At 44.8% G+C, this 235,000-nt stretch overlaps 3 protein-coding genes and 2 long non-coding RNA genes across 5 annotated transcripts; all 5 read right to left on the bottom strand.

Annotated features, from left to right (window-relative positions):
* Positions 1-45,383: 45,383 nt before the first annotated feature.
* Positions 45,384-146,539, bottom strand: LOC311116407 (2-hydroxyacyl-CoA lyase 1-like; the record flags this gene model as incomplete). The annotated part of the gene is made up of 10 exons (XM_084191500.1): positions 45,384-45,509; positions 136,415-136,520; positions 136,868-137,003; positions 137,804-137,916; positions 138,216-138,310; positions 138,487-138,564; positions 138,753-138,825; positions 138,984-139,059; positions 145,531-145,618; positions 146,525-146,539. 10 exons carry the CDS (start codon positions 146,537-146,539, stop codon positions 45,384-45,386), a joined length of 906 nt encoding a protein of 301 aa, XP_084047626.1.
* On the bottom strand, positions 64,401-71,415 carry LOC311116409. The gene is made up of 3 exons (XR_014611409.1): positions 71,334-71,415; positions 66,753-66,835; positions 64,401-64,433 (listed from the first exon to the last, which is right to left on the bottom strand). It is a non-coding gene; the product is annotated as an uncharacterized lncRNA (long non-coding RNA).
* On the bottom strand, positions 73,274-96,106 carry LOC311116405 (serine/threonine-protein phosphatase 6 regulatory ankyrin repeat subunit A-like; the record flags this gene model as incomplete). The annotated part of the gene is made up of 24 exons (XM_084191498.1): positions 73,274-73,696; positions 73,902-73,993; positions 74,122-74,204; positions 74,299-74,381; positions 74,508-74,653; positions 74,867-75,032; positions 75,888-76,107; positions 76,331-76,448; positions 76,671-76,758; positions 77,241-77,442; positions 78,218-78,292; positions 78,469-78,495; positions 78,712-78,823; positions 79,520-79,660; positions 80,007-80,075; positions 80,884-81,030; positions 81,305-81,419; positions 81,679-81,757; positions 82,145-82,357; positions 84,550-84,692; positions 84,956-85,043; positions 88,789-88,989; positions 89,117-89,187; positions 96,064-96,106. 24 exons carry the CDS (start codon positions 96,104-96,106, stop codon positions 73,404-73,406), a joined length of 3,015 nt encoding a protein of 1,004 aa, XP_084047624.1. The 3' UTR covers positions 73,274-73,403.
* A 6,354-nt stretch (positions 146,540-152,893) lies between the features above and the next one.
* Positions 152,894-159,909, bottom strand: LOC311116408. The gene is made up of 3 exons (XR_014611408.1): positions 159,828-159,909; positions 155,246-155,328; positions 152,894-152,926 (listed from the first exon to the last, which is right to left on the bottom strand). It is a non-coding gene; the product is annotated as an uncharacterized lncRNA (long non-coding RNA).
* A 1,858-nt stretch (positions 159,910-161,767) lies between these two features.
* On the bottom strand, positions 161,768-203,266 carry LOC311116406 (serine/threonine-protein phosphatase 6 regulatory ankyrin repeat subunit A-like; the record flags this gene model as incomplete). Its single annotated transcript, XM_084191499.1, has 21 exons — positions 161,768-162,190; positions 162,396-162,487; positions 162,616-162,698; positions 162,793-162,875; positions 163,002-163,147; positions 163,361-163,526; positions 164,382-164,601; positions 164,825-164,942; positions 165,165-165,252; positions 165,735-165,936; positions 166,826-166,900; positions 167,077-167,103; positions 167,320-167,431; positions 198,989-199,129; positions 199,463-199,531; positions 200,965-201,111; positions 201,380-201,494; positions 201,686-201,764; positions 202,152-202,364; positions 202,600-202,742; positions 203,179-203,266. 21 exons carry the CDS (start codon positions 203,264-203,266, stop codon positions 161,898-161,900), a joined length of 2,700 nt encoding a protein of 899 aa, XP_084047625.1. The 3' UTR covers positions 161,768-161,897.
* Between the last annotated feature and the right edge of the window lie 31,734 nt (positions 203,267-235,000).

Below are 235,000 nucleotides of genomic sequence, written 5' to 3'. Positions count from 1 at the left end.
GCAAGTAAATGTTAACTACAAAGTAGCCTATGCCTGCCTGGCAGAATTATACCGTGATCATTTGCATCACTCCAGTGGCCATTTGTCCTACAGCAACACCGCTTAACCAAACAAAGGTCTCTTCCTGGTGCACGCTTGCATTTAAGGGTAACTACACCCCAAAATCTAAATGTCTTCCATTTTTCCCAGACCTCAAAAATGGTCACCTGATAGGGTTTAAACATTGTTGTGGACATAGAACATCCAATTGTGCTGTTTTGCTATTAAAAAGGTGTACTTTTGAGAGCGAAAAACCTGCCAAAACAGGGACAAACGGTCAACGGGGAAATCTAAACGGAGAAAAGGGAACTTGGGAATTAACGGAATCAGGCAAAACATTGAAGGGATTTTATAGTGCCCTAATGGACTACAGACATTGACAGTCTCCTAGACTAAAAACAAAGGCTGTATGTACTGCCTACATTTTGAGGGAAACGCAATGTCCATTATTTGATTTGATCAGGGCAGGGCAGGGCAGGGCAGCACACACAAACTGCATTTAGTCCAATAACAATCCATGATATTATTAGGGTGATAAATAAAAGGCAATTGCTCCATGACACAAGAGCACGCTCTACTGGGACAAAAAGCTTACAGCACCTGGTATTCCCAGGCGGTCTCCCATCCAAGTACTAACCAGGCCCGACCCTGCTTAGCTTCCGAGATCGGACGAGATCGGGCGTATTCAGGCTGGTATGGCCGTAAGCGAGGGAACAACTCTTGGTACACTATATAAAGTCAATGTGTCACTCACTCTGAACGAGACACAGAAAAGTATCCACTTTATGACACAGACTGAAGAAGCTCAAACCTTGCTTACATTTCCAAGATATATATATCATTCAGGTGACCATTTTTGAGGTCTGGGAAAAATGGAAGACATTTAGATTTTGGGGTGTAGTTACCCTTAAATGCAAGCGTGCACCAGGAAGAGACCTTTGTTTGGTTAAGCGGTGTTGCTGTAGGACAAATGGCCACTGGAGTGATGCAAATGATCACGGTATAATTCTGCCAGGCAGGCATAGGCTACTTTGTAGTTAACATTTACTTGCGAAGGTTTTGGGGGAAAGCCATTCCTTCCCTACCAGAAGAAGGTTATCATTAGCATCATCGCTAACGGCTACACAAAGTGTAGACATACGCGCGCACCGCACACATGCACACAGACAGGGGCTTTCCTGTGCCGTTTCAGAAAGTTCATGGAAATACGAATCACTGATGCATTTTGTTCATGTCTTATGATTGACTTGGGCAAATGAATGCGTTTTCTAACAAGTTGAATAGATTTAGTTGATTTCTTACTAAGTTCAATAAATGTTTGAATATTGTTGAATTTAGGTTTAATGTCTGGATTCCGTGATTCGGTCCGCAACGCCTATTTTATAGGGCCCTAGTCAATGAACTTGTCATAAATCAACATAGGATATGCCCTCTCTCCCCCCCCCAACAAGACTCAAATATATATATATATATTGGAAATGTAAGCAAGGGTTGAGCTTCTTAAGTTTGTGTCACAAAGTGGATACGTTTATGTGTCACTTTCAGAGTGAGTGACACATTGACTTTATATAGTGTACCAAGAGTTGTTCCCTCGCTTACGGCCATACCAGCCTGAATACGCCCATCCTGATTGGAGAAGTGACGACAGGTGCGAGTTTTGAGCTGTGAGTGAGGGTTTGCTGAAGAGTGTTTGCGCGAGAGCTATTTTTGTTAATTATTTGGATTTCGAAATATATTTTTTTTTTGTTCTTGCAGTTGAATAGTTTTAAGTTTGGTTAGTCTTCCCCCCTTGCAGTTTTGCTGCTTGGGGGAGAGTTTTTCTTTTCGGGTTTTTTTTGAAGCACTATGACGGACAACATGGAAATGACAAACGGAATGGACAAAGACAACGAAAGGGCGCAACGGAAGAAAAATGAAGATAAAGAAGGAATGAAATATGGCAAAGAATACACGGATGCCGAATGAAAGGAGAAAAGAAGTATGAAGTTACGATGAGAATCGGAAAAGGAAAAGAACGTTTAATGGATGGAATACGGATAAAGGACACCAGGATTTTGGCGAGAGATGTTAATGTGAAGGAATTGGTGGTGTCTTTTATGAATCTCCCAGTATATGTAGAAGATGGTGTGATACTGGGCAAGCTGAGTAGATGGGGAGTGGCAGCCGTATCGGAGATAAGGAGGAGAGTTTGGCCAGGAACGGAGGTGGTTGATGGGACACGTTTTTGCAAAGTCAAGTTCACAGAAAAAGTGACATCATTGCCTTACTCTACAAGAATTGAGACGATGGAGGGAGCAGAATATTTTAGGGTCCTTCATGACAAACAGGTCAGAGTGTGTCGTTTGTGTATTCAACCCGGGCACATAGTTAAAGACTGCCCTGAATTTAAGTGTTTCAAATGCGGCAAGCAAGGACACTATGTGAGAGAATGTGTCGGAGAGAAGGAAAGGAATTTCTGTGGTGGATGCAGAAAGAGATTGGCGGAGTGCAACTGTGGAGAGGTTATGGCTGAAGAGGGGAGTCAAGCACTATTCGAGGAAGCAGTTGTATTGTCGCAAGAAGGAGAAGAAGATGGAGGAGAGGACGTGGTGGAGAGTGGAGAGACGGAGGAAGGAAGAAGGGAGAAGGACCAGAAGATGAATGAAATTGGGAGTAGTATGGACTCAGAAATAAGAAGAGGGAGTTTTCAGGAGGAGGGGGGGGGTGGACTGGGGGGAAGCATGGGGGACTCACAGGTTTTGGGGGATAGCACAGTACTAACAAGTACCTCGGGGGGTGAAGAAATGGAGAGGGGTTCGAGTTTGAGAACAATAACAGAAACGACAACGACGGCTATACATGAGACGGAGATGAACACGGGGAGCACAACGATGACAATACCAGAGACGGAGATGAACATGGGGAGCACAACGGATGAGGGTGACAAGAAGTTGAGTTGGCTGGATAACATGGACTTGGAGGAGATATCGGACACGGATGATGGAGAAAAGAGTGAAAGAACGAGGGAAGGATACAGGAAGAGGAAAGCGGGGGGAAGAGGGAGAGAGAAAGGGTGGAAGAGGAAAGAAACTGGATAACAGGTAGAGGATAATGAAATTATATTTTATTATTTTATTATTTATTAGAATGGTAAATATAATGTCAATAAATGCAAATGGTTTGAGAACAATGGGAAAATTTAATAGAATAGTACAAATGAAGAATTCAGATATTTTATGTATTCAAGAGACGCACTGGGATAATGCATGTGTTTTAGAAGTAAAAAAAATATGGAGGGATTTTATTTATGTTAACAATGGCAGGGGAAATTCAAGTGGGGTTGCAATTTTATTAAGGAAGGATGTAGTAGAAAATGTGAAGAAGATATATAATGATAATAATGGGAGGATTTTAATTTTGGATTTTGAATATATGAATAGGGTTTTTAGGATTATAAATATTTATGCGCCGAATAATGAGATAGAGCGAAATAATTTATTTTTAGAATTAGGGAAATGGTGCAAGGGTAACTGTATTTTAGTAGGGGATTTTAATGTTAAAATGAATAGATTAGATATGAAAAGGGGAGCTATTTTTAGAAATGACGTATCTAGGGGGGTCTTAAGGAAGATTATGTTTGAAAACAGTTTGATTGATATATGGAGGGATGAGAATCCGAACAAGAGAGGAATTTCTAGAAGGCAGGTGGTTTTAGGGGAGTTGAAACAGACGCGAATAGATCTGGTTTTAGTAAATGAGGGTTTAAGGAATTTTATGAAAGAAATTAAGTATGTTTTTACAGCTTTTAGTGATCATGCGGCGATGGTATTTTCTTGTGGAGTAAGGACACATACTAAATCTGGTGGGCTGTGGTGTTTAAATAATAGCTTGCTAGAGGAGGAAAATTATATTGAGATGATATCAGAATGTATTGGGAAGGCCAAAAGACAACAGTTAATGGAGGTGAATATGGGGTTGTGGTGGGAGGAGCTGAAAACCAAATGTAAGGAATTGACTATAAAATATGCTGTTAAGAGGAATTATTTTTTGAAAAAGAAGGAGAGGGAACTACGTAAGAAGGTTAAACATGAACTTGAGTGTATAGAAAAGGATGAAGGTCATGGGGTGGAGGATTATTTACTGGCTAAGGATGCACTTGATGAATATGAGAAGAAGAAATGTAATGCGGCGATTGTAAGGAGTAGAGTGCAATATGCGATAGAGGGGGAAAGGTGTACTTCATTTTTCTTGAATTTAGAAAAAAGAAGACAAGAGAAGATTTATATTACGGAGTTAATTAATGATAAAGGGGAAAAGGTTAATGATTTGGTGGGGATTCTGGATACGGTCGAGAGATATTATGAATGTTTATTTAAAAAAGAAGAGGTTAATGATTCCTGTATGGATAAGGTGCTTGAACACGTGGATACTAAGTTAACAGAAGGGGAAAAAAACATGTGTGATGAAGATATGAGTCTAACTGACATTAAGGAGGCCATATTAGATGCTAATTGCAATAGGAGTCCGGGGTCTGATGGCCTAACTGCGGAATTTTATAAATCTTTTGCAGATTTGTTGGCTCCAATTTTAAGAAAACTGTATGAATATATTGAAAAGACTCAAGTGGTGCCAGATTCGCTGGCCACAGGAGTTTTAACCATACTGTATAAAAATAAAGGGAGTCGTGTAAATTTGGATAATTATCGACCGTTGACACTTTTAAATTGTGATTATAAGATCTTAGCCAAGGTCTTAGCTAATAGAGTTAAAAAAGTTATGGGAGGAGTAATAGCAGAGACACAAGGATATAGTGTACCAGGGAGGGATATTTCTGACACAGTGGGAACAATAAGGGATGTGATAAAGCATATGGGGGAGGAAGGGGGGTTTGTGATGAGTTTGGATCTAAATAAGGCTTTTGATAGAGTTGATCATTCCTTTTTACTACGTACACTTGGGAAATTTGGGTTTGGTGAAAGAATGATAGGTTGGATTAGATTACTGAATGGATATGCAAGGAGCAGAGTAAAATGTAATGGGATTTTAACAGATTCTTTTCCTCTGGAGAGATCTGTTAGGCAGGGATGTCCGTTATCAGCTGCTCTTTATAGTTTATCGGTGGAGCCGCTTGCAGCAATGATTAAAGCAAACAAATTAATTCGAGGTATACGGATACCGGATGGGGGGGAGAGTGTTATACAGCAATATGCGGATGATACTACATGTACTGTGATAGATGTTGAAAGTGTGAAGAATGTAATGGAGTGTTTTGAGGTATATGGCAAGGCATCAGGGGCAAAACTTAATGTTGAAAAATCTGAAATAATGTATGTGGGGATAGATGAAAAAGTGGACTGTGGATTCCCTTTCAAAAAGGCTGAAGGTTATATAAAGACTTTAGGGGTGGTTTTGGGGGTGGATAAAGAAGGGACGAGAGATGAGACATGGACTGGGGTTTTGAATAAAATAAAACATACTCTATCCTATTGGAAGGCAAGAAAACTGTTCTTGAGGGGGAAGGTGGTGGTGATTAATTCTTTGGTGGCATCCAAATGTATCTATGTTCTAGGTTCGTTGGATATGCCACAATGGGTGTTAAAAGAATTCAATGGTTTGGTTACAGATTTCCTATGGGAGGGGAAGGGGACTAGGATTGCAAGGGCAACTCTTATCTCGGATTTAAAGGATGGGGGGTTGAAATTGGTGGATTTGGATGTGAAGAGAAAAGCAATGAGAATAAAAACTGTGCAAAAATACTTATATGGGGAGGTAGATTATGGATGGAAAAGGTTTTTTAAACATTTTTTGTACAGAAGTGGTGGTTGTGAAGAAAGTGGATTATTGATGTCATGGAAGAAGGATATGTTGGAGGGTTTGCCTGAGTTCTATAAAGAGGTGTTCTTGGCATGGGGGGAATTTCTTCCTAAGATTGAGTACACATGTACAAATAAGGACAACATATTTAATCAGCCTGTGTTTTTGAATCCGAAAATAGAGAGTGGTGGGAAGGTGCTGTACAACAAAATGTTCATGAAGGCTGGGTTAATATTGGTAAAAGATTTTCTTTACGAGGTTATACCGGGGTTTTTAAGGGGGCAGGCAATTCTGGATACTGTGTGGGAGTTTGATGATACAGTGGAGAGAAAATTAGTATTACAGATATACGAAAGAATTAAATTATGCATTCCGGGTGAGTGGATAAAAGTGATAAATGGGGAGGGGGAATATGAGGACTTGTATGTGCTGCCAAGTCTCTATGTGGGTAAAGGATCGGGGAAACAAGTATTATCAAAAGTAACACAGAAAAGATTGTACAAGTGTATGTTGAAGTCTGTGTGTGTGAGGCCTGCGGCTGAGAGGATGTGGAGAAAAATGTTTATTGATTTGGATGTTTCTTTGATGTGGGAGAATTTGGTTTTGTTTGGGAATAAACGAAATTGTGAGAACATGGATTTTATGGTACGGCATAATCGTATATACACAAATATTATTTTACATCAGATAAACCGCGATGTACAGCGGGAATGTGATGTGTGTATGATGAAGCCAGAGTCTTTGTTGCATTTATTTGTTGAATGTCCAAGTCTGACAGGTTTTTTCAAGGAAGTAAAACTTTTGTTGTGGAGGCACTGGAGAAAATAGTTTTTAGAAAGTTTTGCATGGGATAGGTTAATATTATTTGGAGTAATGGGGAAATGTTTGGGTGTGAATGTGTACCTGTTGAATATTGTTTTGAGTTTTGTGAGGTATGCAATTTACTGTAGAAGGAATATGAAACATTTTGAAGGGAAAAAGGTGAATATCTGGGTAATCTTTAAAGCAGGTTTAAGAAAGCAGGTGGAATTAATGTATAATGCAAAACTAGAGAAATTTGAAAGTATGTTTATAAAGGGGAGTACTTTAGTGTCTATGGAGGAGGGAGGATCGGGCGTATTCAGGCTGGTATGGCCGTAAGCGAGGGAATAACTCTTGGTACACTATATAAAGTCAATGTGTCACTCACTCTGAAAGGCACACAGAAACATATCCACTTTGTGACACAAACTGAAGAAGCTCAACCCTTGCTTACATTTCCAATATATATATATATATATATATATATATATATATATATATATATATATATATATATATATATATATATATATATATTTGAGTCTTGTTGGGGGGGGGGGGGGAAGAGGGCATATCCTATGTTGATTTATGACAAGTTCATTGACTAGGGCCCTATAAAATAGGCGTTGCGGACCGAATCACGGAATCCAGACATTAAACCGAAATTCAACAATATTCAAACATTTATTGAACTTAGTAAGAAATCAACTAAATCTATTCAACTTGTTAGAAAACGCATTCATTTGCCCAAGTCAATCATAAGACATGAACAAAATGCATCAGTGATTCGTTTTTTCCATGAACTTTCTGAAACGGCACAGGAATGCCCCTGTCTGAAGAAGCTCAACCCTTGCTTACATTTCCATTATATATATATATTTGAGTCTTGTGGGGGGGGGGCATATCCTATGTTGATTTATGACAAGTTCATTGACTAGGAATCCTCATCTCATTCCCAGACCCAGTGTAACCCCTCTTCTCTAGGTAGACTTCCATTAACTCCTCCCACTCCAGGACAGAGTACTTATCTGAGCCATCACCCCTAAAAAGAGGTGGAGCACTAACATCTGACTTCACAACCAGATTCAGCTTGGACGCATCAATAAAGGTTTACCCACACTGCTCAGGCAGGGGAAACTGCTGGGGTTGGTGAGGGGGACGGGCAGGAGAAAGACTTGAAACCCCAGGCTGCAGTAAACTCGCTCTGATAGATTCTCCTATCTCTGAACCAATCTGCTTAATAAGGTCACTAAGCTGACTCGGAGGCATCCCATTATCACTGAGTACTGTGGATGATGGTACATCAAAAGACAGAGGTGGGATACCCTGGTCAGGTGGAACAAACAGCCTACCCCTCCCAGTGCTTGCAAACTCAGGACTAGCAAACGCTCTACTCCCAGAAGCTGACTGTACAATTGGTGTAAATGGAAGGACACCCCTCCCTCTACCCACACTAAAATCCCCAGCATAACACGTCTTATGGATTTGAGAATCTTCCATGGCTCAACAGAGCACTAAAATACAATGTAATTTAGTGCATTCAAATACCAAAAAAAATAAATGCAATAAACAAATTCATCCAAAACATACAAATAAGCACGAATACCTGTATCTAATGAATATGCTACATTCACTTTCACTGTTTACAGTATATATTCACTTACAGTAAGCCATCAACAAATTCACATGCGCAGGTCGTGCACCTCATCCACATGCACAGCTCCGGCGGTCGGCTTGAGCTGACCAGTCAGCAGGTCACGTAATTAGGACACTGCTACAACTGGAATTCTGATGGTTGGATAATTTTTATTCGACCTGCACACGAAGAGACAACACACAATATGTTAGCTCTTGGTGCAGCCACAGCTCTCGGGCACCTTGCTAGTTGAAGGTCAGGCAAAAGAGAACAGGTGCTGCATGCACACATTCAGTGCCTAACAACACACTATACAATACAAGTAAAATGATATACAACATAATTCTGACAAAATAAATGACATACCTGTACACGAAGAGACAACACACAATAGCTTAGCCCTTGGTGCAGCCACAGCTCTCGGGCACCTGCGTGAGCACATAGAAACTCACTGTCTAATCAGAGACTTCAACACATTAGTTCCCACAATGAGTTCATCAACCTGCCCATCAACAATAAGCACTGGGACTACATAACAGAAGCCATAAAGTTGCATTTTTAAGTCACACATGCCCACTGGGCTAGTTTGTTCCCACCACAACCCACCAGGATGATGTCTGAAGGAGCTAGAAAGTTCCCCTCTACCACTCCTGCCTCCCTCAACCGAGGTACAATATCTGCGCGCAGAGTAGTAGCCATGGACCCACTATCTAACATCCCCTTCAGCTCAACTTTATCCTGTACTAGCACAGTGGTGTAAAACAAACTGTCATTCTGAGTAATTCTCATTGTGTTCTGAAAAATGACTGTGTTGTTCTTGGGTACTGACTCACAAAAGTAAGAATAAACAGATTGGATATCATCATCAGTGGAGGAAAAATAAGAATGCCCCACATTGCCCTCCTCAGAACGGAGGCTTTCTAGTTTTCCTGAGACCTGCCAGTCTGTCCACATCCAGGGTTCTGTCGCTGCCCAGCCTCACTACAGTCAAAGCTCATGTGGCCCGGAGAAAAGCACTTGACGCACAGCTGGTGCATCTGACAGTGAGCTTTGGTCCAGTGATTAGTGCTTCCACAGTCAGAGCACTCATGCTGACGTTTGTGGAACTGTTTACGGGGCCCTCTACATTTAACATGTTTAAGTCATTTAGCAGACGCTCTTATCCAGAGCGACTTACAGTTAGTGCATACGTAACTTTTTTTTTTTCATACCCCCCGTGGGAATCGAACCCACAACCCTGGCGTTGCAAACACCATGCTCTACGAACTGAGCCGGCCATTCCCTCCACTACCCTAGGCGACGCTGGTCCAATTGTGCGCCGCCCCATGGGTCTCCCGGTCGCGGCCGGCTACGACAGAGCCTGGATTCAAACCAGGATCTCCAGTCCCCCAGGACTGTGTTGTGTTACCTGCTTGACAATAGTATTGATGTCCCCCAGGAGAGCAGCAGCAGGTTGCACGTTGTTCCCCATCTCCTCAGCACACAGATCAACCTTGACATTGACCTTGACATAAATAACGTATGTGGAACGTTACTACAACATACCAGCAACGACACGACAGGAAGAGCGCCGTGCGTGACACATGTAACAGCAGCTGGAGGAGTGGCCAAACCTCAAGCTAAACACAACAGAAATAACCAGGCAGCACCACATAATGCTAAGGCTGACACACACACGTTCCCTTTTATAAACCGGGTGACTCGAGCCCTGAATGCTGATTGGCTGAAAGCTGTGGTATATCTGACCGTATAACATGGGTCACGTTGAGGGAGGAGGTCAGAGACCTGGCCGTGTGGTGCCAGGATAACAACCTCTCCCTCAACGTGACCAAGACAAAGGAGATGATTGTGGACTACAGGGAAAAAAAAGAGGACTGAGCACGCCCCCATTCTCATCGACGGGGCTGTAGTGGAACAGGTTGAGAGCTTCAAGTTCCTTGGTGTCCACATCACCAACGAACTATCATGGTCCAAACACACCAAGACAGTCGTGAAGAGGGCACGACAAAGCCTATTCCCCCTCAGGAGATTGAAAAGATTTGGCATGGGTCCTCAGATCCTCAAAAAATTATACAGCTGCACCATCGAGAGCATCCTGACTGGTTGCATCACCGCCTGGTATGGCAACTGCTTGGCCTCCGACCGCAAGGCACTACAGAGGGTAGTGCGTACGGCCCAGTACATCACTGGGGCCAAGTTTCCTGCCATCCAGGACCTCTATACCAGGCGGTGTCAGAGGAAGGCCCTCAAAATTGTCAAAGACTCCAGCCACCCTAGTCATAGACTGTTCTCTCTGCTACCGCACGGCAAGCGGTACCGGAGTGCCAAGTCTAGGTCCAAAAGACTTCTCAACAGCTTCTACCCCCAAGCCTTAAGACTCCTGAACAGCTAATCATGGCTACCCGGACTATTTGCACTGCCCCCCCACCCCATCCTTTTACGCTGCTGCTACTCTGTTAATTATTTATGCATAGTCACTTTAACTCTACCCACATGTACATATTACTTCAACTACCTCAACTAGCCGGTGCCCCCGCACATTGACTCTGCACCGGTACCCCCCTGTATATATAGCCTCCCTACTCTTCTTTTATTTTACTTCTGCTCTTTTTTCTCAACACTTTTTTTGTTGTTGTTTTATTTTTACTTTTTTGTTAAAAATAAATGCACTGTTGGTTAAGGGCTGTAAGTAAGCATTTCACTGTAATGTCTGCACCTGTTGTATTTCGGCGCATGTGGCCAATAAAATTTGATTTGATTTGATTTGAAATGTATTTTGACTGTTCGAATTACGTTGGTAACCAGTTTATAATAGCAATAAGGCACCTCTGGGGTTTGTGGTATAGGGCCAATATACCACGGCTAAGGGCTGTATCGAGGCACTCCGCGTTGCATCGTGCTTAAGAACAGCCCCTAGACGTGGTATATTGGCCATATACCACACCCCCTCGGGCCTTATTGCTTAAATATAGATGTACTGTACAGCACTAAGACAGCCATGACATTATTTGGAGAGACCACAAAGACTTATAGAGAAGCTATATAATTGATAGACTAAATCCAATAGACTGAGTCAAATACCTTTATACCTGGTTACAATGAAATGTAGTTCACTATGAAATGACCTGTGACTAGGGTTGCAAAATTACAGTTACTTTCCCAAAATTCCCAGAAATCCCTGTTGGAAGATTCCAGAAATCAGAACGGAATAAGCAGAAAATCTGGAATCCGAAAAAAAGAAGGAAAAAAAAGAAACCCTACTGGTGACCTTTGACCTAGCTGGATGACCTTTACTTGGGTGTCAAACCTGGGGGGAAGGCCAAAGTGCAGGATCCAGTTGAGTCTGGCACCAAGTAGGACCACAACATCAGACTGGAGCAGAGCTCTGCAGTCCCCACCAAGACCATAGAACCAGGAGGATAGGAAGAGGAGGAGGAGGAGGAAGAGAGGAGGAGGAGGATAGGAAGAGAGGAGGAGGAGGATAGGAAGAGAGGAGGAGGAGAGCAGGGACAAAACAAAATGTAATGAAAAGAGGCTAGTTATAGGAGTAGTGTAGTTGTTTGATTGACACCAGTTTACATTGACATGACCTGGCCAGGAGAGACTAGTTATAGATAGGGATTTCAGGAGTTTCGTGGTCCGTTCAAATGGTCAGGGAAATTATTGGTCCTACTTATACAGTCAATGGTCTGTACATGAATATGATGCCAGCTGAGAGAAGGAGAGGCTGACCTGGAGCGGGCAGCAGCAACACAGTTGGGGTGATCGTCAGGCAGCACCCCTTTACCCATGGGGGTGGGCAGGAAGGGCAGGTCACACCCCTCCACCAGCTCCTTCAGAGCCCCCTCTGCTCTTCCATGGGCTGCACCTGCAGAGGGACACAGACAGAGGGCACTGCCACACGGATTTCAACAGACTGGCCTTCACAACTGGGATGCATTCAGCTGAGCAAAACGTTGTGCAACGTTCAGATAGAAATATAGCATGTAGAACGAACGTGCCTCTCGGACAGGTAGAATGAGAAATCATGTCAACAACATTTGTCTACTGAACGTGGCCCTATTTTCGACTGAACCGTGGTACATTTACATTTTAGTCATTTAGCTGACGCTCTTATCCAGAGCGACTTACATGAGCAATTAGGGTTAAGTGCCTTACTCAAGGGCACATCAACAGATTTTTCACCTAGTCGGCTCGGGGATTAGAACCAACGACCTTTCGGTTACTGGCACAACGCTCTTAACCACTAAGCTACTTGCCGCCCCGGCTGTGGTACAGTGCTATATGTGTTACAGTGCGTCTCACCTGGCTATTGATCTCTCCTGGACAGACGCACGTAACATAACTGGAAGTAGCGTCTGTCAACAGACTGGGATGTGACAAATTTGTTCCGGTACGCTGATTTTTCACCACTAATCATTTGGACAAATCACGATTTCGCAGGTACTCGCATCTTTTCAATTTCAGAAGGGGAGGGGACATTTGGCCCATAAACTTGCCTGAAACTTGCAGAGAGTTTCCGTTTAGGGGGGTGGAAACTTCGCAAGGGGTCGTTAGTATCTTTCTCTTAACATCTCCCCAGACCTTAACCAAGTATCTGACGCAATTATGCAACATTTTAGTTCTGTTTCCCCCAGATGATCTGGCTATTAAAAAAGCAATGCCTAACTTTGCCAATGATGAGTAAAGTCCGTTTGGCTCCTTTCAGGACCGCCAGTGCTTCTGTGATCGCCATATGGTCAGCCATACTCACAGGAGGAGGTGGACTACAGGGCACCTCTCTGACAAAGGAAATAATAAATAATAGGTCAAACATTAAACATGTTACCTAGCAACTTTATTGCATATGTAAATACATCATGAAGGTCTATCGAGGCTTATTGCTATTCTCTGATGAGAATATTTTGATATAGTGCTATATTTTCTAAGTAATTTAATTTCTGGTTCACTTCAGACGTTAAAAGGTATAACAAGATAAAATAAAAATGACTACGGTGATGTGAATTCAGAGGTATACATATTCAACAGTAACACATTAGTATACATTTTAAATGGATGAAAGACAGTGATGGCCACTAACCTGGCTCTGCTCCTGTCCAATTTAGCATTGACCATGTCCCCAGATATGTCTACGTATACAGCACCTGGACGTCCATACATGCTAGTGCGTGCTGCCTTAGACATACCAAACACCCTTCCATTCAGATCAATTAAGGCTGTGCTGTGCTCTTATGAAGCAGTTAAGGTACCTTGCTAAGCTGGAAAATTAGAGGTCAGAAAACAGACAATTGCAGGGAATAGGGTGCCATTTGGGACATAGCCATTGACTCTCTCCCATGTGTATTAGGATTGCATTACAGCGTCCTCACTCAACCTCCTAAAGACAATGACAACAGTATTGTTCTAATGCTGAGAGACAATAGGGGTGTAGTGAATCTGTAGGGTAAATTTCAGCCCTGCCTTACAGAGGTAATCTCAAAACACAGAGCACCCTACCTTAATCATGATCTTTGGAAACTTATGCATTTTCGGTAGGAAACGCCACTTCCTGTTCTTCTTAGTCTCTTCCCCTCTGGCAGAGGGAAGGCGGGCCATGCCGTCAGCCTTTACATCAGCCGGGCTAAGGCTCCTGGCAGGGAATTCCTCAGTAGCATTAAGGTCAGCTACAACACCATGAGTGATGTCACTTGTGGCATTGCTGGTGTCTGAGTGAGAAGAGCACGCTAGTGTGACCGACCTGTGTACAATAACTGGGAGAAGAGGACGCAGCCATTGAAGTCAGTCACTGCATCCCAAATGGCATTCTCTTCACTTTATAGTGCACTACTTTTGACCAGGGCCCATAGGGTCTGGTCAAAAGTAGTGCACTAAATATGGAAGAAGGTGCCATTTTGGACACAACCAGTGAATTTCACATCATAAAACGCAATGTATTGAGCATCATGTTACAATTAAGTCCTATGCAGATGAAAATAGGTACTTTCACTTACCATCCTCCATTGTAGACTTGGACACATAAGTCAGGCTGTCCATCACCACGTCTGTCATCAACTTGATGAGCTGATCCAAAACCATTTCAGCCGATGGTGGCATAGGCCTTCCCATACACTGCCCCAGGAGTCTCCTAACAGAAGTCTGGGCAAAGTTGTGAATGAGCTCTGAGGCATCGTCCTTTGACAGCTTCCTCAGGGCTGGTTTAGGCAGCGCTGGTTGAGAGAGGCTTCTGTGGCCAACCATGGATTGAAGCTGGCGGTTTATGGTTATCTCCTGAATGAGACCATGGACCTTTGCGATCAGGTTGCCAGATGCACCTTGAAGGGCTTCAACTGACAGGAGCCTATCCAGATGTTCTTCTGCTGAAGTCATCTCTGGGTCGTCCGTCTTCAATGTGTCCATTATAGTTTTCACTATGATATTGGTGTCAGATATGTTTATTTCTTGTTGGCTCACAAGCGTTGACCGTGAACCTGTCTCGTCCATTGCGATAGAGGTATGGGATTCTGTCCTTGTGATTTCATCGGCAGCGCTCATGTCAGGCAACTGGTCAAGGCTCTCAAGTACAGAGTCTAAGATGTTAGTGGCTATCAGACACTCCTCACTTGCAATCTGCCCAACAGATGAACTCTCAGAGTTGGCCACAAGAGATTTGCAACTTTCACTCAATCCACTGCCGTGGAGAGGAGAGGCTCTCTTCAAACTGTTGTTGCTCACAACTGACATACTCCTGGTGGGCAGAGTGACATCCTCACTGCATGTGTCAATTATATGGTGGTCTGTTGAAGAGCCACTCGAAGACACAAGGGCTTTAGACCTTTTAGCCAAACAGACTTTTGACAAAGGCTTCTCACTTCTCACAGACGGAGGGCGGCTCCTGTCCTCAACAAGAGCAGTGTCAGCGGACTTAGAACGTCTGAGTGTCTCCACAGGGGTAGAGTCCAGCACATATTTGGCTGTGGTGACTGACACTGGTGGAAAAGAGAAAAAGATGTTCAGTCTATCCTTTACTCTGTGGTACATGGTTTGAGCAGCATCCAATAAGTTGTCAAAGACAACTCTGGGTTTGAGCTGGAACTCCAGCTTTTTCTCTCCTAGTGGGAAGGAGTCTGCGTCGTCCACAGTGTACTGGGATACACTTTCAAGGTCTTGCATGATAATATTTACTATATCTTCGGCTGTAGAAACCGCATGGTGTGAGAAGGTGGTGCTAGGCATGCTCTGTAGCAAAGAATGGCTGGCTTTGCTAGCAGCTCTGAGAATGGTCTCACTCACAATGTGTTTGGCCTTAGCTCGGAACTCAGCACTGTGAAAGCTCTGGATGGAAATGTTAGAGGTTCTGCTGGCTGCACTAAGAGATCGCGTGAGTGTGGCAATCTCGGCTGACGTCACATCACTCGAAATGGTGAGGTCCTCCAATTTCGAAATTATCGAGTCCAACTTCTGGTTGAAGTCGAAGGATGAATTTGACGTGCTCTCCCCAACGGAAGCGGAGCAGTCTTCCTTTGAAGTGTCCACCCTCAGCACCGAGATCACCTGTTTGATTACCCCTTTAGTGCAGGTGTCGAGGGTGAGCTGGTAGGCTGAGGCCTTAGAAGGGGTCTTACTGTCTGTCTTCTGTACAGGAGACACTGCCAAAGTGGCCTCAGTTACAGGAGATTCCTCCACAGTGGCCTCAGTTACAAGTAGTCCAGTTGCAGAAAGCTCGATTTGCACAGGAGTATTTTTTCCCTCAGTGAGATGGTGGGAGGTGAACAGCTTCCTTAGTTTGTCCAGGGTTTTGGTATAAATCTTCTGGGAACCTGAACTCACTTCCACCCAGAACATTTTGCGACCTGATTTCGTACGCAAGGAGGCCTTATTGACCTCAGATACCTCATGCAGGTCGGAAATAATTCCACCAAAGAGATCAGAGGATGCCTCCTCAATATTCTCTGAGGAAACATGGACAGATAGGATTTCCGACAGTTTCCCACAAGTGTCGGTTTTATCCAGCGCAGCAGTATATGTCACAGCTGCATCCTGAATGACCTGAGTGATGCATTGCTCAGCTTTGACAATATACTCCTCCACTGGTTGACCATGGAGGATGTCAACTTTATCAGCAGGGAGCTCCTTCTGAATACTCACACTCTCCTCTGATGGACATGGGTTGTTGAAGATAATGCTCTCAGTGACCATCTTAGAGGAGGCGAGAGATGATTCGAGAAGCAGAGATCTGTATATTGTCGAGGTGGACATCTCTGGGTGCTTTATCACAGCAGCCTCCTCCAAAATGGCCGACGGGCCCTGGAGGATGTCAGAGATATCCATGTCCTCAATGGTCTCTACCAGAGACGATAGTAGGTCTCTGGCTGCCAGGTTGGTAGGTCTCTGGTTCTCGAGCTCCGTTTTGATTGCTTGACAGGCAGTTACCAGAGCAACAACAGAGCGAGAACACAACTGCTTCAAGGTGGAGTCAGAAAAAGATGATGACAGATCTGTCATGGACATGGTGGAGAGTTGACTCTCAGAAACAAATGGGATGAGTTTGACAGACACCTGTCTGACCAAGTCCCCAGCAAAAGCTCTCATATCTATTGCTACACTAGCTGAGTTGTGGGAGCAGGCACTCTGTGGCCTTGACGGGTTCCTGTTATCCAAAAATCCTGTTATCCAAAAAACCTCAAGTACAAGATCCACAACATCGGATGACACTTCTGTCACTCTGTTGTCGGACAGAAATGTACTTGGATGAATGGTGCCTGCATTCACAGTCCAGTCGCAAATGGAGTTGTTGGACTGACTCTGGACTAGTGGAACTAGACAGGTTTCACTTGGACCTTGGCCAAAGAGCTCTGCCATTTTGAGCAGAACTGATCTTAAGACCTTTGACTTGGAAATGTTCAGCAGTGGTTGTTGTTGGACAGTCTGGTGGATGGTCTGCTAGCCGATCTGTGAACCACTAGGCTTTGTATTTCTGCCGAAATGGCAGTTAGAAAATAGGTCAAGGGGCTGGTCGCTCTCCCCTCATTTCCTCCGTTGGCTTTAGCCTTGATGATGCTATCTATGATGATGACTATGACCTGTCCAGCCAGAGGACCCAAGATGGCCTCAAGCTCCGTCTCTATCTCAAGGGGAGACTTGTGGCCGAGCGCAATATGCTCTATGGCATGGGAATACATCTTAGAAGTCGCCATGCTTAGCATCTCTTGGGCAAACTGTTGACTTGCTGAGATACTTCCAGTCAGCAGAACTAGAGTTCCCTGACTGACACTTCGCATTAGCTCAGCCAATCTGGAGTTGAGAAGGTTTATAACCAACTCGACAATACCCATCATAAACTTGCCGTCCGTTGACATTTTGCTAGGTCTGTATTTCTCCTGTCTACTCCGTTTGGGCGGCGGTACGATGTCACCCTGCGACTGGCCGCTCTGGACCATGTCGAAGACAGAGTCCTCAGAGATGCCAAACACAGATCTCAGTGGTGCTGAGTGTGGTCTGTGTCTCATCTCTCTATCGCCACCCTCAGGTGAGGAGACATATCGCTCTTCGTTCTCACTCAGCAAAGAGGTCATGGACCTGCAGAATGCACAACAGAAATGAATAGTATAATGTAACAAAATAAAAAATATGATCCAAGAATTTGGGACACAAACTCAACCTTGTTATTGTTATTCAAAGGAAGCATTGTGAACTCTCAAACCACACTCAGACCAAACACAGTAAACGTTTTAGAGTGGTTGTGTAGTATCTAAGTAGTATTTCTCACTAAGTGGATCTGGAATGGATATTTGTACCTATAACAGGAAATACTGCAAAAAGAGCAGGGGATATAGCTAGGTATCTGTGAGAGGAGGGGATAGGGCTAGATACCTGTGAGAGGAGGGGATAGGGCTAGGTATCTGTGAGAGGAGGGGATAGGGCTAGGTACCTGTGAGAGGAGGGGATAGGGCTAGGTACCTGTGAGAGGAGGGGATAGGGCTAGGTACCTGTGAGAGGAGGGGATAGGGCTAGGTACCTGTGAGAGGAGGGGATAGGGCTAGGTACCTGTGAGAGGAGGTGATAGGGCTAGGTACCTGTTAGAGGCATGGATAGGGCTAGGTACCTGTGAGAGGAGAGGATAGGGCTAGGTACCTGTGAGAGGCGTGGATAGAGCTAGGTACCTGTGAGAGGAGGTGATAGGGCTAGGTACCTGTGAGAGGCGGGGATAGGGCTAGGTACCTGTGAGAGGCATGGATAGGGTTAGGTACCTGTGAGAGGAGGGGATAGGGCTAGGTACCTGTGAGAGGAGAGGATAGGGCTAGGTACCTGTGAGAGGAGGGGATAGGGCTAGGTACCTGTGAGAGGAGGGGATAGGGCTAGGTACCTGTGAGAGGAGGGGATAGGGCTAGGTACCTGTGAGAGGCGTGGATAGAGCTAGGTACCTGTGAGAGGAGGGGATAGGGCTAGGTACCTGTGAGAGGAGGGGATAGGGCTAGGTACCTGTGAGAGGCGTGGATAGGGCTAGGTACCTGTGAGAGGAGGGGATAGGGCTAGGTACCTGTGAGAGGAGGGGATAGGGCTAGGTACCTGTGAGAGGAGGGGATAGGGGTAGGTACCTGTGAGAGGCATGGATAGGGCTAGGTACCTGTGAGAGGAGGGGATAGGGGTAGGTACCTGTGAGAGGCATGGATAGGGCTAGGTACCTGTGAGAGGAGGGGATAGGGCTAGGTACCTGTGAGAGGAGGGGAAAGGCGTGGGAGTGCGTGTGCTGTAGGCGGTTCTGGCGCTGGTGCACCTGCTGGGTCCTCCACTACAGCTGAATCTGACGCTGCGGCCAAGAGAGGTCACCTCTCCTGCCTCATTACTTCCTGATCCAGAAGAGCTTGGCGAATCAGAGAGCTCTATCTGCATGGTGAGGTCAAGGGCGGGAACAACCACAGTGGATGTAGACTCCATCACCCATGCTACAATATCCATGCACTTGGCACTAAACTCATGTCTGCTCATCTGCAATGTTAAAAGACCATACAGAGTTAGTTTGTTAAAGGGGCTGCACTGATATAAAACGTAGAACCATTTACTCAAGCTAGTCAATTAAAGCAGTGGTTCAGGATTAAAGGTCCTGCAGGATTTCCACAAATGAATGTTTGGTCCATTTTACCAACATTAACTACTTTAGAGGTGACTATAACTCACCCCGGCACGCATATTCTCACTCAGCAGATTCCAAAGGCTGAAAAGTAAATAAATGCAAGTACACAATGAACTACATGACATTACCTCTATTATCTTAGACTACGTTATGGATGGACATTACCTCTATTATTTTAGATTATGTTATGGATGGACATTACCTCTATTATTTTAGATTACGTTATGGATGGACTTTACCTCTATTATCTTAGATTACGTTATGGATTGACATTACCTCTATTATCTTAGACTACGTTATGGATGGACCTCTATGGAACTAGGCCACACCCAGACATCCCTGATTGGTTATTTGGTCCGTTGAGTCCTTTGTATTGGCCCGAGACTATGGGAGACTCTCAATCTCCTCGCCTCCTTCTCAAAACCCATTGGATGAGAAGTTCAGAAGGGCGGGACCTCTGGCTTTCTCATCCAATGGGTTTTGAGAAGAGAGGACACGAGGAGTATGCAATTGAGATAGGGATCATATCTAGGGGATACATGGGGAAGCCAAAGAGCAACTTACTCGTCCTGCATGTCCTGCACAAAGGTGTGTAGGTCTGGGTAGCTTCTCTTTCCCCTGCTGAGGGTGAAGCTGGTCTGGGAAGTTTCATCCTTGTGGGTCACGGTAGTGAATGTCAACACTGCATCCTGATGGCGACAACAGAAAGCAGTGTTAGGCTGGAATTCAATTTTGCGTCATTAAAACACAAAATATCTCAATGAAATGTCATACATGTAATAGAAAAATACATCATACCTCCTGTGACTGAGATGGGATGGCAACAGCCTCGTCCAACTCACTCTCTCCTTCAACCTCCTGTGACTGAGATGAGATGGCAACAGCCTCGTCCAACTCACTCTCTCCTTCAACCTCCTGTGACTGAGATGGGATGGCAACAGCCTCGTCCAAATCCCTCTCTCCTTCAACCTCCTGCGACTGAGATGGGATGGCAACAGCCTCGTCCAACTCACTCCTACCTTCAACCTCCTGCGACTGAGATGGGATGGCAACAGCCTCGTCCAACTCACTCCTACCTTCAACCTCCTACCACTGAGATGGGATGGCAACAGCCTTGTCCAACTTACTCTCTCCTTCAACCTCCTGTGACTGAGATGGGATGGCAACAGCTTCGTCCAACTCACTCTCTCCTTCAACCTCCTGTGACTGAGTTGGGGTATCTGTCTCTAGAACAGCCTCGTCCAACTTGGTTAGTCTCTCAGCCTCTCTGTGATCTTTATGGGATCTAGATAGAGAAAAGGGAATCTCTCTTAGGTCACTGCTATAATGTGAGTGTGAGGATGTGTTCCAATTATAGAATTAGTATCATAGAATTAGAATGAATCATTCTAGAATTAGAATAGAATCACTCAAATTCTATGGCTCCAATACTCTTGAGATGACTCGGCCTATCCAGAGCCAAATATTTAGAGAATTCTGCCAACTTTTAAAATGACTCCATGTTAGCGCCTTGGAGCCTTTCATTTATCCTTTCATTATAAGTAAATTCTAATTATAGATGTTCAGTTACATAGCATTGTTTAAAAATGTCAACATTGCCCATGGGGAGCCAGCTGTCATATGGATATCTACTGTGTCATGTAATGTATACATAAACTCAGCAAAAAAAGAAAACGTCCCTTTTTCAGGATCTTTCAAAGATAATTCGTAAAAATTCAAATATCTTCACAGATCTTCATTGTAAAGGGTTTAAACACTGTTTCCCATGCTAGTCCCCTGTAGCTCAGTTGGTAGAGCATGGCGCTTGCAACGCCAGGGTTGTGGGTTTGTTTCCCACGGGGGGCCAGTATGAAAATGTATGCACTCACTAACTGTAAGTCGCTCTGGATAAGAGTGTCTGCTAAATGACTAAAATGTAAAATGTTGTTCAATGCATTGAACCATAAACAATTAATGAACATGCACCTGTGGAACGGTCATTAAGACACTAACAGCTTACAGACGGTAGTTATGAAAACGTAGGACCCTAAAGAGGCCTTTCTACTGACTCTGAAAAACACCAAAAGAAAAATGCCCAGGGTCCCTGCTCATCTGCGTGAACGTGCCTTAGGCATGCTGCAAGGAGGCATGAGGACTGCAGATGTGGCCAGGGCAATAAATTGCAATATCCGTACTGTGAGACGCCTAAGACAGAGCTACAGGGAGACAGGACGGACAGCTGATCGTCCTCGCAGTGGCAGACCACATGTAACAACACCTGCACAGGATCGGAACATCCGAACATCACACCTGCGGGACAGGTACAGGATGGAAACAACAACTGCCCGAGTTACACCAGGAACGCACAATCCCTCCATCAGTGCTCAGACTGTCCGTAATAGGCTGAGAGAGGCTGGACTGAGGGCTTGTAGGCCTGTTGTAAGGCAAGTCCTCACCAGACATCACCGGCAACAACGTCGCCTATGGGCACAAACACACCGTCGCTGGACCAGACAGGACTGGCTAAAAAAGTGCTCTTCACTGACGAGTCGCGGTTTTGTCTCACCAGGGGTGATGGTCGGATTCGTGTTTATCGTCGAAGGAATGAGCGATACACCGAGGCCTGTACTCTGGAGCGGGATCGATTTGGAGGTGGATGGTCCGTCATGGTCTTGGGCGGTGTGTCACAGCATCATCGGACTGAGCTTGTTGTCATTGCAGGAAATCTCAACGCTGTGCGTTACAGGGAAGACATCCTCCTCCCTCATGTGGTACCCTTCCTGCAGGCTCATCCTGACATGACCCTCCAGCATGACAATGCCACCAGCCATACTGCTCGTTCTGTGCGTGATTTCCTGCAAGACAGGAATGTCAGTGTTCTGCCATGAAGAGCCTGGATCTGTTGGATCGGAGGGTGAGGGCTAGGATTTAGCCATTCCCCCCAGAAATGTCTGGGAACTTGCAGGTGCCTTGGTGGAAGAGTGGGGTAACATCTCACAGCAAGAACTGGCAAATCTGGTGCAGTCCATGAGGAGGAGATGCACTGCAGTACTTAATGCAGCTGGTGGCCACACCAGATACTGTTACTTTAGATTTTGACCCCCCCCTTTGTTCTGTTGGTCACACGTCTGTGGAACTTGTTCAGTTTATGTCTCAGTTGTTGAATATTGTTATGTTCATACAAATATTTACACGTTAAGTTTGCTGAAAATAAACGCAGTTGACAGTGAGAGGACGTTTCTTTTTTTGCTGAGTTTATATCTCAATGTCCCAACTCTCTAAATACATGGCTCTGGGCCTACCTCTCCATAGGCGGTGACCTTTGACCTACTACTGAATCTGTATCTGTAGGCCTATGTGATCCTGTAACCAGTCACAAATGTGTCATTAGTGTAAATCACTTACCTGACTTCCTTCATAACATCAGCTTCATTGATGGGGTCATCCAGGTCTATGAGGGTGAGGTCATTCCCACTGACCTCTGACCTCTGAAAGACAGCACAAAGTCATGTTTAGATGTCACCTACTGTGTCGCCTTTTGCCGTGTTCAAAACAACTGGGAAATCTCTGACTTCCGACTTCAGTGCGTTCAAGACAACTGGGAAATAGGAGAAAAAAAACAAGCTCCGACTGGGAAAAATCGTTTTGAACAGTCATCCAACTCGGAATTCCAAGTCGGAAGCAGCGCGGCTTGGCGGGTCATGTTTTGGAGGACGCCTGACTCGACCTTCACCTCTCCCGAGCCTGCTGGGGAGTTGCAGCGATGAGACAATATTGTAACAAGATCGTAACTACCAATTGGATATCACGAAAAATTGGGGAGAAAAAGGGGGTAAAATTACCACCACAAAATGTAAAAAGGAATTCCAAGTCGGAAACTCTGGCATCTTTCTAGAGCTCCGACTTTCCGACCTGAAGATCACAGACATGATTTGACCTAGTTATTTTTTTCGAGTTCCCAGTTGCCTTGAGAGCACCATTAACCCAACTCTCATTGTCACATCATAATGCATCATATTCAGAGAAATAGAATCACCAGAACATCATATCAGGTATTTAGTTCAGTTTACCAGTCAAATTGCCAAGGTCAGAGGCTCTATCCTTTCTAGTGATTCTATTTCTATGGTCACATAATAATGCATCATATCTATGCTTGTGTCCGAAATAGCACCTTAGTTCCAATATAGTGCACTTCTTTTGGCTGGAGCCCTATAGAGTCCCACAGTATGAGTCATAATACCCATAAAACCTAGTGGTCAAACAGGGAAATGGTTCCAATCGTTTTTCCACCATTCATTTTTCCCATTGGGGATTTTAGAAACACTTAAAATAAGGGCTGGCGTGACGTTTTTGTAACCATGTAAATCTCTCTCGGACAAGTTGACTTTTATCAGTATATTTGGCTCTATTTACTCTCAGATTCGAAAATGCTAATTAGCATCAAAGTAGACATCATGCAAAACTACAAATCCCTGCAAGCTCCTGCATGTCATCTCTAGCAAAATTCGCTTTAGGAGAAGGGGAAGGATGGCAGTGCATATTGGAAGAGTTCTAACATTCACTGCCAAACACCACCCTGTGCAAAGCCCTAAGTTTGATTTTCCCTGAGGTTCCCCAACAAAAGGCACCTGAAGGAGTTCAGGCTTGGAGGTATGGAGGTAATTACAGTTGCATTACTGGAACAGGTAAGGGTGTTAACTATGGTAGGCTACCACCAGGGGACTGTGCTGTGAATGTAACTATGAACAGCACTTGGCCAGTAGAGGGTAAAACCCAGACAAAAGGGGTGGCTGATGTGTGGTGGATCTGTGGACCAAATAGAAAACTAACCCCGATTCTAAAGGGGGACTGGCAGGGCACGTGTGCATTAGCCAGTTTGATTATACCTCTGACCATTATTCATGTTTCCTCAGACCAACTTTTGGGCATCGCCCAGCTAGCCCCAGACAGAGAGAGAATGAGGCGGGGGAAACGTAGTGCCCCATGGTCAGCAGGAGAGGAGATCCACTCTAACCTGTTGGGGGTGCCTGTGGGAGTACCATTACAGTTCCAGGCACTCAACAGGAATGATGGGTTGTGGCATTTGTTGCCAATCATAGGACCTGCCATAGATGCTGCTAAACAGCGATCTTGGATAAATTACATCTATTATAACCAACAGCGATTTGTTAACTATACACGCACTGCCCTGACTGGAATGTCGGAACAACTAGAGGCCACCTCTAGGGTGGCTAGGCAAAATAGACTAGCACTTGACATGTTGCTTGCTAACCAAGGGGGTGTGTGTAAGATGTTTGGGGAACAATGCTGTACGTTTATTCCTAACAATACTAGCCCGGACGGGAGCATCACAAAGGCCCTAGTTGGCCTGGAAGGTTGTCAGCAGAAATGAAGAGCATGGCTGGAGTGGGGAGTGGTGGGCTGTTCTCCTGGTTAAGTGACTGGTTCGGTAAGTATTCTTCTATGGTGGTTACTGGGTTTCTGACCCTAGTAATTGTGTTTTTATTGTTGATGTGTTGTGCTGCTTGTATCATTCCCTGTCTCAGGAAGTCAGTGGTAGGAGTGGTGCGGGTGTCAGGAGTGATGCCGTTGTTGCCAGCCCAGGAAGTTGCGGGTGACTCTGCCACTGACTCTGAGACCAAGTTGGATGATCCATGGTTTGCCTAGTAAAATATATACACGCATTTAATTTCAGTTTTTGCTCATTTATTACCTTGTGTTTTTACTAACCACTGTGATTGTTTATTCCTCCTGAGGTGAAGGTAAAGGATTCCTGGGTGGCTGGTAGCCAACTCAGTACATGTTAGGTGTAGGGGAGAAATAGAGGGTTAGAATTATTATTTTTTGTTTATTAATTTTTTGATGTGATTTAATTTCCATATCCTGTTATACTCAGGGTTGTTTATATTCTGTTCAAACTGTTATTTGGAGTGACACCATAAATGGTGTCAACAGAGGGAATCTTACATTTTCCCTTTCACATTTTTGGAATCACACCCTAGAGGGTGTCAAAAGGGAGTCAAAATGTCCTTCTTTGTTTGTGTTTTATGTGTTAATAGTTTTATGTTTTGTGTTCTATTAATCCTGTGTTATATGGTTTGAAGTTCTTTGATGACTGGTAACAATTTGCAAGTTGGGTGTAGATGAACTGAGGGTTTACATTTTTTAGTATCATTATGGCCTATTAATAAAAGTGTGATTTTTTGTTTGTATTGTATTATAATGAATGACAATCTGTGTTTTCTTATTTTTTGAATCACACCTTATTAGGTGTGAAAAGGGGGATTATTGGGGATTTATTATTCTCCTAAATTGATGGGATGACTAACTTAGAAAGAATGCATTCTTGACTGGGCTAATGTAGGTTGTGACACCTGGCAGGCTGTGATTGATGTGAAGAGCTGTTTTAGGGGGTAAAATGAGATAAGGATTGTGTCTCCAAATGCTAGACTATACTGGTTCTTTGTGATCTGTGAACCTTCCTTGGACGTAGGAATGATGTCTAAGGGAGCTGGCTCTTCTCACTATGACAGGTTGTTATGATAAACTTATGCCTGGCTGAAGTGTGCAACAAATGGCGCCGAGGAGATGGGACCAACACCTGAACCAACGGATTGGCTGAGTAAAGTTTAAACCACACTCAGTCCTTTACTCTAATTGGCCAGCAGAGAAGTGGGAAACTTTCTCTGTCAGAGTATTTGAGTATTGGATCTGAAACAATGTTTTAGATCTCTTAAGTGCCCTGCGAGGTATTTCAAAGAGCCCGTATATACGAAACATCATATTTACCATTGAAGGTTTTTGCATTAATTAAAATAACTAGTATATCTTAGAAGTCGTGTTGACCTCTTTTATTCCTAATACCAGATTTGAATTGACGTGACTTTGACACGTTGCAAACACCATGCTCTACGAACTGAGCCGGCCATTCCCTCCACTACCCTAGGCGACGCTGGTCCAATTGTGCGCCGCCCCATGGGTCTCCCGGTCGCGGCCGGCTACGACAGAGCCTGGATTCAAACCAGGATCTCTAGTGGCACAGCTAGCACTGCGATGCAGTGCCTTAGACCACTGCGCCACTCACAGACTGAGTATTGCTGAGTATTGCTGACCAGAGCCTTCTCTAACAAAGTCAAAACTTTATTTAATGTCCCACCCTCAGATACAGATGGTGCCTGGTCTGGTTCACGGCCACATTGAGAAAAAGATGACACATTAGGTCTTTTCACAGGACCCACTCCCTCCTGAGGGCAGTCAAAAACAGCAGCAACCTGCTGTGAAAGCTGTGTTCTACATGCTTTATGTTCCCTTAACAGTTCATCCAACCGATCCTGTACCTCACTGGCTGTCCAGTCACGAATGGGTTTGCTCTTGAACACTTGGGCCAACTCTTTATCAGGACAGTTGCGTACAAACATGACTGCCAACTCTGAGCACTGATTGGGTAAGGTCCTGCTCTCACTCACAAGGTACTGTTCGGCTGCCTCTGCAGCTTTGTTAAGCCTAATCCAGAAATCTATTGGACCCTCATTAGCATATGGTTTGATTGAATAGAAATCAGCTAATGGCATACCTGAGCAGACAGTATCCCCAAAGTGTTGCTTGAAAACACTGAACACCGCCTTAACATCTGTGACAACAAGGTTGTTACGCTTCCAGACTTTGGTCACATCCCGTGCCCTCCCCATGAGCCTAGACATCACCTCCCCAACATTCCCAGACCCAGTGTAACCCCTCTTCTCTAGGTAGACTTCCATTAACTCCTCCCACTCCAGGACAGAGTACTTATCTGAGCCATCACCCCTAAAAAGAGGTGGAGCACTAACATCTGACTTCACAACCAGATTCAGCTTGGACGCATCAATAAAGGTTGACCCACACTGCTCAGGCAGGGGAAACTGCTGGGGTTGGTGAGGGGGACGGGCAGGAGAAAGACTTGAAACCCCAGGCTGCAGTAAACTCGCTCTGATAGATTCTCCTATCTCTGAACCAATCTGCTTAATAAGGTCACTAAGCTGACTCGGAGGCGTCCCATTATCACCGAGTACTGTGGATGATGGTACATCAAAAGACAGAGGTGGGATACCCTGGTCAGGTGGAACAAACAGCCTACCCCTCCCAGTGCTTGCAAACTCAGGACTAGCAAACGCTCTACTCCCAGGAGCTGACTGTACAATTGGTGTAAATGGAAGGACACCCCTCCCTCTACCCACACTAAAATCCACAGCATAACACGTCTTATGGATTTGAGAATCTTCCATGGATCAACAGAGCACTAAAATACAATGTAATTTAGTGCATTCAAATACCCAAAACAATTAATGCAATAAACAAATTCATCCAAAACATACAAATAAGCACGAATACCTGTATCTAATGAATATGCTACATTCACTTTCACTGTTTACAGTATATATTCACTTACAGTAAGCCATCAACAAATTCACATGCGCAGGTCGTGCACCTCATCCACATGCACAGCTCCGGCGGTCGGCTTGAGCTGACCAGTCGGCAGGTCACGTAATTAGGACACTGCCACAACTGGAATTCTGATGGTTGGATCATTTTTATTCGACCTGCACACGAAGAGACAACACACAATATGTTAGCTCTTGGTGCAGCCACAGCTCTCGGGCACCTTGCTAGTTGAAGGTCAGGCAAAAGAGAACAGGTGCTGCATGCACACATTCAGTGCCTAACAACACACTATACAATACAAGTAAAATGATATACAACATAATTCTGACAAAATAAATGACATACCTGTACACGAAGAGACAACACACAATAGTTTAGCCCTTGGTGCAGCCACAGCTCTCGGGCACCTGCGTGAGCACATAGAAACTCACTCAAACACTGCCCCAAATACTCCCGAGTTACAATAGGTACCCTAATTAGCGAGCTCGGTGAAAGTTGTTAACATACATCTTTATATTGTCCACATTGTAACAAAACCTGTAGTTGCGTAACAGCACTTTGTGTAACTTTACCACAGTTTTATATCGACAAATTACGGCGCCAAGGACAACATACCTTGCTAGTTGAAGGTCAGGCAAAAGAGAACAATAAGAGGGTACATAAATACAGATAACCCGCGATGGACCAAACCAAAATATACACAACTTTTACAATTAGGTGTATTTGCAATATAGATACATAAAAATGTTTATACACCAAAAAATAACATTAGCTATGCAGCTGTAATTAAATAAAGAAACCACATTGAATTATTATTATTATTAATTTATTAACATCCCCTCTTGACCTGGCCTACTTGAACTGTCCTTGTGTGCAATTTGGTGCATAATCTAGGGGAAACATCACACTACTACACATATAATTCAAGTCATACCTTTATTGTCATTCATGCTCTTATTTTTAACCTAGTAGTTTTGCAAAAGTGTAACCTGCGTCAATTCTAGGAAATATTGGAATAACGTGCTTAAGAGGAGCCCTGACACGCACAACAGGATAACACAACTACCACATTTTCAATTGACAATCATTGATTTAAATGGATGTGGTCAATAGATTTGTATAGGCATATATACTAATTTAATTTAACTTGTAAGCCAAGGTTGGATTAGTAGGTCTATGCAACATGCACCTGGATAACCGCGTCATGAATCGGAACGGGCTCCAACGTCCTCATATACACATTATGACAAAATAAAGATCTTAATATTTCACGAAATAAAGACATAGAAGAAAACACGTTCTAGAAACTCAATTTCTCCATGGCAATAGAATGTAAACATGTAAATTGCGCCAAACATATCCAAATATCGCCTACAACTCAATTCTCAGCGCAGCATATTGGACGACTCCACAGGCATTGATCATTCGCGACTTTAAGTCATTCCTGTTATCTCTAGAGCATCCCGTATATTTATAGCGCTGCATTTCGTCCCCCTCTGACCATGGATAGGGTTGGGAGCATTCCTGAGTTCACTTATGGTCCCACTAAGGTAATCTTAGGAGATATTCCTTTTGGCATACTGTAAATGCCTGTGCATAATGTACCCAATAAAGCATAATTGTTTTAATTATCTTCAAAGGAATTCTGTAGAAGCAGCCTTTATTTTCAGACTCTGCAGGCCTGCTGGGAGGAAGCATATTACAATAAACAGGTAAGATTCATCCCACAAAAAAAGTAACCACAGAAAAAAATAGATAGATTTAATCCCAAAACAAGAGTTTTATTTCAAGACAGTTTAGAGAAGATGGTCATAAGAGTTTTTAATATCACTTGCAAATTGTGAGACATGAGCAGTTGTGAAATGTTGCGAGAGGCCCTTCTGAAAGCACATTATATGGTCTTTAGTGGCACGGTCTCACACCTTACCTCATCTTGCAGAAGAAGTTCATGGTCCACTATCTGCTGCTCCAGAGTCGAGGCCAGGTCTCGCCCCATGTCACCATGGAGCACATGAGCGACTGGCTGGTGTCTCAGGGCAAAAAATCCCTTAGGGAGAGGTGAGTACCACGTCAGCTCTCACCTTCACTGCCATTCTCTGTCACCAGCAGCACTCCAGGAGGTGTGGGTAAAATAAACAACAGATAAATAGGAAGCCAGGAAAGTTGAAATGCTTTGTGTTTTATTTGAAGGGTGTGGAAGGAAACCCTGGAGGAGGGGAACGAACTCGCTCGGCTGGTAAGAGAATGAGAGTTAGAGACTTAGACTATCAGTCAGTGAGCTCCTTTCTAGCCTTTCAACAACTAGTCAGTACAGCAGAATATATCTGTTGTGAAATTACACTAATGGGACTTCCTGTTTCCTACGGCAGACCTGGGAAGTAAACACCTGCCTAAAAATGATTGACATGGAGCACAAGGCTGTCTGCAAGCTCCGCCGCTCTATGCACACCACCTCTCCAGCTGGTGCTGACATGTGAGTTCCATGTACTGCCCTGCATACAGCTTGCTCCATTCATCTACACATCTGGAGCTATGCAGAAAATAACTAGGGCAGTGTTCTCTGTGTGAACATTGCACATCGTTTAGCTTTCTCTGCTGCTTTTTGTTGATTTCAGCGACCCCAAGGTCCACATCATCGTGGAGAGAGCTGTGAGGAGCATTCTGGACAAGCTGTCCAATAAGCCCTGTAGCAACCTGCTCAGCCCATCCCAGGTGGTGGTGGAGCTGGTGCCCAGGATCCTCCTGGCCCTGTGGCTTCAGCCAGAGGAAGGCCATTCAGATCACCCCATCCTCCTAAGTGGGATGGCTGTGAGTATGGTGGTGGCCGTAGGGGAGAAGCTCTCCAACACGTTGAAGGCCTCTTCTCCTCACACCCCTTTCTCCCGGGCTGCTGCTTTTGACTCTGTGAGGTCGATCCTCGGGAGAATCAGCCAGTCCTTCTCCCTGGATGACCTCAAGACCCCTTTTTTTATGAGCTCTGTCTGTGCCTTTGTGGCGGACGAGGTGAAAAGCTACTTCCAGCCTACTGCAGACACCCTGCGAGTTCCCCCTGTCCTAGTGGTGGCCTTCTCCGCCACACTACCAGCTGATATCCAAGCAGGTGAGTAGCACTCATAGAAAGCACTCTGACAGATGCCTTTTGTCATGACATCCTGGTGCCTTGTAGTAGTAGAGCCAATCAGGATTTTAATTGTCACCCCTAACACAGATGCAGACCAGGCTTCTTCCCATCTGGAGGTTGTGGAAATCCCCCATAACAGAGAGGCAGACCCAGCTTCTTCCCACCCGGAGGTTGTGGACATCACCCCTAACACAGAGAAAGACCCGGCTTCTGCCCACCTGGAGGTTGAGGGATTCACACCTAACACAGAGTTTGACCCAGCTTCTCCCCACCTAGATGTTGTTGACATCACCTGTAGCAGAGAGGAAGACCCGGCTTCTTCCCACATAGTGGTTTTGGACATCACCCCTAACACAGAGGCACACCTGGCTTCTTCCCACCTGGAGGCTGCTGACAAAACCCGTAGCACAGAGGCAGACCCGGTATCTTACCACCTGGAAGTTGAGGACATCACCCCTAACACAGAGGCACACCTGGCTTCTTCCCATCAGGAGCTTGTGGACATCACCCCAAACACAGAGGCAGACCCGGGTTCTTCCCACCTAGAGATTGCGGTCATCAACCCTAACAAAGAGGCACACCTGGCTTCTTCCCACCTGGAGGTTGTGAACGTCACCCCTAACACAGAGGCTGAGACGGTTTCTACCCACCTGAAGTTTGTGGACATCACCCCTAACACAGAGTCAGACCCTGCTTCTTCCCACCGTATGGTTGTTGACATCACCCATAACTCAAAGGCAGACCCAGCATCTTCCCACCTGGAGGTTGTGGACATCACCCCTAACACAGAGGCAGACCCGGCTTCTTCTCACCTGGAGGTTGTGGACATCACCCCTAACAAAGAGGCACACCTTGCTTCTTCCCACCTGGAGGTTGTGGACATCACCCCTAACAAAGAGGCACACCTGGCTTCTTCCCACAAGGAGCTTGTGGACATCACCCCTAACACAGAGGCTGAGACGGCTTCTACCCACCTGAAGTTTGTGGTCATCACCCCTAACACAGAGTTAGACCCGGCTTCTTCCTATCAGGAGGTTGTGGAAACCACCCCTAACACAGAGGCAGACCCGGCTTCTTCCCACCTGGAGCTTATGGACATCACCCCAAACACAGAGGCAGACCCGGCTTCTTCCCACCTGAAGGTTGTGGACATCAACCCTAACACAGAGGCAGATCCTGCTTCTTCCCACCTGGAGTTTGTGGACATCACCCCTAACACAGATGCAGACCCGGCTTCTTCCCACCTAGAGGTTGTGGACATCACCCCAAACACAGAGGCAGATCCTGCTTCTTCCCACCTGGAGCTTGTGGACCTCACCCCTAACACAGATGCATACCCTGCTTCTTCACTCTTGGAGGTTGTGGACGTCACACCTGAAGAAAAGCCTCTCATGGTGGCCGTCTACGCCACTCTGCCATCTGACATCCAAGCAGGTGAGTAAGACTTATAGAAAGCACTCTGACAGGTCCCGTTCATCATGATAACATGTAAAGTGTTGGTCCCATGTTTCATGAGCTGAAATAAAAGATCCCATTCAACTGGCCAGTGTTTAGAACCTACGGTTTGCATTTATTTACATTCTGTCCCGCTTTTGTCCCTTTCCAGAGGATGTTGCTGTGGTCACCCTGGACGTCACCCCACACGTCACCAAGGACGTGACCCTGGATGTTCCATCCAGGGCGAGGAAAGGGGCAGTCCAGCGTTTTTTTTGCAGGCTTTGGAGGGCAGTGTGCTGCTGCGCTTGCCACAAGGAAGAGGAGGAACAATATTAACTATTCATTAGACCAGAAACAGGATTGAACCATATACCATTAAATTCTTTGCATTATAGTTGCCTTCAATTCTGATTTTCTTCTGTTTAATTCTTAATTAATTTCAGAACATTTCTCTAAACTTTGTGGAGTAGGTTGTATAAATAGGTGGGAAACATCCCAATCCCAATTTTAATGCTTTTAATAATTAACTTATTACATTTTTTTTAGATGTATTATTTGACAAAAAAGTGGAGGGCGCGACAAAAAAACTTTAATCATCATAGAAAACTCTTGCTCACTATTAAAAATGCATTGTTTTATTTAAGCAAGGTTAAAAGATTAACGTTTCGGCCTAGTCTATGACAATATGCAAGTTGTGTTTGCCCAGTTAAAGGGGGACCCAGACTCACCCTGGTTCTTGAGGGTTGCAGACACTGAATAATTATCATTTGAAATAAATGGCACTTTTCAAGTCTTGACTAAAAATCTTTAATGAATATGAATTTAAATACAATTGACTTGAGGATCAGAGCAGGCAGGCTGACTGGCTTGCCCTGAAGGCCCTCTGCCTCTACCTCTGTGTGGTTAATCTCAGCCAAGAGGTTGTATGGGTTGTCTGTCTCTCTCTGGGTGTGAATCACTATCACTATGACCTCTCGCTCCGCCTGCCCGTTGGCCTGATTAGAAGGCTTCCCCTCTCATTCCTTGTTCACAGGAGCAGGGGTGATGGCATCCGGGGTAACCTCCTCCTCTCCTGTATCTAACCCATCTTTCTGGCTGTGAGTTCGACTGAGGTCACTCGTTCTCTCTCCCAGGGTGTTGGATAGTTTCTCCTCCTCTGTGTCTTGTGTATTTTCTACATTGTAGAATAATAGTGAAGACATCAAAACTATTAAATAACACATATGGCATCATGTAGTAACCCAAAACGTGTTACACATATCAAAATATATTTCCGATTTGAGATTCTTCAAAGTAGCCACCCTTTGCCTTGATCACAGCTTTGTACATACAGAATAATACGAAATGTTCTGAGACCAGGTTGCGCTTTCACCTCCCCCGGTAAGAGGGGAATAAGGCAACCTCAGAGTTACATTCAAGGATACTTTATTGACACACACGGATGAAATGGACATCGAAAGGTAGTGGAATGATAGTGGTCCTGTAATGGACAGATAACAGGGGTAATGAATATGCACAATAACTGAGAGCACAAGTAGAGCAACAACGCTATTAACAAAGGAAGGGCTGTATTAATGGCATAATGCTACCTGCGGAGTATTACACAACACAGTAAAACACAGAGAGGCAACTTACAATAGGCAATGGTAGTAAATATAAAGAACAACAAGTAAGAATGATATACATGTTACAAACTCACTTTGTGCACGTACACTATCCCACGGTATATCTGTGCATTCAAATTGTCATCGATAAATGCAATTGTGTTCATTGTCTGTAGCTTATGCCTGCCAATACCATAACCCCACTGCCACCATGGAGCATTCACAACGTTGACATCAGCCAACAGCTCGCCCATACGCTGCTTTACAAGTGGTCTGAAGTCGTGAGGCCAGTTAGAAGTACTGCCAAATTCTCTAAAGCCGCCTTGGCTTATGGTTGAGAAATTAACATAAACGTATCTGTTAACAGCTCTGGTGGATATTCCTGCAGTCCGTAAGCCAATTGCACGCTGCCTCAAAACTTGAAACATCTGTGCATTGTGTTGTGTGACAAAACTGCACATTTTAGAGTGGCATTTTATTATCCTCAGCACAAGGTGCACCTGTGTAATTATCATGCTGTTTAATCAGCTTCTTGATATGCCATATTTGTCAGGTGGATGGATTATCTTGGCAAAGGAGAAATGCTCGCTTACAGGGATGTAAACAAATTTGTGCACACAATTTGAGAAAAATAAGCTTTTTGTGCGAACAAAATATTTCACGCTTTTATTTCAGCTCATGAAACATGGGACCAACACTTTACATATTGCGTTAATATTTTTGTTCAGTGTAGTTATTAGGTTGGGAGAATGGGATCCTATCTGGGCTAGCTAAAGCCAACTTCATGGTTAGTAGTATGACAGAGAAAAAATAACAAGACAAATTTAAACATCACAAATCTGAGGGGGTAGGTGACCCTGTGCCCCCTTTGGGCATGACGTCTCTGCTATCAACCACATCATTCTGTCTCCGTGAATATTCAAAACAGACACATTCATTCAGGTCTGGTACAGTTCCTACCATATAGATCAGGGATGGACAATTCCTGTCCTTGGGGGCCGGAGTGGTGTCACACTTTTTCCGCACACTCTAGGAGCTCAGATGCAATAATTTAATAACCTAATAACCAAAGTTTCGACAGACAAGCTGTCTTCATCAGGGTATCCTGACGTTGGTTATTAAGTTATTAAATTATTGCATCTGAGCTCCTAGAGTGTGCGGCTCTCCTTTTTTTTTTCAAGTGTTCTACTCCGATAGCCAGCACCTCGCCTAAATAGGTGTGCGTTTCTTTCGCCTCCATATTAATCTGGTACTGGTCCTACCATATAGATCAGGCATGGACAATTCCAGTCCTTGGGGGTCGGAGTGGTGTCACACTTTTTCCCCATCCCCAGCAAACACAGCTGATTAAACTTATTGCATTCTAAACTGAAGCCCATGAGTACTTGATTATTAGAGTCAAATGTGTTAGCTGGGGCTGGGGAACAAGTGTAACACCAATCAGGTCCCGAGGACTGGAGTTGCCCATCCCTGATATAGATGCTCTGTTTGCACACATCGAGGGATGTGGTGACAGTGGAGACAAGGGAACACACATAAACAGCTTTGTCCTTTTAGAAGGTCGTCATAATCCTTACATAAATATGATGTGTATGCAAGAAATGCAGAGCCACTTCCAAAAACATATTGACAGAGTCTAGTATCTAGTAATCTAATCAATTAGTTTTCAACCCCTTTGTTATGGCAAGCCTAAATAATCTCAGGAGTAAAAATGTGCTTAACAAGTCACATAATCAGTTAGATGGACTCACTATGTGTGCAATAATAGTGATTTTCAAACGACTACATAATCTCTGTACCCCACACATACAATTATCTATAAGGTCCCTCAGTCCAGCAGTGAATTTGAAACATAGATTCAACCACAAAGACCAGGGAGGTTTTCCAATGCCTCGCAAAGTAGGGCACCTTTTGGTAGATGGGTACAATTAAAGCAGACATTGAATATTCCTTTGAGCATGGTGAAGGTATTAATTACGCTTTGGATGGTGTATTAATACACCCAGTCACTACAAAAATACAGGCGTCCTTCCTAACTCAGCTGCCGGAGAGGAAGGAAAACTATCAGGGATTTCACCATGAGGCCAATGGTGGCTTTAAAACAGTTAGAAAGTTTAATGGCTTTGATAGGAGAAAACTGAGGATGAATCATCAACATTGTAGTTACTCCACAATACTAACCTAATTGACAGAGTATGCACTCACTAACTGTAAGTCGCTCTGGATAAGAGCGTCTGCTAAATGACTAAAATGTAAATGTAAAAGAAGGAAACCTTACATGCATTGTGTTTGCAATAAGGCACTAAAGTAAAACTGCAAATAATGTCGCAAAGAAATTAACTTTATGTCCTGAATACAAAGTGTAATGTTTGGGGCAAATCCAACACAACACATCACTGAGTACCACTCTTCATATTTCCAAGCATGGTGGTGGCTGCATCATGTTATGGGTATGCATGTCATTGGCAAGGACTAGAGACTTTTTTAGGATAAAAAGAAACAGAATAGAGCTAAGTACAGTCAGAATCCTAGAGGAAAACCTGGTTCAGTCTGCTTTCCAACAGACACTGGGAGACAAATTCCCTCTTCAGCAGGACAATAACCTAAAACACAAGGCCAAATATTCACTGGAGTTGCTTACCAAGATGACATTGAATGTTCCTGAGTGGCTTAGTTACAGTTTTGACTTAATTCGGCTTGAAAACTTATGGCAAAAAAAAAAAATGGCTGTCTATATAATGTATATTGCATATATTTTACAATCCAGTTGTGCAAAGCTCTTGGAGACTTACCCAGAAAGACACAGCTTTAATCGACTCAGGGGTGTGAATACTTATATAAATGAGATATTTCTGTATTTCATTTCCAATACATTTGCAAAAATTTCAAAAACGTGTTTTCACTTTGTCATTATGGGGTATTGTATGTAGCTGCGTGAGAGAAAATATTATAATTGAATCCATTTTGAATTCAGGCTGTAAGAAAACAACATGTGGAATAAGTTAAGGGGTATGAATACTTTCTGAATGTACTGTATATCTGCAAGAAAATGATAAATATGTGAATGTTTGAAAGGGGGTCATATAAACATTGCCTTATTTATATTTTTACAGACAATATTAAGTGAATTCTGTCTGAAATAGTCATGCTATAATGGGCATAGTTTCTCAGACCAAATTTCCATTCTGGCTGAAACAAAGCAATCTGATCATGCTCCAGTCAAATACAGCTATAGGGAATGCCTATACATTGTCCAATCTCCTTCCACACATTGATTTCATTCTTCGCATCTTTATTCAGAAACAAACAAACTTGAAATTAAGTGCTGTTTCAGTGTCTTGTTGCAGGTTGTGCAATGTTCAAAAGTGTGTGTGATATTAGCATTAACTTGTGTGTGTGGTGTCAAGTGTGGTTGGTCCTATGTATGCAAATAGCCGAGATTGGATATTTCAGCACCATGGACAGCAGCGACATTGGGATAGCGAGATCTGTAATTCAGCAACACATGACACTGGATAGCGGCTGTCTCAGGTGAACTTGGCATTGGGAAAATCCCATCTAATGGGAAACGAGGCATAGGAGGCAAAAAGACTGAAGGAGAAGACTCCCACAGGAACTCTATGCTTAACTGTTCTGCCACATTCATTTCAAATGTTACATTTTTCGATTTGTAAATAAAAGGGAACACATCTGCAAATAATGTAAATTGACTTTTCTAACTACACTTTACAGCTTTAGTGTGTCTGTGCGTCATAGGTACAACTGCAAGCAATTCGCTTCTCAAATCCTTCTCAAATGTCTGTTTAATGTGAGAAACTAAATTAAAAACAACCGTTAGACTAATACAATGCGTACTGTCACAAATTATTACTATTCCCAACAAGACAACGAAGTGATGGTCTTTACCCACCATGGAGACTTATAAAGGCTACTTCCCCCCCACCAAAAGTTCCCACGCAGAGCGATGTTGTTTACTACATCATTATGCATATGTAGCGTGGTTCGTTCTGCGTTGTGTACTTTTAATTAGGACACTGCCACAACTGGAATTCTGATGGTTGGATAATTTTTATTCGACCTGCACACGAAGAGACAAAAAAATGATGTTAGCCCTTGGTGCAGCCACAGCTCTCGGGCACCTTGCTAGTTGAAGGTCAGGCAAAAGAGAACAGGTGCTGCATGCACACATTCAGTGCCTAACAACACACTATACAATACAAGTAAAATGATATTCAACATAATTCTGACAAAATAAATGACATACCTGTACACGAAGAGACAACACACAATAGGTTAGCCCTTGGTGCAGCCACAGCTCTCGGGCACCTGCGTGAGCACATAGAAACTCACTCAAACACTGACCCAAATACTCCCGAGTTACAATAGGTACCCAAATTAGCGAGCTTGGTGAAAGTTGTTAACATAAATCTTTATATTGTCTTTTACAATTAGGTGTATTTACAATATAGATATATAAAAATGTTTGTACACCAAAAAATTACATTAGCTATGCAGCTGTAATTAAATAAAAACCACATTGAATTAATATTATTATTATTATTATTATTAACTTATTAACATCCCCTCTTGACCTGGCCTAGTTGAACTGTCCTTGTGTGCAACTTGGTGCATAATCTAGGGGAACAACATCACACTACTACATTCACCCCTACTGTTTTACACTATATTATAAACACAAAACAAAACACATTACCTCGAAGGTAACAAAGCAAAGAAAGAAAAAAAACATTCCACACCCACAGGGCGACAGAGTAACCCAGTGTAGTCCCTTAATTCTAGACCCACAAATGGTCGATCAGCTGGAAAGCTATCCCGTGAAGGATTAGGAAAAATAAGAGGTAGCTAATCCCTTATTCAACCCTATACAAAAAATGCCAAATACATTTTATGCTGATGAACTACACACAAAGTTACATGAATTGTCAAAAATATTAGACAAACCCACAAATCACTCTAAGACCCACTTAGATTACCACATACACACAACAAAGAAAAGGTAGGCAATATCCTACCGTCACTGAGAAACCAAGAATTGTTTCATTTCCTGTGTAGACATAGTTTGGATTAGCCTATTCACTCGATTAATAAATCTACCTAGTCTAGTCCGAACACCCTCACCCAAAAACCTAGCAGGAATGTCACGGACAGCACCAACCGTGCTCAAAGGTCTAACCTCAGGTTGGGGAGTACTACAGATCAGCATATCCGGAGCCAGCACACTTTCAATTTCCGACTCAACACTAGTAGTGTCAGACGACTGATCAGAATCCTGGTAGATTGTCACAGATCAGACTGACAAAGCATCTTCAACCAAGTTAACAACATCAGGCACAGCACCATCCCAGCTGAGTGGAGTTTCACTATCAGAATTCTTGTAGGCTTTGGGGATCTCAGCCCCGAAACCTGAAGGATCTGGAGAAGGTCTGTATGGAGGAGCGGGCCAAAATCCCTGCTGCAGTGTGTGCAAACCTGGTCAAGACCTACAGGAAACGTATGATCTCTGTAATTGCAAACAAAGGTTTCTGTACCAAATAATAAGTTCTGCTTTTCTGATGTATCAAATACTTATGTCATGCAATAAAATGCAAATTAATTACTTAAAAATCATACAATGTGATTTTCTGGATTTTTGTTTTACATTTCGTCTCTCACAGTTGAAGTGTATGTATGATAAAAATTACAGACCTCTACATGCTTTGTAAGTAGGAAAACCTGCAAAATCGGCAGTGTATCAAATACTTGTTCTCCCCACTGTATGTACTGGATATCATTTTTATTTTACATTTTTAGTCATTTAGCAGACACTCTTATCCAGAGCGACTTACAGTTAGTGAGTGCATACATCATTTGTATTTTTCATACTGGCCCCCCGTGGGAATCGAACCCACAACCCTGGCGTTGCAAACGCCATGCTCTACCAACTGAGCAACATCCCTGCCGGCCATTCCCTCCCCTACCCTGGACAACGCTGGGCCAATTGTGCGGCGCCCCATGGGTCTCCCGGTCGCGGCCGGCTACGACAGAGCCTGGATTCGAACCAGAATCTCTAGTGGCACAGCTAGCACTGCGATGCAGTGCCTTAGACCACTGCGCCACTCAAAGGGTGCCAGCTTTGCAACCCATCTCTGCTCGCATGCATCGTCTCGGCTTTGTAAGAATATATTTGAGTGGATTGTTGTCGGTCCACACAGTAAACTTATGCCCTCGCAGCCAATGGCTGAATTTATCATGAATGGCCCATTTCATGGCTAGAAATTCCAGCCGGTGAGCAGGATACTTGGATTGTGCATGATTAAGAGATTTAATAGCAAAAGCTATCGGCCTGGCTATGTCCTTCCCATCTTGCACTTGTGATAGTACAGCTCCCAAACCACTAGTAGATGCATCCACGGAAAGTAGAAATGGCTGAGAAAAATCTGGATGAACCAGCAGTGCCTGGTCAACTAGTGCTGATTTCAAAGCTTCAAAAGCGAGTCGACATTCGGCAGTCCAGTCTGCAGCAGTGAGCCTGCGAGGGGGACCAGGCCTCTTAATAATTAATAATAATTGGTCAATTAGCAGACGCTCTTATCCAGAGCGCCTTACAGGAGCAATTAGGGTTAAGTGCCTTGCTCAAGGGCACATCGACAGATTTTTCACCTAGTCGGCTCGGGGATTAGAACCAGCGACCTTTCGGTTACTGGCACAATGCTCTTAACCACTAAGCTACCTGCCGCCCTGTATGTATGAACTTCCTACCCTTGCCTCTCCTAGGCTTCTTCTGACCTGTAGTTAGCTGAAACAATGGCCTAGCAACCATGGAACAATTCTCAATGTAGTGCTAATAGTATACTACCATACCAAGGAAAGAACCTATTTTGATAGGAGACGGTGTGACACCATCAGCTTCACTCTCAGCTTCACTCTCAGTCACATTCAAAATGGTTTGAACTTTAGCAGGGTCAGTGGCTACACCCTCCTGAGAAATGATGTGGCCCAAAAACTTTACAGACCTCCTCAGAAACTTGCACTTAGACGGAGACAGTTTAAGGTTGTGCTCCTGCAACCGCTGAAAAACCATCTCAAGTCTCTGCAGACTCTCTTCCTCCGTCTTAGCAAAAACCATCAGATCATCCAAGTAACAAAGGAGACTTAGAACGTTTTGGTCACCAAAGATGGTCAGCATCATTCTCATAAAAGTAGCCGGGCTGTTGCAGAGGCCCTGAGGTAACCGATTGTACTCGTGCAGACCTAAAGGGGAGGAAAAGGCAGTGTATGTCTTGTCCTCTTCATGCAGTGGCACGTTGTAATACCCTGACGTCAAATCCATTGTGCTGAAGAAGGCATTACCTCCCAGCGCGGCCAGTACATCAGCCTGATGAGGCAGGGGATGAGCATCCTTTACTGTGCGGGCATTTAATCACCTGAAGTCAGTACATAGGCGCAAGTCCCCATTCTTTTTCCATACCAGCACCAATGGTGAGGCATACTCGCTGCTGGATTTTCTGACGATTTCCTTTTCCTCCATATCATCCAGTGTTTCCCTGAGTTTTTGGTAATGAGCTGGAGACAGCCTACGATAAGGTCATCGAAATGGGCGGTCATCAGTCAGCCGTATGCGAAGGCAGAACTCCTTTGCCTCGCCACAATCTAGGCTATGTCTAGAGAACACTGTGTCATACTTCCCAATTAAGTTGACAAGTTTATCTTTCCAGAACTGTGAAACTGGACACTCCTCAACAGACAGGCCTTGAAGTCCAAGATTCCTCAGTGTACTGTTGCCATTATCTACACTGCCACCAACTGAACTCTTAGCTGTCAGACTGCCATGTGATCTGTCACATTGAGCCTTTGCCACATTCTGATGAGCTGCTTGCTGCTTGACATCATTAAAATACTCCAATGCAATGCAAGGGTACACATCCGCCACTTTAGCATTTCGTCTCAGGGTAATTGGCGATGTTGTTGGATTCACAATCTTCACAGGGAGCCATCCATCCCCCCACAGAGGCGTAACTACTCTCCCCACTAGTATGTGTCGATTCACACAACGAGACGTGCTGGGCTCGACAACAACAGTACTGCCCACAGAGAGTTTTGTCTTTGGCGGTAGGCGGCCCCACACCAGATGCTCACTCATGGGTTGGAGCGTTACTGCTCTCTTCAACTTAATGGTGCCCACTTTATCTGGGATGGAGTCTCCTCTCCATCTCTCCAGATTTGACATCACACTGGCTAGAGGAACCTGGTGTACCCGCCACCCGCCAGTAGCTGTCATTTGATTTGAACTGTCTAATCAGAGACTTCAACACATTAGTTCCCACAATGAGTTCATCAACCTGCCCATCAACAATAAGCACTGGGACTACATAACAGAAGCCATAAAGTTGAATTTTTAAGTCACACATGCCCACTGGGCTAGTTTGTTCCACCACAACCCACCAGGATGATGTCTGAAGGAGCTAGAAAGTTCCCCTCTACCACTCCTGCCTCCCTCAACCGAGGTACAATATCTGCGCGCAGAGTAGTAGCCATGGACTCACTATCTAACATCCCCTTCAGCTCAACTTTATCCTGTACTAGCACAGTGGTGTAAAACAAACTGTCATTCTGATTGTGTTCTGAAAAATGACTGTGTTGTTCTTGGGTACTGACTCGCAAAAGTAAGAATAAACAGATTGGATATCATCATCAGTGGAGGAAAAATAAGAATGCCCCACATTGCCCTCATTTAGCAGACACTCTTATCCAGAGCGACTTACAGTTAGTGCATACGTTATTAATTTTTTTCATACCCCCAGTGGGAATCGAACCCACAACCCTGGCGTTGCAAACACCATGCTCTACGAACTGAGCCTGCCATTCCCTCCACTACCCTAGGCGACGCTGGTCCAATTGTGCGCCGCCCCATGGGTCTCCCGGTCGCGGCCGGCTACGACAGAGCCTGGATTCGAACCAGGATCTCTAGTGGCACAGCTAGCACTGCGATGTAGTGCCTTAGACCACTGCGCCACTCACAGACTGAGTATTGCTGACCAGAGCCTTCTCTAACAAAGTCAAAACTTTCTTTAATGTCCCACCCTCAGATACAGATGGTGCCTGGTCTGGTTCACGGCCACATTGAGAAAAAGATGACACATTAGGTCTTTTCACAGGACCCACTCCCTCCTGAGGGCAGTCAAAAACAGCAGCAACCTGCTGTGAAAGTTGTGTTCTACATGCTTTACGTTCCCTTAACAGTTCATCCAACCAATCCTGTACCTCACTGGCTGTCCAGTCACGAATGGGTTTGCTCTTGAACACTTGGGCCAACTCTTTATCAGGACAGTTGCGTACAAACATGACTGCCAACTCTGAGCACTGATTGGGTAAGGTCCTGCCCTCACTCACAAGGTACTGGTCGGCTGCCTCTGCAGCTTTGTTAAGCCTAATCCAGAAATCTATTGGACCCTCATTAGCATATGGTTTGATTGAATAGAAATCAGCTAATGGCATACCTGAGCAGACAGTATCCCCAAAGTGTTGCTTGAAAACACTGAACACCGCCTTAACATCTGTGACAACAAGGTTGTTACGCTTCCAGACTTTGGTCACATCCCGTGCCCTCCCCATGAGCCTAGACATCACCTCCCCAACATTCCCAGACCCAGTGTAACCCCTCTTCTCTAGGTAGACTTCCATTAACTCCTCCCACTCCAGGACAGAGTACTTATCTGAGCCATCACCCCTAAAAAGAGGTGGAGCACTAACATCTGACTTCACAACCAGATTCAGCTTGGACGCATCAATAAAGGTTGACCCACACTGCTCAGGCAGGGGAAACTGCTGGGGTTGGTGAGGGGGACGGGCAGGAGAAAGACTTGAAACCCCAGGCTGCAGTAAACTCGCTCTGATAGATTCTCCTATCTCTGAACCAATCTGCTTAATAAGGTCACTAAGCTGACTCGGAGGCATCCCATTATCACCGAGTACTGTGGATGATGGTACATCAAAAGACAGAGGTGGGATACCCTGGTCAGGTGGAACAAACAGCCTACCCCTCCCAGTGCTTGCAAACTCAGGACTAGCAAACGCTCTACTCCCAGGAGCTGACTGTACAATTGGTGTAAATGGAAGGACACCCCTCCCTCTACCCACACTAAAATCCCCAGCATAACACGTCTTATGGATTTGAGAATCTTCCATGGCTCAACAGAGCACTAAAATACAATGTAATTTAGTGCATTCAAATACCAAAAAAAATAAATGCAATAAACAAATTCATCCAAAACATACAAATAAGCACGAATACCTGTATCTAATGAATATGCTACATTCACTTTCACTGTTTACAGTATATATTCACTTACAGTAAGCCATCAACAAATTCACATACGCAGGTCGTGCACCTCATCCACATGCACAGCTCCGGCGGTCGGCTTGAGCTGACCAGTCGGCAGGTCACGTAATTAGGACACTGCCACAACTGGAATTCTGATGGTTGGATAATTTTTATTCGACCTGCACACGAAGAGACAACACACAATATGTTAGCTCTTGGTGCAGCCACAGCTCTCGGGCACCTTGCTAGTTGAAGGTCAGGCAAAAGAGAACAGGTGCTGCATGCACACATTCAGTGCCTAACAACACACTATACAATACAAGTAAAATGATATACAACATAATTCTGACAAAATAAATGACATACCTGTACACGAAGAGACAACACACAATAGCTTAGCCCTTGGTGCAGCCACAGCTCTCGGGCACCTGCGTGAGCACATAGAAACTCACTGTCTAATCAGAGACTTCAACACATTAGTTCCCACAATGAGTTCATCAACCTGCCCATCAACAATAAGCACTGGGACTACATAACAGAAGCCATAAAGTTGCATTTTTAAGTCACACATGCCCACTGGGCTAGTTTGTTCCCACCACAACCCACCAGGATGATGTCTGAAGGAGCTAGAAAGTTCCCCTCTACCACTCCTGCCTCCCTCAACCGAGGTACAATATCTGCGCGCAGAGTAGTAGCCATGGACCCACTATCTAACATCCCCTTCAGCTCAACTTTATCCTGTACTAGCACAGTGGTGTAAAACAAACTGTCATTCTGAGTAATTCTCATTGTGTTCTGAAAAATGACTGTGTTGTTCTTGGGTACTGACTCACAAAAGTAAGAATAAACAGATTGGATATCATCATCAGTGGAGGAAAAATAAGAATGCCCCACATTGCCCTCATTTAGCAGACGCTCTTATCCAGAGCGACTTACAGTTAGTGCATACGTTATAAAAAAATGTCATACCCCCCGTGGGAATCGAACCCACAACCCTGGCGTTGCAAACACCATGCTCTACGAACTGAGCCGGCCATTCCCTCCACTACCCTAGGCGACGCTGGTCCAATTGTGCGCCGCCCCATGGGTCTCCCGGTCGCGGCCGGCTACGACAGAGCCTGGATTCAAACCAGGATCTCCAGTCCCCCAGGACTGTGTTGTGTTACCTGCTTGACAATAGTATTGATGTCCCCCAGGAGAGCAGCAGCAGGTTGCACGTTGTTCCCCATCTCCTCAGCACACAGATCAACCTTGACATTGACCTTGACATAAATAACGTATGTGGAACGTTACTACAACATACCAGCAACGACACGACAGGAAGAGCGCCGTGCGTGACACATGTAACAGCAGCTGGAGGAGTGGCCAAACCTCAAGCTAAACACAACAGAAATAACCAGGCACCACCACATAATGCTAAGGCTGACACACACACGTTCCCTTTTATAAACCGGGTGACTCGAGCCCTGAATGCTGATTGGCTGAAAGCTGTGGTATATCTGACCGTATAACATGGGTCACGTTGAGGGAGGAGGTCAGAGACCTGGCCGTGTGGTGCCAGGATAACAACCTCTCCCTCAACGTGACCAAGACAAAGGAGATGATTGTGGACTACAGGAAAAAAAAGAGGACTGAGCACGCCCCCATTCTCATCGACGGGGCTGTAGTGGAACAGGTTGAGAGCTTCAAGTTCCTTGGTGTCCACATCACCAACGAACTATCATGGTCCAAACACACCAAGACAGTCGTGAAGAGGGCACGACAAAGCCTATTCCCCCTCAGGAGATTGAAAAGATTTGGCATGGGTCCTCAGATCCTCAAAAAATTATACAGCTGCACCATCGAGAGCATCCTGACTGGTTGCATCACCGCCTGGTATGGCAACTGCTTGGCCTCCGACCGCAAGGCACTACAGAGGGTAGTGCGTACGGCCCAGTACATCACTGGGGCCAAGTTTCCTGCCATCCAGGACCTCTATACCAGGCGGTGTCAGAGGAAGGCCCTCAAAATTGTCAAAGACTCCAGCCACCCTAGTCATAGACTGTTCTCTCTGCTACCGCACGGCAAGCGGTACCGGAGTGCCAAGTCTAGGTCCAAAAGACTTCTCAACAGCTTCTACCCCCAAGCCTTAAGACTCCTGAACAGCTAATCATGGCTACCCGGACTATTTGCACTGCCCCCCCACCCCATCCTTTTACGCTGCTGCTACTCTGTTAATTATTTATGCATAGTCACTTTAACTCTACCCACATGTACATATTACTTCAACTACCTCAACTAGCCGGTGCCCCCGCACATTGACTCTGCACCGGTACCCCCCTGTATATATAGCCTCCCTACTGTTATTTTATTTTACTTCTGCTCTTTTTTTCTCAACACTTTTTGTTGTTGTTGTTTTATTTTTACTTTTTTGTTAAAAATAAATGCACTGTAAGTAAGCATTTCACTGTAATGTCCGCACCTGTTGTATTTCCGCGCATGTGGCCAATAAAATTTGATTTGATTTGATTTGAAATGTATTTTGACTGTTCGAATTACGTTGGTAACCAGTTTATAATAGCAATAAGGCACCTCTGGGGTTTGTGGTATAGGGCCAATATACCACGGCTAAGGGCTGTATCGAGGCACTCCGCGTTGCATCGTGCTTAAGAACAGCCCCTAGACGTGGTATATTGGCCATATACCACACCCCCTCGGGCCTTATTGCTTAAATATAGATGTACTGTACAGCACTAAGACAGCCATGACATTATTTGGAGAGACCACAAAGACTTATAGAGAAGCTATATAATTGATAGACTAAATCCAATAGACTGAGTCAAATACCTTTATACCTGGTTACAATGAAATGTAGTTCACTATGAAATGACCTGTGACTAGGGTTGCAAAATTACAGTTACTTTCCCAAAATTCCCAGAAATCCCTGTTGGAAGATTCCAGAAATCAGAACGGAATAAGAAGAAAATCTGAAAAAAAGAAGGAAAAAAAAGAAACCCTACTGGTGACCTTTGACCTAGCTGGATGACCTTTACTGGGGGGAAGGCCAAAGTGCAGGATCCAGTTGAGTCTGGCACCAAGTAGGACCACAACATCAGACTGGAGCAGAGCTCTGCAGTCCCCACCAAGACCATAGAACCAGGAGGATAGGAAGAGGAGGAGGAGGAGGAAGAGAGGAGGAGGAGGATAGGAAGAGAGGAGGAGGAGGATAGGAAGAGAGGAGGAGGAGAGCAGGGACAAAACAAAATGTAATGAAAAGAGGCTAGTTATAGGAGTAGTGTAGTTGTTTGATTGACACCAGTTTACATTGACATGACCTGGCCAGGAGAGACTAGTTATAGATAGGGATTTCAGGAGTTTCGTGGTCCGTTCAAATGGTCAGGGAAATTCTTGGTCCTACTTATACAGTCAATGGTCTGTACATGAATATGATGCCAGCTGAGAGAAGGAGAGGCTGACCTGGAGCGGGCAGCAGCAACACAGTTGGGGTGATCGTCAGGCAGCACCCCTTTACCCATGGGGGTGGGCAGGAAGGGCAGGTCACACCCCTCCACCAGCTCCTTCAGAGCCCCCTCTGCTCTTCCATGGGCTGCACCTGCAGAGGGACACAGACAGAGGGCACTGCCACACGGATTTCAACAGACTGGCCTTCACAACTGGGATGCATTCAGCTGAGCAAAACGTTGTGCAACGTTCAGATAGAAATATAGCATGTAGAACGAACGTGCCTCTCGGACAGGTAGAATGAGAAATCATGTCAACAACATTTGTCGACTGAACGTGGCCCTATTTTCGACTGAACCGTGGTACATTTACATTTTAGTCATTTAGCTGACGCTCTTATCCAGAGCGACTTACATGAGCAATTAGGGTTAAGTGCCTTACTCAAGGGCACATCAACAGATTTTTCACCTTGTCGGCTCAGGGATTAGAACCAGCGACCTTTCGGTTACTGGCACAACGCTCTTAACCACTAAGCTACTTGCCGCCCCGGCTGTGGTACAGTGCTATATGTGTTACAGTGCGTCTCACCTGGCTATTGATCTCTCCTGGACAGACGCACGTAACATAACTGGAAGTAGCGTCTGTCAACAGACTGGGATGTGACAACTTTGTTCCGGTACGCTGATTTTTCACCACTAATCATTTGGACAAATCCCGATTTCGCAGGTACTCGCATCTTTTCAATTTCAGAAGGGGAGGGGACATTTGGCCCATAAACTTGCCTGAAACTTGCAGAGAGTTTCCGTTTAGGGGGGTGGAAACTTTGCAAGTGGCATTAGTATCTTTCTCTTAACATCTCCCCAGACCTTATCCAAGTATCTGACGCAATTATGCAACATTTTAGTTCTGTTTCCCCCAGATTATCTGGCTATTAAAAAAGCAATGCCTACATTTGCCAATGATGAGTAAAGGCCGTTTGGCTCCTTTCAGGACCGCCAGTGCTTCTGTGATCGCCATATGGTCAGCCATACTCACAGGAGGAGGTGGACTACAGGGCACCTCTCTGACAAAGGAAATAATAAATAATAGGTCAAACATTAAACATGTTACCTAGCAACTGTATTGCATATGTAAATACATCATGAAGGTCTATCGAGGCTTATTGCTATTCTCTGATGAGAATATTTTGATATAGTGCTATATTTTCTAAGTAATTTAATTTCTGGTTCACTTCAGACGTTAAAAGGTATAACAAAATAAAATAAAAATGACTACGGTGATGTGAATTCAGAGGTATACATATTCAACAGTAATGCATTAGTATACATTTTAAATGGATGAAAGACAGTGATGGCCACTAACCTGGCTCTGCACCTGTCCAATTTAGCATTGACCATGTCCCCAGATATGTCTACGTATACAGCACCTGGACGTCCATACATGCTAGTGCGTGCTGCCTTAGACAGACCAAACACCCTTCCATTCAGATCAATTAAGGCTGTGCTGTGCTCTTATGAAGCAGTTAAGGTACCTTGCTAAGCTGGAAAATTAGAGGTCAGAAAACAGACAATTGCAGGTGATACCAAATGATATGAAGAGGACTACACAGAGGGAGTCAGAGTAGACTGTATACCTTCTCTACCACTGAGGAGATCATATCCAGACTGCTAGACCTAGCAGAGAACTTACTGTACAATCTGCATGCCTCCACCTGACAGAGAAAGAGGACCACAAATAACAAATGATTTCCTCTTTCAGCAATTAAACTGCTAGGGCCAGTTTCCCAGACAGAGATTCTCTATTGAGTTTGCTTTTTAGGTCATGACTAGGCTTAATCTGTGTCCCGGGATACCATCCCCTAATGTTCAATAGTCATAAATGTCATGGTTGAATCGGTACCTGTGGAAACTCTTGAAACGCCCCAGTGGTCTCTTGGTTTTTATCAGAGGAGCCTCCAATAACAATCACAGGCCTACAGAGAGAGAGGTATCACACAATGACATCAACTGACAAGCTGAGATAGTTTGGAGTCCTCAGATCATTTTTTGCAGTGTGCGGATAGCATCCCTTCTTTTGAAAGGCCACTGAACATGAGTAGTAGGGTCTTCTGTTTGTGGAGTTCTAGCATACCAGCAGTTCATGTTAGCATTGGCCATTGCACCAAGTGAATGGATGAGTCCCGGTCCAGACACAACCAGACATGCACCTGGACTGGAGAGGAACAGACAGACAGAGGGAAAGACAGGAAGACAGGCAGACAGACACACAAAGGGTCAGACAGACAGGCAGACATAATTAGCAATGCAAAAAAGCTATGAAACTGACCCTCACACACTACACGCTCCTGTAGTCTATGTAAGGGTAGTTAATATCACATGATTTGGGGAGAGCTGGTTTAGTAATAAAAAGGTGGCTTAGGGCTTGTTCATTGCGCATTCCCACATACTTGATTCCTGAGGCTTGAGCTGCCATAGCTACTTCAATGACTGGAACACCAACTATTCCAAACATATATTCTACATTCTGTAGAGAGATACATGTAGATACAGTATATTTACATTTTTTAAAACATTTTTAGTCATTTAGCAGACGCTCTTATCCAGAGCGACTTACAGTTAGTGAGTGCATACATTTTCATTCTGAATTGTATATGAATTGTTACAATGTAGTTTAGATTTTCTTTGCATTGACACACACATTGGCATGCATCAACAAGGGTGTTAACACAGAGCTGCCAACTCTCACGCTTTCGCCGTGTGACACACGTTTTTGCCTGTTTTCACACGCACTCACGCCACACATCCAATTTCTCAAGCAAAAAAAATCGGCAGACTCGTTCGTTCCTTTTTTCAAACTCCCCGACGGTAGATGGCGCTGATGAGCGCCAATGAACCATATGTGCTGCACCCCGAAGTTAGCGACAGAAGAAGAGATACCATTGCCGTGAAAGTCAACATAAGATGAGCAGGTCACTACCTTTTTTTTTTTTTTGTCATTTAGCAGACGCTCTTATCCAGAGCGACTTACAGGAGCAATTAGGGTTAAGTGCCTTGCTCAAGGGCACATCAACAGATTTTTCACCTAGTCGGCTCGGGGATTAGAACCAGCAACCTTTCGGTTACTGGCACAACGCTCTTACCCACTAAGCTACCTGCCGCCCTGAAGAAGTCTGATAAGAAGCTGAGCTGAGACTAGGTATGTAACAATGAAATGTCGTCCAATTGAATACTCACTCTCTTAAACTTTAAATCTTGAAATAAATTATTTGTTTGTGCGTGTGAACATGATTTAGTGTGGTGAATGTAAACTCAGCTGATTTCGAACAGGTAAGATGTATTCCAAAGAATTTAACATAAATACAGGAAATGTGTGCAATAGAAGTAGGTATGTTTTTGTAACTGAGAGTAGAGTTATTAAACCAACATGACCATTTTAATTGTTTAAGGTTTCAAAGATGTCCCGTAAGAGACCTTTGCCAGGACAAAAGCGAAACCTTTTATTTTATTTAAAGAACCAGCCAAGTGAGAAAAGACAGACAAACACACTGACAGAACAGCCAGAACGATTGATAGAAACGACAGGACAACAGACAGAGGAGCAACACAAAGGACAGAGAGAGCAGGAGACAGGACAGACTGACAAACAAGCAGAGGAGCAACAGACAGGACAGATTGACGCACATGCAGAGGAGCAACAGACAGGACAAATAGAACAACCAACAGGGCAGATGGAAGAAGACACAGAGGGACAGAAAGAAGAGACCCCCCCAATCCAACAGCAGGGCCAGAAGAGTCGTGCTCTGGCTGGAGCAGCAACATATAGATCCATTTTCAAAAATGAGTGGACCTCTTCATGGCCATTTATTACCAGAGGGAGCCTCAACACGCACTACTGGTGTGCAGTCTGCCGTATTGAAAACTCATGTTGCCACCAGGGTGTGACAGATGTAGTGCGCCATATAAAAAGCAAAAGGCCACCAAGATAAGCAACGAGCTCTCCTGTCCACAGCCACAATATCCCAATATGCAATGGCCGTTCCATCTGTTGGGGGTATGTCTGCACAAGAGGTTAAGGTATGATATGTGTAATGATTCTGTCAAGGTTCAATCAAGAGTTTTGTGTTCTAGTTGATCACGGTAAAGTCATGGTTGATAGTTTTGACTAATTTGTGGTTTGTATTTCAGTGTAGTACAGTCCAGTTTTCTTAATTTGAGATCTTAGTTGCTGAATGTGTTTTTTACCTGTGCCCTATTATCGCAGGCGTCTATTTTAAATAAACTATGGTCTTTTGGGAGGATTAATAATTTTTAATTTCTTACAGACAAGAAGGGCTGAGGTCAAAATGACAGCTGGGTTGGTAGTTCACAACGTCCCCCTAGCCTTTGCGGACCACCTGGGGCCTCTCCTAAAATAATGTTTCGGAGATTCGAAGACAGCGCAGGAGTACAGGTGTGCCAGGACTAAGTCATCCTGCATTACCAATGAAGCACTCGCACCATATTTCACACAGGAGCTTGTGAAGGAGATGAAAAAAGCCCCGTATACCCTTGTTACGGATGGGTCGAATGACACTGGTATTTCACAAACTATTTGAGATTTTTCTCATCTGCAAAACATGTGCTTTGTGTATTTTTAAACATCTAATAACATGAACATCTGTATGATTCTAACTTGTCATTATAGGAGTGGAAAAGATGAACCCGCTTACTGTCCGGGTCTTCATGGGCAGCAAAGTTGTCCACCAGTTCTTAAATATGTGCACAACAAGTGGGAGGAGATGTGGGCCAGCAAGTGAGATCTTCACCAAAATTAACTCCACCATAGAGGAGCATGGCATCCCTTGGGAGAACTGTTTTGGTCTCTCAGTTTACAATGCAGCTGTGAACATTGGACCACATAATCCCATTGCCTCTAGGGTGCTCCAGAAGCATCCCAACACCTATATTCATGGTTATCCTTGTCATGTGGCACATAACACTGCCAAAGCTGCAGGAGTGGGATTTTTTAAAGATGTTTTAAAGTGAGTTAAGGCCTGATTTATCTTTACTTGTAACTTTTTATTTGTATCCTAATTACGTGCATTGACTGAATGCGTTACGATTGATTTATGCATTGCAGGTGTCCGGTTTTGATTTTGAGGATATGGTAGTGGACATCGGTTACTGGTTAAAATCGGAAAGGATACCTGTCAGGTATGCATGTTTGATACTATTAAGTGTAATACTGAAATGCTGAGCTGTAGAAAATATATGATATGGATTTAATGTCTAAAACAGAGTTTTGTGAGCTCCATGAAGCGGAGTACATGGAGGTCCTCCTGCATATCTCGGTCCGTTGGCTAAGCCTTGAACGTTGTGTGACCAGGATCCTGAGGCTGTATGAACCTCTGGCCAGCTACTACAAATCTGCTAGTATGGTCATCAATTTTCAATTTCATTATGCAGCAACTACATGGATTGTTAGTCACATACTTGTATTAATGACAACCTCTTGTTTTGTGTTATTTATTGATTGATTCAAGATGAAAATCAGGCCAGGTTCAAGAGACTTGTGCAGACATTCACTGTCCCCATGACAGAAGTGTACCTGCTGGGATTGGATTTTGCAGTTTTTTTCCATTCTGTGTTTCTTGCTGATATCTGCAGGGGTCCTCTAAAACAGGTTTCACCTACTATTTTTGTAAATAAATAATAATAATAATAATATGCCATTTAGCAGACGCTTTTATCCAAAGCGACTTACAGTCATGCGTGCATACATTTTTTAATTTTTGTGTATGGGTGGTCCCGGGGCTCGAACCCACTACCTTGGCGTTACAAGCGCCGTGCTCTACCAACTGAGCTACAGAGGTCTGTTATAGATGGTGAAATTCGTACGCAAGCTATGTTCCAAGTTTATGGTTCCAGCAGCTCTGCAGTGCCATGAGGAGCCTTGTGAAATTGCCTTTGAAGAAAAGGCAAACCATTTACCAGGTTAGTATTTGACTATTATTATGATCAAACACTGTGATATGTGATATTTAGCCTTGTACATTATACCGATATGCTGTATTGGGTTCACAACCAGGGCTAAAATTAACAGATTACTCGACGAGGGTGACATCACACCACAGCAGGTGGATTCATTCCATGAAGCTGTGTTGTGTTTCCTGACAAGTGCTGTGGACTATGCACTTAAGAAGCTGCCACTGGAAGAGCCACTGATCAAGCACGCACAATTTGTAGATGTACGGCAGAGGGCTGAAAGTGACATCGAAGATGTCCTGTACTTTGTTGAAAGGTTCGTTTTTTTTCTCTAATTATTGTCTTTCATCTTAGCTAAAATACCCTGTGTTTTATGATGAGGTGTGTTCACTCCTAAACTGCACATGAGATATTCTTATGTGGCTTCTCCTCAAAGATGTGTATGAACTGCTGCTGGTTGATGACTATATACCTAAAACGTAACAACTTGTAACTCTACTTTCATAAATAGGTTTCCCCATCTCCTCCCATACCATTGGCCAGAGGAGCATGACCTTCTGGGTGAGGAGTTTCTAAATTATCAGACCATGCCAATGATATCCCTGCAGGACTAAACTGAAATGGAAAGCTTCTGGGCTGAAATGGCAACCCGGAAGCATAATGTAATTTTTTTTTCCTTTTTTGTCTTTTCTTTTGGCAGGTGTGGCTTGGCTACATCTGTTGCTTAAAATTGTTGCATGCATATATGTGTCATGCATGTTTCAAATTATGCATGTTTTTATCTGAACTTTGTTAATGGATCAACCTACAGTATATTCACAGTATTAATCAATAAAAAATCAAGGTATGTTTTTCCATTGTGTTTTGGTGCATTTTCCATAGGTGACAGGAGCCAAAGAATTCGAGAGGCTTGCTGCCGTCGCCAAGCTTGTCCTGGTGTTGCCCCATGCAAACGCAGATGCTGAGAGGGTGTTTTCAGTTGTGGGACTGAACAAAACCAAGAGAAGAAACAGCCTAGCATTGGATGGCACCCTGTCCTCAATAATGACCATAAAGATGGCCAATCTGGAGCCCTGCTTCAAATGGGAGCCCCCCTCCGATATCATCAAGGCCTCCAAGAAGGCCACAGGCCAGTATAACCATGCCGACAGATCATAGACAAGAGGCCCATTTGAGATGAGCCAGGTCTGCGCAGAATCGATTACCAGCGATCACCGCCCAATGCATGCTGGTTAGATTTGTGTCCGACTTGATCCCGACTTTCTCTGACGTCATGCACACGCGGGCAACGATAACCTCATGAGATCAAGGCAGCCGCAGTTCTGAGATGCAGGCAGTGCAATTGCTTTTCACCGACTGCAGGACCCAGGCGGACCCAGGACAAAAACTCACTATGTTAACATATGCTATTCCACATAAACATCTAAATGTTTTTCTACAACAATATTAATAGTTAGCTATACCAGTGCAATGACCTATGGCACACTTTCACAACTCGTAGTGCTACATTCTCACTGCCAAGGACATGATCAGCGACTAATATATTCTTAGCAACACGGTTACACAGTATAACACTGTTTTATATAAATTGCACACACTTCACCTGAGCTTTTAGTGCCTCTGCAATGAGCTGAGCCCCAGTCACATCTTCCATTATTATTGTCGAGAAATCTGTTCAAAGTGCAAACGCGGTTAGCAATGCTTTCTTGGACTTGTTGTTCAGTAGCTTATAAATCGTGTTTAGATCTCTTGCAAATCATTAGTTTTTGTCTGCTTTCCAGCATGCATTACATGAGTAGCTTTTTCTTCTTCAGTGGGGTTTATAGACAGTTGGCATCCAACGTTATGGTGCATTACTGCCCCCTATTGTACAGAAGTGTGGACATGAGCCGTGCAATAGCAGTCATGAATATTTAATAAACTAGTAGCATTTTTCTTTTTTTATTGCAAGAAATACATAATAAGCCCTCATTATGTGTTTATAACTGCACTTAACTTAACACTTAACTCAATTAAGTCATTATGAGTGTATGACAGTATGAAAAAAAAAAAAAATTATGCACTCACTAACTGTAAGTCGCTCTGGATAAGAGCTTCTGCTAAATGACTAAAATGTAAAATGTAAATGACTTGAGTGTATGCATTATAGATATAGGCTTTTTTTTTTTTTTTTTTTTTTTTTTGTCATTTAGCAGACGCTCTTATCCAGAGCGACTTACAGTTAGTGAATAAATATATATATGTATATATTTTTTTTTACTGGCCCCCCGTGGGAAACGAACCCACTCCCCTGGCGTTGCAAACGCCATGCTCTATCAACTGAGCTACATCCCTGCCGGCCATTCCCTCCCCTACCCTGGACGATGCTGGGCCAATTGTGCGCCGCCCATGAGTCTCCCGGTCGCGGCCGGCTGCGACAGAGCCTGGATTCATAGAAAGTGTTACAAATGTTCTCCTGTCATCTTATAGGAGATCCATTCATGGATTTAGTTATGGCTTGAGAATGTGACTGGTCTACGGAGTTCTCCTTTATGTCTGTCTTTGTATGTGACAACAACTTTTCTGTATTATGTGTATTTCCACAATCAATAATCATAAACGGTACTTCACTATGAATACTTTTGACTATGTGATTTGAAGTACTTTACCGTTATCTTGCACATACATGAAGACTACTATAGACAGAAATCAATGCAGTAATGTTTTATTAAATAAAGGTTCTGATTAAAATATATTATTAATAAAATCAGGCATTTGGCTAATTCTTCTTCCCAGAAGCTCCTCTGAATGGTTTGGAGATGGCTCTGGAGAGAGCGTGTAACACCCTGACTATGAGTGGGCGTTTACGGGACTGGGACTCCTGGGGAGCAGGGGCCGGTGTGGTTGTCAGGTCCTCCTTGGGAGGGGAAGTGGATGGAACCTCTGGAACCTCACACTCAGCATCTGTCATAAGAACATTTCATAATCAGAAAATGAATGTGTGTGTTTGTGTCTGTCCGTCTGCCTGACTGTCCGTCTGCCTGCCTGTCCGTCTGCCTGCCTGCCTGTCTGTCTGTCTGCCTGCCCGTCCGTCTGCCTGTCCGTCTGTCTGCCTGTCTGTCTGTCTGCCTGCCTGTCCGTCTGCCTGCCTGTCCGTCTGCCTGTCTGTCTGTCTGTCTGTCATCTGTCTGTCTGTCTGTCTGTCTGTCTGTCTGTCTGTCTGTCTGTCTGTCTGTCTGTCTGCCTGTCCGTCTGCCTGCCTGCCTGTCTGTCTGTCTGTCTGTCTGCCTGCCTGTCCGTCTGCCTGTCTGTCCATCGGTCTGCCTGTATCTGTTGTCACTGTTTTAACAAGCTTGTCATAGGGTGATACATCAATATGACATTATCGATGCTTATCACTTACCCTGTGAAATATGAGTCTCTCTGAGACGTTTGGTAGGCAGTGCATCCTGTTTAGGGTGGCTCTTCGGTTCCCCTTTTGTCTTGAACAGCTGTTGACAAAACACATCAGGACAACTGAGCCTGTGTAAAATACAGAGTGTGCATCCCAAAATGCACCCTATTCGCTACGCAAGGCACTACTTTTGAAAAGGGCCCATAGAGCGCTGGTAAAAAGTAGTGCACTATATAGGGAATAGGGTGCCATTCGGGACATAGCCATTGACTCTCTCCCATGTGTATTAGGATTGCATTACAGCGTCCTCACTCAACCTCCTAAAGACAATGACAACAGTTTTGTTCTAATGCTGAGAGACAATAGGGGTGTAGTGAATCTGTAGGGTAAAATTCAGCCCCGCCTTACAGATGTAATCTCAAAACACAGAGCACCCTACCTTAATCATGATCTTTGGAAACTTATGCATTTTCGGTAGGAAACGCCACTTCCTGTTCTTCTTAGTCTCTTCCCCTCTGGCAGAGGGAAGGCGGGCCATGCCGTCAGCCTTTACATCAGCCGGGCTAAGGCTCCTGGCAGGGAATTCCTCAGTAGCATTAAGGTCAGCTACAACACCATGAGTGATGTCACTTGTGGCATTGCTGGTGTCTGAGTGAGAAGAGCACGCTAGTGTGACCGACCTGTGTACAATAACTGGGAGAAGAGGACGCAGCCATTGAAGTCAGTCACTGCATCCCAAATGGCATTCTCTTCACTTTATAGTGCACTACTTTTGACCAGGACCCATAGGGTCTGGTCAAAAGTAGTGCACTAAATATGGAAGAAGAGGCCATTTTGGACACAAACAGTGAATTTTACATCATAAAACGCAATGTATTGAGCATCATGTTACAATTAAGTCCTATGCAGATGAAAAGAGGTACTTTCACTTACCATCCTCCATTGTAGACTTGGACACATAAGTCAGGCTGTCCATCACCACGTCTGTCATCAACTTGATGACCTGATCCAAAACCATTTCAGCTGATGGTGGCAAAGGCCTTCCCATACACTGCCCCAGGAGTCTCCTAACAGAAGTCTGGGCAAAGTTGTAAATGAGCTCTGAGGCATCGTCCTTTGACAGCTTCCTCAGGGCTGGTTTAGGCAGCGCTGGTTGAGAGAGGCTTCTGTGGCCAACCATGGATTGAAGCTGACGGTTTATGGTTATCTCCTGAATGAGACCATGGACCTTTGCGATCAGGTTGCCAGATGCACCTTGAAGGGCTTCAACTGACAGGAGCCTATCCAGATGTTCTTCTGCTGAAGTCATCTCTGGGTCGTCCGTCTTCAATGTGTCCATTATAGTTTTCACTATGATATTGGTGTCAGATATGTTTATTTCTTGTTGGCTCACAAGCATTGACCGTGAACCTGTCTCGTCCATTGCGATTGAGGTATGGGATTCTGTCCTTGTGATCTCATCGGCAGCGCTCATGTCAGGCAACTGGTCAAGGCTCTCCAGTACAGAGTCTAACATGTTAGTGGCTATCAGACACTCCTCACTTGCAATCTGCCCAACAGATGAACTCTCAGAGTTGGCCAATCTACACTTGATCACATTTAGGATCAAGCTGAGCGTCTTCTTTGCAGTTTTGCTAAAGCCTTCTTGGCTGACTGCCACTGTTACGTCTTTTAGAGCCACAAGAGGTTTGCAACTTTCACTCAATCCACTGCCGTGGAGAGGAGAGGCTCTCTTCAAACTGTTGTTGCTCACAACTGACATACTCCTGGTGGGCAGAGTGACATCCTCACTGCATGTGTCAATTACATGGTGGTCTGTTGAAGAGCCACTCGAAGACAGAAGGGTTTTAGACCTTTTAGCCAAACAGACTTTTGACAAAGGCTTCTCACTTCTCACAGACGGAGGGCGGCTCCTGTCCTCAACAAGAGCAGTGTCAGCGAACTTAGAACGTCTGAGTGTCTCCACAGGGGTGGAGTCCAGCACATATTTGGCTGTGGTGACTGACACTGGTGGAAAAGAGAAAAAGATGTTCAGTCTATCCTTTACTCTGTGGTACATGGTTTGAGCAGCATCCAATAAGTTGTCAAAGACAACTCTGGGTTTGAGCTGGAACTCCAGCTTTTTCTCTCCTAGTGGGAAGGAGTCTGCGTCGTCCACAGTGTACTGGGATACACTTTCAAGGTCTTGCATGATAATATTTACTATATCTTCGGCTGTAGAAACCGCATGGTGTGAGAAGGTGGTGCTAGGCATGCTCTGTAGCAAAGAATGGCTGGCTTTGCTAGCAGCTCTGAGAATGGTCTCATTCACAATGTGTTTGGCCTTAGCTCGGAACTCAGCACTGTGAAAGCTCTGGATAGAAATGTTAGAGGTTCTGCTGGCTGCACTAAGAGATCGCGTGAGTGTGGCAATCTCGGCTGACGTCACATCACTCGAAATGGTGAGGTCCTCCAATTTCGAAATTATCGAGTCCAACTTCTGGTTGAAGTCGAAGGATGAATTTGACGTGCTCTCCCCAACGGAAGCGGAGCAGTTTTCCTTTGAAGTGTCCACCCTCAGCACCGAGATCACCTGTTTGATTACCCCTTTAGTGCAGGTGTCGAGGGTGAGCTGGTAGGCTGAGGCTGAGGACTTAGAAGGGGTCTTACTGTCTGTCTTCTGTACAGGAGACACTGCCAAAGTGGCCTCAGTTACAGGAGATTCCTGCACAGTGGCCTCAGTTACAAGTAGTCCAGTTGCAGAAAGCTCGATTTGCACAGGAGTATTTTTTCCCTCAGTGAGATGGTGGGAGGTGAACAGCTTCCTTAGTTTGTCCAGGGTTTTGGTATAAATCTTCTGGGAACCTGAACTCACTTCCACCCAGAACATTTTGCGACCTGATTTCGTACGCTTGGAGGCCTTATTGACCTCATATACCTCAAGCAGGTCGGAAATAATTCCACCAAAGAGATCAGAGGATGCCTCCTCAATATTCTCTGAGGAAACATGGACAGATAGGATTTCCGACAGTTTCCCACAAGTGTCGGTTTTATCCAGCGCAGCAGTATATGTCACAGCTGCATCCTGAATGACCTGAGTGATGCATTGCTCAGCTTTGACAATATACTCCTCCACTGGTTGACCATGGAGGATGTCAACTTTATCAGCAGGGAGCTCCTTCTGAATACTCACATTCTCCTCTGATGGGCATGGGTTGTTGAAGATAATGCTCTCAGTGACCATCTTAGAGGAGGCGAGAGATGAGTCGAGAAGCAGAGATCTGTATATTGTCGAGGTGGACATCTCTGGGTGCTTTATCACAGCAGCCACCTCCAAAATGGCCGACGGGCCCCGGAGGATGTCAGAGATATCCATGTCCTCAATGGTCTCTACCAGAGACGATAGTAGGTCTCTGGCTGCCAGGTTGGTAGGTCTCTGGTTCTCGAGCTCTGTTTTGATTGCTTGACAGGCAGTTACCAGAGCAACAACAGAGCGAGAACACAACTGCTTCAAGGTGGAGTCAGAAAAAGATGATGACAGATCTGTCATGGACATGGTGGAGAGTTGACTCTCAGAGACAAACGGGCTGAGTTTGACAGACACCTGTCTGACCAAGTCCCCAGCAAGAGCTCTCATATCTATTGCTCCACTAGCTGAGTTGTGGGAGCAGGCACTCTGTGGCCTTGACGGGTTCCTGTTATCCAAAAATCCTGTTATCCAAAAAACCTCAAGTACAAGATCCACAACATCGGATGACACTTCTATCATTCTGTTGTCGGACAGAAATGTACTTGGATGAATGGTGCCTGCATTCACAGTCCAGTCGCAAATGGAGTTGTTGGACTGACTCTGGACTAGTGGAACTAGACAGGTTTCACTTGGACCTTGGCCAAAGAGCTCTGCCATTTTGAGCAGAACTGATCTTAAGACCTTCGACTTGGAAATGTTCAGCAGTGGGTCGTTGTTGGACAGTCTGGTGGATGGTCTGCTAGCCGATCTGTGAACCACTAGGCTTTGTATTTCTGCCGAAATGGCAGTTAGAAAATAGGTCAAGGGGCTGGTCGCTCTCCCCTCATTTCCTCCGTTGGTTTTAGCCTTGATGATGCTATCTATGATGATGACTATGACCTGTCCAGCCAGAGGACCCAAGATGGCCTCAAGCTCCCTCTCTAACTCAAGGGGAGACTTGTGGCCGAGCGCAATATGCTCTATGGCATGGGAATACATCTTAGAAGTCGCCATGCTTAGCATCTCTTGGGCAAACTGTTGACTTGCTGAGATACTTCCAGTCAGCAGAACTAGAGTTCCCTGACTGACACTTCGCATTAGCTCAGCCCATCTGGAGTTGAGAAGGTTTATAACCAACTCGACAATACCCATCATAAACTTGCCGTCCGTTGACATTTTGCTAGGTCTGTATTTCTCCTGTCTACTCCGTTTGGGCGGCGGTACGATGTCGCCCTGCGACTGGCCGCTCTGGACCATGTCGAAGACAGAGTCCTCAGAGATGCCAAACACAGATCTCAGTGGTGCTGAGTGTGGTCTGTGTCTCATCTCTCTATCGCCACCCTCAGGTGAGGAGACATATCGCTCATTGTCCTCACTCAGCAAAGAGGTCAAACACCTGCAGAATGCACAATAGAAATTAATAATACATGGTAACAAAATAAAAAAATATGATCCACGAATTTGGGACACAAACTCAACCTTGTTATTGTTATTCAAAGGAAGCATTGTGAACCATCTCAAACCACACTCAGTCCAAACATTAACATTTAGAGTAAACTTTTTAGAGTGGTTGTGTAGTATCTAAGTAGTATTTCTCACTAAGTGGATCTGGAATGGATATTTGTACCTATAACAGGAAAGACCTGCAAAAAGAGGAGGGGATAGAGCTAGGTATCTGTGAGAGGAGGGGATAGGGCTAGGTACCTGTGAGAGGAGAGGATAGGGCTAGGTACCTGTGAGAGGAGGGGATAGGGCTAGGTACCTGTGAGAGGCATGGATAGGGCTAGGTACCTGTGAGAGGAGGGGATAGGGGTAGGTACCTGTGAGAGGCATGGATAGGGCTAGGTACCTGTGAGAGGAGGGGAGAGGGGTAGGTACCTGTGAGAGGCATGGATAGGGCTAGGTACCTGTGAGAGGAGGGGATAGGGCTAGGTACCTGTGAGAGGAGGGGAGAGGGGTAGGTACCTGTGAGAGGAGGGGATAGGGCTAGGTACCTGTGAGAGGAGGGGAAAGGCGTGGGAGTGCGTGTGCTGCAGGCGGTTCTGGCGCTGGTGCACCTGCTGGGTCCTCCACTACAGCTGAATCTGACGCTGCGGCCAAGAGAGGTCACCTCTCCTGCCTCATTACTTCCTGATCCAGAAGAGCTTGGCGAATCAGAGAGCTCTATCTGCATGGTGAGGTCAAGGGCGGGAACAACCACAGTGGATGTAGACTCCATCACCCATGCTACAATATCCATACACTTGGCACTAAACTCATGTCTGCTCATCTGCAATGTTAAAAGACCATCCAGAGTTAGTTTGTTAAAGGGGCTGCACTGATATAAAACGTAGAACCATTTACTCAAGCTAGTCAATTAAAGCAGTGGTTCAGGATTAAAGGTCCTGCAGGATTTCCACAAATGAATGTTTGGTCCATTTTACCAACATTAACTACTTTAGAGGTGACTATAACTCACCCCGGCACGCATATTCTCACTCAGCAGATTCCAATGGCTGAAAAGTAAATAAATGCAAGTACACAATGAACTACATGACATTACCTCTATTATCTTAGACTACGTTATGGATGGACATGACCTCTATTATTTTAGATTACGTTATGGATGGACATTACCTCTATTATTTTAGATTACGTTATGGATGGACATTACCTCTATTATTTTAGATTACGTTATGGATGGACATTACCTCTATTATCTTAGATTACGTTATGGATGGACATTACCTCTATTATCTTAGATTACGTTATGGATGGACATTACCTCTATTATTTTAGATTACGTTATGGATGGACATTACCTCTATTATCTTTGATTACGTTATGGATGGACATTACCTCTATTATCTTAGACTACGTTAAGGATGGACCTCTATGGAACTAGGCCACACCCAGACATCCCTGATTGGTTATTTGGTCCGTTGAGTCCTTTGTATTGGCCCGAGACTATGGGAGACTCTCAATCTCCTCACCTCCTTCTCAAAACCCATTGGATGAGAAGGTCAGAAGGGCGGGACCTCTGGCTTTCTCATCCAATGGGTTTTGAGAAGAGAGGACACGAGGAGTATGCAATTGAGATAGGGAACATATCTAGGGGATGCATGGGGAAGCCAAAGAGCAACTTACTCGTCCTTCATGTCCTGCACAAAGGTGTGTAGGTCTGGGTAGCTTCTCTTTCCCCTGCTGAGGGTGAGACTGGTCTGGGAAGTTTCATCCTTGTGGGTCACGGTAGTGAAGGTCACCACTGCAGCCTGATGGCGACAACAGAAAGCAGAGTTAGGCTGGAATTCAATTTTGCGTCATTAAAACACAAAATATCTCAATGAAATGTCATCCATGTAATAGAAAAATACATCATACCTCCTGTGACTGAGATGGGATGGCAACAGCCTCGTCCAACTCACTCTCTCCTTCAACCTCCTGTGACTGAGATGGGATGGCAACAGCCTCGTCCAAATCACTCTCTCCTTCAACCTCCTGCGACTGAGATGGGATGGCAACAGCCTCGTCCAACTCACTCTCTCCTTCAACCTCCTGCGACTGAGATGGGATGGCAACAGCCTCGTCCAACTCACTCTCTCCTTCAACCTCCTGCGACTGAGATGGGATGGCAACAGCCTCGTCCAACTCACTCTCTCCTTCAACCTCCTGCGACTGAGATGGGATGGCAACAGCCTCGTCCAAATCACTCTCTCCTTCAACCTCCTGCGACCGAGATGGGATGGCAACAGCCTCGTCCAACTCACTCTCTCCTTCAACCTCCTGCGACCGAGATGGGATGGCAACAGCCTCGTCCAACTCACTCTCTCCCTCAACCTCCTGCGACTGAGATGGGATTGCAACAGCCTCGTCCAACTCACTCTCTCCTTCAACCTCCTGCGACTGAGATGGGATGGCAACAGCCTCGTCCAACTCACTCTCTCCTTCAACCTCCTGCGACTGAGATGGGATGGCAACAGCCTCGTCCATCTCACTCTCTCCTTCAACCTCCTGCGACTCAGATGGGATGGCAACAGCCTCGTCCAACTCACTCTCTCCTTCAACCTCCTGCGACTGAGATGGGATGGCAACAGCCTCGTCCAACTCACTCTCTTCTTCAACCTCCTGTGACTGAGTTGGGGTATCTGTGTCTAGAACAGCCTCGTCCAACTTGGTCAGTCTCTCAGCCTCTCTGTGATCTTTATGGGATCTAGATAGAGAAAAGGAATATCTCTTAGGTCACTGCTATAATGTGAGTGTGAGGATGTGTAATTATAGAATTAGAATCACAGAATTAGAATGAATCATTCTAGAATTAGAATAGAATCACTCAAATTCTATGGCTCCAATACTCTTGAGATGACTCGGCCTATCCAGAGCCAAATATTTAGAGAATTCTGCCAACTTTTAAAAGGACTCCATGTTAGCGCCTTGGAGCCTTTCATTTATCCTTTCATTATAAGTACATTCTAATTATAGATGTTCAGTTACATAGCATTGTTTAAAATGTCAACATTGCCCATGGGGAGCCAGCTGTCATATGGATATCTACCGTGTCATGTAATGTATACATAAACTCAGCAAAAAAAGAAAACGTCCCTTTTTCAGGATCTTTCAAAGATAATTCGTAAAAATCCAAATATCTTCACAGATCTTCATTGTAAAGGGTTTAAACACTGTTTCCCATGCTAGTCCCCTGTAGCTCAGTTGGTAGAGCATGGCGCTTGCAACGCCAGGGTTGTGGGTTTGTTTCCCACGGGGGGCCAGTATGAAAATGTATGCACTCACTAACTGTAAGTCGCTCTGGATAAGAGTGTCTGCTAAATGACTAAAATTTAAAATGTTGTTCAATGAACCATAAACACTTAATGAACATGCACCTGTGCAACGGTCATTAAGACACTAACAGCTTACAGACGGTAGTTATGAAAACTTAGGACCCTAAAGAGGCCTTTCTACTGACTCTGAAAAACACCAAAAGAAAAATGCCCAGGGTCCCTGCTCATCTGCGTGAACGTGCCTTAGGCATGCTGCAAGGAGGCATGAGGACTGCAGATGTGGCCAGGGCAATAAATTGCAATGTCCGTACTGTGAGACGCCTAAGACAGAGCTACAGGGAGACAGGACGGACAGCTGATCATCCTCGCAGTGGCAGACCACGTGCAACAACATCGGCACAGGATCGGAACATCCTGCGGGACAGGTACAGGATGGAAACAACAACTGCCCGAGTTACACCAGGAACGCACAATCCCTCCATCAGTGCTCAGACTGTCCGTAATAGGCTGAGAGAGGCTGGACTGAGGGCTTGTAGGCCTGTTGTAAGGCAAGTCCTCACCAGACATCACCGGCAACACCGTCGCCTATGGGCACAAACACACCGTCGCTGGACCAGACAGGACTGGCAAAAAAGTGCTCTTCACTGACGAGTCGCGGTTTTGTCTCACCAGGGGTGATGGTCGGATTCGTGTTTATCGTCGAAGGAATGAGCGATACACCAAGGCCTGTACTCTGGAGCGGGATCGATTTGGAGGTGGATGGTCCGTCATGGTCTTGGGCGGTGTGTCACAGCATCATCGGACTACGCTTGTTGTCATTGCAGGAAATTTCAACGCTGTGCGTTACAGGGAAGACATCCTCCTCCCTCATGTGGTACCCTTCCTGCAGGCTCATCCTGACATGACCCTCCAGCATGACAATGCCACCAGCCATACTGCTCGTTCTGTGCGTGATTTCCTGCAAGACAGGAATGTCAGTGTTCTGCCATGAAGAGCCTGGATCTGTTGGATCGGAGGGTGAGGGCTAGGATTTAGCCATTCCCCCCAGAAATGTCTGGGAACTTGCAGGTGCCTTGGTGGACGAGGGGGTAACATCTCAGTTTATGTCTCAGTTGTTGAATCTTGTTATGTTCATACAAATATTTACATTACATTTTTACATTTTAGTCATTTAGCAGACGCTCTTATCCAGAGCGACTTACAGTTAGTGAGTGCATACATTCTTTTATTTGTTTATTTTATTTTTATTCTTTTTTTATATATATATATATATTTTTTTCATACTGCCCCCCCGTGGGTATCGAACCCACAACCCTGGCGTTGCAAACGCCATGCTCTACCAACTGAGCTACATCCCTGCCGGCCATTCCCTCCCCTACCCTGGACGACGCTGTGCCAATTGTGCGCCGCCCCATGGGTCTCCCGGTCGCGGCCGGCTACGACAGAGCCTGGATTCGAACCAGGATCTCTAGTGGCACAGCTAGCACTGCGATGCAGTGCCTTAGAACACTGCGCCACTCGGGAGATGCGTTATTTACACGTTAAGTTTGCTGAAAATAAACGCAGTTGACAGTGAGAGGACGTTTCTTTTTTTGCTGAGTTTATATCTCAATGTCCCAACTCTCTAAATACATGGCTCTGGGCCTACCTCTCCATAGGCGGTGACCTTTGACCTACTACTGAATCTGTATCTGTAGGCCTATGTGATCCTGTAACCAGTCACAAATGTGTCATTAGTGTAAATCACTTACCTGACTTCCTTCATAACATCAGCTTCATTGATGGGGTCATCCAGGTCTATGAGGGTGAGGTCATTTCCATTGACCTCTGACCTCTGAAAGACAGCACAAAGTCATGTTTAGATGTCACCTACTGTGTCGCCTTTTGCCGTGTTCAAAACAACTGGGAAATCTCTGACTTCCGACTTCAGTGCGTTCAAGACAACTGGGAAATAGGAAAAAAAAACAAGCTCCGACTGGGAAAAATCGTTTTGAACAGTCATCCAACTCGGAATTCCAAGTCGGAAGCAGCGCGGCTTGGCGGGTCATGTTTTGGAGGACGCCTGACTCAACCTTCACCTCTCCCGAGCCCGCTGGGGAGTTGCAGCGATGAGACAAGATCGTAACAAGATCGTAACTACCAATTGGATATCACGAAAAATTGGGGAGAAAAAGGGGATAAAATTACCACCACAAAATGTAAAAAGGAATTCCAAGTCGGAAACTCTGGCATCTTTCTAGAGCTCCGACTTTCCGACCTGAAGATCACGGACGTCATGATTTGACCTAGTTATTTTTTTCGAGGTCCCAGTTGCCTTGAGAGCACCATTAACCCAACTCTCATTGTCACATCATAATGCATCATATTCAGAGAAATAGAATCACCAGAACATCATATCAGGTGTGCAGTTCAGTTTACCAGTCAAATTGCCAAGGTCAGAGGCTCTATCCTTTCTAGTGATTCTATTTCTATGGTCACATAATAATGCATCATATCTATGCTTGTGTCCGAAATAGCACCCTAGTTCCAATATAGTGCACTTCTTTTGGCTGGAGCCCTATAGAGTCCCACAGTATGAGTCATAATACCCATAAAACCTAGTGGTCTGGCAGCCTCTGGAACTGCCGTTCTGCAGCCAACAAGGCAGAGTTAATCTCAGCCTATGCTACCCTCCAGTCCCTCGACTTCTTGGCGCTGACGGAAACATGGATTACCACAGAAAACACTGCTACTCCTACTGCTCTTTCCTCGTCTAACCATGTGTTCTCGCATACCCCGAGAGCATCTGGTCGGCGCGGCGGTGGCACAGGAATCCTCATCTCTCCAAAGTGGACATTCTCTCTTTTTCCCCTGACCCATCTGTCTATCTCCTCATTTGAATTCCATGCTGTCACATCACTAGCCCATTCAAGCTTAACATCCTTGTCATTTATCGCCCTCCAGGTTCCCTTGGAGAGTTCATCAATGAGCTTGACGCCTTGATAAGTTCCTTTCCTGAGGATGGCTCACCCCTCACAGTTCTGGGTGACTTTAACCTCCCTACGTCTCTGCCTTTGACTCATTTCTCTCTGCCTCCTTCTTTCCACTCCTTTCCTCTTTTGACCTCACCCTCTCACCGTCCCCCCCTACTCACAAGGCAGGCAATACGCTTGACCTCATCTTTACTAGATGCTGTTCTTCTACTAATCTCACTGCAACTCCCCTCCAAGTCTCCGACCACTACTTTGTATCCTTTTCTCTCTCGCTCTCCTCCAACACTACTCACTCTGCCCCTACTCAGATGGTAATGTGCCATCACAACCTTCGCTCTCTCTCTCCCGCTACTCTCTCCTCTTCCATCCTATCATCTCTTCCCTCTGCTAAATCATTCTCCCTCCGATCTCCTGATTCTGCCTCCTCAACCCTCCTCTCCTCCCTTTCTGCATCTTTTGACTCTCTATGTCCCCTATCCTCCCGGCCGGCTCGGTCCTCCCCTCCTGCTCCGTGGCTTGACGACTCATTGCGAGCTCACAGAAGAGGGCTCCGGGCAGCCGAGCGGAAATGGAGGAAAACTAGACTCCCTGCGGACCTGTCATCTTTTCACTCCCTCCTCTCTACATTCTCTTCCTCTGTTTCCGCTGCTAAAGCCACTTTCTACCACTCTAAATTTCAAGCCTATGCCTCTAACCCTAGGAAGCTCTTTGCCACCTTCTCCTCCCTGCTGAATCCTCCTCCCCCACCCTCCTCCCTCTCTGTGGATGACTTCGTCAACCATTTTGAAAAGAAGGTTGACGACATCCGATCCTCATTTATTAAGTGAAATGACACCGCTGGTCCTGCTCACACTGCCCTACCCTATGCTTTGACTTTTTTCTCCCCTCTCTCTCCAGATGAAATCTTGCGACTTGTGACGGCCGGCCGCCCAACAACCTGCCTGCTTGACCCTATCCCGTCCTCTCTTCTCCAGACCATTTCCGGAGACCTTCTCCCTTACCTCACCTCACCTCACCTCCCACATCAACTCATCCTTGACCGCTGGCCATGTCCCTTCCGTCTTCAAGAGAGCGAGAGTTGCACCCCTCCTCAAAAAACCTACACTCGATCCCTCCGATGTCAACAACTACAGACAAGTAAGTATCCCTTCTTTCTTTTCTCTCCAAATCTCTTGAGCGTGCCGTCTCTAGCCAACTCTCCTGCTATCACTCTCAGAATGACCTTCTTGATCCAAACCAGTCAGGTTTCAAGACTGGTCATTCAACTGAGACTGCTCTTCTCTGTGTCATGGAGGCTCTCCGCACTGCTAAAGCTAACTCTCTCTCCTCTGCTCTTATCCTTCTAGACCTATCCGCTGCCTTTGATATTGTGAACCATCAGATCCTCCTCTCCACCCTCTCCGAGTTGGGCATCTCCGGCGCTGCTCACTCTTGGATTGCGTCCTACCTGACAGGTCGCTCCTACCAGGTAGCGTGGCGAGAATCTGTCTCCGCACCATGTGCTCTCACCACTGGTGTCCCCCAGGGCTCAGTTCTAGGCCCTCTCCTATTCTCTCTATACACCAAGTCACTTGGCTCTGTCATATCCTCACATGGTCTCTCCTATCATTGCTACGCAGACGACACACAATTAATTTTCTCCTTTCCCCCTTCTGATAACCAGGTGGCGAATCGCATCTCTGCATGTCTGGCAGACATATCAGTGTGGATGTCGGATCACCACCTCAAGCTGAACCTCTGCAAGACGGAGCTGCTCTTCATCCCTGGGAAGGACTGCCCGTTCCATGATCTCGCCATCACGGTTGACAACTCCATTGTGTCCTCCTCCCAGAGTGCAAAGAGCCTTGGCGTGACCCTGGACAACACCCTGTCATTCTCTGCTAACATCAAAACGGTGACCCGATCCTGCAGGTTCATGCTCTACAACATTTGCAGAGTACGACTCTACCTTACACAGAAAGCGGCACAGTTCCTAATCCAGGCACATGTCATCTCCCGTCTGGATTACTGCAACTCGCTGTTGGCTGGGCTCCCTGCCTGTGCCATTAAACCCCTACAACTTATCCAGAACGCCGCAGCCCGTCTGGTGTTCGACCTTCCCAAGTTCTCTCATGTCACCCCGCTCAGTTGAGGCTCGCATCTACTACAAGACCATGGTGCTTGCCTATGGAGCTGTGAGAGGAACGGCACCTCCTTACCTTCAGGCTCTGGCACCCCAATGGTGGAACAAGCTCCCCCACGACGCCAGGACAGCGGAGTCACTGACCACCTTCCGGAGACACTTGAAACCCTACCTCTTTAAGGAATACCTGGAATAGTATGAAGTAATCCTTCTACCCCCCCCCTCCCCCCCCATAAAAAAAAGAAGAAAAATAAGTGGTTGTCCCACTGGCTATCATAAGTTGAATACACCAATTGTTGAATGCACCATTGTAAGTCGCTCTGGATAAGAGCGTCTGCTAAATGATATAAATGTAAAATGTAAATATACTGATAAAAGTCAACTTGTCCGAGAGAGATTTACATGGTTACAAAAACGTCACGCCAGGGTAAGCCTACACGAAATACAGCCCTTATTTTATGTGTTTCTAAAATCGGCTATGGGAAAAATGAATGGTGGAAAAACGATTGGAACCATGTCCCTGTTTGACCGCTAGGTTTTTTGGGTATTATCACACCTCCACTGTGGGACTCTATAGAGGGGTTGGTTGTTAAGCAACAAAACTGGCATGCAACTATGGGGCAAAATAGACAGGGTTTGACTTAGACTGTTGACAACATGTAAACTATATTTAGTCTCTAAATGTTTAATGCAAACATAAATACATTTGAACAATGAACTCGTCTCAAATACATTGTTACAGTTGTTGTTGGTTAGCTAGGTAGCGAATTTGAGTCATTGCATAGACATGATATCAGTCAAAACACCTCAAAACAAGACATGGTATCAATAACACCATACAACAAGCTGAAACATGCCACAGAGCTACGATTCCCCACATGGCAGCTTGTTGTTAGCTGAGGTTCAGAATCATAACAAGATACACGACTTCGGGCCATCGATGCGCGGGCATCGTTTTCGTGACGTCAGCCAACCCTTCTATGGCTCCTGGTCAAAAGTAGTACACTAGCCTACATAGGGAATAGGGTGCCATTTTGGACGAAATTATGAAGGTGCTGTCATAACCTTTGACCCCCATTTGACCCTACTGTACCTTTAGCCAACTCTCATGACTCCCCGGCCATAGACTTTCTAGTTTGATATTACAGCATGAATAGCACATTATTTCATTTGTTAAACAATATTTAATCCACAGTAATTAATATAATTGAAGATTTAAAAATAAATAACATGCCTACCTTGAACTCTTTATTCTCCATCTCCTTGCAAAATCAGCACATTTCCTTGCCAAAATGAACGCGCATCCAGAGCGAAAACAAACGCAATCCTCCAGCACTAGGGAGGTTTAGACTGAACTGCTCCAGCGGTTTTTCATCAGTTTCAACGTTTATCAGTGATGACGTAACAATGACCTGTACAGATTTGACGCACTTTCGATCTCGTGCTGATGCAACACTCTGTGTTGTTGAAAGCTCATGTATGGAAATCCTGCGAGTTGTAAACAAATTTAGGCTATTGTTGCCCTTAAAACTGTAATGTTGAGGACGCCATGAAAAATAAAATACATAACCCACACCGTTAGGCCAAGGTACATGCAATATTCATCACTTTGCCAATAGACTTCTTGTTCCTTGTTGTATGTAGCCTTTCTTTTGGGATTAGCACCACTGTCACCTAGAAATTGATACTGCGGTTGTCACATAAAACAGATAACCCATAGTTCATTATTAAATAACATAACTCATTTCTTTATTTTATTACTCATAAAATATACAGCAATCTTCAGATACTGAAAGAATTCATGGGAGTTTCGATTCAGTCACTATTTCATATGTACATGCTAGTTTCATCCTTTTAAAGAAAAAAAGGACACGAAAAAACCTGTGAACCTCCTGATCCTGATTTGACGAACATAGCATATGTATTGTACATATTTCCAGTTAAAATTATTTTAAAAAAGAGACAAAAACGGGGGTTTGAACAAGCAATCACATAAAAGGTTTGAGTGGTTTCATTTTTTTGAAGAAGTTAAGCAAGCAAAACCTGTCAAAATACATTGATTATAAGACCAAGACAAATAATATATATATTTTTTTTTCAACAGAAGAAAATCTAAATGCTGCTGTCCTACCATTGGTTTACAGTGTTTCTCCTCTCCAAGGGAGGCATGTTTTCCCCCTCGTATGCCTCGGAATAGTATCAGTGCTTTTCACAAACGTTGTATTACTTAGTGTGCATCATTGTTTTCGCTCATACAGCTGCCCCTACTCTCCTAACCTCCCCTCAGTAACTAAAGAAGGCACAAAATGATGACATAAATATCACAAGAAAGAATACATGAATTAATAATTTACTTTCTAAAATATTTTCTAGAGGGCAAAGGACAGGTAGGTTTAATAACGCAAATGTAAAAAGTCCTGTCGCTCACATACAAATGCAAAATCTAAATGGCACCCTATTCTTTATAGAGTACACTACTTTTGACCAGAACCCTATGGCCCTGGTCAAAAGTAGTGTACTATAAAGGGAATAGGGTGCCATTGGGGATGGAAATTCTTTGAAATTACTCATGAGAGCAAATACTACGATTCTTTGGTTCCCACAGAGGGTCAGGAGCTTAAGACATGAATGATATTATTAAAATGTTTGTTCATAAAAAATAAATGATTTCCCCTCCTCCCACATGGATTACAGACAAGAGGCTAGGTGCGTTCTGACTGTCTTAGTGTGCGGATAAACATGACCATCACTCTCATAAAACTTAAATGAAACATCACTCCTTATGTTTTTTCTCAGGCCAAAACGCTCAATCCCATTTCTACTGTCAAAACAGGTTTTGAAAAGGCTTCTTCCGCATCTTTTGGTCCATGTCTGTTTTTCACTCAGTGAAGTGCTACTATCCCCTTGGACTACAGGTTATTGCCGTCATAAGGTGTCCGTCTGTCTGTTGGCTGGACAGTTTCTACCGTTTAGGACCTTTGTGGGTAAAGGTAAAGGTGGGGTATAGCAGCAGCAGTTCCTCTGAAGTCCAGTATCTGCTGGAAGGACACCTGGTGGTACGAGAGGATGAGTGTGGCCAGCCAGCCTGTTGTGCCTCCCCCTCTCCCTCCCTCCCTCCATTTCTCTCTCTCCATCTGCAGGACTCTTAAGGCTCCTGTGCGGACTGTCTCGGCTCGTGCCCTCCCAAAGCTGGCTGTGGTGATTTAAGACACGGTGTGTATGTGTGGATTTGTTTGTGGCCTCTGCCCCACTTCACTGTCCATCCGCCTACCCTTGGCTCCCCTCCTGGGCAGCGACCACCACCCCCCTCAGTATGTCTCTGAGTCTGAGTCGTTGAGTTCCTCATCCTTGTAGAAGCCTCCATCGTGGTCGCGGTGGCCGATGTTGTTGAAGCTGCAGTAGGAGCTGTGCTCGCTGCGCAGCACGGGCAGGCTGTCGAAGGTCACACTCTTGGAGGGGCTGGTGGTGTAGTGGTTAATGGCACTGAAGGACAGGCTGGGCGCCGGGTTGCAGGGGGACACGGGCATCATGGTGGCCAGGATCAGCGCCAGGCAGTCCGCCACGTCTTTGTTGGGGGCGCAGGCCAAGGCAGGCGTGTAACCTGAGGGGTTCAAACAGAACAGCAGAGGGTCACTTCAGGAGCATCACCGTTTACTATAACACTTTTGGTGAAAAACATGAAATAACAGCAGGCTAGGAGATACAAAGTTAAGACAATAACCAAGCAGTGGACTAGAGAGAAACATTTGTGGACACATTGAGAAGAGAAGTACAGAAGAAAACGGTGTTAGCGTTATGGATCTTACCATTGTCATCGACTGCTAGCACGCTAGCACCCTTCACTAGTAGCTCCTGAACCACCACCGTCAGACCATTTCTGGCTGCAACGTGTAACGGCCTGAGGAGAAAGTACCGTCAGATTAGCCAGCAGCAAATGAGGATACCTCCCAAATGCCAGACTATTCCCTATATAGTGCACTTCTTCTAATTCTTCTGGCCCAATTAATACAGCTGAACCATACGTACGTCTGTAAGGCTGCGTTAGTCGAGTTGATGAGGTTCCTGTCTGTAATCTTCTCCAATATCAACAAAGCACTGGTTTCATGCCCCTTTAAAAACCAGAGTCAAACATGTCAGACCAAAATGTCAACCAGAGAGAGCCAACTGTTCAGATGAACGTCATCTTCATGTGGGGATGCTCACCTTACTGCAGGCCAGATGAAGAGCAGTGTTCTTGACTGCATCCTGCAGGGTGAGCTCTGCTTTGGCACTGCTCACCAACAGCTCTGACACAGACAGAGAAACATAAAGAAACTCAATTAGGAAATGAAGCGACTTATTAAAATGTAAAACAGACATGTTGAACTTAAGCCGGCTGGGCGAGGCAAAGCGGAGGAGAGGGGGCTGCGTACCGACAGCGTTGGTTTGTCCGTTCTCAGCAGCCATCATGAGGGAGGTCTTCCCGGAGGCATCGGGGGAGTTGACCTGGGCGTTGTGGCCTAGCAGCAGCTGAAGACACTCCACGTGGTCCGTGAAAGCCGCCGCATGCAGGGGGGTCCTGGAGAGAGAGGAAACTTATTTCACCGATATCATGTAGGACTGTTATAAACAAGTTTGTTCAATTAACCCTGTTTATACCATAGAAATATAAAATCACTAATAGATGTATTAAAAGTAATCTACAATCCCTCATCCAACCCCAGAGGTCATTTTATTCCCAAGACAACATTATTCTCCAGAAGAAAAGGACTTTGTCATGTGCTGTAGTTACCGGTTCTTGGTGTCAGTGGCGTTGACAATGGCCGGCCCCAGAGTGTCAATCAGCATCTCTGCAGCCCCCTCGTTGTCATTGATCACAGCACAGTGGAGGGGGCTGAACGAGTTGCCCTCGGTGACATATGCTATGACAAAGTCCTGTTTCAGTGTAAGGTCCTCCACTGAGAGTCATAACCCCTAATTCTGTTGTAGTCTTGTTCATTCCCCCACATGGCTCCGTCCACACCAATCGAATGCTTTTCAAGCCACAAGAGGGAGTGAATGAGTGTACACTTCATGGAGGAGAGAACAGAGCTACAGTCCAGTTAGTCAGTACGTACCGTTGTATGTAGGGGTGTAACGATCCATCTACTACATCGATGTATCGATTTATATTCCTATGATCCAACTACATCGATCTGTGCTCGGTGAGTTGGCCTTTTGGACAACATATATCACTCTAACATCGTTTTAAAATGTAATAAATCGATTGTATCGATACTAGGAAATAACCCATTGGATTTAAGCACGTCAGACTTTATATGGATGTTTTTTCTTAGCACTTTTAATGATAAAGGCTTTAAACATTACTCGATTCAGTCTGCCTATCTGTGACGTCATCGCCCCACGCCAGCAGCAGCGCAAAGGCGCAAAGACAACAAAACATAGCATGGCGGACGACAGAGGAGAAGCCGACGAGCGAGAAATTATCAAGCCACCATTGCGGTCCTTACAAGAAACAGGAATCTAGGAAACTTCACCTGCACTGTCCAGTATCCAGGTATTTATTTCAGTCACACTGGTTGAATTTTTGGCTAAAAGGTTACTGAATCGATTTCAAGTCACTGAATCGTTTCGGATCGTATCGTTCTAAATGAACCAATATCGTCCTTGAATCGTATCGACAACCACGAATCGTGATACAAATCGAATCGTTACACCCCTAGTTGTATGGCCTGCCTAATTCAGGGACATGTTTACGGTGCTGAAGAGAGAAAATCAGAAAATATCTAGTGTTCCGTTAGTCCAGTACGTACCGTTGTAGCAGGCCCAGTGTAGTGGCGTGTAGCCCTGGTTGTCTGTGATGACGGGGAGGGTCTCCACTGACTGGGCGGCGTGTAGGAGCCCCCCCAGCACCCCGATGTGTCCGGATTCCGCCGCCAGGTGGACAGGGGTCCGCCCCTTACAGTCCCGAACCAGGAAGCTGGCGCTGTGCTGCAGCAGGGCCTCCACACACTCCTCATGACCCGTCAACGCCTGGGAGGAAGGGCAGGGAGACAAGAATGGATTTGAATAACTAATAATCAATGATATAATAATGAATCATCAATTATTACAAATGATGTCTGGAGGCAGGTCCCCCTACAGGGATGAATACACCACTACCCATGGACAACTACTTTTCTGAAGATAATATGTATATTTGAGCCTCCCCGTCTCTTTCTGTGTGTGAGCGTATACAGCCAGCTCTCCTCCTCACCCCTCTGTGTAGCGCTGTTCTGCCCCACTTGTCTTTGGCTTCTACGCTGGCTCCCTTGTTGAGCAGTGAGTACACACAGTCTGTGTGTCCGCTCAGCACTGACAGCATCAGAGGGGTTCTGATACACAAGACAACAAGGTCATATTACAAACTGGTAATAACCAGGCTGAGTCCCAAATGGCAACCTATTCCCTATATGGTACACTACTTTTGACCCGAGCCCATAGGGTTCTGGTTTAAAGTAGTGCACCAAGTAGGGCATAGGGTGCCATTTGGGACGTAGAACTAGTGTCAAAATCTCTTTATTTCAGGAATTGTATCCAAAACCCAATTGACTTACTGTCCATTCCCGTCTTGAACGTCCACTGGACTCTGGAGGTCAGCATTTCCAATCAGCAAACGCAAACACTCCGAATGACCGTTGGTAGCTAGAGGAGGATAAACAGAGAGGATATAAGAATGTGAGATGATTGACCGTTGGTAGCTAGAGGAGGCTAAACAGAGAGGATATGAGCTGATTGCTGGACGACTATTACCTTCACATGAACAGACAGATTTCTAGAACAGTGGTATTGGTAGATGACATCCTCATGATGTTAACACAGCAGATAATAAAACATTTTGGGGCTGAGGCCCTCGAAGCCTGTCACCTGCTAGCTGTGTACCTGGCTCTGGATAGAAGTCCCCCTGTGCACTGATCTAGGATCAGCTTACCCTCCCCAGATCCTCAGCAATAATGACAAAAAATGACCTTAGATCAGTGTGTAGTGGGCATTTTCACACTATGCTATATAATATCCCTAGAGTGGACATTGGCGTCCTAGCAACATGACCAAACAAATGTCCATCTTGGTAAGGAAAACTTTTGAATTACAGAATCTCTAGGTCTTACGTGATATCCTATGCGTACCTGCAGCGTGGATGGGGGTCCTCTTCAGGGTGAAGTCTTTAACCAGGATGGAGGCTCCCTGGTTGATGAGGACGTGAACACACTCCACATGGCCTTTAAAGGCAGCCAGGTCCAGAGGGGTGCGCCACTGGCTGTTCCTCACGTCTAGATCCAGCAGAGACTGAACCAGGACCTCCATAGCATGGTGGTGGCCGTGGTACGCCTGAATGGAAACAAACACACAGTCTGAAGCAAAGTCCAGTGGTATGCCTGAACAGATATACACTCCTAATATAATCAATGTCCTATAGTAGACCAGTGGTATGCCTGAACAGATATACACTCCTAATATAATCAATGTCCTATAGTAGACCAGTGGTATGCCAGAACAGATATACACTCCTAATATAATCAATGTCCTATTGTAGACCAGTGGTACGCCTGAACAGAAATACACTCCTAATATAATCAATGTCCTATAGTAGACCAGTGGTGCGCCTGAACAGATATACACTCTTAATATAATCAATGTCCTATAGTAGACCAGTGGTATGCCTGAACAGAAACAGTCCTAGACCCCTAAAGTAGACCAGTGTCTCTCAAATCGGGTGCCCATTTTTTCTCCCGCCCAGCATCAACATCGAAGGTCCCTGCCAAGCGTGAGATTTAGAAACACTCTACTTCTCCTCTGTTGGAGGTTGATTAACTCAAATGGCAAAATAAGGAAATCATCCTCATCATCACCGTGTCAAAATATGCATGTATTTTACACTAATCAGGAACAGATAGGAACATGGTGTGTGAGTGTCTGGACAATCAACTTTTCGTGGAAAAACAACACCATGCCTGCATCCCAGATAGCACCCTATTTCCCATGTAGTGCAGTACTTTTGATCTGGGCCCATAAGGCTCTGGTCAAAAGTAGTGCACTAAATAGGGAATAGGGTGCCATTTGTCATGTGGCGAGACCCCTACAGGAGCAGGTAGGCTTTACTCACAGCTAAGTGTAGGGGGCTGATGGGAGCTCTGACATCAGAGTCGTTCAGGATGTCTGTCCCTGAGGTTTCCATTAGCTGGGGAAAGACAAGGACGGGCCAGTTTAGACTTGTAACATATTTACTTTGAAGGTTAGTCTAGTAGCATGTTTCATGTTGTAAATCTCAGTGACCAGCCCCTGCAGACATACTGGGGTGTTGCATTCGTATCTTAAACAAGCTAGTGTGAGGAAAAGTAACCAACTGGTACTTACCACATCTAAAGGTGTTTCACTTGCAATCTGGAAAAAGAACATCAAGAGTGACGATGCGGCCACGACAAACATGCAACCACACCTTAAAACCTACTGAATATCAACGTCTGTCCCAAATGGCACCCTATTCCCTATATAGTGCATTACTTTTGACCAGAGCCCTATGGGCCCTACATTCATTTGGGACGCAGACAAAATGGTCTGTGAATGCAGGGCGTCTAGTCCCCTGTGGTTCTGACTCACCAGCTCCAGACAGAGGCGGTGTCCGTACGCAGACGCGTAATGGACTGCGTTGTAGCCCTGATTGTCCCTGATCCCTGGGTTAGCGTCGTTTCGCAGCAAATATTCCAGACACCTAGAGGTCAGAGGTCAAGAGTTCACTAATCATTATACCAACATCAAGACAGACAGATAAGCAAGCAGAGACACTTTCCCAAAGGAGACGTGGCCAAGCTTTCACACTGCAGATTTAACACTAGTATGTATTCAAACACGACCAACAACATACTCTAGACTACAGTGAAATGTGAAAGGTCATGGCACCACAACATACTCTCCAGACTACAGTGAAATGTGAAAGGTCATGGCACCACAACATACTCTCCAGACTACAGTGAAATGTGAAAGGTCATGGCACCACAACATACTCTCCAGACTACAGTGAAATGTGAAAGGTCATGGCACCACAACATACTCTCCAGACTACAGTGAAATGTGAAAGGTCATGGCACCACAACATACTCTCCAGACTACAATGAAATGTGAAAGGTCATGGCACCACAACATACTCTCCAGACTACAGTGAAATGTGAAAGGTCATGGCACCACAACATACTCTCCAGACTACAATGAAATGTGAAAGGTCATGGCACCACAACATACTCTCCAGACTACAATGAAATGTGAAAGGTCATGGCACCACAACATACTCTCCAGACTACAGTGAAATGTGAAAGGTCATGGCACCACAACATACTCTCCAGACTACAGTGAAATGTGAAAGGTCATGGCACCACAACACACACAACAGTAAGAGAGGTGTGAGACGTACTTTCCGTCTGTGTCGGAGGCAGCAGCGTAGTGGAGCGGGGTGCAACCCCTTTTATCCAGATCGTTCACACTGGCCCCAGACCCCACCAAGGCAAACAGACACTGGTAGTTACAATTGGCTGCCGCATAATGCAGAGGACTCCTAGAAGAACGCACAGAAACCATTCAACATCAACAACAGAAACAGCTTATTGGAGCTGTATAACATTTACATTCTACATTTACGTCATTTAGCAGACACTCTTATCCAGTGCGACTTACAGGAGCAATTAGGGTTAAGTGCCTTGCTGCAGTGCACATAGACACATTTTTCACCTAGTCAGCTAGGGGATTTGAACCAGCAACCTTTCGGTTACTGACCCAACGCTCTTAACCGCTAGGCTACCTGCCGCCCAATATTTCCCATAATAATTCCTATATGCCCCTATACTATATTCCCCATTATCATAAAGATCACATATGAAAGTTATTTGATGCCACAGACAGACCTTCCGAAGCTGTCCTTTCTGTTGAAGTCTGCCCCTGTGTTGAGCAGCAGATTCAGACAGTCCAGGTTCCTGGTAACAAGATATCAAGTTCAGAAAGGCTCTCGTACATCTGAGCTATCAGGTGGATGGTAACAAGATATCAAGTTCAGAAAGGCTCTCGTACATCTGAGCTATCAGGTGGATGGTAACAAGATATCAAGTTCAGAAAGGCTCTCGTACATCTGAGCTATCAGGTGGATGGTAACAAGATATCAAGTTCAGAAAGGCTCTCGTACATCTGAGCTATCAGGTGGATGGTAACAAGATATCAAGTTCAGAAAGGCTCTCGTACATCTGAGCTATCAGGTGGATGGTAACAAGATATCAAGTTCAGAAAGGCTCTCGTTCATCTGAGCTATCAGGTGGATGGTAACAAGATATCAAGTTCAGAAAGGCCCTTTCACATCTGAGCTATCAGGTGGATGGTAACAAGATATCAAGTTCAGAAAGGCCCTTTCACATCTGAGCTATCAGGTGGATGGTAACAATGAGAACCTTAAAGAAAAGAGAAACCCGTACACTGCTCTTGCTAGTATCACTGTTTTTATAATGCTAATAAAAGCTATAATAAAAAGTGATACTAGCAAGAGCAGTTTGCAGGTTTCTCTTCTCTTTCAAGAAGATATAAAGACAATTTAGACCAGAGCGCAAGTCAATACCACCATGGCATGGAACCACATTATACAGAAATGATACCGCACTAATGATCTAAACGATTTTTTTATACTGCTAAACAATGTGAAATGTAAGAGTGTGAATATGTGTTTGTTCTTTCTGGTGGCTTTCCAGTTCATGAACTAAATATTCCTTGGTGTAAAGCCTGGACCAGTCCACTCACCCAACAGCTGCTGCAGCATGTAAACAGGTCCTTCCAAAGTCGTCAGGGGTGTCTATATCAAAGCCTGATGAGAGGAGCTTCCGACAGCAGTCAGAGAACCCACTGAGAGCAGCCAGGTGGAGGCGGAACATCCCATGGACGCCTCGCCTGCAACACATTTTTACATTTTAGACTTTAAGCAGACACTCTTATCCAGAGTGACTTACAGTTGATTCAGCTAAGATTGGAAACAGCACCACATCACAGTCCTCATTAAACCCCACAGCAGATCAACACATCAGCATGCTGCAATGCCCTGTCTATCAACCCCCCACACACCACAATGTGTTGAGCATAGTCTCCAAGCGGCAATTCGGTCAATGACAGAATTGCAGATGCATGTTGCATTATTGCTGGAAACTGTGTGTGTGTGTGTTCTCACTTGGCTGTGTCAGCTCCGTTCGTGATGAGTGTATTGATGAGTAACTCGTGGCCGTAGCGAGCAGAGATGTGCAGGGGTGTGTTTCCATTCTTTTCTTCACAGTCGATCTCAGCACCTACAGAACACACACACACACAGACACACACACACAGACACACACACACAGACACACACACACACACACACACATACACACACACAGACACACACACACGTCAACCACTTGACCCTAGAGGCCTCATGAAGCTTCATGTTCAACCACATTGCAAGTAACATTGCTCTGTGCCAGTGAATCATGGTTTGAAGACTAAAGACAATGCTGAAGAGCCTACTGGTTCATATATATTCAGTTGAGAGCATTCACAGCGACTCACCATTCTGGATGATGGCTTGAGATCTGGAGAAGCGTCCGTGGATGGCCGTCATGTGGAGGGGGGTCTTTCCATCTTTACTCTGCAGATAGAAAGACAAAGATGGTTCACACGGCAGTCTGTGCTGCTGACCACAGGCAAAATCAAACACGTATTGGAGGAGCGCTTGATTGCATTTAGTTTGCATTGTTAGGCCTATTCCATTGGTATTTGAATGTAGACCAGGGCCAAATACTAAGCCATGTGCTGCGTCAGTGTGTGCGTCGCAAATGGCACCCTATTCTCTTCATAGTGAACTACTTTTTGCACCAAAGTAGTGTACTTATAAAGGGAACAGGGTGCCATTTGGGACACAGCCAGTGTCACCACGGCTCCTTGCTCTATGGGCCCCTGGTCAAAAGTAGTGCACTACATAGGGAATAGGGTGTTATTTAGTTCAGACACAGTGTTGGTCATCCGGTCTCCTCACCTTGATGTTGACGAGGGCCCCGTTGCCCACCAGCAGCTCCAGGCAGAGCGCCCCATGGCACGAGGCGGCCGTGAAGTGGAGTGGGGCGAAACCCTTCTCGTTCACCTGGTTCACGTTGGCGCCACACTCGATCAGCTCATTCACCACCACGTCCTGCCCGTTGTAGCATGCCACGTGGAGGGGGGTGTTACCGTACCCATTGGGCTCATTTATCTGGAGGGAGCAAGGGAGGGAAAAGAGTGGAGAGAGAGAGGGGGGGGGGGGGGGGGGGGAACAAAACAATACATTCCTGATCAGGTCACTTGGTTCTGAAAACCCCCTGGCCCAAAACACTGGCTCCAACCTCCATCTCTTCATTACTTGGTTCTGAAAACCCCCTGGTCCAACCTCTCTCTCTTCATTACTTGGTTATGAAAACCCCCTGGTCCAACCTCTCTCTCTTCATTACTTGGTTATGAAAACCCCCTGGTCCAACCTCTCTCTCTTCATTACTTGGTTCTGAAAACCCCCTGGTCCAACCTCTCTCTCTTCATTACTTGGTTATGAAAACCCCCTGGTCCAACCTCTCTCTCTTCATTACTTGGTTCTGAAAACCCCCTGGTCCAACCTCTCTCTCTTCATTACTTGGTTATGAAAACCCCCTGGTCCAACCTCTCTCTCTTCATTACTTGGTTATGAAAACCCCCTGGTCCAACCTCTCTCTCTTCATTACTTGGTTCTGAAAACCCCCTGGTCCAACCTCTCTCTCTTCATTACTTGGTTATGAAAACCCCCTGGTCCAACCTCTCTCTCTTCATTACTTGGTTATGAAAACCCCCTGGTCCAACCTCTCTCTCTTCATTACTTGGTTCTGAAAACCCCCTGGTCCAACCTCTCTCTCTTCATTACTTGGTTATGAAAACCCCCTGGTCCAACCTCTCTCTCTTCATTACTTGGTTATGAAAACCCCCTGGTCCAACCTCTCTCTCTTCATTACCTGGTTATGAAAACCCCCTGGTCCAACCTCTCTCTCTTCATTACTTGGTTCTGAAAACCCCCTGGTCCAACCTCTCTCTCTTCATTACTTGGTTATGAAAACCCCCTGGTCCAACCTCTCTCTCTTCATTACTTGGTTATGAAAACCCCCTGGTCCAACCTCTCTCTCTTCATTACTTGGTTATGAAAACCCCCTGGTCCAACCTCTCTCTCTTCATTACTTGGTTCTGAAAACCCCCTGGTCCAACCTCTCTCTCTTCATTACTTGGTTCTGAAAACCCCCTGGTCCAACCTCTCTCTCTTCATTACCTGGTTATGAAAACCCCCTGGTCCAACCTCTCTCTCTTCATTACTTGGTTCTGAAAACCCCCTGGTCCAACCTCTCTCTCTTCATTACCTGGTTATGAAAACCCCCTGGTCCAACCTCTCTCTCTTCATTACCTGGTTATGAAAACCCCCTGGTCCAACCTCTCTCTCTTCATTACTTGGTTCTGAAAAACCCCTGGTCCAACCTCTCTCTCTTCATTACCTGGTTATGAAAACCCCCTGGTCCAACCTCTCTCTCTTCATTACTTGGTTATGAAAACCCCCTGGTCCAACCTCTCTCTCTTCATTACTTGGTTCTGAAAACCCCCTGGTCCAACCTCTCTCTCTTCATTACTTGGTTCTGAAAACCCCCTGGTCCAACCTCTCTCTCTTCATTACTTGGTTATGAAAACCCCCTGGTCCAACCTCTCTCTCTTCATTACTTGGTTATGAAAACCCCCTGGTCCAACCTCTCTCTCTTCATTACTTGGTTCTGAAAACCCCCTGGTCCAACCTCTCTCTCTTCATTACCTGGTTATGAAAACCCCCTGGTCCAACCTCTCTCTCTTCATTACTTGGTTCTGAAAACCCCCTGGTCCAACCTCTCTCTCTTCATTACTTGGTTCTGAAAACCCCCTGGTCCAACCTCTCTCTCTTCATTACTTGGTTCTGAAAACCCCCTGGTCCAACCTCTCTCTCTTCATTACCTGGTTATGAAAACCCCCTGGTCCAACCTCTCTCTCTTCATTACTTGGTTCTGAAAACCCCCTGGTCCAACCTCTCTCTCTTCATTACCTGGTTATGAAAACCCCCTGGTCCAACCTCTCTCTCTTCATTACCTGGTTATGAAAACCCCCTGGTCCAACCTCTCTCTCTTCATTACTTGGTTCTGAAAACCCCCTGGTCCAACCTCTCTCTCTTCATTACCTGGTTATGAAAACCCCCTGGTCCAACCTCTCTCTCTTCATTACTTGGTTCTGAAAACCCCCTGGTCCAAAACACTGGCTCCAACCTCCATCTCTTCATTACTTGAAAGGAAATCATTCGCCAACCCAGTAGAGCTCTGTATTTTCATTGAGTTGTAATTGAACAGTGACTACACATTTGAATGCGTGTTGACTCACATCCACTCCAAGGTCCAGGAGGTACTTGACCACACTGATCATTCCACTGGAGGCTGCAGAGTGGAGAGGGGTGTAGGCCTTCTTGTCTTTACAGGACACCTCTGATCCATGAGAGGCCAGCAGTTTCACCACCTCAATGTGCCCTATGGTAGGTAGAGAGAACGAGAGCGAGAGAGAGAGAGAGATTAGTTTACAGTGGTACACAGCACCATAAGCAACACCTACATCATGTTAGTACAACTGAAAACATCTAATCAACCTACTTAGTACATGATTCTGACATAATAACACACTAGACGTGGCTCATACAGCTGAGCTGTGAGACTAACACACAGTCCATTCATTCATTCATTCATTGGTATAAAGGACATTAGTCAGAATGTAAATGATGTGGTAAACTCATCACCCATGTAAGCAGCCCAGTGGATTGCTCGGCGATCCTTCTTGTCAAAGGCATTAATGTTGGCTCCTCTGGAGAGAAGCAGCCTCACCATCTAACAGGGAGAGGAGAGAGAAACAAAACACAGGTTGAGGAAAACTAAACAGCAAAATCCGCTAAATCTGGCTTCAAAGCCTTCCCTTTAAAATTATATATTTTGTATTCACAATGAATGAAAGATAACATGTAAAGACATGGTACATTTCTCCCCTTTTAGTCCCCCTTTGACCTCCCCCTCCCCCCAGAATGCCTCCAAACACATTTAAAAAGAAAGGGAAAGTAATTGACTTACATGTCAGAAAACAAAACAAAAGTATACAACAACGTTACTTCAAGCAAAAATGTAATAGCCTAACAATTTCAGGTGATTAAGTGATTTTATAGGCCTATATAGCAGTAATCTCAAGGTGGGGCCAAGAGTACTAATCTGGAGGAAGTGTTTGGAGCTGTTCAAAATAGGATATCATCGGGTCCCAGGAGGAATAAAATGAGTTGGTTGACCCTCGAATGGTAACTTCATTTTTTCTCATTTTAGGAACAGCTTCAGATCTTCGAGCCAAAGAGAGGCTAAGGGAGGATTGATAGATTTCCAATCCAATAAAATCCTTCTGCGGGCTAACAGGGAGGCAAAGGCAATGGCATCTAGCTGTCTATTGGTCAGAGAAGGATTGTTGTTTGGTACTCCAAAAATAGCAATTTCTGCACTAGGCTGCAACTTTATATCAAATGCTTCAGAAAGGGTTTTAAATAGTGGACAAATAATCTGCCAGACGGGGACAGGACCAGAACATGTGGGTCAAGTCCACCAAGGAGCTTTTACACCTGTCACATGTACCATCAATATTTGGGTAGAATTTGGACAATCTGGCCTTACTGAAATGGATACGGTAAAGTACCTTAAACTGTATAAGGCTGAGCCGGGCACAAGAGGAGCTTCCATTTACCCTCAGTAAGGCATTTCACACTCAGATCGGATTTTATTCAAAGCCTCCTCTGAACAAACTCAAGCATACAACTAGGGCTGTGATGGTCATGGAACTTCAGGTGTCGGTGATTGGCGTGTCTTATGTACGTGGTCATCGACAAAACTGACAGCTGACAGGGGGGCGGGACGGACATTAGCAAAGGAAAACATTAGCGCGTTTAGGCCAGTCTTTCTCTCAAGTTTGGGGAAGCTAATTTTCTCCATGAAAAATATCAAGCATTCCATGCATCATCACATTTGCAAACTTATTTAAAAAAAAAAAATGTTCACCTTTATTTAACCAGGTAAGCCAGTTGAGAACAAGTTCTCATTTACAACTGCGACCTGGCCAAGATAAAGCAAAGCAGTGCGATAAAAACAACACAGAGTTACATTTGGGGTAAAAAAACATAAAGTCAAAAATACAACAGAAAATATATATACAGTGTGTGCAAATGTAGCAAGTTATGGAGGTAAGGCAATAAATAGGCTATAGTGCAAAATAATTACAATAGTATTAACACTGGAATGCTAGATGTGCAAGAGATTATGTGCAAATAGAGATACCGGGGTGCAAAAGAGCAAAATAAATAACAATATAGGGATGAGGTAGTTGGGTGGCCTAATTTCAGATGGGCTGTGTACAGGTGCAGTGATCGGTAAGGTGCTCTGACAACTGATGCTTAAAGTTAGTGAGGGAGATAAGAGTCTCCAGCTTCAGAGATTTTTGCAATTCATTCCAGTCATTGGCAGCAGAGAACTGGAAGGAATGGCGGCCAAAGGAGGTGTTGGCTTTGGGAATGAGATATACCTGCTGGAGCGCAGACTACGGGTGGGTGCTGCTATGGTGACCAATGAGCTAAGATAAGGCGGGGATTTGCATAGCAGTGATTTATAGATGGCCTGGAGCCAGTGGGTTTGACGACGAACATGTAGTGAGGACCAGCCAACAAGAGCGTACAGGTCACAGTGGTGGGTAGTGTATGGGGCTTTGGAGACAAAACGGATGGCACTGTGATAGACTACATCCAGTTTGCTGAGTAGAGTGTTGGAGGCTATTTTGTAAATGACATCGCCGAAGTCAAGGATCGGTAGGATATTCAGTTTTACGAGGGCATGTTTGGCAGCATGAGTGAAGGAGGCTTTGTTTGCGAAATAGGAAGCCGATTCTAGATTTAACTTTGGATTGGAGATTCTTTATGTGAGTCTGGAAGGAGAGTTTACAGTCTAACCAGACACCTAGGTATTTGTAGTTGTCCACATACTCTAGGTCAGACCCGTCGAGAGTGGTGATTCTAGTCGGGTGGGCGGGTGCCAGCAGCGTTCGATTGAAAAGCATACATTTAGTTTTACTAGTGTTTAAGAGCAGTTGGAGGCTACTGAAGGAGTGTTGTATGGCATTGAAGCTCGTTTGGAGGTTTGTTAACACAGTGTCCAATGAAGGGCCAGATGTATACAAAATGGTGTCGTCTGCGTAGAGGTGGATCTGAGAGTCACCAGCAGCAAGAGCGACATCATTGATATACACGGAGAAAAGTGTCGGCCCAAGAATTGAACCCTGTGGCACCCCCATAGAGACTGCCATAGGTCCAGACAACAGGCCCTCCGATTTGACACACTGAACTCTATCTGAGAAGTAGTTGGTGAACCAGGCGAGGCAGTCATTTGAGAAACCAAGGCTATTTAGTCTGCCAATAAGAATGCGGTGGTTGACAGAGTCGAAAGCCTTGGCCAGGTCGATGAAGACGGCTGCACAGTACTGTCTATTATCAATCGCGGTTATAATATCGTTTAGGACCTTGAGCGTGGCTGGTTCATGTAAGGAGTCATATTTACACTTGACCACATGTCCGTATTCAGTGCAAAAATTAACAAATCTACGTCCTTTAGCTCTGTCTGAACCTCCCCCTTCACCTTGTTGAACAAGGTAGGGACCGCTGTTTGAGACAAATACTTTCTCCCCGGTAACTCGTATAGTCTGTCAAATTTCCAGAGCATTTATTTGAAGGCGGGTTTCTCCACCGTTCGTAAAGGCACCATTCCTATGACTAAATAACGAGTTCCAGTGTCTGGCAGTGCTCGCCACTTATCGGTGTCCCGTTTGTGGTGCTGGAATTCTTAGTAGGTAGCCTATGGGTTTTGCGCATATTCTGCAAACAGGCTGGTCCAAGTCATCTGGTTCTCCATCGTCGTTAGGTGTGAAACTGAAATGTGCCCAAACAGGTTGTTATGGGGTTTTTTTTGCAATGAGAGCCATCTTTTTCACCTCACTCCTCTGATCTACTGTAACAATGAAAAAGGTCAGAGGTGAAGGTCAGAGGTCAGAGGCTACCCACCCACCCCCAGCCTGTAGGCTATAGATCTAGAGGTACTATAGTTACCCCCGGTCCCCACTTTTCACCTCACCCCCCTCTTCAATTAACCTGAATTGACCTTCAAAGATTCTCTCCTATTCGCGCATAGAGCAGATTTGGTGATTGCGGTGCATCAAAAGATAGTCCATCTATTAAACTGTCTATATCTCCTCCAACTAAGTCAGCAAAACAATACCATATAATCAATAGTTAACACTCACGCTATGGATAAAGTATATCTACATTAAAATAAAAGGTGATAAAACATTTTATGGAGAGAAAATCATACTTGGTTTTGACGGTTATTTTATTTTCATGGCGTTCTTCATCCAAAACCGTCAATGTCACGGTTATCCAATTACCGTCACAGCCCTACATTCAACCATTGTAAGTAATCGGATGCACAGTAAGCTCAACGTGGGGATAGGACAGGTATAAAGTGTAGACTACAGTGTGTAATCATGTCCATGCTAATTGCTAACCTCCTGGTGTCCACTGAAGGCTGCATGGTGCAGCGCCGTGCGCCCGGCCCGGTCTGACACGTTCACGTTGCTGAGGAGAGGGACCAGGGCCTCGGCACAGCGGACTGCCTTATTGGCCGCAGCGATGTGGAGCGGCGTTTGCCAGTTCTTGTCCCTGGCGTTCACGTCAGTAGAGTGTTTCAATAACACCTGGACAGCCTCCTACAGGAACACAGTTCAAATCATGTTCAACTTTGTTTAAAGTGCATTTAAAAATCACAACACACTTAACAGTCAAACACATATGCACAGGAGTGTGTGTGAGGGCTGACAGTATCAGTACACGTACATCACTGCAGGAAGCCAAGGCCCGGTGCAGAGGAGTGAGCCACTTGTTGTCTTTGGCATTTACTCTGGCTCCTGGGACACAGACAGAAAAACAGGTGACAGACCGACAGGGGGACAGACCGACAGGGGACACATTCAGTGCCTAACAACACACTATACAATACAAGTAAAATGATATACAACATAATTCTGACAAAATAAATGACATACCTGTACACGAAGAGACAACACACAATAGCTTAGCCCTTGGTGCAGCCACAGCTCTCGGGCACCTGCGTGAGCACATAGAAACTCACTGTCTAATCAGAGACTTCAACACATTAGTTCCCACAATGAGTTCATCAACCTGCCCATCAACAATAAGCACTGGGACTACATAACAGAAGCCATAAAGTTGAATTTTTAAGTCACACATGCCCACTGGGCTAGTTTGTTCCCACCACAACCCACCAGGATGATGTCTGAAGGAGCTAGAAAGTTCCCCTCTACCACTCCTGCCTCCCTCAACCGAGGTACAATATCTGCGCGCAGAGTAGTAGCCATGGACCCACTATCTAACATCCCCTTCAGCTCAACTTTATCCTGTACTAGCACAGTGGTGTAAAACAAACTGTCATTCTGAGTACTTCTCATTGTGTTCTGAAAAATGACTGTTGTTCTTGGGTACTGACTCACAAAAGTAAGAATAAACAGATTGGATATCATCATCAGTGGAGGAAAAATAAGAATGCCCCACATTGCCCTCCTCAGAACGGAGGCTTTCTAGTTTTCCTGAGACCTGCCAGTCTGTCCACATCCAGGGTTCTGTCGCTGCCCAGCCTCACTACAGTCAAAGCTCATGTGGCCCGGAGAAAAGCACTTGACGCACAGCTGGTGCATCTGACAGTGAGCTTTGGTCCAGTGATTAGTGCTTCCACAGTCAGAGCACTCATGCTGACGTTTGTGGAACTGTTTACGGGGCCCTCTACATTTAACATGTTTAAGTCATTTAGCAGACGCTCTTATCCAGAGCGACTTACAGTTAGTGCATACGTTACTTTTTTTTTTTTCATACCCCCCGTGGGAATCGAACCTACAACCCTGGCGTTTATTGGGGATTTATTATTCTCCTAAATTGATGGGATGACTAACTTAGAAAGAATGCATTCTTGACTGGGCTAATGTAGGTTGTGACACCTGGCAGGCTGTGATTGATGTGAAGAGCTGTTTTAGGGGGTAAAATGAGATAAGGATTGTTTCTCCAAATGCTAGACTATGCTGGTTCTTTGTGATCTGTGAACCTTCCTTGGACGTAGGAATGAGGTCTAAGGGAGCTGGCTCTTCTCACTATGACAGGTTGTTATGATAAACTTGTGCCTGGCTGAAGTGTGCAACAAATGGCGCCGAGGAGATGGGACCAACACCTGAACCAACGGATTGGCTGAGTAAAGTTAAAACCACACTCATTCCTTTACTCTAATTGGCCAGCAGAGAAGTGGGAAACTTTCTCTGTCAGAGTATTTGAGTATTGGATCTGAAACAATGTTTTAGTTCTCTGAAGTGCCCTGCGAGGTATTTCAAAGAGCCCGTATATACGAAACATCATATTTACCATTGAAGTTTTTTGCATTAATTAAAATAACTAGTATATCTTAGAAGTCGTGTTGACCTCTTTTGTTCCTAATACCAGATTTGAATTGACGCGACTTTGACAATTGGTGACCCCGACGTGATCTGGTAGAAGGGACTTCGCTGGATACTGTCCGGCCCATTTGGTCACCTCTTTCATCGAACCGTGTGTTTCACAAACTGCCCGGGCTTCTAAAAAGGTAAGCAGATACCTATTGTTAAATAACTAAAGATCTGCACATTGGCTTTATCCAAATTAATTTTGTGAAACACCTGTCTGATGTAAGTGAACTCAATTATGAAACTATTATGAGTAGATAAGCCTTTAGTAAATGTGATGTTTAAACCATGGTACCAGAGAGTATTGGTTCTACCGGCAAGGTCCATGAGATACGGCTAGGTTCAGGAGACAATACTGACATCTACCGGCAAGGTCCGTAATTGCGACAATACGGCTAAGGTTCGGAAGATATAGGGAATAATTGGTTTAAATAATTGCTATCGGCAAGGTTCGTAACTACGACAGTACGACTAAGGTTCGAAGAATTATACCGGCAAGGTCCGTAACTGAGATACGGCTAGGTTCGGGAAATTTTAGATAATACTGGTGACTGGCAAGGTCCGTAACTAAGGGTTGCGGCTAGGTTCAGCACAGTGTTTTGAATAAAATAGACGCGGCTGTGTGCCCAAATAGATTGTGTGTGGAATATAAGTGTGTCATTTATGACTGTGTGACATATTTGACTGTATGATAGGATTATGACTGTGTATTGTGAGTGAGTGCGATAACTGTGTACTATTTTTGCTGTGTGATAACTGTATACTACGTTTAACTGTGTACCATTTTTGACTGTGAATACAAATAATATTTTAAAACAGTAAATGATGAGAATTACAATTAGGAAATAAAGTTTAAAGTGTGCAAACGTTAACAAAAGACACCCATAGGAGGTACTATAAAAGTTAGACAGTGCGAGTGTTGTCGTATGCATGAAAGTGTGAATGATAAACCTGTATACCTTGATAGAAAACAAATTGGGAATCAAAAGACGTTTGTGGCTGTCCAAACGGTATAATTTGGGAATAAATGTTGGATTTGTGTTTACTCAAACCATATAACCCGTCAGTAACAATCGAAAACATGAAATGAAAAGTGATGAATGAGTGTGACTGAACTAAAACGTTTGAACTGATATATTTGAAATATAACATTTGATGTTTGACATAGCGTAATACTGCTTTTAAATAAGTAAATTGAAGTGATATGGTGTGGCGTTTAATTTGATGTATCAACCATTGGTTAAATAATTGAAAAACTTGGGTTTATTCGTTCAATTTACCAATTGATGTGTGGCGTTTAATTTGATGTATCACCACATTGGTTAAATAATTGAAACAATTGGGTTTATTCCTTCAATTTACCATTTGATGTGTGGCACTGTAAGAATACTGCTTTCAAACAATTAAGGTTGAAATAACCTGGCGCCGAGTTTAACTAATTAGGTGGGAATAATAGATAGATGTACTTTAAATAACTAAATAGCGGACGAATATTACAAATTAAAACGAAAAAAACATGACTACCAGCGGAGAAGCGGAAAGAATATTGAAGGCTCTAAAATCCACACTTGAAACAAACGGAGGAAAAGATGGAAAAGAATGGAGCAGGCGAGGAGAAAAACTTTATAGAGAATGGATAGACGATGGTGTCACACCCTGGTGCTGGGACTCATTATTGTTTATCCAGGGTGTGTGCAGTCTATGTGTTTATGTTCTATGTTGGGTGTCTAGGTTGTTGTTTTCTAGGTTTGTTCAATGACTCCCAATCGGAGGTAACGAGTGTCAGCTGTTCGGCTCGTTATCTCTGATTGGGAGCCATATTTATTTCTGTATGTTTTCCTGTGTGTTTGTGGGTTTTTGTTTCCTGGTTACATGTTCCGTATGTCAGTGATTTGTAACTTGAGAACTTCACGTATCGTCTTTTGTTTTGTTTTCGTGAGTACGTTTATTAATAAATCATGTTCACTCGCAACGCTGCGCTTTGGTCCGCTTCTTCATATGTAGACGATCGTGACAGAAAAACCCACCAGAATAGGACCAAGCAGCGCGTCCAGGAGCAAAGGGTCTGGACATGGAAGGAACTGTTGGAAGGTAAAGGGTCATGGACTTGGGAGGAGATCCTGGAGGGTATGGATCGCCGTCCATGGAGCGAGACGGTGGAGAGGCGACGGCGAGAGGAGCAACGGCGTCGGCAGAGCCAACGTCGTAAGGACGAGAGGCAACCCCAAGAAATTTTTTGGGGGGGGCACATGGCTTGGGCGACGGAGCAGCAGGAGGCCGCCACCAGGCAGAGTCAGAGGGCTGCCAGGTTAAGGGGGCTGACGGAGGCAGAGAAGGGAAGGATTCAGTGGGCTACCAGGTCAAGGGGGCTACTGGGTAAAGCAGAGAGGGAAGGTGTTGAGGCACGGCGTGAGGTACTGGGGTGTGTAACCAGTTCGGTCCGGCCCGTTCCTAGTCCCAAGGTGCAGCCAGTAGTGTGTGTTCCCCGTACGGTACAGCCTGTTCCGGTCCCTCGCACTAAGTGTAAGGTGCGCGTCGCCAGCCCGGTTCGGCCTGTTCCTGCCATACGCACCAAGTATGCGGTGCGCGTCGCCAGCTCAGCCCGGCCTGTTCCTACTCCACGCACCAGGGATACGGTGCGCTTCGCCAGCCCAGCCCGGCCTGTTCCTACTCCACGCACCAGGGATACGGTGCGCTTCGCCAGCCCAGCCCGGCCTGTTCCTACTCCACGCACCAGGGATACGGTGCGCTTCACCAGCCCGGCCCGGCCTGTTCCGGCCACTCGCACCAGGGATACGGTGCGCGTCGCCAGCCCCGCCCGGCCTGTTCCTGCTCTCCGCACTAGGCGTGAGGTGAGTCCCCAGGGTCCAGCATGCCCTGTTCCGGCTCCCCGCACTAGGCGTTATGGGAGTCCCCAGGGTCCAGTATGCCCTGTTCCGACTCCCCGCACTAGCCCTGAGATGCGTGTCCTCAGCCCGGTACCTCCAATTCCGGCACCACGCATCAGGCCTACGGTGCGTCCCCAGGGCCAAGCATGCCCTGTTGCTTCTCCCCGCACTAGCCCTGAGATGCGTATCCTCAGCCCGGTACCTCCTGTTCCGGCACCACGCACCAGGCCTACGATGCGCCTCAGACGGCCAGAGTCTGCCGTCTGCCCAACGGGGCCTGAACTGTCCGTCTGCCCAACGCCGTCTGAACTGCCCGTCTGCCCAACGGCGCCTGAACTGCCCGTCTGCCCAACGCCGTCTGAACTGTCCGTCTGCCAAGCGCCGCAGGAGCTGCCCGTCTGCCATGAGCCTGCAAAGCCGCCCGTCTGCCATGAGCCTACAGAGCCGTCCGCCAGACCGGAGCCGCTAGAGCTCTCCGCCAGACAGGAGCAGCCAGAGCCTTCCGCCAGACAGGATCAGCCAGAGCCTTCCGCCAGACAGGATCAGCCAGAGCCTTCCGCCAGACAGGATCAGCCAGAGCCTTCCGCCAGACAGGATCAGCCAGAGCCTTCCGCCAGACAGGATCAGCCAGAGCCTTCCGCCAGACAGGATCAGCCAGATCCTTCTGCCAGACAGGATCCGCCAGAGCCAGCCAGCCAGGATCCGCCATTTAGCCCGGTGCTGCCCCTTAGCCCGGTGCTGCCCCTTAGTCCGGTGCTGCCCCTTAGTCCGGTACTGTCCCTTAGCCCGGTGCTGCCCCTTAGTCCGGTGCTGCCTCTTAGTCCGGTACTGCCCCTTAGTCCGGTGCTGCCCCTTAGTCCGGTGCTGCCTCTTAGTCAGGTGCTGCCCCTTAAACCGGTGGGGGTCATTTGGAGGAGGCTACATAAGCGGGAAGTGACTATGGTGGGGTGGTGGTCTAGGCCGGAGCCAGAACCGCCACCGAGGAGGTATGCCCGCCCAGCCCTCCCCTGTTTGGGGGTTTTGAGGCGCGGTCGCAGTCCGCGCCTTTAGGGGGGGGTACTGTCACACCCTGGTGCTGGGACTCATTATTGTTTATCCAGGGTGTGTGCAGTCTATGTGTTTATGTTCTATGTTGGGTGTCTAGGTTGTTGTTTTCTAGGTTTGTTCAATGACTCCCAATCGGAGGTAACGAGTGTCAGCTGTTCGGCTCGTTATCTCTGATTGGGAGCCATATTTATTTCTGTATGTTTTCCTGTGTGTTTGTGGGTTTTTGTTTCCTGGTTACATGTTCCGTATGTCAGTGATTTGTAACTTGAGAACTTCACGTATCGTCTTTTGTTTTGTTTTCGTGAGTACGTTTATTAATAAATCATGTTCACTCGCAACGCTGCGCTTTGGTCCGCTTCTTCATATGTAGACGATCGTGACAGATGGTTGTATACTGTCCCCCGATGGAGTGCCTGTAGAAGGCGAACCAGGGAGAATACTGGAGACGTTGAAACGGAAAACCCAGAAAGCAGAAGGCGAATGGAAAAGTGAAGGAGAGCCCCGCAGTGGCAAAATTAAAGACGCAATGGAGAAAGCAAAGCTAAAGGAGAGGATTGGCCTAGCAATGCTTGGAAAATTGAAGAAACTGTGTGCAGAGAAAACAGGACAAAAGGAAAGGACCCGTTTATACCCACCCTTACCAACAGCGCCACCACCATATGAAGACCACCCAAAAACAATGGCTCCGGTTCTGGATATAGCGGGAAAAGTCCACTATCAACAAAGGACAGATGAGGGGGAAGAAGGAGTGTGGGTCAGAAAGAGCGATATGACTGACAGAAGGGGAGAAGTGGATGTACTTCTAAAAGCTGCAAGAGCGCTAGAAAAAGGAGTGTTTGAACTGAGTAGAATTGAGGGAGAGACGGGGAACAGATGCGGAACAGAAGGAGGAGGGAGTATTTACGGTGACGGTGAGAGTGAGAAGGAAGAGAGAATGAGCCTAACTGGAGGAAACGTAAGAGGTGGTCTAGCCCAGGGGGAGTGGCAACGAAACAAGGATGCTGAAGAAGGGGAAAGGAGGGAGAGACTTGAGAGACAGAGAGATGAAGAACGACTGGAAGAGTTGAAGATGATAAAAGAGGAAGTACGACACCAGGAAGCACAATTGCAAAAGTTAAAAATGGAGCTCAAAGCGAACAAGAACGGAAGTGAAAGTGAACGCTCACCAGTAAGGGGACACTGTATTGACCTCAGAGATGGGGAAGAGAGTGAGGAGGAAAGAGGGAAACAACAAAAACTAATATGTGGAGCTTTTGATGGAGACATATGGGACAACAATGATGGACCTGCATACCATACCCGAGCCAGGGCCCAGTCCAGAGAAGGACACAAAGGGGGGCAGTACCCGTTGAGGGAGACCCCAGGGGGGGTCTCAGTTTACAAGCCATGGTCTCAGAGACATACAGACACTGGTGGACAGTCTCCCCCAACCTGATGAATCTGGACACAGATGGGTGAAGTCTTTTGAGAGTCTCACAGCAGCGGATGAACTCACCATAGGTGATATGGTTACTGTAATGAACAGGTGTATGGGAGACCAGGAATGCAGAGAGATAATGACCTCTGGGGGACTGAGAGGGCAAGTGTGGTCGGCTACAAGATTTGACCCCCACCGCAGTGACGTATGGAATGTCATAAGGAGGAAGTATCCTTCCCAGGCCAGACCCGAACTGATGAGAACTCTGATATTGAATGACGATGAAACCATACCAGCATACATGAAGAGGGCTAAGTGCCTCTGGAGGCAAGCATGGAATGAAGAACCAGGAAAAGACACCATGAAGCACCTCTTCCTGACAAACTGCTTGGGGGGACTCCCGGATCAGGCTCGAGCTGAATGTGAAAAAGTTGTGGCAATCACCGCAAAATCAATTCCGGAATTTACCGAGATAGCACAACACCATGTGGAACGATGGAGAGAGGGTAAGCGAAAGGAAGAGGATGAACTCAAACAACTTCAGAAAAAGGTTCTGAAGAAGCAACTGACAGAGGACAAGCCGGGAAAACAAATGGTGGTAACCAGTACCCCAACATCTAATCCTACCACTCCTGCACCCGGAAATGATACTACTGCTGCAGTTACTGCTGTAATACAGGCAATGACGGAAATGATGGCACCTTCTGGTCCTCCTGGATATGGTGCACCCGCATACCAGCAATCCTATATACCACCACGACAACAGGGATACACCCCTAGATACGCTGACCAAGGGTGTTTTAACTGTGGGATGCATGGCCACCTGGCAAGACACTGTTATCTCCCAAGACAGGGACAACAAAGAGGGAGGGGTTACATGGGACAGTCCAGAAGACAAGCACCGAGATACCAACAAGGATGGGGAAACTGGCAAGGAGGAGGAATGCCAGTCCAGCAGCACCAACCACCACAACAGCAGAACCGAAAACAAGACCCAGCAGTGCCTAACGCTGCCTTCCTGCCCAGCATGTCATGGCTGGGTGATGAACACAATTACCAATGAAGCTGCCCAGAAACCCATAAGGATCCCACCACCAACATTTACACTTTCCCACCAGGTTCAGAGCCGATAGTGACATGTTCGATTGGAGGAAGACAACATAATATGCTGATTGATACAGGATGTACATGGTCTTCTGTACAAGCAACATATCAACTCACTACCAAAACACAAGCTTTCTCTGGGGTTTCTGGGGCTATAATGAGAAAGCCATACACAGTTCCATTGGAGGTTGTATGGGATGACCAACAGGTTACCCATCAGTTTCTATACAACCCGGAATGCTCAATGGGGCTCATGGGGAGGGACCAGCTTTCCAAACTGGGATGTAGTATCTATTGTAACCAGGAGGGTTTACATGCATCCATCACGCCCATAGATGATCTCATGCCAGTAATCATGAAAAAACTCTCCGACCCCCCTCACATGCTATATGTGGGAACACACCTAAACGAGGAAGATGAGGAGGAAGCATATGTTTACTGGCTGAAGCTCATGGATACTGACCCTGATGCTCCCCGAGTATGCAGAGAGTTCCAACTATGGAAGGCCTGGATACAGACCTTAAATGCATACTATCCACCTGAGGACCCTCCGCACATGACAATGAACTATACCAGGGACTTGGATGAAGCCTGGGAGGAGGAAATGGACGATAGGCGCCCGATTGTGACCAGCAATTATATGTACATACTCAAAGAAGGAGTGGCTACCAGCTGCATGGTCATGGATGGAGACGTGGTACTCACAGACAAATGGTTTGCTCTTCCTAATGATTCTATGCCGCATGTTACCCTTCTCGTGGGATTTGGATATGAGGCAAGATCTCTGGGACCATCGGTAAAGGCAGCAAGTTGCCTACGGTGGAACAAAACCTCTTGTTACAAAGTGGAAAGCGCATTCCTTGAGGGAAATCAAGTATGGAGAATTAAACTCAATGTGGATGATGTGTCAAAACCAGAGGTTGTGAGGAGATCACGTTACCATGGCAGGGAGATGACTGATCATCCGGATACTCCTAACATTTTCAATCAACTACCAGAGGAACTGTGGACAACAAGTGCTGAAGATGTGGGGCTGGTTGATGTAGAACCAGTGGTTGTCTCCATTCGAGAAGGAAGTGAACTCACTATCCCAGTTCACAAATCTCAATACCCTCTCAGTGAAGAGAAGACGAGGGGTATTGAGCCTACGATATCAGGACTCCAAAAAGGACAGGTTATATATCCAACCTGTTCTGTGTGGAATACACCCATCCTTCCAGTAAAGAAAGGTGACACTGGGAAATGGAGGATGGTGCAGGACTTCAGACCAATCAACGAAGTAACTGTACCAGATGTTCGACCTGTACCAGACCCATATCTGGCCTTACAGAACATTTCACCCACCCAAGATTGGTTTACAGTAGTGGATCTCGCCAATGCATTTTTCTGCATCCCATTACATCCAGAGTCCCAACCACTTTTTGCATTTACCTATAGAGGGCAGCAATTTACGTATTCCCGACTTCCACAAGGCTACCGTGATTCCCTGGGAATCTTCAACGCTATCCTGAAGAGCCACTTGGAAGAACTAACATTACCTGAGGGGGTGACACTACTCCAATACGTTGATGATCTTCTGTTGGCAGCACCCACTGCTGAGTCTTGTTTGCAGGCCACCAAGTCCCTTCTCCTGTTGGTGGCCAAAAAGGGATACAAGGTAAAGAAAGAGAAAGTGCAGTGCTGTCGGAGAAGTGTCCAGTTCCTGGGAAGAGTGCTGTCAGGGAAGGGACAAGCTGTGTCTGTGGCTCAGAGGACCTCCATCTTGGAACATCCCAAACCTACTACTGTACAACACCTTTTGTCATTTCTTGGCCTTACTGGATATAGCAGAACGCATGTGCCAGAATACTGTCTTAAAGTGGAACCACTGCGGGCAATCTTGAGAGAAGCAGGAAACAGAAACCTCACAGCAGTCCTTAAGTGGACTCCGGAAGCAGAGGCAGCTTTAATCCAACTCAAACAGATGCTGGCACAGGCTGAAGCACTGTCCTTACCCGATTACACCACGCCATTCTGTTTGGATGTTTCTGAGCAGGATGGTTATGTACATTCCATCCTGTATCAGAAACAAAAGGGGGAAAGAAGAGTGTTACACTACTATAGCGCGAAACTGGACAACATTGAAACAGGACAGACTGACTGTGCCAGACACATGGCTGCCATTGCAAAAGCTATAGGTAAAACAGCCCACATTGTGATGAGACATCCACTTGAAATCAATACAGATCATGGGGTGACCGCTTTTATAGGCTCCAAACTTTTCACAATGTCCAGTAAAAGAAAATCCAGCATAACAAAGGCCATCACTGCAAAGCACATTACATATGTGACAACAGCAACCAATATGACCGATGGTATGGGTTTTGGAGAACCACATGTCTGTGAGGATAGAGCAGCCAAACAGATTAAAGTCCGAATGGACCTGCAAAACTCACCCTTGGAGGGGAACAAAATCACCCTGTTCACTGATGGATGCTGCTACAGGTCAAAGGACCCAAAGGAAGGAAACACTGCTGCCTATGCAGTGGTGAAACAAGACACAGAAGGAGGACATGAAGTAATGGAAGCAGAGAAACTTGGTCCCAATGAAGCTTCAGCACAGTTAGCTGAACTTAGGCCGTTGAGGAGAGCTCTACAACTAAGTGAAGGAAAGAATGTGGACATCTACACAGACTCTGCCCATGCACATGGGATTGCACACATTGATGGACCACAATGGATGAGAAGAGGCTAGGCTAGATATTGCAAAAATCAGATATACAGACTACATGCAGGCACTAATTTCTCTTGTTGAAAGATTGTCTAAACAGGTGGTGGAAGTGCGCACTCCTGCTGTTGAAACCACGGACGAGAACAGAGACATCCTGGTGGGAGATTGGGTGAGAGTGAAGGTGCATTCCAGGAAGTTGACGGAGCCAAGGTGGGAAGGGCCTTTTCAGGTGAAAGAGGTATCAAGTCACTCACTGAGGGTAAACACGAGTAAGAAGGACGTGTGGTACCACAGAACACATTGTGCCAAAGATATAGTTCCAGGAAGAACTCTAGATCAAGTACAACAGGACTTGGCTGCAGACGGGGAGGATGGTATGGTTACTAGCGGGGCTGGCCCTATGGGGAACAGTGACATCCAGTCAGTATCATAATATAGTCATTACCTTACAGGAAGGGGAATCTCAAGTGATGTCCCTAGAACCATGTAAGATCTGGTCATGGAGGAATAGGGCTAGTGGAATTGGGGACACTGGTTGCAATTGGAACCAGAAGGAAAACTGTAACAAAATGTATCCCCATGTGTTAAAGAGAAGTACTTATCTGTGTGGGGGAAAGTGGTGTCCATATTGGGATTTTATGATTACAAATGTTGGCACCTTCTGGGAATGGCGTAGAGGCTATCCATATGTAATAGGAGATGCTTCTAAAGCAGCTAGGTTTTCAATGATAAGGGGTGTGCAGGGGTCAAAAGGGGGTGCATGTAAAGGTGATGAAATCCTACTAACCATCCAAGACATTAAACTTACAGACGCAGGTGTGTACACCTTAGCAGCAGTACGATCCGGACCAGACACCATGGGTGTGTTCACCATCGTGGTCACACCCAAACCTGCAGCTGGGGAGAGACAGACCCAGTTGAACCACATCACCACTCCAGGACCAGCTCAGCTTCAATCCACTAAGGTCCACTGGAGAGTTCATCAATGAGCTTGACGCCTTGATAAGTTCCTTTCCTGAGGATGGCTCACCCCTCACAGTTTTGGGGGATTTCAACCTCCCTATGTCCACATTTGACTCATTTCTCTCTGCCTCCTTCTTTCCACTTCTCTCCTCTTTTGACCTCACCCTCTCACCGTCCCCCCCTACTCACAAGGCAGGCAATACGCTTGACCTCATCTTTACTAGATGCTGCTCTTCTACTAATCTCACTGCAACTCCCCTCCATGTCTCCGACCACTACTTTGTTTCCTTTTCTCTCTCGCTCTCCTCCCACACTACTCACTCTGCCCCTACACAGATGGTAATGCGCCGCCGCAACCTTCGCTCTCTCTCTCCCACTACTCTCTCCTCTTCCATCCTATCATCTCTTCCCTCTGCTCAATCCTTCTCCCTCCAATCTCCTGATTCTGCCTCCTCAACCCTCCTCTCCTCCCTTTCTGCATCCTTTGACTCTCTGTGTCCCCTATCCTCCCGGCCGGCTCGGTCCTCCCCTCCAGCTCCGTGGCTTGATGACTCATTGCGAGCTCACAGAACAGAGCTCCGGGCAGCGGAGCGGAAATGGAAGAAAACTAAACTCCCTGCCGACCTGGCATCTTTTCACTCCCTCCTCTCTACATTTTCTTCATCTGTTTCTGCTGCTAAGGCCACTTTCTACCACTCTAAATTCCAAGCATCTGCCTCTAACCCTAGGAAGCTCTTTGCCACATTTTCCTCCCTCCTGAATCCTCCCCCCCCGCCCCCCCCCTCCTCTCTCTCTGTGGATGACTTCGTCAACCACTTTGAAAAGAAGGTTGACGACATTCGATCCTCGTTTGTTAAGTCTAATGACACTGCTGGTCCTACTCACACTGCCCTACCCTATGCTTTGACTTCTTTCTCCCCTCTCTCTCCAGATAAAATCCTGCGACTTGTGACTGCAGGCCGCCCAACAACCTGCCCGCTTGACCCCATCCCCTCCTCTCTTCTCCAGACCATCTCCGGTGACCTTCTCCCTTACCTCACCTCGCTGATCAACTCATCCTTGACCGCTGGCCATGTCCCTTCCGTCTTCAAGAGAGCGAGAGTTGCTCCCCTTCTCAAGAAACCAACACTCGATCCCACTGATGTCAACAACTACAGACCAGTATCCCTTCTTTCTTTTCTTTCCAAAACTATTGAGCGTGCCGTCTTTAGCCAACTCTCTTGCTATCTCTCTCAGAATGACCTTCTTGATCCAAACCAGTCAAGTTTCAGGACTGGTCATTCAACTGAGACTGCTCTTCTCTGTATCACGGAGGCTCTCCGCACTGCTAAAGCTAACTCTCTCTCCTCTGCTCTTGTCCTTCTAGACCTGTCTGCTGCCTTTGATACTGTGAACCATCAGATCCTCCTCTCCACCCTCTCCGAGCTGGGCATCTCCGGCGCGGCTCACTCCTGGATTGCGTCCTACCTGACCGGTCGCTCCTACCAAGTGGCGTGGCGAGAAGCTGTCTCCGCACCACGTGCTCTCACCACTGGTGTCCCCCAGGGCTCAGTTCTAGGCCCTCTCCTTTTCTCCCTATACACCAAGTCACTTGGCTCTGTCATATCCTCACATGGCCTCTCCTATCATTGCTACGCTGACGATACACAACTAATCTTCTCCTTTCCCCCTTCTGATAACCAGGTGGCGAATCGCATCTCTGCATGTCTGGCAGACATATCAGTATGGATGACGGATCACCACCTCAAGCTGAACCCTGGCAAGACGGAGCTGCTCTTCCTCCCGGGGAAAGACTGCCCGTTCCATGATCTCGCCATCACGGTTGACAACTCCGCTGTGTCCTCCTCCCAGAGTGCGAAGAGCCTAGGCGTGACCCTGGACAACACCCTGTCGTTCTCCGCCAACATCAAGGCGGTGACCCGCTCCTGCAGGTTCATGCTCTACAACATTCGGAGAGTACGACCCTGCCTTACACAGGAAGCGGCACAGGTCCTAATCCAGGCACTTGTCATCTCCCGTCTGGACTACTGCAACTCGCTGTTGGCTGGCCTCCCTGCCTGTGCCATTAAACCCCTACAACTCATCCAGAATGCCGCAGCCCGTCTGGTGTTCAACCTTCCCAAGTTCTCTCACGTCACCCCCCTCCTCCGCACACTCCACTGGCTTCCAGTTGAAGCTCGCATCCGCTACAAGACCATGGTGCTTGCCTATGGAGCAGTGAGGGGAACGGCACCTCTGTACCTTCGGGCTCTGATCAGTCCCTACACCCAAACGAGGGCATTGCGTTCATCCACCTCTGGCCTGCTGGCTCCCCTTCCTCTGCGGAAGCATAGTTCCCGCTCAGCCCAGTCAAAACTGTTCGCTGCTCTGGCACCCCAATGGTGGAGCAAGCTCCCTCACGACGCCAGGACAGCGGAGTCACTCACCACCTTCCGGAGGCATTTGAAACCCCACCTCTTTAAGGAATACCTGGGATAGGATAAAGTAATCCTTCTACCCCCCCCCCCCCCCCAAATTGTAAAGTGGTTATCCCACTGGCTATAGGGTGAACGCACCAATTGGTGCGTCGCTCTGGATAAGAGCGTCTGCTAAATGACGTAAATGTGCCCTTGAGCAAGGCACCTAACCCTAATTGCTCCTGTAAGTCGCTCTGGATAAGAGCGTCTGCTAAATGACTAAAATGTAAAATGTAAAATGGGGGGAAGAGGGCATATCCTATGTTGACTTATGACAAGTTCATGGACTAGGGCCCTATAAAATAGGCGTTGCGGACCGAATCACGGAATCCAGACATTAAACCCAAATTCAACAATATTCAAACATTTATTGAACTTAGTAGGAAATCAACTAAATCTATTCAACTTGTTAGAAAACGCATTAATTTGCCCAAGCCAATCATAAGACATGAACAAAATGCATCAGTGATTGGTATTTCCATGAACTTTCTGAAAGGGCACAGGAATGCCCCTGTCCGTGTGCATGTGTGCGGTGCGCGCGTATGTCTACACTTTGTGTAGCCGTTAGCGATGATGCTAATGATAACCTTCTTCTGGTAGGGAAGGAATGGCTTTCCCCCAAAACCTTCGCAAGTAAATGTTAACTACAAAGTAGCCTATGCCTGCCTGGCAGAATTATACCGTGATCATTTGCATCACTCCAGTGGCCATTTGTCCTACAGCAACACCGCTTAACCAAACAAAGGTCTCTTCCTGGTGCACGCTTGCATTTAAGGGTAACTACACCCCAAAATCTAAATGTCTTCCATTTTTCCCAGACCTCAAAAATGGTCACTTGATAGGGTTTAAACATTGTTGTGGACATAGAACATCCAATTGTGCTGTTTTGCTATTAAAAAGGTGTACTTTTGAGAGCGAAAACCTGCCAAAACAGGGACAAACGGTCAACGGGGAAATCTAAACGGAGAAAAGGGAACTTGGGAATTAACGGAATCAGGCAAAACATTGAAGGGATTGTATAGTGCCCTAATAGACTACAGACATTGACAGTCTCCTAGACTAAAAACAAAGGCTGTATGTACTGCCTACATTTTGAGGGAAACGCAATGTTCATTATTTGATTTGATCAGGGCAGGGCAGGGCAGGGCAGCACACACAAACTGCATTTAGTCCAATAACAATCCATGATATTATTAGGGTGATAAATAAAAGGCAATTGCTCCATGACACAAGAGCACGCTCTACTGGGACAAAAAGCTTACAGCACCTGGTATTCCCAGGCGGTCTCCCATCCAAGTACTAACCAGGCCCGACCCTGCTTAGCTTCCGAGATCGGACAAATCGGGCGTATTCAGGCTGGTATGGCCGTAAGCGAGGGAACAACTCTTGGTACACTATATAAAGTCAATGTGTCACTCACTCTGAACGAGACACAGAAAAGTATCCACTTTATGACACAGACTGAAGAAGCTAAAACCTAGCTTACATTTCCAAGATATATATATATATATATATATATATATATATATATATATATATATTTGAGTCTTGTGGGGGGGGTGGGGGGGTGGGGGGAAGAGGGCATATCCTATGTTGACTTATGACAAGTTCATGGACTAGGGCCCTATAAAATAGGCGTTGCGGACCGAATCACGGAATCCAGACATTAAACCCAAATTCAACAATATTCAAACATTTATTGAACTTAGTAGGAAATCAACTAAATCTATTCAACTTGTTAGAAAACGCATTCATTTGCCCAAGCCAATCATAAGACATGAACAAAATGCATCAGTGATTGGTATTTCCATGAACTTTCTGAAAGGGCACAGGAATGCCCCTGTCTGTGTGCATGTGTGCGGTGCGCGCGTATGTCTACACTTTGTGTAGCCGTTAGCGATGATGCTAATGATAACCTTCTTCTGGTAGGGAAGGAATGGCTTTCCCCCAAAACCTTCGCAAGTAAATGTTAACTACAAAGTAGCCTATGCCTGCCTGGCAGAATTATACCGTGATCATTTGCATCACTCCAGTGGCCATTTGTCCTACAGCAACACCGCTTAACCAAACAAAGGTCTCTTCCTGGTGCACGCTTGCATTTAAGGGTAACTACACCCCAAAATCTAAATGTCTTCCATTTTTCCCAGACCTCAAAAATGGTCACCTGATAGGGTTTAAACATTGTTGTGGACATAGAACATCCAATTGTGCTGTTTTGCTATTAAAAAGGTGTACTTTTGAGAGCGAAAACCTGCCAAAACAGGGACAAACGGTCAACGGGGAAATCTAAACGGAGAAAAGGGAACTTGGGAATTAACGGAATCAGGCAAAACATTGAAGGGATTTTATAGTGCCCTAATGGACTACAGACATTGACAGTCTCCTAGACTAAAAACAAAGGCTGTATGTACTGCCTACATTTTGAGGGAAACGCAATGTCCATTATTTGATTTGATCAGGGCAGGGCAGGGCAGGGCAGGGCAGGGCAGGGCAGGGCAGCACACACAAACTGCATTTAGTCCACTAACAATCCATGATATTATTAGGGCGATAAATAAAAGGCAATTGCTCCATGACACAAGAGCACGCTCTACTGGGACAAAAAGCTTACAGCACCTGGTATTCCCAGGCGGTCTCCCATCCAAATACTAACCAGGCCCGATCCTGCTTAGCTTCCGAGATCGGGCGTATTTTTTTTTTTTTTATTATCAAAAAATTCAATTTTTTACAATATTTACAGTACAATATTACAAAGAACAATACAGAAGACACTAGCCTAACATAGGGGGTGAATTGTTCACCTGCCTATCAAATCAAAGAACCCAAAGAAATAAAAATACAAAAAAAACTAGTATACAAAAAAACCCAGACATGACTAAGACATAACAAATTCCACCCACAAAATAGGCAGATTAATAGCAACCCCCTATCAAATAAAAATAAACAAAGAAAATATTCAAAATAATTATTTCAAAAATTATAAGTGATTCCTCCACCATCCACCTTTGCAATCAACCCACACCCCTCAACAAAATGTTTATCAAAATCTTCCATCCCATAATTAAACAACATATCCATGTGTTTACTAAACAGTGATATAAAAATACCCCACACCTTCACCCTCTTCCTGTCAAAAAAACCATAATTCCTCCTACAAAAAATAGCATACCTCACAAAACTCAAAACAATATTCAACAAGCACACATTAACACCATCACATTTACCAGACACTCCAAATAACACAAGTTCCTCCCACACATACTTTTTCAAGAAATCACCCCCCCAGTTTTTACTTAACATTTCCTTAACTTTACAAAAAATATATTTTAATTCCTCACATTCTATAAACAAATGCATAAGCGTTTCTGGGAAACATCCACATATATCGCATTCCCTTTTTACTTCATAATTAATTTGATGTAACACCACCTTTGTAAATATTCTATTGTGTCTTAACTTAAAATCATTATTTTCACACTCCTTACTATTATATTTTACATTTAAATTTTCCCATATCTTTTTTTCATCCAATTCTGGAAAAACTGTTTTCCAAAATGTTTCAGCAGCCGGCCTTCTATAACATTTTCCTACCATTATTCTATACAATATTTTCACTGGTATAGTAGATAAATGTACTTTCTTCTTACTGCTACCAATGAACAAATTAGGAAATACAAACAGATTTTCTCTTTCAACCTCACTATTTATTAAATCCACCCATGCGCTTGGTATGCTATTCTTTATCTTGTCATACATATTATTCACTGTTCCCCTTCCCACCTCTTCATCCCATTCCTTGATAATATCAAAAATAGCTTCTTCAGGTAAAAACCCTGGAATTACCTCATATGTATAATCTTTTATTTGTCGTAGACCTGCACTCCTAAATACTTTATTATACAAAACTTGTTCTTTGTTCTTGATTTTCTCATTCAGAAATATAGGTTGATTCATAATCAGGTCAATATGACCACATTCATAATATACATTAGGCAACAACTCTGCCCATGCATTTAGCACCTCTTTATAAAAATCTGGTACCTTTTCAAACATTTTCCTTTTAAGCCCCATCAATAAACCATTATCTCCACATCCACCACTCTCCTCTAAGTAGACCTTAAAGAAGTGTTTCCAGCCATAATCTTCACTGTCATACAAATATTTCTTTACTGTTTTTATCCTAATAGCTTTTCTTTTGACATCTAAATCTACAAGTTTTAAACCTCCATCCACATAGTCAGCTATCAATGTTTTCTGAGATATTCTAACACCTTTACCATCCCATATAAAATTAGACACCACCTTATTTAATTCATTTAGCACCCACTCAGGCATGTCCAGGACTCCCAAAACATACACAAATTTAGATAATACCAAAGCATTTGCAACCATTACTTTACCTTTTAACTTTAATTTTCTATTTTTCCAGAAATTCAACGTTAGCTTGACTTTATTAAGGATCCCAGTCCAAGTTATATATTTTGCCTCTTTCTCCTTTACACCAATGTTTACTCCCAGCACTTTAATAAAATCCCTTGCTATCTTGAATGGAATCTCACACTTATTTGCATCGATATCCCCAACAAACATTATTTCAGTCTTCTCTATATTAACTTTGGCGCCCGATGCCTTACCATATATATCTATGATTCTCATAATGCTTCCAATGCTTCCTATATCTTTCACAGTGCAAGTAGTGTCATCAGCGTACTGATGTACAACACTGATACCACCACCTGGGATTCCGACACCCCTTACCTCTTTATTACTATTTATTAAAGTAGCTAACGGTTCTGTAGAAATACTGTACAACAGAGCTGACAAAGGACAGCCCTGCCTTACTGACCTCTCTACAGGAAAAGTATCTGTTAACACTCCGTTACATTTGACACAACTTTTAGCCCCGCTGTACAACAGGTTGATCCAAGATACAAACTTTGGCCCAAAACCAAACCTCTCCATAGTCTGTAATAGGAAGCTATGCTCCACTCTATCAAAAGCTTTGTTAAAATCCAAACTTAATACTATACCGCCTTCATTTTTCATTTGATTAACAACATCTCTAATTGTACAAATTACATCTGCAACATCTCTTCCAGGTATACCGTAGGCTTGTGTTGATGCAATAATACTCCCAATCACCTTTTTCATCCTATTTGCTAACACTTTAGTCAATATCTTATAATCCGAATTTAGAAGACTAATAGGCCTATAATTTTCTAACTTTAATCTACTGCCCCTATTCTTGAATAAGATCGTTAACATACCAGTTGACATAGACTCAGGGATTTCCTTATTCTCTTCCATATAATGAAACACCTTCCCTAAAATGGGTGCCAAAATATCTACAAAGACTTTATAGAACTCATTTGTTAAACCATCCAAACCCGGACTTTTATTGCCTTGAGTGTTAACAATTGCTTCCTTGATTTCCATAATCGAAATCTCTTCATCACACATCATTCTATCTACCTGAGATACTTTGGCACTAATTGTATCCAACACTTTTTCAACACACACTTTATCTACATCATTCTTTTTGTAAAGATTTCTGTAAAAGGATTCAACTGTATCTAAGATCTCAACAAAATCGTTTACCTTTACACCTTTTTCATCTTCCAACTCTACAATGTAACTCTTAGTTTTGTTTTGTTTTTTCAAGCCCCAAAAAAAAGGATGTACATTTCTCTCCCTCCAAAGCGTACTGTGCCCTACTCCTAACAATAGCACCCAAACATTTCTTTTTTTCATAACGACCCAGCTCTGCATGGATTTTCAAATAGTTCACAACATCATAGTCTGGATCAGTATCAGCCTTTTCAAGTTCATGCAACATCCTATTTCTAAGCATTGTTTCTTTCTGCTTATCTAACCGGTTGTGATTTCTAGCATACCTAATACTCCTGTTTTTTACTTTTCCTTTCACTTCCTCCCACCATAAACACACATTCTCTTTTAACAGTACATTAGACATTTCATCATTAATACATTCAACAATTTCATTTCTATATCCTTCCTCCTTTAACAGACTGGCATTTAAACACCAGACACCTCCCCCTCTCCTCTCCACACCAAAACCCATTTGAAATGACATTACTGCGTGATCACTATATGCTGTAAAGTTATATGACATCTTCTTAACATGCTGCACCAATTCTTGTTTTGCTAGACATAAATCAATTATGCTTTGTTTTAATTCCTTTAGCACCACCTGCCTTCTAGAAAACACTCTTCTGTTTGGATTTTCAGCCCTCCATATATCTACTAGATTCTCCTCATTCATAAGTTTCCATAATGCATTTCTAGAAGAGTCATATCTGAATCTAGCACAACTAGAGGCATCCATTCTACTACACCTCACATTAAAGTCTCCTATCAATATACAGTTTTCTGAGCACAGTGTTTTTAAGTTGTGAAACATTTCTCTCCTTTCAGATTCAATGTTTGAAGCATAAACATTGATTAAACGAAAAACTACATTTTGCACTTCAAATTCAATTGCAATAAGTCTGCCATCATTGTCAGCATATATTTGTTTTACATTTTGAACCACATCGTTTTTTATCAAAATAGCCACACCACATGTTTTATCACTTCCATGACTACAAAAAATTAAATCAGACCATTTACTCTTAATCTCCTGTATTTTGGAATCTGTCCAATTGGTCTCTTGAAAACACAACATGTCTGCCTTAACAGACACTAAAACCTGCTCAAATTTGCTCATGTTTCTCAAACTGTTACCATTTAGGGATGCGACTGTAATCATTATTAATGTGTGCAGAGGTATAATCAGAGCAAAACAAGTCCTTTCAAAACCTACTTTTTCTTTTTTCCAAATCCTATCATCTCCCTAGTTTTCGACAATGACCTCTTATTTTTTGCAAACAACTGATGATCCTCACTATCTATTTCATCCTCCGTCTCCTGATTTGGAGCGGCAGGGAAGCCTTTTGAAAAGTGCGCTTTAACAGTGCCAGTGACTTCAGTGGACCCAGCTCGCTCTTTGGTGTCATTTTTACACACGCTTGAAAATGGCTCAGGCACCTGAGAAGCACCTTGCACCATCTCTACCTGTGTATGTATTTCACCCATCATGTGCTGCTGTTCCACCTTGTCAGCAGCAGAGACCAAAACTGCGTCTCGTGTTTTGCCAGAAGACATTAGTCTCCTGAGTGGCGCAGTGGTCTAAGGCACTGCATCGCAGTGCTAACTGTGCCACTAGAGATCCTGGTTCGAATCCAGGCTCTGTCGCAGCCGGCCGCGACCGGGAGACTCATGGGCGGCGCACAATTCGTCCAGGGTAGGGGAGGGAATGGCCGGCAGGGATGTAGCTCAGTTGATAGAGCATGGCGTTTGCACCGCCAGGGTTGTGGGTTCGTTTCCCACGGGGGGCCAGTATAAAATATATATGTATTCACTAACTGTAAGTCGCTCTGGATAAGAGCGTCTGCTAAATGACGTAAATGTAAATTACAGGCTCTTCAGGCATATCTGCCACTGTCTCTGAAGTCACACTCCCCATGTCACTCTCTTTTTCTCCCTCCATAAACACACTCCCCTCCTCTTCCTCAGAAGTGAGGTCCATTGTTTGCAAAAGTAAGTGATCTTTTCCCTTCTTACAGCTACATCTAACTTTCGGTCTGTCACACATTTCACACACATTACCTATGTTCAAACATTCTCTGGCATAATGCCCTTGTTCACTACATTTATGGCAAGTGAATTCTGGACATTCCTTAAGTATGTGCCCCGGCTGAATACATAGTCTACATACCTTCACTTGATTGTCATGGATTACACGAAAATATTCAAATCCCTCGACAGTGTTAAATTTGGTAGAATATGGCAAGGATTGCACATTGTCTGTGAACTTCACCTTGCAAAATCTCGTCCCGTCTACAATGTCTGTTCCTGGCCACATCCTCCTCTTGATTGGCGTGGTCGCCTTCACTTTCCAGCCTCTTAGTTTCTCATATATCTCTCCATCTGTAATGTATGCAGGCAAGTTCAAAAAGGACACCACAAGCTCATCGTTCCCAAGCTCTTTAGCCATGATTTGACAGTTCTTTATCTTTAGCCCGTCCATTAGTCTTTCTTTTCCCTTTACATGAGACATTGTTATTTCATACTTATTTCCGTCTCTCATTCTACATCCAAGTATTGTTCCACAAACTTCCCTTATTCCTCTCAGCAATTCCATCGTTGTTATTTTCCCTTCTCCAATTATTTCCACGTTCACCGTCAGTTCCTTCTCATACTTTCTTTTCTTCAGTTCTTCATTTGAAATTCTGATTTCACTGTTTTCCTTTCTCGTCGTCGTTTGTATTCTTGATGTTGACGCCATGTTGTCCATCCGGTTATTTTAATCACTATCCCCTAAACAGCTCACGCCGATGGGGGATAATAACAAAAAAGTTTCAAAGAAAATCAACTACAATCACACACAAACTTTCAAACTTATAAATCAAATAAACCTCCAAAAAACGATATCCTCTCTCAAGCACTCAGACACCTGCCGCTCATCCACTTCCTGAAATTCCAAAAAGGGGCGTATTCAGGCTGGTATGGCCGTAAGCGAAGGAACAACTCTTGGTACACTATATAAAGTCAATGTGTCACCCACTCTGAAAGGGACACAGTAACGTATCCACTTTGTGACACAAACTGAAGAAGCTCAACCCTTGCTTACATTTCCAATATATATATATATATTTGAGTCTTGTGTGGGGGGGGGGGGGGGAGAGGGCATATCCTATGTTGATTTATGACAAGTTCATTGACTAGGGCCCTATAAAATAGGCGTTGTGGACCGAATCACGGAATCCAGACATTAAACCGAAATTCAACAAATATTCAAACATTTATTGAACTTAGTAAGAAATCAACTAAATCTATTCAACTTGTTAGAAAACGCATTAATTTGCCCAAGTCAATCATAAGACATGAACAAAATGCATCAGTGATTCGTATTTCCATGAACTTTCTGAAACGGCACAGGAATGCCCCTGTCTGTGTGCATGTGTGCGGTGCGCGCGTATGTCTACACTTTGTGTAGCCGTTAGCGATGATGCTAATGATAACCTTCTTCTGGTAGGGAAGGAATGGCTTTCCCCAAAACCTTCGCAAGTAAATGTTAACTACAAAGTAGCCTATGCCTGCCTGGCAGAATTATACCGTGATAATTTGCATCACTCCAGTGGCCATTTGTTCTACAGCAACACCGCTTAACCAAACAAAGGTCTCTTCCTGGTGCACACTTGCATTTAAGGGTAACTACACCCCAAAATCTAAATGTCTTACATTTTTCCGAGACCTCACAAATGGTCACCTGATAGGGTTTAAACATTGTTGTGGACATAGAACATCCAATTGTGCTGTTTTGCTATTAAAAAGGTGTACTTTTGAGAGCGAAAACCTGCCAAAACAGGGACAAACGGTCAACGGGGAAATCTAAACGGAGAAAAGGGAACTTGGGAATTAACGGAATCAGGCAAAACATTGAAGGGATTTTATAGTGCCCTAATGGACTACAGACATTGACTGTCTCCTAGACTAAAAACAAAGGCTGCATGTACTGCCTATATTTTGAGGGAAACGCACTGTCCATTATTTGATTTGATCAGGGCATGGCAGGGCAGCACACAAACTGCATTTAGTCCAATAACAATCCATGATATTATTAGGGTGATAAATAAAAGGCAGTTGCTCCATGACACAAGAGCACGCTCTACTGGGACAAAAAGCTTACAGCACCTGGTATTTCCAGGCGGTCTCCCATCCAAGTACTAACCAGGCCCGACCCTGCTTAGCTTCCGAGATCGGACGTATTTATTTTTTTTTTTTTTTTTTTTTTAAATAATCCATCATAGCTTTACAGCTTATTTTTTTACATATCATAGCTTCATATTTCACATCACATCTTCACAGCTTATTTTTTTTTTTTTTTTTTTTTTTTTTTTTACATATCATAGCTTCATATTTCACATCACCACATCTCATAGCTTCACAGCTTATTTTTACATATCATAGCTTCATATTTCACATCAAATCTTCACATCTCATAACTTCACAGCTTATTTTTACATATCATAGCTTCATATTTCACATCACATCTTCACAGCTTATTTTTACATATCAAAGCTTCATATTTCACATCACATCTTCACATCTCAGCATATAACACAGATTATCAGTCCACGTCATAGCTTCTTACATGCTTTTACAGCAACTGGTATTCCAAGGTGGTCCCCCATCCAAGTACTAACCAGCCCTAAACCTGCTTAGCTTCCGAGATCTGACGAGATCGGGCGTATTCAGGATGGTATGGCCGTAAGCGAGGGAACAACTCTTGGTACACTATATAAAGTCAATGTGTCACTCACTCTGAAAGGGACACAGAAACGTATCCACTTTGTGACACAAACTGAAGAAGCTCAACCCTTGCTTACATTTCCAATATATATATATATTTGAGTCTTGTTGGGGGGGGGGAGGGGAGAGGGCATATCCTATGTTGATTTATGACAAGTTCATTGACTAGGGCCCTATAAAATAGGCGTTGTGGACCGAATCACGGAATCCAGACATTAAACCGAAATTCAACAATATTCAAACATTTATTGAACTTAGTAAGAAATCAACTAAATCTATTCAACTTGTTAGAAAACGCATTCATTTGCCCAAGTCAATCATAAGACATGAACAAAATGCATCAGTGATTCGTATTTCCATGAACTTTCTGAAACGGCACAGGAATGCCCCTGTCTGTGTGCATGTGTGCGGTGCGCGCGTATGTCTACACTTTGTGTAGCCGTTAGCGATGATGCTAATGATAACCTTTTTCTGGTAGGGAAGGAATGGCTTTCCCCAAAACCTTGGCAAGTAAATGTTAACTACAAAGTAGCCTATGCCTGCCTGGCAGAATTATACCGTGATCATTTGCATCACTCCAGTGGCCATTTGTTCTACAGCAACACCGCTTAACCAAACAAAGGTCTCTTCCTGGTGCACGCTTGCATTTAAGGGTAACTACACCCCAAAATCTAAATGTCTTACATTTTTCCCAGACCTCACAAATGGTCACCTGATAGGGTTTAAACATTGTTGTGGACATAGAACATCCAATTGTGCTGTTTTGCTATTAAAAAGGTGTACTTTTGAGAGCGAAAACCTGCCAAAACAGGGACAAACGGTCAACGGGGAAATCTAAACGGAGAAAAGGGAACTTGGGAATTAACGGAATCAGGCAAAACATTGAAGGGATTTTATAGTGCCCTAATGGACTACAGACATTGACTGTCTCCTAGACTAAAAACATTCAATTTACATTCAATCTTAAATAAACATGGCCCATTCAAAAAATACAGAACTAAGAACCGATATAGCCCCTGGTTCTCCTCAGACTTGACTGCCCTTGACCAGCACAAAAACATCCTGTGGCGTACAGCATTAGCATCAAATAGCCCCCGCGATATGCAACTTTTCAGGGAAGTTAGGAACCAATATACACAAGCAGTCAGGAAAGCAAAGGCTAACTTTTTCAAACAGAAATTTGCATCCTGGTGCACTAACTCCAAAAAGTTTTGGGACACTGTAAAGTCCATGGAGAATAAGAGCACTTCCTCCCAGCTGCCCACTGCACTGAGGCTAGGAAACACTATCACCACCGATAAATCTACAATAATCGAGAATTTCAACAAGCATTTTGCTACAGCTGGCCATGCTTTCCATCTGGCTACCACTAACCCGGCCACCAACTCTGCACCCTCTGCTGCAACTTGCCCATGCCCCCCCCCCGCTTCTCCTTCACACAAATTCAGACAGTTGATGTTTTGAAAGCGCTGCAAAATCTGGACCCCTACAAATCAGCTGGGCTAGACAATCTGGACCCTTTCTTTCTAAAACTAGCCGCCGAAATTGTCGCAACCCCTATTACTAATCTGTTCAACCTCTCTTTCATAACGTCTGAGATCCCCAGAGATTGGAAAGCTGCTGCGGTCATCCCCCTCTTCAAAGGGGGTGACACTCTAGATCCAAACTGCTACAGACCTATATCCATCCTGCCCTGCCTTTCGAAAGTATTCGAAAGCCAAGTTAACAAACAGATCACCGACCATTTCGAATACCACCGTACCTTCTCCGCTATGCAATCCGGTTTCCGAGCTGGTCACGGGTGCACTTCAGCCACGCTCAAGGTCCTAAACGATATTATAACCGCAATTGATAATAGACAGTACTGTGCAGCCGTCTTCATCGACCTGGCCAAGGCTTTCGACTCTGTCAACCACCGCATTCTTATTGGCAGACTAAATAGCCTTGGTTTCTCAAATGACTGCCTCGCCTGGTTCACCAACTACTTCTCAGATAGAGTTCAGTGTGTCAAATCGGAGGGCCTGTTGTCTGGACCTATGGCAGTCTCTATGGGGGTGCCACAGGGTTCAATTCTTGGGCCGACACTTTTCTCCGTGTATATCAATGATGTCGCTCTTGCTGCTGGTGACTCTCAGATCCACCTCTACGCAGACGACACCATTTTGTATACATCTGGCCCTTCATTGGACACTGTGTTAACAAACCTCCAAACGAGCTTCAATGCCATACAACAATCCTTCAGTAGCCTCCAACTGCTCTTAAACACTAGTAAAACTAAATGCATGCTTTTCAATCAAACGCTGCTGGCACCCGCCCACCCGACTAGAATCACCACTCTCGACGGGTCTGACCTAGAGTATGTGGACAACTACAAATACCTAGGTGTCTGGTTAGACTGTAAACTCAACTTCCAGACTCACATAAAGAATCTCCAATCCAAAGTTAAATCTAGAATCGGCTTCCTATTTCGCAACAAAGCCTCCTTCACTCATGCTGCCAAACATGCCCTCGTAAAACTGACTATCCTACCGATCCTCGACTTCGGCGATGTCATTTACAAAATAGCCTCCAACACTCTACTCAGCAAATTGGATGTAGTCTATCACAGTGCCATCCGTTTTGTCTCCAAAGCCCCATACACTACCCACCACTGTGACCTGTACGCTCTTGTTGGCTGGTCCTCACTACATGTTCGTCGTCAAACCCACTGGCTCCAGGCCATCTATAAATCACTGCTAGGCAAATCCCCGCCTTATCTTAGCTCATTGGTCACCATAGCAGCACCCACCCGTAGTCTGCGCTCCAACAGGTATATCTCACTGGTCATTCCCAAAGCCAACACCTCCTTTGGCCGCCATTCCTTCCAGTTCTCTGCTGCCAATGACTGGAACGAATTGCAAAAATCTCTGAAGCTGGAGACTCTTATCTCCCTCAATAACTTTAAGCATCAGTTGTCAGAGCACCTTACCGATCACTGCACCTGTAAACAGCCCATCTGAAATTAGCCCACCCAACTACCTCATCCCTATATTGTTATTTATTTTGCTCTTTTGCACCCCAGTATCTCTATTTGCACATAATCTCTTGCACATCTAGCATTCCAGTGTTAATACTATTGTAATTATTCTGCACTATAGCCTATTTATTGCCTTACCTCCATAACTTGCTACATTTGCACACACTGTATATATATTTTCTGTTGTATTTCTGACTTTATGTTTTTTACCCCATATGTAACTCTGTGTTGTTTTTATTGCACTACTTTGCTTTATCTTGGCCAGGTCGCAGTTGTAAATGAGAACCTGTTCTCAACTGGCTTACCTGGTTAAATAAAGGTGAAATAAAAAAAAATAAAAAAATAAAACAAAGGCTGCATGTACTGCCTATATTTTGAGGGAAACGCACTGTCCATTATTTGATTTGATCAGGGCAGGGCAGGGCAGCACACAAACTGCATTTAGTCCAATAACAATGCATGATATTATTAGGGTGATAAATAAAAGGCAGTTGCTCCATGACACAAGAGCACGCTCTACTGGGACAAAAAGCTTACAGCACCTGGTATTCCCAGGCGGTCTCCCATCCAAGTACTAACCAGGCCCGACCCTGCTTAGCTTCCAAGATCGGACGAGATCGGGCGTTTTCAGGCTGGTATGGCCGTAAGCGCGAAACAACTCTTGGTACACTATATAAATTCAATGTGTCACCCACTCTGAAAGGGACACAGAAACGTATCTACTTTGTGACACAAGCTGAAGAAGCTCAACCCTTGCTTACATTTCCAATACATATATATATATATATATATATATATATATATATATATATTTGAGTCTTGTTGGGGGGGGGGGGCATATCCTATGTTGATTTATGACAAGTTCATTGACTAGGGCCCTATAAAATAGGCGTTGCGGACCGAATCACAGAATCCAGACATTAAACCGAAATTCAACAATATTCAAACATTTATTGAACTTAGTAAGAAATCAACTAAATCTATTCAACTTGTTAGAAAACGCATTCATTTGCCCAAGTCAATCATAAGACATGAACAAAATGCATCAGTGATTCGTATTTCCATGAACTTTCTGAAACGGCACAGGAATGCCCCTGTCTGTGTGCATGTGTGCGGTGCGTGCATATGTTTACACTTTGTGTAGCCGTTAGCGATGATGCTAATGATAACCTTCTTCTGGTAGGGAAGGAATGGCTTTCCCCAAAACCTTCGCAAGTAAATGTTAACTACAAAGTAGCCTATGCCTGCCTGGCAGAATTATACCATGATCATTTGCATCACTCCAGTGGCCATTTGTTCTACAGCAACACCGCTTAACCAAACAAAGGTCTCTTCCTGGTGCACGCTTGCATTTAAGGGTAACTACACCCCAAAATCTAAATGTCTTACATTTTTCCCAGACCTCACAAATGGTCACCTGATAGGGTTTAAACATTGTTGTGGACATAGAACATCCAATTGTGCTGTTTTGCTATTAAAAAGGTGTACTTTTGAGAGCGAAAACCTGCCAAAACAGGGACAAACGGTCAACGGGGAAATCTAAACGGAGAAAAGGGAACTTGGGAATTAACGGAATCAGGCAAAACATTGAAGGGATTTTATAGTGCCCTAATGGACTACAGACATTGACTGTCTCCTAGACTAAAAACTAAGATTGCATGTACTGCCTATATTTTGAGGGAAACGCACTGTCCATTATTTGATTTGATCAGGGCAGGGCAGGGCAGCACACACAAACTGCATTTAGTCCAATAACAATCCATGATATTATTAGGGTGATAAATAAAAGGCAGTTGCTCCATGACACAAGAGCACGCTCTACTGGGACAAAAAGCTTACAGCACCTGGTATTCCCAGGCGGTCTCCCATCCAAGTACTAACCAGGCCCGACCCTGCTTAGCTTCCGAGATCGGACGAGATCGGGCGTATTCAGGCTGGTATGGACGTAAGCGAGGGAACAACTCTTGGTACACTATATAAAGTCAATGTGTCACTCACTCTGAAAGGGACACAGAAACGTATCCAATTTGTGACACAAACTGAAGAAGCTCAACCCTTGCTTACATTTCCAATATATATATATATATATATATATATTTGAGTCTTGATAGGGGGGGGGAAGAGGGCATATCCTATGTTGATTTATGACAAGTTCATTGACTAGGGCCCTATAAAATAGGCGTTGCGGACCGAATCACGGAATCCAGACATTAAACCGAAATTCAACAATATTCAAACATTTATTGAACTTAGTAAGAAATCAACTAAATCTATTCAACTTTTTAGAAAACACATTCATTTGCCCAAGTCAATCATAAGACATGAACAAAATGCATCAGTGATTCGTATTTCCATGAACTTTCTGAAACGGCACAGGAATGCCCCTGTCTGTGTGCATGTGTGCGGTGCGCGCGTATGTCTACACTTTGTGTAGCCGTTAGCGATGATGCTAATGATAACCTTCTTCTGGTAGGGAAGGAATGGCTTTCCCCAAAACCTTCGCAAGTAAATGTTAACTACAAAGTAGCCTATGCCTGCCTGGCAGAATTATACCGTGATCATTTGCATCACTCCAGTGGCCATTTGTTCTACAGCAACACCGCTTAACCAAACAAAGGTCTCTTCCTGGTGCACGCTTGCATTTAAGGGTAACTACACCCCAAAATCTAAATGTCTTACATTTTTCCCAGACCTCACAAATGGTCACCTGATAGGGTTTAAACATTGTTGTGGACATAGAACATCCAATTGTGCTGTTTTGCTATTAAAAAGGTGTACTTTTGAGAGCGAAAACCTGCCAAAACAGGGACAAACGGTCAACGGGGAAATCTAAACGGAGAAAAGGGAACTTGGGAATTAACGGAATCAGGCAAAACATTGAAGGGATTTTATAGTGCCCTAATGGACTACAGACATTGACTGTCTCCTAGACTAAAAACTAAGATTGCATGTACTGCCTACATTTTGAGGGAAACGCACTGTCCATTATTTGATTTGATCAGGGCAGGGCAGGGAAGCACACAAACTGCATTTAGTCCAATAACAATCCATGATATTATTAGGGTGATAAATAAAAGGCAGTTGCTCCATGACACAAGAGCACGCTCTACTGGGAAATAAAGCTTACAGCACCTGGTATTCCCAGTCGGTCTCCCATCCAAGTACTAACCAGGCCCAACCCTGCTTAGCTTCCGAGATCAGACGAGATCGGGCGTATTCAGGCTGGTATGGCCGTAAGAGAGGGAACAACTCTTGGTACATTATATAAAGTCAATGTGTCACTCACTCTGAAAGTGACACAGAAACGTATCCACTTTGTGACACAAACTTAAGAAGCTCAACCCTTGCTTACATTTCCAATATATATATATATATATATGAGTCTTGTGGGGGGGGGGGGGGGGGGCCTATCCTATGTTGATTTATGACAAGTTCATTGACTAGGAATCCTCATCTCATTCCCAGACCCAGTGTAACCCCTCTTCTCTAGGTAGACTTCCATTAACTCCTCCCACTCCAGGACAGAGTACTTATCTGAGCCATCACCCCTAAAAAGAGGTGGAGCACTAACATCTGACTTCTCAACCAGATTCAGCTTGGACGCATCAATAAAGGTTGACCCACACTGCTCAGGCAGGGGAAACTGCTGGGGTTGGTGAGGGGGACGGGCAGGAGAAAGACTTGAAACCCCAGGCTGCAGTAAACTCGCTCTGATAGATTCTCCTATCTCTGAACCAATCTGCTTAATAAGGTCACTAAGCTGACTCGGAGGCGTCCCATTATCACCGAGTACTGTGGATGATGGTACATCAAAAGACAGAGGTGGGATACCCTGGTCAGGTGGAACAAACAGCCTACCCCTCCCAGTGCTTGCAAACTCAGGACTAGCAAACGCTCTACTCCCAGGAGCTGACTGTACAATTGGTGTAAATGGAAGGACACCCCTCCCTCTACCCACACTAAAATCCCCAGCATAACACGGGTGCATTTAGTGCATTCAAATACCCCCCCCAAAAAATGCAATAAACAAATTCATCCAAAACATACAAATAAGCACGAATACCTGTATCTAATGAATATGCTACATTCACTTTCACAGTATATATATTCACTTACAGTAAGCCATCAACAAATTCACATGCACAGGTCGTGCACCTCATCCACATGCACAGCTCCGGCGGTCGGCTTGAGCTGACCAGTCGGCAGGTCACGTAATTAGGACACTGCCACAACTGGAATTCTGATGGTTGGATAATTTTTATTCGACCTGCACACGAAGAGACAACACACAATATGTTAGCTCTTGGTGCAGCCACAGCTCTCGGGCACCTTGCTAGTTGAAGGTCAGGCAAAAGAGAACAGGTGCTGCATGCACACATTCAGTGCCTAACAACACACTATACAATACAAGTAAAATGATATACAACATAATTCTGACAAAATAAATGACATACCTGTACACGAAGAGACAACACACAATAGCTTAGCCCTTGGTGCAGCCACAGCTCTCGGGCACCTGCGTGAGCACATAGAAACTCACTCAAACACTGCCCCAAATACTCCCGAGTTACAATAGGTACCCTAATTAGCGAGCTCGGTGAAAGTTGTTAACATACATCTTTATATTGTCCACATTGTAACAAAACCTGTAGTTGCGTAACAGCACTTTGTGTAACTTTACCACAGTTTTATATTGACAAATTACGGCGCCAAGGACAACATACCTTGCTAGTTGAAGGTCAGGCAAAAGAGAACAATAAGAGGGTACATAAATACAGATAACCCGCGATGGACCAAACCAAAATATACACAACTTTTACAATTAGGTGTATTTACAATATAGATACATAAAAATGTTTGTACACCAAAAAATAACATTAGCTATGGAGCTGTAATTAAATAAAGAAACCACATTGAATTACTATTATTATTAACTTTTTAACATCCCCTCTTGACCTGGCCTACTTGAACTGTCCTTGTGTGCAATTTGGAGCATAATCTAGGGGAAACATCACACTACTACACATATAATTCAAGTCATACCTTTATTGTCATTCATGCTCTTATTTTTAACCGAGTAGTTTTGCAAAAGTGTAACCTGCGTCAATTCTAGGAAATATTGGAATAACGTGCTTAAGAGGAGCCCTGACACGCACAACAGGATAACACAACTACCACATTTTCAATTGACAATCATTGATTTAAATGGACGTGGTCAATAGATTTGTATAGGCATATATACTAATTTAATTTAACTTGTAAGCCAAGGTTGGATTAGTAGGTCTATGCAACTTGCACCTGGATAACCGCGTCATGAATCGGAACGGGCTCCAACGTCCTCATATACACATTATGACAAAATAAAGATCTTAATATTTCACGAAATAAAGACATAGAAGAAAACAGGTTCTAGAAACTCAATTTCTCCATGGCAATAGAATGTAAACATGTAAATTGCGCCAAACATATCCAAATATCGCCTACAACTCAATTCTCAGCGCAGCATATTGGACGACTCCACAGGCATTGATCATTCGCGACTTTAAGTCATTCCTGTTATCTCTAGAGCATCCCGTATATTTATAGCGCTGCATTTCGTCCCCCTCTTACCATGGATAGGGTTGGGAGCATTCCTGAGTTCACTTATGGTCCCACTAAGGTAATCTTAGGAGATATTCCTTTTGGCATACTGTAAATGCCTGTGCATAATGTACCTAATAAAGCATAATTGTTTTAATTATCTTCAAAGGAATTCTGTAGAAGCAGCCTTTATTTTCAGACTCTGCAGGCCTGCTGGGAGGAAGCATATTACAATAAACAGGTAAGATTCATCCCACAAAAAAAGTAACCACAGAAAAAAATAGATAGATTTAATCCCAAAACAAGAGTTTTATTTCAAGACAGTTTAGAGAAGATGGTCATAAGAGTTTTTAATATCACTTGCAAATTGTGAGACATGAGCAGTTGTGAAATGTTGCGAGAGGCCCTTCTGAAAGCACATTATATGGTCTTTAGTGGCACGGTCTCACACCTTACCTCATCTTGCAGAAGAAGTTCATGGTCCACTATCTGCTGCTCCAGAGTCGAGGCCAGGTCTCGCCCCATGTCACCATGGAGCACATGAGCGACTGGCTGGTGTCTCAGGGCAAAAAATCCCTTAGGGAGAGGTGAGTACCACGTCAGCTCTCACCTTCACTGCCATTCTCTGTCACCAGCAGCACTCCAGGAGGTGTGGGTAAAATAAACAACAGATAAATAGGAAGCCAGGAAAGTTGAAATGCTTTGTGTTTTATTTGAAGGGTGTGGAAGGAAACCCTGGAGGAGGGGAACGAACTCGCTCGGCTGGTAAGAGAATGAGAGTTAGAGACTTAGACTATCAGTCAGTGAGCTCCTTTCTAGCCTTTCAACAACTAGTCAGTACAGCAGAATATATCTGTTGTGAAATTACACTAATGGGACTTCCTGTTTCCTACGGCAGACCTGGGAAGTAAACACCTGCCTAAAAATGATTGACATGGAGCACAAGGCTGTCTGCAAGCTCCGCCGCTCTATGCACACCACCTCTCCAGCTGGTGCTGACATGTGAGTTCCATGTACTGCCCTGCATACAGCTTGCTCCATTCATCTACACATCTGGAGCTATGCAGAAAATAACTAGGGCAGTGTTCTCTGTGTGAACATTGCACATCGTTTAGCTTTCTCTGCTGCTTTTTGTTGATTTCAGCGACCCCAAGGTCCACATCATCGTGGAGAGAGCTGTGAGGAGCATTCTGGACAAGCTGTCCAATAAGCCCTGTAGCAACCTGCTCAGCCCATCCCAGGTGGTGGTGGAGCTGGTGCCCAGGATCCTCCTGGCCCTGTGGCTTCAGCCAGAGGAAGGCCATTCAGATCACCCCATCCTCCTAAGTGGGATGGCTGTGAGTATGGTGGTGGCCGTAGGGGAGAAGCTCTCCAACACGTTGAAGGCCTCTTCTCCTCACACCCCTTTCTCCCGGGCTGCTGCTTTTGACTCTGTGAGGTCGATCCTCGGGAGAATCAGCCAGTCCTTCTCCCTGGATGACCTCAAGACCCCTTTTTTTATGAGCTCTGTCTGTGCCTTTGTGGCGGACGAGGTGAAAAGCTACTTCCAGCCTACTGCAGACACCCTGCCAGTTCCCCCTGTCCTAGTGGTGGCCTTCTCCGCCACACTACCAGCTGATATCCAAGCAGGTGAGTAGCACTCATAGAAAGCACTCTGACAGATGCCTTTTGTCATGACATCCTGGTGCCTTGTAGTAGTAGAGCCAATCAGGATTTTAATTGTCACCCCTAACACAGATGCAGACCAGGCTTCTTCCCATCTGGAGGTTGTGGAAATCCCCCATAACAGAGAGGCAGACCCAGCTTCTTCCCACCCGGAGGTTGTGGACATCACCCCTAACACAGAGAAAGACCCGGCTTCTGCCCACCTGGAGGTTGAGGGATTCACACCTAACACAGAGTTTGACCCAGCTTCTCCCCACCTAGATGTTGTTGACATCACCTGTAGCAGAGAGGAAGACCCGGCTTCTTCCCACATAGTGGTTTTGGACATCACCCCTAACACAGAGGCACACCTGGCTTCTTCCCACCTGGAGGCTGCTGACAAAACCCGTAGCACAGAGGCAGACCCGGTATCTTACCACCTGGAAGTTGAGGACATCACCCCTAACACAGAGGCACACCTGGCTTCTTCCCATCAGGAGCTTGTGGACATCACCCCTAACACAGAGGCAGACCCGGGTTCTTCCCACCTAGAGATTGCGGTCATCAACCCTAACAAAGAGGCACACCTGGCTTCTTCCCACCTGGAGGTTGTGAACGTCACCCCTAACACAGAGGCTGAGACGGTTTCTACCCACCTGAAGTTTGTGGACATCACCCCTAACACAGAGTCAGACCCTGCTTCTTCCCACCGTATGGTTGTTGACATCACCCATAACTCAAAGGCAGACCCAGCATCTTCCCACCTGGAGGTTGTGGACATCACCCCTAACACAGAGGCAGACCCGGCTTCTTCTCACCTGGAGGTTGTGGACATCACCCCTAACAAAGAGGCACACCTTGCTTCTTCCCACCTGGAGGTTGTGGACATCACCCCTAACAAAGAGGCACACCTGGCTTCTTCCCACAAGGAGCTTGTGGACATCACCCCTAACACAGAGGCTGAGACGGCTTCTACCCACCTGAAGTTTGTGGTCATCACCCCTAACACAGAGTTAGACCCGGCTTCTTCCTATCAGGAGGTTGTGGAAACCACCCCTAACACAGAGACAGACCCGGCTTCTTCCCACCTGGAGCTTATGGACATCACCCCAAACACAGAGGCAGACCCGGCTTCTTCCCACCTGAAGGTTGTGGACATCAACCCTAACACAGAGGCAGATCCTGCTTCTTCCCACCTGGAGTTTGTGGACATCACCCCTAACACAGATGCAGACCCGGCTTCTTCCCACCTAGAGGTTGTGGACATCACCCCAAACACAGAGGCAGATCCTGCTTCTTCCCACCTGGAGCTTGTGGACCTCACCCCTAACACAGATGCATACCCTGCTTCTTCACTCTTGGAGGTTGTGGACGTCACACCTGAAGAAAAGCCTCTCATGGTGGCCGTCTACGCCACTCTGCCATCTGACATCCAAGCAGGTGAGTAAGACTTATAGAAAGCACTCTGACAGGTGCCGTTCATCATGATAACATGTAAAGTGTTGGTCCCATGTTTCATGAGCTGAAATAAAAGATCCCATTCAACTGGCCAGTGTTTAGAACCTACGGTTTGCATTTATTTACATTCTGTCCCGCTTTTGTCCCTTTCCAGAGGATGTTGCTGTGGTCACCCTGGACGTCACCCCACACGTCACCAAGGACGTGACCCTGGATGTTCCATCCAGGGCGAGGAAAGGGGCAGTCCAGCGTTTTTTTTGCAGGCTTTGGAGGGCAGTGTGCTGCTGCGCTTGCCACAAGGAAGAGGAGGAACAATATTAACTATTCATTAGACCAGAAACAGGATTGAACCATATACCATTAAATTCTTTGCATTATAGTTGCCTTCAATTCTGATTTTCTTCTGTTTAATTCTTAATTAATTTCAGAACATTTCTCTAAACTTTGTGGAGTAGGTTGTATAAATAGGTGGGAAACATCCCAATCCCAATTTTAATGCTTTTAATAATTAACTTATTACATTTTTTTTAGATGTATTATTTGACAAAAAAGTGGAGGGCGCGACAAAAAAACTTTAATCATCATAGAAAACTCTTGCTCACTATTAAAAATGCATTGTTTTATTTAAGCAAGGTTAAAAGATTAACGTTTCGGCCTAGTCTATGACAATATGCAAGTTGTGTTTGCCCAGTTAAAGGGGGACCCAGACTCACCCTGTTTCTTGAGGGTTGCAGACACTGAATAATTATCATTTGAAATAAATGGCACTTTTCAAGTCTTGACTAAAAATCTTTAATGAATATGAATTTAAATACAATTGACTTGAGGATCAGAGCAGGCAGGCTGACTGGCTTGCCCTGAAGGCCCTCTGCCTCTACCTCTGTGTGGTTAATCTCAGCCAAGAGGTTGTATGGGTTGTCTGTCTCTCTCTGGGTGTGAATCACTATCACTATGACCTCTCGCTCCGCCTGCCCGTTGGCCTGATTAGAAGGCTTCCCCTCTCATTCCTTGTTCACAGGAGCAGGGGTGATGGCATCCGGGGTAACCTCCTCCTCTCCTGTATCTAACCCATCTTTCTGGCTGTGAGTTCGACTGAGGTCACTCGTTCTCTCTCCCAGGGTGTTGGATAGTTTCTCCTCCTCTGTGTCTTGTGTATTTTCTACATTGTAGAATAATAGTGAAGACATCAAAACTATTAAATAACACATATGGCATCATGTAGTAACCCAAAACGTGTTACACATATCAAAATATATTTCAGATTTGAGATTCTTCAAAGTAGCCACCCTTTGCCTTGATCACAGCTTTGTACATACAGAATAATACGAAATGTTCTGAGACCAGGTTGCGCTTTCACCTCCCCCGGTAAGAGGGGAATAAGGCAACCTCAGAGTTACATTCAAGGATACTTTATTGACACACACGGATGAAATGGACATGGAAAGGTAGTGGAATGATAGTGGTCCTGTAATGGACAGATAACAGGGGTAATGAATATGCACAATAACTGAGAGCACAAGTAGAGCAACAACGCTATTAACAAAGGAAGGGCTGTATTAATGGCATAATGCTACCTGCGGAGTATTACACAACACAGTAAAACACAGAGAGGCAACTTACAATAGGCAATGGTAGTAAATATAAAGAACAACAAGTAAGAATGATATACATGTTACAAACTCACTTTGTGCACGTACACTATCCCACGGTATATCTGTGCATTCAAATTGTCATCGATAAATGCAATTGTGTTCATTGTCTGTAGCTTATGCCTGCCCATACCATAACCCCACTGCCACCATGGAGCATTCACAACGTTGACATCAGCCAACAGCTCGCCCATACGCTGCTTTACAAGTGGTCTGAAGTCGTGAGGCCAGTTAGAAGTACTGCCAAATTCTCTAAAGCCGCCTTGGCTTATGGTTGAGAAATTAACATAAACGTATCTGTTAACAGCTCTGGTGGATATTCCTGCAGTCCGTAAGCCAATTGCACGCTGCCTCAAAACTTGAAACATCTGTGCATTGTGTTGTGTGACAAAACTGCACATTTTAGAGTGGCATTTTATTATCCTCAGCACAAGGTGCACCTGTGTAATTATCATGCTGTTTAATCAGCTTCTTGATATGCCATATTTGTCAGGTGGATGGATTATCTTGGCAAAGGAGAAATGCTCGCTTACAGGGATGTAAACAAATTTGTGCACACAATTTGAGAAAAATAAGCTTTTTGTGCGAACAAAATATTTCACGCTTTTATTTCAGCTCATGAAACATGGGACCAACACTTTACATATTGCGTTAATATTTTTGTTCAGTGTAGTTATTAGGTTGGGAGAATGGGATCCTATCTGGGCTAGCTAAAGCCAACTTCATGGTTAGTAGTATGACAGAGAAAAAATAACAAGACAAATTTAAACATCACAAATCTGAGGGGGCAGGTGACCCTGTGCCCCCTTTGGGCATGACGTCTCTGCTATCAACCACATCATTCTGTCTCCGTGAATATTCAAAACAGACACATTCATTCAGGTCTGGTACAGTTCCTACCATATAGATCAGGGATGGACAATTCCTGTCCTTGGGGGCCGGAGTGGTGTCACACTTTTTCCGCACACTCTAGGAGCTCAGATGCAATAATTTAATAACCTAATAACCAAAGTTTCGACAGACAAGCTGTCTTCATCAGGGTATCCTGACGTTGGTTATTAAGTTATTAAATTATTGCATCTGAGCTCCTAGAGTGTGCGGCTCTCCTTTTCTTTTTCAAGTGTTCTACTCCGATAGCCAGCACCTCGCCTAAATAGGTGTGCGTTTCTTTCGCCTCCATATTAATCTGGTACTGGTCCTACCATATAGATCAGGCATGGACAATTCCAGTCCTTGGGGGTCGGAGTGGTGTCACACTTTTTCCCCATCCCTAGCAAACACAGCTGATTAAACGTATTGCATTCTAAACTGAAGCCCATGAGTACTTGATTATTAGAGTCAAATGTGTTAGCTGGGGCTGGGGAACAAGTGTAACACCAATCAGGTCCCGAGGACTGGAGTTGCCCATCCCTGATATAGATGCTCTGTTTGCACACATCGAGGGATGTGGTGACAGTGGAGACAAGGGAACACACATAAACAGCTTTGTCCTTTTAGAAGGTCGTCATAATCCTTACATAAATATGATGTGTATGCAAGAAATGCAGAGCCACTTCCAAAAACATATTGACAGAGTCTAGTATCTAGTAATCTAATCAATTAGTTTTCAACCCCTTTGTTATGGCAAGCCTAAATAATCTCAGGAGTAAAAATGTGCTTAACAAGTCACATAATCAGTTAGATGGACTCACTATGTGTGCAATAATAGTGATTTTCAAACGACTACATAATCTCTGTACCCCACACATACAATTATCTATAAGGTCCCTCAGTCCAGCAGTGAATTTGAAACATAGATTCAACCACAAAGACCAGGGAGGTTTTCCAATGCCTCGCAAAGTAGGGCACCTTTTGGTAGATGGGTACAATTAAAGCAGACATTGAATATTCCTTTGAGCATGGTGAAGGTATTAATTACGCTTTGGATGGTGTATTAATACACCCAGTCACTACAAAAATACAGGCGTCCTTCCTAACTCAGCTGCCGGAGAGGAAGGAAAACTATCAGGGATTTCACCATGAGGCCAATGGTGGCTTTAAAACAGTTAGAAAGTTTAATGGCTTTGATAGGAGAAAACTGAGGATGAATCATCAACATTGTAGTTACTCCACAATACTAACCTAATTGACAGAGTATGCACTCACTAACTGTAAGTCGCTCTGGATAAGAGCGTCTGCTAAATGACTAAAATGTAAATGTAAAAGAAGGAAACCTTACATGCATTGTGTTTGCAATAAGGCACTAAAGTAAAACTGCAAATAATGTGGCAAAGAAATTAACTTTATGTCCTGAATACAAAGTGTAATGTTTGGGGCAAATCCAACACAACACATCACTGAGTACCACTCTTCATATTTCCAAGCATGGTGGTGGCTGCATCATGTTATGGGTATGCATGTCATTGGCAAGGACTAGAGACTTTTTTAGGATAAAAAGAAACAGAATAGAGCTAAGTACAGTCAGAATCCTAGAGGAAAACCTGGTTCAGTCTGCTTTCCAACAGACACTGGGAGACAAATTCCCTCTTCAGCAGGACAATAACCTAAAACACAAGGCCAAATATTCACTGGAGTTGCTTACCAAGATGACATTGAATGTTCCTGAGTGGCTTAGTTACAGTTTTGACTTAATTCGGCTTGAAAACTTATGGCAAAAAAAAAAAATGGCTGTCTATATAATGTATATTGCATATATTTTACAATCCAGTTGTGCAAAGCTCTTGGAGACTTACCCAGAAAGACACAGCTTTAATCGACTCAGGGGTGTGAATACTTATATAAATGAGATATTTCTGTATTTCATTTCCAATACATTTGCAAAAATTTCAAAAACGTGTTTTCACTTTGTCATTATGGGGTATTGTATGTAGCTGCGTGAGAGAAAATATTATAATTGAATCCATTTTGAATTCAGGCTGTAAGAAAACAACATGTGGAATAAGTTAAGGGGTATGAATACTTTCTGAATGTACTGTATATCTGCAAGAAAATGATAAATATGTGAATGTTTGAAAGGGGGTCATATAAACATTGCCTTATTTATATTTTTACAGACAATATTAAGTGAATTCTGTCTGAAATAGTCATGCTATAATGGGCATAGTTTCTCAGACCAAATTTCCATTCTGGCTGAAACAAAGCAATCTGATCATGCTCCAGTCAAATACAGCTATAGGGAATGCCTATACATTGTCCAATCTCCTTCCACACATTGATTTCATTCTTCGCATCTTTATTCAGAAACAAACAAACTTGAAATTAAGTGCTGTTTCAGTGTCTTGTTGCAGGTTGTGCAATGTTCAAAAGTGTGTGTGATATTAGCATTAACTTGTGTGTGTGGTGTCAAGTGTGGTTGGTCCTATGTATGCAAATAGCCGAGATTGGATATTTCAGCACCATGGACAGCAGCGACATTGGGATAGCGAGATCTGTAATTCAGCAACACATGACACTGGATAGCGGCTGTCTCAGGTGAACTTGGCATTGGGAAAATCCCATCTAATGGGAAACGAGGCATAGGAGGCAAAAAGACTGAAGGAGAAGACTCCCACAGGAACTCTATGCTTAACTGTTCTGCCACATTCATTTCAAATGTTACATTTTTCGATTTGTAAATAAAAGGGAACACATCTGCAAATAATGTAAATTGACTTTTCTAACTACACTTTACAGCTTTAGTGTGTCTGTGCGTCATAGGTACAACTGCAAGCAATTCGCTTCTCAAATCCTTCTCAAATGTCTGTTTAATGTGAGAAACTAAATTAAAAACAACCGTTAGACTAATACAATGCGTACTGTCACAAATTATTACTATTCCCAACAAGACAACGAAGTGATGGTCTTTACCCACCATGGAGACTTATAAAGGCTACTTCCCCCCCACCAAAAGTTCCCACGCAGAGCGATGTTGTTTACTACATCATTATGCATATGTAGCGTGGTTCGTTCTGCGTTGTGTACTTTTAATTAGGACACTGCCACAACTGGAATTCTGATGGTTGGATAATTTTTATTCGACCTGCACACGAAGAGACAAAAAAATGATGTTAGCCCTTGGTGCAGCCACAGCTCTCGGGCACCTTGCTAGTTGAAGGTCAGGCAAAAGAGAACAGGTGCTGCATGCACACATTCAGTGCCTAACAACACACTATACAATACAAGTAAAATGATATACAACATAATTCTGACAAAATAAAGTTGCATTTTTTGTTGCCACAGCTCTAGGGCACCTGCGTGAGCACATAGAAACTCACTGTCTAATCAGAGACTTCAACACATTAGTTCCCACAATGAGTTCATCAACCTGCCCATCAACAATAAGCACTGGGACTACATAACAGAAGCCATAAAGTTGCATTTTTAAGTCACACATGCCCACTGGGCTAGTTTGTTCCCACCACAACCCACCAGGATGATGTCTGAAGGATCTAGAAAGTTCCCCTCTACCACTCCTGCCTCCCTCAACCGAGGTACAATATCTGCGCGCAGAGTAGTAGCCATGGACCCACTATCTAACATCCCCTTCAGCTCAACTTTATCCTGTACTAGCACAGTGGTGTAAAACAAACTGTCATTCTGAGTAATTCTCATTGTGTTCTGAAAAATGACTGTTGTTCTTGGGTACTGACTCACAAAAGTAAGAATAAACAGATTGGATATCATCATCAGTGGAGGAAAAATAAGAATGCCCCACATTGCCCTCATTTAGCAGACGCTCTTATCCAGAGCGACTTACAGTTAGTGCATACGTTATACATTTTGTTCATACCCCCCGTGGGAATCGAACCCACAACCCTGGCGTTGCGAACACCATGCTCTACGAACTGAGCCGGCCATTCCCTCCACTACCCTAGGCGACGCTGGTCCAATTGTGCGCCACCCCATGGGTCTCCCGGTCGCGGCCGGCTACGACAGAGCCTGGATTCGAACCAGGATCTCTAGTGGCACAGCTAGCACTGCGATGTAGTGCCTTCGACCACTGCGCCACTCACAGACTGAGTATTGCTGACCAGAGCCTTCTCTAACAAAGTCAAAACTTTCATTAATGTCCCACCCTCAGATACAGATGGTGCCTGGTCTGGTTCACGGCCACATTGAGAAAAAGATGACACATTAGGTCTTTTCACAGGACCCACTCCCTCCTGAGGGCAGTCAAAAACAGCAGCAACCTGCTGTGAAAGTTGTGTTCTACATGCTTTACGTTCCCTTAACAGTTCATCCAACCGATCCTGTACCTCACTGGCTGTCCAGTCACGAATGGGTTTGCTCTTGAACACTTGGGCCAACTCTTTATCAGGACAGTTGCGTACAAACATGACTGCCAACTCTGAGCACTGATTGGGTAAGGTCCTGCCCTCACTCACAAGGTACTGGTCGGCTGCCTCTGCAGCTTTGTTAAGCCTAATCCAGAAATCTATTGGACCCTCATTAGCATATGGTTTGATTGAATAGAAATCAGCTAATGGCATACCTGAGCAGACAGTATCCCCAAAGTGTTGCTTGAAAACACTGAACACCGCCTTAACATCTGTGACAACAAGGTTGTTACGCTTCCAGACTTTGGTCACATCCCGTGCCCTCCCCATGAGCCTAGACATCACCTCCCCAACATTCCCAGACCCAGTGTAACCCCTCTTCTCTAGGTAGACTTCCATTAACTCCTCCCACTCCAGGACAGAGTACTTATCTGAGCCATCACCCCTAAAAAGAGGTGGAGCACTAACATCTGACTTCACAACCAGATTCAGCTTGGACGCATCAATAAAGGTTGACCCACACTGCTCAGGCAGGGGAAACTGCTGGGGTTGGTGAGGGGGACGGGCAGGAGAAAGACTTGAAACCCCAGGCTGCAGTAAACTCGCTCTGATAGATTCTCCTATCTCTGAACCAATCTGCTTAATAAGGTCACTAAGCTGACTCGGAGGCATCCCATTATCACCGAGTACTGTGGATGATGGTACTTCAAAAGACAGAGGTGGGATACCCTGGTCAGGTGGAACAAACAGCCTACCCCTCCCAGTGCTTGCAAACTCAGGACTAGCAAACGCTCTACTCCCAGGAGCTGACTGTACAATTGGTGTAAATGGAAGGACACCCCTCCCTCTACCCACACTAAAATCCCCAGCATAACACGTCTTATGGATTTGAGAATCTTCCATGGCTCAACAGAGCACTAAAATACAATGTAATTTAGTGCATTCAAATACCAAAAAAAATAAATGCAATAAACAAATTCATCCAAAACATACAAATAAGCACGAATACCTGTATCTAATGAATATGCTACATTCACTTTCACTGTTTACAGTATATATTCACTTACAGTAAGCCATCAACAAATTCACATGCGCAGGTCGTGCACCTCATCCACATGCACAGCTCCGGCGGTCGGCTTGAGCTGACCAGTCGGCAGGTCACGTAATTAGGACACTGCCACAACTGGAATTCTGATGGTTGGATAATTTTTATTCGACCTGCACACGAAGAGACAACACGCAATATGTTAGCTCTTGGTGCAGCCACAGCTCTCGGGCACCTTGCTAGTTGAAGGTCAGGCAAAAGAGAACAGGTGCTGCATGCACACATTCAGTGCCTAACAACACACTATACAATACAAGTAAAATGATATACAACATAATTCTGACAAAATAAATGACATACCTGTACACGAAGAGACAACACACAATAGCTTAGCCCTTGGTGCAGCCACAGCTCTCGGGCACCTGCGTGAGCACATAGAAACTCACTGTCTAATCAGAGACTTCAACACATTAGTTCCCACAATGAGTTCATCAACCTGCCCATCAACAATAAGCACTGGGACTACATAACAGAAGCCATAAAGTTGCATTTTTAAGTCACACATGCCCACTGGGCTAGTTTGTTCCCACCACAACCCACCAGGATGATGTCTGAAGGAGCTAGAAAGTTCCCCTCTACCACTCCTGCCTCCCTCAACCGAGGTACAATATCTGCGCGCAGAGTAGTAGCCATGGACCCACTATCTAACATCCCCTTCAGCTCAACTTTATCCTGTACTAGCACAGTGGTGTAAAACAAACTGTCATTCTGAGTAATTCTCATTGTGTTCTGAAAAATGACTGTGTTGTTCTTGGGTACTGACTCACAAAAGTAAGAATAAACAGATTGGATATCATCATCAGTGGAGGAAAAATAAGAATGCCCCACATTGCCCTCATTTAGCAGACGCTCTTATCCAGAGCGACTTACAGTTAGTGCATACGTTATAAAAAAATGTCATACCCCCCGTGGGAATCGAACCCACAACCCTGGCGTTGCAAACACCATGCTCTACGAACTGAGCCGGCCATTCCCTCCACTACCCTAGGCGACGCTGGTCCAATTGTGCGCCGCCCCATGGGTCTCCCGGTCGCGGCCGGCTACGACAGAGCCTGGATTCAAACCAGGATCTCCAGTCCCCCAGGACTGTGTTGTGTTACCTGCTTGACAATAGTATTGATGTCCCCCAGGAGAGCAGCAGCAGGTTGCACGTTGTTCCCCATCTCCTCAGCACACAGATCAACCTTGACATTGACCTTGACATAAATAACGTATGTGGAACGTTACTACAACATACCAGCAACGACACGACAGGAAGAGCGCCGTGCGTGACACATGTAACAGCAGCTGGAGGAGTGGCCAAACCTCAAGCTAAACACAACAGAAATAACCAGGCAGCACCACATAATGCTAAGGCTGACACACACACGTTCCCTTTTATAAACCGGGTGACTCGAGCCCTGAATGCTGATTGGCTGAAAGCTGTGGTATATCTGACCGTATAACATGGGTCACGTTGAGGGAGGAGGTCAGAGACCTGGCCGTGTGGTGCCAGGATAACAACCTCTCCCTCAACGTGACCAAGACAAAGGAGATGATTGTGGACTACAGGGAAAAAAAAGAGGACTGAGCACGCCCCCATTCTCATCGACGGGGCTGTAGTGGAACAGGTTGAGAGCTTCAAGTTCCTTGGTGTCCACATCACCAACGAACTATCATGGTCCAAACACACCAAGATAGTCGTGAAGAGGGCACGACAAAGCCTATTCCCCCTCAGGAGATTGAAAAGATTTGGCATGGGTCCTCAGATCCTCAAAAAATTATACAGCTGCACCATCGAGAGCATCCTGACTGGTTGCATCACCGCCTGGTATGGCAACTGCTTGGCCTCCGACCGCAAGGCACTACAGAGGGTAGTGCGTACGGCCCAGTACATCACTGGGGCCAAGTTTCCTGCCATCCAGGACCTCTATACCAGGCGGTGTCAGAGGAAGGCCCTCAAAATTGTCAAAGACTCCAGCCACCCTAGTCATAGACTGTTCTCTCTGCTACCGCACGGCAAGCGGTACCGGAGTGCCAAGTCTAGGTCCAAAAGACTTCTCAACAGCTTCTACCCCCAAGCCTTAAGACTCCTGAACAGCTAATCATGGCTACCCGGACTATTTGCACTGCCCCCCCACCCCATCCTTTTACGCTGCTGCTACTCTGTTAATTATTTATGCATAGTCACTTTAACTCTACCCACATGTACATATTACTTCAACTACCTCAACTAGCCGGTGCCCCCGCACATTGACTCTGCACCGGTACCCCCCTGTATATATAGCCTCCCTACTCTTCTTTTATTTTACTTCTGCTCTTTTTTTCTCAACACTTTTTTTGTTGTTGTTTTATTTTTACTTTTTTGTTAAAAATAAATGCACTGTTGGTTAAGGGCTGTAAGTAAGCATTTCACTGTAATGTCTGCACCTGTTGTATTTCCGCGCATGTGGCCAATAAAATTTGATTTGATTTGATTTGAAATGTATTTTGACTGTTCGAATTACGTTGGTAACCAGTTTATAATAGCAATAAGGCACCTCTGGGGTTTGTGGTATAGGGCCAATATACCACGGCTAAGGGCTGTATCGAGGCACTCCGCGTTGCATCGTGCTTAAGAACAGCCCCTAGACGTGGTATATTGGCCATATACCACACCCCCTCGGGCCTTATTGCTTAAATATAGATGTACTGTACAGCACTAAGACAGCCATGACATTATTTGGAGAGACCACAAAGACTTATAGAGAAGCTATATAATTGATAGACTAAATCCAATAGACTGAGTCAAATACCTTTATACCTGGTTACAATGAAATGTAGTTCACTATGAAATGACCTGTGACTAGGGTTGCAAAATTACAGTTACTTTCCCAAAATTCCCAGAAATCCCTGTTGGAAGATTCCAGAAATCAGAACGGAATAAGAAGAAAATCCGAAAAAAAGAAGGAAAAAAAAGAAACCCTACTGGTGACCTTTGACCTAGCTGGATGACCTTTACTTGGGTGTCAAACCTGGGGGGAAGGCCAAAGTGCAGGATCCAGTTGAGTCTGGCACCAAGTAGGACCACAACATCAGACTGGAGCAGAGCTCTGCAGTCCCCACCAAGACCATAGAACCAGGAGGATAGGAAGAGGAGGAGGAGGAGGAAGAGAGGAGGAGGAGGATAGGAAGAGAGGAGGAGGAGGATAGGAAGAGAGGAGGAGGAGAGCAGGGACAAAACAAAATGTAATGAAAAGAGGCTAGTTATAGGAGTAGTGTAGTTGTTTGATTGACACCAGTTTACATTGACATGACCTGGCCAGGAGAGACTAGTTATAGATAGGGATTTCAGGAGTTTCGTGGTCCGTTCAAATGGTCAGGGAAATTATTGGTCCTACTTATACAGTCAATGGTCTGTACATGAATATGATGCCAGCTGAGAGAAGGAGAGGCTGACCTGGAGCGGGCAGCAGCAACACAGTTGGGGTGATCGTCAGGCAGCACCCCTTTACCCATGGGGGTGGGCAGGAAGGGCAGGTCACACCCCTCCACCAGCTCCTTCAGAGCCCCCTCTGCTCTTCCATGGGCTGCACCTGCAGAGGGACACAGACAGAGGGCACTGCCACACGGATTTCAACAGACTGGCCTTCACAACTGGGATGCATTCAGCTGAGCAAAACGTTGTGCAACGTTCAGATAGAAATATAGCATGTAGAACGAACGTGCCTCTCGGACAGGTAGAATGAGAAATCATGTCAACAACATTTGTCTACTGAACGTGGCCCTATTTTCGACTGAACCGTGGTACATTTACATTTTAGTCATTTAGCTGACGCTCTTATCCAGAGCGACTTACATGAGCAATTAGGGTTAAGTGCCTTACTCAAGGGCACATCAACAGATTTTTCACCTAGTCGGCTCGGGGATTAGAACCAACGACCTTTCGGTTACTGGCACAACGCTCTTAACCACTAAGCTACTTGCCGCCCCGGCTGTGGTACAGTGCTATATGTGTTACAGTGCGTCTCACCTGGCTATTGATCTCTCCTGGACAGACGCACGTAACATAACTGGAAGTAGCGTCTGTCAACAGACTGGGATGTGACAAATTTGTTCCGGTACGCTGATTTTTCACCACTAATCATTTGGACAAATCACGATTTCGCAGGTACTCGCATCTTTTCAATTTCAGAAGGGGAGGGGACATTTGGCCCATAAACTTGCCTGAAACTTGCAGAGAGTTTCCGTTTAGGGGGGTGGAAACTTCGCAAGGGGTCGTTAGTATCTTTCTCTTAACATCTCCCCAGACCTTAACCAAGTATCTGACGCAATTATGCAACATTTTAGTTCTGTTTCCCCCAGATTATCTGGCTATTAAAAAAGCAATGCCTAACTTTGCCAATGATGAGTAAAGGCAGTTTGGCTCCTTTCAGGACCGCCAGTGCTTCTGTGATCGCCATATGGTCAGCCATACTCACAGGAGGAGGTGGACTACAGGGCACCTCTCTGACAAAGGAAATAATAAATAATAGGTCAAACATTAAACATGTTACCTAGCAACTGTATTGCATATGTAAATACATCATGAAGGTCTATCGAGGCTTATTGCTATTCTCTGATGAGAATATTTTGATATAGTGCTATATTTTCTAAGTAATTTAATTTCTGGTTCACTTCAGACGTTAAAAGGTATAACAAAATAAAATAAAAATGACTACGGTGATGTGAATTCAGAGGTATACATATTCAACAGTAACGCATTAGTATACATTTTAAATGGATGAAAGACAGTGATGGCCACTAACCTGGCTCTGCTCCTGTCCAATTTAGCATTGACCATGTCCCCAGATATGTCTACGTATACAGCACCTGGACGTCCATACATGCTAGTGCGTGCTGCCTTAGACAGACCAAACACCCTTCCATTCAGATCAATTAAGGCTGTGCTGTGCTCTTATGAAGCAGTTAAGGTACCTTGCTAAGCTGGAAAATTAGAGGTCAGAAAACAGACAATTGCAGGTGATACCAAATGATATGAAGAGGACTACACAGAGGGAGTCAGAGTAGACTGTATACCTTCTCTACCACTGAGGAGATCATATCCAGACTGCTAGACCTAGCAGAGAACTTACTGTACAATCTGCATGCCTCCACCTGACAGAGAAAGAGGACCACAAATAACAAATGATTTCCTCTTTCAGCAATTAAACTGCTAGGGCCAGTTTCCCAGACAGAGATTCTCTATTGAGTTTGCTTTTTAGGTCATGACTAGGCTTAATCTGTGTCCCGGGATACCATCCCCTAATGTTCAATAGTCATAAATGTCATGGTTGAATCGGTACCTGTGGAAACTCTTGAAACGCCCCAGTGGTCTCTTGGTTTTTATCAGAGGAGCCTCCAATAACAATCACAGGCCTACAGAGAGAGAGGTATCACACAATGACATCAACTGACAAGCTGAGATAGTTTGGAGTCCTCAGATCATTTTTTGCAGTGTGCGGATAGCATCCCTTCTTTTGAAAGGCCACTGAACATGAGTAGTAGGGTCTTCTGTTTGTGGAGTTCTAGCATACCAGCAGTTCATGTTAGCATTGGCCATTGCACCAAGTGAATGGATGAGTCCCGGTCCAGACACAACCAGACATGCACCTGGACTGGAGAGGAACAGACAGACAGAGGGAAAGACAGGAAGACAGGCAGACAGACACACAAAGGGTCAGACAGACAGGCAGACATAATTAGCAATGCAAAAAAGCTATGAAACTGACCCTCACACACTACACGCTCCTGTAGTCTATGTAAGGGTAGTTAATATCACATGATTTGGGGAGAGCTGGTTTAGTAATAAAAAGGTGGCTTAGGGCTTGTTCATTGCGCATTCCCACATACTTGATTCCTGAGGCTTGAGCTGCCATAGCTACTTCAATGACTGGAACACCAACTATTCCAAACATATATTCTACATTCTGTAGAGAGATACATGTAGATACAGTATATTTACATTTTTTTAAACATTTTTAGTCATTTAGCAGACGCTCTTATCCAGAGCGACTTACAGTTAGTGAGTGCATACATTTTCATTCTGAATTGTATATGAATTGTTACAATGTAGTTTAGATTTTCTTTGCATTGACACACACATTGGCATGCATCAACAAGGGTGTTAACACAGAGCTGCCAACTCTCACGCTTTCGCCGTGTGACACACGTTTTTGCCTGTTTTCACACGCACTCACGCCACACATCCAATTTCTCAAGCAAAAAAAATCGGCAGAGACTCGTTCGTTCCTTTTTTCAAACTCCCCGACGGTAGATGGCGCTGATGAGCGCCAATGAACCATATGTGCTGCACCCCGAAGTTAGCGACAGAAGAAGAGATACCATTGCCGTGAAAGTCAACATAAGATGAGCAGGTCACTACCTTTTTTTTTTTTTTGTCATTTAGCAGACGCTCTTATCCAGAGCGACTTACAGGAGCAATTAGGGTTAAGTGCCTTGCTCAAGGGCACATCGACAGATTTTTCACCTAGTCGGCTCAGGGATTAGAACCAGCAACCTTTCGGTTACTGGCACAACGCTCTTACCCACTAAGCTACCTGCCGCCCTGAAGAAGTCTGATAAGAAGCTGATCTGAGACTAGGTATGTAACAATGAAATGTCGTCCAATTGAATACTCACTCTCTTAAACTTTAAATCTTGAAATAAATTATTTGTTTGTGCGTGTGAACATGATTTAGTGTGGTGAATGTAAACTCAGCTGATTTCGAACAGGTAAGATGTATTCCAAAGAATTTAACATAAATACAGGAAATGTGTGCAATAGAAGTAGGTATGTTTTTGTAACTGAGAGTAGAGTTATTAAACCAACATGACCATTTTAATTGTTTAAGGTTTCAAAGATGTCCCGTAAGAGACCTTTGCCAGGACAAAAGCGAAACCTTTTATTTTATTTAAAGAACCAGCCAAGTGAGAAAAGACAGACAAACACACTGACAGAACAGCCAGAACGATTGATAGAAACGACAGGACAACAGACAGAGGAGCAACACAAAGGACAGAGAGAGCAGGAGACAGGACAGACTGACAAACAAGCAGAGGAGCAACAGACAGGACAGATTGACGCACATGCAGAGGAGCAACAGACAGGACAAATAGAACAACCAACAGGGCAGATGGAAGAAGACACAGAGGGACAGAAAGAAGAGACCCCCCCAATCCAACAGCAGGGCCAGAAGAGTCGTGCTCTGGCTGGAGCAGCAACATATAGATCCATTTTCAAAAATGAGTGGACCTCTTCATGGCCATTTATTACCAGAGGGAGCCTCAACACGCACTACTGGTGTGCAGTCTGCCGTATTGAAAACTCATGTTGCCACCAGGGTGTGACAGATGTAGTGCGCCATATAAAAAGCAAAAGGCCACCAAGATAAGCAACGAGCTCTCCTGTCCACAGCCACAATATCCCAATATGCAATGGCCGTTCCATCTGTTGGGGGTATGTCTGCACAAGAGGTTAAGGTATGATATGTGTAATGATTCTGTCAAGGTTCAATCAAGAGTTTTGTGTTCTAGTTGATCACGGTAAAGTCATGGTTGATAGTTTTGACTAATTTGTGGTTTGTATTTCAGTGTAGTACAGTCCAGTTTTCTTAATTTGAGATCTTAGTTGCTGAATGTGTTTTTTACCTGTGCCCTATTATCGCAGGCGTCTATTTTAAATAAACTATGGTCTTTTGGGAGGATTAATAATTTTTAATTTCTTACAGACAAGAAGGGCTGAGGTCAAAATGACAGCTGGGTTGGTAGTTCACAACGTCCCCCTAGCCTTTGCGGACCACCTGGGGCCTCTCCTAAAATAATGTTTCGGAGATTCGAAGACAGCGCAGGAGTACAGGTGTGCCAGGACTAAGTCATCCTGCATTACCAATGAAGCACTCGCACCATATTTCACACAGGAGCTTGTGAAGGAGATGAAAAAAGCCCCGTATACCCTTGTTACGGATGGGTCGAATGACACTGGTATTTCACAAACTATTTGAGATTTTTCTCATCTGCAAAACATGTGCTTTGTGTATTTTTAAACATCTAATAACATGAACATCTGTATGATTCTAACTTGTCATTATAGGAGTGGAAAAGATGAACCCGCTTACTGTCCGGGTCTTCATGGGCAGCAAAGTTGTCCACCAGTTCTTAAATACGTGCACAACAAGTGGGAGGAGATGTGGGCCAGCAAGTGAGATCTTCACCAAAATTAACTCCACCATAGAGGAGCATGGCATCCCTTGGGAGAACTGCATTGGTCTCTCAGTTTACAATGCAGCTGTGAACATTGGACCACGTAATCCCATTGCCTCTAGGGTGCTCCAGAAGCATCCCAACACCTATATTCATGGTTATCCTTGTCATGTGGCACATAACACCGCCAAAGCTGCAGGAGTGGGATTTTTTAAAGATGTTTTAAAGTGAGTTAAGGCCTGATTTATCTTTACATGTAACTTTTTATTTGTATCCTAATTACGTGCATTGACTGAATGCGTTACGATTGATTTATGCATTGCAGGTGTACGGTTTTGATTTTGAGGATATGGTAGTGGACATCGGTTACTGGTTCAAGGGTAGCTCAAATCGGAAAGGATACCTGTCAGGTATGCATGTTTGATACTATTAAGTGTAATACTGAAATGCTGAGCTGTAGAAAATATATGATATGGATTTAATGTCTAAAACAGAGTTTTGTGAGCTCCATGAAGCGGAGTACATGGAGGTCCTCCTGCATATCTCGGTCCGTTGGCTAAGCCTTGAACGTTGTGTGACCAGGATCCTGAGGCTGTATGAACCTCTGGCCAGCTACTACAAATCTGCTAGTATGGTCATCAATTTTCAATTTCATTATGCAGCAACTACATGGATTGTTAGTCACATACTTGTATTAATGACAACCTCTTGTTTTGTGTTATTTATTGATTGATTCAAGATGAAAATCAGGCCAGGTTCAAGAGACTTGTGCAGACATTCACTGTCCCCATGACAGAAGTGTACCTGCTGTTCTTCCAAGCCACCGTACCAACTTTCACTTCTTTCAACTTGCTGCTTCAGAGAGAGCAGTCATCAATATTTTTGTTACATGATGAGGTGGGATTGGATTTTGCAGTTTTTTTCCATTCTGTGTTTCTTGCTGATATCTGCAGGGGTCCTCTAAAACAGGTTTCACCTACTATTTTTGTAAATGTCTGTTATAGATGGTGAAATTCGTACGCAAGCTATGTTCCAAGTTTATGGTTCCAGCAGCTCTGCAGTGCCATGAGGAGCCTTGTGAAATTGCCTTTGAAGAAAAGGCAAACCATTTACCAGGTTAGTATTTGACTATTATTATGATCAAACACTGTGATATGTGATATTTAGCCTTGTACATTATACCGATATGCTGTATTGGGTTCACAACCAGGGCTAAAATTAACAGATTACTCGACGAGGGTGACATCACACCACAGCAGGTGGATTCATTCCATGAAGCTGTGTTGTGTTTCCTGACAAGTGCTGTGGACTATGCACTTAAGAAGCTGCCACTGGAAGAGCTTCATGGAAAAAAATCAAGGTATGTTTTTCCATTGTGTTTTGGTGCATTTTCCATAGGTGACAGGAGCCAAAGAATTCGAGAGGCTTGCTGCCGTCGCCAAGCTTGTCCTGGTGTTGCCCCATGCAAACGCAGATGCTGAGAGGGTGTTTTCAGTTGTGGGACTGAACAAAACCAAGAGAAGAAACAGCCTAGCATTGGATGGCACCCTGTCCTCAATAATGACCATAAAGATGGCCAATCTGGAGCCCTGCTTCAAATGGGAGCCCCCCTCCGATATCATCAAGGCCTCCAAGAAGGCCACAGGCCAGTATAACCATGCCGACAGATCATAGACAAGAGGCCCATTTGAGATGAGCCAGGTCTGCGCAGAATCGATTACCAGCGATCACCGCCCAATGCATGCTGGTTAGATTTGTGTCCGACTTGATCCCGACTTTCTCTGACGTCATGCACACGCGGGCAACGATAACCTCATGAGATCAAGGCAGCCGCAGTTCTGAGATGCAGGCAGTGCAATTGCTTTTCACCGACTGCAGGACCCAGGCGGACCCAGGACAAAAACTCACTATGTTAACATATGCTATTCCACATAAACATCTAAATGTTTTTCTACAACAATATGAATAGTTAGCTATACCAGTGCAATGACCTATGGCACACTTTCACAACTCGTAGTGCTACATTCTCACTGCCAAGGACATGATCAGCGACTAATATATTCTTAGCAACACGGTTACACAGTATAACACTGTTTTATATAAATTGCACACACTTCACCTGAGCTTTTAGTGCCTCTGCAATGAGCTGAGCCCCAGTCACATCTTCCATTATTATTGTCGAGAAATCTGTTCAAAGTGCAAACGCGGTTAGCAATGCTTTCTTGGACTTGTTGTTCAGTAGCTTATAAATCGTGTTTAGATCTCTTGCAAATCATTAGTTTTTGTCTGCTTTCCAGCATGCATTACATGAGTAGCTTTTTCTTCTTCAGTGGGGTTTATAGACAGTTGGCATCCAACGTTATGGTGCATTACTGCCCCCTATTGTACAGAAGTGTGGACATGAGCCGTGCAATAGCAGTCATGAATATTTAATAAACTAGTAGCATTTTTCTTTTTTTATTGCAAGAAATACATAATAAGCCCTCATTATGTGTTTATAACTGCACTTAACTTAACACTTAACTCAATTAAGTCATTATGAGTGTATGACAGTATGAAAAAAAATAAAAATTATGCACTCACTAACTGTAAGTCGCTCTGGATAAGAGCTTCTGCTAAATGACTAAAATGTAAAATGTAAATGACTTGAGTGTATGCATTATAGATATAGGCTTTTTTTTTTTTTTTTTCTTTTTTTTTTTGTCATTTAGCAGACGCTCTTATCCAGAGCGACTTACAGTTAGTGAATAAATATATATATGTATATATTTTTTTTTACTGGCCCCCCGTGGGAAACGAACCCACTCCCCTGGCGTTGCAAACGCCATGCTCTATCAACTGAGCTACATCCCTGCCGGCCATTCCCTCCCCTACCCTGGACGATGCTGGGCCAATTGTGCGCCGCCCATGAGTCTCCCGGTCGCGGCCGGCTGCGACAGAGCCTGGATTCATAGAAAGTGTTACAAATGTTCTCCTGTCATCTTATAGGAGATCCATTCATGGATTTAGTTATGGCTTGAGAATGTGACTGGTCTACGGAGTTCTCCTTTATGTCTGTCTTTGTATGTGACAACAACTTTTCTGTATTATGTGTATTTCCACAATCAATAATCATAAACGGTACTTCACTATGAATACTTTTGACTATGTGATTTGAAGTACTTTACCGTTATCTTGCACATACATGAAGACTACTATAGACAGAAATCAATGCAGTAATGTTTTATTAAATAAAGGCTCTGATTAAAATATAATATTAATAAAATCAGGCATTTGGCTAATTCTTCTTCCCAGAAGCTCCTCTGAATGGTTTGGAGATGGCTCTGGAGAGAGCGTGTAACACCCTGACTATGAGTGGGCGTTTACGGGACTGGGACTCCTGGGGAGCAGGGGCCGGTGTGGTTGTCAGGTCCTCCTTGGGAGGGGAAGTGGATGGAACCTCTGGAACCTCACACTCAGCATCTGTCATAAGAACATTTCATAATCAGAAAATGAATGTGTGTGTTTGTGTCTGTCCGTCTGCCTGCCTGTCCGTCTGCCTGCCTGTCCGTCTGCCTGCCTGCCTGTCTGTCTGTCTGCCTGCCCGTCCGTCTGCCTGTCCGTCTGTCTGCCTGTCTGCCTGTCTGTCTGTCTGCCTGCCTGTCCGTCTGCCTGCCTGTCCGTCTGCCTGTCTGTCTGTCTGTCTGTCTGACTGTCTGTCTGTCTGTCTGTCTGTCTGTCTGTCTGCCTGTCCGTCTGCCTGCCTGCCTGTCTGTCTGTCTGTCTGCCTGCCTGTCCGTCTGCCTGTCTGTCCGTCGGTCTGCCTGTATCTGTTGTCACTGTTTTAACAAGCTTGTCATAGGGTGATACATCAATATGACATTATCGATGCTTATCACTTACCCTGTGAAATATGAGTCTCTCTGAGACGTTTGGTAGGCAGTGCATCCTGTTTAGGGTGGCTCTTCGGTTCCCCTTTTGTCTTGAACAGCTGTTGACAAAACACATCAGGACAACTGAGCCTGTGTAAAATACAGAGTGTGCATCCCAAAATGCACCCTATTCGCTACGCAAGGCACTACTTTTGAAAAGGGCCCATAGAGCGCTGGTAAAAAGTAGTGTACTATATAGGGAATAGGGTGCCATTCGGGACATAGCCATTGACTCTCTCCCATGTGTATTAGGATTGCATTACAGCGTCCTCACTCAACCTCCTAAAGACAATGACAACAGTTTTGTTCTAATGCTGAGAGACAATAGGGGTGTAGTGAATCTGTAGGGTAAAATTCAGCCCTGCCTTACAGAGGTAATCTCAAAACACAGAGCACCCTACCTTAATCATGATCTTTGGAAACTTATGCATTTTCGGTAGGAAACGCCACTTCCTGTTCTTCTTAGTCTCTTCCCCTCTGGCAGAGGGAAGGCGGGCCATGCCGTCAGCCTTTACATCAGCCGGGCTAAGGCTCCTGGCAGGGAATTCCTCAGTAGCATTAAGGTCAGCTACAACACCATGAGTGATGTCACTTGTGGCATTGCTGGTGTCTGAGTGAGAAGAGCACGCTAGTGTGACCGACCTGTGTACAATAACTGGGAGAAGAGGACGCAGCCATTGAAGTCAGTCACTGCATCCCAAATGGCATTCTCTTCACTTTATAGTGCACTACTTTTGACCAGGACCCATAGGGTCTGGTCAAAAGTAGTGCACTAAATATGGAAGAAGGTGCCATTTTGGACACAACCAGTGAATTTTACATCATAAAACGCAATGTATTGAGCATCATGTTACAATTAAGTCCTATGCAGATGAAAAGAGGTACTTTCACTTACCATCCTCCATTGTAGACTTGGACACATAAGTCAGGCTGTCCATCACCACGTCTGTCATCAACTTGATGACCTGATCCAAAACCATTTCAGCTGATGGTGGCAAAGGCCTTCCCATACACTGCCCCAGGAGTCTCCTAACAGAAGTCTGGGCAAAGTTGTAAATGAGCTCTGAGGCATCGTCCTTTGACAGCTTCCTCAGGGCTGGTTTAGGCAGCGCTGGTTGAGAGAGGCTTCTGTGGCCAACCATGGATTGAAGCTGACGGTTTATGGTTATCTCCTGAATGAGACCATGGACCTTTGCGATCAGGTTGCCAGATGCACCTTGAAGGGCTTCAACTGACAGGAGCCTATCCAGATGTTCTTCTGCTGAAGTCATCTCTGGGTCGTCCGTCTTCAATGTGTCCATTATAGTTTTCACTATGATATTGGTGTCAGATATGTTTATTTCTTGTTGGCTCACAAGCATTGACCGTGAACCTGTCTCGTCCATTGCGATTGAGGTATGGGATTCTGTCCTTGTGATCTCATCGGCAGCGCTCATGTCAGGCAACTGGTCAAGGCTCTCCAGTACAGAGTCTAACATGTTAGTGGCTATCAGACACTCCTCACTTGCAATCTGCCCAACAGATGAACTCTCAGAGTTGGCCAATCTACACTTGATCACATTTAGGATCAAGCTGAGCGTCTTCTTTGCAGTTTTGCTAAAGCCTTCTTGGCTGACTGCCACTGTTACGTCTTTTAGAGCCACAAGAGGTTTGCAACTTTCACTCAATCCACTGCCGTGGAGAGGAGAGGCTCTCTTCAAACTGTTGTTGCTCACAACTGACATACTCCTGGTGGGCAGAGTGACATCCTCACTGCATGTGTCAATTACATGGTGGTCTGTTGAAGAGCCACTCGAAGACAGAAGGGTTTTAGACCTTTTAGCCAAACAGACTTTTGACAAAGGCTTCTCACTTCTCACAGACGGAGGGCGGCTCCTGTCCTCAACAAGAGCAGTGTCAGCGGACTTAGAACGTCTGAGTGTCTCCACAGGGGTGGAGTCCAGCACATATTTGGCTGTGGTGACTGACACTGGTGGAAAAGAGAAAAAGATGTTCAGTCTATCCTTTACTCTGTGGTACATGGTTTGAGCAGCATCCAATAAGTTGTCAAAGACAACTCTGGGTTTGAGCTGGAACTCCAGCTTTTTCTCTCCTAGTGGGAAGGAGTCTGCGTCGTCCACAGTGTACTGGGATACACTTTCAAGGTCTTGCATGATAATATTTACTATATCTTCGGCTGTAGAAACCGCATGGTGTGAGAAGGTGGTGCTAGGCATGCTCTGTAGCAAAGAATGGCTGGCTTTGCTAGCAGCTCTGAGAATGGTCTCATTCACAATGTGTTTGGCCTTAGCTCGGAACTCAGCACTGTGAAAGCTCTGGATAGAAATGTTAGAGGTTCTGCTGGCTGCACTAAGAGATCGCGTGAGTGTGGCAATCTCGGCTGACGTCACATCACTCGAAATGGTGAGGTCCTCCAATTTCGAAATAATCGAGTCCAACTTCTGGTTGAAGTCGAAGGATGAATTTGACGTGCTCTCCCCAACGGAAGCGGAGCAGTTTTCCTTTGAAGTGTCCACCCTCAGCACCGAGATCACCTGTTTGATTACCCCTTTAGTGCAGGTGTCGAGGGTGAGCTGGTAGGCTGAGGCTGAGGACTTAGAAGGGGTCTTACTGTCTGTCTTCTGTACAGGAGACACTGCCAAAGTGGCCTCAGTTACAGGAGATTCCTGCACAGTGGCCTCAGTTACAAGTAGTCCAGTTGCAGAAAGCTCGATTTGCACAGGAGTATTTTTTCCCTCAGTGAGATGGTGGGAGGTGAACAGCTTCCTTAGTTTGTCCAGGGTTTTGGTATAAATCTTCTGGGAACCTGAACTCACTTCCACCCAGAACATTTTGCGACCTGATTTCGTACGCTTGGAGGCCTTATTGACCTCATATACCTCAAGCAGGTCGGAAATAATTCCACCAAAGAGATCAGAGGATGCCTCCTCAATATTCTCTGAGGAAACATGGACAGATAGGATTTCCGACAGTTTCCCACAAGTGTCGGTTTTATCCAGCGCAGCAGTATATGTCACAGCTGCATCCTGAATGACCTGAGTGATGCATTGCTCAGCTTTGACAATATACTCCTCCACTGGTTGACCATGGAGGATGTCAACTTTATCAGCAGGGAGCTCCTTCTGAATACTCACATTCTCCTCTGATGGGCATGGGTTGTTGAAGATAATGCTCTCAGTGACCATCTTAGAGGAGGCGAGAGATGAGTCGAGAAGCAGAGATCTGTATATTGTCGAGGTGGACATCTCTGGGTGCTTTATCACAGCAGCCACCTCCAAAATGGCCGACGGGCCCCGGAGGATGTCAGAGATATCCATGTCCTCAATGGTCTCTACCAGAGACGATAGTAGGTCTCTGGCTGCCAGGTTGGTAGGTCTCTGGTTCTCGAGCTCCGTTTTGATTGCTTGACAGGCAGTTACCAGAGCAACAACAGAGCGAGAACACAACTGCTTCAAGGTGGAGTCAGAAAAAGATGATGACAGATCTGTCATGGACATGGTGGAGAGTTGACTCTCAGAGACAAACGGGCTGAGTTTGACAGACACCTGTCTGACCAAGTCCCCAGCAAGAGCTCTCATATCTATTGCTCCACTAGCTGAGTTGTGGGAGCAGGCACTCTGTGGCCTTGACGGGTTCCTGTTATCCAAAAATCCTGTTATCCAAAAAACCTCAAGTACAAGATCCACAACATCGGATGACACTTCTATCATTCTGTTGTCGGACAGAAATGTACTTGGATGAATGGTGCCTGCATTCACAGTCCAGTCGCAAATGGAGTTGTTGGACTGACTCTGGACTAGTGGAACTAGACAGGTTTCACTTGGACCTTGGCCAAAGAGCTCTGCCATTTTGAGCAGAACTGATCTTAAGACCTTCGACTTGGAAATGTTCAGCAGTGGGTCATTGTTGGACAGTCTGGTGGATGGTCTGCTAGCCGATCTGTGAACCACTAGGCTTTGTATTTCTGCCGAAATGGCAGTTAGAAAATAGGTCAAGGGGCTGGTCGCTCTCCCCTCATTTCCTCCGTTGGTTTTAGCCTTGATGATGCTATCTATGATGATGACTATGACCTGTCCAGCCAGAGGACCCAAGATGGCCTCAAGCTCCCTCTCTAACTCAAGGGGAGACTTGTGGCCGAGCGCAATATGCTCTATGGCATGGGAATACATCTTAGAAGTCGCCATGCTTAGCATCTCTTGGGCAAACTGTTGACTTGCTGAGATACTTCCAGTCAGCAGAACTAGAGTTCCCTGACTGACACTTCGCATTAGCTCAGCCCATCTGGAGTTGAGAAGGTTTATAACCAACTCGACAATACCCATCATAAACTTGCCGTCCGTTGACATTTTGCTAGGTCTGTATTTCTCCTGTCTACTCCGTTTGGGCGGCGGTACGATGTCGCCCTGCGACTGGCCGCTCTGGACCATGTCGAAGACAGAGTCCTCAGAGATGCCAAACACAGATCTCAGTGGTGCTGAGTGTGGTCTGTGTCTCATCTCTCTATCGCCACCCTCAGGTGAGGAGACATATCGCTCATTGTCCTCACTCAGCAAAGAGGTCAAACACCTGCAGAATGCACAATAGAAATTAATAATACATGGTAACAAAATAAAAAAATATGATCCAAGAATTTGGGACACAAACTCAACCTTGTTATTGTTATTCAAAGGAAGCATTGTGAACCATCTCAAACCACACTCAGTCCAAACATTAACATTTAGAGTAAACTTTTTAGAGTGGTTGTGTAGTATCTAAGTAGTATTTCTCACTAAGTGGATCTGGAATGGATATTTGTACCTATAACAGGAAAGACCTGCAAAAAGAGGAGGGGATAGAGCTAGGTATCTGTGAGAGGAGGGGATAGGGCTAGGTACCTGTGAGAGGAGAGGATAGGGCTAGGTACCTGTGAGAGGAGGGGATAGGGCTAGGTACCTGTGAGAGGCATGGATAGGGCTAGGTACCTGTGAGAGGAGGGGATAGGGGTAGGTACCTGTGAGAGGCATGGATAGGGCTAGGTACCTGTGAGAGGAGGGGAGAGGGGTAGGTACCTGTGAGAGGCATGGATAGGGCTAGGTACCTGTGAGAGGAGGGGAGAGGGGTAGGTACCTGTGAGAGGAGGGGATAGGGCTAGGTACCTGTGAGAGGAGGGGAAAGGCGTGGGAGTGCGTGTGCTGCAGGCGGTTCTGGCGCTGGTGCACCTGCTGGGTCCTCCACTACAGCTGAATCTGACGCTGCGGCCAAGAGAGGTCACCTCTCCTGCCTCATTACTTCCTGATCCAGAAGAGCTTGGCGAATCAGAGAGCTCTATCTGCATGGTGAGGTCAAGGGCGGGAACAACCACAGTGGATGTAGACTCCATCACCCATGCTACAATATCCATGCACTTGGCACTAAACTCATGTCTGCTCATCTGCAATGTTAAAAGACCATCCAGAGTTAGTTTGTTAAAGGGGCTGCACTGATATAAAACTTAGAACCATTTACTCAAGCTAGTCAATTAAAGCAGTGGTTCAGGATTAAAGGTCCTGCAGGATTTCCACAAATGAATGTTTGGTCCATTTTACCAACATTAACTACTTTAGAGGTGACTATAACTCACCCCGGCACGCATATTCTCACTCAGCAGATTCCAATGGCTGAAAAGTAAATAAATGCAAGTACACAATGAACTACATGACATTACCTCTATTATCTTAGACTACGTTATGGATGGACATGACCTCTATTATTTTAGATTACGTTATGGATGGACATTACCTCTATTATTTTAGATTACGTTATGGATGGACATTACCTCTATTATTTTAGATTACGTTATGGATGGACATTACCTCTATTATCTTAGATTACGTTATGGATGGACATTACCTCTATTATCTTAGACTACGTTATGGATGGACATTACCTCTATTATTTTAGATTACGTTATGGATGGACATTACCTCTATTATTTTAGATTACGTTATGGATGGACATTACCTCTATTATCTTTGATTACGTTATGGATGGACATTACCTCTATTATCTTAGACTACGTTAAGGATGGACCTCTATGGAACTAGGCCACACCCAGACATCCCTGATTGGTTATTTGGTCCGTTGAGTCCTTTGTATTGGCCCGAGACTATGGGAGACTCTCAATCTCCTCACCTCCTTCTCAAAACCCATTGGATGAGAAGGTCAGAAGGGCGGGACCTCTGGCTTTCTCATCCAATGGGTTTTGAGAAGAGAGGACACGAGGAGTATGCAATTGAGATAGGGAACATATCTAGGGGATGCATGGGGAAGCCAAAGAGCAACTTACTCGTCCTTCATGTCCTGCACAAAGGTGTGTAGGTCTGGGTAGCTTCTCTTTCCCCTGCTGAGGGTGAGACTGGTCTGGGAAGTTTCATCCTTGTGGGTCACGGTAGTGAAGGTCACCACTGCAGCCTGATGGCGACAACAGAAAGCAGAGTTAGGCTGGAATTCAATTTTGCGTCATTAAAACACAAAATATCTCAATGAAATGTCATCCATGTAATAGAAAAATACATCATACCTCCTGTGACTGAGATGGGATGGCAACAGCCTCGTCCAACTCACTCTCTCCTTCAACCTCCTGTGACTGAGATGGGATGGCAACAGCCTCGTCCAAATCACTCTCTCCTTCAACCTCCTGCGACTGAGATGGGATGGCAACAGCCTCGTCCAACTCACTCTCTCCTTCAACCTCCTGCGACTGAGATGGGATGGCAACAGCCTCGTCCAACTCACTCTCTCCTTCAACCTCCTGCGACTGAGATGGGATGGCAACAGCCTCGTCCAACTCACTCTCTCCTTCAACCTCCTGCGACTGAGATGGGATGGCAACAGCCTCGTCCAAATCACTCTCTCCTTCAACCTCCTGCGACCGAGATGGGATGGCAACAGCCTCGTCCAACTCACTCTCTCCTTCAACCTCCTGCGACCGAGATGGGATGGCAACAGCCTCGTCCAACTCACTCTCTCCCTCAACCTCCTGCGACTGAGATGGGATGGCAACAGCCTCGTCCAACTCACTCTCTCCTTCAACCTCCTGCGACTGAGATGGGATGGCAACAGCCTCGTCCAACTCACTCTCTCCTTCAACCTCCTGCGACTGAGATGGGATGGCAACAGCCTCGTCCATCTCACTCTCTCCTTCAACCTCCTGCGACTCAGATGGGATGGCAACAGCCTCGTCCAACTCACTCTCTCCTTCAACCTCCTGCGACTGAGATGGGATGGCAACAGCCTCGTCCAACTCACTCTCTTCTTCAACCTCCTGTGACTGAGTTGGGGTATCTGTGTCTAGAACAGCCTCGTCCAACTTGGTCAGTCTCTCAGCCTCTCTGTGATCTTTATGGGATCTAGATAGAGAAAAGGAATATCTCTTAGGTCACTGCTATAATGTGAGTGTGAGGATGTGTAATTATAGAATTAGAATCACAGAATTAGAATGAATCATTCTAGAATTAGAATAGAATCACTCAAATTCTATGGCTCCAATACTCTTGAGATGACTCGGCCTATCCAGAGCCAAATATTTAGAGAATTCTGCCAACTTTTAAAAGGACTCCATGTTAGCGCCTTGGAGCCTTTCATTTATCCTTTCATTATAAGTAAATTCTAATTATAGATGTTCAGTTACATAGCATTGTTTAAAATGTCAACATTGCCCATGGGGAGCCAGCTGTCATATGGATATCTACTGTGTCATGTAATGTATACATAAACTCAGCAAAAAAAGAAAACGTCCCTTTTTCAGGATCTTTCAAAGATAATTCGTAAAAATCCAAATATCTTCACAGATCTTCATTGTAAAGGGTTTAAACACTGTTTCCCATGCTAGTCCCCTGTAGCTCAGTTGGTAGAGCATGGCGCTTGCAACGCCAGGGTTGTGGGTTTGTTTCCCACGGGGGGCCAGTATGAAAATGTATGCACTCACTAACTGTAAGTCGCTCTGGATAAGAGTGTCTGCTAAATGACTAAAATGTAAAATGTTGTTCAATGAACCATAAACACTTAATGAACATGCACCTGTGCAACGGTCATTAAGACACTAACAGCTTACAGACGGTAGTTATGAAAACTTAGGACCCTAAAGAGGCCTTTCTACTGACTCTGAAAAACACCAAAAGAAAAATGCCCAGGGTCCCTGCTCATCTGCGTGAACGTGCCTTAGGCATGCTGCAAGGAGGCATGAGGACTGCAGATGTGGCCAGGGCAATAAATTGCAATGTCCGTACTGTGAGACGCCTAAGACAGAGCTACAGGGAGACAGGACGGACAGCTGATCATCCTCGCAGTGGCAGACCACGTGTAACAACATCGGCACAGGATCGGAACATCCTGCGGGACAGGTACAGGATGGAAACAACAACTGCCCGAGTTACACCAGGAACGCACAATCCCTCCATCAGTGCTCAGACTGTCCGTAATAGGCTGAGAGAGGCTGGACTGAGGGCTTGTAGGCCTGTTGTAAGGCAAGTCCTCACCAGACATCACCGGCAACACCGTCGCCTATGGGCACAAACACACCGTCGCTCGACCAGACAGGACTGGCAAAAAAGTGCTCTTCACTGACGAGTCGCGGTTTTGTCTCACCAGGGGTGATGGTCGGATTCGTGTTTATCGTCGAAGGAATGAGCGATACACCAAGGCCTGTACTCTGGAGCGGGATCGATTTGGAGGTGGATGGTCCGTCATGGTCTTGGGCGGTGTGTCACAGCATCATCGGACTACGCTTGTTGTCATTGCAGGAAATTTCAACGCTGTGCGTTACAGGGAAGACATCCTCCTCCCTCATGTGGTACCCTTCCTGCAGGCTCATCCTGACATGACCCTCCAGCATGACAATGCCACCAGCCATACTGCTCGTTCTGTGCGTGATTTCCTGCAAGACAGGAATGTCAGTGTTCTGCCATGAAGAGCCTGGATCTGTTGGATCGGAGGGTGAGGGCTAGGATTTAGCCATTCCCCCCAGAAATGTCTGGGAACTTGCAGGTGCCTTGGTGGACGAGGGGGTAACATCTCAGTTTATGTCTCAGTTGTTGAATCTTGTTATGTTCATACAAATATTTACATTACATTTTTACATTTTAGTCATTTAGCAGACGCTCTTATCCAGAGCGACTTACAGTTAGTGAGTGCATACATTCTTTTATTTGTTTATTTTATTTTTATTCTTTTTTTATATATATATATATATTTTTTTCATACTGCCCCCCCGTGGGTATCGAACCCACAACCCTGGCGTTGCAAACGCCATGCTCTACCAACTGAGCTACATCCCTGCCGGCCATTCCCTCCCCTACCCTGGACGACGCTGTGCCAATTGTGCGCCGCCCCATGGGTCTCCCGGTCGCGGCCGGCTACGACAGAGCCTGGATTCGAACCAGGATCTCTAGTGGCACAGCTAGCACTGCGATGCAGTGCCTTAGAACACTGCGCCACTCGGGAGATGCGTTATTTACACGTTAAGTTTGCTGAAAATAAACGCAGTTGACAGTGAGAGGACGTTTCTTTTTTTGCTGAGTTTATATCTCAATGTCCCAACTCTCTAAATACATGGCTCTGGGCCTACCTCTCCATAGGCGGTGACCTTTGACCTACTACTGAATCTGTATCTGTAGGCCTATGTGATCCTGTAACCAGTCACAAATGTGTCATTAGTGTAAATCACTTACCTGACTTCCTTCATAACATCAGCTTCATTGATGGGGTCATCCAGGTCTATGAGGGTGAGGTCATTTCCATTGACCTCTGACCTCTGAAAGACAGCACAAAGTCATGTTTAGATGTCACCTACTGTGTCGCCTTTTGCCGTGTTCAAAACAACTGGGAAATCTCTGACTTCCGACTTCAGTGCGTTCAAGACAACTGGGAAATAGGAAAAAAAAACAAGCTCCGACTGGGAAAAATCGTTTTGAACAGTCATCCAACTCGGAATTCCAAGTCGGAAGCAGCGCGGCTTGGCGGGTCATGTTTTGGAGGACGCCTGACTCAACCTTCACCTCTCCCGAGCCCGCTGGGGAGTTGCAGCGATGAGACAAGATCGTAACAAGATCGTAACTACCAATTGGATATCACGAAAAATTGGGGAGAAAAAGGGGATAAAATTACCACCACAAAATGTAAAAAGGAATTCCAAGTCGGAAACTCTGGCATCTTTCTAGAGCTCCGACTTTCCGACCTGAAGATCACGGACGTCATGATTTGACCTAGTTATTTTTTTCGAGTTCCCAGTTGCCTTGAGAGCACCATTAACCCAACTCTCATTGTCACATCATAATGCATCATATTCAGAGAAATAGAATCACCAGAACATCATATCAGGTGTGCAGTTCAGTTTACCAGTCAAATTGCCAAGGTCAGAGGCTCTATCCTTTCTAGTGATTCTATTTCTATGGTCACATAATAATGCATCATATCTATGCTTGTGTCCGAAATAGCACCCTAGTTCCAATATAGTGCACTTCTTTTGGCTGGAGCCCTATAGAGTCCCACAGTATGAGTCATAATACCCATAAAACCTAGTGGTCTGGCAGCCTCTGGAACTGCCGTTCTGCAGCCAACAAGGCAGAGTTAATCTCAGCCTATGCTACCCTCCAGTCCCTCGACTTCTTGGCGCTGACGGAAACATGGATTACCACAGAAAACACTGCTACTCCTACTGCTCTTTCCTCGTCTAACCATGTGTTCTCGCATACCCCGAGAGCATCTGGTCGGCGCGGCGGTGGCACAGGAATCCTCATCTCTCCAAAGTGGACATTCTCTCTTTTTCCCCTGACCCATCTGTCTATCTCCTCATTTGAATTCCATGCTGTCACATCACTAGCCCATTCAAGCTTAACATCCTTGTCATTTATCGCCCTCCAGGTTCCCTTGGAGAGTTCATCAATGAGCTTGACGCCTTGATAAGTTCCTTTCCTGAGGATGGCTCACCCCTCACAGTTCTGGGTGACTTTAACCTCCCTACGTCTCTGCCTTTGACTCATTTCTCTCTGCCTCCTTCTTTCCACTCCTTTCCTCTTTTGACCTCACCCTCTCACCGTCCCCCCCTACTCACAAGGCAGGCAATACGCTTGACCTCATCTTTACTAGATGCTGTTCTTCTACTAATCTCACTGCAACTCCCCTCCAAGTCTCCGACCACTACTTTGTATCCTTTTCTCTCTCGCTCTCCTCCAACACTACTCACTCTGCCCCTACTCAGATGGTAATGTGCCATCACAACCTTCGCTCTCTCTCTCCCGCTACTCTCTCCTCTTCCATCCTATCATCTCTTCCCTCTGCTAAATCATTCTCCCTCCGATCTCCTGATTCTGCCTCCTCAACCCTCCTCTCCTCCCTTTCTGCATCTTTTGACTCTCTATGTCCCCTATCCTCCCGGCCGGCTCGGTCCTCCCCTCCTGCTCCGTGGCTTGACGACTCATTGCGAGCTCACAGAAGAGGGCTCCGGGCAGCCGAGCGGAAATGGAGGAAAACTAGACTCCCTGCGGACCTGTCATCTTTTCACTCCCTCCTCTCTACATTCTCTTCCTCTGTTTCCGCTGCTAAAGCCACTTTCTACCACTCTAAATTTCAAGCCTATGCCTCTAACCCTAGGAAGCTCTTTGCCACCTTCTCCTCCCTGCTGAATCCTCCTCCCCCACCCTCCTCCCTCTCTGTGGATGACTTCGTCAACCATTTTGAAAAGAAGGTTGACGACATCCGATCCTCATTTATTAAGTGAAATGACACCGCTGGTCCTGCTCACACTGCCCTACCCTATGCTTTGACTTTTTTCTCCCCTCTCTCTCCAGATGAAATCTTGCGACTTGTGACGGCCGGCCGCCCAACAACCTGCCTGCTTGACCCTATCCCGTCCTCTCTTCTCCAGACCATTTCCGGAGACCTTCTCCCTTACCTCACCTCACCTCACCTCCCACATCAACTCATCCTTGACCGCTGGCCATGTCCCTTCCGTCTTCAAGAGAGCGAGAGTTGCACCCCTCCTCAAAAAACCTACACTCGATCCCTCCGATGTCAACAACTACAGACAAGTAAGTATCCCTTCTTTCTTTTCTCTCCAAATCTCTTGAGCGTGCCGTCTCTAGCCAACTCTCCTGCTATCACTCTCAGAATGACCTTCTTGATCCAAACCAGTCAGGTTTCAAGACTGGTCATTCAACTGAGACTGCTCTTCTCTGTGTCATGGAGGCTCTCCGCACTGCTAAAGCTAACTCTCTCTCCTCTGCTCTTATCCTTCTAGACCTATCCGCTGCCTTTGATATTGTGAACCATCAGATCCTCCTCTCCACCCTCTCCGAGTTGGGCATCTCCGGCGCTGCTCACTCTTGGATTGCGTCCTACCTGACAGGTCGCTCCTACCAGGTAGCGTGGCGAGAATCTGTCTCCGCACCATGTGCTCTCACCACTGGTGTCCCCCAGGGCTCAGTTCTAGGCCCTCTCCTATTCTCTCTATACACCAAGTCACTTGGCTCTGTCATATCCTCACATGGTCTCTCCTATCATTGCTACGCAGACGACACACAATTAATTTTCTCCTTTCCCCCTTCTGATAACCAGGTGGCGAATCGCATCTCTGCATGTCTGGCAGACATATCAGTGTGGATGTCGGATCACCACCTCAAGCTGAACCTCTGCAAGACGGAGCTGCTCTTCATCCCTGGGAAGGACTGCCCGTTCCATGATCTCGCCATCACGGTTGACAACTCCATTGTGTCCTCCTCCCAGAGTGCAAAGAGCCTTGGCGTGACCCTGGACAACACCCTGTCATTCTCTGCTAACATCAAAACGGTGACCCGATCCTGCAGGTTCATGCTCTACAACATTTGCAGAGTACGACTCTACCTTACACAGAAAGCGGCACAGTTCCTAATCCAGGCACATGTCATCTCCCGTCTGGATTACTGCAACTCGCTGTTGGCTGGGCTCCCTGCCTGTGCCATTAAACCCCTACAACTTATCCAGAACGCCGCAGCCCGTCTGGTGTTCGACCTTCCCAAGTTCTCTCATGTCACCCCGCTCAGTTGAGGCTCGCATCTACTACAAGACCATGGTGCTTGCCTACGGAGCTGTGAGAGGAACGGCACCTCCTTACCTTCAGGCTCTGGCACCCCAATGGTGGAACAAGCTCCCCCACGACGCCAGGACAGCGGAGTCACTGACCACCTTCCGGAGACACTTGAAACCCTACCTCTTTAAGGAATACCTGGAATAGTATGAAGTAATCCTTCTACCCCCCCCCTCCCCCCCCATAAAAAAAAAGAAGAAAAATAAGTGGTTGTCCCACTGGCTATCATAAGTTGAATACACCAATTGTTGAATGCACCATTGTAAGTCGCTCTGGATAAGAGCGTCTGCTAAATGATATAAATGTAAAATGTAAATATACTGATAAAAGTCAACTTGTCCGAGAGAGATTTACATGGTTACAAAAACGTCACGCCAGGGTAAGCCTACACGAAATACAGCCCTTATTTTATGTGTTTCTAAAATCGGCTATGGGAAAAATGAATGGTGGAAAAACGATTGGAACCATGTCCCTGTTTGACCGCTAGGTTTTTTGGGTATTATCACACCTCCACTGTGGGACTCTATAGAGGGGTTGGTTGTTAAGCAACAAAACTGGCATGCAACTATGGGGCAAAATAGACAGGGTTTGACTTAGACTGTTGACAACATGTAAACTATATTTAGTCTCTAAATGTTTAATGCAAACATAAATACATTTGAACAATGAACTCGTCTCAAATACATTGTTACAGTTGTTGTTGGTTAGCTAGGTAGCGAATTTGAGTCATTGCATAGACATGATATCAGTCAAAACACCTCAAAACAAGACATGGTATCAATAACACCATACAACAAGCTGAAACATGCCACAGAGCTACGATTCCCCACATGGCAGCTTGTTGTTAGCTGAGGTTCAGAATCATAACAAGATACACGACTTCGGGCCATCGATGCGCGGGCATCGTTTTCGTGACGTCAGCCAACCCTTCTATGGCTCCTGGTCAAAAGTAGTACACTAGCCTACATAGGGAATAGGGTGCCATTTTGGACGAAATTATGAAGGTGCTGTCATAACCTTTGACCCCCATTTGACCCTACTGTACCTTTAGCCAACTCTCATGACTCCCCGGCCATAGACTTTCTAGTTTGATATTACAGCATGAATAGCACATTATTTCATTTGTTAAACAATATTTAATCCACAGTAATTAATATAATTGAAGATTTAAAAATAAATAACATGCCTACCTTGAACTCTTTATTCTCCATCTCCTTGCAAAATCAGCACATTTCCTTGCCAAAATGAACGCGCATCCAGAGCGAAAACAAACGCAATCCTCCAGCACTAGGGAGGTTTAGACTGAACTGCTCCAGCGGTTTTTCATCAGTTTCAACGTTTATCAGTGATGACGTAACAATGACCTGTACAGATTTGACGCACTTTCGATCTCGTGCTGATGCAACACTCTGTGTTGTTGAAAGCTCATGTATGGAAATCCTGCGAGTTGTAAACAAATTTAGGCTATTGTTGCCCTTAAAACTGTAATGTTGAGGACGCCATGAAAAATAAAATACATAACCCACACCGTTAGGCCAAGGTACATGCAATATTCATCACTTTGCCAATAGACTTCTTGTTCCTTGTTGTATGTAGCCTTTCTTTTGGGATTAGCACCACTGTCACCTAGAAATTGATACTGCGGTTGTCACATAAAACAGATAACCCATAGTTCATTATTAAATAACATAACTCATTTCTTTATTTTATTACTCATAAAATATACAGCAATCTTCAGATACTGAAAGAATTCATGGGAGTTTCGATTCAGTCACTATTTCATATGTACATGCTAGTTTCATCCTTTTAAAGAAAAAAAGGACACGAAAAAACCTGTGAACCTCCTGATCCTGATTTGACGAACATAGCATATGTATTGTACATATTTCCAGTTAAAATTATTTTAAAAAAGAGACAAAAACGGGGGTTTGAACAAGCAATCACATAAAAGGTTTGAGTGGTTTCATTTTTTTGAAGAAGTTAAGCAAGCAAAACCTGTCAAAATACATTGATTATAAGACCAAGACAAATAATATATATATATTTTTTTCAACAGAAGAAAATCTAAATGCTGCTGTCCTACCATTGGTTTACAGTGTTTCTCCTCTCCAAGGGAGGCATGTTTTCCCCCTCGTATGCCTCGGAATAGTATCAGTGCTTTTCACAAACGTTGTATTACTTAGTGTGCATCATTGTTTTCGCTCATACAGCTGCCCCTACTCTCCTAACCTCCCCTCAGTAACTAAAGAAGGCACAAAATGATGACATAAATATCACAAGAAAGAATACATGAATTAATAATTTACTTTCTAAAATATTTTCTAGAGGGCAAAGGACAGGTAGGTTTAATAACGCAAATGTAAAAAGTCCTGTCGCTCACATACAAATGCAAAATCTAAATGGCACCCTATTCTTTATAGAGTACACTACTTTTGACCAGAACCCTATGGCCCTGGTCAAAAGTAGTGTACTATAAAGGGAATAGGGTGCCATTGGGGATGGAAATTCTTTGAAATTACTCATGAGAGCAAATACTACGATTCTTTGGTTCCCACAGAGGGTCAGGAGCTTAAGACATGAATGATATTATTAAAATGTTTGTTCATAAAAAATAAATGATTTCCCCTCCTCCCACATGGATTACAGACAAGAGGCTAGGTGCGTTCTGACTGTCTTAGTGTGCGGATAAACATGACCATCACTCTCATAAAACTTAAATGAAACATCACTCCTTATGTTTTTTCTCAGGCCAAAACGCTCAATCCCATTTCTACTGTCAAAACAGGTTTTGAAAAGGCTTCTTCCGCATCTTTTGGTCCATGTCTGTTTTTCACTCAGTGAAGTGCTACTATCCCCTTGGACTACAGGTTATTGCCGTCATAAGGTGTCCGTCTGTCTGTTGGCTGGACAGTTTCTACCGTTTAGGACCTTTGTGGGTAAAGGTAAAGGTGGGGTATAGCAGCAGCAGTTCCTCTGAAGTCCAGTATCTGCTGGAAGGACACCTGGTGGTACGAGAGGATGAGTGTGGCCAGCCAGCCTGTTGTGCCTCCCCCTCTCCCTCCCTCCCTCCATTTCTCTCTCTCCATCTGCAGGACTCTTAAGGCTCCTGTGCGGACTGTCTCGGCTCGTGCCCTCCCAAAGCTGGCTGTGGTGATTTAAGACACGGTGTGTATGTGTGGATTTGTTTGTGGCCTCTGCCCCACTTCACTGTCCATCCGCCTACCCTTGGCTCCCCTCCTGGGCAGCGACCACCACCCCCCTCAGTATGTCTCTGAGTCTGAGTCGTTGAGTTCCTCATCCTTGTAGAAGCCTCCATCGTGGTCGCGGTGGCCGATGTTGTTGAAGCTGCAGTAGGAGCTGTGCTCGCTGCGCAGCACGGGCAGGCTGTCGAAGGTCACACTCTTGGAGGGGCTGGTGGTGTAGTGGTTAATGGCACTGAAGGACAGGCTGGGCGCCGGGTTGCAGGGGGACACGGGCATCATGGTGGCCAGGATCAGCGCCAGGCAGTCCGCCACGTCTTTGTTGGGGGCGCAGGCCAAGGCAGGCGTGTAACCTGAGGGGTTCAAACAGAACAGCAGAGGGTCACTTCAGGAGCATCACCGTTTACTATAACACTTTTGGTGAAAAACATGAAATAACAGCAGGCTAGGAGATACAAAGTTAAGACAATAACCAAGCAGTGGACTAGAGAGAAACATTTGTGGACACATTGAGAAGAGAAGTACAGAAGAAAACGGTGTTAGCGTTATGGATCTTACCATTGTCATCGACTGCTAGCACGCTAGCACCCTTCACTAGTAGCTCCTGAACCACCACCGTCAGACCATTTCTGGCTGCAACGTGTAACGGCCTGAGGAGAAAGTACCGTCAGATTAGCCAGCAGCAAATGAGGATACCTCCCAAATGCCAGACTATTCCCTATATAGTGCACTTCTTCTAATTCTTCTGGCCCAATTAATACAGCTGAACCATACGTACGTCTGTAAGGCTGCGTTAGTCGAGTTGATGAGGTTCCTGTCTGTAATCTTCTCCAATATCAACAAAGCACTGGTTTCATGCCCCTTTAAAAACCAGAGTCAAACATGTCAGACCAAAATGTCAACCAGAGAGAGCCAACTGTTCAGATGAACGTCATCTTCATGTGGGGATGCTCACCTTACTGCAGGCCAGATGAAGAGCAGTGTTCTTGACTGCATCCTGCAGGGTGAGCTCTGCTTTGGCACTGCTCACCAACAGCTCTGACACAGACAGAGAAACATAAAGAAACTCAATTAGGAAATGAAGCGACTTATTAAAATGTAAAACAGACATGTTGAACTTAAGCCGGCTGGGCGAGGCAAAGCGGAGGAGAGGGGGCTGCGTACCGACAGCGTTGGTTTGTCCGTTCTCAGCAGCCATCATGAGGGAGGTCTTCCCGGAGGCATCGGGGGAGTTGACCTGGGCGTTGTGGCCTAGCAGCAGCTGAAGACACTCCACGTGGTCCGTGAAAGCCGCCGCATGCAGGGGGGTCCTGGAGAGAGAGGAAACTTATTTCACCGATATCATGTAGGACTGTTATAAACAAGTTTGTTCAATTAACCCTGTTTATACCATAGAAATATAAAATCACTAATAGATGTATTAAAAGTAATCTACAATCCCTCATCCAACCCCAGAGGTCATTTTATTCCCAAGACAACATTATTCTCCAGAAGAAAAGGACTTTGTCATGTGCTGTAGTTACCGGTTCTTGGTGTCAGTGGCGTTGACAATGGCCGGCCCCAGAGTGTCAATCAGCATCTCTGCAGCCCCCTCGTTGTCATTGATCACAGCACAGTGGAGGGGGCTGAACGAGTTGCCCTCGGTGACATATGCTATGACAAAGTCCTGTTTCAGTGTAAGGTCCTCCACTGAGAGTCATAACCCCTAATTCTGTTGTAGTCTTGTTCATTCCCCCACATGGCTCCGTCCACACCAATCGAATGCTTTTCAAGCCACAAGAGGGAGTGAATGAGTGTACACTTCATGGAGGAGAGAACAGAGCTACAGTCCAGTTAGTCAGTACGTACCGTTGTATGTAGGGGTGTAACGATCCATCTACTACATCGATGTATCGATTTATATTCCTATGATCCAACTACATCGATCTGTGCTCGGTGAGTTGGCCTTTTGGACAACATATATCACTCTAACATCGTTTTAAAATGTAATAAATCGATTGTATCGATACTAGGAAATAACCCATTGGATTTAAGCACGTCAGACTTTATATGGATGTTTTTTCTTAGCACTTTTAATGATAAAGGCTTTAAACATTACTCGATTCAGTCTGCCTATCCGTGACGTCATCGCCCCACGCCAGCAGCAGCGCAAAGGCGCAAAGACAACAAAACATAGCATGGCGGACGACAGAGGAGAAGCCGACGAGCGAGAAATTATCAAGCCACCATTGCGGTCCTTACAAGAAACAGGAATCTAGGAAACTTCACCTGCACTGTCCAGTATCCAGGTATTTATTTCAGTCACACTGGTTGAATTTTTGGCTAAAAGGTTACTGAATCGATTTCAAGTCACTGAATCGTTTCGGATCGTATCGTTCTAAATGAACCAATATCGTCCTTGAATCGTATCGACAACCACGAATCGTGATACAAATCGAATCGTTACACCCCTAGTTGTATGGCCTGCCTAATTCAGGGACATGTTTACGGTGCTGAAGAGAGAAAATCAGAAAATATCTAGTGTTCCGTTAGTCCAGTACGTACCGTTGTAGCAGGCCCAGTGTAGTGGCGTGTAGCCCTGGTTGTCTGTGATGACGGGGAGGGTCTCCACTGACTGGGCGGCGTGTAGGAGTCCCCCCAGCACCCCGATGTGTCCGGATGCCGCCGCCAGGTGGACAGGGGTCCGCCCCTTACAGTCCCGAACCAGGAAGCTGGCGCTGTGCTGCAGCAGGGCCTCCACACACTCCTCATGACCCGTCAATGCCTGGGAGGAAGGGCAGGGAGACAAGAATGGATTTGAATAACTAATAATCAATGATATAATAATGAATCATCAATTATTACAAATGATGTCTGGAGGCAGGTCCCCCTACAGGGATGAATACACCACTACCCATGGACAACTACTTTTCTGAAGATAATATGTATATTTGAGCCTCCCCGTCTCTTTCTGTGTGTGAGCGTATACAGCCAGCTCTCCTCCTCACCCCTCTGTGTAGCGCTGTTCTGCCCCACTTGTCTTTGGCTTCTACGCTGGCTCCCTTGTTGAGCAGTGAGTACACACAGTCTGTGTGTCCGCTCAGCACTGACAGCATCAGAGGGGTTCTGATACACAAGACAACAAGGTCATATTACAAACTGGTAATAACCAGGCTGAGTCCCAAATGGCAACCTATTCCCTATATGGTACACTACTTTTGACCCGAGCCCATAGGGTTCTGGTTTAAAGTAGTGCACCAAGTAGGGCATAGGGTGCCATTTGGGACGTAGAACTAGTGTCAAAATCTCTTTATTTCAGGAATTGTATCCAAAACCCAATTGACTTACTGTCCATTCCCGTCTTGAACGTCCACTGGACTCTGGAGGTCAGCATTTCCAATCAGCAAACGCAAACACTCCGAATGACCGTTGGTAGCTAGAGGAGGATAAACAGAGAGGATATAAGAATGTGAGATGATTGACCGTTGGTAGCTAGAGGAGGCTAAACAGAGAGGATATGAGCTGATTGCTGGACGACTATTACCTTCACATGAACAGACAGATTTCTAGAACAGTGGTATTGGTAGATGACATCCTCATGATGTTAACACAGCAGATAATAAAACATTTTGGGGCTGAGGCCCTCGAAGCCTGTCACCTGCTAGCTGTGTACCTGGCTCTGGATAGAAGTCCCCCTGTGCACTGATCTAGGATCAGCTTACCCTCCCCAGATCCTCAGCAATAATGACAAAAAATGACCTTAGATCAGTGTGTAGTGGGCATTTTCACACTATGCTATATAATATCCCTAGAGTGGACATTGGCGTCCTAGCAACATGACCAAACAAATGTCCATCTTGGTAAGGAAAACTTTTGAATTACAGAATCTCTAGGTCTTACGTGATATCCTATGCGTACCTGCAGCGTGGATGGGGGTCCTCTTCAGGGTGAAGTCTTTAACCAGGATGGAGGCTCCCTGGTTGATGAGGACGTCAACACACTCCACATGGCCTTTAAAGGCAGCCAGGTCCAGAGGGGTGCGCCCCTGGCTGTTCCTCACGTCTAGATCCAGCAGAGACTGAACCAGGACCTCCATAGCATGGTGGTGGCCGTGGTACGCCTGAATGGAAACAAACACACAGTCTGAAGCAAAGTCCAGTGGTATGCCTGAACAGATATACACTCCTAATATAATCAATGTCCTATAGTAGACCAGTGGTATGCCTGAACAGATATACACTCCTAATATAATCAATGTCCTATAGTAGACCAGTGGTATGCCAGAACAGATATACACTCCTAATTAAATCAATGTCCTATAGTAGACCAGTGGTATGCCTGAACAGATATACACTCCTAATATAATCAATGTCCTATAGTAGACCAGTGGTATGCCAGAACAGATATACACTCTTAATATAATCAATGTCCTATAGTAGACCAGTGGTACGCCTGAACAGAAATACACTCCTAATATAATCAATGTCCTATAGTAGACCAGTGGTGCGCCTGAACAGATATACACTCTTAATATAATCAATGTCCTATAGTAGACCAGTGGTATGCCTGAACAGAAACAGTCCTAGACCCCTAAAGTAGACCAGTGTCTCTCAAATCGGGTGCCCATTTTTTCTCCCGCCCAGCATCAACATCGAAGGTCCCTGCCAAGCGTGAGATTTAGAAACACTCTACTTCTCCTCTGTTGGAGGTTGATTAACTCAAATGGCAAAATAAGGAAATCATCCTCATCATCACCGTGTCAAAATATGCATGTATTTTACACTAATCAGGAACAGATAGGAACATGGTGTGTGAGTGTCTGGACAATCAACTTTTCGTGGAAAAACAACACCATGCCTGCATCCCAGATAGCACCCTATTTCCCATGTAGTGCAGTACTTTTGATCTGGGCCCATAAGGCTCTGGTCAAAAGTAGTGCACTAAATAGGGAATAGGGTGCCATTTGTCATGTGGCGAGACCCCTACAGGAGCAGGTAGGCTTTACTCACAGCTAAGTGTAGGGGGCTGATGGGAGCTCTGACATCAGAGTCGTTCAGGATGTCTGTCCCTGAGGTTTCCATTAGCTGGGGAAAGACAAGGACGGGCCAGTTTAGACTTGTAACATATTTACTTTGAAGGTTAGTCTAGTAGCATGTTTCATGTTGTAAATCTCAGTGACCAGCCCCTGCAGACATACTGGGGTGTTGCATTCGTATCTTAAACAAGCTAGTGTGAGGAAAAGTAACCAACTGGTACTTACCACATCTAAAGGTGTTTCACTTGCAATCTGGAAAAAGAACATCAAGAGTGACGATGCGGCCACGACAAACATGCAACCACACCTTAAAACCTACTGAATATCAACGTCTGTCCCAAATGGCACCCTATTCCCTATATAGTGCATTACTTTTGACCAGAGCCCTATGGGCCCTACATTCATTTGGGACGCAGACAAAATGGTCTGTGAATGCAGGGCGTCTAGTCCCCTGTGGTTCTGACTCACCAGCTCCAGACAGAGGCGGTGTCCGTACGCAGACGCGTAATGGACTGCGTTGTAGCCCTGATTGTCCCTGATCCCTGGGTTAGCGTCGTTTCGCAGCAAATATTCCAGACACCTAGAGGTCAGAGGTCAAGAGTTCACTAATCATTATACCAACATCAAGACAGACAGATAAGCAAGCAGAGACACTTTCCCAAAGGAGACGTGGCCAAGCTTTCACACTGCAGATTTAACACTAGTATGTATTCAAACACGACCAACAACATACTCTAGACTACAGTGAAATGTGAAAGGTCATGGCACCACAACATACTCTCCAGACTACAGTGAAATGTGAAAGGTCATGGCACCACAACATACTCTCCAGACTACAATGAAATGTGAAAGGTCATGGCACCACAACATACTCTCCAGACTACAGTGAAATGTGAAAGGTCATGGTACCACAACATACTCTCCAGACTACAGTGAAATGTGAAAGGTCATGGCACCACAACATACTCTCCAGACTACAGTGAAATGTGAAAGGTCATGGCACCACAACATACTCTCCAGACTACAGTGAAATGTGAAAGGTCATGGCACCACAACATACTCTCCAGACTACAGTGAAATGTGAAAGGTCATGGCACCACAACATACTCTCCAGACTACAGTGAAATGTGAAAGGTCATGGCACCACAACATACTCTCCAGACTACAGTGAAATGTGAAAGGTCATGGCACCACAACATACTCTCCAGACTACAATGAAATGTGAAAGGTCATGGCACCACAACATACTCTCCAGACTACAGTGAAATGTGAAAGGTCATGGCACCACAACATACTCTCCAGACTACAGTGAAATGTGAAAGGTCATGGCACCACAACATACTCTCCAGACTACAGTGAAATGTGAAAGGTCATGGCACCACAACATACTCTCCAGACTACAGTGAAATGTGAAAGGTCATGGCACCACAACATACTCTCCAGACTACAGTGAAATGTGAAAGGTCATGGCACCACAACATACTCTCCAGACTACAGTGAAATGTGAAAGGTCATGGCACCACAACACACACAACAGTAAGAGAGGTGTGAGACGTACTTTCCGTCTGTGTCGGAGGCAGCAGCGTAGTGGAGCGGGGTGCAACCCCTTTTATCCAGATCGTTCACACTGGCCCCAGACCCCACCAAGGCAAACAGACACTGGTAGTTACAATTGGCTGCCGCATAATGCAGAGGACTCCTAGAAGAACGCACAGAAACCATTCAACATCAACAACAGAAACAGCTTATTGGAGCTGTATAACATTTACATTTTACATTTACGTCATTTAGCAGACACTCTTATCCAGTGCGACTTACAGGAGCAATTAGGGTTAAGTGCCTTGCTGCAGTGCACATAGACACATTTTTCACCTAGTCAGCTAGGGGATTTGAACCAGCAACCTTTCGGTTACTGACCCAACGCTCTTAACCGCTAGGCTACCTGCCGCCCAATATTTCCCATAATAATTCCTATATGCCCCTATACTATATTCCCCATTATCATAAAGATCACATATGAAAGTTATTTGATGCCACAGACAGACCTTCCGAAGCTGTCCTTTCTGTTGAAGTCTGCCCCTGTGTTGAGCAGCAGATTCAGACAGTCCAGGTTCCTGGTAACAAGATATCAAGTTCAGAAAGGCTCTCGTACATCTGAGCTATCAGGTGGATGGTAACAAGATATCAAGTTCAGAAAGGCCCTCGTACATCTGAGCTATCAGGTGAATGGTAACAAGATATCAAGTTCAGAAAGGCTCTCGTACATCTGAGCTATCAGGTGGATGGTAACAAGATATCAAGTTCAGAAAGGCTCTCGTACATCTGAGCTATCAGGTGGATGGTAACAAGATATCAAGTTCAGAAAGGCTCTCGTACATCTGAGCTATCAGGTGGATGGTAACAAGATATCAAGTTCAGAAAGGCTCTCGTTCATCTGAGCTATCAGGTGGATGGTAACAAGATATCAAGTTCAGAAAGGCTCTCGTACATCTGAGCTATCAGGTGGATGGTAACAAGATATCAAGTTCAGAAAGGCTCTCGTACATCTGAGCTATCAGGTGGATGGTAACAAGATATCAAGTTCAGAAAGGCTCTCGTTCATCTGAGCTATCAGGTGGATGGTAACAAGATATCAAGTTCAGAAAGGCCCTTTCACATCTGAGCTATCAGGTGGATGGTAACAATGAGAACCTTAAAGAAAAGAGAAACCCGTACACTGCTCTTGCTAGTATCACTGTTTTTATAATGCTAATAAAAGCTATAATAAAAAGTGATACTAGCAAGAGCAGTTTGCAGGTTTCTCTTCTCTTTCAAGAAGATATAAAGACAATTTAGACCAGAGCGCAAGTCAATACCACCATGGCATGGAACCACATTATACAGAAATGATACCGCACTAATGATCTAAACGATTTTTTTATACTGCTAAACAATGTGAAATGTAAGAGTGTGAATATGTGTTTGTTCTTTCTGGTGGCTTTCCAGTTCATGAACTAAATATTCCTTGGTGTAAAGCCTGGACCAGTCCACTCACCCAACAGCTGCTGCAGCATGTAAACAGGTCCTTCCAAAGTCGTCAGGGGTGTCTATATCAAAGCCTGATGAGAGGAGCTTCCGACAGCAGTCAGAGAACCCACTGAGAGCAGCCAGGTGGAGGGGGAACATCCCATGGACGCCTCGCCTGCAACACATTTTTACATTTTAGACTTTAAGCAGACACTCTTATCCAGAGTGACTTACAGTTCATTCAGCTAAGATTGGAAACAGCACCACATCACAGTCCTCATTAAACCCCACAGCAGATCAACACATCAGCATGCTGCAATGCCCTGTCTATCAACCCCCCACACACCACAATGTGTTGAGCATAGTCTCCAAGCGGCAATTCGGTCAATGACAGAATTGCAGATGCATGTTGCATTATTGCTGGAAACTGTGTGTGTGTGTGTTCTCACTTGGCTGTGTCAGCTCCGTTCGTGATGAGTGTATTGATGAGTAACTCGTGGCCGTAGCGAGCAGAGATGTGCAGGGGTGTGTTTCCATTCTTTTCTTCACAGTCGATCTCAGCACCTACAGAACACACACACACACAGACACACACAGACACACACACACACACACACAGACACACACACACGTCAACCACTTGACCCTAGAGGCCTCATGAAGCTTCATGTTCAACCACATTGCAAGTAACATTGCTCTGTGCCAGTGAATCATGGTTTGAAGACTAAAGACAATGCTGAAGAGCCTACTGGTTCATATATATTCAGTTGAGAGCATTCACAGCGACTCACCATTCTGGATGATGGCTTGAGATCTGGAGAAGCGTCCGTGGATGGCCGTCATGTGGAGGGGGGTCTTTCCATCTTTACTCTGCAGATAGAAAGACAAAGATGGTTCACACGGCAGTCTGTGCTGCTGACCACACGCAAAATCAAACACGTATTGGAGGAGCGCTTGATTGCATTTAGTTTGCATTGTTAGGCCTATTCCATTGGTATTTGAATGTAGACCAGGGCCAAATACTAAGCCATGTGCTGCGTCAGTGTGTGCGTCGCAAATGGCACCCTATTCTCTTCATAGTGAACTACTTTTTGAACCAAAGTAGTGTACTTATAAAGGGAACAGGGTGCCATTTGGGACACAGCCAGTGTCACCACGGCTCCTTGCTCTATGGGCCCCTGGTCAAAAGTAGTGCACTACATAGGGAATAGGGTGTTATTTAGTTCAGACACAGTGTTGGTCATCCGGTCTCCTCACCTTGATGTTGACGAGGGCCCCGTTGCCCACCAGCAGCTCCAGGCAGAGCGCCCCATGGCACGAGGCGGCCGTGAAGTGGAGTGGGGCGAAACCCTTCTCGTTCACCTGGTTCACGTTGGCGCCACACTCGATCAGCTCATTCACCACCACGTCCTGCCCGTTGTAGCATGCCACGTGGAGGGGGGTGTTACCGTACCCATTGGGCTCATTTATCTGGAGGGAGCAAGGGAGGGAAAAGAGTGGAGAGAGAGAGGGGGGGGGGGGGGGGGGGGGGGGGAACAAAACAATACATTCCTGATCAGGTCACTTGGTTCTGAAAACCCCCTGGCCCAAAACACTGGCTCCAACCTCCATCTCTTCATTACTTGGTTATGAAAACCCCCTGGTCCAACCTCTCTCTCTTCATTACTTGGTTCTGAAAACCCCCTGGTCCAACCTCTCTCTCTTCATTACTTGGTTCTGAAAACCCCCTGGTCCAACCTCTCTCTCTTCATTACTTGGTTCTGAAAACCCCCTGGTCCAACCTCTCTCTCTTCATTACTTGGTTATGAAAACCCCCTGGTCCAACCTCTCTCTCTTCATTACTTGGTTCTGAAAACCCCCTGGTCCAACCTCTCTCTCTTCATTACTTGGTTATGAAAACCCCCTGGTCCAACCTCTCTCTCTTCATTACTTGGTTATGAAAACCCCCTGGTCCAACCTCTCTCTCTTCATTACTTGGTTCTGAAAACCCCCTGGTCCAACCTCTCTCTCTTCATTACTTGGTTCTGAAAACCCCCTGGTCCAACCTCTCTCTCTTCATTACTTGGTTCTGAAAACCCCCTGGTCCAACCTCTCTCTCTTCATTACTTGGTTCTGAAAACCCCCTGGTCCAACCTCTCTCTCTTCATTACCTGGTTATGAAAACCCCCTGGTCCAACCTCTCTCTCTTCATTACTTGGTTCTGAAAACCCCCTGGTCCAACCTCTCTCTCTTCATTACTTGGTTCTGAAAACCCCCTGGTCCAACCTCTCTCTCTTCATTACTTGGTTATGAAAACCCCCTGGTACAACCTCTCTCTCTTCATTACTTGGTTCTGAAAACCCCCTGGTCCAACCTCTCTCTCTTCATTACTTGGTTATGAAAACCCCCTGGTCCAACCTCTCTCTCTTCATTACTTGGTTCTGAAAACCCCCTGGTCCAACCTCTCTCTCTTCATTACTTGGTTATGAAAACCCCCTGGTCCAACCTCTCTCTCTTCATTACTTGGTTATGAAAACCCCCTGGTCCAACCTCTCTCTCTTCATTACTTGGTTATGAAAACCCCCTGGTCCAACCTCTCTCTCTTCATTACTTGGTTATGAAAACCCCCTGGTCCAACCTCTCTCTCTTCATTACTTGGTTCTGAAAACCCCCTGGTCCAACCTCTCTCTCTTCATTACTTGGTTCTGAAAACCCCCTGGTCCAACCTCTCTCTCTTCATTACTTGGTTATGAAAACCCCCTGGTCCAACCTCTCTCTCTTCATTACTTGGTTATGAAAACCCCCTGGTACAACCTCTCTCTCTTCATTACTTGGTTCTGAAAACCCCCTGGTCCAACCTCTCTCTCTTCATTACTTGGTTCTGAAAACCCCCTGGTCCAACCTCTCTCTCTTCATTACTTGGTTCTGAAAACCCCCTGGTCCAACCTCTCTCTCTTCATTACTTGGTTCTGAAAACCCCCTGGTCCAACCTCTCTCTCTTCATTACTTGGTTCTGAAAACCCCCTGGTCCAACCTCTCTCTCTTCATTACTTGGTTATGAAAACCCCCTGGTCCAACCTCTCTCTCTTCATTACTTGGTTATGAAAACCCCCTGGTCCAACCTCTCTCTCTTCATTACTTGGTTATGAAAACCCCCTGGTCCAACCTCCATCTCTTCATTACTTGGTTCTGAAAACCCCCTGGTCCAACCTCTCTCTCTTCATTACTTGGTTCTGAAAACCCCCTGGTCCAACCTCTCTCTCTTCATTACTTGGTTATGAAAACCCCCTGGTCCAACCTCTCTCTCTTCATTACTTGGTTCTGAAAACCCCCTGGTCCAACCTCTCTCTCTTCATTACTTGGTTATGAAAACCCCCTGGTCCAACCTCTCTCTCTTCATTACTTGGTTATGAAAACCCCCTGGTCCAACCTCTCTCTCTTCATTACTTGGTTATGAAAACCCCCTGGTCCAACCTCTCTCTCTTCATTACCTGGTTATGAAAACCCCCTGGTCCAACCTCTCTCTCTTCATTACTTGGTTCTGAAAACCCCCTGGTCCAACCTCTCTCTCTTCATTACTTGGTTATGAAAACCCCCTGGTCCAACCTCTCTCTCTTCATTACCTGGTTATGAAAACCCCCTGGTCCAACCTCTCTCTCTTCATTACTTGGTTCTGAAAACCCCCTGGTCCAACCTCTCTCTCTTCATTACTTGGTTCTGAAAACCCCCTGGTCCAACCTCTCTCTCTTCATTACTTGGTTCTGAAAACCCCCTGGTCCAACCTCTCTCTCTTCATTACTTGGTTCTGAAAACCCCCTGGTCCAACCTCTCTCTCTTCATTACTTGGTTCTGAAAACCCCCTGGTCCAACCTCTCTCTCTTCATTACTTGGTTCTGAAAACCCCCTGGTACAACCTCTCTCTCTTCATTACTTGGTTCTGAAAACCCCCTGGTCCAACCTCTCTCTCTTCATTACTTGGTTATGAAAACCCCCTGGTCCAACCTCTCTCTCTTCATTACTTGGTTCTGAAAACCCCCTGGTCCAACCTCTCTCTCTTCATTACCTGGTTCTGAAAACCCCCTGGTCCAACCTCTCTCTCTTCATTACCTGGTTCTGAAAACCCCCTGGTCCAACCTCTCGCTCTTCATTACTTGGTTCTGAAAACCCCCTGGTCCAAAACACTGGCTCCAACCTCCATCTCTTCATTACTTGAAAGGAAATCATTCGCCAACCCACTAGAGCTCTGTATTTTCATTGAGTTGTAATTGAACAGTGACTACACATTTGAATGCGTGTTGACTCACATCCACTCCAAGGTCCAGGAGGTACTTGACCACACTGATCATTCCACTGGAGGCTGCAGAGTGGAGAGGGGTGTAGGCCTTCTTGTCTTTACAGGACACCTCTGATCCATGAGAGGCCAGCAGTTTCACCACCTCAATGTGCCCTATGGTAGGTAGAGAGAGCGAGAGCGAGAGAGAGAGAGAGATTAGTTTACAGTGGTACACAGCACCATAAGCAACACCTACATCATGTTAGTACAACTGAAAACATCTAATCAACCTACTTAGTACATGATTCTGACATAATAACACACTAGACGTGGCTCATACAGCTGAGCTGTGAGACTAACACACAGTCCATTCATTCATTCATTCATTGGTATAAAGGACATTAGTCAGAATGTAAATGATGTGGTAAACTCATCACCCATGTAAGCAGCCCAGTGGATTGCTCGGCGATCCTTCTTGTCAAAGGCATTAATGTTGGCTCCTCTGGAGAGAAGCAGCCTCACCATCTAACAGGGAGAGGAGAGAGAAACAAAACACAGGTTGAGGAAAACTAAACAGCAAAATCCGCTAAATCTGGCTTCAAAGCCTTCCCTTTAAAATTATATATTTTGTATTCACAATGAATGAAAGATAACATGTAAAGACATGGTACATTTCTCCCCTTTTAGTCCCCCTTTGACCTCCCCCTCCCCCCAGAATGCCTCCAAACACATTTAAAAAGAAAGGGAAAGTAATTGACTTACATGTCAGAAAACAAAACAAAAGTATACAACAACGTTACTTCAAGCAAAAATGTAATAGCCTAACAATTTCAGGTGATTAAGTGATTTTATAGGCCTATATAGCAGTAATCTCAAGGTGGGGCCAAGAGTACTAATCTGGAGGAAGTGTTTGGAGCTGTTCAAAATAGGATATCATCGGGTCCCAGGAGGAATAAAATGAGTTGGTTGACCCTCGAATGGTAACTTCATTTTTTCTCATTTTAGGAACAGCTTCAGATCTTCGAGCCAAAGAGAGGCTAAGGGAGGATTGATAGATTTCCAATCCAATAAAATCCTTCTGCGGGCTAACAGGGAGGCAAAGGCAATGGCATCTAGCTGTCTATTGGTCAGAGAAGGATTGTTGTTTGGTACTCCAAAAATAGCAATTTCTGCACTAGGCTGCAACTTTATATCAAATGCTTCAGAAAGGGTTTTAAATAGTGGACAAATAATCTGCCAGACGGGGACAGGACCAGAACATGTGGGTCAAGTCCACCAAGGAGCTTTTACACCTGTCACATGTACCATCAATATTTGGGTAGAATTTGGACAATCTGGCCTTACTGAAATGGATACGGTAAAGTACCTTAAACTGTATAAGGCTGAGCCGGGCACAAGAGGAGCTTCCATTTACCCTCAGTAAGGCATTTCACACTCAGATCGGATTTTATTCAAAGCCTCCTCTGAACAAACTCAAGCATACAACTAGGGCTGTGATGGTCATGGAACTTCAGGTGTCGGTGATTGGCGTGTCTTATGTACGTGGTCATCGACAAAACTGACAGCTGACAGGGGGGCGGGACGGACATTAGCAAAGGAAAACATTAGCGCGTTTAGGCCAGTCTTGCTCTCAAGTTTGGGGAAGCTAATTTTCTCCATGAAAAATATCAAGCATTCCATGCATCATCACATTTGCAAACTTATTTAAAAAATTAAAAAAAATTCACCTTTATTTAACCAGGTAAGCCAGTTGAGAACAAGTTCTCATTTACAACTGCGACCTGGCCAAGATAAAGCAAAGCAGTGCGATAAAAACAACACAGAGTTACATTTGGGGTAAAAAAACAAAGTCAAAAATACAACAGAAAATATATATACAGTGTGTGCAAATGTAGCAAGTTATGGAGGTAAGGCAATAAATAGGCTATAGTGCAAAATAATTACAATAGTATTAACACTGGAATGCTAGATGTGCAAGAGATTATGTGCAAATAGAGATACCGGGGTGCAAAAGAGCAAAATAAATAACAATATAGGGATGAGGTAGTTGGGTGGCCTAATTTCAGATGGGCTGTGTACAGGTGCAGTGATCGGTAAGGTGCTCTGACAACTGATGCTTAAAGTTAGTGAGGGAGATAAGAGTCTCCAGCTTCAGAGATTTTTGCAATTCGTTCCAGTCATTGGCAGCAGAGAACTGGAAGGAATGGCGGCCAAAGGAGGTGTTGGCTTTGGGAATGACCAGTGAGATATACCTGCTGGAGCGCAGACTACGGGTGGGTGCTGCTATGGTGACCAATGAGCTAAGATAAGGCGGGGATTTGCCTAGCAGTGATTTATAGATGGCCTGGAGCCAGTGGGTTTGACGACGAACATGTAGTGAGGACCAGCCAACAAGAGCGTACAGGTCACAGTGGTGGGTAGTGTATGGGGCTTTGGAGACAAAACGGATGGCACTGTGATAGACTACATCCAGTTTGCTGAGTAGAGTGTTGGAGGCTATTTTGTAAATGACATCGCCGAAGTCAAGGATCGGTAGGATAGTCAGTTTTACGAGGGCATGTTTGGCAGCATGAGTGAAGGAGGCTTTGTTTGCGAAATAGGAAGCCGATTCTAGATTTAACTTTGGATTGGAGATTCTTTATGTGAGTCTGGAAGGAGAGTTTACAGTCTAACCAGACACCTAGGTATTTGTAGTTGTCCACATACTCTAGGTCAGACCCGTCGAGAGTGGTGATTCTAGTCGGGAGGGCGGGTGCCAGCAGCGTTCGATTGAAAAGCATACATTTAGTTTTACTAGTGTTTAAGAGCAGTTGGAGGCTACTGAAGGAGTGTTGTATGGCATTGAAGCTCGTTTGGAGGTTTGTTAACACAGTGTCCAATGATGGGCCAGATGTATACAAAATGGTGTCGTCTGCGTAGAGGTGGATCTGAGAGTCACCAGCAGCAAGAGCGACATCATTGATATACACGGAGAAAAGTGTCGGCCCAAGAATTGAACCCTGTGGCACCCCCATAGAGACTGCCATAGGTCCAGACAACAGGCCCTCCGATTTGACACACTGAACTCTATCTGAGAAGTAGTTGGTGAACCAGGCGAGGCAGTCATTTGAGAAACCAAGGCTATTTAGTCTGCCAATAAGAATGCGGTGGTTGACAGAGTCGAAAGCCTTGGCCAGGTCGATGAAGACGGCTGCACAGTACTGTCTATTATCAATCGCGGTTATAATATCGTTATCCTATGTTGATTTATGACAAGTTCATTGACTAGGGCCCTATAAAATAAGCGTTGCGGACCGAATCACGGAATCCAGACATTAAACCGAAATTCAACAATATTCAAACATTTATTGAACTTAGTAAGAAATCAACTAAATCTATTCAACTTGTTAGAAAACACATTCATTTGCCCAAGTCAATCATAAGACATGAACAAAATGCATCAGTGATTCGTATTTCCATGAACTTTCTGAAACGGCACAGGAATGCCCCTGTCTGTGTGCATGTGTGCGGTGCGCGCGTATGTCTACACTTTGTGTAGCCGTTAGCGATGATGCTAATGATAACCTTCTTCTGGTAGGGAAGGAATGGCTTTCCCCAAAACCTTCGCAAGTAAATGTTAACTACAAAGTAGCCTATGCCTGCCTGGCAGAATTATACCGTGATCATTTGCATCACTCCAGTGGCCATTTGTTCTACAGCAACACCGCTTAACCAAACAAAGGTCTCTTCCTGGTGCACGCTTGCATTTAAGGGTAACTACACCCCAAAATCTAAATGTCTTACATTTTTCCCAGACCTCACAAATGGTCACCTGATAGGGTTTAAACATTGTTGTGGACATAGAACATCCAATTGTGCTGTTTTGCTATTAAAAAGGTGTACTTTTGAGAGCGAAAACCTGCCAAAACAGGGACAAACGGTCAACGGGGAAATCTAAACGGAGAAAAGGGAACTTGGGAATTAACGGAATCAGGCAAAACATTGAAGGGATTTTATAGTGCCCTAATGGACTACAGACATTGACTGTCTCCTAGACTAAAAACTAAGATTGCATGTACTGCCTATATTTTGAGGGAAACGCACTGTCCATTATTTGATTTGATCAGGGCAGGGCAGGGCAGCACACAAACTGCATTTAGTCCAATAACAATCCATGATATTATTAGGGTGATAAATAAAAGGCAGTTGCTCCATGACACAAGAGCACGCTCTACTGGGACAAAAAGCTTACAGCACCTGGTATTCCCAGGCGGTCTCCCATCCAAGTACTAACCAGGCCCAACCCTGCTTAGCTTCCGAGATCGGGCGTATTCAGGCTGGTATGGCCGTAAGCGAGGGAACAACTCTTGGTACACTATATAAAGTAAATTTGTCACTCACTCTGAAAGGGACACAGAAACTTATCCACTTTGTGACACAAACTGAAGAAGCTCAACCCTTGCTTACATTTCCTATATATATATATATATATGAGTCTTGTGGGGGGGGGGGGGAAGAGGGCCTATCCTATGTTGATTTATGACAAGTTCATTGACTAGGAATCCTCATCTCATTCCCAGACCCAGTGTAACCCCTCTTCTCTAGGTAGACTTCCATTAACTCCTCCCACTCCAGGACAGAGTACTTATCTGAGCCATCACCCCTAAAAAGAGGTGGAGCACTAACATCTGACTTCACAACCAGATTCAGCTTGGACGCATCAATAAAGGTTGACCCACACTGCTCAGGCAGGGGAAACTGCTGGGGTTGGTGAGGGGGACGGGCAGGAGAAAGACTTGAAACCCCAGGCTGCAGTAAACTCGCTCTGATAGATTCTCCTATCTCTGAACCAATCTGCTTAATAAGGTCACTAAGCTGACTCGGAGGCGTCCCATTATCACCGAGTACTGTGGATGATGGTACATCAAAAGACAGAGGTGGGATACCCTGGTCAGGTGGAACAAACAGCCTACCCCTCCCAGTGCTTGCAAACTCAGGACTAGCAAACGCTCTACTCCCAGGAGCTGACTGTACAATTGGTGTAAATGGAAGGACACCCCTCCCTCTACCCACACTAAAATCCCCAGCATAACACGGGTGCATTTAGTGCATTCAAATACCCCCCCCAAAAAATGCAATAAACAAATTCATCCAAAACATACAAATAAGCACGAATACCTGTATCTAATGAATATGCTACATTCACTTTCACTGTTTACAGTATATATTCACTTACAGTAAGCCATCAACAAATTCACATGCGCAGGTCGTGCACCTCATCCACATGCACAGCTCCGGCGGTCGGCTTGAGCTGACCAGTCGGCAGGTCACGTAATTAGGACACTGCCACAACTGGAATTCTGATGGTTGGATCATTTTTATTCGACCTGCACACGAAGAGACAACACACAATATGTTAGCTCTTGGTGCAGCCACAGCTCTCGGGCACCTTGCTAGTTGAAGGTCAGGCAAAAGAGAACAGGTGCTGCATGCACACATTCAGTGCCTAACAACACACTATACAATACAAGTAAAATGATATACAACATAATTCTGACAAAATAAATGACATACCTGTACACGAAGAGACAACACACAATAGTTTAGCCCTTGGTGCAGCCACAGCTCTCGGGCACCTGCGTGAGCACATAGAAACTCACTCAAACACTGCCCCAAATACTCCCGAGTTACAATAGGTACCCTAATTAGCGAGCTCGGTGAAAGTTGTTAACATAAATCTTTATATTGTCCACATTGTAACAAAACCTGTAGTTGCGTAACAGCACTTTGTGTAACTTTACCACAGTTTTATATCGACAAATTACGGCGCCAAGGACAACATACCTTGCTAGTTGAAGGTCAGGCAAAAGAGAACAATAAGAGGGTACATAAATACAGATAACCCGCGATGGACCAAACCAAAATATACACAACTTTTACAATTAGGTGTATTAACAATATAGATACATAAAAATGTTTGTACACCAAAAAATAACATTAGCTATGGAGCTGTAATTAAATAAAGAAACCACATTGAATTACTATTATTATTAACTTTTTAACATCCCCTCTTGACCTGGCCTACTTGAACTGTCCTTGTGTGCAATTTGGTGCATAATCTAGGGGAACAACATCACACTACTACACATATAATTCAAGTCATACCTTTATTGTCATTCATGCTCTTATTTTTAACCGAGTAGTTTTGCAAAAGTGTAACCTGCGTCAATTCTAGGAAATATTGGAATAACGTGCTTAAGAGGACACCTGACACGCACAACAGGATAACACAACAACCAGATTTTCAATTGACAATCATTGATTTAAATGGACGTGGTCAATAGATTTGTATAGGCATATATACTAATTTAATTTAACTTGTAAGCCAAGGTTTGATTAGTAGGTCTATGCAACTTGCACCTGGATAACCGGGTCATGAATCGGAACGGGCTCCAACGTCCTCATATACACATTATGACAAAAAAAAGATCTTAATCTTTCACGAAATAAAGATATAGAAGAAAACAGGTTCTAGAAACTCAATTTCTCCATGGCAATAGAATGTAAACATGTATGTTGCGCCAAACATAACCAAATATCGCCTACAACTCAATTCTCAGCGCAGCAAATTGGACGATTCCACAGGCATTGATCATTCGCGACTTTAAGTAATTCCTGTTATCTCTAGAGCATCCCGTATATTTATAGCGCTGCATTTCGTCCCCCTCTGACCATGGATAGGATTGGGAGCATTCCTGAGTTCACTTATGGTCCCACTAAGGTAATTTTAGGAGATATTCCTTTTGGCATACTGTAAATGCCTGTGCATAATGTACCTAATAAAGCATACTTATTTTAATTATTTTCAAAGGAATTCTGTAGAAGCAGCCTTTATTTTCAGACTCTGCAGGCCTGCTGGGAGGAAGCATATTACAATAAACAGGTAAGATTCATCCCACAAAAACAGTAACCACAGAAAGAAAGAGATAGATTTAATCCCAAAACAAGAGTTTTATTTCAAGACAGTTTAGAGAAGATGGTCATAAGAGTTCTTAATATCACTTGCAAATTGTGAGACATGAGCAGTTGTGAAATGTTACGAGAGGCCCTTCTGAAAGCACATTATATGGTCTTTAGTGGCACGGTCTCACACCTTACCTCATCTTGCAGAAGAAGCTCATGGTCCACTATCTGCTGCTCCAGAGTCGAGGCCAGGTCTCGCCCCATGTCACCATGGAGCACATGAGCGACTGGCTGGTGTCTCAGGGCAAAAAATCCCTTAGGGAGAGGTGAGTACCACGTCAGCTCTCACCTTCACTGCCATTCTCTGTCACCAGCAGCACTCCAGGAGGTGTGGGTAAAATAAACAACAGATAAATAGGAAGCCAGGAAAGTTGAAATGCTTTGTGTTTTATTTGAAGGGTGTGGAAGGAAACCCTGGAGGAGGGGAACGAACTCGCTCGGCTGGTAAGAGAATGAGAGTTAGAGACTTAGACTATCAGTCAGTGAGCTCTTTTCTAGCCTTTCAACAACTAGTTAGTACAGCAGAATATATCTGTTGTGAAATTACACTAATGGGACTTCCTGTTTCCTACGGCAGACCTGGGAAGTAAACACCTGCCTAAAAATGATTGACATGGAGCACAAGGCTGTCTGCAAGCTCCGCCGCTCTATGCACCCCACCTCTCCAGCTGGCGCTGACATGTGAGTTCCATGTACTGCCCCGCATACGGCTTGCTCCATTCATCTACACATCTGGAGCTATGCAGAAAAAAACTAGGGCAGTGTTCTCTGTGTGAACATTGCACATTGTTTAGCTTTCTCTGCTGCTTTTTGTTGATTTCAGCGACCCCAAGGTCCACATCATCATGGAGAGAGCTGTGAGGAGCATTCAGGACAAGCTGTCCAATAAGCCCTGTAGCAACCTGCTCAGCCCATCCCAGGTGGTGGTGGAGCTGGTGCCCAGGATCCTCCTGGCCCTGTGGCTTCAGCCAGAGGAAGGCCATTCAGATCACCCCATCCTCCTAAGCGGGATGGCTGTGAGTATGGTGGTGGCCGTAGGGGAGAAGCTCTCCAGCATGTTGAAGGCCTCTTCTCCTCACACCCCTTTCTCCCGGGCTGCTACTTTTGACTCTGTGAGGTCGATCCTTGGGAGAATCAGCCAGTCCTTCTCCCTGGATGACCTCACAACCCCTTTTTTTATGAGCTCTGTCTGTGCCTTTGTGGCGGACGAGGTGAAAAGCTACTTCCAGCCTACTGCAGACACCCTGCCAGTTCCCCCTGTCCTAGTGGTGGCCGTCTCCGCCACACTACCAGCTGACATCCAAGCAGGTGAGTAGCACTCATAGAGAACACTCTGACATATGCCTTTTGTCATGACATCCTGGTGCCTTGTAGTAGTAAAGCCAATCAGGATTTTAATTGTCACCCCAAACACAGATGCAGACCAGGATTCTTCCCACCTGGAGGTTGTGGAAATCCCCCATAACACAGAGGCAGACCCAGCTTCTTCCCACCCATTGGTTGTGGACATCACCCCTAACACAGAGTCAGACCCTGCTTCTTCCAACTTGGAGGTTGTGGACATCACCCATAACACAGAGGCAGACCCGGCTTCTTCTCAGCTGGAGGTTGTGGACATCACCCCTAACAAAGAGGCACACCTGGCTTCTTCCCACCTGGAGCTTGTGGACATCACCCCTAACACAGAGGCTGAGACGGCTTCTACCCACCTGAAGTTTGTGGTCATCACCCCTAACACAGAGTTAGACCCGGCTTCTTCCTATCAGGAGGTTGTGGAAACCACCCCTAACACAGAGACAGACCCGGCTTCTTCCCACCTGGAGCTTGTGGACATCACCCCAAACACAGAGGCAGACCCGGCTTCTTCCCACCGTATGGTTGTTGACATCTCCCATAACTCAGAGGCAGACCCAGCATCTTCCCACCTGGAGGTTGTGGACATCACCTCAAACACAGAGGCAGACCCGGCTTCTTCTCACCTGGAGGTTGTGGACATCACCCCTAACAAAGAGGCACACCTTGCTTCTTCCCAACTGGAGGTTGTGGACATCACTCCTAACAAAGAGGCACACCTGGCTTCTTCCCACCAGGAGCTTGTGGACATCACCCCTAACACAGAGGCAGACCCATCTTCTTCCCACCAGGAGGTTATGGAAATCATCCCTAACACAGAGGCAGACCTGGCTGCTTTCCACTTGGAGCTTGTGGACATCACCCCTAACACAGAGGCTAAGAAGGCTTCTACCCACCTGAAGTTTGTGGTCCTCACCCCTAACACAGAGTTAGACCCGGCTTCTTCCTATCAGGAGGTTGTGGAAACCACCCCTAACACAGAGTTAGACCCGGCTTCTTCCTATCAGGAGGTTGTGGAAACCACCCCTAACACAGAGACAGACCCGGCATCTTCCCACCTGGAGCTTGTGGACATCACCCCAAACAAAGAGGCAGATCCTGCTTCTTCCCACCTGGAGTTTGTGGACATCACCCCTAACACAGATGCAGACCTGGCTTCTTCCCACCTAGAGGTTGTGGACATCACCCCAAACACAGAGGCAGATCCTGCTTCTTCCCACCTGGAGCTTGTGGACATCACCCCTAACACAGAGGCAGACCCGGCTTCTTTCCACCTAGTTGTTGTGGACATAACCTTTAACACAGAGGCAGACCCGGCTTATTCCCAGCTGGAAGTTGTGGAAATCACCCCTAACATAGAGGCAGACCCGGCTTCTTCCCACCGTAAGGTTGTGGACATCACCCCTAATACAGAGGTAGACCCGGCTTCTTCTCACCTGGAGGTTGTGGAAATCACCCCTAACAAAGAGGCAGAACCCGTCTCTTCCCACTTGGAGATTGTATTCGTCACACCTAACACAGAGGCAGAACCCGTCTCGTCCCACTTGGAAGTTGTGGACATCACCCCTTACACAGAGGCAGACCCGGCTTCTACCCACCTGAAGGTTGTGGACATCACCCCTAACACAGAGGCAGATCCGGCTTGTTCTCAGCTGGAGGTTTTGGACCTCACCCCTAACACAGATAAATACCCTGCTTCTGCACTCTTGGAGGTTGCGGACGTCACACCTGAAGAAAAGCCTCTCATGGTGGCCGTCTACGCCACTCTGCCATCTGACATCCAAGCAGGTGAGTAAGACTTATAGAAAGCACTCTGACAGGTGCCGTTCATCATGATAACATGTAAAGTGTTGGTCCCATGTTTCATGAGCTGAAATAAAAGATCCCATTCAACTGGCCAGTGTTTAGAACCTACGGTTTGCATTTATTTACATTCTGCCCCACTTTTGTCCCTTTCCAGAGGATGTTGCTGTGGTCACCCTGGACGTCACCCCACACGTCACCAAGGAGGTGACCCTGGATGTTCCATGCAGGGCGAGGAAAGGGGCAGTCCGGCGTTTTTTTTGCAGGCTTTGGAGGGCAGTGTGCTGCTGCGCTTGCCACAAGGAAGAGGAGGAACAATATTAATTATTCATTAGACCAGAAACAGGATTGAACCATAGACCATTAAATTCTTTGCATTATAGTTGCCTTCAATTCTGATTTTCTTCTGTTTAATTCTTAATTAATTTCAGAACATTTCTCTAAACTTTGTGGAGTAGGTTGTATAAATAAGTGGGAAACATCCCAATCCCAATTTTAATGCTTTTAATAATTAACTTATTACATTTTTTTTAGATGTATTATTTGACAAAAAAAGTGGAGGGCGCGACCAAAAAACTTTAATCATCATAGAAAACTCTTGCTCACTATGAAAAATGCATTGTTTTATTTAAGCAAAGTTAAAAGATGAACGTTTCCGCCTAGTCTATGACGATATGCAAGTTGTGTTTGCCCAGTTAAAGGGGGACCCAGACTCACCCTGGTTCTTGAGGGTTGCAGACACTGAATAATTATCATTTGAAATAAATGGCACTTTTCAAGTCTTGACTAAAAATCTTTAATGAATATGAATTTAAATACAATTGACTTGAGGATCAGAGCAGGCAGACTGACTGGCTTGCCCTGAAGGCCCTCTACCTCTACCTCTGTGTGGTTAATCTCAGCCAAGAGGTTGTATGGGTTGTCTGTCTCTCTCTGGGTGTGAATCACTATCACTATGACCTCTCGCTCCGCCTGCCCGTTGGCCTGATCACAGGAGCAGGGGTGATGGCATCCGGGGTAACCTCCTCCTCTCCTGTATCTAACCCATCTTTCTGGCTGTGAGTTCGACTGAGGTCACTCGTTCTCTCTCCCAGGGTGTTGGATAGTTTCTCCTCCTCTGTGTCTTGTGTATTTTCTACATTGTAGAATAATAGTGAAGTCTTCAAAACTATTAAATAACACATATGGCATCATGTAGTAACCAAAAACGTGTTACACATATCAAAATATATTTCAGATTTGAGATTCTTCAAAGTAGCCACCCTTTGCCTTGAAATGTTTTGAGACCAGGTTGCGCTTTCACCTCCCTCGGTAAGAGGGGAATAAGGCAACCTCAGAGTTACATCCAAGGATACTTTATTGACACAAACGGATGAAATGGACATGGAAAGGTAGTGGAATGATAGTGGTCCTGTAATGGACAGATAACAGGGGTAATGAATATGCACAATAACTGATAGCACAAGTAGAGCAACAACGCTATTAACAAAGGAAGGGCTGTATTAATGGCATAATGCTACCTGCGGAGTATTACACAACACAGTAAAACACAGAGAGGCAACTTACAATAGGCAATGGTAGTAACTATAAAGAACAACAAGCAAGAATGATATACATGTTACAAACTCACTTTGTGCACGTACACTATCCCACGGTATCTCTGTGCATTCAAATTGTCATCGATAAAATGCAATTGTGTTCATTGTCCGTAGCTTATGCCTGCCCATACCATAACCCCAATGCCACCATGGGGCATTCACAACGTTGACATCAGCCAACAGCTCGCCCATATGCTGCTTTACAAGTGGTCTGAAGTCGTGAGGCCAGTTAGAAGTACTGCCAAATTCTCTAAAGCCGCCTTGGCTTATGGTTGAGAAATTAACATAAACGTATCTGGCAACAGCTCTGGTGGACATTCCTGCAGTCTGTAAGCCAATTGCACGCTGCCTCAAAACTTGAAACATCTGTGCATTGTGTTGTGTGACAAAACTGCACATTTTAGAGTGGCATTTTATTGTCCTCAGCACAAGGTGCACCTGTGTAATTATCATGCTGTTTAATCAGCTTCTTGATATGCCATATTTGTCAGGTGGATGGATTATCTTGGCAAAGGAGAAATGCTTGCTTACAGGGATGTAAACAAATGTGTGTACACAATTTGAGAGAAATAAGCTTTTTGTGCAAATGGAACATTTCTGGGATTTTGGGACCAACACTTTACATGTTGCGTTTATATTTTTGTTCAGTGTAGTTATTAGGTTGGGAGATTGGGATCCTATCTGGGCTAGCTAAAGCCAACTTCATGGTTAGTAGTATGACAGAGAAAATATAACAAGACAAATTTAAACATCACAAATCTGAGGGGGCAAGTGACCCTGTGCCCCCTTTGGGCATGACGTCTCTGCTATCAACCACATCATTCTGTCTCCGTGAATATTCAAAACAGACACATTCATTCAGGTCTGGTACTGGTCCTACCATATAGATCAGGGATGGACAATTCCAGTCCTTGGGGGTCGGAGGGGTGTCACACTTTTTCCCCATCCCTAGCAAACACAGATGATTAAACTTATTGCATTCTAAACTGAAACCCATGAGCACTTGATTATTAGAGTCAAACGTGTTAGCTGGGGCTGGGGAAAAAGTGTAACACCAATCAGGTCCCGAGGACTGGAGTTGCCCATCCCTGATATAGATGCTCTGTTTGCACGCATCGAGGGATGTGGTGACAGTGGAGACAAGGGAACACACATAAACAGCTTTGTCCTTTTAGAAAGTCATCATAATCCTTACATAAATATGATATGTATGCAAGAAATGCAGAGCCACTTCCAAAAACATATTGACAGAGTCTAGTATCTAGTAATCTAATCAATTTGTTTTCAACCCCTTTGTTATGGCAAGTGTAAATAAGCTCAGGAGTAAAAATGTGCTTAACAAGTCACATAATCAGTTAGATGTACTCACTATGTGTGCAATAATAGTGATTTTTGAACGAATACATAATCTCTGTACCCCACACATGCAATTATCTATTAGGTCCCTCAGTCGAGCAGTGAATTTCAAACATAGATTCAACCATGAAGACCAGGGAGGTTTTCCAATGCCTCGCAAAGAAGGGCACCTTTTGGTAGATGGGTACAAATAAAGCAGACATTGAATATTCCTTTGAGCATGGTGAAGTTATTAATTATGCTTTGGATGGTGTATCAATACACCCAGTCACCACAAAAATACAGGTGTCCATCCTAACTCAGCTGCCAGAGAGGAAGGAAAACGCTCAGGGATTTCACCATGAGGCCAATTGTGACTTTAAAACAGTTAGAAAGTTTAATGCTTTGATAGGAGAAAACTGAGGATGAATCATCAACATTGTAGTTACTCCACAATACTAACCTAATTGACAGAGTATGCACTCACTAACTGTAAGTCGCTCTGGATAAGAGCGTCTGCTAAATGACTAAAATGTAAATGTAAAAGAAGGAAACCTGTACATGCATTGTGTTTGCAATAAGGCACTAAAGTAAAACTGCAAATAATGTGGCAAAGAAATGAACTTAATGCCCTGAATACAAAGCCTAATGTTTGGGGCAAATCCAACACAACACATCACTGAGTACCACTCTTCATATTTCCAAGCATGGTGGTGGCTGCATCATGTTATGGGTATGCATGTCATTGGCAAGGACTAGATACTTTTTTAGGATAAAAATAAACGGCATAGAGCTAAGTACAGGCAGATTCCTAGAGGAAAACCTGGTTCAGTCTGCTTTCCAACAGACACTGGGAGACAAATTCCCTCTTCAGCAGGACAATAACCTAAAACACAAGGCCAAATATTCACTGGAGTTGCTTACCAAGACGACATTGAATGTTTCTGAGTGGCTTAGTTACAGTTTTGACTTAATTCGGCTTGAAAACCTATGGCAAAAAAAAAATGTCTGTCTATATATTGTATAATGCATATATTTTACAATCCAGTTGTGCAAAGCTCTTGGAGATTTATCAAGTAAGACACAGCTTTAATCGACTCAGGGGTGGGAATACTTATGTAAATGAGATATTTCTGTATGTAATTTCCAATACATTTGCAAAAATTTCAAAAGCGTGTTTTCAATTTGTCATTATGGGGTATTGTGTGTAGCTGCGTGAGAGAAAATGTTATAATTGAATCCATTTTGAATTCAGGCTGTAAGAAAGCAACATGTGGAATAAGTTAAGGGGTATGAATACTTTCTGAATGCACTGTATATCTGCAAGAAAGTGATAAATAAGTGACTGTTTGAAAGGGGGTCATATAATGTCACGCTCGTCTACGAGAGAGGACCAATGCGCAGCGTTGAAGGTGAACATAATATATATTTATTAACTGATCAACACGATCAAAACAATAACCAACGATGCGTGACGTCTAAGGTTACAACACGAACAAACCTTAACGGAACAAGAAACCACAACACAAAGTGAAAAGACCGATAGTTAAATATGGCTCCCAGTCAGAGACAACCAGCTGACACTCGTTGCCTCTGATTGGGAGTCACTCAGGCCAACATAGATATACAAACATAGACTTACACACCCTGGCTCAACATAACATAGTCCCCAGAGCCAGGGCGTGACATATAAACATTGCCTTATTTATATTTTTACATATAACATAAAGTTAATTTTGTCTGAAATAGTCATGCTAAAATGGGCGTCGTTTCTCAGACCAAATTTCCATTCTGGCTCAAACAAAGCAATCGGATCATGCTCCAGTCAAAAACAGCTATAGGGAATGCCTATACATTGTCCAATCTCCTTCCACACATTGATTTCATCTTATTCAGAAAAAAACAAACTTGAAATTAAGTGTTGTTTCAGTGTCTTGTTGCAGGTTGTGCAATGTTCAAAAGTGTGTGAGAGAAAAAGCATTAACTTGTGTGTGTGGTGTCAAGTGTGGATGGTCCTATGTATGCAAATAGCTCGAGATTGGATATTTCAGCACCATGGACAGCAGCGACATTGGGATAGCGAGATCTGTAATTCAGCAACACATGACACTGGATAGTGGCTGTCTCAGGTGAAGTTGGCATTGGGAAAATCCCATCTAATGGGAAACGAGGCATAGGAGGCAAAAAGACTGAAGGAGAAGACTCCCACAGGAACTCTTGGCTTAACTGTTCTGTCACATTCATTTCAAATGTTACATTTTTCGATTTGTAAATAAAAGGGAACACATCTGCAAATAATGTAAACTGACTTTTCTAACTACACTGTACAGCTTTAGTGTGTCTGTGTGTCATAGGTACAACTGCAAGCAATTCGCTTCTCAAATCCTTCTCAAATGTCTGTTTAATGTGAGAAATAAAATAAATGAAAACAATAAAATGAAAAACAACTGTTAGACTAATGATTAACTAACTAAGGCTCCTCTGTCCTCCACTCGTTACCTGTATTAATGGAACCTGTTTGAACTTGTTATCAGTATAAAAGACACCTGTCCACAACCTCAAACAGTCACACTCCAAACTCCACTATGGCCAAGACCAAAGAGCTGTCAAAGGACACCAGAAACAAAATTGTAGACCTGCACCAGGCTGGGAAGACTGAATCTGCAATAGGTAAGCAGCTTGGTTTGAAGAAATCAACTGTGGGAGCAATTATTAGGAAATGGAAGACATACAAGACCACTGATAATCTCCCTCGATATGGGGCTCCACGCAAGATCTCACCCCGTGGGGTCAAAATGATCACAAGAACGGTGAGCAAAAATCCCAGAACCACACGGGGGGACCTAGTGAATGACCTGCAGAGAGCTGGGACCAAAGTAACAAAGCCTACCATCAGTAACACACTACGCCGCCAGGGACTCAAATCCTGCAGTGCGAGATGTGTCCCCCTGCTTAAGCCAGTACATATCCAGGCCCGTCTGAAGTTTGCTAGAGTGCATTTGGATGATCCAGAAGAGGATTGGGAGAATGTCATATGGTCAGATGAAACCAAAATATAACTTTTTGGTAAAAACTCAACTCGTCGTGTTTGGAGGACAAAGAATGCTGAGTTGCATCCAAAGAACACCATACCTACTGTGAAGCATGGGGGTGGAAACATCATGCTTTGGGGCTGTTTTTCTGCAAAGGGACCAGGACGACTGATCCGTGTAAAGGAAAGAATGAATGGGGCCATGTATCGTGAGATTTTGAGTGAAAACCTCCTTCCATCAGCAAGGGCATTGAAGATGAAACGTGGCTGGGTCTTTCAGCATGACAATGATCCCAAACACACCGCCTGGGCAACGAAGGAGTGGGTTCGTAAGAAGCATTTCAAGGTCCTGGAGTGGCCTAGCCAGTCTCCAGATCTCAACCCCATAGAAAATCTTTGGAGGGAGTTGAAAGTCCGTGTTGCCCAGCGACAGCCCCAAAACATCACTGCTCTAGAGGAGATCTGCATGGAGGAATGGGCCAAAATACCAGCAACAGTGTGTGAAAACCTTGTGAAGACTTACAGAAAACGTTTGACCTGTGTCATTGCCAACAAAGGGTATATAACAAAGTATTGAGAAACTTTTGTTATTGACCAAATACTTATTTTCCACCATAATTTGCAAATAAATTCATTAAAAATCCTACAATGTGATTTTCTGGATTTTTTTTCTAATTTTGTCTGTCATAGTTGACGTGTACCTATGATGAAAATTACAGGCCTCTCTCATCTTTTTAAGTGGGAGAACTTGCACAATTGGTGGCTGACTAAATACTTTTTTTCCCCACTGTACATACATACATATACACATACACATATATATATACATACATATATACACATACACATATATACATACATATACACATACACACACACACACCATTACACATCACTATTATTAAAATACCAGTGGCATTAAAATAAAGGATAGTTGTAAACAAATTAATAAGAATGGCCCAAAAAATAAGTACAAAGCAATCTGCAACCCTGTGTCTGTGTGTGTGCGTGTGTGCGTGCGTGTGAATGAAAGGGTCTGTTTATCCCAGTAGTCTGCATATTAGATGCAATAGTTGGCGCACCTCTCCAATCTCTGATAGTTCTAGGTGTCTTTTGCCAGAGGTTACCTCAGCATATGTAGGCTGATGATCTGAATGATACATGGTGTGGACTGCATCATGTGGTGTACTTCTCTGAAGGACAGTGTTCTGCCCGACCCTGGAGTAGTGGGCAGTGCTGTGTTGTGATGGGCCAGGTCTAGTAGAGCTGTGTTGTGATGGGCCGGGTCTAGTAGAGCTGTGTTGTGATGGGCCAGGTCTAGTAGAGCTGTGTTGTGATGGGACGGGTCTGGTCGTGCTGTCCTGAGGCGGGTCTGGTCTGGTAAATCTGTGCTGTGTTGGGCCTGGTCTTGTAGAGCTGTGCTGTAATAAGCCGTGTCTGGCTATTCTCTCTTGGGGATGGTGGGGGTACTGTTGTTTCAGAAGGTGGGGCGGGGGGAGTGGGGGGGGGAGGGGGGGGGGCTCTGTTGCTGAGGTGATGGGTGTGTGGGTCCCTGCCAAGTGTTGCATCCTTTAGGTCCTTGGCAAAGGTTCTGATACTGTCCTGATCAAGATGTACATTATCGTATAAATGTTCACATGTCAGAGTGGGGTGGTGAGCCGTTGAGCAGTGAGGCACAGTCCACAGTGATCTGTTGATTTATTTTTTCGATCAACTTTCCTGGGAAGTGTGGATGATGACGTTGTCGGGGGTGTCAATCCTGGTCTGACTGAGTAGCTGCATTGCACTCTCAGTTGTAGGACACCAGAATTTATACACCTGGTGTCTAGGGAATAATCTTTCCTGGACTAAGAACTTCCCATTTGAATCAATAAGGATTGCAGTTGTGGGTGACTGTCTGGGTGGAGCAGACTGGGAGACTGGTATTCTGACCTGGGCTGGAGCAGACTGGGAGACTGGTATTCTGACCTGGGCTGGAGCAGACTGGGAGGCTGGTTGGCTGACCTGGGCTGGAGCAGACTGGGTGGCTGGTTGGCTGACCTGGGTTGGAGCAGACTGGTTTGCTGGTTGGCTGACCTGGGTTGGAGCACACTGTGCTGGAGCAGACTGGGAAGCAGGTAGGCTGACCTGGGCTAGAGCAGAGTGGGATGCTGGTTGGCTGATCTGGACTGGAGCAGACTGGTAGGCGGGTGCAGTGTCATCAGGCTGTGTGGTGGAGGCCATGCTGGTCTCAGGTTCTGCTTGTGTTGTACCAGGCTGGTGGACATGTTCTCTAGATGCAGAGGACATATTGACTAGCTGCTGGTTGAGGGTCTCAATGTACCTCTCTCTTTGTTCTAGCTCCTTTCTTGTTGTGCTCAGATGGTCTCTGAGGTCATCATTTGTCTGATTGAACTGTTTCATCTCTTCTTTTAGTTTCTGGACAGTGTCCTCCTCCCTCTCTTTGAATTATATGACCTCTGCTTCAATTAGAGAGAGGGTGTTGTGGAAACATTGCATAGCAGGTGTTCTTGGTGTCGTAGGCATGTCCTTGGCTTTGTCTGCTGCAGGTGAGGTAGGTAGAGGGACACTGAGGGCTTCTTGCTGTGTCACAGAGACCGTTGGGGCCTGCTTTTCTCCATCTCCCTCATTGACTTTTTCCTCAGTTTCTGAGATGAGTTTAGCTTCTGCTTTTAGGGTAGCAAACATATTCTAAAAATCCTGGAGGCTTGAATCATTGCCTTGTATCAATACAGTTCCATTATTATATAAGTTTACTGTTTAATACGTGTTGCTCTTGTCAGCTTCTTCAAAAATGCTGATCTGACATCCTTGGCTGATGCCTCTCTTTTTTGAGAAAGGGAAATTGTTGCAAATAACCCTTTTTCATATGTGCCCTTGTTTGGTATTAAATATTACATTTGCTCTTGTTTTGCAACTGGTAAGATCTGCAAACAGGCATTCATGGTTCTGTTCCATCATCAAACCTTTGAAACTTTTCTTAGCTTTCTCCGTCTGGATGTCTGGTGGGTAAACAATTTCACACAATGTTGCAATAGAAGCGTTGTTTCTTGTATTATTCTCTCTTGTGTCTTTTAGAGGACTGTTTTACTTTGATGTCATTTGTCTTCTGTCCTTATTTTGTCTTATTTTGTCTTTCTTTTCTTCAGTTAACTAGATATTCTTTGTTAGCTAGCTAGCTTCTTCCAGGAGAGTCCCTAGCAACTGCTTAGCAACTGGTAAACAATTCAGCTAGCTAAGATAACTGTACAGTTTTATGAAAAATAGTTACTTTTTCAAAAGCCTTTCTTCTTTGTTTGTTGCTTGTTTTGTCTCTTATTCAGTCTTGCAGTTTTCTTTTGGTTTTTTTCCGATGTACTTCACTCTAAAAACTCATTTTTTCATTAGCTGCTGCTCTATTTGAAATTTTTTGAATAGTATCTCTCTCTCTCTCTCTCTCTCTCTTGCATCTCTCTCTCTCTCTCTCTCTCTCTCTCCCTCTCCCTCTCTCTCTCTCTCTCTCTCTCTCTCTCAATCGCCATCTCTCTCTCTCTTTCTCTCTCTCTTTCTCTCTCTCTCTCTCTCGCCATCTCTCTCTCTCTCTCTTTTTCTCTCTCTCTTTTTCTCTCTCTCTCTCTGTCTCTCTCTCCAGTCTCTATCTCTCCAGTCTCTCTCTCTCTCTCTCTCTCTCTCTTGCCATCTCTCTCTCTCTCTCTCTCTCCCTCTCTCTCTCTCTCTCTCTCTCTCTCTCAATCGCCATCTCTCTCTCTCTTTCTCTCTCTCTCTTTCTCTCTCTCTCGCCATCTCTCTCTCTCTCTATTTTTCTCTCTCTCTTTTTCTCTCTCTCTCTCTGTCTCTCTCTCCAGTCTCTATCTCTCCAGTCTCTCTCTCTCTCTCTCTCTAGAGACTGGAGAGAGATAGACTGGAGAGAGATAGACTGGAGAGAGAGAGAGTGAGAGAGTGAGAGAGAGAGAGAGAGAGAGAGAGAGAGAGAGAGAGAGAGAGAGAGAGAGAGAGATACTATCTTACTCAAACTTGATCTTTATCCATAGATTACACATTGATTTTGGATTTTAGATTAATCCATAGATTAAAGTCCATACCAGACAATAGAATGGTTCAAGAGTGCGTCTGTTCATACCGCTAAACTGTTTAATGAGCACTAGGTGGCAGTGTTTCATCGTGTTTGTTTGTAATATAGTGTGTGTTACAGTTTTTTTTTGTTTTATTTCACCTTTATTTAACCAGGTAAGCCAGTTGAGAACAAGTTCTCATTTACAACTGCGACCTGGCCAAGATAAAGCAAAGCAGTGCGATAAAAAAACAACAACAACACAGAGTTACATATGGGATAAACAAAATGTACAGTCAATAACACAATAGAAAATCTATATACAGTGTGTGCAAATGTAGTAAGTTATGGAGGTAAGGCAATAAATAGGCCATAGTGCAAAATAATTACAATTTAGTATTAACACTGGAGTGATAGATGTGCAGAAGATGATGTCAGTTACTTGTTGCCTGTCCAAAATTGTAATCAGTAACGTAACTTTTGGATTACCCAAACTCAGTAATGTAATCTGATTACTTTCAGTTACATTTTGATTACTGTCCCCTTAAGAGGCATTAGAAGAACACAAAAAGGATCCATCAAACGCATTTGGTGTGTTATCATAGTGGTCTCTGATTGGTGGTCATCATTTGGTGTGTCATCATAGTGGTCTCTGATTGGTGGTCATCATTTGGTGTGTCATCATAGTGGTCTCTGATTGGTGGTCATCATTTGGTGTGTCATCATAGTGGTCTCTGATTGGTGGTCATCATTTGGTGTGTCATCATAGTGGTCTCTGATTGGTGGTCATCATTTGGTGTGTCATCATAGTGGTCTCTGATTGGTGGTCATCATTTGGTGTGTCATCATAGTGGTGTCTGACTGGTGGTCATCATTTGGTGTGTCATCATAGTGGTCTCTGATTGGTGGTCATCATTTGGTGTGTCATCATAGTGGTCTGTGATTGGTGGTCATCATTTGGTGTGTCATTTTAGAGGTCTCTGATTGGTGGTCATCATTTGTTGTGTCATCATAGTGGTCTCTGACTGGTGGTCATCATTTGGTGTGTCATCATAGCCGTCCGTCCGCCCGTCCGTCCGTCCGTCCGCCCGTCCGTGTGTGTGTTTAACACTCTGCACCCTCAGCAGTAAAGTGAAATATTATGACTCCAGTTCTGAGAAGATGAGACTTTGTATCCCAGAGCTGATGTCTTTACAATATCCCTCCTGTCATCTGTCTGACATCACTTTCAATTTCCTTTTCAGTCTTTTTGTAGTGTAGTCCTATTCTATTACCCCAGTGATATCTGAGACGTGCTGAGAGCTAGTCACATAGTAAAGGAGACATACAGTTGAAGTCGGAAGTTGACATACACTTAGGTTGGAGTCATTAAAACTCGTTTTTCAACAACTCCACAAATGTCATGTTAACAAACTATAGTTTTGGCAAGTCGGTTAGGACATCTAATTTGTGCATGACACAAGTAATTTTTCCAACAGACTGATTATTTCACTTATAATTCACTGTATCACAATTCCAGTTGGTCAGAAGTTTACATACACTAAGTTGATTGTGCCTTTAAACAGCTTGGAAAATTCCAGAAAATGGCTTTAGACGCTTCTGATAGGCTAATTGACATTGTTTGAGTCAATTGGAGGTGTACCTGTGGATATATTTCCAGGCCTACCTTCAAACTCTGTGCCACTTTGCTTGACATCATGGGAAAATCAAAAGAAATCAGCCAAGACCTCAAAAAAGAAATGTGTAGACGTACACAAGTATGGTTCATCCTTGGGAGCAATTTCCAAACATCTGAAGGTACCACGTTCATCTGTACAAACAATAGTACGTAAGTATAAACACCATGGGACCACGCAGCCGTCATACCGCTCAGGAAGGAGACGCGTTCTGTCTCCTAGAGATGAACGTACTTTGGTGCGAAAAATGCAAATAAATCCCAGAACAACAGTAAAGGACCTTGTGAAGATGCTGGAGGAAACAGGTACAAAAGGTACTGAAAGGTCAATCAGCAAGGAAGAAGGCACTGCTCCAAAACCGCCATAGAAAAGCCAGACTACGGTTTGCAACTGCATATGGGGACAAAGATCGTACTTTTTGGAGAAATGTCCTCTGGTCTGATGAAACAAAAATAGAACTGTTTGGCCATAATGACCATTGTTATGTTTGGAGGAAAAAGGGGGTTGCTTGCAAGTCGAAGATCACCCTCCCAACCGTGAAGCACGGGGGTGGCAGCATCATGCTGTGGGGGTGATTTTCCAAGCTGTTTAAAGGCATCTGGGGAGATGGCGCCGGAGAAGATGGCTGCCGTTTTACAGCCCTCTAACCAATTGTACTATAATGTGCGTTTTTTCGCGTTATTTGTAATTTATTCTGTACATAATGTTTCTGTCATCGTCTCTTATAACCAGAAAGAGCTTCTGGATATCAGGATAGCGATTACTCACCTCATATTGGACGAAGATTTTTTCTTCAACGAGTCGGACGCGAAGGATATCCTACAGACACCCGACAAGGACCAAATCCCCGTCATTCGCAGGAGAAAGAGACGGAGATATCGTGGACGTAGGTCAGGGTGCCTTGTAAGAATCCGACGGCGAGCAAGTAAACTGCCTCTTCAATCAATCCTATTAGCCAATGTTCAATCATTTGAAAATAAATTAGAAGACCTACGATTACGGTTATCCTACCAACGGGACATTAAAAACTGTAATATCTTATGTTTCACCAAGTCGTGGCTGAAGGACGACATGGACAACATACAGCTGACGGGATATACGCTACATCGGCAGGAAAGAGCGGCTGACTCCGGTAAGACAAGGGGTGGCGGTCTGTGTATATTTGTAAACAACAGCTGGTGCACAAAATCAAATACTAAGGAAGTCTTGAGGTTTTGCTTGCAAACGCCATGCTCTATCAACTGAGCTACATCCCTGCCGGCCATTCCCTCCCCTACCCTGGACGACGCTGGGCCAATTGTGCGTCGCCCATGAGTCTCCCGGTCGCGGCCGGCTGCGACAGAGCCTGGATTCATAGAAAGTGTTACAAATGTTCTCCTGTCATCTTATAGGAGATCCATTCATGGATTTAGTTATGGCTTGAGAATGTGACTGGTCTACGGAGTTCTCCTTTATGTCTGTCTTTGTATGTGACAACAACTTTTCTGTATTATGTGTATTTCCACAATCAATAATCATAAACGGTACTTCACTATGAATACTTTTGACTATGTGGTTTGAAGTACTTTACCGTTATCTTGCACATACATGAAGACTACTATAGACATAAATCAATGCAGTAATGTTTTATTAAATAAAGGCTCTGATTAAAATATAATATTAATAAAATCAGGCATTTGGCTAATTCTTCTTCCCAGAAGCTCCTCTGAATGGTTTGGAGATGGCTCTGGAGAGAGCGTGTAACACCCTGACTATGAGTGGGCGTTTACGGGACTGGGACTCCTGGGGAGCAGGGGCCGGTGTGGTTGTCAGGTCCTCCTTGGGAGGGGAAGTGGATGGAACCTCTGGAACCTCACACTCAGCATCTGTCATAAGAACATTTCATAATCAGAAAATGAATGTGTGTGTTTGTGTCTGTCCGTCTGCCTGCCTGTCCGTCTGCCTGCCTGCCTGCCTGCCTGCCTGCCTGCCTGCCTGTCTGTCTGTCTGTCTGCCTGCCCGTCCGTCTGCCTGTATCTGTTGTCACTGTTTTAACAAGCTTGTCATAGGGTGATACATCAATATGACATTATCGATGCTTATCACTTACCCTGAGAAATATGAGTCTCTCTGAGACGTTTGGTAGGCAGTGCATCCTGTTTAGGGTGGCTCTTCGGTTCCCCTTTTGTCTTGAACAGCTGTTGACAAAACACATCAGGACAACTGAGCCTGTGTAAAATACAGAGTGTGCATCCCAAAAGGCACCCTATTCGCTACATAAGGCACTACTTTTGAAAAGGGCCCATAGAGCGCTGGTAAGAAGTAGTGCACTATATAGGGAATAGGGTGCCATTTGGGACATAGCCATTGACTCTCTCCCATGTGTATTAGGATTGAATTACAGCGTCCTCACTCAACCTCCTAAAGACAATGACAACAGTATTGTTCTAATGCTGAGAGACAATAGGGGTGTAGTGAATCTGTAGGGTAAATTTCAGCCCTGCCTTACAGAGGTAATCTCAAAACACAGAGCACCCTACCTTAATCATGATCTTTGGAAACTTATGCATTTTCGGTAGGAAACGCCACTTCCTGTTACGCAGACGCGTAATGGACTGCGTTGTAGCCCTGATTGTCCCTGATCCCTGGGTTAGCGTCGTTTCACAGCAAATATTCCAGACACCTAGAGGTCAGAGGTCAAGAGTTCACTAATCATTATACCAACATCAAGACAGACAGATAAGCAAGCAGAGACACTTTCCCAAAGGAGACGTGGCCAAGCTTTCACACTGCAGATTTTACCACTAGTATGTATTCAAACACGACCAACAACATACTCTAGACTACAATGAAATGTGAAAGGTCATGGCACCACAACATACTCTCCAGACTACAGTGAAATGTGAAAGGTCATGGCACCACAACATACTCTCCAGACTACAATGAAATGTGAAAGGTCATGGCACCACAACATACTCTCCAGACTACAGTGAAATGTGAAAGGTCATGGCACCACAACACACACAACAGTAAGAGAGGTGTGAGACGTACTTTCCGTCTGTGTCGGAGGCAGCAGCGTAGTGGAGCGGGGTGCAACCCCTTTTATCCAGATCGTTCACACTGGCCCCAGACCCCACCAAGGCAAACAGACACTGGTAGTTACAATTGGCTGCCGCATAATGCAGAGGACTCCTAGAAGAACGCACAGAAACCATTCAACATCAACAACAGAAACAGCTTATTGGAGCTGTAAAACATTTACATTTTACATTTAGCAGACACTCTTATCCAGTGCGACTTACAGGAGCAATTAGGGTTAAGTGCCTTTCTGCAGGGCACATAGATTTTTCACCTAGTCGGCTAGGGGATTCGAACCAGCAACCTTTCGGTTACTGACCCAACGCTCTTAACCGCTAGGCTACCTGCCGCCCAATCTTCCCCATAATAATTCCTATATGCCCCTATACTATATTCCCCATTATCATAAAGATCACATATGAAAGTTATTTGATGCCACAGACAGACCTTCCGAAGCTGTCCTTTCTGTTGAAGTCTGCCCCTGTGTTGAGCAGCAGATTCAGACAGTCCAGGTTCCTGGTAACAAGATATCAAGTTCAGAAAGGCTCTCGTACATCTGAGCTATCAGGTGGATGGTAACAAGATATCAAGTTCAGAAAGGCTCTCGTACATCTGAGCTATCAGGTGGATGGTAACAAGATATCAAGTTCAGAAAGGCTATCGTACATCTGAGCTATCAGGTGGATGGTAACAAGATATCAAGTTCAGAAAGGCTCTCGTACATCTGAGCTATCAGGTGGATGGTAACAAGATATCAAGTTCAGAAAGGCTCTCGTACATCTGAGCTATCAGGTGGATGGTAACAAGATATCAAGTTCAGAAAGGCTCTCGTACATCTGAGCTATCAGGTGGATGGTAACAAGATATCTAGTTCAGAAAGGCTCTCGTACATCTGAGCTATCAGGTGGATGGTAACAAGATATCAAGTTCAGAAAGGCTCTCGTTCATCTGAGCTATCAGGTGGACGGTAACAAGATATCAAGTTCAGAAAGGCTCTCGTTCATCTGAGCTATCAGGTGGATGGTAAAAAGATATCAAGTTCAGAAAGGCTCTCGTACATCTGAGCTATCAGGTGGATGGTAACAAGATATCAAGCTCAGAAAGGCTCTCGTACATCTGAGCTATCAGGTGGATGGTAACAAGATATCAAGTCTAGAAAGGCTCTCGTACATCTGAGCTATCAGGTGGATGGTAACAAGATATCAAGTTCAGAAAGGCTATCGTACATCTGAGCTATCAGGTGGATGGTAACAAGATATCAAGTTCAGAAAGGCTCTCGTACATCTGAGCTATCAGGTGGATGGTAACAAGATATCAAGTTCAGAAAGGCTCTCGTACATCTGAGCTATCAGGTGGATGGTAACAAGATATCAAGTTCAGAAAGGCTCTCGTTCATCTGAGCTATCAGGTGGACGGTAACAAGATATCAAGTTCAGAAAGGCTCTCGTTCATCTGAGCTATCAGGTGGATGGTAAAAAGATATCAAGTTCAGAAAGGCTCTCGTACATCTGAGCTATCAGGTGGATGGTAACAAGATATCAAGTTCAGAAAGGCTCTCGTTCATCTGAGCTATCAGGTGGATGGTAACAATGAGAACCTGAAAGAAAAGAGAAACCCGTACACTGCTCTTGCTAGTATCACTGTTTTTATAATGCTACTAAAAGCAATAATAAAAAGTGATACTAGCAAGAGCAGTTTGCAGGCTTCTCTTTCAAGAAGATATAAAGACAATTTAGACCAGAGCTCAAGTCAATACCACCATGGCATGGAACCACATTATACAGAAATGATACCGCACTAATGATCTATACGATTTTTTAAATAACTCTAAACAATACTGCTAAACCATGTGAAATGTAAGAGTGTGAATATGTGTTTGTTCTTTCTGGTGGCTTTACAGTTCATGAACTAAATATTCCTTGGTGTAAAGCCTGGACCAGTCCACTCACCCTCCAGCTGCTGCAGCATGTAAACAGGTCCTTCCAAAGTCGTCAGGGGTGTCTATATCAAAGCCTGATGAGAGGAGCTTCCGACAGCAGTCAGAGAACCCACTGAGAGCAGCCAGGTGGAGGGGGAACATCCCATGGACGCCTCGCCTGCAACACATTTTTACATTTTAGACTTTAAGCAGACACTCTTATCCAGAGCGACTTACAGTTCATTCAGCTAAGATTGGAAACAGCACCACATCACAGTCCTCATTAAACCCCACAGCAGATCAACACATCAGCATGCTGCAATGCCCTGTCTATCAACCCCCCACACACCACAATGTGTTGAGCATAGTCTCCAAGCGGCTATTCGGTCAATGACAGAATTGCAGATGCATGTTGCATTATTGCTGGAAACTGTGTGTGTTCTCACTTGGCTGTGTCAGCTCCGTTCGTGATGAGTGTATTGATGAGTAACTCGTGGCCGTAGCGAGCAGAGATGTGCAGGGGTGTGTTTCCATTCTTATCTTCACAGTCGATCTCAGCACCTACAGAACACACACACACACACACACACACGTCAACCACTTGACCCAAGAGGCATCATGAAGCATTATGTTCAACCACATTGCAAGTAACATTGCTCTGTGCCAGTGAATCATGGTTTGAAGACTAAAGACAATGCTGAAGAGCCTACTGGTTCATATATATTCAGTTGAGAGCATTCACAGCGACTCACCATTCTGGATGATGGCTTGAGATCTGGAGAAGCGTCCGTGGATGGCCGTCATGTGGAGGGGGGTCTTTCCATCTTTACTCTGCAGATAGAAAGACAAAGATGGTTCACACGGCAGTCTGTGCTGCTGACCACAGGCAAAATCAAACACGTATTGGAGGAGCGCTTGATTGCATTTAGTTTGCATTGTTAGGCCTATTCCATTGGTATTTGAATGTAGACCAGGGCCAAATACTAAGCCATGTGCTGCGTCAGTGTGTGCGTCCCAAATGGCACCCTATTCTCTTCATAGTGAACTACTTTTTGAACCAAAGTAGTGTACTTATAAAGGGAACAGGGTGCCATTTGGGACACAGGCAGTGCCACCACGGCTCCTTGCTCTATGGGCCCCTGGTCAAAAGTAGTGCACTACATAGGGAATAGGGTGTTATTTAGTTCAGACACAGTGTTGGTCATCCGGTCTCCTCACCTTGATGTTGACGAGGGCCCCGTTGCCCACCAGCAGCTCCAAGCAGAGCGCCCCATGGCGCAAGGCGGCCGTGAAGTGGAGTGGGGCGAAACCCTTCTCGTTCACCTGGTTCACGTTGGCGCCGCACTCGATCAGCTCATTCACCACCACGTCCTGCCCGTTGTAGCATGCCACGTGGAGGGGGGTGTTACCGTAACCATTGGGCTCATTTATCTGGAGGGAGCAAGGGAGGGAAAAGAGTGGAGAGAGAGAGGGGGGGGGGGGGAACAAAACAATACATTCCTGATCAGGTCACTTGGTTCTGAAAACCCCCTGGCCCAAAACACTGGCTCCAACCTCCATCTCTTCATTACTTGAAAGGAAATCATTCGCCAACCCACTAGAGCTCTGTATTTTCATTGAGTTGTAATTGAACAGTGACTACACATTTGAATGCGTGTTGACTCACATCCACTCCAAGGTCCAGGAGGTACTTGACCACACTGATCATTCCACTGGAGGCTGCAGAGTGGAGAGGGGTGTAGGCCTTCTTGTCTTTACAGGACACCTCTGATCCATGAGAGGCCAGAAGTTTCACCACCTCAATGTGCCCTATGGTAGAGAGAGAGGGGGAGGGATAAATAGAGAGAGAGAGAGAGAGAGAGAGAGAGAGAGAGAGAGAGAGAGAGAGAGAGAGAGAGAGAGAGAGAGAGAGAGAGAGAGAGAGAGAGAGAGAGAGAGAGAGAAGGGGAGGGAGATAGTAAGGGGGTTAAGAGAGAAACAGAGATACAAACACAGAGAGATAGGCAGAGAGAGGGAGAGATAGATTAGTTTACAGTGGTACACAGCACCATAAGCAACACCTACATCATGTTAGTACAACTGAAAACATCTAATCAACCTACTAAGTACATGATTCTGACATAATAACACACTAGACGTGGCTCATACAGCTGAGCTGTGAGACTAACACACAGTCCATTCATTCATTCATTCATTGGTATAAAGGACATTAGTCAGAATGTAAATGATGTGGTAAACTCATCACCCATGTAAGCAGCCCAGTGGATTGCTCGGCGATCCTTCTTGTCAAAGGCATTAATGTTGGCTCCTCTGGAGAGAAGCAGCCTCACCATCTAACAGGGAGAGGAGAGCGAAACAAAACACAGGTTGAGGAAAACTAAACAGCAAAATCCGCTAAATCTGGCTTCAAAGCCTCCCCTTTAAAAAATATATTTTGTATTCACAATGAATGAAAGATAACATGTAAAGACATGGTACATTTCTCCCCTTTTAGTCCCCCTTTGACCTCCCCCTCTCCCCAGAATGCCTCCAAACACATTTAAAAAGAAAGGGAAAGTAATTGACTTACATGTCAGAAAACAAAACAAAAGTATACAACAACGTTACTTCAAGCAAAAATGTAATAGCCTAACAATTTCAGGTGATTAAGTGATTTTATAGGCCTATATAGCAGTAATCTCAAGGTGGGGCCAAGAGTACTAATCTGGAGGAAGTGTTTGGAGCTGTTCAAAATAGGATATCATCGGGTCCCAGGAGGAATAAAATGAGTTGGTTGACCCTCGAATGGTAACTTCATTTTTTCTCATTTTAGGAACAGCTTCAGATCTTCGAGCCAAAGAGAGGCTAAGGGAGGATTGATAGATTTCCAATCCAATAAAATCCTTCTGCGGGCTAACAGGGAGGCAAAGGCAATGGCATCTAGCTGTCTATTGGTCAGAGAAGGATTGTTGTTTGGTACTCCAAAAATAGCAATTTCTGCACTAGGCTGCAACTTTATATCAAATGCTTCAGAAAGGGTTTTAAATAGTGGACAAATAATCTGCCAGACGGGGACAGGACCAGAACATGTGGGTCAAGTCCACCAAGGAGCTTTTACACCTGTCACATGTACCATCAATATTTGGGTAGAATTTGGACAATCTGGCCTTACTGAAATGGATACGGTAAAGTACCTTAAACCGTATAAGGCTGAGCCGGGCACAAGAGGAGCTTCCATTTACCCTCAGTAAGGCATTTCACACTCAGATCGGATTTTATTCAAAGCCTCCTCTGAACAAACTCAAGCATACAACTAGGGCTGTGATGGTCATGGAACTTCAGGTGTCGGTGATTGGCGTGTCTTATGTACGTGGTCATCGACAAAACTGACAGCTGACAGGGGGGCGGGACGGACATTAGCAAAGGAAAACATTAGCGCGTTTAGGCCAGTCTTGCTCTCAATTTTGGGGAAGCTAATTTTCTCCATGAAAAATATCAAGCATTCCATGCATCATCACATTTGCAAACATATTTTTGTTTTGTTTTTTGTTTTCACCTTTATTTAACCAGGTAAGCCAGTTGAGAACAAGTTCTCATTTACAACTGCGACCTGGCCAAGATAAAGCAAAGCAGTGCGATAAAAACAACACAGAGTTACATATGGGGTAAAAAAACATAAAGTCAAAAATACAACAGAAAATATATATACAGTGTGTGCAAATGTAGCAAGTTATGGAGGTAAGGCAATAAATAGGCTATAGTGCAAAATAATTACAATAGTATTAACACTGGAATGCTAGATGTGCAAGAGATTATGTGCAAATAGAGATACCGGGGTGCAAAAGAGCAAAATAAATAACAATATAGGGATGAGGTAGTTGGGTGGCCTAATTTCAGATGGGCTGTGTACAGGTGCAGTGATCGGTAAGGTGCTCTGACAACTGATGCTTAAAGTTAGTGAGGGAGATAAGAGTCTCCAGCTTCAGAGATTTTTGCAATTCGTTCCAGTCATTGGCAGCAGAGAACTGGAAGGAATGGCGGCCAAAGGAGGTGTTGGCTTTGGGAATGACCAGTGAGATATACCTGCTGGAGCGCAGACTACGGGTGGGTTCTGCTATGGTGACCAATGAGCTAAGATAAGGCAGGGATTTGCCTAGCAGTGATTTATAGATGGCCTGGAGCCAGTGGGTTTGACGACGAACATGTAGTGAGGACCAGCCAACAAGAGCGTACAGGTCACAGTGGTGGGTAGTGTATGGGGCTTTGGAGACAAAACGGATGGCACTGTGATAGACTACATCCAGTTTGCTGAGTAGAGTGTTGGAGGCTATTTTGTAAATGACATCGCCGAAGTCAAGGATCGGTAGGATAGTCCGTTTTACGAGGGCATGTTTGGCAGCATGAGTGAAGGAGGCTTTGTTGCGAAATAGGAAGCCGATTCTAGATTTAACTTTGGATTGGAGATTCTTTATGTGAGTCTGGAAGGAGAGTTTACAGTCTAACCAGACACCTAGGTATTTGTAGTTGTCCACATACTCTAGGTCAGACCCGTCGAGAGTGGTGATTCTAGTCGGGTGGGCGGCTGCCAGCAGCGTTCGATTGAAAAGCATACATTTAGTTTTACTAGTGTTTAAGAGCAGTTGGAGGCTACTGAAGGAGTGTTGTATGGCATTGAAGCTCGTTTGGAGGTTTGTTAACACAGTGTCCAATGAAGGGCCAGATGTATACAAAATGGTGTCGTCTGCGTAGAGGTGGATCTGAGAGTCACCAGCAGCAAGAGCGACATCATTGATATACAAGGAGAAAAGTGTCGGCCCAAGAATTGAACCCTGTGGCACCCCCATAGAGACTGCCATAGGTCCAGACAACAGGCCCTCCGATTTGACACACTGAACTCTATCTGAGAAGTAGTTGGTGAACCAGGCGAGGCAGTCATTTGAGAAACCAAGGCTATTTAGTCTGCCAATAAGAATGCGGTGGTTGACAGAGTCGAAAGCCTTGGCCAGGTCGATGAAGACGGCTGCACAGTACTGTCTATTATCAATCGCGGTTATAATATCGTTTAGGACCTTGAGCGTGGCTGAAGTGCACCCATGACCAGCTCGGAACTTATGTAAAATAGCTGACTATTCCTAATGTGATTAGTAAATTGGATAGTCATAATTTAGGCTAATAATATAACTCAATCACAGGCTGTTCAATGCAGCGGGTGGTGGAGTAGGTTTCTTTTCACTGGAAAAATGTGGCCTTTTATTATTTTAAAATCACGCAATTCTACTACACTTTATATGACTAGAGAGATTAGCAGAATATTTTTCAACACGACTTTCAAGTGGCACTGACCCAGTGATAAAGACAGTGAATATGCACACTCACCAGGGATATAGCCGATGCCAATGATACTGTTCCCTCAATTAAGTTGAGGATTTTGATCATTAAAAAGACATTAGTATTTTCATCTTCTTCTCTTTGAAGCAATAAGCCAATTGCTTTCCAAACTGTTTTCCCTCCATTGTATTTTGAAAAATTGCGATATGCCTGGTTGAGCCTCTCGTTCACTGACATTCACAACTCAACAGTCATCTATTTGGAAGCCTATTCGCCGCACCCGCTGCCTTCCGACAGGCTACGCGATTTAAAACAATCCAGAAGAAGCTAATGATCATGCTTTCTGGTATAGTATACACACGTAACATGTAGGATTCCCAGAATATGTTCTATATTCTCATTATTAACTCATTATAATCAGTGGTTTAATTAGAGTATGATTGGCTAAATAAAACAATGGGCCTATGGTAATGCAACATTAAGTGATTCAAGGAAACTAGCCTATTTTGTTTGTTTATTTGCTCGGGCATCTGAATTACAATTATTCATGAACAATCATTTTGCATAGCTTATTCTTTTAATATTGAATAGCCTATAAATGGTTATTACAGCTTAGTTATTAAAACTTAATTTCTCACAAGAATGAGGTTGTGAATTGGGAGGTTCAGCTCGGTCTGGGCCTTACTAGGTCCCCCTGTTAAATCGCCAGCTCTGCTAAAAAGTGCCCACCAGAGTTCTACATAGGCCTAGAACACGGCCTGTGCTCTAGCTTCACATTGATGGTGACAGCGAGATGGAGATTGTGGCCAAAGCAATTTAGCCAAGGCCAGTTCAGTTGCCTCACTTCAGCCACAATGTTGGCCCTGTTGTCTGTGGCGATACAGGACATTAGATTTTCATCAAGGGCCCAGTCAAGGAATTCCGAACGCAGGGCTTCGGAGAGTTTGTCGGCTGTGTGGTATTCCGGAATGTAGGTTGTTTCCAAACAGTTGGATTTCAGTGTCCAGTCTTTCGTCAGATAGTGCACTGTTAGGTTCATGTAAGGAGTCATATTTACACTTGACCACATGTCCGTATTCAGTGCAAAAATAAACAAATCTACGTCCTTTAGCTCTGTCTGAACCTCCCCCTTCACCTTGTTGAACAAGGTAGGGACCGCTGTTTGAGACAAATACTTTCTCCCCGGTAACTCGTATAGTCTGTCAAATTTCCAGAGCATTTATTTGAAGGCGGGTTTCTCCACCGTTCGTAAAGGCACCATTCCTATGACTAAATAACGAGTTCCAGTGTCTGGCAGTGCTCGCCACTTATCGGTGTCCCGTTTGTGGTGCTGGAATTCTTAGTAGGTAGCCTATGGGTTTGGCGCATATTCTGCAAACAGGCTGGCCAAGTCATCTGGTTCTCCATCGTCATTAGGTGTGAAACTGAAATGTGCCCAAACAGGTTGTTATGGGTTTTTTTTTGCAATGAGAGCCATCTTTTTCACCTCACTCCTCTGATCTACTGTAACAATGAAAAAGGTCAGAGGTGAAGGTCAGAGGTCAGAGGCTACCCACCCACCCCCAGCCTGTAGGCTATAGATCTAGAGGTACTATAGTTACCCCCGGTCCCCACTTTTCACCTTACCCCCCCTCTTCAATTAACCTGAATTGACCTTCAAAGATTCTCTCCTATTCGCACATAGAGCAGATTTGGTGATTGCGGTGCATCAAAAGATAGTCCATCTATTAAACTGTCTATATCTCCTCCAACTAAGTCAGCAAAACAATACCATATAATCAAGAGTTAACACTCCCGCTATGGATAAAGTATATCTACATTAAAATAAAAGGTGATAAAACATTTTATGGAGAGAAAATCATACTTGGTTTTGACGGTTATTTTATTTTCATGGCGTTCTTCATCCAAAACCGTCAATGTCACGGTTATCCAATTACCGTCACAGCCCTACATTCAACCAATATAAGTAATCGGATGCACAGTAAGCTCAACGTGGGGATAGGACAGGTATAAAGTGTAGACTACAGTGTGTAATCATGTCCATGCTAATTGCTAACCTCCTGGTGTCCACTGAAGGCTGCATGGTGCAGCGCCGTGCGCCCGGCCCGGTCTGACACGTTCACGTTGCTGAGGAGAGGGACCAGGGCCTCGGCACAGCGGACTGCCTTATTGGCCGCAGCGATGTGGAGCGGCGTTTGCCAGTTCTTGTCCCTGGCGTTCACGTCAGTAGAGTGTTTCAATAACACCTGGACAGCCTCCTACAGGAACACAGTTCAAATCATGTTCAACTTTGTTTAAAGTGCATTTAAAAATCACAACACACTTAACAGTCAAACACATATGCACAGGAGTGTGTGTGAGGGCTGACAGTATCAGTACACGTACCTCACTGCAGGAAGCCACGGCCCGGTGCAGAGGAGTGAGCCACTTGTTGTCTTTGGCATTTACTCTGGCTCCTGGGACACAGACAGAAAAACAGGTGACAGACTGACAGGGGGACAGACCGACAGGGGACAGACCGACAGGGGACAGACCGACAGGGGGACAGACCGACAGGGGACACATTCAGTGCCTAACAACACACTATACAATACAAGTAAAATGATATACAACATAATTCTGACAAAATAAATGACATACCTGTACACGAAGAGACAACACACAATAGCTTAGCCCTTGGTGCAGCCACAGCTCTCGGGCACCTGCGTGAGCACATAGAAAATCACTGTCTAATCAGAGACTTCAACACATTAGTTCCCACAATGAGTTAATCAACCTGCCCATCAACAATAAGCACTGGGACTACATAACAGAAGCCATAAAGTTGAATTTTTAAGTCACATGCCCACTGGGCTAGTTTGTTCCCACCACAACCCACCAGGATGATGTCTGAAGGAGCTAGAAAGTTCCCCTCTACCACTCCTGCCTCCCTCAACCGAGGTACAATATCTGCGCGCAGAGTAGTAGCCATGGACCCACTATCTAACATCCCCTTCAGCTCAACTTTATCCTGTACTAGCACAGTGGTGTAAAACAAACTGTCATTCTGAGTAATTCTCATTGTGTTCTGAAAAATGACTGTGTTGTTCTTGGGTACTGACTCACAAAAGTAAGAATAAACAGATTGGATATCATCATCAGTGGAGGAAAAATAAGAATGCCCCACATTGCCCTCCTCAGAACGGAGGCTTTCTAGTTTTCCTGAGACCTGCCAGTCTGTCCACATCCAGGGTTCTGTCGCTGCCCAGCCTCACTACAGTCAAAGCTCATGTGGCCCGGAGAAAAGCACTTGACGCACAGCTGGTGCATCTGACAGTGAGCTTTGGTCCAGTGATTAGTGCTTCCACAGTCAGAGCACTCATGCTGACGTTTGTGGAACTGTTTACGGGGCCCTCTACATTTAACATGTTTAAGTCATTTAGCAGACGCTCTTATCCAGAGCGACTTACAGTTAGTGCATACGTTACTTTTTTTTTTTTCATACCCCCCGTGGGAATCGAACCTACAACCCTGGCGTTTATTGGGGATTTATTATTCTCCTAAATTGATGGGATGACTAACTTAGAAAGAATGCATTCTTGACTGGGCTAATGTAGGTTGTGACACCTGGCAGGCTGTGATTGATGTGAAGAGCTGTTTTAGGGGGTAAAATGAGATAAGGATTGTTTCTCCAAATGCTAGACTATGCTGGTTCTTTGTGATCTGTGAACCTTCCTTGGACGTAGGAATGAGGTCTAAGGGAGCTGGCTCTTCTCACTATGACAGGTTGTTATGATAAACTTGTGCCTGGCTGAAGTGTGCAACAAATGGCGCCGAGGAGATGGGACCAACACCTGAACCAACGGATTGGCTGAGTAAAGTTAAAACCACACTCATTCCTTTACTCTAATTGGCCAGCAGAGAAGTGGGAAACTTTCTCTGTCAGAGTATTTGAGTATTGGATCTGAAACAATGTTTTAGTTCTCTGAAGTGCCCTGCGAGGTATTTCAAAGAGCCCGTATATACGAAACATCATATTTACCATTGAAGTTTTTTGCATTAATTAAAATAACTAGTATATCTTAGAAGTCGTGTTGACCTCTTTTGTTCCTAATACCAGATTTGAATTGACGCGACTTTGACAATTGGTGACCCCGACGTGATCTGGTAGAAGGGACTTCGCTGGATACTGTCCGGCCCATTTGGTCACCTCTTTCATCGAACCGTGTGTTTCACAAACTGCCCGGGCTTCTAAAAAGGTAAGCAGATACCTATTGTTAAATAACTAAAGATCTGCACATTGGCTTTATCCAAATTAATTTTGTGAAACACCTGTCTGATGTAAGTGAACTCAATTATGAAACTATTATGAGTAGATAAGCACAATATTGTGACATGCAAGCCTTTAGTAAATGTGATGTTTAAACCATGGTACCAGAGAGTATTGGTTCTACCGGCAAGGTCCGTGAGATACGGCTAGGTTCAGGAGACAATACTGACATCTACCGGCAAGGTCCGTAATTGCGACAATACGGCTAAGGTTCGGAAGATATAGGGAATAATTGGTTTAAATAATTGCTATCGGCAAGGTTCGTAACTACGACAGTACGACTAAGGTTTGAAGAATTATACCGGCAAGGTCCGTAACTGAGATACGGCTAGGTTCGGGAAATTTTTGATAATACTGGTGACTGGCAAGGTCCGTAACTAAGGGTTGCGGCTAGGTTCAGCACAGTGTTTTGAATAAAATAGACGCGGCTGTGTGCCCAAATAGATTGTGTGTGGAATATAAGTGTGTCATTTATGACTGTGTGACATATTTGACTGTATGATAGGATTATGACTGTGTATTGTGAGTGAGTGCGATAACTGTGTACTATTTTTGCTGTGTGATAACTGTATACTACGTTTAACTGTGTACCATTTTTGACTGTGAATACAAAGAATATTTTAAAACAGTAAATGATGAGAATTACAATTAGGAAATAAAGTTTAAAGTGTGCAAACGTTAACAAAAGACACCCATAGGAGGTACTATAAAAGTTAGACAGTGCGAGTGTTGTCGTATGCATGAAAGTGTGAATGATAAACCTGTATACCTTGATAGAAAACAAATTGGGAATCAAAAGACGTTTGTGGCTGTCCAAACGGTATAATTTGGGAATAAATGTTGGATTTGTGTTTACTCAAACCATATAACCCGTCAGTAACAATCGAAAACATGAAATGAAAAGTGATGAATGAGTGTGACTGAACTAAAACGTTTGAACTGATATATTTGAAATATAACATTTGATGTTTGACATAGCGTAATACTGCTTTTAAATAAGTAAATTGAAGTGATATGGTGTGGCGTTTAATTTGATGTATCAACCATTGGTTAAATAATTGAAAAACTTGGGTTTATTCGTTCAATTTACCAATTGATGTGTGGCGTTTAATTTGATGTATCACCACATTGGTTAAATTATTGAAAAACTTGGGTTTATTCGTTCAATTTACCAATTGATGTGTGGCGTTTAATTTGATGTATCGCCACATTGGTTAAATAATTGAAACAATTGGGTTTATTCCTTCAATTTACCAATTGATGTGTGGCGTTTAATTTGATGTATCGCCACATTGGTTAAATAATTGAAACAATTGGGTTTATTCCTTCAATTTACCATTTGATGTGTGGCGTTTAATTTGATGTATCGCCACATTGGTTAAATAATTGAAACAATTGGGTTTATTCCTTCAATTTACCATTTGATGTGTGGCACTGTAAGAATACTGCTTTCAAACAATTAAGGTTGAAATAACCTGGCGCCGAGTTTAACTAATTAGGTGGGAATAATAGATAGATGTACTTTAAATAACTAAATAGCGGACGAATATTACAAATTAAAACGAAAAAAACATGACTACCAGCGGAGAAGCGGAAAGAATATTGAAGGCTCTAAAATCCACACTTGAAACAAACGGAGGAAAAGATGGAAAAGAATGGAGCAGGCGAGGAGAAAAACTTTATAGAGAATGGATAGACGATGGTTGTATACTGTCCCCCGATGGAGTGCCTGTAGAAGGCGAACCAGGGAGAATACTGGAGACGTTGAAACGGAAAACCCAGAAAGCAGAAGGCGAATGGAAAAGTGAAGGAGAGCCCCGCAGTGGCAAAATTAAAGACGCAATGGAGAAAGCAAAGCTAAAGGAGAGGATTGGCCTAGCAATGCTTGGAAAATTGAAGAAACTGTGTGCGGAGAAAACAGGACAAAAGGAAAGGACCCGTTTATACCCACCCTTACCAACAGCGCCACCACCATATGAAGACCACCCAAAAACAATGGCTCCGGTTCTGGATATAGCGGGAAAAGTCCACTATCAACAAAGGACAGATGAGGGGGAAGAAGGAGTGTGGGTCAGAAAGAGCGATATGACTGACAGAAGGGGAGAAGTGGATGTACTTCTAAAAGCTGCAAGAGCGCTAGAAAAAGGAGTGTTTGAACTGAGTAGAATTGAGGGAGAGACAGGGAACAGATGCGGAACAGAAGGAGGAGGGAGTATTTACGGTGACGGTGAGAGTGAGAAGGAAGAGAGAATGAGCCTAACTGGAGGAAACGTAAGAGGTGGTCTAGCCCAGGGGGAGTGGCAACGAAACAAGGATGCTGAAGAAGGGGAAAGGAGGGAGAGACTTGAGAGACAGAGAGATGAAGAACGACTGGAAGAGTTGAAGATGATAAAAGAGGAAGTACGACACCAGGAAGCACAATTGCAAAAGTAAAAAATGGAGCTCAAAGCGAACAAGAACGGAAGTGAAAGTGAACGCTCACCAGTAAGGGGACACTGTATTGACCTCAGAGATGGGGAAGAGAGTGAGGAGGAAAGAGGGAAACAACAAAAACTAATATGTGGAGCTTTTGATGGAGACATATGGGACAACAATGATGGACCTGCATACCATACCCGAGCCAGGGCCCAGTCCAGAGAAGGACACAAAGGGGGGCAGTACCCGTTGAGGGAGACCCCAGGGGGGGTCTCAGTTTACAAGCCATGGTCTCACAGAGACATACAGACACTGGTGGACAGTCTCCCCCAACCTGATGAATCTGGACACAGATGGGTGAAGTCTTTTGAGAGTCTCACAGCAGCGGATGAACTCACCATAGGTGATATGGTTACTGTAATGAACAGGTGTATGGGAGACCAGGAATGCAGAGAGATAATGACCTCTGGGGGACTGAGAGGGCAAGTGTGGTCGGCTACAAGATTTGACCCCCACCGCAGTGACGTATGGAATGTCATAAGGAGGAAGTATCCTACCCAGGCCAGACCCGAACTGATGAGAACTCTGATATTGAATGACGATGAAACCATACCAGCATACATGAAGAGGGCTAAGTGCCTCTGGAGGCAAGCATGGAATGAAGAACCAGGAAAAGACACCATGAAGCACCTCTTCCTGACAAACTGCTTGGGGGGACTCCCGGATCAGGCTCGAGCTGAATGTGAAAAAGTTGTGGCAATCACCGCAAAATCAATTCCGGAATTTACCGAGATAGCACAACACCATGTGGAACGATGGAGAGAGGGTAAGCGAAAGGAAGAGGATGAACTCAAACAACTTCAGAAAAAGGTTCTGAAGAAGCAACTGACAGAGGACAAGCCGGGAAAACAAATGGTGGTAACCAGTACCCCAACATCTAATCCTACCACTCCTGCACCCGGAAATGATACTACTGCTGCAGTTACTGCTGTAATACAGGCAATGACGGAAATGATGGCACCTTCTGGTCCTCCTGGATATGGTGCACCCGCATACCAGCAATCCTATATACCACCACGACAACAGGGATACACCCCTAGATACGCTGACCAAGGGTGTTTTAACTGTGGGATGCATGGCCACCTGGCAAGACACTGTTATCTCCCAAGACAGGGACAACAAAGAGGGAGGGGTTACATGGGACAGTCCAGAAGACAAGCACCGAGATACCAACAAGGATGGGGAAACTGGCAAGGAGGAGGAATGCCAGTCCAGCAGCACCAACCACCACAACAGCAGAACCGAAAACAAGACCCAGCAGTGCCTAACGCTGCCTTCCTGCCCAGCATGTCATGGCTGGGTGATGAACACAATTACCAATGAAGCTGCCCAGAAACCCATAAGGATCCCACCACCAACATTTACACTTTCCCACCAGGTTCAGAGCCGATAGTGACATGTTCAATTGGAGGAAGACAACATAATATGCTGATTGATACAGGATGTACATGGTCTTCTGTACAAGCAACATATCAACTCACTACCAAAACACAAGCTTTCTCTGGGGTTTCTGGGGCTATAATGAGAAAGCCATACACAGTTCCATTGGAGGTTGTATGGGATGACCAACAGGTTACCCATCAGTTTCTATACAACCCGGAATGCTCAATGGGGCTCATGGGGAGGGACCTGCTTTCCAAACTGGGATGTAGTATCTATTGTAACCAGGAGGGTTTACATGCATCCATCACGCCCATAGATGATCTCATGCCAGTAATCATGAAAAAACTCTCCGACCCCCCTCACATGCTATATGTGGGAACACACCTAAACGAGGAAGATGAGGAGGAAGCATATGTTTACTGGCTGAAGCTCATGGATACTGACCCTGATGCTCCCCGAGTATGCAGAGAGTTCCAACTATGGAAGGCCTGGATACAGACCTTAAATGCATACTATCCACCTGAGGACCCTCCGCACATGACAATGAACTATACCAGGGACTTGGATGAAGCCTGGGAGGAGGAAATGGACGATAGGCGCCCGATTGTGACCAGCAATTATATGTACATACTCAAAGAAGGAGTGGCTACCAGCTGCATGGTCATGGATGGAGACGTGGTACTCACAGACAAATGGTTTGCTCTTCCTAATGATTCTATGCCGCATGTTACCCTTCTCGTGGGATTTGGATATGAGGCAAGATCTCTGGGACCAGCGGTAAAGGCAGCAAGTTGCCTACGGTGGAACAAAACCTCTTGTTACAAAGTGGAAAGCGCATTCCTTGAGGGAAATCAAGTATGGAGAATTAAACTCAATGTGGATGATGTGTCAAAACCAGAGGTTGTGAGGAGATCACGTTACCATGGCAGGGAGATGACTGATCATCCGGATACTCCTAACATTTTCAATCAACTACCAGAGGAACTGTGGACAACAAGTGCTGAAGATGTGGGGCTGGTTGATGTAGAACCAGTGGTTGTCTCCATTCGAGAAGGAAGTGAACTCACTATCCCAGTTCACAAATCTCAATACCCTCTCAGTGAAGAGAAGACGAGGGGTATTGAGCCTACGATATCAGGACTCCAAAAAGGACAGGTTATATATCCAACCTGTTCTGTGTGGAATACACCCATCCTTCCAGTAAAGAAAGGTGACACTGGGAAATGGAGGATGGTGCAGGACTTCAGACCAATCAACGAAGTAACTGTACCAGATGTTCGACCTGTACCAGACCCATATCTGGCCTTACAGAACATTTCACCCACCCAAGATTGGTTTACAGTAGTGGATCTCGCCAATGCATTTTTCTGCATCCCATTACATCCAGAGTCCCAACCACTTTTTGCATTTACCTATAGAGGGCAGCAATTTACGTATTCCCGACTTCCACAAGGCTACCGTGATTCCCCGGGAATCTTCAACGCTATCCTGAAGAGCCACTTGGAAGAACTAACATTACCTGAGGGGGTGACACTACTCCAATACGTTGATGATCTTCTGTTGGCAGCACCCACTGCTGAGTCTTGTTTGCAGGCCACCAAGTCCCTTCTCCTGTTGGTGGCCAAAAAGGGATATAAGGTAAAGAAAGAGAAAGTGCAGTGCTGTCGGAGAAGTGTCCAGTTCCTGGGAAGAGTGCTGTCAGGGAAGGGACAAGCTGTGTCTGTGGCTCAGAGGACCTCCATCTTGGAACATCCCAAACCTACTACTGTACAACACCTTTTGTCATTTCTTGGCCTTACTGGATATAGCAGAACGCATGTGCCAGAATACTGTCTTAAAGTGGAACCACTGCGGGCAATCTTGAGAGAAGCAGGAAACAGAAACCTCACAGCAGTCCTTAAGTGGACTCCGGAAGCAGAGGCAGCTTTAATCCAACTCAAACAGATGCTGGCACAGGCTGAAGCACTGTCCTTACCCGATTACACCACGCCATTCTGTTTGGATGTTTCTGAGCAGGATGGTTATGTACATTCCATCCTGTATCAGAAACAAAAGGGGGAAAGAAGAGTGTTACACTACTATAGCGCGAAACTGGACAACATTGAAACAGGACAGACTGACTGTGCCAGACACATGGCTGCCATTGCAAAAGCTATAGGTAAAACAGCCCACATTGTGATGAGACATCCACTTGAAATCAATACAGATCATGGGGTGACCGCTTTTATAGGCTCCAAACTTTTCACAATGTCCAGTAAAAGAAAATCCAGCATAACAAAGGCCATCACGGCAAAGCACATTACATATGTGACAACAGCAACCAATATGACCGATGGTATGGGTTTTGGAGAACCACATGTCTGTGAGGATAGAGCAGCCAAACAGATTAAAGTCCGAATGGACCTGCAAAACTCACCCTTGGAGGGGAACAAAATCACCCTGTTCACTGATGGATGCTGCTACAGGTCAAAGGACCCAAAGGAAGGAAACACTGCTGCCTATGCAGTGGTGAAACAAGACACAGAAGGAGGACATGAAGTAATGGAAGCAGAGAAACTTGGTCCCAATGAAGCTTCAGCACAGTTAGCTGAACTTAGGCCGTTGAGGAGAGCTCTACAACTAAGTGAAGGAAAGAATGTGGACATCTACACAGACTCTGCCCATGCACATGGGATTGCACACATTGATGGACCACAATGGATGAGAAGAGGCTAGGCTAGATATTGCAAAAATCAGATATACAGACTACATGCAGGCACTAATTTCTCTTGTTGAAAGATTGTCTAAACAGGTGGTGGAAGTGCGCACTCCTGCTGTTGAAACCACGGACGAGAACAGAGACATCCTGGTGGGAGATTGGGTGAGAGTGAAGGTGCATTCCAGGAAGTGGACGGAGCCAAGGTGGGAAGGGCCTTTTCAGGTGAAAGAGGTATCAAGTCACTCGCTGAGGGTAAACACGAGTAAGAAGGACGTGTGGTACCACAGAACACATTGTGCCAAAGATATAGTTCCAGGAAGAACTCTAGATCAAGTACAACAGGACTTGGCTGCAGACGGGGAGGATGGTATGGTTACTAGCGGGGCTGGCCCTATGGGGAACAGTGACATCCAGTCAGTATCATAATATAGTCATTACCTTACAGGAAGGGGAATCTCAAGTGATGTCCCTAGAACCATGTAAGATCTGGTCATGGAGGAATAGGGCTAGTGGAATTGGGGACACTGGTTGCAATTGGAACCAGAAGGAAAACTGTAACAAAATGTATCCCCATGTGTTAAAGAGAGGTACTTATCTGTGTGGGGGAAAGTGGTGTCCATATTGGGATTTTATGATTACAAATGTTGGCACCTTCTGGGAATGGCGTAGAGGCTATCCATATGTAATAGGAGATGCTTCTAAAGCAGCTAGGTTTTCAATGATAAGGGGTGTGCAGGGGTCAAAAGGGGGTGCATGTAAAGGTGATGAAATCCTACTAACCATCCAAGACATTAAACTTACAGACGCAGGTGTGTACACCTTAGCAGCAGTACGATCCGGACCAGACACCATGGGTGTGTTCACCATCGTGGTCACACCCAAACCTGCAGCTGGGGAGAGACAGACCCAGTTGAACCACATCACCACTCCAGGACCAGCTCAGCTTCAATCCACTAAGGTACCAAACCCCGTTCGGGTGATTAATGTTAGGGATATAACGGACAGCGACCAATTGGGGACAGAAACTGGCTATGAAGGGAAAGAAAATATGTGGTTGGCATACAAGAGGTATACGGCTAGGACACTGGTCAGGCAGAATTGTGTTATCTGTGGGCATGCAAGACCTGGGTTGGCAACCCACCCATTCGCTTTAGGAGAAGGGGAAGGATGGCAGTGCATATTGGAAGAGTTCTAACATTCACTGCCAAACACCACCCTGTGCAAAGCCCTAAGTTTGATTTTCCCTGAGGTTCCCCCACAAAAGGCACCTGAAGGAGTTCAGGCTTATGGAGGTAATTACAGTTGCATTACTGGAACAGGTAAGGGTGTTAACTATGGTAGGCTACCACCAGGGGACTGTGCTGTGAATGTAACTATGAACAGCACTTGGCCAGTAGAGGGTAAAACCCAGACAAAAGGGGTGGCTGATGTGTGGTGGATCTGTGGACCAAATAGAAAACTAACCCCGATTCTAAAGGGGGACTGGCAGGGCACGTGTGCATTAGCCAGTTTGATTATACCTCTGACCATTATTCATGTTTCCTCAGACCAACTTTTGGGCATCGCCCAGCTAGCCCCAGACAGAGAGAGAATGAGGCGGGGGAAACGTAGTGCCCCATGGTCAGCAGGAGAGGAGATCCACTCTAACCTGTTGGGGGTGCCTGTGGGAGTACCATTACAGTTCCAGGCACTCAACAGGAATAATGGGTTGTGGCATTTGTTGCCAATCATAGGACCTGCCATAGATGCTGCTAAACAGCGATCTTGGATAAATTACATCTATTATAACCAACAGCGATTTGTTAACTATACACGCACTGCCCTGACTGGAATGTCGGAACAACTAGAGGCCACCTCTAGGGTGGCTAGGCAAAATAGACTAGCACTTGACATGTTGCTTGCTAACCAAGGGGGTGTGTGTAAGATGTTTGGGGAACAATGCTGTACGTTTATTCCTAACAATACTAGCCCGGACGGGAGCATCACAAAGGCCCTAGTTGGCCTGGAAGGTTGTCAGCAGAAATGAAGAGCATGGCTGGAGTGGGGAGTGGTGGGCTGTTCTCCTGGTTAAGTGACTGGTTCGGTAAGTATTCTTCTATGGTGGTTACTGGGTTTCTGACCCTAGTAATTGTGTTTTTATTGTTGATGTGTTGTGCTGCTTGTATCATTCCCTGTCTCAGGAAGTCAGTGGTAGGAGTGGTGCGGGTGTCAGGAGTGATGCCGTTGTTGCCAGCCCAGGAAGTTGCGGGTGACTCTGCCACTGACTCTGAGACCAAGTTGGATGATCCATGGTTTGCCTAGTAAAATATATACACGCATTTAATTTCAGTTTTTGCTCATTTATTACCTTGTGTTTTTACTAACCACTGTGATTGTTTATTCCTCCTGAGGTGAAGGTAAAGGATTCCTGGGTGGCTGGTAGCCAACTCAGTACATGTTAGGTGTAGGGGAGAAATAGAGGGTTAGAAATATTATTTTTTGTTTATTAATTTTTTGATGTGATTTAATTTCCATATCCTGTTATACTCAGGGTTGTTTATATTCTGTTCAAACTGTTATTTGGAGTGACACCATAAATGGTGTCAACAGAGGGAATCTTACATTTTCCCTTTCACATTTTTGGAATCACACCCTAGAGGGTGTCAAAAGGGAGTCAAAATGTCCTTCTTTGTTTGTGTTTTATGTGTTAATAGTTTTATGTTTTGTGTTCTATTAATCCTGTGTTATATGGTTTGAAGTTCTTTGATGACTGGTAACAATTTGCAAGTTGGGTGTAGATGAACTGAGGGTTTACATTTTTTAGTATCATTATGGCCTATTAATAAAAGTGTGATTTTTTGTTTGTATTGTATTATAATGAATGACAATCTGTGTTTTCTTATTTTTTGAATCACACCTTATTAGGTGTGAAAAGGGGGATTATTGGGGATTTATTATTCTCCTAAATTGATGGGATGACTAATTTAGAAAGAATGCATTCTTGACTGGGCTAATGTAGGTTGTGACACCTGGCAGGCTGTGATTGATGTGAAGAGCTGTTTTAGGGGGTAAAATGAGATAAGGATTGTGTCTCCAAATGCTAGACTATGATGGTTCTTTGTGATCTGTGAACCTTCCTTGGACGTAGGAATGATGTCTAAGGGAGCTGGCTCTTCTCACTATGACAGGTTGTTATGATAAACTTGTGCCTGGCTGAAGTGTGCAACAAATGGCGCCGAGGAGATGGGACCAACACCTGAACCAACGGATTGGCTGAGTAAAGTTTAAACCACATTCAGTCCTTTACTCTAATTGGCCAGCAGAGAAGTGGGAAACTTTCTCTGTCAGAGTATTTGAGTATTGGATCTGAAACAATGTTTTAGTTATCTTAAGTGCCCTGCGAGGTATTTCAAAGAGCCCGTATATACGAAACATCATATTTACCATTGAAGGTTTTTGCATTAATTAAAATAACTAGTATATCTTAGAAGTCGTGTTGACCTCTTTTGTTCCTAATACCAGATTTGAATTGACGTGACTTTGACACGTTGCAAACACCATGCTCTACGAACTGAGCCGGCCATTCCCTCCACTACCCTAGGCGACGCTGGTCCAATTGTGCGCCGCCCCATGGGTCTCCCGGTCGCAGCCGGCTACGACAGAGCCTGGATTCAAACCAGGATCTCTAGTGGCACAGCTAGCACTGCGATGCAGTGCCTTAGACCACTGCGCCACTCACAGACTGAGTATTGCTGAGTATTGCTGACCAGAGCCTTCTCTAACAAAGTCAAAACTTTCTTTAATGTCCCACCCTCAGATACAGATGGTGCCTGGTCTGGTTCACGGCCACATTGAGAAAAAGATGACACATTAGGTCTTTTCACAGGACCCACTCCCTCCTGAGGGCAGTCAAAAACAGCAGCAACCTGCTGTGAAAGTTGTGTTCTACATGCTTTACGTTCCCTTAACAGTTCATCCAACCGATCCTGTACCTCACTGGCTGTCCAGTCACGAATGGGTTTGCTCTTGAACACTTGGGCCAACTCTTTATCAGGACAGTTGCGTACAAACATGACTGCCAACTCTGAGCACTGATTGGGTAAGGTCCTGCCCTCACTCACAAGGTACTGTTCGGCTGCCTCTGCAGCTTTGTTAAGCCTAATCCAGAAATCTATTGGACCCTCATTAGCATATGGTTTGATTGAATAGAAATCAGCTAATGGCATACCTGAGCAGACAGTATCGCCAAAGTGTTGCTTGAAAACACTGAACACCGCCTTAACATCTGTGACAACAAGGTTGTTACGCTTCCAGACTTTGGTCACATCCCGTGCCCTCCCCATGAGCCTAGACATCACCTCCCCAACATTCCCAGACCCAGTGTAACCCCTCTTCTCTAGGTAGACTTCCATTAACTCCTCCCACTCCAGGACAGAGTACTTATCTGAGCCATCACCCCTAAAAAGAGGTGGAGCACTAACATCTGACTTCACAACCAGATTCAGCTTGGACGCATCAATAAAGGTTGACCCACACTGCTCAGGCAGGGGAAACTGCTGGGGTTGGTGAGGGGGACGGGCAGGAGAAAGACTTGAAACCCCAGGCTGCAGTAAACTCGCTCTGATAGATTCTCCTATCTCTGAACCAATCTGCTTAATAAGGTCACTAAGCTGACTCGGAGGCGTCCCATTATCACCGAGTACTGTGGATGATGGTACATCAAAAGACAGAGGTGGGATACCCTGGTCAGGTGGAACAAACAGCCTACCCCTCCCAGTGCTTGCAAACTCAGGACTAGCAAACGCTCTACTCCCAGGAGCTGACTGTACAATTGGTGTAAATGGAAGGACACCCCTCCCTCTACCCACACTAAAATCCCCACCATAACACGTCTTATGGATTTGAGAATCTTCCATGGCTCAACAGAGCACTAAAATACAATGTAATTTAGCGCATTCAAATACCAAAAAAAATAAATGCAATAAACAAATTAATCCAAAACATACAAATAAGCACGAATACCTGTATCTAATGAATATGCTACATTCACTTTCACTGTTTACAGTATATATTCACTTACAGTAAGCCATCAACAAATTCACATGCGCAGGTCGTGCACCTCATCCACATGCACAGCTCCGGCGGTCGGCTTGAGCTGACCAGTCGGCAGGTCACGTAATTAGGACACTGCCACAACTGGAATTCTGATGGTTGGATAATTTTTATTCGACCTGCACACGAAGAGACAACACACAATATGTTAGCTCTTGGTGCAGCCACAGCTCTCGGGCACCTTGCTAGTTGAAGGTCAGGCAAAAGAGAACAGGTGCTGCATGCACACATTCAGTGCCTAACAACACACTATACAATACAAGTAAAATGATATACAACATAATTCTGACAAAATAAATGACATACCTGTACACGAAGAGACAACACACAATAGTTTAGCCCTTGGTGCAGCCACAGCTCTCGGGCACCTGCGTGAGCACATAGAAACTCACTCAAACACTGACCCAAATACTCCCGAGTTACAATAGGTACCCTAATTAGCGAGCTCGGTGAAAGTTGTTAACATACATCTTTATATTGTCCACATTGTAACAAAACCTGTAGTTGCGTAACAGCACTTTGTGTAACTTTACCACAGTTTTATATCGACAAATTACGGCGCCAAGGACAACATACCTTACTAGTTGAAGGTCAGGCAAAAGAGAACAATAAGAGGGTACATAAATACAGATAACCCGCGATGGACCAAACCAAAATATACACAACTTTTACAATTAGGTGTATTTACAATTTAGATACATAAAAATGTTTGTACACCAAAAAATAACATTAGCTATGCAGCTGTAATTAAATAAAGAAACCACATTGAATTATTATTATTATTAATTTATTAACATCCCCTCTTGACCTGGACTACTTGAACTGTCCTTGTGTGCAATTTGGAGCATAATCTAGGGGAACAACATCACACTACTACACATATAATTCAAGTCATACCTTTATTGTCATTCATGCTCTTATTTTTAACCGAGTAGTTTTGCAAAAGTGTAACCTGCGTCAATTCTAGGAAATATTGGAATAACGTGCTTAAGAGGAGCCCTGACACGCACAGGATAACACAACTACCACATTTTCAATTGACAATCATTGATTTAAATGGATGTGGTCAATAGATTTGTATAGGCATATATACTAATTTAATTTAACTTGTAAGCCAAGGTTGGATTAGTAGGTCTATGCAACATGCACCTGGATAACCACGTCATGAATCGGAACGGGCTCCAACGTCCTCATATACACATTATGACAAAATAAAGATCTTAATATTTCACGAAATAAAGACATAGAAGAAAACAGGTTCTAGAAACTCAATTTCTCCATGGCAATAGAATGTAAACATGTAAATTGCGCCAAACATATCCAAATATCGCCTACAACTCAATTCTCAGCGCAGCATATTGGACGACTCCACAGGCATTGATCATTCGCGACTTTAAGTCATTCCTGTTATCTCTAGAGCATCCCGTATATTTATAGCGCTGCATTTCGTCCCCCTCTGACCATGGATAGGGTTGGGAGCATTCCTGAGTTCACTTATGGTCCCACTAAGGTAATCTTAGGAGATATTCCTTTTGGCATACTGTAAATGCCTGTGCATAATGTACCTAATAAAGCATAATTGTTTTAATTATCTTCAAAGGAATTCTGTAGAAGCAGCCTTTATTTTCAGACTCTGCAGGCCTGCTGGGAGGAAGCATATTACAATAAACAGGTAAGATTCATCCCACAAAAAAAGTAACCACAGAAAAAAATAGATAGATTTAATCCCAAAACAAGAGTTTTATTTCAAGACAGTTTAGAGAAGATGGTCATAAGAGTTTTTAATATCACTTGCAAATTGTGAGACATGAGCAGTTGTGAAATGTTGCGAGAGGCCCTTCTGAAAGCACATTATATGGTCTTTAGTGGCACGGTCTCACACCTTACCTCATCTTGCAGAAGAAGTTCATGGTCCACTATCTGCTGCTCCAGAGTCGAGGCCAGGTCTCGCCCCATGTCACCATGGAGCACATGAGCGACTGGCTGGTGTCTCAGGGCAAAAAATCCCTTAGGGAGAGGTGAGTACCACGTCAGCTCTCACCTTCACTGCCATTCTCTGTCACCAGCAGCACTCCAGGAGGTGTGGGTAAAATAAACAACAGATAAATAGGAAGCCAGGAAAGTTGAAATGCTTTGTGTTTTATTTGAAGGGTGTGGAAGGAAACCCTGGAGGAGGGGAACGAACTCGCTCGGCTGGTAAGAGAATGAGAGTTAGAGACTTAGACTATCAGTCAGTGAGCTCCTTTCTAGCCTTTCAACAACTAGTCAGTACAGCAGAATATATCTGTTGTGAAATTACACTAATGGGACTTCCTGTTTCCTACGGCAGACCTGGGAAGTAAACACCTGCCTAAAAATGATTGACATGGAGCACAAGGCTGTCTGCAAGCTCCGCCGCTCTATGCACACCACCTCTCCAGCTGGTGCTGACATGTGAGTTCCATGTACTGCCCTGCATACAGCTTGCTCCATTCATCTACACATCTGGAGCTATGCAGAAAATAACTAGGGCAGTGTTCTCTGTGTGAACATTGCACATCGTTTAGCTTTCTCTGCTGCTTTTTGTTGATTTCAGCGACCCCAAGGTCCACATCATCGTGGAGAGAGCTGTGAGGAGCATTCTGGACAAGCTGTCCAATAAGCCCTGTAGCAACCTGCTCAGCCCATCCCAGGTGGTGGTGGAGCTGGTGCCCAGGATCCTCCTGGCCCTGTGGCTTCAGCCAGAGGAAGGCCATTCAGATCACCCCATCCTCCTAAGTGGGATGGCTGTGAGTATGGTGGTGGCCGTAGGGGAGAAGCTCTCCAACACGTTGAAGGCCTCTTCTCCTCACACCCCTTTCTCCCGGGCTGCTGCTTTTGACTCTGTGAGGTCGATCCTCGGGAGAATCAGCCAGTCCTTCTCCCTGGATGACCTCAAGACCCCTTTTTTTATGAGCTCTGTCTGTGCCTTTGTGGCGGACGAGGTGAAAAGCTACTTCCAGCCTACTGCAGACACCCTGCGAGTTCCCCCTGTCCTAGTGGTGGCCTTCTCCGCCACACTACCAGCTGATATCCAAGCAGGTGAGTAGCACTCATAGAAAGCACTCTGACAGATGCCTTTTGTCATGACATCCTGGTGCCTTGTAGTAGTAGAGCCAATCAGGATTTTAATTGTCACCCCTAACACAGATGCAGACCAGGCTTCTTCCCATCTGGAGGTTGTGGAAATCCCCCATAACAGAGAGGCAGACCCAGCTTCTTCCCACCCGGAGGTTGTGGACATCACCCCTAACACAGAGAAAGACCCGGCTTCTGCCCACCTGGAGGTTGAGGGATTCACACCTAACACAGAGTTTGACCCAGCTTCTCCCCACCTAGATGTTGTTGACATCACCTGTAGCAGAGAGGAAGACCCGGCTTCTTCCCACATAGTGGTTTTGGACATCACCCCTAACACAGAGGCACACCTGGCTTCTTCCCACCTGGAGGCTGCTGACAAAACCCGTAGCACAGAGGCAGACCCGGTATCTTACCACCTGGAAGTTGAGGACATCACCCCTAACACAGAGGCACACCTGGCTTCTTCCCATCAGGAGCTTGTGGACATCACCCCTAACACAGAGGCAGACCCGGGTTCTTCCCACCTAGAGATTGCGGTCATCAACCCTAACAAAGAGGCACACCTGGCTTCTTCCCACCTGGAGGTTGTGAACGTCACCCCTAACACAGAGGCTGAGACGGTTTCTACCCACCTGAAGTTTGTGGACATCACCCCTAACACAGAGTCAGACCCTGCTTCTTCCCACCGTATGGTTGTTGACATCACCCATAACTCAAAGGCAGACCCAGCATCTTCCCACCTGGAGGTTGTGGACATCACCCCTAACACAGAGGCAGACCCGGCTTCTTCTCACCTGGAGGTTGTGGACATCACCCCTAACAAAGAGGCACACCTTGCTTCTTCCCACCTGGAGGTTGTGGACATCACCCCTAACAAAGAGGCACACCTGGCTTCTTCCCACAAGGAGCTTGTGGACATCACCCCTAACACAGAGGCTGAGACGGCTTCTACCCACCTGAAGTTTGTGGTCATCACCCCTAACACAGAGTTAGACCCGGCTTCTTCCTATCAGGAGGTTGTGGAAACCACCCCTAACACAGAGACAGACCCGGCTTCTTCCCACCTGGAGCTTATGGACATCACCCCAAACACAGAGGCAGACCCGGCTTCTTCCCACCTGAAGGTTGTGGACATCAACCCTAACACAGAGGCAGATCCTGCTTCTTCCCACCTGGAGTTTGTGGACATCACCCCTAACACAGATGCAGACCCGGCTTCTTCCCACCTAGAGGTTGTGGACATCACCCCAAACACAGAGGCAGATCCTGCTTCTTCCCACCTGGAGCTTGTGGACCTCACCCCTAACACAGATGCATACCCTGCTTCTTCACTCTTGGAGGTTGTGGACGTCACACCTGAAGAAAAGCCTCTCATGGTGGCCGTCTACGCCACTCTGCCATCTGACATCCAAGCAGGTGAGTAAGACTTATAGAAAGCACTCTGACAGGTGCCGTTCATCATGATAACATGTAAAGTGTTGGTCCCATGTTTCATGAGCTGAAATAAAAGATCCCATTCAACTGGCCAGTGTTTAGAACCTACGGTTTGCATTTATTTACATTCTGTCCCGCTTTTGTCCCTTTCCAGAGGATGTTGCTGTGGTCACCCTGGACGTCACCCCACACGTCACCAAGGACGTGACCCTGGATGTTCCATCCAGGGCGAGGAAAGGGGCAGTCCAGCGTTTTTTTTGCAGGCTTTGGAGGGCAGTGTGCTGCTGCGCTTGCCACAAGGAAGAGGAGGAACAATATTAACTATTCATTAGACCAGAAACAGGATTGAACCATATACCATTAAATTCTTTGCATTATAGTTGCCTTCAATTCTGATTTTCTTCTGTTTAATTCTTAATTAATTTCAGAACATTTCTCTAAACTTTGTGGAGTAGGTTGTATAAATAGGTGGGAAACATCCCAATCCCAATTTTAATGCTTTTAATAATTAACTTATTACATTTTTTTTAGATGTATTATTTGACAAAAAAGTGGAGGGCGCGACAAAAAAACTTTAATCATCATAGAAAACTCTTGCTCACTATTAAAAATGCATTGTTTTATTTAAGCAAGGTTAAAAGATTAACGTTTCGGCCTAGTCTATGACAATATGCAAGTTGTGTTTGCCCAGTTAAAGGGGGACCCAGACTCACCCTGGTTCTTGAGGGTTGCAGACACTGAATAATTATCATTTGAAATAAATGGCACTTTTCAAGTCTTGACTAAAAATCTTTAATGAATATGAATTTAAATACAATTGACTTGAGGATCAGAGCAGGCAGGCTGACTGGCTTGCCCTGAAGGCCCTCTGCCTCTACCTCTGTGTGGTTAATCTCAGCCAAGAGGTTGTATGGGTTGTCTGTCTCTCTCTGGGTGTGAATCACTATCACTATGACCTCTCGCTCCGCCTGCCCGTTGGCCTGATTAGAAGGCTTCCCCTCTCATTCCTTGTTCACAGGAGCAGGGGTGATGGCATCCGGGGTAACCTCCTCCTCTCCTGTATCTAACCCATCTTTCTGGCTGTGAGTTCGACTGAGGTCACTCGTTCTCTCTCCCAGGGTGTTGGATAGTTTCTCCTCCTCTGTGTCTTGTGTATTTTCTACATTGTAGAATAATAGTGAAGACATCAAAACTATTAAATAACACATATGGCATCATGTAGTAACCCAAAACGTGTTACACATATCAAAATATATTTCAGATTTGAGATTCTTCAAAGTAGCCACCCTTTGCCTTGATCACAGCTTTGTACATACAGAATAATACGAAATGTTCTGAGACCAGGTTGCGCTTTCACCTCCCCCGGTAAGAGGGGAATAAGGCAACCTCAGAGTTACATTCAAGGATACTTTATTGACACACACGGATGAAATGGACATGGAAAGGTAGTGGAATGATAGTGGTCCTGTAATGGACAGATAACAGGGGTAATGAATATGCACAATAACTGAGAGCACAAGTAGAGCAACAACGCTATTAACAAAGGAAGGGCTGTATTAATGGCATAATGCTACCTGCGGAGTATTACACAACACAGTAAAACACAGAGAGGCAACTTACAATAGGCAATGGTAGTAAATATAAAGAACAACAAGTAAGAATGATATACATGTTACAAACTCACTTTGTGCACGTACACTATCCCACGGTATATCTGTGCATTCAAATTGTCATCGATAAATGCAATTGTGTTCATTGTCTGTAGCTTATGCCTGCCCATACCATAACCCCACTGCCACCATGGAGCATTCACAACGTTGACATCAGCCAACAGCTCGCCCATACGCTGCTTTACAAGTGGTCTGAAGTCGTGAGGCCAGTTAGAAGTACTGCCAAATTCTCTAAAGCCGCCTTGGCTTATGGTTGAGAAATTAACATAAACGTATCTGTTAACAGCTCTGGTGGATATTCCTGCAGTCCGTAAGCCAATTGCACGCTGCCTCAAAACTTGAAACATCTGTGCATTGTGTTGTGTGACAAAACTGCACATTTTAGAGTGGCATTTTATTATCCTCAGCACAAGGTGCACCTGTGTAATTATCATGCTGTTTAATCAGCTTCTTGATATGCCATATTTGTCAGGTGGATGGATTATCTTGGCAAAGGAGAAATGCTCGCTTACAGGGATGTAAACAAATTTGTGCACACAATTTGAGAAAAATAAGCTTTTTGTGCGAACAAAATATTTCACGCTTTTATTTCAGCTCATGAAACATGGGACCAACACTTTACATATTGCGTTAATATTTTTGTTCAGTGTAGTTATTAGGTTGGGAGAATGGGATCCTATCTGGGCTAGCTAAAGCCAACTTCATGGTTAGTAGTATGACAGAGAAAAAATAACAAGACAAATTTAAACATCACAAATCTGAGGGGGCAGGTGACCCTGTGCCCCCTTTGGGCATGACGTCTCTGCTATCAACCACATCATTCTGTCTCCGTGAATATTCAAAACAGACACATTCATTCAGGTCTGGTACAGTTCCTACCATATAGATCAGGGATGGACAATTCCTGTCCTTGGGGGCCGGAGTGGTGTCACACTTTTTCCGCACACTCTAGGAGCTCAGATGCAATAATTTAATAACCTAATAACCAAAGTTTCGACAGACAAGCTGTCTTCATCAGGGTATCCTGACGTTGGTTATTAAGTTATTAAATTATTGCATCTGAGCTCCTAGAGTGTGCGGCTCTCCTTTTCTTTTTCAAGTGTTCTACTCCGATAGCCAGCACCTCGCCTAAATAGGTGTGCGTTTCTTTCGCCTCCATATTAATCTGGTACTGGTCCTACCATATAGATCAGGGATGGACAATTCCAGTCCTTGGGGGTCGGAGTGGTGTCACACTTTTTCCCCATCCCTAGCAAACACAGCTGATTAAACTTATGGCATTCTAAACTGAAGCCCATGAGTACTTGATTATTAGAGTCAAATGTGTTAGCTGGGGCTGGGGAACAAGTGTAACACCAATCAGGTCCCGAGGACTGGAGTTGCCCATCCCTGATATAGATGCTCTGTTTGCACACATCGAGGGATGTGGTGACAGTGGAGACAAGGGAACACACATAAACAGCTTTGTCCTTTTAGAAGGTCGTCATAATCCTTACATAAATATGATGTGTATGCAAGAAATGCAGAGCCATTTCCAAAAACATATTGACAGAGTCTAGTATCTAGTAATCTAATCAATTAGTTTTCAACCCCTTTGTTATGGCAAGCCTAAATAATCTCAGGAGTAAAAATGTGCTTAACAAGTCACATAATCAGTTAGATGGACTCACTATGTGTGCAATAATAGTGATTTTCAAACGACTACATAATCTCTGTACCCCACACATACAATTATCTATAAGGTCCCTCAGTCCAGCAGTGAATTTGAAACATAGATTCAACCACAAAGACCAGGGAGGTTTTCCAATGCCTCGCAAAGTAGGGCACCTTTTGGTAGATGGGTACAATTAAAGCAGACATTGAATATTCCTTTGAGCATGGTGAAGGTATTAATTACGCTTTGGATGGTGTATTAATACACCCAGTCACTACAAAAATACAGGCGTCCTTCCTAACTCAGCTGCCGGAGAGGAAGGAAAACTATCAGGGATTTCACCATGAGGCCAATGGTGGCTTTAAAACAGTTAGAAAGTTTAATGGCTTTGATAGGAGAAAACTGAGGATGAATCATCAACATTGTAGTTACTCCACAATACTAACCTAATTGACAGAGTATGCACTCACTAACTGTAAGTCGCTCTGGATAAGAGCGTCTGCTAAATGACTAAAATGTAAATGTAAAAGAAGGAAACCTTACATGCATTGTGTTTGCAATAAGGCACTAAAGTAAAACTGCAAATAATGTGGCAAAGAAATTAACTTTATGTCCTGAATACAAAGTGTAATGTTTGGGGCAAATCCAACACAACACATCACTGAGTACCACTCTTCATATTTCCAAGCATGGTGGTGGCTGCATCATGTTATGGGTATGCATGTCATTGGCAAGGACTAGAGACTTTTTTAGGATAAAAAGAAACAGAATAGAGCTAAGTACAGTCAGAATCCTAGAGGAAAACCTGGTTCAGTCTGCTTTCCAACAGACACTGGGAGACAAATTCCCTCTTCAGCAGGACAATAACCTAAAACACAAGGCCAAATATTCACTGGAGTTGCTTACCAAGATGACATTGAATGTTCCTGAGTGGCTTAGTTACAGTTTTGACTTAATTCGGCTTGAAAACTTATGGCAAAAAAAAAAAATGGCTGTCTATATAATGTATATTGCATATATTTTACAATCCAGTTGTGCAAAGCTCTTGGAGACTTACCCAGAAAGACACAGCTTTAATCGACTCAGGGGTGTGAATACTTATATAAATGAGATATTTCTGTATTTCATTTCCAATACATTTGCAAAAATTTCAAAAACGTGTTTTCACTTTGTCATTATGGGGTATTGTATGTAGCTGCGTGAGAGAAAATATTATAATTGAATCCATTTTGAATTCAGGCTGTAAGAAAACAACATGTGGAATAAGTTAAGGGGTATGAATACTTTCTGAATGTACTGTATATCTGCAAGAAAATGATAAATATGTGAATGTTTGAAAGGGGGTCATATAAACATTGCCTTATTTATATTTTTACAGACAATATTAAGTGAATTCTGTCTGAAATAGTCATGCTATAATGGGCATAGTTTCTCAGACCAAATTTCCATTCTGGCTGAAACAAAGCAATCTGATCATGCTCCAGTCAAATACAGCTATAGGGAATGCCTATACATTGTCCAATCTCCTTCCACACATTGATTTCATTCTTCGCATCTTTATTCAGAAACAAACAAACTTGAAATTAAGTGCTGTTTCAGTGTCTTGTTGCAGGTTGTGCAATGTTCAAAAGTGTGTGTGATATTAGCATTAACTTGTGTGTGTGGTGTCAAGTGTGGTTGGTCCTATGTATGCAAATAGCCGAGATTGGATATTTCAGCACCATGGACAGCAGCGACATTGGGATAGCGAGATCTGTAATTCAGCAACACATGACACTGGATAGCGGCTGTCTCAGGTGAACTTGGCATTGGGAAAATCCCATCTAATGGGAAACGAGGCATAGGAGGCAAAAAGACTGAAGGAGAAGACTCCCACAGGAACTCTATGCTTAACTGTTCTGCCACATTCATTTCAAATGTTACATTTTTCGATTTGTAAATAAAAGGGAACACATCTGCAAATAATGTAAATTGACTTTTCTAACTACACTTTACAGCTTTAGTGTGTCTGTGCGTCATAGGTACAACTGCAAGCAATTCGCTTCTCAAATCCTTCTCAAATGTCTGTTTAATGTGAGAAACTAAATTAAAAACAACCGTTAGACTAATACAATGCGTACTGTCACAAATTATTACTATTCCCAACAAGACAACGAAGTGATGGTCTTTACCCACCATGGAGACTTATAAAGGCTACTTCCCCCCCACCAAAAGTTCCCACGCAGAGCGATGTTGTTTACTACATCATTATGCATATGTAGCGTGGTTCGTTCTGCGTTGTGTACTTTTAATTAGGACACTGCCACAACTGGAATTCTGATGGTTGGATAATTTTTATTCGACCTGCACACGAAGAGACAAAAAAATGATGTTAGCCCTTGGTGCAGCCACAGCTCTCGGGCACCTTGCTAGTTGAAGGTCAGGCAAAAGAGAACAGGTGCTGCATGCACACATTCAGTGCCTAACAACACACTATACAATACAAGTAAAATGATATACAACATAATTCTGACAAAATAAAGTTGCATTTTTTGTTGCCACAGCTCTAGGGCACCTGCGTGAGCACATAGAAACTCACTGTCTAATCAGAGACTTCAACACATTAGTTCCCACAATGAGTTCATCAACCTGCCCATCAACAATAAGCACTGGGACTACATAACAGAAGCCATAAAGTTGCATTTTTAAGTCACACATGCCCACTGGGCTAGTTTGTTCCCACCACAACCCACCAGGATGATGTCTGAAGGAGCTAGAAAGTTCCCCTCTACCACTCCTGCCTCCCTCAACCGAGGTACAATATCTGCGCGCAGAGTAGTAGCCATGGACCCACTATCTAACATCCCCTTCAGCTCAACTTTATCCTGTACTAGCACAGTGGTGTAAAACAAACTGTCATTCTGAGTAATTCTCATTGTGTTCTGAAAAATGACTGTTGTTCTTGGGTACTGACTCACAAAAGTAAGAATAAACAGATTGGATATCATCATCAGTGGAGGAAAAATAAGAATGCCCCACATTGCCCTCATTTAGCAGACGCTCTTATCCAGAGCGACTTACAGTTAGTGCATACGTTATACATTTTGTTCATACCCCCCGTGGGAATCGAACCCACAACCCTGGCGTTGCGAACACCATGCTCTACGAACTGAGCCGGCCATTCCCTCCACTACCCTAGGCGACGCTGGTCCAATTGTGCGCCACCCCATGGGTCTCCCGGTCGCGGCCGGCTACGACAGAGCCTGGATTCGAACCAGGATCTCTAGTGGCACAGCTAGCACTGCGATGTAGTGCCTTCGACCACTGCGCCACTCACAGACTGAGTATTGCTGACCAGAGCCTTCTCTAACAAAGTCAAAACTTTCATTAATGTCCCACCCTCAGATACAGATGGTGCCTGGTCTGGTTCACGGCCACATTGAGAAAAATATGACACATTAGGTCTTTTCACAGGACCCACTCCCTCCTGAGGGCAGTCAAAAACAGCAGCAACCTGCTGTGAAAGTTGTGTTCTACATGCTTTACGTTCCCTTAACAGTTCATCCAACCGATCCTGTACCTCACTGGCTGTCCAGTCACGAATGGGTTTGCTCTTGAACACTTGGGCCAACTCTTTATCAGGACAGTTGCGTACAAACATGACTGCCAACTCTGAGCACTGATTGGGTAAGGTCCTGCCCTCACTCACAAGGTACTGGTCGGCTGCCTCTGCAGCTTTGTTAAGCCTAATCCAGAAATCTATTGGACCCTCATTAGCATATGGTTTGATTGAATAGAAATCAGCTAATGGCATACCTGAGCAGACAGTATCCCCAAAGTGTTGCTTGAAAACACTGAACACCGCCTTAACATCTGTGACAACAAGGTTGTTACGCTTCCAGACTTTGGTCACATCCCGTGCCCTCCCCATGAGCCTAGACATCACCTCCCCAACATTCCCAGACCCAGTGTAACCCCTCTTCTCTAGGTAGACTTCCATTAACTCCTCCCACTCCAGGACAGAGTACTTATCTGAGCCATCACCCCTAAAAAGAGGTGGAGCACTAACATCTGACTTCACAACCAGATTCAGCTTGGACGCATCAATAAAGGTTGACCCACACTGCTCAGGCAGGGGAAACTGCTGGGGTTGGTGAGGGGGACGGGCAGGAGAAAGACTTGAAACCCCAGGCTGCAGTAAACTCGCTCTGATAGATTCTCCTATCTCTGAACCAATCTGCTTAATAAGGTCACTAAGCTGACTCGGAGGCATCCCATTATCACCGAGTACTGTGGATGATGGTACTTCAAAAGACAGAGGTGGGATACCCTGGTCAGGTGGAACAAACAGCCTACCCCTCCCAGTGCTTGCAAACTCAGGACTAGCAAACGCTCTACTCCCAGGAGCTGACTGTACAATTGGTGTAAATGGAAGGACACCCCTCCCTCTACCCACACTAAAATCCCCAGCATAACACGTCTTATGGATTTGAGAATCTTCCATGGCTCAACAGAGCACTAAAATACAATGTAATTTAGTGCATTCAAATACCAAAAAAAATAAATGCAATAAACAAATTCATCCAAAACATACAAATAAGCACGAATACCTGTATCTAATGAATATGCTACATTCACTTTCACTGTTTACAGTATATATTCACTTACAGTAAGCCATCAACAAATTCACATGCGCAGGTCGTGCACCTCATCCACATGCACAGCTCCGGCGGTCGGCTTGAGCTGACCAGTCGGCAGGTCACGTAATTAGGACACTGCCACAACTGGAATTCTGATGGTTGGATAATTTTTATTCGACCTGCACACGAAGAGACAACACACAATATGTTAGCTCTTGGTGCAGCCACAGCTCTCGGGCACCTTGCTAGTTGAAGGTCAGGCAAAAGAGAACAGGTGCTGCATGCACACATTCAGTGCCTAACAACACACTATACAATACAAGTAAAA

Source organism: Coregonus lavaretus (genome assembly GCF_964263955.1).
Source record: "Coregonus lavaretus genome assembly, contig: HAP1_SCAFFOLD_300, whole genome shotgun sequence".
In the NCBI taxonomy this organism is placed as follows: domain Eukaryota; kingdom Metazoa; phylum Chordata; class Actinopteri; order Salmoniformes; family Salmonidae; genus Coregonus; species Coregonus lavaretus.
Note: the sequence above shows the minus strand (reverse complement) of the source record. Positions and strands in the feature narration are given on the sequence as shown.